Source organism: Hibiscus syriacus, unplaced genomic scaffold (assembly GCF_006381635.1).
Source record: "Hibiscus syriacus cultivar Baekdansim isolate YM2019G1 unplaced genomic scaffold, ASM638163v2 tig00110556_pilon, whole genome shotgun sequence".
NCBI classification, from domain to species: Eukaryota; Viridiplantae; Streptophyta; class Magnoliopsida; order Malvales; family Malvaceae; genus Hibiscus; species Hibiscus syriacus.
Genome location: NW_024062779.1, coordinates 5,195,721 through 5,481,736, shown reverse-complemented (window position 1 = coordinate 5,481,736; position 286,016 = coordinate 5,195,721). Strand labels below are relative to the sequence as shown.

The 286,016-nt window shown below is 34.0% G+C and overlaps 28 protein-coding genes, 3 long non-coding RNA genes and 10 pseudogenes across 45 annotated transcripts; 19 read left to right on the top strand and 22 right to left on the bottom strand.

Annotated features, from left to right (window-relative positions):
• Positions 1-6,629: 6,629 nt before the first annotated feature.
• On the bottom strand, positions 6,630-7,163 carry LOC120131623. The gene is made up of 3 exons (XR_005516934.1): positions 7,042-7,163; positions 6,798-6,930; positions 6,630-6,698 (listed from the first exon to the last, which is right to left on the bottom strand). It is a non-coding gene; the product is annotated as an uncharacterized LOC120131623 (long non-coding RNA).
• Positions 7,164-8,093: 930 nt separating this feature from the next.
• LOC120131574 (histone H4) lies at positions 8,094-8,570 on the bottom strand. Its single transcript, XM_039148531.1, has 2 exons — positions 8,168-8,570; positions 8,094-8,130 (listed from the first exon to the last, which is right to left on the bottom strand). Exon 1 carries the CDS (start codon positions 8,509-8,511, stop codon positions 8,200-8,202), a length of 312 nt encoding a protein of 103 aa, XP_039004462.1. The 5' UTR covers positions 8,512-8,570; the 3' UTR covers positions 8,094-8,130; positions 8,168-8,199.
• A 186-nt stretch (positions 8,571-8,756) lies between these two features.
• On the top strand, positions 8,757-10,988 carry LOC120131546 (protein GAMETOPHYTE DEFECTIVE 1-like). Its single transcript, XM_039148517.1, has 6 exons — positions 8,757-8,858; positions 9,363-9,722; positions 9,820-9,897; positions 9,990-10,070; positions 10,289-10,442; positions 10,528-10,988. Exons 1-6 carry the CDS (start codon positions 8,757-8,759, stop codon positions 10,986-10,988), a joined length of 1,236 nt encoding a protein of 411 aa, XP_039004448.1.
• A 4,834-nt stretch (positions 10,989-15,822) lies between these two features.
• On the bottom strand, positions 15,823-17,108 carry LOC120131766 (annotated as a pseudogene).
• Positions 17,109-19,094: 1,986 nt separating this feature from the next.
• LOC120131765 (mitogen-activated protein kinase homolog NTF6-like) lies at positions 19,095-21,190 on the bottom strand. The gene is made up of 6 exons (XM_039148689.1): positions 20,934-21,190; positions 20,457-20,586; positions 20,236-20,373; positions 19,792-20,124; positions 19,447-19,630; positions 19,095-19,345 (listed from the first exon to the last, which is right to left on the bottom strand). The coding sequence occupies exons 1-6, from the start codon at positions 21,086-21,088 to the stop codon at positions 19,170-19,172; spliced, it is 1,116 nt and encodes a 371-aa protein (XP_039004620.1). The 5' UTR covers positions 21,089-21,190; the 3' UTR covers positions 19,095-19,169.
• Positions 21,191-30,995: 9,805 nt separating this feature from the next.
• Positions 30,996-33,888, top strand: LOC120131639 (annotated as a pseudogene).
• Positions 33,889-37,009: 3,121 nt separating this feature from the next.
• LOC120131431 (L-ascorbate peroxidase, cytosolic-like) lies at positions 37,010-39,232 on the top strand. The gene is made up of 10 exons (XM_039148421.1): positions 37,010-37,134; positions 37,239-37,362; positions 37,455-37,629; positions 37,731-37,796; positions 38,127-38,175; positions 38,287-38,372; positions 38,472-38,551; positions 38,645-38,747; positions 38,850-38,908; positions 39,005-39,232. Exons 1-10 carry the CDS (start codon positions 37,035-37,037, stop codon positions 39,018-39,020), a joined length of 858 nt encoding a protein of 285 aa, XP_039004352.1. The 5' UTR covers positions 37,010-37,034; the 3' UTR covers positions 39,021-39,232.
• On the bottom strand, positions 38,666-63,788 carry LOC120131434. The gene is made up of 3 exons (XR_005516919.1): positions 63,778-63,788; positions 61,275-61,281; positions 38,666-38,798 (listed from the first exon to the last, which is right to left on the bottom strand). It is a non-coding gene; the product is annotated as an uncharacterized LOC120131434 (long non-coding RNA).
• On the top strand, positions 41,776-54,399 carry LOC120131430 (mitogen-activated protein kinase 3-like). Of its 2 annotated transcripts, XR_005516918.1 has the most exons (8): positions 41,776-41,985; positions 42,092-42,221; positions 42,412-42,549; positions 42,631-42,963; positions 43,372-43,555; positions 43,716-43,893; positions 43,924-44,048; positions 54,386-54,399. XR_005516918.1 is itself a non-coding variant. In XM_039148420.1 (7 exons), the coding sequence occupies exons 1-6, from the start codon at positions 41,813-41,815 to the stop codon at positions 43,889-43,891; spliced, it is 1,134 nt and encodes a 377-aa protein (XP_039004351.1). In that variant the 5' UTR covers positions 41,776-41,812; the 3' UTR covers positions 43,892-43,893; positions 43,924-44,105. The 2 variants fall into 2 exon arrangements, 1 of the variants encoding a protein (XP_039004351.1); XM_039148420.1 differs by lacking the exon at positions 54,386-54,399 and having other exon boundaries at positions 43,924-44,105.
• LOC120131429 (protein NRT1/ PTR FAMILY 2.7-like) lies at positions 48,738-51,006 on the top strand. The gene is made up of 4 exons (XM_039148419.1): positions 48,738-48,881; positions 49,060-49,277; positions 49,354-49,892; positions 50,182-51,006. The coding sequence occupies exons 1-4, from the start codon at positions 48,776-48,778 to the stop codon at positions 50,990-50,992; spliced, it is 1,674 nt and encodes a 557-aa protein (XP_039004350.1). The 5' UTR covers positions 48,738-48,775; the 3' UTR covers positions 50,993-51,006.
• On the top strand, positions 52,534-54,214 carry LOC120131433 (60S ribosomal protein L30-like). The gene is made up of 5 exons (XM_039148422.1): positions 52,534-52,664; positions 52,752-52,857; positions 53,177-53,278; positions 53,846-53,914; positions 54,008-54,214. Exons 2-5 carry the CDS (start codon positions 52,794-52,796, stop codon positions 54,046-54,048), a joined length of 276 nt encoding a protein of 91 aa, XP_039004353.1. The 5' UTR covers positions 52,534-52,664; positions 52,752-52,793; the 3' UTR covers positions 54,049-54,214.
• LOC120131432 lies at positions 60,078-62,596 on the top strand (annotated as a pseudogene).
• A 785-nt stretch (positions 63,789-64,573) lies between the features above and the next one.
• Positions 64,574-68,874, top strand: LOC120131407 (probable inactive receptor kinase At5g10020). The gene is made up of 3 exons (XM_039148405.1): positions 64,574-65,660; positions 66,221-67,786; positions 68,145-68,874. Exons 1-3 carry the CDS (start codon positions 64,757-64,759, stop codon positions 68,756-68,758), a joined length of 3,084 nt encoding a protein of 1,027 aa, XP_039004336.1. The 5' UTR covers positions 64,574-64,756; the 3' UTR covers positions 68,759-68,874.
• A 1,736-nt stretch (positions 68,875-70,610) lies between these two features.
• LOC120131545 (NDR1/HIN1-like protein 13) lies at positions 70,611-72,318 on the top strand. Its single transcript, XM_039148516.1, has 2 exons — positions 70,611-70,641; positions 71,458-72,318. The coding sequence occupies exons 1-2, from the start codon at positions 70,611-70,613 to the stop codon at positions 72,252-72,254; spliced, it is 828 nt and encodes a 275-aa protein (XP_039004447.1). The 3' UTR covers positions 72,255-72,318.
• Positions 72,319-76,218: 3,900 nt separating this feature from the next.
• Positions 76,219-79,573, bottom strand: LOC120131312 (protein ETHYLENE INSENSITIVE 3-like). The gene is made up of 2 exons (XM_039148324.1): positions 79,302-79,573; positions 76,219-78,377 (listed from the first exon to the last, which is right to left on the bottom strand). The coding sequence occupies exon 2, from the start codon at positions 78,299-78,301 to the stop codon at positions 76,517-76,519; it is 1,785 nt and encodes a 594-aa protein (XP_039004255.1). The 5' UTR covers positions 78,302-78,377; positions 79,302-79,573; the 3' UTR covers positions 76,219-76,516.
• A 5,038-nt stretch (positions 79,574-84,611) lies between these two features.
• On the bottom strand, positions 84,612-87,950 carry LOC120131314 (annotated as a pseudogene).
• A 12,653-nt stretch (positions 87,951-100,603) lies between these two features.
• On the top strand, positions 100,604-107,006 carry LOC120131896 (annotated as a pseudogene).
• A 6,338-nt stretch (positions 107,007-113,344) lies between these two features.
• LOC120131895 (la-related protein 1A-like) lies at positions 113,345-116,340 on the bottom strand. Its single transcript, XM_039148769.1, has 6 exons — positions 116,082-116,340; positions 115,009-115,561; positions 114,631-114,790; positions 113,996-114,086; positions 113,760-113,831; positions 113,345-113,596 (listed from the first exon to the last, which is right to left on the bottom strand). Exons 1-6 carry the CDS (start codon positions 116,283-116,285, stop codon positions 113,408-113,410), a joined length of 1,269 nt encoding a protein of 422 aa, XP_039004700.1. The 5' UTR covers positions 116,286-116,340; the 3' UTR covers positions 113,345-113,407.
• A 1,400-nt stretch (positions 116,341-117,740) lies between these two features.
• LOC120131718 (UBP1-associated protein 2B-like) lies at positions 117,741-121,345 on the bottom strand. Of its 5 annotated transcripts, XM_039148645.1 has the most exons (3): positions 121,177-121,330; positions 119,710-121,146; positions 118,626-118,967 (listed from the first exon to the last, which is right to left on the bottom strand). In XM_039148645.1, the coding sequence occupies exons 1-2, from the start codon at positions 121,246-121,248 to the stop codon at positions 119,725-119,727; spliced, it is 1,494 nt and encodes a 497-aa protein (XP_039004576.1). In that variant the 5' UTR covers positions 121,249-121,330; the 3' UTR covers positions 118,626-118,967; positions 119,710-119,724. The 5 variants fall into 5 exon arrangements, with proteins under 5 accessions (XP_039004574.1, XP_039004575.1, XP_039004576.1 ...); XM_039148643.1 differs by lacking the exon at positions 118,626-118,967 and adding an exon at positions 117,741-118,386 and having other exon boundaries at positions 119,710-121,345; XM_039148644.1 differs by lacking the exon at positions 118,626-118,967 and adding an exon at positions 117,741-118,386 and having other exon boundaries at positions 119,722-121,345.
• Positions 121,346-124,178: 2,833 nt separating this feature from the next.
• LOC120131723 (SNF1-related protein kinase regulatory subunit beta-1-like) lies at positions 124,179-127,178 on the top strand. The gene is made up of 4 exons (XM_039148650.1): positions 124,179-124,607; positions 125,969-126,144; positions 126,260-126,422; positions 126,761-127,178. Exons 1-4 carry the CDS (start codon positions 124,413-124,415, stop codon positions 127,076-127,078), a joined length of 852 nt encoding a protein of 283 aa, XP_039004581.1. The 5' UTR covers positions 124,179-124,412; the 3' UTR covers positions 127,079-127,178.
• Positions 127,179-127,444: 266 nt separating this feature from the next.
• LOC120131544 lies at positions 127,445-129,702 on the top strand. The gene is made up of 2 exons (XM_039148515.1): positions 127,445-127,723; positions 129,646-129,702. Exons 1-2 carry the CDS (start codon positions 127,445-127,447, stop codon positions 129,700-129,702), a joined length of 336 nt encoding a protein of 111 aa, XP_039004446.1.
• Positions 129,703-129,771: 69 nt separating this feature from the next.
• Positions 129,772-132,223, top strand: LOC120131543 (annotated as a pseudogene).
• Positions 131,268-158,535, bottom strand: LOC120131721 (annotated as a pseudogene).
• Positions 142,036-157,009, top strand: LOC120131724. Its single transcript, XR_005516948.1, has 3 exons — positions 142,036-142,049; positions 156,704-156,760; positions 156,852-157,009. It is a non-coding gene; the product is annotated as an uncharacterized LOC120131724 (long non-coding RNA).
• LOC120131722 lies at positions 147,929-151,301 on the bottom strand (annotated as a pseudogene).
• Positions 152,670-154,996, top strand: LOC120131720 (signal peptidase complex subunit 3B-like). 4 transcript variants are annotated; one of them, XR_005516947.1, is made up of 8 exons: positions 152,670-152,763; positions 153,309-153,499; positions 153,619-153,666; positions 153,862-153,924; positions 154,185-154,238; positions 154,364-154,450; positions 154,566-154,782; positions 154,831-154,996. XR_005516947.1 is itself a non-coding variant. In XM_039148647.1 (8 exons), exons 2-7 carry the CDS (start codon positions 153,374-153,376, stop codon positions 154,689-154,691), a joined length of 504 nt encoding a protein of 167 aa, XP_039004578.1. In that variant the 5' UTR covers positions 152,670-152,763; positions 153,309-153,373; the 3' UTR covers positions 154,692-154,708; positions 154,758-154,996. The 4 variants fall into 4 exon arrangements, 3 of the variants coding, with proteins under 3 accessions (XP_039004578.1, XP_039004579.1, XP_039004577.1); XM_039148647.1 differs by having other exon boundaries at positions 154,566-154,708; positions 154,758-154,996; XM_039148648.1 differs by having other exon boundaries at positions 152,670-152,762; positions 154,566-154,996.
• A 19,202-nt stretch (positions 158,536-177,737) lies between the features above and the next one.
• On the top strand, positions 177,738-183,349 carry LOC120131903 (vacuolar fusion protein MON1 homolog). Its single transcript, XM_039148774.1, has 14 exons — positions 177,738-178,306; positions 178,548-178,627; positions 178,745-178,816; positions 178,950-178,989; positions 179,506-179,607; positions 179,783-179,904; positions 180,268-180,400; positions 180,488-180,579; positions 181,155-181,236; positions 181,363-181,427; positions 181,673-181,972; positions 182,081-182,172; positions 182,937-183,001; positions 183,121-183,349. Exons 1-14 carry the CDS (start codon positions 177,866-177,868, stop codon positions 183,214-183,216), a joined length of 1,782 nt encoding a protein of 593 aa, XP_039004705.1. The 5' UTR covers positions 177,738-177,865; the 3' UTR covers positions 183,217-183,349.
• A 2,384-nt stretch (positions 183,350-185,733) lies between these two features.
• Positions 185,734-186,507, top strand: LOC120131542 (homeobox-leucine zipper protein REVOLUTA-like). Its single transcript, XM_039148514.1, has 3 exons — positions 185,734-185,808; positions 185,939-186,088; positions 186,266-186,507. Exons 1-3 carry the CDS (start codon positions 185,734-185,736, stop codon positions 186,413-186,415), a joined length of 375 nt encoding a protein of 124 aa, XP_039004445.1. The 3' UTR covers positions 186,416-186,507.
• Positions 186,508-186,961: 454 nt separating this feature from the next.
• Positions 186,962-189,576, bottom strand: LOC120131307 (CASP-like protein 5A2). The gene is made up of 4 exons (XM_039148319.1): positions 189,440-189,576; positions 188,809-189,132; positions 187,668-187,800; positions 186,962-187,338 (listed from the first exon to the last, which is right to left on the bottom strand). The coding sequence occupies exons 2-4, from the start codon at positions 189,042-189,044 to the stop codon at positions 187,147-187,149; spliced, it is 561 nt and encodes a 186-aa protein (XP_039004250.1). The 5' UTR covers positions 189,045-189,132; positions 189,440-189,576; the 3' UTR covers positions 186,962-187,146.
• A 6,352-nt stretch (positions 189,577-195,928) lies between these two features.
• Positions 195,929-201,874, top strand: LOC120131305 (serine/threonine-protein phosphatase 6 regulatory subunit 3-like). 3 transcript variants are annotated; one of them, XM_039148314.1, is made up of 19 exons: positions 195,929-196,136; positions 196,657-196,760; positions 196,936-197,022; positions 197,130-197,205; positions 197,296-197,370; positions 197,487-197,540; positions 197,971-198,030; positions 198,145-198,261; positions 198,373-198,467; positions 198,575-198,783; positions 198,890-198,987; positions 199,128-199,231; positions 199,369-199,534; positions 199,662-199,784; positions 200,089-200,171; positions 200,484-200,622; positions 200,687-200,716; positions 200,852-200,922; positions 201,109-201,874. In XM_039148314.1, exons 1-19 carry the CDS (start codon positions 196,098-196,100, stop codon positions 201,869-201,871), a joined length of 2,493 nt encoding a protein of 830 aa, XP_039004245.1. In that variant the 5' UTR covers positions 195,929-196,097; the 3' UTR covers positions 201,872-201,874. The 3 variants fall into 3 exon arrangements, with proteins under 3 accessions (XP_039004245.1, XP_039004244.1, XP_039004246.1); XM_039148313.1 differs by having other exon boundaries at positions 201,067-201,874; XM_039148315.1 differs by lacking the exons at positions 195,929-196,136; positions 196,657-196,760; positions 196,936-197,022 and having other exon boundaries at positions 197,154-197,205; positions 197,296-197,365; positions 201,067-201,874.
• Positions 201,875-202,613: 739 nt separating this feature from the next.
• Positions 202,614-205,664, bottom strand: LOC120131306 (GATA transcription factor 11-like). 2 transcript variants are annotated; one of them, XM_039148318.1, is made up of 4 exons: positions 205,452-205,664; positions 204,660-204,828; positions 204,492-204,629; positions 202,614-203,520 (listed from the first exon to the last, which is right to left on the bottom strand). In XM_039148318.1, exons 2-4 carry the CDS (start codon positions 204,792-204,794, stop codon positions 202,798-202,800), a joined length of 996 nt encoding a protein of 331 aa, XP_039004249.1. In that variant the 5' UTR covers positions 204,795-204,828; positions 205,452-205,664; the 3' UTR covers positions 202,614-202,797. The 2 variants fall into 2 exon arrangements, with proteins under 2 accessions (XP_039004249.1, XP_039004247.1); XM_039148316.1 differs by having other exon boundaries at positions 204,492-204,828; positions 205,452-205,663.
• Positions 205,665-206,803: 1,139 nt separating this feature from the next.
• Positions 206,804-211,767, bottom strand: LOC120131541 (annotated as a pseudogene).
• Positions 211,768-216,767: 5,000 nt separating this feature from the next.
• Positions 216,768-218,931, bottom strand: LOC120131345 (UDP-xylose transporter 1-like). The gene is made up of 8 exons (XM_039148352.1): positions 218,819-218,931; positions 218,398-218,518; positions 218,129-218,313; positions 217,992-218,059; positions 217,766-217,898; positions 217,529-217,690; positions 217,177-217,443; positions 216,768-217,016 (listed from the first exon to the last, which is right to left on the bottom strand). The coding sequence occupies exons 2-8, from the start codon at positions 218,516-218,518 to the stop codon at positions 216,930-216,932; spliced, it is 1,023 nt and encodes a 340-aa protein (XP_039004283.1). The 5' UTR covers positions 218,819-218,931; the 3' UTR covers positions 216,768-216,929.
• A 1,349-nt stretch (positions 218,932-220,280) lies between these two features.
• On the bottom strand, positions 220,281-224,082 carry LOC120131344. The gene is made up of 14 exons (XM_039148350.1): positions 223,949-224,082; positions 223,582-223,693; positions 223,399-223,503; positions 223,012-223,116; positions 222,614-222,697; positions 222,415-222,530; positions 222,132-222,233; positions 221,935-222,048; positions 221,771-221,827; positions 221,502-221,568; positions 221,086-221,139; positions 220,682-220,756; positions 220,539-220,574; positions 220,281-220,406 (listed from the first exon to the last, which is right to left on the bottom strand). The coding sequence occupies exons 1-14, from the start codon at positions 223,966-223,968 to the stop codon at positions 220,311-220,313; spliced, it is 1,143 nt and encodes a 380-aa protein (XP_039004281.1). The 5' UTR covers positions 223,969-224,082; the 3' UTR covers positions 220,281-220,310.
• Positions 224,083-228,687: 4,605 nt separating this feature from the next.
• LOC120131411 lies at positions 228,688-233,538 on the bottom strand. Of its 2 annotated transcripts, none has more exons than XM_039148407.1 (4): positions 233,130-233,538; positions 231,184-232,320; positions 229,883-230,553; positions 228,688-229,782 (listed from the first exon to the last, which is right to left on the bottom strand). In XM_039148407.1, exons 2-4 carry the CDS (start codon positions 232,287-232,289, stop codon positions 228,758-228,760), a joined length of 2,802 nt encoding a protein of 933 aa, XP_039004338.1. In that variant the 5' UTR covers positions 232,290-232,320; positions 233,130-233,538; the 3' UTR covers positions 228,688-228,757. The 2 variants fall into 2 exon arrangements, with proteins under 2 accessions (XP_039004338.1, XP_039004337.1); XM_039148406.1 differs by lacking the exon at positions 233,130-233,538 and adding an exon at positions 232,408-232,699.
• Positions 233,539-237,021: 3,483 nt separating this feature from the next.
• LOC120131562 (cytokinin riboside 5'-monophosphate phosphoribohydrolase LOG1-like) lies at positions 237,022-239,382 on the bottom strand. The gene is made up of 7 exons (XM_039148524.1): positions 239,263-239,382; positions 238,825-238,922; positions 238,682-238,712; positions 237,988-238,087; positions 237,501-237,571; positions 237,276-237,419; positions 237,022-237,194 (listed from the first exon to the last, which is right to left on the bottom strand). Exons 1-7 carry the CDS (start codon positions 239,380-239,382, stop codon positions 237,114-237,116), a joined length of 645 nt encoding a protein of 214 aa, XP_039004455.1. The 3' UTR covers positions 237,022-237,113.
• Positions 239,383-248,274: 8,892 nt separating this feature from the next.
• On the top strand, positions 248,275-249,475 carry LOC120131539. Its single transcript, XM_039148513.1, has 4 exons — positions 248,275-248,348; positions 248,393-248,818; positions 248,917-249,307; positions 249,392-249,475. The coding sequence occupies exons 1-4, from the start codon at positions 248,275-248,277 to the stop codon at positions 249,473-249,475; spliced, it is 975 nt and encodes a 324-aa protein (XP_039004444.1).
• An 8,373-nt stretch (positions 249,476-257,848) lies between these two features.
• LOC120131593 lies at positions 257,849-261,412 on the bottom strand (annotated as a pseudogene).
• A 2,831-nt stretch (positions 261,413-264,243) lies between these two features.
• On the bottom strand, positions 264,244-267,951 carry LOC120131378 (exosome complex component RRP41-like). The gene is made up of 7 exons (XM_039148385.1): positions 267,792-267,951; positions 266,579-266,657; positions 266,318-266,420; positions 266,066-266,186; positions 265,644-265,732; positions 264,739-264,888; positions 264,244-264,439 (listed from the first exon to the last, which is right to left on the bottom strand). The coding sequence occupies exons 1-7, from the start codon at positions 267,928-267,930 to the stop codon at positions 264,329-264,331; spliced, it is 792 nt and encodes a 263-aa protein (XP_039004316.1). The 5' UTR covers positions 267,931-267,951; the 3' UTR covers positions 264,244-264,328.
• Positions 267,952-268,511: 560 nt separating this feature from the next.
• Positions 268,512-272,492, bottom strand: LOC120131419 (receptor-like serine/threonine-protein kinase NCRK). 3 transcript variants are annotated; one of them, XM_039148412.1, is made up of 10 exons: positions 272,475-272,492; positions 272,053-272,127; positions 271,686-271,805; positions 271,162-271,272; positions 270,650-270,931; positions 270,236-270,477; positions 269,829-270,125; positions 269,488-269,721; positions 269,170-269,397; positions 268,512-269,017 (listed from the first exon to the last, which is right to left on the bottom strand). In XM_039148412.1, exons 2-10 carry the CDS (start codon positions 272,120-272,122, stop codon positions 268,688-268,690), a joined length of 1,914 nt encoding a protein of 637 aa, XP_039004343.1. In that variant the 5' UTR covers positions 272,123-272,127; positions 272,475-272,492; the 3' UTR covers positions 268,512-268,687. The 3 variants fall into 3 exon arrangements, with proteins under 3 accessions (XP_039004343.1, XP_039004341.1, XP_039004342.1); XM_039148410.1 differs by lacking the exon at positions 272,475-272,492 and adding an exon at positions 272,299-272,440 and having other exon boundaries at positions 272,053-272,134; XM_039148411.1 differs by lacking the exon at positions 272,475-272,492 and adding an exon at positions 272,299-272,439.
• A 5,323-nt stretch (positions 272,493-277,815) lies between these two features.
• LOC120131894 (E3 ubiquitin-protein ligase WAV3-like) lies at positions 277,816-282,267 on the bottom strand. Its single transcript, XM_039148768.1, has 2 exons — positions 281,870-282,267; positions 277,816-280,137 (listed from the first exon to the last, which is right to left on the bottom strand). The coding sequence occupies exons 1-2, from the start codon at positions 282,131-282,133 to the stop codon at positions 278,200-278,202; spliced, it is 2,202 nt and encodes a 733-aa protein (XP_039004699.1). The 5' UTR covers positions 282,134-282,267; the 3' UTR covers positions 277,816-278,199.
• Positions 282,268-286,016: the final 3,749 nt, after the last annotated feature.

Sequence of the window (286,016 nt, the reverse complement as noted above, 5' to 3'; positions counted from 1 at the left end):
TTAAAAAATATAGTTTATAATTACAGTAACAATGACAAATAAATTCATTCTAATAATTATCATACCAATTAATTATTACTTACAGTTTAATTAAAAATCATTACTATTATTAAAAGTAATCATATAAATAATTAAAATATGCATAGATATCGATAAATTAGGGTGAATACTACAAGGTAGTATCTATTCAAAGTCTTTTAGTTTTTTGTCAATGAACACTCGTATCTTGCAGTATTCGAAACCCAAGACTTTTAAAGATAACAACAAATCCCTTAACCACTTAAGTCGTTTGATTACCCAGGATGATTTGTTAACACAAAAATCTATATCCCTTAAAGTTATTAAAATCAAGTAGTTTAATACACAAATAAATGAATTGATATTTGGATTTAGAACCATAATAACTCTGAACGGTAATACTCTACTGTAGCATGGATAATTTTTGTACCTCAACTGTTATAAAACACAGTCAGGAAATTTGACATACAACTTGAGCTGTTCAAGATCATGGTGATCTAGTTTATCAAAAGAGAAAAATGATCATAGTGATCTAGTAATTAACAAACCCCATGTTCTTGTTGTTTGTTTTGGTCAACAGGGTCTTGATCTGAGTTTTGATGTCCTTGGACGTTTACCATGAAGTCATTAACCATATCATTGTTAGTTGTTTGAGGTTTCCCATAAGGCTTGTTGGCTCCTCCTCCTACTCCTGCAGTACCGGCTGCAATGGCTGCTGTTTATCTCTTATGTTGAAGCACGGCGATGACACCGGCAATAACCCAAAAAAGTACAAAAATTGGATTGTGGTACCAAGGATTACCGGTAACTTGCTCTTTTTCTTGCCGCTGCTCGATGCATGTACGCCACTCGCTGTTTTACATGATTTACCAGACACACACAAACCTGGATTTTCTGTAACACTGAAAGGGAGGGGGAAATGTGAATCATTCGATAAGCAAATTGTTAAAGTCAAAGAAAGAGGCTGAAATTTCAACAAAGGAGGGGTTGCATTTTCAACAATGTTTGGCTTGATTTTCAAAGTTGGAAAGTAAACAACATGGGCGGCTGAAGGAATTAAAAGGGTGGGCTGCCTAACTTTGGTTGAAAATTAGTATAGGGTTAATTATTTTTAGTCACTAGACTTTAGGGTATTTTCAAAGATTAGTCCCTAAGTTTCAACTATAAATACCCTAGCTCATTTAGCTTAAATATCATCCCAAAAATCATTTCTTTCTCCCAATACTAGAGAGCTTTCTTGTGAGTAGTGAGTGTTTTGTAAACACCTGTAAATTTTCTCTCTTAGTAAAAGATCTGCAGCAGTCCGGAGACGTAAGCACAATTGGTTGAACTCTATCAATTTCGGGTATTATTTTTCCGCTTTTATTTTGCATTCTCACTAATCTGATTATAGAAAAATTACTCGTTCTCGGTTATATTTCCCAACAACTGGTATCAGAGCTTTTGGTTGTGAATTTTATCAATTTTTGTGAGGTTACTATTCATTACTATTCACATGAATAGTAAATTTCGTGAATAGTGAAAATTTGTCGGCGATACGAATTTATCGACGGAGGTGTTATAATACACGGTGGTTCGCACAAATTGTCAAAAACGATCTGAAGAAGCCAGATTCGAGTGGGAGCAATGGCTGCAGACGAAGGGAATGTGAAAATTGAAAAGTTCGATGGTGCAGACTTTGGCTTTTGGAAGATGCAGATCGAAGATTTTCTGTACCAGAAAAATCTATATCAACCCCTCTTAGGAAAACAATCAAAAAAAAAATGGCTGTCCCTTTTTTCCCATATGTATGGGGTAAGGGGGAGGTAAGATAGTAGGCTGCCCCCACACCAGGTTGAGAGCAGCTTCCGTAGGAGACCTCCAAATTATGAAATGCCCTCCGTGGGACTTGATCCCACGACCTCAAGGTTTAGAACCTTGTGCTCTACCAACTGAGCTGGATGGTCATTTCTTTAGGAAAACAATCAGAGGGCATGAAAAATGAAGACTGGGCTCTTCTTGACAGACAAGCCCTCGGAGTTATCCAACTGACGTTATCTCGCAATGTTGCTTTCAACATAGCAAAGGAAAAGACCACGGCGGGTCTTATGACGGCTCTCTCCAGTATGTATGAGAAGCCTTCAGCCTCAAACAAAGTTCATTTGATGAGGTGATTATTCAATTTGCGGATGACGGAAGGGGCATCGGTGGCACAACACCTGAATGAACTCAACACAATCACAACCCAGTTGAGTTCAGTGGAAATTGAATTCGATGATGAAGTTCGAGCTTTAATTCTCTTATCATCTCTACCAGACAGTTGGAATGCTACTGTTACAGCAGTCAGCAGCTCGTCGAGAAATAGAAAATTAAAATTCGACGATGTTCGGGATCTGGTATTGAGTGAAGAAATTCGACGAAGAGAATCGGGTGAAGCATCAACCTGCTCAGCCTTGCACACAGAGTCTAGAGGGAGAACTTCAGAAAGAAATTCAAATCGTGGCAGATCAAAATCCAGAAGGGGAAAATCAATAACGGGAAAGAAAGATTTTACCTGTTATAACTGCGGCAAGAAGGGTCACTTTAAAAGAGATTGCCGAGCACTGAAGAAAAATACCGGCGCACAGGATTCTGCCAACGTGAGAGAGGAGACAGGTGATGCCATGATTCTAAGCGTCAACAGTCCGATTGAATCATGGATCTTGGATTCAGGGGCATCTTTTCACTCCACCCCATGCTAAGAAATCATGGAGAATTATGTCAATGGTGATTTTGGGAATGTTCATCTAGTTGATGATGAAACATTGAAGATCGTCGGAAAAGGAGACATCCGACTAAAGCTGCCAAACCAGACCACCTGGACGCTGAAAGGTGAGACATATTTCTGGTCTCAAAAGAAATTTGATTTTTGTTGGACAGCTTGATGGAGAAGGATATAGCACAACTTTTTCAGACTGTGAATGGAAGATTACCAAAGGAGCACTCGTCATTGCTCGTGGTAAGAAAATTGGTACTCTCTATGTAACCTCAAACTTAGAGAATATCATTACTGCAGTAGATGCTGATGGAAAATCAAACCTATGGCACCAAAGGCTTGGCCATATGAGTGAAAAAGGGATGAAGACACTTTTGTCAAAAGGGAAGCTGCCGGATCTAAAGAATGTAGATGCCGGACTATGTGAGGATTGCATCTTTGGCAAACAAAAGAAAGTCAGTTTTGCAAAGATTGGCAAGACACCCAAGGCAGAAAGGTTAAAGTTGATTCATACTGATGTATGGGGACCATCTCCAGTTCCATCTCTTACAGGCTCATTATATTATGTCACCTTCATCGATGATTTTACAAGGAAGGTGTGGGTTTATTTTCTGAAGAAGAAATCAGAAGTATTTGATACCTTCAGAAAATGGAAGGCCATGGTGGAAAATGAGATTGGTTTGAAAGTCAAGCGGTTGAGGTCTGAAAATGGAGGAGAGTACAGAGACAGTAGATTCAGAGATTCTGCGCAAATAATGGGATCAAGATGGAGACAATAGTTCCCATAACACCGCAGCAGAATGGCGTAGCAGAGCGCATGAACAGAACTCTTAATGCACATTCCAGAAGCATGAGGATACATGCCGGATTGCCCAAATTTCTATGGGCTGAAGCTATTAACACTGCAGCTTACCTGATCAACCGTGGGCCCTCAGTTCCTTTAGATGGCAGAATACCAGAGGAAGTTTGGAGCAAGAAAGAAATAAACCTTTCACACTTAAGAGTGTTTGGTTTTATTTCTTATGTACACATAGACTCTGCTGAAAGAAGTAAACTTGATGCTAAGTCCAACAAATGTGCCTTTGTTGGTTACGGGGGTGATGAGTTCGGTTACCGGTTTTGGGACTATGAAAATCGGAAGATCATTAGAAGCAGAGATGTCATTTTCAATGAGAATGTGATGTATAAAGACAGGTCAACTGTAGAATCAAGCAGCTCCAATACCAAAGCTGAAACAAAGGAATTTGCTGAGTTTGAGGAGATTTCTGGAAATGATGTTCAGATCAGTCCTGAAGCAGTTCAAGAAGAACCAGGCACACCGGAACTAAGACGCTCCTCTATAATTCCTAAACCAACCCAACGATATTCTCCTTCTTTGCACTATTTGTTGCTGACTGACAATGGTGAACCAGAGTGCTATGATGAAGCAATGTAAGTGGAGGATTCAGTCAATTGGGAGTCTTCCATGAAAGATGAGATGGACTCGCTTATGTCGAATCAGACGTGGGAATTAGCTGAATTACCACTAGGCAAGAAAGCACTCCATAACAAGTGGATTTATAGGATCAAAGAAGAGCATGATGAGAGCAAACGCTACAAAGCAAGATTGGTTGTCAAAGGCTTTCAGCAAAAAAGAAGGTATTGACTACAATGAAATTTTCTATACAGTCGTAAAACTGTCCACAATCAGATTGGTGTTGAAAATTGTAGTTGCAGAGAATTTACATATTGAGCAGTTAGATGTAAAGACAGCTTTCCTTCATGGTGATTTAGAGGGAAAAATCTATATGAGGCAACCAGAAGGCTTCATAGAAGCAGGCAGGAAAAACCTGGTATGCAGGTTGAAGAAGAGCTTGTATGGTTTAAAACAAGCACCTAGACAGTGGTACAAGAAGTTCGATAGCTTCATGAGTAGTAGTGGTTTTACCAGATGTCAAGCAGATCATTGTTGCTACATCAAGAGGTTCGACAACAGCTTCATTATTTTATTATTGTACGTTGATGACATGCTCGTTGCAGGCTCAGACATGCAAGAGATTATAAACTTGAAGCAAAAATTGTCGAAGCAGTTTGCTATGAAGGATCTGGGCGCTGCAAAGCAGATTCTTGGGATGAGGATCAAGAGAGACACAAAGTCGGGGACTTTGATATTATCACAGGCTGAGTACATCAACAAAGTACTCTCCAGGTTCAACATGCAAGGTGCTAAACCAGTAAGTACACCTTTAGGTGTTTATTTCAGACTCTCCAAAGAACAGTCACCAAAGACAGAGGAAGAACGTGCACACATGGTGAAGGTGCCGTACGCCTCATCAATTGGAAGTCTGATGTATATCATGTTTGTATCAGACCAGATATTGCTCAAGCAGTGGGAGCTGTTAGCAGGTACATGAATAATCCGGGCAAGGTACACTGGGAAGCAGTCAAATGGATCCTCAGATATCTGCAGGGTACTACAAACAAAGCACTTTGTTTCAAAGGTGGAGATACAATACTGACAGGCTTTGTAGATGCTGACTTAGCCGGAAATGTTGACATCAGAAGGAGCACTACAGGGTATGTCTATACTCTAGGAGGAACCGCAGTGAGTTGGGTTTCTCAAATACATAAGATAGTTGCTCTATCCACAACTGAAGCAGAATATGTCGCTGTTACGGAAGCCAACAAGGAGATGGTTTGGCTCCAAAGTTTCTTGGAAGAGTTAGGCAAGAAACAAGAAAACAATGTCTTGTATTGCGACAGTCAAAGTGCTAACCATCTAGCAAAGAATCCGTCTTTTCATTCCAGAACGAAGCACATACAACTGCGATATCATTTTATCCGGTCTCTTCTGGAAGATGGGATTTTGAAACTTGAAAAGATCAGTGGAGCTCAAAATCCGGCAGACATGTTGACAAAGACGGTGACCACAGACAAACTGAAGTTGTGTTCAGCTTCAGTTGGCATGCTAGAATAACAAGACTAGAAATGATGTTGCATTGATCGAGGTGTGAAGACAGATTAAAATCAGTCTTCAAGTGGGAGATTGTTAAAGTCAAAGAAAGAGGCTGAAATTTCAACAAAGGAGGGGCTGCATTTTCAACAATGTTTGGCTTGATTTTCAAAGTTGGAAAGTAAACAACATGGGCGGCTGAAGGAATTCAAAGGGTGGGCTGCCTAACTTTGGCTGAAAATTAGTATAGGGTTAATTATTTTTAGTCACTAGACTTTAGGGTATTTTCAAAGATTAGTCTCTAAGTTTCAACTATAAATACCCTAGCTCATTTAGCTTAAATATCATCCCAAAAATCATTTCTTTCTCCCAATACTAGAGAGCTTTCTTGTGAGTAGTGAGTGTTTTGTAAACACCTGTAAATTTTCTCTCTTAGTAAAAGATCTGCAGCAGTCTGGAGACGTAAGCACAATTGGCTGAACTCCGTTATCAATTTCGGGTATTATTTTTCCGCTTTTATTTTGCATTCTCACTAATCTGGTTATAGGGAAATTACTCGTTCTCGGTTATATTTCCCAACCCAAATCAGTCTCTGGTATGAACATTTTACAAATAAATTTGGTTTACTTGCACTAATTTTAACCTTTTTTTTATTTGATATCGAGGAAGGAATCGGCCCACTAAAACCATTACCAGCCACGTTCCTGAACAAGGACGAACATTTTCAGTTAAGCATCACGATAATTGGAAAAGGGAATATCTGAAATAATTAGATTGTCAAGAAAACTCACAATTGTTTTAGATTAGGTAAGGTGCCAAGAAATTCTGGGATAGACCCGATGAGGCTGTTATTATGAAAATCTCTATAATCAAAACAAAGAACATTTAGATGAAGCAGAATTTAATTAAGTAATAAAGTTGGAGCCAAATATATATACAACTTACATTATCTCGAGGCTTGTCGTGGAGCTAAAATCAGGAAGAAAACCAGATAAATCAAAGCTACCGAGATACCTGAAGAACAATTAAACAAACCAAATGATGAATGATCATCAAGCTTTCAAGGAAAACCCAGAGAGTTATTTTGATCTTGAAAATTACTTATAAACTTACAATGCTGTTACTCGGGCTGTGGAACCAGATGTGCAATTGATCCAATCCCATGAATAGGTTGAAGGAAGACAAGGGTCGCCACCCCAGTCTTCCAGTACATCAAATTCATTCTGCAGTGAGACCAATCCTTCCACTACAATATATTGTAAAAGGAGAAAAAAAAAAGGGTTGACAAAAGTTAAAAAAATTCACGTACGTAGTATAAGAAATAGCAAGTAAATTAATGCCTTGGTCCCTTGGATACCAATGTTTCCATCAGTTAGTTCATAGCTGCCTGTAAAAACTTCCAGGGCATTGATAAGAGGAGGCAGTGTTGAACCAGTTGCGGCTGTCAAAGTGAAATTAGTGCTGGAAGAGGCAGTCACGTTCGTCAGGAACAAGTTGCAGGTTGCTTCCTCGGCAACTTGTAGCTTGTATTGGATCAATGTAAATAAAAAAGTTGATTTGTATGGCAAATTTTGTTTTAGGTCAATGAATTCCTAGGCCATTACGGCACAATTGTTAAGGTGCGAGAAAAATTCACTAAATATTGAAGGTTGACTGGCAGCAAGTTTTGACCTAGAGATGCTGCCATTTTTGACACTCGGTTTGCAATCTGTTTGCTTGTTTTGGGAAGGCGTAGAGATGATGTTTTACCAATCTTTCACCAAATTTTTAACAATAAGGTTAAAAATCATGTATTGTAACCAAATTGATAAAACTATACCAATATCTATAATTTTATCAATTTGGTCGTCCAAATTTTTAAATATTTTCAATTTAGGTTCGAACGACTTTCTATCCTTCAAATATTTTCAACTTAGGTTCGAATGACTTTCTATCCAAATCAGTCGGGTGAATCTCACACACCGATTCGACAAACGAGATAAGCTGCGTATAATCTATGAACTATGGGCACTTGAGGGGGGGGGGCCCTTTTGTTTTCTCTTTTATTGTTTCACAGAACACATTGGTACAGTCCAATTTTTAGTTGTTAATTTTCTTTTGAAGATGATGATCCTCGGTAAATATTATTGCTTTGAGGTTCAGTTCTTAAGGGAATATAGTTTCAGTCGGTATCTTAAACTATTTTGATATTTCTTCAATTGCTTGAAGAATTTATCCTGCATCGTATTGGAATAGGAATGGGGGGATTGCCGGGATAGAGGTATCCAGCATCTTTTTTCACAAACTACGAAGGCAATTAATCCTAAGCTTAAGTCAAATGAACTCTCAATTTTCTTTATAGATCTGCATTTCATAACAAGGATTACAAACGACTACAGGAGACAACATAACCCAAATTATAATCCCAACATAAATCACCTAAATACAAGCCAATAACCCTAATCCTATGCTAAAACATTCTTGATATATATATATATATATATCAATTTACTGAAAACCCTAATTCCTAAATCATCTAACCACCAAATCCATACAAAGTCCTGCCCTGCCTCTTCAATGCATAAACAACATCCATAGCAGTCACGGTCTTCCTCCTCGCATGTTCCGTGTACGTAACCGCGTCACGGATCACGTTCTCCAAGAAGATCTTCAAAACTCCACGGGTTTCCTCGTAAATTAGACCGCTGATACGCTTGACTCCTCCCCTACGAGCCAAACGCCGAATTGCTGGCTTCGTGATACCCTGGATGTTATCGCGGAGGACCTTACGGTGGCGCTTTGCTCCTCCCTTACCCAGTCCCTTCCCTCCCTTGCCTCTGCCTGACATCTTCGAATCTTGAACTTTTGTCTATAGCAAAGGCTGATTTTTGAGATTTGATTTGTCACACACATTCAAACCAAACGATGAGGGTTTTATAGGAGAAGTGGGGTGGGGATGGTGATCCGTGGTGTGTTTTAACTATGAACTATCAGATGAGGAGAAGCATAGTCGCGGATCGGTGACGTGGAATATTTTAGCGGTTATTTTGAAGCGCATTTTAAGGTTTTTGTGTTTCTTTTGTGAGCTAAAAAATGAAAACTCTTTCGAGCGTAAACCAGCGCGCCAAGTGTCGGCCCAATAAGAAAGCCCTTGTAAACAGAGGTGGTCCAATATACCGATTTGACGATCCAAGTGTATTATTTAACGAGCTACATACGACGACGTATAAACCCAAAGCGGCTCCTCCTCATCTTTAAACCCTACACCATAAACCCTTACCCTGAAATCTGTTTCTGTCTGAGAACCTATGGGGTTCTTCGACCTTAATATTTCTTACACCTAGTGATGGGCATGAGACCCGAATCCGACTCGATCGAGTTAGATTTTTTTTAAAAATTGAGTTTAGGTTAAATCGAGACTTTTAATTATATATTTAAAAATAATTATAATAATGTTCTTCTATATATTATTTTTTCAATTAAGTCATTATTTTTATTCAATAAAAACAATATTTTATTATTATTTTGGATCAAATTTTTAAGTTACATATCGAGTTAGATCAGATGAAATCTTATTTTAATTAGTTGGGCCGAATCTCGAGGAGAGGACTTCTTATTCTTGGATCATATCATGTGGATTAAAAATCCGACCCGACTCATGCCCATTCTACTCACACCGATTCCACGCCACTCGGCAAGGCCAACTCCACCGCCAAATCCACCCGCATTAAAATCGTGGTCAAAGCGATGGAGCTGGGCTACACGGGAATCGCTTACAGCCGTACGATCAGGGGCGTCATGTCTGATCGCGACCGTTGCTTGATCCCTCTCCTCCCCATCGCCCCTTTTCTCTCATGTTCCGTAAACTTCCACCGAGACCTCCTCCGAGTTCCTATCTCCTCTCCTTTCCGCCTGTACACGCGCCTCACTGTCTGCATCGACACCGCGTCGCAGTCGCAGGCTTTAAATTCTGGGAACCCGGTATTGAAGACATACGACATTGTTGCCGTTAGGTCATTGAACCAAAATACATTTGATCACGCGTGCGAAAAGGCAGAGGTCCTTTATTAATTCGAATTTAAATCGAGTAACAATTGTGGATATGTTTTTTAATCTTTATATATATATATATATATATATTTTCATTGTAATATAGGTGGACATAATTTCAATTGATCTCTCAGATAAGTTGCCGTTTCGTTTGAAATTACCCATGGTTAAAGCTGCTTTTAAGGTTTGTTATAGACTTGATTTATATATTCCTTCAATATTGAAATATCGGTTTGTTTCAACGGATATCTTATTTTTCATTTTGGGATCTGGCAGCGTGGCGTTCGTTTTGAAATTGCATATTCTGATCTTATTGTGGATGCTCATCGAAGGGGGCAAATGATATCCAATGCTAAGGTGAGGAACTCAAAGCTTGTTGCGTTGATGTTTCCTAATAATTCTTCTGTTTTAGCTCATAACTGTATTCTAAATTTATTAATGATGAAATGTGATGAACTAGGATATGAATTGGGAGATTGGCTTTTGGTTATTTAATTGATTTATAAGATGTAATTGTGGTTGTTTAAGATAGATGTTGTCAATGTGAACTAATTATCTGAAGCATACTGTCCCAGTTGATGCTGGATAGGACTCGAGGAAAAAGTATCATATTTTCTAGTGCTGCACCTTCTGTCTGTGAAGTTGAAGGGCCGAATGATGTTGCAAACTTAGCATCTTTGCTTGGTCTCTCTATGGAACGAGCTAAAGCAGCTATTTCAAAAAATTGTAGGTATGCTAACTCGCAAAACTTTGTAGTTTTTAGGTTGACCGTAGTTAATGTTTCATTCTGTGTGGAACTCCCTTTCTTCTTTCTGGAATCTTTTGACTAACGCTTTAATAAGAAAGCACTTTTTCAAGGAGGCTATCAGAGTTGAACCTGTGTCATATGTTCAGCCATCTGACTCTGAAACACCTTGCCCTTGGCCTGCTGGCTGGCTCAAGTGGGATCCCATCTCTAGTGGAGAAGGTGATTTATTGCTGGATGACATGGCAAAGTCTTTCTCTGCCTCCAATAATGTATCCAAAACTGTGAAACCCATTGATTTTGATTCTATCATTGACAAGATACCATCACATGGCTTCCAAGTTAAGGATTTGATATCTGGAACTGAGGCTTCCTCCCAGCCTCCGACAACAGCCAGAAGCTTTTCGTCTACTCCTGAGCCAATTGAGTTATCTGTTACAAACAATTGGGTGTTTGAAAATTCCATCAAGCTCGATCTTCTTCCTGAAAAGGATGATGCTTTATTAGACAATACATGTTCAGAACATTGAACCCCTGTATTTGGGGATTCTCAAATGGTAGTGATAACTAACACGGTTACAACTGAGGAAGAACTAGAGACTTGTAAAGCCTCAGATGTAGGATTTGCCTCCATTGAAACTGAAAATCAAAACCAGGGTATGCAACTAGAAAATTGCTATGAACAAAATATTGTCGTACTAAATGAGAATGTGAGTGATGGTGTAAATGCTGTAATACCAAATGAAAATGTGATATCTTATCAAACATCCTCCATGGACATTGAACTGGATGCAGCTGCTTTGGATTTTTCTTCTCCATCTGAGAACAATAGTTTACCTCTTACACGGGGTGGCGAGTGTAATAGTTCTAAAGTTTCTCATGTAGATTCAGGTGCATACACTATTAAGGTAGATGATGTTGCAGTTGGTATGGATATGGAAGACCAGGAGAATATGTCATTGCCCTTGAATAATATGTCTTCTCTTGAAAACATCTCAGAAAGGATATCATCGAGGGCTTCTGAAGATGATGTTGCTTATCAAATTTCACTTCAGGAGTCTGCCGATGAGATGAATGTTAAAAATAACTCCTTGGTGGAAAACCAAGTCTTGGTGGAAAAGCAAAAGCTTGCAGAAGGTGATGGCAAAATGAATGATCTTGCATCAGTCTTAAATGATGATACTCTTCCTGAAAATGTCGTCAAAAGCGAATCAACCACAGTAGTACAGAATCCATTTCCCAAGTGCAATTCAAAGATGAAAGCTAAAGGCATCTCTTTTACCATAAATAATGAGGTCCGAGAGGTGGCATTGGAAATGAAAGGGCATGGAGAAGATGATAGCAAAACTAAAGGTCAGCGAATATCAGGTATTAGTGTATCAGTGAGATGGCATTAGGTTTCTCTGCGTTTGTGTGATTTCCCCCCCCCCCAATCAACATGCCTTGCTTCTCCTTATTTGATATGAAGTTGTCTATGAAATTCAAGAAAGTCAAGAAGAAGACACAGGAATACTCCCCAAGTGCTCGTATTTCCTTTACGGCTTAGCTTATATCCTGTATCTTTCAAGAGGAAGGCAGATAAAAAATCAGAGCGCAGGGTGAAGATGGCATATCGTTAATTATGTGATTACACGGTTTAACTCTTAAAATTTTGTTCTTAGAAATTGTTGTAATCCAAAGAGCTGGAAACTTTTCATTTTGATTCGATGAAGTATGAACATGAACTTAACGTGAAGAAAAAGAAATCAGGTATAGTTTATGGCCATTGCCTTTATATTGTTGAATACTTGATAGGATTTTCCAGGGTAATTCGTAAGGTAGACCTTTAATGGAGTGCTGTTGATGGGACGGTGCCCGAGTTAAATCCTGCTAATTGTGAGAATGGGCACCCAGTTTTCATTCAAAAAGAGAGGAGCACTCTGCTACTCGTGTCAATCAATATTAAGCTACTACGAATATTTTAACTTCTTGGTAATGCAACAATTAACATTAGTTGGTGAAAGTAGAAGTTCAATTATGTCCAAAAGACGGCTAATCATCACTGCTTAGACTATAAACCAATTCCTACCATCATCATTGGGACGGCTAGCCTCTTCCCAAGCGCATGGGATTTCACTGCATCAGGCTCATTTTTCTGCCATTATACAACGTACCGTACTGGACCCAGTTTTTACTTATCAAATGCATTGTGAACCGATGGGATTTGAATCGAAAAACAAAAGTAAAGATTGTTATAATGAACGATTGAAGTTACTAAGAATTTAAATTTGCACAAAAAAAGGCTGTATGTCAGGATTTTGTAACTTCAATAAATAAATTAACGGCAACGCACATCACTTTTTCCCCCGCTCTGCAATCCCCATAAACTTCGATGTAGCATTCTTTAGTAAGGTTATTGTCCATTTACGAGTATTCAAAGAAGAAAGTTTGGGGACAATGATGATTCTCTAGTAACTTTGTTTTGAACGCCTTTTCCCTAATGCAAAGGTCTTTATTCATTGGACTTAGTGGGCAACACACAGCCGCTTCCAGGGGCCGACAGAAAATAAACATAGCCGCCCTTCCCCTCTCTGTTGGCTTGAAAAAGAGTAATGGCCTTTAGCTAAAGATAGATATAAGTTGAGATTCTCATACAACATCAAAGCTAATCATTACCAACCAACACGAGCTCTGAAAATAATAAACTTACTTTTTCTTTGCTGTCTGATTACATCAAAATATTGGCAAGGTTTGAAAAGGCTAAAGAAACACTCTAGAAAAATGTCTGACAAAGACCCCCAAAAATTTTGGTAGGTTTCAGGAATGAAATCAGTCACAACTCACTAGTGTTTCCTTTTTATGTTCTACTTTTCACATTGGGTTTTTCCTGGAGATTTTTTTTCCAGTTAAACGATTACCAGGAAGGTTTTTGATTGGCAGAGAGTGAGTCAAGAAAATGGATCCAGTTCTCATCTTCTTCATCCCCACCTATGTGGTGGCTCCATTCAACTTGAGGAACGTTGTTTTCAATTTCTTCATTTTTTGCAAACCGTCCTCGGATTCGTGGCCTGCTGTCTGCCAATGTTTTCCTACATGTATACTGATGAAAGTATGGATATTCATCACCAAATGGTTGATAGAAATTAATCCAGCTCAAGCATCTAACATTCAAAGTATCACTTGATCATTTACCAACAAGAAAAAAAAAGGTAGTATCACTTAACCATGTCTTTTAAAAGATAACGTCTTTCTATTAATGTTACACGTGTAAATGCATGCATGTATGCATATACTTATTACTACAATTAAATGTAATGAAACATAATTACTACTCCATAAATCTAGAATTAAGATTAAGAGTAAAGACCTTGATCTTCTTGTTGAAGTTCCTGAGGTTTCTTTTGGATCGATATCTTTCAATCCGTTGTTTCTTTTCCTCGGGACTGTAGCGGTGAGTTCTGCTCATTCCTTCGATTATGGCACTCGCACTACTCTCATTCCACAATGGACTCTCGGATCGACGACCACCACCCCTCCGCCCCTATTCCCACTCATTCAACAAAGTAAACTTAAATCCAAGTGAAATTGTTTTAAAGGGTTAATTTGTCTGCAGTCTGTACTTTCAACTGGCTATCCTTAAGTAAATTACCTGCTCCGTGTCAGCGGTGCTTAAAGCTCTCCTAACCCGACTGTAATTGGAGTCAACAAATTCGTTAAGGTTTGAGTCAAAGTGAGAATGAAGGGAATGGCTCCTTTGCATTAAACTCTGTTTTTGAGTGCTACAACTCGGTAGCGAACTCGGCGAGTTGTAACTCCCGCTGCTGCTCACCAAGTCGTAGGACTCGTCTACAGTTAGTTGAAATAACGGAGACGTCAGGGAGGAGCGTGGAAATGTTGGGTATCCAAACATAGCGCGTGGGCGCGGGAAGGATATAGAATCGACTTGATTTTCAGGGTTTTTTTCTTCTTCTTCTCAGATATATCAAGGCTAAACTGATGAAGAAAGGCGGAGGCTTCAAAGCAGCTATTTATAAAGGAGCCTCTCAGCCTCAGCCAAGAGGGCTGGATGCTCAGTTGCTATCATGGAGGATGTCGTCAGCTTTATTAGAGTTCGGCGTTGACTCATTTCTACAGAAAAAAAGGGTAAAATATATCAGAGACCACTCAACTATAACCCTTTTTTATTTTGACCACTATTTTTGAATTCTTGTAAATCAGACTATCTGACTATTTACATACATTCAATCAGACCACTAGCCGTTAACAGTTAACGGAAGTGCTGACCATTATTTTTGAATTCTTGTCAATCAAATCACCCAATTATTTAAATGTATTCAATTAGGCCACTAGCCGTTAACAGTTAACGGAAGTGTTGATTAGACAGTTAATAAAATTGACATAATTACACATTTGATCCTTAATATTTATACATTATTTAAATTTATCCGTTAATTTAATTGACCATTTAGAATTAATTAATATTGGCTGACTTGATTTAATATCCAAACATAGTCAAAATTAACTCAACGTAAAAGAAATAGTTTGTTTGTGGCTTTTTCTACATTAGGTAAATTTGATAAGATGTTTCGGAGTAGGATAATTTGGCCTAAAGTGCTTCTGTTTTTATTAAAAACCAGAAACAAAAATCTACTGATATACAGAGAGAGACCTAACCAATATATCAGTCCATAGCTAGTCGCATGGTTTGATTTTCATTTTTCAACAGAGCTTTAATAAAGAGAATTAGTGGGAGAAAAGTGAATTCCAAATCATCTAAACTGAATTTTTGCTGGTTTTTACTTCTTTGACTCTGAAAGTTGTTCGATTCCAACATGGTTAAAAACAACTTTGATCTTACCCCTTCAAATTTTCTTTCTTTCACATTTAATATTTGTTTTTGTGAATAAAAAATTACTATTTTCTTTCTTTCACTTTTCTACCTTGTTTTATGAGGCCCTCCTAATAAAATCTCCCTGTTTGTGTGTTTCCATGGAGGAATGGTTTGGGCATTACGAAGAATGAGAACGTAAAAAATCATCGAATTCTTGGCATATTACAACAAGCCAAATTAGCATGCTTTATCAGCTCAGAGAACAGAAGTTTCGATATCAAGAGTACCAATATCAACCTCCAGTTTTCATTTTCCCTTCTTTAAGAAAAGGGAATCATCAGTTTGCTGCTGAAGTTTGGACTGCAGGTTACCATCTTCACCCCTTCCATCGACACGTGCCACGTACTCCTTCCCCATCCTCTTCTTTCCTTTCTTCCCAGTTCTACCCAAGATTTTTTCAGCTGTTAATGGTCCATTCACAGGTGAAGCATCCTCCTCATCAGCAAGATAATCACGCAGATACTTTGACTGAGAATTAGACTGATCATAGGCAAGTTCACCTTTCTACCTTTAACCCTTGATGAGGACATTTTTAATCTGTCATCTTTGCCCAACTCGTAAACCTGTTTCCTATCAACCTCGTCCAAAACACTAGAGGCAGACTAAAGTAGGGACTGTTCTCATGCATCTTGCCCTTATACTTTCCTTTCAAATAATAGCTTTCTACTGGTACATGCACATTTTCTCGGGAGCTCTTCTTGGAGAAGCGAGTGATTCCATCAACAGTCCATCCATCTTCCATAGAATTTTTCACCAAGGATTTTGTTTTTTTAGAATCTAGCCCAGACTTCAGTGAAGACAACCCAAAATCTTTTATGACGCCACTGGGGTATGCCAATTTCCTTCCCATTAGAGGATTGCTATCCTCGTCTTCATCAAATTGCTCAAATGAGTCAGATTCTGTTTCTTCATTTCGAAAAAAAATACTTTACTACCTTTTGGAAGATCAATAAATGTTCCTCCATCTTGTACGTACTTCCCTCTAATCTTCTCTTGTGATGGTTTTTTTCTACTATCAGACTGCAAGAATCGGTCATTCATCATTGTTGAAGAAACTTTATGAGATCTAAAACCGAGATCAGGAGACTCTCGCCCTGTTTTTTATTTCTTGTTCCTAATGTTCTGATCACCAGACCTGGGTGAAGAGTCCACAGAGAAGTCTTCTCCTCAGTTTTTATTCTGACGAAACATTTCTGCGCCTTCAGATAAGTCAACTCGACTCCCTTTCACTGAAAATGGTAGATTCCCGCCTTTCAAAGACTTTTCTGTTTCCCGACTGCAAATTGCAGATGGTTTTCTGAATACTTGGCCTTCTTGGCAAAATTATTGATTGTTCTCATGCTAGGTGGGTTTGAAGTATACGCTTTTACCTTCAACGATTGATTCATATTTCTATTCCTACCGTAGGCCTGAAACTTCTGCTTTGAAGAAAAAGGGAAAGCCAAGGAACTATCAATAGCTAATTCTTCAGCTCTTAAACGGTCATACTTTTTCCCTGCTCTCAATGAACCAGATTTCCCCATGATGCTGCAACGTACAACATATCGGTCTCGTTGAATACCCGTTCCGAACATTGGGTCTTCAGCTTCATCATCCAACCTCGTCCAACCCTACGCCTGTGTACTGCCCCCGACTTATACTTCTGTCGAGTAAGAGTTCCTGTAAAATCATATGGCTCAGAATTCATATCCAAATCAGGGGGCCCTAACTCTTTTGCAGTGGGAACTTTTGACCCACCTGCTTTAAGCTTATCTTACGGATTCAGCTTCCCATATTTTTGTGGGTTCCGAAGCCATCAGCTATCCTTGGGAAATGAATTCTAAATTCGGTTCAACCTCATAGTCAAAGTACCGAGCCATTTGCTGCGAAGCCTTTCGATCCTTAACCGTTTTGCTCCACAATCCATCACCCAAATCCTCTCTTTTGGAGGATTCAGATTCATCGTCTTCTAATTTCTCATGCATCAAACTCTTTTGACTTATCATAATATTCAAAACACGAAGCCGCTCCTCAATACTATATCCCCTACGCTTACTAACCCAAGAAGTCCCTTATTTGGCAAAGATTGACAACCGTAATAACCCTCCTTTCAACATATCAAACAACTTCTTAAGATGACATCTAAAATGAAAATTATAACCCATAAGAAGGTCATTCAATGTCCACATAAATGTATTCTGATCCATGTCAGGTAAAAACTTAGTAAGGCTAAATCTCTCCTCATCGCTTAAACACTCATTCCACACATCAAGTGGTAAAATATATTGCAATCCAGGAAGGTCGCACTACTCGAAAGGAACCGAACAAGTCAAGTTCCCAACTTGGCAAAATTCAGCCCTTGTGTAAGTGCCATTTTACAAATAAATAAATATATAGTTGGCTTTTGGGTTTTGGGCTTTAGAGGTTATTAATATAATACGTTTTGCCTTAGAATTGTATGAGAAATATGATGAATGAAATTGTTTGGCTTCCCCTCTCTCTACCATTCTGATTCGTCTTCCTCTTCTCTACTGTTCTTATTCTATTTTCCTCCCTAAATCTGCAATTCTTCTCTATTTATTCCCCTTTTCTATTTTAGTCTCTTACACCTTGTTTCACCTAATTCCAATAAACCAAACACTCTAAAATGAGAAAAACATCTTCCGAAAAACTAATTGCGGGGAAACTAACGGGCACTTATGGCTTGGGTGTAATAGACTTTGTTGACAGTGTTCCTCTTTCACTGCCACTAGACTAAAAGGGGATGGGTAATTAATCAAATATAGAGGGAGATGCTGACGTGTAACAGGTGAAGGTGTGGGGCTGTTCAATGTTCACGTGGCAAGTAACATGCTAAATATGATGGAATGATGATTTGGATAAATCAAAAGCTGGGAGCATAGCGTCCAAGAGCCTAAAAAGGCTTCTGTTTCTGTAAGCCCTAGGTTGGATTCGACGTCGTTTCTAAAATTGTTTGATTGCCCTAGTCCTTTGTTTCTATCTTGATTTGAGCACACTCCCAATATTAAAATCTAAAGATTATTTTATAACTAAATTAAAATAAAAAATAAAATATTTTGATTTGTTTTATTTAAATTATAATGTATCTAATTCGCTTAATTTTATTTTATTTTAATTATTAATTTAATCATAACTATTATAATAAATTATTTCTTTTATAAATTATATATGTATATATATATATTATAATAAAATAGAAAAATAGTTTAAATTTTGGAGGGAAAAAATAGAGTCAACAACACAAAATCGTTGAAAGAGTAAAAATTTCAAGATATATGTTATTTAAATGTATACACGTACAACATGTAGTTATGTGAAAAATATTGCAGATCAAATAAACCACCCAGAAACAAATCAATCGAACAAATAACTTCCCTGGACAAAGTAACATATGCTTATTTGGGAGCAACAGAAAAATATACTAACTTATATTTTATTCATATATTTAAAAAAAATTATCTAAATACACACAGAATTATCGTTTAATTCAAATTTGAAATGATTCGAATATGAAATAACTCGAATCAGGCAAATCCAAAATGACCCGATCTAGAATCAATGGGGGATCCCGTAACAATTCAAATCCTCATCTTAATGGTTCATACTTGATAGGGTTTCCAAAACTAGTGTATATAATCACAACATCAAACTCCCATATGAACCCAAAAAACAAAAAACTATTTCCACCATTTTAAATCACAGCACTACCAGGAAGAACCTATCTCCCTTTTCCTTTTCTTGTATTTATGCATAACCAAGCACCTGCATTGAAATCAACCTTTGAACCAGGACTATAATGAAGCAAAACAATATGAAGGGAGTAAAAAACTTGTTACCGACTTCATTCGAGCATCTTGTCTCGGCTGAAGTTCAAAGACTCCCTCCATATCAGCTCTTTAATATCTTCTTCGTTCAAGGTCATCTGCTCGAAATCGAACACAAAAGGCGAAGGACAAGTGGGCTCTTCATTTATCTCATAAAGACTTGACAAATATGGGTGATTCAGTGCTTCGTCGACTTTACATGCACCATATGAAAGAGATGTTTCTTATAAGAAAAATGACAACAGAAAATGTGGAAAAAGCACAACCATTGTAAATCCTATTGCCCGAATTTACCGGTGATGCGCTTGCTTGGATCGAAAACTAGCATTTTTTCAGCAAGGTCGATTGCCACGGGAGACAAATCTGGAAACTTTTCGGCAAAAGGCTGCTTAGGGAAACAAGGAAGCTGCTTGACATACTTCCGAGCATTGTCGCTCCTAAGGAATCCGAGATCTGAATCTTCTGGCGACCCCAGTAGCTGTTTTACGGAGTAATCAAACAAAGAAACATGTTTATCTAAACAAGTTTTGTAATCATGCATCCATCGACTACAAATTTCACAACCAGCTTCATGCTCCAATCGACTACGAAACTGAAGCAATGGGTATTGAGTTTGAACGAAAATGAATTGATGAATACCTGAGTAATAAGCCCCAACTGCTGAACATAATCTTTACCAGAAAAAAGTGGCTCCCTTCTGATTATTTCCATTAAGATACAGCCAACTGACCAGATATCGATAGCAGCAGTATACTCTGAACAATTGAGAAGCAACTCAGGGGCTCTATACCATCTGGTTACGACATACTCGGTCATGAAATCTGTCTCAGAGGTGGTCCTCGCAAGACCAAAGTCGCAAATTTTAAGATCACAATTTGCATTGAGAAGCAGGTTGCTAGGCTTTAGGTCCCGGTGCAAAACATTTGCCGAGTGTATGTACTTCAGGCCCCGTAGCAGTTGATATAGGAAATACTGCAAAGCAACATATAGCTTCAACAAATATGAATTCACAGCCTGACTTCAAGTACACAATTATATTTAAACTAGTATCGGTGTTGTGTGATAACACGATAAGTCTATCACCTGACAGTGATCATCGGTGAGAGCCTGGCTAGACCGTATTATTTGATGCAAATCAGTGTCCATTAGCTCATACGCGATGTAAACATCGTTGAACTTTTCTTTCTCCGGTGGTGTAATTATGTCCTTGATTTTGATAATCTGCAAAAGTATTAAAGCAACCCTTCAAATCTCCTCCATAGTATAACATGAAAAAGCAAATATATTATGAATGTAGAGATCACATTATCATGATCCATGTGACAGAGGAGCTTGATCTCACGGAGTGTTCTTTTAGCATCGATTCTGTTGTCAAATGCATTCCCAATCTTTTTTATTGCAACCTCTTCCTTTGTCCCAGAATTTGTGGCACAGCTGCAATTATCACGAGAATCAAATTCATTAACCCCATAACAAAATCAATATCAAAATCAATGGAGTATTTCAATTCTAACTAAATGAAACATTAAATCGGAACAAACCCAGATCTCTTTTCTGGTTACATCTCTGAAATTTCTCTAAAAGGGCACTAAAGATTTCCGTTTTCTACACTTTTAATTAGATCTTCTGCTTAGCACTGAAATCCCAACAATGAAGAATAAAAATAACCCAAGAAATCAACCAATTCGATGAATCTACAGCTTTAGACTCTAAAGTAACGAAAACCCAAAGTGGGAAGGAAGTAAAAATGCAAAGTTTTGCTCAGGAAAGCAGGATATTACCAAACGATGCCGTAAGCGCCGCGACCAACAGGCTGAATAGGAGGAGCATACTTGGAAGGAACTTCGAAGATGTTACCTAAGATGTTGTAACGGACGTATCTGCCATCGTATGTCGGGGTTCCTCTGAGATCAATCGTCATTTCTTCATTCTCCATCTTCTTCTTGTGTCACTTCCCCTCAAAGAAAAAACAACGGTGGAAAAGAAAGGGGAAAGGGCGTGCTTTTATGGAAGAAGAAAATTGAGCGGGTAGAAAGGGGCCATTTAAGGTTTGCTTTTACTTGTGGGTTTTGAAACTTTGAAATTTGAATGCTGTGAAAGCGCAATGAAACAGTGAATGGAATGTGGACCAATCAAGGAATGAAAATAGTCTTCGTCACTGAAGTGGACTAAGACTTTTGTTCTCATCCACTGGGGAAAGTTCCAAGAAAAACTACTAAACTTAGCTTTCTTGTAGAATAATTTGACGACTGGTAGGATTTCGTTTGGTTCCCAGGAATATAACGGCATAACCATAAAGATTAATTAAATTATAGTTAGAATATTTTCTTATAATTATTTATATAAAAATTATTCACCTAAATCACACAAGACTATAAAAAAATATTAAAAAACTTAATTAATATTCGAACAAAATAAAAATACGAATAAATCTGACTGCATCAACAAATTAATCACAAAATAGATGAAATTTCCGAAAGATCATCAACAAATCACAAATCAGAGTCGAGTAACATGAGAAAACTATTCACAAGCGCAAAATGCGTATCCAAATCAATCCGAGGGTCGAAAGCAGGGAAGATCATCGTGATAACAAATAAGCGCTATATTAATCAATTGTGACGATGTCAAATCCAACCCTGTGAAAAAAGATAAACAAAAACAACATCAAAAAAATCGTATGCTACCAAAAGACGTAACAAAACGTGCCACAAATACAAAGATAAATGTGTTATAAGGGCATATAACATGTTACAAAGACATAATTATTCTTATTAAATAATTAAAAAAACAAAGAAAAAAGATAATCGGGGCGACAATCAACATCAAAATCGACAAAGCTACTGGTTAAATAAAATTAAAGAAATTTTTTTTTAATTGACCAATAAAATTAACACAAATTGTTAAAAGAAAAATAGGAGCAAGAAAGTAGCTTAGGATTTTTTAAGCTATTTATTCATTCATTCACGTACATAACCATTGAAGTATTCCAACGACCAAATTTCTGCATCCTTTAATTATGTGTGCTCATTTAAAATATTTTTTTTAGTTGTTCTTTCGGTTTTAAAGTTTTGTTTTAACTAATTTAGACCGACCTGCATCGCACACCTAATTTTTATAAGAAGAACAAAATCAACTAATTTATGGCTACTTGATCCATATGTAGCAATCCTGCAATTTAAGCTTGTGGTATCGAAAATATCTTCTCTCCAACGGAATCTCATAACTTAGTTACATCAAACAGTCAACCACCCCAATATTATGTGGTCTTATATAACTAATGCATACTTCCCACTTAAGACGTAACACAATTTGAACTACATCCATTCATGTATCCCCCTCAGTATTCTCAAGTCTAATTAGAATAATTGAACCACTTCCAAGTAATTTTTCACCATAACCTTCATGCATACTAAGTTTATACATAATCTATTATAGGAGTATTTTAACATTTTTTTCAAAAAATATAACTTTTTAACCTAAAATAATTTGTTTTAGACTCATTATCTCCAAGTATAAAGTACTAAGAAATATGTTTAAAAAATTAAAGTACCAAGAAATATGACTAGGAGAAGAAAATGAGGTTGTAAAATGTAAACCGTCATAAAAGCTCTTGAATTGCTTTTATAAGACCACGCAACCACTCCGTAAAAGCTCTTGAAATGCGTTTTATAAGACCAAACGAGTGATTGGTTATCTCCAACACCATTTAGGACAAAGCTAACCCAGACTAAGATGAAATTTAAGACATAATAAATTAAAATATGTGTCACTTATATTTTTAATTTTAAATATATATACATATATATGAATTTTTAAAAAAAAAATCATGACTTATACAAAACAAAAAGTTGAAATGATTTTAAATTTTGACAGGTTTAATTTTTTCCTCAAAAGTTTGATACTTCATGTGTCCTTAAGTCTAAATTTATCAGAAGAGTTTTAAGGATGTTAACATTTAAATTTAATTTTAAATATATATACATATATATGAATTTTTTTATAAAAAAATCATGACTTATACAAAACAAAAAGTTGAAATGATTTTAAATTTTGACAGGTTTAATTTTTTCTCAAAAGTTTGATACTTCATGTGTCCTTAAGTCTAAATTTATCAGAAGAGTTTTAAGGATGTTAACATTTAAATTTAATTTTTTAAATATAAAAAACATATGAATAATATGAATACATGTAGCATGTTTTAACTGTGTTCAAAAATACCTAACTCGATGATCCGATAAAAAATTTGGGTACATTTTATAATATAAAAAAATAAAGTTTCGGGTTAGGTACCCGGCCTAACATTTTATGGGTCGGGCTTGAGTCACAAAATTAATTTTTTTTAGGATACCCAGTTACCCAAGTACCCAATTATATTTATTTTTTTTATATAATAGTATTACATATTTAATTATTAATATTTTTATATATTAAATTAAATTTAAAAAAAACCTCCCAAGGAAAGAACTACTTTTAAATTATATGTTAAGATGGGGTGTTTGGATGGTAGAATGTGGGATTCTCATGGGAATGGAATCCACATTCCCCCGTTTAGTTAGCCCGAGAATCTCATTTCCGGTAATGTAAGATTACCAATAGTGAATTTTTTGGGTATATAACCGGAAATATCATTATCTCCCTTTCCTTAGGTATTATTGGATTACCGGTGTTTTGGACTAAAATACCCTTAAGTTTTTATTTTTTTTTCAAAAATATTCTTCTTCTGTCATTGAATAATAAAAATTCTACAAATGTTAAATTACAAATTTATCCTTAAATTATTTTAGATTTAAAAAAAATCTATAATTAAAATTTTAGCCTTTCATTAAACCTTTTTTATATTTTTAATTTTGTAAAAAAATTATATAAATATTATGAATTTAAATTTTTAAAGAAAAAATATAAATATTTTCTAACTTGTAATATTATAAAAATATATAATAAGGACAATTTGGTCAAATATACATTCCAATAATCTTTTATTCCTTTAACCAAACACGGTAATTTTACATTCCTGCTAAGCCAACCAAACACAAAATACAACATTCCCAGTAATCATATTCCCTAATAATCTTACATTTTCACTGGTAATCTTACATTCCGTGAACCAAACGACCCTTAGAGTATGTAATTCGAATATTTAAATTTGTGTATTTTTAAAATTAATAATTTAAAATTGATAAAAAAATCGAGTACTCGATTATCCAAATTACGGATACTCGTAAAATCCGAATATCTAATTACCGGGTACCCACAACATCTGGGCCGGATCATAGGCCGAATAATCAAATACCTGAAGATTCGGGTACCCGCAAACCTCATGTACCCGAATTTGAACGCTCCTAATTTTAACCAAATGTTTCGAGTGTTGGGGTAAATATGGACTTCTGTTGAAGAAAGAGTTGATGCACAGAAGCTGAAATACGCTAAAAAGATTAAACGAAAGTAAAAGTGATGAACCCAAAAACTGAGAGAGCTCAAACTAAACATGGGAATTAACCACAACCCAATATAAGCAATATTTGATCAAAGCCCTAACATGAAACACAAACCTAAGAATTGTTATAAGGGCGGAAGTAGAAATTTATTAAAATGAGTTAAATTATTTTTTTTTTCAAAAATACTACTTTTTTAATTGATGAGTGTCCGGTAATTTGTTTATTTATTTTCTAAAAATTTAGCGTTTTCAATATTAATTAATACTTAAAAATATAATTGGTGGAGACTAAGACTCCTCTTGATCCATACAAAAGTTAACCCATTTCAGACCACAAAAGAAACCCTGCCCCAAGAGAACTATGAAGAGTAGATGAAAGGTTCATCGAAAATGCCCACTTCGTCTTAAGGTGTAATTGAACGGAGTATTAAATTATGGCAATTTTAAGCTCCGATCCAATTCAAAATTTAAGATTTCGTGAGTATAGTATCAAATTATGGTTATAATTACAGTTATGATATTATGATGACTTAGAAAAATGTTACGATATGATCGTTATAATATACTACAATCATAATTTAATGTTACACTCAACTTAAGTTTAATAGAGTATATTTTTTAAACGTAATATCAACTTAAACATATAAATTTGACTGAATTATAAATATGTGCAGCACTGGATACTAAAGGAATTTGCAGGAAAGCTCATTGGTGGATGTAGAAATATAATTGACAGAGACCAAGGCTCCTCCTGATAGATACGAAGGTCCACCCATGAATTGTTCAGATCACAAAAGAAACCCTACCCCAAGAGAACTATGGAGGGTAGGTGAAGTTCATCGAAAATGCCCACCTCGTCTTAAGAGTGTAATTGAACCGAATATTAAATTAAAGTGATTTTAAGCTCTGATCCAATTTAAAATTTAGGACTTCGTGAGTATAGTATCAAATTATAGTTATACTACAATTATGATATTATGATGATTTTAAAAAACATTACGATACGATGGTTATAATATACTATAGCTGCAATTTAATGTTCCAGCCAACTCAAGTTCAATAGAGCATATTTTTTAAACGTAAGATTAGCTTAGACATATAAATTCGACTGAATTATAAATGTGTGGCTGTGAATTCCAAAGGAAAAGCAACGAAACTAGCGGAAGCTGTCGGAATTCGAAAGTGGTAACTTTGCTAAAAAAAAAGTGATAAGCTCATACGGAACAAAAATAATAAGTACTTACTTTTAGGGATGAGCATGGGCTGGGTTTCGATCAATTCGACCCGACTCAAAAATTGTATATTTTTTACTCGATCCGATTCGACCCGATAAATATATATCATCCACTCGACTTGATTTTTTGAGATAAAATCCGAATTCGACCTGATATATTAAAAAATATTATTTTTATTCGATAAAAATGGTGCTTTAATTGAAAAAAAATAATGTATGGAGAGATATTATTATAATTATTCATAAATATATAAGGTAAAATTATTTTCCCTAGTCGTGTCGGTTTAGATATTTTTTATCCTAAACCCGAATCTAATCCGATCTGAACATTATATTTAATAAAAACCTAATCGAACCCTGATTTTTTTTAAACCCGACCTGATTGAGTCTGTCGAAACCCGTCGGGTTTAGTCTATGCCCATCCCTAAGCACTTCGCTGGATCAGGGAATGAGTCAATTCAAAAAGTCCATGCAATAAAAGCCAACGTCCAACAATGACGTATAATATGTGTCTAGTACTATCACGCTGTTGGAGCCAATAATTTTTAGGGTAACTAGTAGAGATCACCCAACTATACGCTTCTTTTCATTTCAATCACTATTTTTGAATTCTTATCAATCAGATAATTCAACTATTTAATTACATTTAATCGGATCACTAACAGTTAACAATTAATGGAAGTATTGACGTGATAGTTAGTAAAATTGATATAATTTACATTTAGTCATTATTACTTACATAACCTATCAAAGTGGTCATAATTTTAAATTAATTCAATATATTTAATCCTTCAATTATAAAATGACACATTTCACGATATCATTGGAGGGATTTTATTAATTTAATTTATATTTAATTTAAATATTTTTCCTCCGATGGCACCATTTGAAGGAAAGAAAACAAATTGAAACAAATTGTGTTGCATTGTGGGTGGGGGTTTTGAAACTCTGTCCCTTGGATGATAAAGAACCAACTCAACAATTACCCTGAATATATTTTATAGTATACTTCTCACATCAACTGATATTTATCTTAAAATATAATTAAGGTTAGAATAATAAAAATTAAAGCAACACTAAAATGACTTAAGTCGGGGCAGATCGAATATAAATAATATATTTTTAGGTGGTTCAAATATAATAAATATATTACTTTGACCATTTAAAATATAATAAAAATAGAAACAACACTAAAACAACTTGATTTAAATAAATTAATATTTTAAAATATATTGTTTATATTCAACCTGGCCCACCCAAATAATATGTTGTCTATGTTCGACCCGCCTCAATTTGATTTGAATAAATTAATATTTTAAAATATATTGTTTATATTAATTTATATTAGACCCACCCCGACTTGATTCGAATAAATAATTGAAATAATATTCGACCCATATCAAGTTGATTCAAATAAATAGTTGAAATGTTAATTATTTATTATATTTTAAATGGTTAAAATAATATATTTTTACTTAAACTGGATATGGTTTGAATATTATTTTTATTAATTATTCGAATCAAGTAAAGTAGGGTTGAATATAAATTAATATAAAAAATATATTTTAAAATATTAATTTATTTGAATCAAGTCAAAGCGGGTTGTGATGTTTCCTATGATACCATGAACGCATTTTCCAACTTCATAGATTTAAAAAAAGATTCAACTAGTTATTGTTTTTCAAAACTTAACGACAAAGTTTGCCCTTTTTACTTGGATCCATAATTTATTAAGCATGTTCATTTCAAGTCCATACCTCTAGGGGTGTTTGGTTCAAGGATTGTGGATGTTTGGTTGGCCGATAATCTCATTCCCGATAATGTTTTATTACCAATAGTAGAATTTTTGGGATATATTACCGGGAATGTCATTACCTCCCTTTCTTTAGGTATTGTAACATTACCGGCGTTTTGGACTAAAATGCCCTTAAATTTTTAATTTTTTTCAAAAATATCATTCTTCTGTCATTGAATAATAAAAATTATACGAAGGTTAAATTATAAATTTATCCTTAAATTATTTTAGATTTATAAAAAAAGTCTATAATTAAAATTTTATATGAAGTTCAGGGGTTAAAATTGTTTTTTACCCTTTCATTAAACCTTTTTTTATATTTTTTATTTTGTAAAAAAATTATATAAATATTATGAATTTAGTTTTTTAAAGAAAATATATAAATATTTTACAATTTGTAATATTATACAAATATATAATAAGGACAATTTGGTCAAATATACATTCCAATAATCTTTTATTCTTTTAACCAAACACGGTAATCTTACATTCCTGCTAAACCAACCAAACACAAAATACAACATTCCCAGTAATCCTATTCCCTGGTAATCTTTTATTCCCACTGGTAATCTTACATTCCGTGAACCAAACGCACCCTTAGGGGGTGTTTGGTTCAAGGATCGTGGGATTCCCATGGGATGAGAATCCCACATTCCCATGTTTGGTTGGCCGGGAATTTCATTCCCGGTAATGTTTTATTACCAATAGTAGATTTTTTTGTGTATATTACCGGAATGTCATTACCTCCCTTCCCTTAGGTATTGTAACATTACCGGCGTTTTGGACTAAAATGCCCTTAAATTTTTATTTTTTTTCCAAAAATATCATTCTTCTGTCATTAAATAATAAAAATTCTATGAAGGTTAAATTATAAATTTATCCTTAAATTGTTTTAGATTTACAAAAAAAATCTATAATTAAAATTTTATATGAAGTTCAGGGGTTAAATTTTTTTTACCCTTTCATTAAATTTTTTTTATATTTTTAATTTTGTAAAAAAAATTATATAAATATTATGAATTTAAATTTTTAAAGAAAATATATAAATATTTTACAATTTGTAATATTATACAAATATATAATAAGGACAATTTGGTCAAATATACATTCCAATAATCTTTTATTCCTTTAACCAAACACGATAATCTTACATTCGTACTAAACCAACCAAACACAAAATACAACATTCCCAGTAATCCTATTCCCTGGTAATCTTTTACTCCCACTGGTAATCTTACATTCTCACTGGTAATCTTACATTCCGTGAACCAAACGCACCCTTAGTGCGACACTGCGATTGATTAATTGGATATATTAAAAAGATTCTTTATTATATATTGAATTATATTTAAGAATGTTGAATTTATTTTTTACTATTAAAAATATTTTTAAATATTTAAATTAAGTATTTGTATATGTAAAAATTTCATATTGAGAGACTTACTAAAATTAAATGGGTGATGCAGATCGATTCGGATTAATCAAAATAAAATCTATAACTAAGAGGACAACCAACAATATATTTAAATTAAATTAGAATGAATCCATATTTTAATGATAAAACTAAAATTATGTGAACTCTTTGGAGTTAGGTAAGTGTTTAATTAATTAATAAAATGCTTTTTTTTTAGTTGAGAGCGAGGATAAAAAAGTCCATTCATATTCACCAGAATCATGAGTTAAAACAGAGAACTGGAGCGCGTAACCATCAATAAAATAGAAAAGAGGGAAACAAAGAGTAAAACGTGTTTTTTATGCTGGGGAAGGGCGGCAGGGGATACAAACGGAAATTGGAAATATTTTCGAGGGTACAACCGAAAAACAAACGAAACGGAATACCCGGAAATAGTTAAAGTGGGGTAGCAAGGGCAGTACGTGCCAGCTGCGAGCAGCCATCGACATGTACGGTTTCTACCCGCTCATTTACAACAAATTGTATTACTATTATAAAGGTGCATCGATTTATTTTCTATTTAATATATTTTTGGTTTTTATATTGGAAAACATTAATAAATAACGATAAAATAAAAATTTCTTCTACACAAAAGGGCATTATTAGTTCCCCAAAAAAATTTATTGGCCAATGCCTGCAAATAATATTACTTAAAAAATACCTCCAAATTATCCACATAGTATGACTTTGAGTTTTTACAAAAAATTGATACGTCTTATGCCCAATAAAACGCAATGATCATTAAACATGTTTTATAAGATATGAGATAATCATATATAGATAATTTAAAAATATTTTTTTAATTAATACTGTTAGAGAGGTATTGGTCTAATAAATTATTTTTTAGGGGTTTTTTGAATAATAATTTCCAAAAGAAGCCCCAAAGTGGTAGTACAGTGACAAAGAGTATTAACGGGTTTGGATGATCCATGAACGTAGGATTAGCTGACCCATAGCAAAGTCTGGCCGTTAGATGAAAAGCGTAACCTGTAGGTCGTAGAGGCAATACTTGACTGGAATATCAGATATGTAATCCTGTGGTCCTGAAACTAGGCAGTAAGTAGCGCAGTACCTAGTTTGGGCACGAGGTAGGAGATTAATGGAAGGTACACTGGCTTATCGTTGGGTAAGGAGTAATTGAATGCACCTCTATTGTCTTCAATTACACGTGGAACGCGAGCGAAGACGAAAGGTAAATATTTTGGCACTGTCGGAACCAGTGAAATGACGTGAGAATTTGATTTTTGGGAGAATATCAAAATAATTGAAATTGTTTTTTTTTGTCATAAGCATTACGATTCCGAGAAAGAGAGATGTTATGGTGAATGAGTCACCTAGTTATTAAGACAAAATTCAAGTTTTGGATTTCTAATTATAGCTGTTCAATTCGCAGTTCCATCGACACTGAAAACACACGCACAATTTAATAGAATTAATTTAAGTAGTAAATAATTTAATATTATTTAAATAAATTTTAAGTTTGAATCTTTTTATATAAAGTAATTTCGTTAAAATTTTTATCTATTAAAATTAAATATATGATTTAGATTGATCTGAAATAATTAAAGCAAAACATTAGGTACAATATCAGATAAACCGGTTAACCGGAGAATCCGGTGTCAAGAGGATAGAAAATGTTTATATATCCCGCAGCAATAGTTAAAAATGTGTATTTCTTACGTTCCATCGCCTTCTCCCTCTCTCGCTCTCCCTCCCTCTCCCTCTCCCTCTCTTTTTTGTTGTTCAATTGAATCTGTTACCGGCGATCTCTTTTTTTGTTAAAAACTGATCGCCGAGTAATACAACGAAAGCCAGCCTCATTTTGATATCGGTCTCGCGGAAGAGAATCGAACTCTTTCTTTATATTTTTAATAGTTGTGATAGAATCAGTTACTGCCGTAGGATTTGATTGTTTTCGGAGCGAAAAGAGAAGAGAAGAGAAAAGAAAAGCTGACTGATTATTTGTTTTTGAAGGTCAGAGTTAATTATTTTTGTTTCATTTTGAAAATTTCTGTGAGTCAAAACTTAATTCTACAAGAAGTTAAGGCGAAATGCTAGATCTTAATCTTAATGTCGCCTAGACTGAGTCGACTCAAGACTCTTACTCTGTGGCTCTCTTTACTGATGAGCTCAATGAATATCTTGCAAACCAAATGGACGAATCCGAAACCTCGAATTCGTCAATCGTAAACGATGACGATAATTCGTGCTTCACACGTGCCAACGGAGACGCGTTCACTCTAAGCTTCGACATACTCAGAGTTGGGAGTGGAGGAAGCGAGAACGAAAACGACGACGCACCTGTGGTGATTACTAAGGAACTATTTCCGGTGAAGGGAGTTGGAGCTGATTTCCGAGGCCCCGAAGAGCAAGGCTCGGGAAACTGTACTAACCACAAGTGGATCGATCTTTCGTGCGTGGTAAAAGAAGTTGGTCACCCGCAGGTGATGCAACAACAGCCATCACATACGGTGAAGAAAAGCCGTCGAGGACCTCGCTCTCGAAGCTCACAGTATCGAGGAGTTACTTTCTATAGAAGAACTGGAAGATGGGAATCTCATATTTGGTATTTTTTTCCGTTCTTTTCGAAATTCTATTTTTAAGAGAATGTTTTGAATGGCTATTATGCGTAACTGAATTTTGATTTGGTTTGTGAAGTAGCTTTAACTTAAGTTTCTTTCGAAAATTTGCTCAGTTTTTATTTATTATTTATTTTCAGGGATTGCGGGAGACAAGTATATTTGGGTATGGATATAATTAGCTAAAAAATATTTTGGTTGACAACTTCATTATTAAGGTTTTTTTCTCTCTTTTCACTTCGGAATGTTTTGATCAAACTTTACCTTTTTTTTGGCTGGATTTTGATTTTTTAGGTGGATTTGACACTGCTCATGCTGCAGCTAGGTAAATTACTGGAAAATAATCTGTTAATTTAGTTTATGAACTTATGTTTATCTTAGTTTTTCTAAAATCTGGGTATGTTTGATTCAGTACCTATGATCGAGCGGCTATTAAATTCCGAGGTGTTGATGCTGATATCAATTTCAGCCTTAGTGATTATGAGGACGATATGAAACAGGTTGGAATTTGATTACCGCTGTATAAAAAATTGATTAATGAAGCTCACTACAAAAACTAAATGGTTGAACTTTGAATGATAGTGTTTAAGTTGTGGCCTGCTTTCTTTTGGTGATGGACAGATGAAGAATTTGAAAAAGGAAGAATTTGTGCACATACTCAGACGGCAGAGTACTGGCTTTTCGAGGGGAAGCTCGAAATATTGAGGAGTGACGCTGCACAAATGTGGCCGGTGGGAAGCTCGGATGGGGCAGTTCCTTGGCAAAAAGTGAAGGCAATTGTTTTTGAAATTTTAAATTTTGTATAAAAAAAATACTATGATTAAGGGTGTGAAATGTTGAGTTCCTCTTGGTGTCAAACAGAGAATTATTTTTTTGTAGAATTAATTCTCGGACTGTTTTTTGGTTCTCTCTGAATGGAAAAACAATTTGGGTAGTGTTTTATAGTGGGGATTGTGATGCTTGCTTGCAGGTATATTTATCTTGGGCTGTTCGACAGTGAAGTAGAAGCTGCAAGGTCCTAATGATCACGAGTTACATTCTACCTGATAATTTATTATCCTCCATTCTCAACCTCAATTGGGTTCCATCCAACATATGTCCACGTTTTTATTTTTTTTCCCTGGAAATCAGGGCTTATGACAAGGCAGCTATCAAATGTAACGGAAGGGAAGCAGTCACCAACTTCGACCCGAGTTCATATGAAGGGGAGATGATCTTTGACACCAGTAAGGAAGGTATCATTTGTTACTGGTTTCTTATTATTCTGTGACTAATATTTATTCTAATAGAAGTTATTTGCCTGATGATAATTTTTTTGATGGTGCTTTGTTAACTTGTGTTTAAATGAGGTTCTACGCAGGCGATACTCACAACCTTGATCTGAACCTGGGGATATCTGCACCTGTTGGCAACGAGTCCGTAGAAAATGAGGGGCATGCCAATTTTTGTTCCAGCTCTTTTGACATAAATGGCTGGAAGAGTTTGAGGGTAAGGGTAACTATTCATTTGAACTATTCTGTATGTTTCACTAGGATAGAATGGTGCTTGCTAGCTTTATGAAACATACACTGCCTGTTTTTGTAGGATAATTGAGTGTCTTGAACTTTCCCTGTTGTCGATGGATGGTGTATCGACCATTCTATGATTCACTTTTGCAGGTGGTGAACACTGCTGCGGCAACATTCGGTCCAGTTCACAAAGGGCTAGCGGGGACTTCAGATCAGCCAATTTTCTGGAATGGTGTATGTCCTGCGCACTTTCCTAGTGAGGTGAAAACCTCGTTGCGCTAACCTTAGAGAACAAAAACAATGACTACCTCTGTATTTCATGGGCATGTTGTCTCATTAACATGGCATTGTTTTCGATTTTTATCGCCACTTCAACGAAACCTCAGATTGATCTTATGTATCGCCAAAATTTCTTGACTTGTTTGGCAGGAAAGCGCGGTGGTGACAAGAGTCGAAACCAGTCCTCCGCAAGGCCTCGCCAATTTGGCGTTGCAAATGCAAAGTGAAGCCAGTGCTAAGTCAATGCCACTGTTCTCTGCTGCAGCATCATCAGGATTCTCATACTTGGCTACCACTCCTGCTGCTACCATTCTTCCGTCACAACCTGTCAATCAAATGACCCTCAACCTCTGTTTTACCTCGTCAACGGCGACCGCAACCAACACCCCTCAAATCGATTTTCAGGTGAAGCCACCACGGGAAACACCTTAACAGGGTTTTAAAAAACGGTTCGTGACGGCCGCAATAGCGTCCACGACGACCGCAATAGCGTCCGCGACGGTCGCAATCACGGTAAATACGAAATAACCGAAAACGCGACCGCGACTGTGATTTGAAATCCTGCACCTTAAGCCTCATATCTCATACATTTGCAGCAAAAACTTGACGATGACAGGATTCAAATTCCGATTCATTATACTTTCAGACTTGATAGTTTCTAACTTTTTTGATGAACTGAAAAAGCGTACCGGGTTTGATATAAAATATCAAGAAGTTTTTGCCTCTTTTTTGTGGAAGTTACTATGGATGGTAAATGGGTGGGTCGGATGGTGATATCCCTTGTCTATCCTCATACTTATTTAATATTTTTATATTTATTATCTGCCCATCATTTATGATGGATAAATTTTTAAATACACTCGTCTATGAGGCTATATTTTCAAATTTACACTTGTCTATGTGAAATTTTGTGATCACTAGCAAAATGAAACGGTACATTTTATTTTATTTTTTTAATTTAAAAGTAAATAAAATTCATTTTCTCTTAGTTTGACAAAAATATATAACATATATTTATACTGGTGTAAGTCAATAAAATAAAAAGCGTGGGTTTTGTTTTTAAAAATAAAAATTTAAAAAAAAAATTATAAAATGTCACGTGTCATTTTGTCAATAGTCATATAATTTTATGTCACTTTTCGTGATGGAAGTGGATGAACTCATTAACGGCAGAAAATACCATGTATGAAATCGAGAATTTTAAAATATTATGTATGAAACGAAGAATTCAATATACTTCGTGTATGAATCGATAATTAACCCAATTCATAATGATCTAAAATTTATACAATAGGTAATTAGTGGATGGGCGGATGCGAGGCGGGTAAGGTCTTAAATTCACTTCGTACCCACAACGTATATGACTTTTTAGATCCACACTTGTCTACTACTTACTAAACTTATAACCATTACTGTCTCAATTAGAACAGGTGCAATGCGGAGTCTACGAAATTATACTCATCTGTCATCCTAAAAGTTACATTAAATGATGCTATTACAATGACAAGCAATACAATCTAAGCATACTATAATTGGATTTTTTTAAAAATTATCATTAGTACCTGATCTATTGACCAAATAATTCATATTAAGTTTTACTAAGGCCCATTATGAGGCGACTTTTTAACCCAATTTATTCTATACGCAAACGTTAAGATTTAAATCTCTCATCTTAGTTAAAGAATATAATATATCATCCCATTAGATAAACTAGTTGTTACTAATAGAATTGGATTTAATTGCTACAAAGCACAATCCATAGCAATTTTAACAGGTTGTGTAAGCGTAGGATGATATGTGTAAATAGAAGATGAGTTTTGGTTTCATGGGCATCCAAATTTTGCTGTCATGCTCATGATGTCTAAATTTTCTGTACGGTTGGACAGAACAGAACATATCTCAGGCTCGGATAAGGTCTGAAAATGTGTTTATGTATAATAATCTAAGGAATAATGTTGTGTGTGCTCATTTTGAGTGTCCTTTGTCCGTATTAATCATGGATGTATAATGACAAAGTCACACTCATAATGACAAGGTTAGTATGAGCTGAAATCAAAAGACAAGGTTCGAGTATATGCAACGCATCCCTTCCCAAATTTGTATTGATTAAAAGAAATTGAATATATTCGATATTGAAACGGACATAAGACTTTATTTGGTTTTTTTGACCGATTAGGGCATTTGGTTTTTTTATTTAGCCCATTAAAACATTCGGATATTTATTTTGGGATTTACGGTATTTTCTATTTTATTCATGAAATTCGTCATGATAAGGTGTTGAATTTTAATAAAATATAATTTTTTATTAGAACTCATTACCTCAACTTGATGAATTCTATCCATAGTAGAAAATGTGTTGATAATGCGTTTTTCCCTTCAATTTCCGGTTTTCCTATTTTTTATTTCTTCCTATAAGAGATGATATTAAATAATTTAATTTTATGATTTTTTTTCTTATGGTATGAAATAAAATTTAGTTTGATGTCAGCTTCTAGTCCTTCCCTATTAACTTTATACAATTTCATCCTCATTTTTTGGGATTGGTGATTACGATAATAGTATTAAATAAGAAAACATTAGGTGCAATTATAGAAAGTGATTTATGCCACAACGGTGTTATAATCTTTATATGGATAGTCAGAGGATAATTATTTAACAAAATAATATTAAAGTACTTTAGATTTATTTATCAGAATAAATATAGTGTTTTTTTTAATAGTCCAACGTGCGAAGTGGCACGAAACGGGCTCCAAGTGCGTTTCGATTGCTTCTGTGAACGTGGGTGGAGAGTCTAAGCTCCGGCGGACACCTCATAAGGAAAATCAAGTTCATGACAAAGCAGAATCTACGTGGCGAATAACGATTGGTTAAAACCTAGAGCAATGCGACTGTTGCAGCTCTGTCGTCTGCTACAAAAACAAATGTGAATTTTGTATGACCAATAGGAAATGAGCGGGTGATAAATGTTTAGTTGTGATGCTCGGTGTTATTATCATTGCCTCGATGGAATCTTTCCTCCCTCGCAGTGTTCACACTGTATTACAAGTATTTTCCATTTTTTTAATTTACTGAAAAGTAATGAAAAGACAAAAACGCCCCTGATTGCCGTTTCTATCCGCTGCAGTGTTAACCATCCATTACTTGAAATAACTTCATTTAATTGGAAAATAAAAATGTTACACAATTAGTAATAATAATAGATATTATGACACGAATGGTGAGATATCAACCTAAATAACTTATAGTTATTTTTTTATCATTCTAACTACAAATAATTGGTAATAATCGTCCACTCCACGTAATCTATTTTGAGACTAAAATCGAAAGCATTCTTTCATCGGGATAAATCTGTCATTTTACTGATATTCCGAAGGTATTTTTTCTCCCAAAACGTCACGACAAGATTTTGACTCATGATTTTATTCAAAAAGCCAAACAATCCCAATTAATTTATTTAATCAGCGGTACATCATGAATTTTCAACCCAAATGAAGGACGTTATTCCTAAAACAAACCTCAACCACATGATCATTACTCAATCCAGCGGCTGATATTAATCTACTAGAACCTTCCCTTCCCTTTATATCTTCCCCTTCTATGAAAGTGTGCTTGTGCTCAGCTCGTGTCCATTACGTTGGTTTTAGGGTTTTTCATTTGTTTACTCATCTCGTTACTCTAGCTGTTACTGCACGAAAAGGTTATTGTCGATTTGGGTTCTGATCTAAATTTTGAATTTTTTTTTTGAGTTTGATGTGATTTTTCTCATTTTGTTAATATGAATCTGCTTTCGTTGAAAAACAGAGGAAATGACGAAGTGTTACCCAACTGTGAGTGAGGAATACCAGAAGGCGGTTGAAAAGGCTAAGAGGAAGCTCAGAGGTCTCATCGCTGAGAAGAACTGTGCTCCACTAATGCTCCGTCTCGCGTAAGATTTTCCTCTTTTATTTTTTCGTCTGATATAAAATTTTGTTTCTGATATTGATTGTTGATGGATCGGACGGTGATTGTTGATGACAGTTGGCACTCAGCCGGAACTTTTGACGTCAAGACCAGGACCGGAGGTCCATTCGGAACCATGAAGCAACCTGCCGAGCTCGCACATGGTGCCAACAACGGCCTTGATATCGCCGTCAGGCTTCTCGAGCCGATCAAGGAGCAGTTCCCTATCCTTTCCTATGCTGACTTCTATCAGGTTCTAATTTTAATCGATCTAGTTTCCTCCTGATTTATTTGATTTATGTATGATTGGACTGATTTTGGTTTTCTTCCTTTTTTTGTTTGGGTAATTTGTAGCTTGCTGGTGTTGTAGCCGTTGAGATTACTGGTGGACCTGAAATTCCGTTCCACCCCGGAAGAGAGGTCAGTTAACAGCTACCATTTCCTAGTTTCAACTGTTACTTTTAAGAAATGCTAAAGCAATTTTACATTCACTACTTGACCATGGGATCTTGCTTGATTCTTGAATTGAAACTTAAGTTTATATCATCTGATTTCATTGAACCCAAATGTATGTTTTTCATTTACAGAGGGTAATTGTTAATTGCCTTTGTAATTGTTGTCCCTTTCCTGTTTGTAAAACTGTTAGATGTATGGAAGCTGTAGTTAGTTTCCATCGTTTAGAACTATTACTTGAAACAACTGTTAATCTTTGGATTTGTTTATACTAATACTCTTGTTGACAAATTCCAGGACAAGCCTCACCCACCTCCTGAGGGACGTCTTCCTGATGCAACTAAGGGTTAGTGTTTACTACCTATTGCGGAATGCCTTTGTTTCTATTTAGAATAAAATTGATTGCTTTGATTTTATTGATGATTTTAATTTAATCCTTGTGATGAATATCTTTCAGGAGCTGATCACTTGAGGCAGGTCTTTGGTGCTCAAATGGGTCTCAGTGACCAGGATATTGTTGCTCTTTCTGGTGGCCACACCCTGGTGAATAAACTTCAAATTTCCGTGTATTTTTTTAGCTTGATGCGTATTTGTGTGTATCCGTTTAACGATTTGCATGTTTCTTGTTTCTCTTTCATATAGGGAAGGTGCCACAAGGAGAGGTCTGGATTTGAGGGACCATGGACTACCAACCCTCTCATCTTTGACAACTCTTATTTCAAGTAAGCTTCACTTTTTATTAGCCGTGCATTTTTCTCTTCTGTTCTTTTGTAAAAGTCTGTTGAGTTGATGCTAATTCGGTTATATTTTTATAGGGAACTCTTGTCTGGGGAGAAGGAAGGCCTTCTTCAGCTACCAACCGACAAAGTTCTCCTGTCTGACCCTGCTTTCCGTCCATTGGTTGATAAATATGCAGCTGTACGTAGCTCTTCCCTTCATTTAAGTGACTCAATTTCATACAATCTGCTGCTCATAAGTTAAACCTCGTTTTATTTATTGATGGTTTTCTTCTATTTGCAGGATGAGGATGCTTTCTTCTTCGACTATGCTGAAGCTCACCTGAAGCTCTCTGAGCTAGGGTAACTTTTGCTTTAATTTGTTGTTACTTAAATTTTGTTATGCATTTCCGCTCCTTTGTTTTTAACAGTTCCGATGGTTTCTATTTCATCTTGCAGATTTGCTGATGCATAAGCTGGTGGCTGTAGAACAGGATGAACCTAGAACATTTTCCTCCACAGATGGTATTGGGTTTTTTTTTAATCTCAAAGAAGTTGGTTAATAGGCAGTTGTTTCTTGAAGAATTTGGGTATTTGCAGTTTTATTTTGTTGAACGGAGTTTGTGGAGATTTCCTATGGAACTTGGGCTTTTTCTTGATAAATAATATACAATTTCTTCGAAATAAGTGGAATCATTTTGCCTTTTTTTCTTGTTGGATAATGCTAATGTATGATCCGTATCACTGATTCGTTTCCTTCTTGAATATGCTGCTCTGTCTGTTATGTTTGATGCTCTGGCTTTAGAGTACAATACGCCAGAAACAGGTTTATTTAACTATTGATTGTGGTTGACCTTTTGTCATTTCTCCATTTGGAGTTTCCAGCCTTCTGGGTTGGCCTTGTTTTGCAAAAACTTAGTCCCGGGTTGCACTGTCAGTTGTGTGTTTGAGCCTTTTGTAAAAATACGGCTAGAATTAGACACCAACTTGGAGCCTAACTCAATCGGGGCTTTTTCCCTCAATGGGAAAGCTACTAGTAAAACTGGTAATGTGTTGGATTGACTTCTATCAGCTGGAGATTTATAAATATTTTTTTTAAAATGTGTATTCACACATTAATTATTAATTGTATGAGCGATGGTTTATAAATATTTTTTAGAGTTGATATGCACACATTAATTATTAATTGTATGAGTTGAATATAAATAAAATTTTATCGTGGAGCCTAATTATAATATAGGCTACCAATATGAAAAAAAGTTCAAATTCTAAGGCGGGTGCCCACCCTGTGCTTTGAATCCGTCACTGCTTGTTATAAGTCGAGCCCACATTCATTCATCGTGCAATTCCTGTATAAATCAATCTGTTGTCATCCTAGAAAAAATATGAGAAAATAAATAGAGAATATGAAATGGGTGTTGATATTCAATTAAATGAATACATATAGTTTTAAGAAATATATTTAATTGAGGAAAAAATGATAAAATTATCTTTGAAATGGATTATTGATAACTTTTATTGATTTATTTTGATAAATATAAAAGATTGAGGCATATAAGAAAAAAATATAAGTATTGTTGTTGATTTTTTTAATGTGACGTTTTGAATATACTAATTTAAAAAAATAAAAGAGACATTTAATGAGACGAAATGAGTAATATTTTTATAATTTTTTATTTGAATAAGTATATAAAAACACACAAAAATAAGATGATGTGATTTATATGAAAATATTAAATTTAAAAAAATATATTTAAAGTTTTTAAATCTTTGAAATTCTTTCCTGTAGTAGCTCTTTAAGTACAATCTAAAAATCTCGAGTGTTTTCATCATGATGTCAACGTTGGTATATAATTTAAGAGATGTCTATTTTCGATAATCTTTTATTCTTTTTTTATTATGAATAAATAATTACTAACTATAATGGAAACATTAATTTTTTAGATATACTTAAAAAGTGAAAGAATTTTTTTATTGGATAAATAGTAAATACTTATCTTTTTATTCTTAAAATCATAGTATGATAATTATTAGTGGTGATTAATGAAGATTAAGATGGATATTATATATATATTATTTTGCAATATATGATGTAACGAATACAATTAGTAGTAATGGTTTAATATTGTTTGGATATGAAATCGTATATGTGAAGTGTCTGTATATATTTATATTTGAAGGTGAAATGTATTAATAATTACACACGCAAACACTGATCATTTGTCTTTCATCGCCTAAGTTTTGAGAAAATGAAAGAAAGAAAGAAAGAAAGAAAGAAAGAAGAGAATTGGGTACTCGCCTAATATTTCCTTTAGTTCCTGTTGCTGTGTGTCGCGAGTGCAGGTTGAGAAGGAAAATGAAAGACGGAAGGAAAAACAACTTTGACCATCAAGTGTTGTTTTCCGTCAAAATTTGGGGCAATAATATGAGCCGCGAATGATAGACTTTTCCACCAAATGTTAGATACCTTACTCTTCCTTTTTCAATGTTGGGCTAATTCCCTCAGACTCCTCTATTTATCACTTAAATTCCAAATTAGTCTTTAAACTTCAGAGCATTCTAATTAAACCCTTAAAATATCAATATTGTTTTAATCCAGTTTTTTTGTCGGCATAGTCATTAATTTAAACGTTAAACATTAATTTGAGTCTAACATAGGACACGCTTATAGTATAATCATTTATAATTTAATCAACGTGATTTAAATATATTATACATTTATATTTAAAATTAATATTTTAATTGTCGGCATAGTCATTAATTTAAACGTTAAACATTAATTTGAGTCTAACATAGGACACGCTTATAGTATAATCATTTATAATTTAATCAACGTGATTTAAATATATTATACATTTATATTTAAAATTAATATTTTAATATTTAACATAGAGACTAAACTGACGAAAAGGTTCTATTGATGATAAATATTTTAAAGTTGAAGAATTAATTTAGAATCTGAATTGTAGTTTAAGGGGGTATAATGTAGTTGATCCTTTAAAGTTTTTAACTCCAGAAAATCGAGTGGTAGAAACAGCTAACAGGCGAATGAAGTCCATTTGACATCATTCTATCGATTTTCAACCGTAGATCTAGAGGCGGCTACACTCAGCGCTCCATCAAACGCGTTCTGCTTTCCTTCCTCTTTATAACTACCATCAAGTCTCAAACTCTCACTGAAACACCTTAAAAGGCGACTAATTTTCCCTATATATAACGGCCTTACGTTTCTTCCAATCCCACAAAAGAAAAGAGAAGCAAGTCAAAATGGCTAACTTTGCTCCGGGAAATGCCGGCGGTCAGTTCCGAGATTTTCCGGCGATTAATACGTACGGTGGTCGATTTATTCAGTATAGTATTTTTGGAAACTTATTTGAGATAACGTCTAAATATCGGCCACCGATCATGCCGATTGGTCGTGGAGCCTACGGCATCGTTTGGTATGTTAACATGAATTGTTTTCTTTTTTCCTACTTTATTTTGTTTTCATTCTTCGGTATGATTTTAAAACTTTCTTTCTTGTGTTTATATCTTTGGATTTTGAAGCTCGGTGTTGAATACGGAGACGAATGAAATGGTAGCGGTAAAGAAAATAGCCAACGCTTTCGATAATCACATGGACGCTAAGCGTACGCTTCGTGAGATTAAGCTCCTCCGACATTTGGATCACGAAAACGTAAGTTATTTTTTCTGCTGTTTTGAATTTTATTCCTTGTTGAGATGTTTTTGAACTTCATTTGAAAAATTGACTTAGAAATAATTTCATCTCCTCATATGAATTCTTTTAAAAATGTTTAGTTGGAACCTTAGACATGAATATTGAGCTTTGGTAGATGCACAAGTAATGATTATGTGCATGATAACAGGTAATTGCAATAAGAGATGTGATTCCTCCTCCTATGCGTAGAGATTTTGCTGATGTCTACATTGCCTTAGAGCTTATGGATACCGATCTTCACCAAATCATTCGCTCCAATCAGAGTTTATCCGAGGAGCATTGTCAGGTATTTCTCAAAGATATATTAATGATCGCGTATAAATATATCTATTTTGATCGGATTTTGATTTTATTTTATGTTATGCAGTATTTCTTATATCAGATTCTTCGAGGACTGAAGTACATTCATTCTGCAAACGTGATTCACAGAGATCTGAAACCCGGCAACCTCTTGCTCAATGCTAACTGTGATCTTAAGATTTGTGATTTTGGTCTGGCTCGACCTACAGCTGAGAATGAGTTCATGACGGAATATGTTGTCACAAGATGGTATAGGGCGCCTGAGCTATTGCTGAACTCTTCGGACTACACAGCCGCCATAGATGTGTGGTCAGTTGGTTGCATTTTCATGGAGCTCATGAATAGAAAGCCTTTGTTTCCTGGAAAGGATCATGTACATCAGATGCGTTTGTTGACCGAGGTAAATTGATATTTGAGCATATGTTGAATAAGCTAGCTGGCTTCATAGAGCGGAAAGTGCTTAGTGTTATTCTCTAATTTTACAAGAATTACAACAAGCCGCAAAGGGAAAACTTGATTAATGGGAATCCATGAAACGATCTCTTGCTCAAGATTCATGTCATAATTAATCCTCTAATTTGGATTCTTTGCTGATTAAACCTTTCATTAGGTTAATTACCATTTTACACTTCTAAAGTTTGGATTTATACAAAGTACCTGTAGTTGAGGATATCGTATATACTTAATGTGTTATTAGACTTAAATATGACGTGATTTCTTTCCTTGTTCGAATGTTCTCCGTCTCTTCCCTTTTTTTTTGGGTGGGGGGGGGGGATTAGTACTTATAATCAACTTTTATGTTTTATAGCTACTTGGCACACCAACTGAAACAGATCTTGGGTTTCTTCGAAATGAGGACGCAAGACGATACATCAGGCAGCTTCCTGCACATCCTCGCCAACCGCTAGTAAATGTTTTCCCACATGTTAATAGATCGGCACTTGATCTTATTGACAGAATGCTGACATTTGATCCCACCAGAAGAATCACCGGTGAGCGACATTTTCTGTCACGCTCTTATAGATCTTGAGTTCTAATTCATTAACTAAATTATAAGATTTTGCTGAAGAATAATTTGAGACTCAAATTTTGTTCAGCCTGAATGAAGCAATTCTTTTTTTTGCTTACATGAAAGTAATTTATCTGTGACAGTTGAAGAGGCATTGGGCCATCCTTATCTTGAAAAACTACACGATATAACCGACGAACCCGTCTGCCCCGTACCTTTTAATTTCGACTTTGAGCACCAATGGTTGGGAGAAGAGCAGGTGAAGGACATGATTTACAAGGAGACATTAGCTCTGAATCCAGATTATGCTCCATCATAAAATATAGTAGTTATCCTGTTTCGCTCACTAGTATCTTCTAAATGCGCCAGTCCGAGTTATCTTTGATGTAAAAGTTTGCGGTGAATGCTTTTATTTTTGCTGTATATGGTTTACTGTAACAAAGGCAAGAGATCAATCCAGTTGTAACAAATATCGAGTTGTAACACGGGCTGTAATTATGTAAATGAGACGAGACAGATCTCGAGTTATTTGAGATCGACTCGGTCAAAGCTTAATAAATGCTCGACTCGAATGGATCCAAATCAAGCTCGAGCAAGATTAAGTGTCTTAATGAGCCGAAACGAGTTACTTGATACTCGTCTCGAAAAACTCGTGAGCAGTTCAAAAATATAATATATTAAGATTTTATTTTTTAAAAAATAAATTATTAATAATATTAACATTTACGTGTTGATTTTTTAAAAAATGCAGTATAAGGTTTTCATTTATTTAAGGTTTGAATTTGAGTTTGAGGCTTCAATCGAGTTAAGTTTAAGAATTTTTTTTAGAATTTTTATGAGCTTCGGTTCATGATTTCGAGTTTGAGTCGAGCTTGAAAATTTTAGGTTCGCGAATTTTCGAGTCGACTCAAACTCCATCTCAGAGTTTTCTCAACAATACTCAAACTTGACTCGGCTCATTTACAACCCTAACTTCGACAAATAAATCGAATTTTGTGTCGAATTCATTCCAAGTTAAAGTTGATGCATAGTTGAATAGCATTTATTTGTATGTGATTTTGATAGAACATCCCAACATTAAACTGCAAAAAATGCACAGCAGCAACAACCTAGTTTGAAATTGGTAGATTTAATGAACCGAGAGCCTGAAACCACGATGGTACAACAGTTTTGCGTGCTTCCCATGTTGTCTCACTTGAATTGTCTCCCAAGAATCAAATCTCAGGCATCACTCTTTGCCAATATCCTTTTTCATACCTATTCGGATGTAATCAATTTTCAGTATCATAACGTGTTTGAATCTTCTACGTACATAATTAATTTTTCAATATAACTTTTATCTCAGTTTAAATATATACTTCTTAAATTGTTATTTAAATATATTGTGAAAATGATTTTATAAATATTCGATTATATTTAATAAAATAATCGATGATGGCTTTATTTTATTTTATTTGATGAAAATCACTTCATTTTATTAAATATTGCTACATATTAAATAAGATAATAAAAAGTTAGATACGTGCATAATAATATTTTTTTATAATTGAAAATAAAGGTATATTTGTCTCCTTCAAATTAAGTTGATATCAAATTAATTTCTGACATTATTTTTATAAAAAATAACATATAAAGATAATATAATTTTTTTTTAAAATATATTTAAAAAAAATTAGATATGAACAATTAATTTGTTAAGCTTTAACATTACACAACCAATAATTTATAATTTTTTTATAAAACTAATAAGTTATAATTTAAACGATATCAATACACTAAATATAAATCTATCTCCTCTAATTTCTTTTATTCGTGGTGTGATGTTAATACTTTTTCTTTTCATTTTTGTTGATGATTAATTTTAATGTTGGTTGTCGACTGTCGATATTTTTTATTATCTTTTTATTTTGGCATAATACAACAAAATAATCCTAACGTTTGACAATATTATCAAATTTACCCGTATTATTTTTTTGACACATTTGACCACTCAACTTTTTATTTTGGGTCAGAAAACACCCGGATGAAAATCATTAGTCAACTGACGGGGCTTGTTCAGCTCATGATACATGATGATGTGGCATGTCCACATGGAATAAATGTTGACATGGCATATCCACGTGTGATGCCACATCAACAAATATTTTTTAAAATTAATTAATAATTATTTTTTACTAATTATTAACAACCAATCAAATATTGTCATGTGACACATGGGATTTTTTTTATTAAATTAGGAAAGGAGTGATTAAACTTCCAGAAGATGCATCCCATGGGATTTGAACTTAATGGATGAAAGGTTTAATGACTAACCATCAAACCAACTCACTTGGATGTTATTATTATGTTAATAATTATATTTAAAGTATATCGTAGCCATCAAAATCACAACACAAACATTTTATAAACTTTTATTTTAAATTTATTTTTTATTAAATTTAAATTACATACTCTCCAATCAAATTCATATTTTAAATTTTAATTAATTTAAATTTATAAACTTTAAATATAAAATAAAACGATTTCATTTTTTATTTTAAATTTATTTTTATTAAATTACATACTCTCTAATATTAATTAACATCCATTGATAATGGCACAGGTAAAGCGATGATATAAATTAAGAAAAAGATTTAAACATTTAATTGACATTTAGTTTTTTATTAATTGAATATAATTAACTAGATTTTCATGTGGTGTAATCCTAATCGTATGATTTAATAACAGTAAAAAAATAAATATATATCATGATTTTAATGACATCAATTAACTGTACCACCAATTTAGATTTACTAATAATACCATAAATGTAAATGATCAAATCGAATTACATTACAGTATAATGGTTAAATATCTAATGTCAACATAGTAGGAGGATAGCAAGTCATGGAGGGCACTTAATGTCAGATTGACTTTGCTGCAATTACTAGGGTATGTAATTTAATAAAAATATAAATCTAAAATAAAAGATTAAATCATTTTATTTTATGTTTAAAGTTTATAAATTTAAAAATTATTAAATTTAAAATATGAATTTAATTAGAGAGTATGTAATTTAAATTTAAAATAAAAGTTTATAAAGTGATTGTGTTGTGGTTTTGATTCCTACAATATATTTTAAATATTGTTATTAGTATAATAATAACATCCAAGTGAGCTGGTCTCGTTGTTAAGCATTGAGTCATTCATCCATTTTGAAGTTTATTCCCTCATTTCCTAATTTAATAAAAAATATTATGGGTCACGTGACAATATCTTATTGGTTGTTTATAATTTAATAAAAATAATTATTAATTAATTTTAAAAAATATTTGTTGGTGTGACATCACATATAGACATGTCATGTCAACATTTATTCCACGTAAACATATCATGTCATCATGTACCATGAGTTGACAAGCTACGTCAGTATTTCTATCCATGTGTACGTGCTTGGTCATCATCAGGTATTGATTGTCAGTTGACTAACGGTTTCTATTCATCGATGGTGTTTTTTGACCCAAAATGAAACGTTGGCGGTCAAATGTGTAAAAAAACAATACATGTAAATTGAACAATACTGAGGGTTATTTTGTTGTATTATGCCTTTTATTTTATTTTTCTCTTGTTTTAAATTTTCAATAAATCTATCGTTATGATACGTTTTTATATATCTTTTGACATGTTTGGGGTCATTTGCTCGTTGTTTTTCATTATCTCTTTTAAGAGTTAATTTAACATCGTCAAGACTGATCAAGATGCCGTTTATTTGTTATCATGTTGATCTTTTATGCTTTGAACATTTGAATTAGATTTGGATATTTGATTTGCATTCGTGTATAGTTTTTTACTTCACTCGACTTTGATTTACGGTTTTGTTGGCGGTTTTCAGTAGCTTGATCCCTTTTGCAGTTCGTTTGTATCTATCATTGTTCGAGTTTTGGTTAAGTTTTTAAATCTTTCCTGGTATGGTCCTTTTGTGATCTTAAGTTGTTAGTTTTATGTCAATGATTTTAGAAAAATGTCTTAAATATGCTTAATTTACTATTAAGAGTATTAATCTTTATTATAATTCGAAATATTTTTTTAATAAAAGTAGTCACTTCTATAAAAAAAATTACCGCATAAATTTTATATCTTTTATTCCACTTGTTTTTTAATGTATAGGATCAAGATGTTTTATTCATTGTTAATTGGTGATAAACTTATATTTATGAAGTTGGTGACATGCTCATTAATTCAAGTGATTGGCCATCAATAAGGTCACGAGATAGATTTTATTTGGATAATTATACATAATTTTCTTTGGATAATAAAATGGATTTCATGAGAACATTTTAGTTATTTATATCTAATAAATTGATTTTTTTTCTTTAAATAAATGAAAATATGACGTGAATTACCAAATAAAGAAAAGAAAGGCAGAAACTTAGGCAAGCATGAGACAAAACAAAGTTATTTATCTAAATAAAATTTCTTAATCTCCTTTTCAATGTCCAAATAAATAAATAAAGATTCTCTCATACAACGCGAGGTTTGGACTGAAGGCAGAGACGGGCTGGTCCTTTTCTTTTTACTTTATGCTAAACTTATGTTTTAATCATCTGATTTTTTTTTAATTTTGATTTTATTCAATATTTTGAAATTTGATGTATACAAGAAAAATAGCAATACATTTAATTCATAAAAGAAAATTCAAATCCAAGAAGTCCGAGCCCGAAAAAATCCGGAACCTCGTTGATCTGGACTGGAGAAAACCTGAGCCTCTAAGATTTGGAATTCAAAAACAGTTTGATCCGATCCGATTCGATTCGATTCTGCCAAACCCTTTTGTTTGTTACATCTATTTGTTAGTGTCTGTCAAATATGAATATGTGTAATCAGACTGTATTTACATTTTTCAAAGAAATTAACGTATTTAGAGAATACTATAAGAACAGAATCCGGTAACTATCTGAAAAATAAGAATTTGAAAACTGTTGTGTCAGTGCGTGGCGGCGCCGGCATTTACTGATTATTGGAGGAAACTGAACCCCTTGAATTGGTTTACAATATGTTTGCTGTAATGTTTTTGTCTGCTACTACCTTAATGTACGGCCTTGATGCTAAGAGGATGACACAAGCACAGGCAACATTTGAGCCACCACATTCAAAGGATATTATAACACACCCTCTCTGCCTATAAATTAAATGCCACATAACAACTCTTCAACAACAGCCATTGATGGCAGAAACCACTAAGTCTATGCCGGTCCCTGCTGATATTGAAGCTAAAATGTCACCTTCCATGAGTAAAAATGGTGGTTTCATAACCTTATTCTTCATTGCAGGTCCTCTCTCTCTCTCTCTCTCTCTCTCTCTCTCTCTCTCTCTCTCTCTCTCTCGACTCGGGTGTATCTGTTGAATATGTTCGATATGGTGTGTGTGTCTTGTTCTCCGACTTCAAACTGTATGTTACAGGTTGGGGCTAGCTAACCTTTGTGTTTTGTTTGGGGATGCGATAAGCAGGGACGGTGTCGGGAGTGATGATGTCTGGTTTCGGATGGTTGGCGAACCTGATTGTCTATCTGGTCGAGGAATTCAACGTGGAGAGCATTGATGCCACTCAAATTTCCAACGTTGTTCATGGTTGCATAAACTTGATTCCCATCCTTGGAGCAATCATTTCTGATTCATTCTTGGGAATTTTCCCTGTTGTTGCAGTTTCTAGCTTTATCTCTACACTGGTATACTATGTTCCATTCTCTTCAATCTTTGCTAGTTTTAAGCAACTTCATTGATCAAATTTTAAGCTTTTCCCAGGGGATGGTTTTGCTGACTTTAACAGCAAAACTAAGCTCTTTGAGACCTCCACCATGTGAGACCGGTTCAAGCTTGTGCAGACCTCCATCAAAACTACAATATGCTGTTCTATATTTAAGTATAACAATGGCGTCTGCAGGGCTGGGAGGGAGTCGATATACACTAGCCACAATGGGAGCAAATCAACTTGATAAACCTAAACATAAAGAAACTTTCTTCAATTGGTTCTTTTTCACTGTTTTTGCATCTTGCATAATAAGTTCCACTGCGCTTGTCTATGTTGAGGACAGCCTTAGTTGGGCCCTTGGTTATGCCATATGTTTTGCAGCTAACTTTGTTGCTTTGGCCATTTTCTTGGCCGGACGTCAATTCTATAGACACGATGAGCCTCAAGGGAGTCCGTTTACGGCTATGCTTCGTGTTTTGGTTGCTGCCGTGAGGAAAAGGAACTTGGTGCTATCATCGAGAAATGAAGATTATTACCATGAACAGTGTGGAACGAACAAGGCCTTGCCTACAACACCAAAACAGAGTTTCAGGTAAAAACTATTTTACTTGCAAATTTACTTTATTCATTTCCATTAAAGACTATGCTTTGCATAATCTAGGAAGGTTCTTCATGATGATTTAGTGCATATTGCCATCAAAATGTCATCTTTTTGAAACTTTCAAGTGTAACATCAATATAGGTAAGGAGGATTCTTCATGATGATCCACTTTATGCTCTTCACATCACACGTTGAGATTTCAACCTTGGGTCTTTCAAGTTGTAATCATTTAACAAGATGGAATCCGAATCGAGTTGAAATGTGTTCTCTTATGATGTAGGTTTTTGAACCGAGCAGCCATAAAAACCGAAGGAGACATTGATTCAGATGGATCAATAGCCAGACCATGGAAGCTATGCAGTTTACAACAAGTAGATGATCTGAAAACTCTAATAAAACTTTTGCCAATATGGACAAGCGGTATATTTCTTACGACCCCAATAGCAATCCAATCCAGCATAACAGTGATCCAAGCTCTATCAATGGATCGACACCTCGGTTCCGGATTCAAGATCCCTGCAGCATCTATTTTAGTCGTGGTCCTAGTATCCTCATCCATCTTCATAGCCCTGTTTGATCGTTTCTTATTTCCCGCATGGCATAAGCTAACCGGCAGGCCTCTGACGCCACTACAACGAATAGGAATAGGCCACGTGATCAATGTCCTAAGCATGGCGATTTCAGCAACGGTGGAGTCAAAGCGACTCAGAACAGCCCATGATAACAACCTCGAGGTACACCCTGGTGCCATAGTGCCTATGCAAGTCTGGTGGCTCTTTCCGCAGCTCATTGTGGTCGGCATCGGTGATGCACTTCATTTTCCAGGACAAGCTGCATTGTATTACCAAGAATTCCCATCCTCGTTGCGAAGCACAGCGACTGCCATGGTTTCTTTAGTCGTCGGCATTGCCTTCTATGTCAGTACAGTTCAGATTGACCTAATCAGGAATGTTACAGGATGGTTGCCCGAAAATATAAACCGTGGGAGGCTAGATAACTTGTATTGGATCTTAGTTACAGAAGGGACGCTGAATTTTATCTACTTTTTAGTGTGTGCCAAGTTATATAAGTGTAATAATATTGAAATGTAAATGTGCTAAATAAACAAAGCTGGAAGGAAGGCTTAATGTCCAATTTCTTTTTCAAGTTTCAATGATATTTAAAGGTCGTGCATAAGAAATATGATTACCCACTTTTATGTTGTTCACATCACACGTGAAACTTGGTTCGTTTAAGATGTAATCATTTAGATGCATGACATTTAATATAGTGGTGAGCCCAATGGCATGTGCTCCGGTCAACCCTCGTTCGAGAAGTTGACATCATTAGCAGCGAAAGAACAAATATATATATATATATATAAACCATTGCTTAGTTAAGATATGACATTTAACAAGTAAGAAATTCTAATCAAGTTGAAATATACTCTTCTAAACCGAGAAGAGATGATAACAGAAGGAGACATTGGCTCAGATGGATCAACAGCAAGAGCGTGGAAGCTATGCAGTTTAATACAAGTAGAAGATGTCAAAACTCGGATAAGACTTCGGCCGCTATGGTAAAATGGTGCATTTATTTTGGAACCCCAATGGCAGTCCAATCCACCATAACAGTTTATCCAAGCTCTATCAATGGATCCGGACTTTGGTCCCAATTTCAAAGTCCCTACAGCTTCAATTATAGTGGTGGACCAACTATCCTCATCCACCCTGTTTGAGCGTTTCTTGTTTTTCCTCATGGCAGAAGCTGACCGGCAGGAGTCTAACACCGCTACAGGAATAGGCCACTTGATCAATAGCGGTTAGCATAATTATCTTAAGAGATTAGAAAGATATATGTGGAGCCAAATACCCTTTATTCTTAGTGATGTTACATCTTTCGAAAGGATTAGGAGAAAGCTGAATGATCTTCTGCTCAAATTGTTCATCAATTTGTTCTTTTGTGTCAAATAAAAAAATCTCAAAGCCACCAACAAACCCTTGGTTGATTGGCTGGAATCACTTGAAGAAAGGGAAAAAAACCATTTTCTTAATGCATTCTGGTGCAGTATACTATTGTTAATGATAAAAAAGGGTTGTCCTAAGTTGGTTTTTGGCAAATGCTTTCTTCTGGTTCAAACTGTTTGGGGTATGTAGCTAAATATCGATTACTTGTTGAAATTATAATGGGATTGCAAGATGGTAGGACCTTGGGCAAATGGTAGGCGAATTTATCGGTGTAAGACGGTCCATGTGATCTTGAATGCCTTTTCCAAACTAGCAAAGTTCAAAATCTTAAATTTTGCATTTTAAACCAATTAAGAATGAATCAAGGGAAATAAATTGGCTTTGAAAATTTCAATTATCATATATTTTAAATATTTTTTATATTTTTATTAATAATTTATTTCTATTCTTAAAATTTTATATGTTAAAATTTTGAAATTTACATCTTAACATTAAATTTTGGCGTGAATCTCTAAAGACAATCTAATCAAAATATAGAGTATCTCAACGACCTTTAAAATTGAAGAGAAAATTCAAAAAGGAGAGTATGTATACATTTTCTCTCTGTAATTTTTAGTTGAAATTGATTTTGGGCCCATAAAAGGTACTATGGGGTTAGCCCAACTCTTAAATCCTTAACTCAGGCATCGATATATTTGTGTTTAGGCTTTAGGGTTTTTCCCTTGCGGTGAACCATTTGTAGCCGACTCAGTTTCTCCCCGCCCCCATTTCACCGAAGCTCTCCCCTTCAACGAAAATAGTTGCCGCCAAGAAGACCGTAAGATCGTATTCCCGTTTTCTTTCTTTTGAATTTCCTACACATATTTGTTAGTAAATTTCTGAAAATGTGTTTGATGAAATGCAGAAGAAGACTCATGAGAGCATTAACAACAGGTTGGCTCTCGTTATGAAGAGTGGAAAATACACTTTGGGTTATAAAACTGTCCTCAAATCTCTCAGAAGCTCCAAAGGTATTGGACAATTCTGCACATGGATTTAAGATTTCTAAAGTTTCTATCTATCTGATCCATGATTGACTATTTCTGGCGTTCTAAGTTTCCTAGTTTACATGAAAATTATGGTATCCTTATATTTTTATTGTTTTCGATGTGAATTTAGGTTGAATGAATTCATCTTGATTAAAATAGTGCTTAACTATAGGATAAGGGCATGAGGATGTTTAGTAGAATTTGTTTTATATATGACTGTTGCATTTCTGATGCCGATCAAGTTTTGTTCAATTCAGCATTGGAAGGCTGATATTCATATATAAATTCTAATGTTTTATAGGTAAGTTGATTATTATTTCCAACAACTGCCCTCCTCTTAGGAAGTCAGAGATCGAGTATTATGCCATGTTGTGCAAGGTTGGAGTTCACCACTACAATGGAAGTATGTTCCTTAACCTACCTTAACCTATCTTGCTCTTGCTAAATGCCTTAGAATGCATTTGTGTGCCATGATTTGAGTACTTGTATGTTGGATTAATTTCTGTATCACATTGAACAAACAGATTATCAATAAGGTTAGCTGTTTAGTTCAGCTATGTTACTCCGGTATTGATACTATTATCAATAAACTTCATCCGTGCTAGACACATCCCGTGTTACACGCACATCCGGATATTGAATAACATAAACTCGTTTCCCTTGCTTCCTTCCATTATTTAGTTTTTACTCATAATCTTGTATTTGAAGACATTTGTGAAAATGGTAGAATCTTTATGTCAAATCCCCTAATGAAGTAATTGATGTAGTCCATTACATGTGTTCTTTATCTCTGTAATATCTTAACTACCTTATCATCGATCTTATGTTTCATAAGTAATGACGGATTGCCGCTTGGTGAACCAATGGACAATGAAGTGATAACTTTTCTGTTTGAAGTTTTCTAGTAATTCAACACTGGTTTTAAAGAGTATTCCCCAATATGAATAAATGATGGGTTCTTTTTTGGCAGACAATGTAGACTTGGGCACTGCCTGCGGAAAATATTTCAGAGTGTGCTGCCTTAGCATTGTTGATCCTGGTATGTATAAGAGCGATGATTACAGTTTCGTATTTAACTATTATACATCTGTGTAAAATTCCGATCACGGTATATACCGTTTGTGTTTTTCAGGTGACTCTGATATCATAAAGAGTATGCCCGGCGATCACTAAGCTATCGTAAACTTATCTTCCTAAGTTTCTACCTGATGGTTTCAATTTTGGGTATCTGGAAACATTGTTGATGTTGAAGTGAACTTATTCTGAAATTCAAAACTTACTTTGTATTGGTTTTTCTGGGACAGTGTTGCTATAGGCCCGTGTCCTATTAATTTTTTTTAGTGGATTTCGTTTAAAATCGTCTCTTATCATATATTTTTTCAGTAGATTCTTAATGCTCTGCTTTGGAGAAATTAAGAAGTTTATTTTTTTTATAAAAATTCATGTAGCATTTAAGAATGATATTATATCTATTAAATATGAAAAATTTTAAGAAAAATAGTAAAATTAGAAAGTTCTTTAAATGTTTTTCTTTGACATTTTTATAATATTTCTTTTTTATCATATATTATGTGTCACGATTAAAAATTCAAATATTAATGTGAACAAAAGAAATTTTGTCAAAGTATGATAAGATACAGTCTCAAAAATTAAAATATTAATTATTTAACATAGTTATATTATTTGACATTACAAAATAAAAATGTATATACGGGTAAAACATTGCCAAAATTTTGTAAGTAAAAGTTCATAAACTACACTAAATAAGAATAATATTTTTGAAGAAAAAAGTTAAAGGATTTGAAGGGGAAAAAAACAGTAAAGGAACTTAAGAAGCAAAGAAGACAATGGCAAAGTACATTGATACATAAAATTAATTTAAAAAATGTACATGAATAGACGAGAATATTTGTTTCGAGTCATGGTTGAAAGTACAACATCCAAGTGGAGACGCTTTGTTGACTCATTTGTTTCTACAGACCATGACTAACGATCTAGCCGAGGGGATACAACGTGGCGATGAGGAGATATGATTTCATTTTCCACAGGCGTATACCTGTTTTGCGCGAGTGGAGTTTTGCTTGGTCACTGGTCTACGGTTCAGACAACACGATGAATTAAGTCCGTACATTAGTCATATCGCCCGTCCATCATGGTTATTTCGAGTTTTTCCTAAGCTAGCAAAAGTGAAGGTCACTTTACACGTCGACGATTTGAGAAGATTATTTCTTAAAGATGGTTTTACTCGAATGGATGACCTTGATGTTGTCCGAGTATACCTTTTGTTACTTTTGTATGCCGACTTTTTAGCCAAAGAGGGAAGACAACCTATTTGTAAGGATTTAATATTATTGGTAGATGACCTATATGCATGAAACGTGTTTCCGTGGGGTTTATATCTATAGAAAGCTACTTGGAAAAAATTATCGTCTGTCTTTGAGGACCGTCGTAGTTTGCGTGGGCATGGTTCCAAATACACTTTGGTAGGCTTTATTTGGGCCTTTAAGGTAAGAATTTCTATATAATATTTCCAAAATTAATTATTTAACAATTACTAAAATTAATGTTTGTGTATTATATTGTAGATTTGGATATTTGAGGTATTTCTCAGCATGCGTACTTATGCCATCAAGAATTCAAATGATATTCCTAGGGCTATTACTTGGAAGAGGATCCGACTGTTGGATTGGGAAGAGTTACTACCATATATGACGATCAATGATGTAAGTTAACACAAATACTACCATATATAAACAAGTTATTACTAGTAGACGTTTGACTTTGTTTGGGCTTTTATATTGTTATGAGGCAAACTATCCATTACAGACATTGAAACCCACAGAGGCTGAGGTTGCCACTGATTGGTGGCAAGCTAGTAGGTTTTTTTTATGGGACGGATGATGAGCACCCCCACTTTTTCATCGAGTTGATTCTTCACTTCAACACCGAGATCCATCACCTCATCGAGTCGATTCTCCACTTCGACACCGAGATCCATCACCTGATCGAGCCGATTCCACACCTCGACACCGAGAGCCATCACCTCTAGCCGACTCTACACATCGACACCGAGATCCATCACATATTCCATCACATCATCGAGCCTCTTCTCCACCATCACCTCATGATAGGCGACTGGCAAAGATGTCACGATATTTATCTCCCCTTTCTCCACCTCCACGGGATGAGTTAGGTGCTTTACGTGATGAGGTCAGTGCTTTACGTGATGAGGTCGGTGCTTTACGTGATAAAAATGGTGCATGACGTGATGAGGTAGGGTCTTTACGTAGTGAGGTAACTGTTTTACGTGATGACAATGGTGCTTTACGTAGTGAGGTAGCTGCTTTACGTGATGAGGTGGGTGTTCTACGTGAGATTGTTTCATCGTTGCAGAATGAGGTTCATACTCTACACAAGGAGGTAAGTTTGTTTAATTTTATAATAAATACTATACTAAAAATGCATATAACTTTTTTCGATATTATTTATTTATTTATTTACTGATTTATGTATTAATTTATTTTTAGCGGCTCGATGAGGTAGGTGCTTTACGTCGGGTTTTTCTTGTACGACGAAGTTCACGCATCAGACGTCATGGACCTGTCATTACGTCGCATTTCACCCCAATAGTTCCAAGACTGCGTAAGAAGAAGCCTGATTCACCTATCGTTGTTCAGGATCCATCTCCTATTGTTCAGGATTCATCTCTCATCGTTCAATAGGCCCCTCCCATCGTTCAAGAGGCCCCTCCCATCGTTCAGGATTCACATTCCATACTATGTTGACATATTGGTAAACCCCCTCTTGTGCCCAGTATGATGGATCAGATATGGCTTTCGTATCAGTTATCGGCCAATATCATTCCTCAACACGAGATATGCACACTACCAGACACAATTAAAGATAATATCGTTTGGGCTAAGACCGCAATTGATTTTTATCTACATGAGTGAAGCCAGGGGTGCTTCATCGATATATGCAAAATCGACAATACACATTTGTTTCTTGAGCGGTCTTGGTGGGGTGTTTTATTAGGGGTTGAAGAGAATGACTATTTCGAATGGGGAGTAAGTATTATATTCTTTTTATATTAATTTTGATTATTTTTTTAAATTTATTAAATTCACTAATATATGTATTTTTTATAAAACAACATATTGATTCATGGGTAACACGACTTCTGATTTTAAGGAAATTGAAGAAACTCAAAAAGACGCGATGGACTATTATGCCTTCGTCTTTTCACGCAGCTCACTTGCAGGATCAGAGAGACGTTTCATATGCGTTAGGTAATGGCAAAGCTATCCTTTATCCTACGTGGTGGGAGGTCGATAAGGTTAGTATTTATTTTTGCATATTTAAAGGTGTTCATAAAATTTATTTGATGTGCGTAGTTGAAGTATTATTTATTATATTGCAGATGCTTATCCATGTTATGGAACGACGTCATTGCTTTCTCGTCGAGCTTCAGCTCCCATCCCTGAAGACGATAGTATATGACAGAATACTGAATTACATACCATTGTTTGATTTGAAAGATATTATTTTTAAGGGATGGAGCGATCTTTTGGCTAAATACTTGGATGCGATTGCTTATTGGACTAATTCAGGAAACGAGAAGCCAAATAAGTTAAAAGTTACAATGATGAGAGACGAGACAGCGCCACAATAAATTTCAATAGCCAGAGGGGATTGTGGTCCTCTTTTATGCATGTGCTTGGAACGTATGACGAGAGGAGGTGTAACAATTTCTACCTCCGACAGATAGAGATAGAGGTGCAGTAGGGTTGTGGTTTCAGCATTTTATGGCTAGAGAGATATATGCGAGACGTTGCCTACCTGCATCCAGTGGTTGATATGTGACAGTATGACCATGTGAGAATTTTCTTTTGCTTGTTTATATGACTCTGAACTGTGATAAAAATGTACATGATTTTCACTTGTGAGTTTTATGCATAGGTTTGAAGCCGAGAAATATTGAGATGCTTACAACCTCACCGGGTGCTGAAAGTGTGCATAAACAACCATTTGTTATTGGTAAGTTTGAACAAGGGTTGTTAACCTGTTACTCTTTGTTTTAGATGAAATATTGATTAAAAGTAGTTTTAAAATGTTTGGTTAAGTACCTAGAATTCAATAATTTCAGCTCATATTTGTTGGTTTTGGATGTGTAGAAAATCTTATGGCCATAATGTTTCTACAGGCTAATCCTTCCAGATTTTATAATTTTGGAAGAGATTCTTATTTTTCATGACCCTCGTGTCAGAGAGTTGATGAACATGAAAATATTTGTTGATACAGGTTAAATAATTAAATTTATCTCAGTTCATTGGCTGATCATATCCATTTGCAAGTTGTATATAATGATTGTCAACCTAAATTATGTTGTACACAGTGAACTGTGGTATATTTATTAGTTTTCTGACCAATGTCTGTAAGCTCCCTATTGTTAGGAGCATTTTAGGTTGGATGTACTGTCTGAGGTAAATACATCAATGTGTTGTAAAGTGTAAATAAAATTTGTTTTTTTGTTTAATTGATTTGTTTAATTTCAATATGCATTATGTTGAAGGAAAAAAATTGAAGGCACACTACCTTTAAGAAAATCAAATTCGCAACTCGATATTCCAATTCGCAACTCGAAAATCGAATTCACAACTCAAAAATCGAATTCGCAACACGAAAATCGATTTCGCAATTCAAAAATCAAATTCGCAATGCGAAAATGAAAATCGAAATCGATTTCGAGTTGCGAATTTCATTTTCGAGTTGCCAATTATATTTTCGAGTTGCGAATTTTAATATCGAGTTGCGATTTTCGTGTTGCAAATTTGAGTTTCGAATTAGGAATTTGATTTTTGAGTTGCAAATTTGAGTTGCGAATATGGAGAAGTTCAAAATAACCATCTTTTTTTATAGTTTCAATTCAAGGCAAATACCTTCAAAAAGATAACAGACAACAATCTGATAAGTGATAACAACTGAACATATCATAGCAATGTTCAAACTTCACTACTTCTAGGTTCAACAACATACAATGTAACATCATCTTGTGAAACACTAATGTAAGCAATGAATCGTTCAACATCTTCATTGTCGGTTAACAAATAAACTTTATATTTTCTCTGATAAGATAACCTAAATCTACTTAGAGGCTCTAAATTCAATTTCTTTGAAAGATGTAACATTAGAGTTTCATAAGTTAACTTTTTTAATGACAGTTTTAGTTGAAGATTCATGGGTAAAGGCATATATTGTAAAACACCATTAACAATCTCCCATGGCCCTCTATAACACAAATATATCTAAACATGATCAACATTAGATAATTTCATTCTACAAATTGTAAATTAATTTACTAAACAAACGAGCTATAAACTAAATAGCATCACTAACTTAGAGAAAAACATACATTTATTAAGTTGATAGTTGATAATTTGAGAGAGAAATAATTGAAAAATTATATAGAAATAAAATTATGTAAAAAAATTAGAGATGGGGAAGGATGTCGTCGGATATAGGAACGGATGTCGCCGGAGAGAGTGAGAGATGGAGATGGACTGAGTTGCGATTTAGGGATTTAGGTTATGAGTTGTTGCTGTTGCGTAGTTTATATACCCAAAATATTTGTGTTGCGAAAATAAAAGTTATTTTCCGAAATTAAAATTCGTGATGCGAATTCGAAAATCGAGTTGCGACAATAAAATTCGCGTTGCGAAATTGAAACGCGCTTTGCGAATTAGAAAATCTTGTTGCGAAAAGGAAACTTGTGTTGCGAATTTAAAAATCGTTTTGCGAAAAAGAAATTCGTGTTGCGAAATTGTTAAATTCTGTGTTGCGAATTTAAAATTTTGTGTTGCGAATTTGGAAACTGTGTTGCGAAATTGGAGTTCGTGTTGCGAATTCGTCGGTTATTTTTGCAAATCCAAAAAAAATTGGTTAAAATCGTATATTATAAGGTATTTTCGATCACTTAAGTTATTTTCTCTAATAAAAAAATTACACATCATACAAATATAATAATAATTTAGAGTGATCAAAATATGAGTATTTCAAAAGTTTATTGAGTAAATTAGATAAATTGAAAGTATAATAGGTAAAATAGGAGAGAGAATAAAATTTAGTGGGAAATGATTTATTTTACTCTTATAATTTAAATGTCAAAATAGAAGAAATTGTGCGAAAAGAATCATCAGCAAAATCCCATCGTGTTTCTGATTTCCTTGTACCTCTGTTTCATTTCATTTTCAGATCTCTTTCTCAAAAGCTTCAGGTGACACCCAAACAACCCATTTGTTCCAATCCTCTACCATTTCTCCACCCAAAAAATGTAAAACAAATATCGATGAAAGTACTCGTTGAATCTAATAGTGCTTTTAGAGAATCCCAAATTCTTCAATCTCCATTCTCTCTGAAACAGGAAAGCTCATGGAGAGTTTCGGCGCCGGAGATCTGTCAACAATATGCGGCATAGCACTGTTTCTCTTCTTCATTCTTTCATTCCCACCCATTGGCTTCCATTCTCCATCGTCGGCCGTGCCCAAAAATGGACTCTTTATCGTACCCTTTTCGTCAGTAAGTTCCCTTCATCTCACTATGTGTGCATTTAGATCTCCAATTTGCATATGCCTACACCCAGATTTAAGAAGAAAAGGGGGGGGGGAACATTTATTTACTGTTGAGAAATTTTCCTTTCTTTAGTTCTTGGGATCATAATTTTACTATGCTTAAATATCATAATTGATTCTAATATGTTGATTTGCAGTGGATTTGCTTTCTGGGTTTCTTTAATTTGAGAAAAAGTAAGAGAATTTATTGCAGGAAGTTAAAAGCAAATACTATTAAACGTTAAAACTCCTTTTAGGCATTGCTTTTATCATTCTTCTTTATCTTTGTGTTATTTGTTTATGCGCAGCCGCGTTTGGAGCAGTTTTGCATGTGATATCCACTTCGGTTCTTGGTATAGCAGCCATAACTATGGCGAACACAATTGCTGGTGAATAAACAGTGCATAAACTTGCTTCGCTTTTGCTCATAGTCCTTGGTGCTAGCTATAATATTGTTGTTTTGTGTGGTAAGGGTGGACACAGTCATTCTCATAACCAACCGATGGAGAGAATGGCCGTGGCCGGCCTTGTCCTTGTTCCGGCGTTGTCTCCTTGTGCAACCACTCTCCCTGTGTTTCTAGCTGTCGGAAATTCTTCTTCCATGATGATACTTGCCATTCTAGTGTTGCAATTCAGGTATACATGACAAGGGATTCTAAATTTTGTGAATTGTTTATTCAATTTGATTTTTGTATATAATAGTTAGTTTGCAGTTGGCATTTGGAAATGATAGTAATATAAAGAGAGCTTATCTTCATGTGTTTGCAATTGGTTAGCATCTTCAATTATCACTAGAGTGCTGTTAGTACCATACAATTAATTTTGATGTATGTCTCCATCATGCATATTAATTTTAATCTCTTTTTTTCTTGGTAAATTAGAAAATGGAAGAGAGTTGTGATGCTATTTACTATAAATACGTAAGGGCAAGGGGATAGAGACTGATCTGTGCTATTATAAAGAACTGGCGGCAGAGATCGGAAACCCAGTTGATTATTGTACTACTTTTAGACATAAATCATCTTTTGTTGTGCTGAGCCAACTACTTTGTTTCTTGAAAACAAATTGCTTGATTTTCATATCTTTTCATTAGCATCTAGTACTTTCTTGGACTAAGGTGTTCGCATTATACTTATCTCTGCCTGCAATAATTTTCTATATGCAACTCCAGCTTCAACCTGTATTCTACACTGAAATTCTTAATGTTAATTGGTAGCAATAGCTTTCTTTGCATAAGATTTTATATTATGAGGAACTGATTTAAGTTGGGGAAAATTAACAAGAAAAGTGTTCTCTGTGCATGTGAGAATTCAGTAGCCCTTGTATGTGTTTTACTCGAGATATGTTGAATGTCAATAATCTACCGGTATACAAAAGTTCGGGTTAATCAGACAAGATATTGTATAGATGGCGTAGTCTGCTATAATCCTATAACTCGGGCTTTACTTGCATGGCTAACTTAAGCTGACCATTGGGTTTGCAGCACTATAGCTGTGATGACCTCGCTGGTGGCTTTATCCTTCTATGGTGCTAGCCAGCTCAAGTTTCGTTGGGTGGAGCGATATGACAAAGTTCTCGTGGGTTCGGTGCTATGCTTGGGATCTTAACACTCATTTTTCACGATCATGATGGAGACGAAGGCTTGCATGTACATAACGTGCACAGGAAAATCGTTGGTCTTTGAGGACTTCAACATCCTGCTAGCATATATTTTGGTTAGAGGATCCCATCATCCACTTTAAACTGTTCGTTGTGCCATAAGTGGATTGCAAGATTGTTCTCTTCTTGCCAGCCGGACATGTCTGTGTTTATGCTATGGTCACTTTGCCAGCAATGGTCGATGATGTTTTCTTCTTAATTGATCACTTATAGATCTCTGTTTCTCAAATTATCTATGTTTTCTCTAAATAACCTCACTTTATATGTGAATTCCTAAAGCCAGATTTTCGGCGAACTTCATTGTCATTTAAAGAAGAAATAATCAACTAAGGGACACGGTTTCTTCTGCTCATCACTTTTGTCTGGAAGTGCAGTAGCTATGGTATCCAATGAAAAACACATCCTCCCTTCAAGGGCATTTAAACAGGCTCCGCTGATGGTGCTCATTTTTCATTAAAGGATGCCATTATCTACTAGAGAGAGTCAAAAAGGCCATTAAACAACTTCGGCAAAGGGAAATAATTGAGAGACCAACTTTCCATTCATGGAAAGAAAGGTTATTATTTGTGAATTAGAATGGGGTTTTGTGTAAATTAATTGCTAAAATCAGAAGAAGAAAGTTAAATGGTTCATTGAATAAATATATGGATCATTAATGGTGGATTAAGTTAAATGGAAGATTCTTAGGGTGCGTTTGGTTCACGGAATATAAGATTACCAGTGGGAATGTAAGATTACCAAGTAATAGCATTACTGAGAATGTTGTATTTTGTGTTTGGTTGGCTTAGCAGGAATGTAAGATTACCGTGTTTGGTTAAAGGAATAAAAGATTATTGGAATGTATATTTGACCAAATTGTCCTAATTATATATTTGTGTAATATTACAAGTTGGAAAATATTTATTTATTTTCTTTAAAAAAATTAAATTCATAATATTTATATATTTTTTACAAAATTAAAAATAAAAAAAAATTTAATGAAAGGGTAAAATTTTATTTTAACCCTTGAACTTCATATAAAATTTTAATTATAGATTTTTTTTGTAAATCTAAAATAATTTAAGGATAAATTTGTAATTTAATATTCGTAAAATTTTTATTATTCGATGACAGAATAAATATATTTTTGAAAAAAAATAAAAAATTTAAAGGCATTTTAGTCCAAAACGCTGGTAATCCAACAATACCTAAAGAAATGGAGGTAATGACATTCCCGGTAATATACCCCAAAAAATCCACTATTGGTAATCTTACATTACCGGGAATAGGATTCCCGGACTAACCAAACGGGGGAATGTGGATTCCATTCCCATGGGAATCCCACATTCCCCCATCCAAACACCCCCTTAGGTGAAAGCTAGCAAAGAGACTAATAAAATATTGGGTAAATTACATGTTTATTCACTAAACTTTACTCTATCTCCTTTTTCACTCACTGTACCTTCAATTTTTTTAATTTGCTCATTAAATTTAGACATTGAACTTTTTTTAGTCACTCGATCGTTTACTCATTAACGGCGTGCTCACGTGGTTTATTTTAATAATAAAACATGACACACATTTACTCATTGAACTTTACTCTTTCTCATATTTCACTCATTGTATTTTTAATTTTTTTCAATTTTAATTTAGCGACGTTAAAAATTTAACAGTCGAGTGACAAAAAAAATTTAATGTCTAAAGTTCAGTGAGAATTAAAAAAATTGAAATTACAATGAATAAATATAAGAGTAAATTTAGTAAGTAAGCGAATAATTTACCCTAAAATATTTCAACCTGCACAAAAAAGCTAAGTAAAACAGTCTTGGGATTAATCAAAAACTCCACCAGCTAGTAGTTCATCGATTCATTGCATGTTACTATGTTTTATTCAATGAAATAATGATCTGATTTTAAGAACTAGTCAACACCCAGAAGCACGAATCATTGCTTTGTTTTCTCGCTTCTTTGTTCTTCATTAAATGTGTCTGCAATTTACAACCACGTTAAAAACCAGACCACCTAACACATTTCGATCCCCCACACACATTCACACACCTCCCTTATCTCACCCTTTAACATGGGTTTTACTCCCTCGTGCTCTGGTCTTTCCCTGCATCTTTGACCTTCTCTTTACTTGATACAACTTCCCATCTCAATACATTTTCTTGTACTTTCTTTGCAACTTCCTAAGCCGCTTCAGGTTCAAGATTCTTACTTTAAGGCTTTTAGCTACCCTTTTTCCACGGTTCCTCTCTTCTTTCCTTGTTGTCAAGCATTATCTTCTCGCCTGGCTCTCACTCTCAGGCTCAGTCCTTTGGTGTGATGTTATACTCCTTTTTTTGGGATATCTGGCGCTTCTGAGCTTGTTTCACTTGATTTGGGTTTCAGTTTATGTCAGTGGACATGGGTTTTGAAGTTCATTCATTGGCCCCTTAGATTAGTCTTTTAGCTTTTGTAAGTATCCCATTTTTGAAATAGTTGAATTCTTTCAGTTTTAAACTGCATTTATATGTAGTCTTTTAGCTCATTTCAGCATTGCAGCTTGTTGTAGAAGTTCGCTATAGCTCCTGTTCCATTCTGATATATTCACTAAGGTTTGTGGGGGTGGAGGTTTGGGGACTTTGTCTGAAGGAATGCAGAGATTCAAAATTTTATGTTTGTTGTTTCTGGTAGTGACTACATTTGCCCAATCTGATTTTGAAGCACTTTTAGACCTGAAGAAAGGCATTGAGAAAGACCCTTCTGGTAAAGTTCTTGATTCATGGGACTCCAAGTCCTTGGCATCTGATGGGTGTCCCAAGAAATGGTTTGGCGTCACCTGTAATGAAGGCCGTGTAATTTCAATCACTCTAAATGACTTGGGTTTGGTTGGGAACTTCAGTTTCCCTGTCATTGCTGGTCTTAAGTTGCTTAGAAATTTATCCATTTCAAGCAACCAGTTGACAGGGACCATCTCGAACATCGGCTCGATTCGGTCTCTCGAGTTTATGGACCTCTCGGTTAATGCCTTTCATGGGGTTATGCCATCAGGCATCGCCAATTTAAAAGATTTGGTTCTGATGAATCTTTCTTCAAATAGTTTCGAAGGCACATTTCCCTCTGGGTTTAGCAACCTTAAGAGGTTGAAATATTTAGATTTACGATCAAATGGCTTTTCTGGGGATATCATGAATCTTTTATCCCAATTGGAAAGTGTGGCTCATGTGGACTTGAGCAGCAATCAGTTATCTGGTTCACTGGACTTGGGGCTTGGAAGCTCCAGTTTTGTTTCTTCCATTCAGTATCTAAATATAAGCCGGAATTTGGTGGTTGGAGAGCTCTTTGCTCATGATGGAATGCCGTATTTCGACAGTTTAGAAGTTCTGGATGCTAGTAATAATAAGTTAGTGGGAACTTTACCTTCTTTCAATTTTATAGTCTCTTTGCGGATCCTTCGGCTTGGGAACAACCAGTTGTCAGGATCACTACCAGAAGCACTTTTGCAAGAAAGCTCCATGGTCTTATCCGAACTCGATCTCAGCCTTAATCAACTTGAAGGTATTTCAACTTTATTTCATAACTTCAGTGAGCAATTGTATCTGTCAATGTATTGTGCTATTTAATCCTAGTTTGCTTTATATCATAAATTTTACCCTGCCTTGCTAATTAAGCAATGCGCATGGCAATGACAATCTTGGAGCGTCGCATTATGCATCTGTACCTATAGCATTTGATTCTTTTCTTCCAGCTTTCGGAAAACATCGTAGTCTCCCTATCTTGAACTAAACTGGGGTAGAAAATGTATGTTATCCTTTTCTGGTTTCGTAAAACTGCAAACAAGTTTGTCTCGGATCATTTTAGAGATGATCAAACTAACATGGTAGCTATGCAACGTGACAATAAGTTAAAATAATTTGTTTCAAAATAGTATAACCCCTTGACATTAAATGTAGTTAAATTCACTTGTATGGTAAGTTCAATTAGTAGGTCCTTTCTATCGATGCCGGATTTGTAGTTCAGAGTCAATTCTTCAAGGTTTCATATGCTGATTACTTTTGGTTCCAGTATATTATATTTGTAGTTCAGAGTCAATTAGTAGGTCCTTTCTATCCATGCAGGGCCAGTAGGAAGTATAACCTCATCAACTCTAAAGAAGCTCAACATATCATCAAACAAACTCTCGGGGTCCTTGCCGTATAGGATAGGGCATTGTGCAGTCATAGACCTCAGTAACAACATACTCTCAGGGGACTTGTCTAGAATCCAAGGTTGGGGGAATTATGTGGAAGTTATTGAATTGAGTTCAAACTCTCTGACCGGTACCTTGCCGAACCAAACTTCTCAGTTTTTAAGGCTGACTACATTCAAGGTATCAAACAACTCATTACAAGGTGTGCTTCCAGCAATTTTAGGATACCCAGAATTAAAGGTCATCGATCTTAGCCTCAACCACCTTAACGGATCTCTCCTTCCCAGCCTCTTCGTGTCAACAAAATTGACTGATCTCAATGTTTCAGGCAATAACTTTACTGGTTCGATACCTCTTCAGGACATAAAGAACATGCCTTCCGTAAGTTCTGCAGAAAATTATAGCCTGGTGACTCTTGATCTGTCTTATAACTCATTAACGGGCAGCTTGCCCCCGGAAATCGCCAAGTTCCATAAGTTGGAGGTTCTTAACCTATCCAATAACAAACTTGAGGGCAGCATCCCTGATAGTCTTACTAACGAACTGAAAGGATTCAATGTGTCTTTTAATAATTTCTCTGGTGTTGTACCTGACAACTTGAGGGGATTTCCCGACTCATCATTCCATCCTGGAAACTCCTTACTGAAGTTGGGTTCTTTTCCATTGTCGCCAAAAGGTTCTTCCAACCTGAATTTGAAGGCTCATGGGTCTCAGCTGAAACCTGTCGCCAGAATTGCCTTGATTGTAGGCTTGGTTGGTGGTGCTGCTATAATAGCACTTGTGTGCGTAATGATTTATTATAGGAACAACTGGCAGGAAACTACGAGCGAGGGCCTGAAAAGAAACGGCAGCAAAGAAACCGTACATCACGGAGAGTATTCCCATTCTCATACATCAGCACCTTACAGAAGCAAGGATTCATCCTCGTCTTCATTTAGTTTCCGTCGAGAGCTTTTGTCATCAACCAAAAAGGGTTCTGCATATGATCAGGGAAACAGTTCATTCATCTTAAATGACCCTAAATATCTTGGTCATCTCGAGTCCACAAGAAGAGATGATGGAGTGGCTTCTCCCATGTCTATCTTGTCGTCTTCAAATGCATCTCCAACAAAAGACCAATTTCCATTTGAGAGTTCGAGTGCACTACAGGTTCGTTCTCCCGATAAACTAGCTGGGGATCTGCATCTCTTTGATGGATCTCTGACACTGACCGCAGACGAACTTTCACATGCTCCGGCTGAAATTATTGGAAGGAGTTGCCACGGGACATTGTATAAAGCTACGCTTGACTCTGGTAATGTGTTGGCTATCAAATGGTTGAAGGAAGGGATAGCAAAAGGTAAAAAGGAATTTGCGAGGGAAGTGAAGAAACTCGGGTTCATCAAACACCCTAATTTAGTTTCTCTTCAGGGTTATTATTGGGGTCCCAAGGAGCATGAAAAGTTGATCATATCAAATTACATCAATGCACAATGTTTGGCGTTCTATCTGCAAGGTAGGATGAGAAACCAATTTGTTGCCTGTGTTAGGTGACAGTTTCAGTGCTGGTCGAATTTCCGGGATCTCGATTTTCGTTCATAATCTGCATTGTTAATACTCTCGTGTACACACAACTGCATGTATTATCATAGTTTAGGTACAGCAGAAACGACTTTGTTACAGAAATATAATCGATGAGTCTAAATCTGGAATAATATGCAAGATTGTAGGAAATATTAAAGAGAAGTACACAAAACTGCATTGTCTTTTTGTTATATTAGGTCATTTGATTCTGTAGATTGAACTGTATGCAGAATGGTATTGCACGCAGAGTCTTGAGTTTCACAACTAATGTTTCTTAAATTCTTCTGCAGATACGGAGCCAAGAAAACCGTTGCCCTTGTCTCTGGACGAACGGCTTAGGGTTGCTATAGATGTGGCTCGATGTCTGAACCACCTACACAATGAGAGCGCAATACCCCACGGCAACCTCAAGTCTACAAACATTTTACTAGAAACTCCAAATTTGACTGCACGCCTCACTGATTACAGTCTCCATCGGATACTGACATCAGCAGGCACAGCTGAACAAGTTCTGAATGCAGGTGCTCTAGGCTATCGCCCCCCTGAATTTGCTAGCTCAAGCAAACCATGCCCGTCCTTAAAAAGTGACGTATATGCCTTTGGGGTCATATTGATGGAGCTTCTAACAGGAAAGAGCTCGGGAGAGATAGTTTCAGGGAGCACTGGTATGGTTGATCTAACCGACTGGGTGAGGTTGTTAGCATCGGAACACCGTGCCGGTGACTGTTTCGGTCCTATGATATTGGGAAGGGATAATGGTGAAGACACGCGTAGAACGCTCGATGCCATGCTACATGTGGCTCTGAGATGCATCCTACCGGCACAAGAGAGGCCCGATATGAAATCGGTTTACGAAGATCTCTCGCTAATCGCATTACAGAAAGGTAACCAAAAGGGGTTGTAACCGTGTAGCTTAACTACTAACCCCACATTTATTGCTTCTTTACTTTCATAAGTCCGGAATTCACGTAGTAAATCTCATTCGGATAGGGCTAGTAGGAAGGAATAAAGGGTTAACCATTCTTTTTTAACCCTTCTCTATGAATGTAACTTAGGTATATTCTTCGTTTGACTCATTCTGTGGAATGTAAGCCCTATTATATAGCCCTATGTTTCTTTACATTTTATCCATATTTCCTAATGTTAAACATTTTAGTGGAACGAATAACATTACCTCCAAAGATAAAGAAAAGGGTTGTAAATATCCTCGAGTGGGTGCAAATTTTACCCTTTTTGATCTCTATAGACAGCACGTAAGAGTTGGTGGAGATGCCTTTTGCAGCCCGTCTTCGAATTTCCAAACCAGATTTATTGGTTCAAAAACGGTAGGCTTTATGTGGCAGGCATGATGAGGAACATCATCCCAGGCTATCAGGTTTTAACATGTCTGGGTGCTTTTGAATTTGTGGGGGCACTGGGCGATAACAAATATCTCTTGCCCTCTTTCCGGTGTTTATCGAGCGAATTATCCGTGAGTTAAGCGGTGTTTGATTCAACTCGAAAATTGTTCTATTCATACTCGATTTGATATTCAATAAAATTTTATCCGATTCATGCTCTTTAAAAAACTTGTTACTTAAATTTGCTCACCGTTCGTTAGAACTCATCAGAATCTATCTTTTTTAATATTTGTATAAGTGAAATCCTTTTTTTTTAAATATAAACATAATTTACCAAAAAAATCAAATTTTTATGTGAAGGAATTTCAAATTTTAAACTCCAAAATAATAATTTATAAACATATGTAGACCAAATAAATATATTTCAACCAAAGGAACAATTTGTAAATACATCAAACTAACATATTGCAAAAATTATTGAAAGAAAAGAAGTATAACAATGTGTATTCGATCTTAAAATTAGGGAAATCAACATCATAAGAAATTATAATAAAAAATTAATGAATTGTCCGTGAACTTACCCAATCGAATTAAACTTTATTTGATTTAATTCATTAAAGTCTCGAATTAAATTTGAATTCTGATTAGGTCAATTTGAATGAAATATTGATCAAATTGTAATCAGGTCGAACTCAAACTAATCAGGAATTATTCAACTCAATTAGTGTATCAAATTATTTTACAATAACATTTGTTTACTAGTCTAATTAGTGTCGTGTTTCCTTCTCATTTTGAGTAAACCAACAGAAGAGGGAACCAAGTCTGAAGAGCATTAATTATGAAATGTCAAATGTGCCACTTGTCATTTTTGTCAACTGGAAAATTTGTGAATAAAAAAACAATATATTTATCCCTCCAAAAAATTTGAAAAGATCAAATGCCAGGTGGCCCACGTTGAATTCTCCCACAGGAGGAAGAATGAAAAGCAGCAGATAATGAAGAAACACGTACGCCCACCACACACCAGATGATTCAGATCATCTTGACATTTTGGCTCGTTTTAAAAGCTTCCTTTATCTGATCCGAACTTCTTTAACCCGCTTAATTCATTTCATGATATATATACACACACATCAGATTTATTGATGAACTCTTCATACCCTTCATTCTTCTATCTCCCTATCCACCACCAACAGCATCGAGCAACGAAAAAAAGAGCTTGATTTCTCTTTATTTTCAGGTGTGTATGTTCTTCCATTGTTACAGCTTTTATTTTCTTTTTCAAAATTCGACTTCTAGCTGGGCGTGTTTGGTTCGATGGAATATTCATTGCATTACGAGTTGATTCAGTGTGCCAAAGCAATGTAACCGTTTAGTTCGCGGGAAAATATCATTATTAATCTGTTTGTTTGTTTCATGGAAAATGCAGTGATTAATGTGGAGGGAAGTGACTGTAAGATTACACTCAATTACACGCTCTTGTTTTAATCAAATCCGGATTTGCCTCCCCCCCCTCCACCTCTCTTCCCTAAACCGCGTAAATCTTTACTGCGTGTTTGGTTGGGGAACGTGAGATTCCTATAGAATAAAATCTATATTTTTTCGTTTTGTTGGTTGAGAATGTCATTCTCGGTAATCTTATATTATCAATAATAGATTTTTTGGGTATATTACCGAGAATATCATTACCTCCTTTCTTTAGGTATTGTTGGATTACCGGCGTTTTGGACTAAAATACCTTTAAAAAAAATTCTTTCAAAAATATCATTATTCTGTCATAATAAAAATTCTACGAAGATTAAATTACAAATTTATCCTTAAACTATTTTAGATTTACAAAAAAATTATAATTAAAATTTTATATGAAGCTTAGGGATTAAAATAAAATTTTACCCTTTCATTAAACTATTTTATATTTTCAATTTTCTAAAAAATTATATAAATTTTATGAATTTAAATTTTTTAAAAAATATATATAAATATTTTCTAACTTATTAAAAAAACAAATATATAATAAGGATAATTTGATTAAATATACATTTCAATAATTTTTTATTCTTTTAATCAAATACGGTAATCTTACATTTTTGCTAAACTAATCAAACATAAAATATAGTATTTTTAATAATTTTATTCTTGATAATTTTTTATTCCCATTTATAATCTTATATTCCGTGAACTAATATTAATATTTAAAGCTCTGCTTTCGGGCTCAGACATTCAAAACACTGAACTGCCGCTTTCTCGATTTTTCTTCTTATAGGATCTACTGAGTTAACATCACGAACGGGTCCACCCGGCCGATTCTCCACCCACCTCCGGCGAATACCCAAGCCAAAAGCAGAAACTTCGTCCTCCGAGAAACATGCTCCACAACCTGGAACTTACGTCATCCAAATTCCCAAGGACCAAATCTACCGCGTCCCTTCGCCGGAGAACGCGCGCCGCTATAAGCATATATCCAAACGGAAGACTCGTCGGAGTAGCTGTCGTGGCTGCTGTTGCTGCTTGTTGATTACCGTCATAGTCCTACTCCTCGCCGCCGCCATTGCTGCCGCGGTGATTTACTTCGTTTTCAAGCCCGAGGCTCCAAATTACTCCGTCGAGAACGTTGTCATCAAGGGATTCAACTTGACGTCATCATCGCCGATATCGCCTGAATTCGACGTCACCGTCCGGGCGCACAACCCCAACGACAAAATTGGCATTTACTACGAGAAAGGCAGCTCCTTTGGAGTTTACTACGAAAACATTAACCTATGTAACGGCGCGTTGCCGGCTTTTTACCACCCGACGAATGACGTAACTGTGTTCAAAACGACTTTAAAGGGCTCCACAATTGAACTAACAAACGGCGCGATTAGGGCTCTTTCCGACCAACAAAACAAGGGAGCGGTGCCGTTTCGTTTAAAACTGAGAACGCCAGTTAAGATCAAAGTGGGGTCCGTTAAGACGTGGAAACTTACTGTTAAAGTGACGTGCAAGATTACGGTGGACAGGTTAACGGCGGCGTCCAGCATTGTGTCAAAGGATTGTGATTATGGAGTTGATCTTTGGTAATGGTTGGTACAGTTGGAGTGTTTGGTTGCAGGGATAGTGCGCCATCAGTTGAATATAATATTCTTATTCTATATACATAGAAGTGGCGTACATGACAGATTTTCAATTAAATAAATTAACAATATACGGTTTATTTAATTCTTTTTATATATAAATATCGTTATTTAAAAAGTGTAAATTTTCAATTTGATTGCATGAATTTAAAAATATATATTTAAAAAATTAATTGTTATGGAAAATCGTAAAAGTGATTTGGACCAGTTCAAAAGATGCACTACGTAACTAATGTGTTCCATAATATGGATGTATTGATATTCGAATAATGGCAGAGATCAAGAAACAGAACAAGAGATTTCAAATAAAATGTCTTCATCTATCTAACACCTAACCTATTGGACTTGGATAATTAAAAGATGGATTACTCTGCCTACTTTTATGTATAAAAACCTCCCAGCCCACCCAAGCCTTTCATTTCCTATCTGTATAGTCTTAAACGCCATTCCCCCGCGGCCCGCCCTCCAACTCCGGCCATCGCTGAACCACCGTCCCCCACCCAACAAGATTTTCAGACTTGCTCTTGAATTATGCGTAAATGTATGTCTGATGTATATTTAAATATAAATGTAAATTTTTTTTTTCAAATATGAAAATAAAATTATGATAACGTAAGAGTTATATTATTTCAAAAATTGATTACACTCAAATCATATGCATGTTCATGTTGGACATCACATCAACATTTGAACAGCATAATTTATATCCATTCACGACAATAGTGAATTTTTTTTATAAATTTAAGTTGATTATAAATTATAATATCTATTTTAAAAGTTATTACTATAAAAATATTCTATAATTATTGATATTCGAACTCATAACTCGAGAGATAATTTTTTATCAATTTTAATGATGATTATTGTAACATTATTGTCGTAAATAATTTAATGATAGTCCGTGAAAACTACAGTGAAATGCTTAATTGGTTAAATGTTCTTTTTCCTGTTATTGGCATTGTGCACTATAACAAAATCATCATTATCTTGTCTCAATCAAAAGACAAACGTTGTCATAATATGAATAAAATAATTTTACGTTTAAACTGTTTATGATTTTCTTTTAATGAAAAAAATCATTAGTTTGTTTTTCTTCTTCTTGTTTTTATAACTATGTCTTTGACTACACAGTGATAAAAGAATCAAGGGTAAATTACACGGGATATCATTAAATTATGATAAAAAATCAATGTAATCACCGAACTTTCAATTGAATTAATCGAATCACCTAACTATTTAACCATTAATTTTTAACAAGGTGGTGATATGTCTGTTAATAAAATTAGAATAATTATATATTTGGTCCTTAATTTTTACATATTCTATCAATTTAGTCACTATTTTAATTCAACTAAATAAATTTAACTATCAAATTAGAACATGACATGTGTCAATACATGATTGGAAGATTTTATTTATTAATTTTTAATTAGATGATCTTTCTATTCAATCAAGTGGTGACACGTGTAACCACCCAATTGAAATGAAAATAAAAGGAAAATCATGCTTTTAAGGAGAATCAAACCAATGTCAAAGGATAAAGCAATCAGGTGCCCAAATCATTGGGCCAAATGTCCCAATGCTTTAAACTTACAAAATATTGTATTTTACTTGTAAATGTTTGTTAATGATAAAAAATTAAACAAAATAATTGTTTAAATAAATTACTTTTTCTTTAAACGTTAATCGAACCAAAGTTTTTTGAAAATTATTAACCAAACTGAATTAACCGAATTTTCTTTCTTTACCATTAATCGAACCAAAATTTATTTGAAATAATCGATCAATTTTCGAATTAACCAAAATATTTTATAATTTTATAATTTTATAATTTATATAACAATTGAATATTTTTAATTCAAAAAATAGTTTATAATTAATTTAAATAATAATTTGTTTAAACAAATAATGGTTAAGTCTCAGCTTTTTAGTGCCCAAAATAGCTTCAAATTCTAATTTCCTCAACCATCGTATTTTTAAGTAAAATTTTAAAATTCATGTTACAAATTTGATAACTTTAATTTCAGAATGCTTTTTTATGTTTGAAAAAATGGTATAAATTAGAAAATTTTAATTTTTTTTGGTTAATTAAAAAATTGACCAAATTAATCAAAATTTGTTCGATTTGGTTTATAATTTTCAAATAAATTTGAGTTTGATTAATGGTTAAAGAAAAAAATTCAGTTAATTCGGTTCGGTTAATAATTTTTGAATTAAAAATATTGAATTGTTATATAAATTAGAAAATTTTAAAAAAAGTTGGTTAATTCAAAAATTGACCGAATTAACCAAAATTTGTTCGGTTAAGTTAATAATTTTCAACTAAATTTCGGTTTGATTAATGTTTAAAGAAAAAAATTCGGTTAATTCGGTTCGGTTAATAATTTTCAACTAAATTTTGGTTCGATTAATGGTTAAAGAAAAAAATTAGGTTAATTTGGTTCGGTTAATAATTTTCAAATAAACTTTGATTCGATTAACGGTAAAACAAAAAATAATTTGTTTAATTTTTTATCATTAACAAACTTTTACAAGTCAAATACAATATATTGTAAGATTAAATTATTGTGGACCTTTGGCCCAATGATTTGGGCACCTGGTTGCTTTACCCCTTTGACATTGGTTCGATTCTCCTTTAAAGCATATTTTCCCTTTATTTCATTTCAATTGGGTGGTGACATGTGTCATCACCTGATTGAATAGAAAATTTATTTAATTAAATAATTTAAAATTTATAAATAAAATTTTTCAATTACATGTTGACATGTGTCAGATTCTAGTTAGATAATTAAATTTATTTAATTGAATTAAAATAGTGATTAAATTGATAGAATATGTAAATATTAAAAACCAAATATATAATTATGTCAATTTTATTAACGGAAACATTGTCACCTCTGTTAAAAATTAACGGCCAATAGTTTGATTGAATCAATTAAATAGTTTGTAGTGTAATCTAATTGAAAATTTGGTGGTCACATTGATTTTTGACCATAATTTGATGGTCTCCCGCGTAGTTTACCGAAGAATCAATCAATCAATCGTATATAATTTTCGTAGACATTCTAGAATTGCAAACTTATCTTGACTGCACTAGAAAATTGGCATTCGCATCTTAAGAAATCAATACTAATTTAAGACATAGAGTACGATACTTAAACTGTAATCCTATATTAAATGCGCAAAAAAAAGACAAACCAATTCTAATTTAGGACATGAAATATGATATTTATACTATAAAATATTATTTTGAATCCACAAGAAAAACCAATTCTAATTTAAGATAAAATGTATTATAGTGCCTTTTTAAGCCGCAAAAAATAAATCATAATACCTTCTTAAGCCACGTACCATGGCCATGTGATTTTGGGTTTGTATGAAATAAAGGACCCAAAACACTAAAAGGGGAGATGAATTTTGCAGATAAAACCTCATCTGCAATATACATATATATTCAACGCAACACCATGGTGCCAACGGAGTTTGGATTCGTTGTCCTTTTTTTCCCTTTTAATTACTCCTTTTTGGGTGGAAATGAACTATTTTATTGCCTGGCTTTTGTTATTTTTTCCAGAAATGGGGACCATTGAAAAGACAAGTTCCAAACTTTTTGAAAGAAGCCAGAGAAAGCTGACTCCACCAAACACAGGCACACTTGGCACAAAATCAGACCGGTTCGATTTCAATCTTCCACCAAAGACAGGATCCTAGTGAGACTCAACCACCTTCTTTGTATTAACTGCTGTGGGATGAACAACAAGGACAGGTCTACACTAAACGACAAACAGTTTCCATTCAACACAACCTGTCAACTATGTACCCATTGCAGGACAAAAACACTCAGATTCCTACAAAACATGATCATGGTAGAACCTGATTAAAAGTTTACTAGTTAAAATGGAAGGGGAGGAAAAACAACAGATACAATACATAAAAGCTTATTTAGGAGACAGTAACATCCTAGGTAAATCCATAGCAGGATTACGGGACTTGTTTGTTTTATTGAAAGCCTAATATCGAAGCCCTGCTAAGCTTGCTAGATTCTACCAGCTACAAGCATGAAGAAAAATACAAAAACCAAGTTAAAAATGTGGTTTGTAGCTAGTTCTGTGTAGAAAGACATTAGGGGAAGTAAAAGGTAGATCTTCCTGCAAGAAAACTGTGGTGAGCTGGAAATTTTTTTTCCAAATGTGACCAGTACTTTATTACTCAATACCAGAATGGACCATCCTGCTTCAGCATGGTATCCACTCCAGCTGCTTGTAGATCTTCCTTGTAATCAAAAGAAGCCAGATCGAACGGAGAACCAAACATCATCTGGAAGCTGTCGTTATTGTGGTTGGTCTCCGACGGAGGATTCAGAGCTTTAAAACGGTCTAATTGGCCATCTCCTTGCGAAAATATATGATGGTTAGGAGGCATGCTGGACTCCGCGAAGAAATTCCCCTCCACCATGACTTGTTTGCCGAAGAATTCATCCTGTTGCTGTTGCATTTTCGGCTGAAGGATATTTTGACCTTCGGTAACCGGATTGATTTCGGGATTCATGTTCTTGTTGCCTTGCATGTTGTTCTCATACGTTGACATGAGCTCGCCGATAGTTTTTTGCCCATCTTCTGGAACTCCAAGTCCTGATAGGTCATAGGTTGTCGTAAAAGATGTAATAGATGGTGCAGGTGGCTTTGATGGTGCGAAAGGTTGAGAGAAAATGACTGGTTTCACTTCATTCACGTTGAAATTTGAACCACCGAGCTGTCGGGAAGAGTTTCTGTACGGGCAAATTAACTGATGATTGTCCCTGGCAGTCCTTTCATGAAATCCCATGCGAAGTTCATTATAAGGACACTGGAGGAATTCACAAGTGTAGATCTTGTTGTCCATCATGTTCAAATCATCAGATGGTTTTCTCTTTCGCATGAAATCCAGATTATTGACAACTCCATTAAGAGGATATGATTGTTGTTGAACGGCCCTCATTGCACTGGTACCCAAATTGAATCCGTTGAGATTCCCGGGTTTAAGCTCTTGCACGTCAAAATTCGGCTCAACTTCAGCTCCTTCAACATCATACTCGCTGCAGTCGTTGAGAACAAAACTCCCACTTCCTCCACCCGATGAGAGTGGTGGGCAGGAATCAGGATAGAGATCTCGTAACAAAACCTCCTCCTGGTTAACGATAGCAAGCCATGCTGCACTCTCCTTTGCTGTCATCTTGTCCTGCAAGCACTTAGACTGCCTTACGAGCTTGCGAATCTTGGCAATATCAGGAGACATATGCTTGATTACCGCCGTGAGAACCCCGACTTTCCAAGCTTTCTTCAAGTCATGAGGTTTCTTATAAGGAGGAGGGAATTGGTCTTTGGGCAATCCAAGCTGTGGCCACCATTCCTCGTTGCCGGTAGGCCACCACGGTGGGGGAACACCTTTCTCTAAAGGAAACCGCCTCTGAGGGGGATCACAATGCTGCATCAGTGCAGACAAAAGAGAACCAAGCGTTGTATCTTGAAGTTCTTGCAAGGTGTACGGGATCGGGCCGGTGGAGTTACAGCCATCGTTCTTGCCAGGAATCGAATTATCTGCCTGGTACTTGGCAATAGCAGCAGGACCATTACGATCAAATCGGACTTTATCCTTCCACCATTCTCGGAGATTGTCAGATGCTCCAGTTACCGGTTTTCCATTCTCCGGAATAATCCCATAAACAAAACCTTGAGCCTTGCAAACCTCCATCATCTTCAACATGTACTTCAGTATCCCATCCTGTGCCCTCGACATCTTTTTTCTCCTAGCTTGTTCTTGGGACTGACGCTGTTTGGCGACATCGATCACCACCTTGCCCTTCTGCTGTTCCTTGAGCCGTTTGAGACGCATTTTGTCCCTCCACAGCCTCTTCTCAAGTTCATCCACATCAAACTCTTCATCAGAAAAATCATCCTCTACCACGGCCTCTACTTCCATATCTCCACAAATACTCATATCATCGAACACCATCATTACAAGTTCGGATCGGACCCCGAGATTAGTCTCAAACTTAAGGAAATTTCTCCAATAACCAAGGCCTAAGTTAAGCCTGCACATAAAAAAGTAAATAAATGGGTTGACAAAACCATGCAAGTGCCGTTAATTCCCCAGATAAAATAGCAGTATAAGAAATGTGAACCCGTCAACAGACAGTCTAAACATAAATTTAATATCAAAGAAATGACTGCAACAATTTAAACCCCCACAACTTCACCGACAAGATGACTGACAATTCAGTTAAGCCAATACCATAAAAGCATAAGCAAAGATGTCGAATTCCTAAAACCTATGTTAAGACGGATTATTAAGTGGTCCAAAACCAAAAAAGATTGTAAAAAAATTGAACAGATCATCAAACTAAGCCTACAGGCAACATCAGCTAGATACGCATTAGTTATCAAGACGTAAGAGAGACCAAAAAACAAAATCTGATTCATAAATCTTAAATTAAGGAACGCTCAGATAAAAGTCAGATCTCCGGACAACTACGTGTATTAAAAATAAAATAACTGAAAAATAGAACCAAGCTAATATTCATTGTATCTGATACAAACAGTGCTTCAAGTTTGATACTCAATAAATTTTTTTGAAAAAACGCAATACGAGAGTAGAAAATCACAAAGAGAATCAATAACAATTTTTTATTAGGAAAAAAGGTGGCAAGAGCCCCCAAACCGGACGATCCAAACCGAGCTTTGGTTTGACCGAGCAGTAACTAAAATCCAAATCAGAAAATGAAGAAAAAAATAGAAAAAAAAAACAACCCGAAAAACCAAACCTCAACTTTATCAACCAATAATGAAAACACGATAAGGATAATTATCAGAGGAAATCAAAACCTCAAACTGATATGAATCCACAATAATGATAAAAAAAAAGAACTCATAGGGTAGTGGTAGAAAACTCCATAGACAGTACTAAGATCAAGTAAGACACATGGAGATCCACTCAAACCAAGTCCAAACAGACTTACCAGGAAAAACAAAAAGAAAGAGAGAAAACCCCATATTTTGGCCTATTCCACAAAGCTCAAACAAGTCGATAGTGCAAGAAAAAGAAGAAAAGGGTGTATAGAGAAGGGAAGAATGGGGGAAGAAAGGAAAGGAAATGAATATTTATCCTTTTTTGAGGTGTGTAAAGGTGGAACTTTTCTGGTACCCCCACAAACGAGAGAATTATTGAAGAGAGGGTAAGAAGTGGAGGTGGCGGCTACATGGCTCCCTGTTTGGTGATTTAAAAGCCGGGAGTGTGTGTACGAGATTGTCTCAGGAAATGCCACTAATATACTGTTGATATACAATATTATCAGATGCATTAAAATATATTTAATAAATTTAATTTAACGTTATTTATTATGTTAATAAATTAATAATATTTTAGGTAGAAAATAAAAAAAAATTATTAAAAAATTTGATAATCGGTAAACTTTGGCTATCAGTAAGTATCAATACATATATATAAGTGTACATACTTATTTCACTGTGGAAAACATTAATTTAAGGTTATCTTTTGAGTGAGTTTTAAGATATTAATTTAGTAACTATACGCGTCTAATGGTTTATTTTTATGTTACGATATATATTATTATTAAATTAAAAATAATAAACATAGATATTACATATTTATCATTATCTTTGGTTAAAATTGTTAAATTAAAATTCTAAATAATATTTTATAAAATATCAAGACAATTAAATAATTTTTTGTGTATATGAAATTATTAAATTAATATTGTAGGTGGAAAACATGTAGCACTATTAAAAATTTTGAAACATAAATTACATAACTTTCAACAAAGTATCGATACATTTTTATAAAAAAATATTTATACTTTCAACATATCAGGTAAATTTTATTGGTTTTGTCATAATAAAACTGTTTTTGTCATATTTTTACATGTTATATTGTAAAGTATCGATCCTTTTTATAAAAAATATCAATACTTTCAACATATCAGGTAAATTTTACCGGTTTTTTCATAATGAAACTGGTTTTGTCATATTTTTACCTGTTAAATTGTAAAGTATCGATCATTTTTTTATAAAAATGACCGATACTTTCAACATATTAGGTAAATTTTACCGGTTTTGTCATAATGAAATTGATTTTGTCATACTTTTACCTGTTATATTGTAAAGTATCGATACATTTTTATAAAAAGATCGATACTTTAAATATATCCGGTAAATTTTACCGGTTTTGTCATAATGAAACTGGTTTTGTCATATTTTTATTGTTATATTGTAAAGTATCGATACATATTTATAAAGTATCGATACATTATAGGTGCTATTACTGCTTTTCTTTTAAATTCCAAAAGTGTCTATACTTATTTAAATGGAATCGATACTTTCAACATATTTGGTAAGTAGTTTAATGTAATAGGTAAAACCTATTTTATTTACCGTTTACATTATTATACTTAATAATATTTCCAGTAAATAACTGGTTATGTTATCATTGGTAATATTGTAGGCATTTACCTAATATATTGTAATAACAAATTAAATAATTAATCTATTTTATTATATAAGCGCTATCTATTACGTTATATAAGCGCTACCTAATATGTTATTGTGCTTGATAATGTTTCTAGTAATTAATCTATTTTATTATATAAGCGCTACCTATTACATTATATAAGCGGTACATAATATGTTATTGTGTTTGATAATGTTTATAGTAATAACCTATTTTATTATATAAGTGCTACCTCTGTAGAAAACATTAATTTAATGTTATATTTTGAGTGAGTTTTAAGATATTAATTTAGTAATTATACGCGTCTAATAGTTTATTTTTATGTTACGGTATATATTATTAGTAAATTAAAAATAATAAACATAGATATTACATATTTATTATTATCTTTGGTTAAAATTGTTAAATTTAAATTCTAAATAATATTTTATAAAATATCAAAACAATCAAATAATTTTTTATGTAAATGAAATTATTAAATTAATATTGTAGGTGGAAAAGATGAAGCACAATTAAAAAATTTTGAAACATAAATTACATAACTTTCAACAAAATATCGATACATTTTTATAAAAAGTATTTATACTTTCAACATATTAGGTAAATTTTATCGATTTTATCATAATGATAACTGGTTTTGTCATATTTTTACCTGTTATATTGTAAAATATCGATCCTTTTTATAAGAAGGATCGATAATTTCAACATATCAGGTAAATTTTACTGGTTTTGTCATAATGAAATTGATTTTGTCATATTTTTATATGTTATATTGTAAAGTATCGATCATTTTTATAAAAATGATCGATACTTTCAACATATCGGGTAAATTTTACTGGTTTTATCATAATGAAACTGGTTTTGTCATATTTTTACCTGTTAAATTGTAAAGTATCGATCCTTTCAACATATCGGGTAAATTTTACCGGTTTTGTCATATTTTTACCTGTTATATTGTAAAGTATTAATACATTTTTATAAAAAGTATCGATACTTTCAACATATCCGGTAAATTTTACCGATTTTGTCATAATGAAAATGGTTTTGTCATATTTACCTGTTATATTGTAAAGTATTAATACATTTTTATAAAGTATCAATACATTATAGGCGCTATTTCTACTTTTCTTTTAAATTCCAAAAGTGTCCATACTTATTTAAATAGAATCGATACTTTCAACATATCCGGTAGTTAGTTTAATGTAATAGGTGGCGCCTATTTTTTTTACCGTTTACATTATTATACTTGATAATGTTTATAGTAAATAACCGGTTATGTTATCATTGATAATATTTTAGGCGTTTATCTAATATATTGTAATAACAAATTAAATAATTAACATATTTTATTATACAAGCGCTACCTATTACATTATATAAGCGCTACCTAATATGTTATTGTGCTTGATAATGTTTCTAGTAATTAAGATATTTTATTATATAAGCGCTACCTATTACATTATATAAGCGATATATAATATGTTATTGTGCTTGATAATATTTCTGGTTAAATGATATAACATAACCGGTCTAAATTTTGACCGATCCCTTATTTAACCGATAACGTTATTTTTAGCCATTTTTTAAGCGTCGCATTGCAGAACTTTTCGTGTGTGTACGCGTGTTTGTGATAACTGTTAGGGATTTGTAAAAGCAAAATATATTTTAAAAAATGTAATGAAATCATTTGAATTGATTTACTAATTATATTTATTTTAATTTCCTATCATCTAAATTTTATGATTTACTATAATTTTTGTTTATAGGGTTTAGATTCTTTCCTCAGATTTTGTTGTTTTTATGTGTTTACATATTTGTTCAGACATCAAAGATTTAATTTTAAAATCCTCGACAATTGTTGGTATAATTTTCTAAAATATGTAAGAAATGTTTAAAATCATCAATAATCGATGTATTTTTTTTAAATTATTGGTAACTGAAGATAACTTTCTAATTTTATTATACAAAAAATACCGACTTTACTGAAAGTCGAGCGGAAGAAGACGACTCTCACTAATTATTATGGATTTTACTATAATAACCCTACAGAATTTAAAATAAATTTTTATTTAAAAAAAAAAAAATCACAAATTTTACCTTATGACTTACTTTTTAAACTCTCATTAAATAATTCATATAATCAAAAAAATAAATGGTTGTTTTTCAATATTAATTACTAAATAGAGAATATTTCTTCTTATAATTTAATTAATAAAACTCGTGAAAAATGAAACTTTGTGAGAGCATGAACCTATTACCTACAAAATGGTTTGAATATATATAAAAATATAAAAATAACTTTGTGAAAGCAATAAACTATTAATTATTAATAACTTCAGGAGGACGAGGGAATATTAAGTAATCTGGATTAAATATATTCGTATTTGTTATATGAATATCACAATATTTAATGATTTGCTTTTTTTTGGTTTGTACTCAAATCTAAAATAATATAGCAAAAATTAAAATAAAATATCAACGAGAGTTTGTATAAATAGTTGAGGTTAAAAATTTTGAACTTATAAGATCAAATTCAAATTTTACCACTATTATTCTTAATGGGTAATCCATAAATTTCTACGTAAATTTCAATTGAATTATATATATATATATTGTAGAGAGCCACCCACCTAAACTTTTTATAACTAAAAAAATTAAAATAAAGTAATAATAAGAGAATAAAATGATTGGACTGCAAACAAATTAACACATGTTATAGTCAACAGTATTAGTTTATTCCGTTGGTTATGTTAAAAGATCAATAGAAAATGGTAACCTTGTGGACCACTATTTGGACACGTAAACCATCTATCCCTCTTTTATTTACTATTTTTTATGCCCAGAACCAAAACCCAAGATGAAGGCTGAGCCGATGAGATGCATTTCCTACGTTAAATAGTAATCACAATTATCATCTACTAATTAGTTTAAGGAAATGAATTGTTAAATTCTCGTCATGTAATAATCAACCAATTAATTGGATAACAAAGTTTATATTAATAATTGTATCAAAAAATTATAATTTTAATTAAATAAGATTTAATTTTTGGTTTAACTAATTGAGGGATAAATTGCACGTTTACTCACTTAACTTTAGTCCTTATCTTATTTCACTCACCGCACTTTTAATTTTTCAATTTACTCACTGAACTTTAAACATTAAACTTTTTTTTGCCACTCGACCATTTACTCAGTAACGAGATGATGACATGACTTATTTTAATAATAAAACATGCCACACGGGCCTATTTGGTTATGATTTTAAGATCCTGTTATGAATATATTTTTTGATAAATCCATATTTGTTTCATTTTACACTTCAATCTTAGTATCATTGCAACTCTATTTGGTTGATGAGAAATCAAAGTAACAAATTTCATATTTTTTTTCTTTTCTTTTTCCCAGCTTTTTATTTATTTGTTCACCCTTTCTATTTTCTTTATTTCTATTGCCTGGGCTGGGATAATTTTGAATTTTATGAATATTCATTTAGTTGTACAGGTTTTTGTTTTCCTTGTAGCCTTGGATTGGACTTTTGAGAATTAAAATTAAATTGATCAATGTATAAAATCAAGGGTTAAATTTTTAAAATTTATGACTAACTTATCAATATGTAAACATTAAGGGCTAATTTTATTATTATACCAACTTTGAAAGCTGCCACTAGGAATCTAGGATAACAAAAAAAAAAAGACATTAAAAAACATTAGTGGTCATTTTGCAACTTTTCATAGTCAAATGACCAAAAGAGAAATTTATAGAGTCCACATATATAGTGTTTAGTGCCCATGAAAACAAAGGATCACACCACAAATTAACTTGACGCTGCCATTACATTCATCAATACTAGTTGTCTTCAACATCTTAGAAAGAGCAGGATAATTGAGTTATATATAGTCAAGCTGGTATATAGATTTACACCTACGAGGGCCAGCGTTCAAGGAACCCCCATTATACCGTGTGATAATATGCTTAAAATCATGTCAGTACATATTCAACTCCAAGCTTTATAACATCAACCTGTACTTCACGAGCAGTTTGTGTCGTAACTTGCGAGCCCCAGAAGCTCGGGACCTTCTAGGCGAGGGTTTTTCTCGAAGCTACATATTTCGGAAAAATATTGAAGATCAGGGACGTTGCACAAGGAAAACAAAAGAATCAAATAGCTCTAAAATATTAACAATGTGCACCATAAGACACAGTCCATTAAACAGTGATTCCAACGAAGCTCGTCAAAGAAGAGACAAAGTAGAAACTTGAAGGCAGATTGTCGATCATGAACACCTAAAAATAAAATAACAGAATCTATACTGGCCAAGAGACTCTCGTTAATGTGCATTCTGGTGTAAAGGAAAAAAGAATACGGTATCTTTTTGCAAAGCTGTCATTAATAACTAAGACTGTTAGCAAAAGCACAGAGAATGGCAGAAGGCCACAAACAAGGGAATACGCCTCAGCTTATATACAGAGTATAATCGCAAATATAAAATCGAGCTTCATCTTCTCCAAAGGCTTTAAATCTGCATTCATTTACTTTTAATTTTAAACATTCCTCGAGAAACTCTTCAAAGTCTTTATTTTTATCCGAACATCAAAATTATCATTATTACCACATGTGGATGAAAAAGAAAAGAGTTAGAAATTATCTCAAACTTTACAGCTTTAAGGTTGCACATATAACTGATATCATAGTAGAAGGACATGAAATATAACCAGATTTAAAAATATATATAAGAAGAGAGAGGGGGTAAGCTTACTTGTTTAGAGGAATGTGCTCAAATGGTCCACTGGTAGGAATTGGTCCACACAAATCATTGTTTGAGACATCACTAGAAGAAAAGAGATAAAATTTCAAAGACCATAAGTCTAAGGCTTCTTAAAAATCCAGATAATAGTAGTTAAAGTCGCAATACTTACACAACTTTGAGGCTTGAAACACCAACAAGTTCCCTAGGGATAGGTCCAGTTAACTTGTTGTCATTAAGCCGCCTGTAAAATGAAACGAAAATAAGCAAAAACAAAAAGAATAAAAAATTACCAGCATTGCAGTCGGTGACATGAGAATAACTAGAAAGGGAGTGATCATGGTGGCAGTATTTGAACACCAGTAGAGAAAAACCATTATCTAATACCTGTAATTTACTTAAGCCCTGGTAATTCATTTTCTTAAGTCTAGAAATGAAAGCTCGACTACAGTCTATTCAAGCATAAAGTGATTAACACTTGGGCATGAACACTCACAAGAATACAAGATGCTTCAGTTTCCCAAGTGACCGAGGAATGGTCCCTGAAATGTTGTTTGTTATATAGGTCCAAACTGTTGAGGCTCTTCAAGTTTCCAAGTTCAGCAGGGATGGTTCCTTGGATGTTGTTTTTGTAAAGCTCCCTGCATGGAAGAGAAGATAACCGCAAGTGAAGTTTTTGATGCATGACAATGTATAATCAAGTGAACATTGATAAACAAGATAATATGCACATGCAAATATGTTGGTAGGTCCAGAATTCAGACACTAAGGGCAGAAGTGGGCAAAGGTTAAGAGGGAAAGAACATACAGATATTGCAAATACTCAAGCTTCCCAAGCTCAGGTACCAAATGTCCAGACAGGTTGGAATTACCTAAATCTCTGCAAAAAGAAAGGGGGAAAACACCATTTCAAATGGAATGGAAAAATGCCATAATCCCGAGGTGCTATTTCTCAAAAAATATGTATTTGGAAACTACTAGGGAAACTGTTTAATCAAAACCAACAAAAAGTACCCCACTTGTTTATTCTTTTTTATGTTATATGTTACAAACTTCCACCAAAGCAAACACTAAAAAATATCTAATGATCCAAATTGAAGAACAGACAAAAACTAAATAACCACGCATACATGTATAGTTCTTGTTCGGGCAGGCAATGGTAAAACTTCCATCAATTCAAACACACATGTTACAGAATTGCGAAGTGATACTGCTTATAACAGCCTAACCCGATGTTTCCTTTGACAGAAAGGAATTCTCAAGGCATAAACCACTTACCATTTGAGATGGCATGTCAAAATCCCATAGTTCCAAAGGTATGTGATTTCCAAAGCATGCAAATGGTACGCCTCTTACCAAATTGAAACCTACTTCTAAAACTGCTTAATCAAAACCAACAACAAAATATCCGCTTGTATCTCTTTCTATGTCATAACTTATAAACCTGTTCTTCTCAAAGGGAGACGTAGATTATAGGCACATCTAGTTCAAAACTTCCACAAAAGCAAACAGTAAAATATCTCATGCTCCAAATTGAAGAATAGACAATTGTACAACTTCCGTTGACACAAACACAAATATGTTGTGATTTGTGAAGTAATTCTGCTTATAAACTAGAATATGATTCAAACGTCGCAATTAACCATTACAAAGGTTATTCTGTGCCAAATCTATCAAATATCCAGAAAAAACTTCAAGCTCCAAATTTGCCTTTTATAATAACTAAATAATTTTCTAAATGATTTACCCACCTTTTTTCCGGTAAAATAAACAAAAAGAATCCAAACCCAGTTTAAATCAAGCAAGTACACCAAAAAACACAAGCTCCAGATGATAAAACAGCTTCTCATAACCATAGTACAAAATAGACATTAAATTCAATTAAATAAACCAATACCCAAGTTAAGCCACCAATTTAGTAACTATCAAACAAAGGAACTAACATGTATTCAAATCATATAACAATATAATTATTTTATTTCTTAAAAAATACATAAAAGAAACCAACGAAAAATTTAAAAGAAAAACGAGAGAGAAATCAGCTTACACTCGGGTGACTCGACTATCTTGGTTACAAGTAACGTGGAACCAAGTACAAGGATTAACAAGGTTCGGATCCCAGCTCTGGAGCACGTTATCCGGATCGACTAAACTTTTTCTCAACCTGTAAAGAGCTTCTCCATCGGAGTTTCCAACAGCAGATGGAATCAGAGCCAGCGACACAGCGAAAGCCCATAGCCAGATCGGTACCGCCATGGATGATGTGATGTTAGTTGCAGCTGCTCCGTTACGGCTGGTATTTAATGATAAGGAAGATAGGACTGTGAGGGTTGGCCTTTTTAAAGATTCTAACCACTACTTCCACCAAATTTCCAAAGAGAATCGGCTTTGGGAATGGCAGAGTTAAACATGGTCTCCCTTTTATGCTTTTTTTTTCTTTTAAATAAAATAAAAGCAACGTAAAAATCAGTAGACGGTGGGAAAAGGGAGAGGAAAACGTTGGTTTTGGGGTGAGTTGTTCTTTATTTGACTAAATTGATTAATTTCTTTTTCCACAGTCAACTTTGCGTACAATATGTGCAACTACTAAAGTCTTCTATCGACTTACACAGGCCCATCTAGCATTAATTAATTTCATTTGTTCTTTTGGGTAAACTACGTTTGGTATTTGAACTATTGATTTTAATATATTTTTGTACCTAAACTTTTAATTATTTTAAAATCATATCAAATATTTAGTTTTTGTTTCGTTTTAGTACCTCACGTTAAAACCTAACGGGTAATTTGGACATGGAACATTTTTTATGGGTAAATTTCATTATTCATCACTCAACTATCTTCTCACTCCTATTTTGGTCATTAAAGTTTAATTTTTTTAATTTTTTACTTAACTTTTAGATTACTCCTAATTTAATCACTCTAAATTTCAAACTTAAACTTTTAATTTTATATTAATCAAATAATAATAAAAATGTAATGTCATAAAAATTATAAATAAAATAAATTATACTGATTAGTTTAGGAGCAATTTAAAAGTTTATTGGTTAAATTGAAATTTTTTAAACTTTAATGTTAAAATAGGAGTAAAAAGATAATTGAGTGATGAATGATGTAATTGTTCCGTAAAAATGTAGTGTCATTGAATTTTTTATGACGAAGTACTAAAATGAAATAAAAATTAAATATTAGGTACAGTTTTAGAAATTTAAATACTAAAACATACTAAAACTAATAATTTATGTACTAAACGTATAATTTATCATTGTTTTTATTTTTTTATTAGAGTAAGTACCATATAATATTAATTTAAAAATAATATATAACCATTTAACATTTAACGTTTATATTAATTACATTCGATTTTATATTATTCTTTTACACAGTTTTTTACTCAGTTCATGCCCTTGTTTTCATTCATATGTATGATTTTAAAATATTATTTAATTCATTTTTAAAATTTATTAATAATATATACACATCTCCATAAATAAAATTAATTCAAATTTAAACGAATTCAACTTCATTTATATTTTGAAATAATATTTTTTGTTAAAGTGAAATCTCGATTAACGCATAATTTATTCTTTAAATAATTTTATTTCTCCTTCTTAAGTTAGTATTTATTTAAAAGTTTTAACCTATTAATAACGTATATAATTCTAAAAATAAAATTATTTGAATTTGAATTTTAATAAGTTTAACTTTATTTTTTATAATATTTTTTGTTAAAATAAAATTTTGATCAACATATAATTTTTTTATAGAAAGTAGCTAGTTTCGCTAAAAATAAAAAATATTAAAAATTACAATGAAAATTTATAAGCATAATCGTAAACTTAAAATATAATTATGACATTTTTTATTACCATTAAGACAAAAACTAGTCACCTAATCCACATAAGAATCAAAGAAGGAAAATGTTAAAAAAACCTAACCAAAAAACTCGAACAAAATAAATATACGAACAAATCTGACAGCATCGACAAACAAACCACAAAATGGCATAAAACTACTAAAAGATCACTGACAAATCGTAAATCTGACAGTATCGACAAACAAACCACAAAAATGTATAATTAATTCTTTTATGTTTTTAAATAATATTTTTTATTAAAATGAAATCTCGATTAACGTATAATTTACTCTTTAAATAATCTTATTTCTCTTTCTTAAGATAGTATTTATTTAAAAATTTTAATCTAATAATAACATATATAATTCTAAAATTAAAATTATTTGAATTGGAATTTTAATAAGTTTAACTTTATTTATTTTTTCAATAACATTTTTTATTAAAATGAAATCTCGATTAACGTATAATTTACTCTTTAAATAATCTTATTTCTCTTTCTTAAGATAGTATTTATTTAAAAATTTTAATCTAATAATAACATATATAATTCTAAAATTAAAATTATTTGAATTTGAATTTTAATAAGTTTAACTTTATTTATTTTTTCAATAACATTTTTTATTAAACTAAAATTTTGATCAACTTATAATTTATACCTTAAATGAATTTTTTCTTTTTATAAGAATGAATAAATAAAATTAAGAATTGTTATTATTTGTAGAGGTCGGGACTTCGAATACCAATTACTGCAGTAAGGTGATTGAATATTTATTGTGATGATTCCGAATATTTAAAACAAATATTATTTTATAATCAACTTACATTAATAAAAAAATATTACGATAATGGTAGATAATAAAAGTCGCTTTAATTATCCATAATTTCTTTTGTTATTTCTAAACTTTAATTTGGTTAATTTAATTACATTCGCTCGAGTTTTCAAATAGTGTAGTAAATACTAAAATAATAAGTGTTTAATTTAAATTTGAAAGGAAATACAGCTTACATTATATTAAATCGCAATTAATTTCCTATTTGCTGTTGGAAAAATATGAGGAATCTGACCAGCTCCACCACTTCGTTTTTATATGTAAAATAATAATATGGTGGGCCATACGTTTTGACTAAGTCCAACTCCTTTTTTTTCATACTCATTTAACGAGGCACTTTAAATATTTTTAGATAAATTATTTATTTAATCATTTAACTATTTTTGTAATTATATTTTTATCATTCAATTATTATTTTTAAAATCATCATTAAATTTATATTTTTATTCTTTTTTTTATCATTCGCTGTTAAAAAGAAATAAAATTATTAATGTAATATTTTTAAAAAATTTCAAAGATAATGTGGTACTATCTAATGATGCTCATGAATATAATCATTAATTTTTAACCGTGATTAATAAAATGAAAAATTGTAAATTTAGTGATGATTTTGAAAAGAATAGTTAACTAACTAAAACAAAATTAAAAGGATAGTTAAATAACTAAATAGGTATTATAACTTATATTTTATTGTATCTGATATTTGTATAAAATTTAATAGATGACTAATAATTCACGTTATATGAAATTTAAACTATAAATAATGTTGCATTGTGTTTAAATTTATACATTATTAAATAATATTTAATTATAAAAGTAAGATGATTGTTAAATATGATTACAATTCTAATTAATAATTAAATTTAATTTTATAATAATTTCTAGTGGTTAAAGATTATTTGACAATTAAGTTCATTTATATAATAACTCTTATAAAATAAAGATTTATGATGATCAAGTAATTGATATAGTATTTACCTTAGTTTCCTCTCTATTCATGCGTTGCTTGGAATTTTTTCAATGCTTAATATACTTTTAAGTGTCTAAACTATATCAAAAATCGATTTTAAGTGACTAAACTATATCAAACGTGCTTGATTATAACATAAGGGATGCTTGTCGAATCTTGGGGGTAAGCAGTATAAATTGTCTGGAGAAATTTTTGGGTCTCCCTGCTATAGAGGGAAGAAACAAGTGGAAGGCTTTTGATAGTCTCATTGATGGATTCGAGGGAAAGATTAACAATTGGTGCACGGTGCGTCTCTCCATGGGAGGAAAAGAGTATTCATCAAGTCTATTCTTCAATCCATTCATCTTCTTGCTATTGTCGTGTTTTCTTCTCCCTATATCCCTTTGTATGAAATTTGAAGCCTTTATAGCCCATTTTTTGTGGTATCATAATAATTCAAAGCGGAGGATTCATTAGTGTACTTGGTCAAGTCTTTGCAATACAAAATAAAAGGAATGGATGGGGATCCAAGACATGAGAAAGTTTAATATAGCTTTACTTGCTAAACAGAGGTAGAGGCTTTCTCATAATCCTGACTCTTTAGTAGCAAGGACCTTTTGCTCTAAATACTATCCATCCACTATGTTTTCCCAAGAAAAGTTGAGGAATAATTATTCGTTGATTTGGAGAAACATTTGGAGTTCAAGGGGTTTGTTAGAGATGGGATCTTACTGGAGAATCAAGACTGGTGATTTGGTGTTCATTTGGAATAATTTATGGCTTCCTGGTAAAAGTCGGAAGAAAATAACTACTAAATCGGTGGATGATTTGTCAGTGGTGGTTGATTTGATAAATTCGGGTGACAAATCGTGGAAGATTGGACTGTTGGAATCTGTTTTTAACACTGAAGATATGATTAATATCTTACGAATCCATCTTTCCTCTATGGCTACTAGTGATTTTCGTGTTGGAGTGGTGAAAATACAGGTTTATATACTGTGAGAAGTGGCTACAAATGATAAGCAACACAACAATGATTTTGGATCAAGATTCGAAACAGATGTTTCATCAACCATGGGGTTTAGACTGCCCTATGTTAGTATGGAAATGTTTTCATAATTATGTGCCTACGTTTAACAATCTTTATACCAAACGAATTACTCATAATAAATTATACCCCAGATGCCCCCAAGTGATTGAAACTATACTTCACACATGTTGTGATTGTCCTTATGCTCGTCGAGTTTGGAATGACTTGGGTTTTACTTTGGAAAGTGTTAGGGAATATGTAAGTTTTGTAGACTGATTTATATGGGTCATGCAACATGTAAACAATATCAAAACAATGACAATTCACAATTGGCATTTGGGCGATATGGAATTCTAGAAATAAATTAATTTATGAAGTAAAATCTCAAGAGCCTAAAGAAGTGATTGGCTTCATCTTTGGCTATATTTCTAAGTTGAATTCTCTGTTCGACCCTCTCCTTCATCAGCCCCGTCGAAGGATGTTGTTTGGACTCCCCCACCAACAGAGCATGTGAAGGTAAATGTTGGTGCAAGTTTCCTGCACCAATTATAAAAAGCTTGCACTAGTAATGTGATTCAGGATGCGGAGGGTCAAATTATGGGAGCAAGTTGTAGAGTTTCTTACATGGTTAGCTCCGTATTCGCTATAGGCATTCCTGTATGGCATCAAGTTTGTCCTTGAAATGGATTTTCACCGGGTATTGGTTGAAGGATATTTCTTATCCATAGTAAAGAGCATTTATTCATCGGGTCCTAATCTCTCTGAGCTTCGACCTTTCATATGTGACATAAAAGAAAAAAATGAAGGCTTTTGAAATCTGCCACGTTTATTGTACCCCAAGGAAAACAAATCAAGTTGCTCATGCACTGCTGAAAAGGAGGTAAGTGAGACTACTGGCCATTTTTGGGTGGAAAAAGTGTAACGCCCCAAATTTGAGACTAGTAATTTTGGGTCTACTCGAGAGATAAGTAGACCCCGTAAAATTTATAATTCAAGTTATTGGGCTTAATTGGATTATACTTGAGCCCAATTAAGCATAAAAAGGAGATTTGTGAATTTCATAAATATGAAGAATGACCTTTAGTGTAATTTTCCCGTTTTGGAAAGATAATAACTTTATATTTTCCATCTACATTTTCTCTTTATTTTCCTATCTTCTCATTTTCTCTTCCTCCCTCCTTCCAAGTTTCCTAGCAAAGGTAAGTTGTTTCAAGTTTATTTTCGTTCTTAACCCCTATAGCAATATGGATTTAACCATTCAAGACAAGGGTGCTTTGTTAGCAAGAGGAAGTTGGGGGTTTTATCATCCAAGTCTTGGTAGGGGATAATTTATAGCTAAAGGAGCTCAAATTTGGAATTCAATTATCAAAGTAATGTATTTATAATTCTTTTGAGTATTTAGATTCCATAAATTACAAGTTTTTGCTAATATTTGATTAGTTGAGCATTTTAGGTTTCATATTTAATTTATTAGATAAATCACTTTTTAAGTGTTGAAAATATGTTTTTAGACACCAAAGGACCCAAAATAACTTACTAGAACTTCATAATCAATTTAAACTCAAACAAAATCATTTTGGGGTGAATTTCAAGTGTTTTTCGAGCCTACAATACACATTTCTGGGCAAGAGTATCGATATTGAGATAAATAATATCGATATTAGATGATTTAGGGTAAAATTTAGGGATTTCAGGCTAAGAGTATCGATACTTTACCTCAGAGTATCGATATTTTACAAGAGTATCGATACTTTATGCAACAAAATCCATTTCAGTATCGATACTTTCCAGGAGTATCAAAATTTACCTTAGAGTATCGATACTACGCACTTAAAATGATCAGATTCAAACCGATTAAGGTTCGTAAGAGTTTTGGTGGTCTTTAAGGATAAAACATAGTCCGTAAGGGATGTAAATAGCCAAAGGGGCCCAGAGACACTCGTGAGAGTAGGTTACAACTAGAGCAATCACATTAAGTATAATGTGTCCAAGCATCTTCAGTGATCACGTATCAGACAAATATTGTTAAAGGACTAGTGTGCATGTTGTACAGGTGAGAGGTACGAATAGATAATCAAATTGTGAGATAATAGTGTCATATACTGTAAGAGTGACTAAGAATATTGGACGTTCAAATATTCCTTTAATTAAAGGGTGAATTAAGGGGAAACATATGATTAACGAATAGAGCATCGCTACCCATAAATGAAATCTAGTCAGATTCTGGGCCAATCAGAACCTTATCCAGTAAGTTGTAATCGTCTTAAAGTCTCGAATCACGTAGAGACTTCCCTAAAGTCAGAGAATAACTAAAATATCCTCTATTAGTGTATAACCAGATCAATATAGATAATCAGTAATAACTCAGTAACAAATACAGAATCAGAAACAGAACCAATAATTGTAACAACTAAAATAATAATAGTTAGGAATGTCATAAAACTATCCTTTATGTGACACTCGAGAAACAATCAGGATACTCGAGTTACTTTAGTAATAGGGCGATTGTTTTGTTTGTCAGTCAGTGGATCCAAGTCAGTGCCATGACACTTCATTGCCGACTAGGCGCCAGATGCCCCAAGACTCGACAGAGTAAGTCAGTGGGTGTACGTTTTTTAAGTATAATTCCAGATCTCACCTAGGAGTACCCGATGATGGCGTGAGCTCCGAGATGCAGAATCTCTCAACCGTACCATAATGTCAACCACATATTATTGTTTGTTGTGCTGTATCATATATTAGTATATGTATAGTAAAACCAGTATTGCATTTAGATAATGCATACCGAAGTTAATCTTGCATTCATATAATGCATACCAGAGTTAATCCTACATTCAAACAAATGTACAGTAGTTTCGGTATCACATTCAAGTAATGTACAGAATAATAAACATAACTTTCAAATAATGTATATCAAATACAGACATTAGGGTTAAAAACCCATACTTCATAAATATAACAACTAAGTCTTAAGTAGTAGCACTTGACTACATCATGAATGTACCTACTGCTTAGTACCAGATCCTCAGTATGCTTAGTTTTATGAATTCTTATGTTGCTATAGATTAGCGATTATACTACTGATCTTTATAAGCTTAGCCTTCGAATGTTTTCCGCTGGTAGGTTAGTAGCATGAGCAGTTCGAGGAGCACCGTCGCAGTATGACTTTCTACATCTCCTTCATAGTATCATACCATAGCTTAATGGGCATATGTATTCATAGTTTCTTACTTATGTATTCATTTTATTAAACTCAGAGTTTTATTATTTGATTTTAAATTATGTGTCACGAAGCTCCAGTTTGTAAAAATGATTTTATACAGTATTTATGTTTTATTTATAATACTATACAATATGTTTTAAGAAAATAATTGAACATATTTTGAGAATCAAGGGTTGCCTCGGTAGCCTAATGTGGCAATTTAAGACCATTTAAGTTTAGGGTGTTACAAGAAGCCCCATTGTTTTTTGGCGATTTAGCAGCAGCTGATCGTCAGTATTTGGATTCACCTTAAGGAAGTTTATTTGTTTGGAAGTTTTTTCTAAGAAGGGTATTTTCGTTATCTTTTGGAGTACTTTCTCTCTCTTATGCTCATTTTTTTGTTGCATGCCCCGATCTGATGGAGCAAGGAGTAATCGTCGTTTCGTTTATGGGTTTTGTTTTCTGCTTGTGGGTAGTTTAAGAGGCCCTTGTGTTTTTCTTCTCTGTTATGTTTCCCTGATTTTTTCCTTTCTAGTTTTTACCATTTGAACTTATTTCTGGTTGTTTTAATGTCTTGATTTCGTAACGCGTGATGTTTAATAATAATAAAACCCAACGACTAATTTAAAAAAAATGACTTTTGGCGCCTAAAGAAAGTTTCGTTAAAAAATAGGTGTCTAAAGTTTCATTCGTTACCATTTTAGGTTCCCGAGCATTAATTGTCATTAAAAAACACTGTTAAGTGACACGTGTCAAATTATATAATGTTAGAAAATATTTAAAATAAAAAATAGAAAATGTTATTTTTATTTTATTTTTTTAAATCCATAGCCATGTGTTCTCCCTCTCTCTTTCCTCTATGACTTTTTCCCTCCCCGACAAATTTCATCCCCTTCTTCTTCCATCCAATTGAGAGGAATGATGAGGGGCTTCACATTGTTAAGAAGGACGACAAAATGACAATGTTGGAAAGGGACAACATGGCGCTATATCTTTTCCCCCATTTGATTCTCCTTCTCTTGTTTCTCCGTTAACAATGACAACTCGTGATGGATGACCAATAACGGGTTGTCGACGATAGGTGAGTACTTGCCAATGGTGGTGACGATCGACGACAGTAATAGACTTTGTGTTGGGGATTTAATAGTTATTTTTATAGATTTATAGGAATTTTGGGGCTATTTTAAAATATTAAAGAAATTATGGGTTTTTAAATAAAAATATTTTTATTTTACCAAAACGTGACATGTGTCACTTAACGAAGTTTTTTACTGGTAGTTAACGCCTGGACACCTAAAATGGTAACGGATAAAACATTAGACAATATTTTTAGCAAAAAATTCTTTAGACACAAAAAATCAATTTGAGGTATAATTTAGGCACTTAACAGTGTATTAAACATTTTTTAATTTTTTATCGTATCTTTTTAATGAAAACATTACACATATTTTTAACAAAATATCGACGATGACATCAATATTAATACTTTTCACCTACATTCTTTAATCATTGTTTTTCTTTTATTTTTATCAAATATTAATTTTTTTCTTATTTTTTTGTTTATAATAAGTTTATCTCTGTGGAACATATTATTGCGCCTTTTTGACACGCTTACCTATGTTATTTTACATATTTTTAGACTTATGTTTCGATTATTTGGTCGCTTTTTTTGTTTATTTTTTTTAATGTTAGATTTGATGTTATATCGACTAATTAATATGATACTTATTTGTTATCCCGATGGTCTTTCATGCTTTGGATCCTAAGATTAGATTTTGATACGCGATATGTGTTTGAATATAGTTTTCTCACGATACTGACTATGATTTACAATTTTCAATGATGTTTCAATTGTTTAATCTCATGCTATGATTTGTTTACTGATATAATCATTTTTGTTCGTATCTATATTTTGTGCGGTTTTTTTATGTATTTTTATTTTTTTCTTACAAGGTCCTTATATGACATCAAATGACTAATTTTTATGACAATAGTTTCGTCTTAGTTACATATTTAGTTTACGCTTTTTATTATTAAACATTCATTATAGTTTTGGATATTTCTTATTTTTTAATAAAATCAAATACTTCTATTTGCATAAAACAATATATCTAAATAAATTTTATGCGGATGTTGAAATAATGTTTTGAGTTTTAATAAATTTGCAATATCATGTATTTACTCCTCATGATCCATACGTGTTTATAATAAATTATTATTCCTTTTATCTATGAAATTTGATAACATCAAATCGCGTTAAATATCTTCTTCTATATTGGTCTCATTTTTTATTCTTTTTATTGTTTACAAGTAATTGGTTATAGTAATTTAAATATAGATAATTAAAACATGATTATATTTTTTTATTAAGCTAAGGTGATTATAAAGTAGTAACTGTTCTAAATACTTTCAACCATTTGAAGATGAATATTCAACCACTCTGTTGTAGTCGTTGACATTCAAATCCGTGACCTCCAAGAATAACAACGATTCTTTTAAAGTATAAAAATTGAATATATATATATATATTTATATATACTCAACACTTAATAATTTTAATATTTATTATTTAATCGGAATATGAGGCAAAAGCTTACTTTGTAAACGAATGAATAAATAAACTAGAGTTGATTAATGTGGAAGAATAATAACGGGTAGGAATGGTAGAGACTTAGGGCCGTAAATGAGGCGAGATAGATCGTAAGTTATTCGAGGTCGACTCGGTAAAGGCTCGATAAATATTCAGATTGAATAGACTCGACTTGAGTTCGAGCTCGACTCGAGTTCTTAACGAGCAGAAACAAACTAATTGATACTCTACTCGAAAAGCTCGTGAGCAACTCGAAAATATAATTTATTAAGCTTTTATTTTAAAAAAAAAATTATTGATAATATTAACATTTATGTGTTGATTCTTTTTTATAAAAAAATACAATAAGGTTTTCATATATTTAAGGTTCAGGTTCGAGTTTGAGGCTTCAATCGAGTTAAATTTAAGTTTTTTTTTTCATTTCGAGCCTTTTCGAGCTGCTCACGAGCTTCAGTTAAGGATTTCGAGTTTAAGTCGAGTTTGAAAATTTTAAACTCGTAAATTTTTGAATCAACTCGAGTTCCATTTCAAAATTTTAGAGTCGAGTCGAGCTCAACAATACTCGATAAAGATTAGGCTCGTTTGCACCCCTAGCATAGACTAGAGAAGATGGGCGAATTCATAATTGTGAGAATCCAGGGGAGCAGAATAAAACAGTAAAAATCAAATTTGATTTAAACGTGAGATAAAATCTGTTAGTAAATAATATTTGTTATAAAATAAAAGTATTAATATTAACTGTTATAAATAATAATAAAACAATAATAGAAGTTTGATATTATTAATTATCTCGTGTTGTGATAAAATTTATGTCTTATATAGGTTATAAATAAACGAGATAAATTATAAGTTACTCTAGTTTAGTTCGATCAACACTCAAATCAAATGATATTAATTTGAGCTTAAATTCGACTCGAGTTCTTAACGAACTGAAAATGAGCTACTTAATATCTTACTCAAAATTTAGTGAGCAACTACAAAAATATTAAAATTTTAATTTCTAATTAAATTATCGATAATGTTTACAACTACATGTTTTTAGATATAATATAAACGTTTAATGTATTTAAGGTTTATGTTCAAATTCGAGTTTGAGTTTGAATTGAGTTCGTGTTTGAGCTTCAATTGACTAATGTCTGAAAATGATTCAATTTTAAGTTTTTTCAAACTTGAGCTTCAATTTTTAATTTTGAGTTGAACTTGAAATTTTAAGCTTACGAACTTTCGAGCAGAGATCTATAATACTCCTCCCATTTACAACTATAATTTCATTAGCAATCTCGCTCAAATTTCACTGTCCAAGAAGTAATTTTACCTAGATTAATATAAAAATAATATTTTGTGTAAATAATATTTTAAATTACTTTATTTGAAAATAATATAATAATATAATAATTTTACCGAATAAGCTAAAAATTACCGAGTTGTATCTATTATAAATATTATCAACTATTTAATAATAAACGCTCAATCATCTATTACAGTCGCTGGTGTTTGAATTCATAATTTTTAAAAATAATAATAATTAATTTAATTATTAAAATAAATTAGTTCGTAACAATAATATAACAAATTTCTAATTGAATTGGTGTATAATTGACACACGTCACAACTAGAGTGTCTGTATAAACAAATTCTTATGTCTGACGTGAAGTTATTCGGGTATTTTATGAGTCAAATTCTCTCATGTTTGGGTTCCAAATAATCTTTTCTTGGTTTTTAAATTCAAAGTTATTGATAAAATATTCGAATATTTAAAATTTAAAATCATTAAAAAATATATCATGATAGTTTAAGATAACGATTACATATTTAACTTCGGAAAATCTCCAAAAATAGTCATTAAATAAAAGCACAATAAATCAAAATTTATCACAACCATATCCACTACCATGAATTCAAACTACATAAAATCCTTACCCATCACTTCGTGATCCCCACACTACTTTTTCGTTTTTACCCCCGTAATGATCATATACGAGCAATCTCATCGATTATCAAGATGAAATCAAAGCCGTCAATCCTTGATCTAGCGTTGTAGCTCCGTCACGCAATTTGAGAGAATATTTTAATTTTCAATTACAATATTTATTCCTAAAAAACTTATATTTTATATTAATTACATTTTAAATTGAAATTTTAATATAAAGATTATTAATTTAAGAAAATCAACTCATTATAAATGCAGTTCTCAAAATAGAATAAATAAAAAAATTACATTATGAGAAATAGAAATATCATATAAAATATTTCATATGATTTGATTCCAATTATAAACACATCTCTATGCAATTATAAATTTATCTTACTCTTCTAGATTTTACTGAAGAGATTAATATGCGGAAAAATAATAGTAAATAAGATACCTAACAAAGGTAAACTTAACATAATAGTGCTCTTTTTTTTAAATTATGTATTTATATTATTGTGAATATGTGATCTAAAATTCAGCGAGTAAACGGCCAAGATGAAATTACCAAAAAAATTGAACGGTAGAGATAGGGTGAAGTAGGGTAATAGTGTAAGTCCGCGAAGCAGAGGAGACGATTACACCACGAAAACGTAGTACATAACAGAGGGGAAAGCGAGGCGTTGCCAATGAGTATTTTAGTCGCTTTCAGTATTTGGTTTGCAGGCTCAGAGCGAGTGAGCTAGAAAACGAGGATCGTTGAATTTTACAGTCTCTTCAAGTTCTTTAGGGTTTCTGTATTTTTATACTCTCCAGATTTCAGGTCTGATCTCCAAACATTTTGGTTTCATATTTTTTTTTGTTTTTTTTTCCTGGGGTTTTGAATTTTTTTTTCCTTGAAAAACGCTGGCCTTTGTTGCTGGGACGGCTGCTACGTTGAATGTGTTTTTCAAGGGTTTGCTTCTATTTTAATTATGATATGGGTTTTCTTTTTCCTGTTTTTGTTCTTAGATTTCCTTTTTTTTTTCTCTTAAAGTTTTCAATTTTTTTTGTCTGATGTCGTCTGTTTTTTCTTAAGCAATATTTTGGAGGCCGTAGGTTTTTGGAAACGTACATTTTGTGACTTCAGTAGGCTCTCAGTTACCTTGTGATTTTATTTTATTTTTTTGCTTGTTTTTAAAGGTCTTAAAAAGTTATTTTTGACATTCTTCCGAATTTATTTTATTTAACTCCGTTTACAAATTTTTTTTTACTTCATTCATTTTTTATTTTGCAATTTCCAGTATTTACCGTCTTGGCGTTGTTGATGTCCTGCTAAAGGTAGTAGTTTTTTCGTATATTTTTGTTGAATCTATCTAATCTGATTTATGATTGGTGAACTTTATGATTTTTATGCCAAACACATTTTTTTATTGATATCATACTAACGTCTGTATTGTGCAAAAAGTTATTGTACTCGTATTGTGTCAAAGGTACCGACTTTTCCGTATTTCTTCTTTGAATACAGCAAACGCTCATGCAATCTGGGTTAAAGTCACCGTCTTTTTGTTATCGACCCTCAATTTTAAGGTGTTATTTTTGGCATTTATTGTGCTTATCTATGTTTGCATGTTTGATTTTTTAAAAAATTTCCTATATTTAAAAATATTATTTGATATTGATTTAATGATTTTGTTTCTTTTTGGGTGCTTGAATAATTTCACAGTCTTTACGCATTTCTATGGTTCGCTGAGCTCCTTTGCATGCTTATTTGTGTTCCTCTTGATACATGTTTGTTAATTTTTCTGTGTTTTAACTATGATTGCTAATATATATTTTACCTTCTTTTTTAGGATATGGACTCGTCTGAGCAAGAAGGAAATGGGGCGGCTCCAGAATCTCTTCCCCCTCCACCACCTGTGCCTCCTGATGTGGTTCCTATCAAAGCAGAACCTGATGCTGCGAAGAAGAAGGCAGCATTACAACCCATGGCCAGGCGTGGTCCTGGATCGAAGGGGCAGAAGATAACTATTATAACTAATCATTTCAAAGTGAATGTGGGCAGTACTGATGGTTACTTCTTCCATTACAGTGTATGTAATTGGATTTCTTGTCTCCATGATATTCTTTTCTTTTATTCTCATTTGTTGTTTGGTAAACATTAATTATTAATGTAAGTTCTTCAACAGGTCTCTCTTTACTATGAAGATGGTCGCCCTGTGGATGCTAAGGGTGTTGGAAGGAAAGTAATTGACAAAGTGCAGGAGACCTACAGCAGTGAGTTGGCTGGGAAGAATTTTGCCTATGATGGTGAGAAAAGCTTATTCACTATAGGATCCCTTCCGAATAACAAGCATGAGTTCACCGTTGTACTTGAGGATGGTATATCGAAGAGGTAGAAATGCACTTTAGATTGATTTCTAGTATGTATACTGTTCCAAGCTATTCCAGTTCTAACTCGTGGTATCTTTTATATTCAGAAACAATGGGAATGCAAGCCCTGGAGGTAATGACAGCCCAAATGAGCGTGAAAGGAAGAGAGCAAGACGCACTTATAACTCGAAGACGTTTAAAGTGGAGATAAGCTTTGCTGCCAAGATTCCCATGCATGCAATTCAAAGTGCACTGCGAGGACAGGAGTCTGAAAACTCACAAGAAGCACTAAGGGTGTTTGATATAATTCTAAGGCAGCATGCTTCTAAACAGTGAGAATAAATACTACTCTTCGCATATATATACTTTTTGCAGTTTTAGGATGATGCATTTGTTCTGATATAACCTTCACTTTCACAGGGGTTGCCTTCTTGTTCGCCAGTCTTTCTTCCATGACAATCAGAATAATTTCACAGACATTGGAGGTGGTGTCCTTGGCTGTAGGGGTTTTCATTCGAGCTTCCGAGCCACACAAGGCGGCCTATCACTTAATATTGGTTAGACTCTACTCTCTCAAGGTGCTCATGCTTTTGCATGCTTTGTATTTATTGATTAATTACATGTTTCAAATCTTTTTTGTTTCAGATGTGTCAACTACTATGATAATTCAACCAGGTCCAGTAGTTGATTTTTTAATTGCCAATCAGAATGCCAGAGATCCTTACTCCCTCGACTGGACCAAGGTAATTAACACTTGTCATTTTGTCAATGTAATTTTGAATTTGTTTGCATCATTTATTTATTATTTGATTGGTATTGTTGTGAAACTTTGAATAGGCCAAAAGAGTGCTTAAGAATCTCAGGATTAAAGTTAGTCCATCCAACCAGGAGTACAAGATCACTGGATTGAGCGAGCAATTATGCAAAGATCAGATGTATGGTTTCCTACTTAATACCAGTGCATTTTCTTTGCTAATTCATTTATTTTTTTTTGAGTTGTGCTGCTTGCATCTTGTGGGTGAGTAATTGTTTTATTTGATGTGTACTGTTTACTTGATTTAGGTTTTCAATGAAGCCCAAAGGTGTGAAGAATGAAAATGGTGAAGCAGAGACGGTGGAGCTTACAATATATGATTATTTGTCAACCATCGTAACATACAGTTGCGTTATTCTGCTGATTTGCCGTGCATTAATGTTGGCAAGCCAAAGCGTCCCACATATATTCCCATTGAGGTGGTTATCTGAACTGTGTTTTGTTTAGTTAAATGAATTAATGAATGTTCAACAACTAATTATGGCATGTATTTTGTGGTTTATCTGTTGTGATATTGTAGCTTTGCTCTTTGGTGTCCTTGCAACGCTATACGAAAGCTTTGAACACCTTGCAAAGAGCTTCCCTGGTTGAAAAATCTAGGCAGAAGCCACAGGAAAGGATGAATGTATTGTCAAATGTAGGTCTCATTTTGAAGCTTCTGAATCATATTTTCATCTGTGCTATTACTTGTCCACCATGAGTTTTGCAAATTCTTGTGCAGGTTTTACGAACAAGTAATTATGGTGCTGAACCAATGTTGCGATCATGTGGGGTTTCTATAAATTCTAATTTCACTCAAGTTGAAGGTCGTCTTCTGCAGCCCCAAAGGTAGACTTATAGTATGTCGTTGCGAATTGTTCCCTTATATTACAAGCATTTATGCTTTTTGTTTGAGGCTTTTATTTATATTAATGTTTGTACTAATTGGGTTATCTTTTGATTTCAGTTAAGAGTGGGCAATGGTGAAGATTTCATTCCAAGGAATGGCCGTTGGAATTTTAACAATAAGGTCATTGTTCTTTGTAATTCTGCAGCTTTCTGTACCATATTTGTTTAATCTGTTATTTCTAAACACATTTATGTTTTCACAGAAATTGGTGGAACCAACTAGGATAGAAAGATGGGCTGTTGCTAACTTTTCTGCTCGTTGTGATCCACATAACATTGTGCAAAGCCTGATCCGGTGCGGAGAAATGAAAGGAATTGTATGTTGGAATCCACTTCTTGTTTTGACAGTTTTGGGTTTGTTTGTTATTGTGGAATTGTAATTTAGGGTATTCATCTGGTAGGCTTAACATCTATTGATTTTCTCTTTTCAGAAAATAGATAATCCATTTGATGTATTTAATGAGTTGAACCCAAATAGACGCCTCCCACCGGTTGCCAGAGTTGAGAAAATGTTTGACCTTATACAATCGAAACTGCCTGGCGCTCCACAGTTCCTTCTGTGTCTGCTTCCTGATCGGAAGAACTCTGATCTCTATGGTGAGCTGAATCTCTTCTGTTCATATATTGACGTGTTTTGCTTGATGTCATTTCCTTGCATTTAACATTTAATATTTTAAGGTCCATGGAAGCGGAAAAATCTTTCTGAGTTTGGTATAGTGACTCAGTGTATGGCACCCACTAAAGTGAACGATCAGTACCTTACAAATTTGCTTCTGAAGATAAATGCCAAGGTTTTATGTTCTTGTCAATTTTTCCCCCTATTTCCTTAAGTACTTCTAACTTCTAACTCCTAACTCCTAACTCCTGTAGCTATGTCAGTAGGTTTATCCTTCTCTTTGCAAGTAAACCTGCTAACTTCTCAATCTTTATTTGCTTACAGCTTGGTGGATTAAATTCAATGTTGACTATTGAGAGATCAATGCCTATGGTTTCGAAGGTTCCAACTATCATCCTTGGCATGGATGTGTCACATGGCTCTCCTGGGCAGTCGGATGTCCCGTCGATTGCTGCGGTAGAGATGACATAATCCCTCACAATTGTATTTAATTAGTTTCCATCTGTTATATGCATTATGTTTTAGGATTTTTTTGTCTGAATTACATTTAATTGTAGGTGGTTAGCTCCAGACAGTGGCCATTGATTTCCCGCTATAGGGCAGCTGTGCGGACACAGTCTCCAAAGCTTGAAATGATGGATTCTCTTTTTAAACCTTCTGGCAAGGATGACGACGGTATTATGAGGTGTGTTTCAATCACAAAGTTTGAAGGCTAATTTTGAAATAAATATTGACAAAAATAATATTGTATCTTGTGGTAGAGATATTTCTTGTAGATTGTAAATTCTGTTGTTTGTTGTGTACTAACATGCTTTTCGCTGATATCAGGGAAGCTCTTTTGGATTTCTACTCAAGTTCAGGGAAGAGGAAGCCTGATCAGATAATCATATTCAGGTTACATTTTGTTTAAGATTATACTGTTTATCATGTTAAAACAAACCATATATAATTTGAAGAGTTCATTGTTAGTGAAATTGAGTTTATGTTGTCCTTTTATTCTTGTGAATTTGTGGATATTTTTTCCTCAAGTTTCTGTTGTGTTTTATTGAGATGCCTTCGCTATATCACTTTCCTGCTTTGATTCAGGGATGGGGTTAGCGAGTCTCAGTTCAATCAGGTTTTGAACAAAGAACTGGATCAAGTTATAGAGGTATGCTGTAGTTCCGTATGTTCTATTCTTGTGCTATATTGGTTTTTTGCTTTCATTCATGCCCTAGTTGTGTAAGGATAATAATTTGTGAAAAACCTTTCTACTATATAGGCTTGCAAGTTCCTCGATGAGAGCTGGGACCCAAAGTTTGTGGTGATTGTTGCACAGAAAAATCACCATACTAAGTTCTTCCAGCAGGGATCTCCGGACAATGTGCAACCTGGTTTGTCTCACTTGTTTGATATGTCATTTTTACCACTGTTATAATCGTTGGAAACTGACCTCATTTTAATCTATGCAGGAACTGTGATCGATAGAAGTGTCTGCCACCCGAAGAACAATGATTTTTATCTCTGTGCTCATGCTGGGATGATCGTAAGTTTTTATAGAAATTTAAGTTGATTCATGGTTGTGGATGATTTTGTAGTCGTCTCAGTAGTGCAAAATCTCTGATAAATTCATGATGAGAGCCAATGTTTATATAATGTATGGTCCTTGTTCAGGGAACCACAAGGCCAACCCATTATCATATTCTCCTGGATCAGGTTGGCTTTTCAGCTGATGATCTGCAGGAACTTGTCCATTCTCTATCCTATGTGTAAGTGTATATTCACGCTATTCCATTACAAATGATTAAAGCTTTGTCCACTATTATACTCATAATTTGGGGGACCATTGCAGGTATCAAAGGAGCACCACTGCCATCTCTGTCGGTGAGTATATTCTCGAGTTTCTACCCCTATTTTCTATCATATGGTAGATCTTGTAATTCCTTATCTTGTGTATGTGATTGTTTCGAACCTTACATTGTACTTCCTATTGGTGCAGTTGCTCCTATTTGCTATGCCCACTTGGCGGCTTCACAGTTGGGACAATTCATGAAGTTTGAGGATGCTTCCGAGACATCGTCCAGTCATGGTGGTGTTACTGCTCCCGGAGCCATTGCTGTCCCTCAGCTTCCCAGATTGAAAGAAAACGTGAGCAGCTCTATGTTCTTCTGTTGAGAAAGAACCACCTCCTTTGAACCAATCATTTTGCATAGGCTTTCGGATTTAGCCTACATAAGACTATTTAAGTTATATTTTCGAAGTAAACCTGTTTTGGAGTTTTGCAATGTTATCTATAAACATGAACGGTTGTTGACTAGCCAAAGCCCTCTTCTCTAGTGGGCATGTTTTTGGCTTGTTCAAGGTTTCATCAGCTGGAATGGGTTATCCTTTACTCTTTTGTTATGTTTGCTGGTGTTTCACATGTTTACTATGGCGATGATTATTTAATAGAGCATGTCTTGATTTAACATGTAAAGAAAATCTCTAACAATATCAAAGCAGTATCATTTTAGAGCTAGAAATGAAATTGAAAGGAAAATCTGGCCGAATTCTATACTGTGAATCCCTTTCCTGCATATGGAAACATTTAACGTCTAATATAGAATCAACAAAAATCCAGTGTTTGGATTACTTGAAAGTCCTAATAGAATCATTTACTTTATTGTTATTATAAATCTTACATTAAATATTGTTTAATATATATATATAATGTAGTTAATTGTAAAAATATTATATTTATTTAATTAGTTTAAGCGTTTTTATATTTTATAATAGAGTTATGTGTTTTTATATTTTATAATAGTCATGTTTAAATTCTAATTATAAAAACATTATATTTTAAGTCGGTGTAAAAGAAATAATTCCATGTGAAAATAAAGATGAAAATCCAGGAAAGCCAAGGGATGCACCAAGGTATTAATTTCAAAAATCGGTAAAAAAAAAGATACCTGGATTACAATTATTGAAAATTTGATACCCCTGCTGCATTTTTCTACGTTGTTGATTTTTTTTAATCGTCTCACGTATGGAGTTATTCTTTTTACATCTAATTTGTTTAGCTTTTAGTTTCTGTGTAACTGTCATGTTTGAAGGGACAAAAATCCACCGGAATTATATTGAAAATATTATATAATTTTAGTTATTCTAAAATTATATTTTAGTTATTCTAGGTTGTGGACATGAAAATATTTTAAGTTGAAATTGAAATTATTATATTTTTTATATCATTTTTAATTCTAACCAGAATTATTACAAATTATATAATTTTTTCGGTTATATACTTTAAACCCACCGTAATATAATTTTTTCAGTTCCAATTGAAAATATTATAAATTTTATAACTTTTTAAGTTATGTAAAATAACATTTTAAATTAAAGTTTGTATTAAATTAATCTTAAATTAAATTATCGCAGAACAAAAAACTGATCTCACCAAATATGAAATTTGAATTTATAGCAGCAGAGAATTGGACCCATCACCATCCCCATTATTTTGCACACCGGGAGTAGATGTTAAAGACCAATGAAACATGATCCCAAACAAAATGCATATTCATGGGCATAAATCAAATTGGATCCAAACGTGGGATAAAATCATACACTTCATTGAAGAATTTCCTCATCTTCTCAACACATGGAAACGATTGCAATAATTAGTTTCTTTTCGAACTAATAAAATGTCTTTAATTTTTTTACTTTCTTTTATGCTTTTATATTATCCGTGACGGATCTAAAAATATTTTTTAGGGTGAGCACATACGTATTAATATCGAAAAAAATTATATGAGGTGGGCATAAATAAAATTTCAAGAGAATACTATTAAAATAAACAACTAACATAAAATAACTTGGATTCCAAGATGAGCAAACGTACATCCGCCACTGTATATTATTTACATTTCGCATAAAAAAATATAAATTTAGTTGGAAAAAATAAGTCGATTGATGTATTAACTATTAAGCTTCAAATGCAATTTCATTAAAAATATTTGTGACTTGAAAAAAATAAGTCGGGATATTAAAATATAGATACGTATATAATTATAAACAAGCCATTAACGTCTAATATAGATTTACTCAATATGAATTAAATAATAATATTTATTTATTAGTGCAACAAAAATATAAAATACACATTTTGGAGGACTTCTAGTAATTTAATTATTTTGTAGAAATGATTTTTTATGTTATTATTATAAATTTATAATTCCGAGAAACGATGTAATTTATAAAGTTTTAGTATTAAGTTTAAAAGCAAATATGAATTATTGAATTAGATGTGTGTAAGACTCGTGAGATAATTAAATGGATCCTATTTTCAGTGGTCTTGGAGTAAATTAATCCATATAAGGTTAATATTGATTCACGACAGTCTAATTTTTCGGTTTTTTTTCCCATTTGGGTTCTATATTTCGGGTTTTAAAGAACCTGGCTTTTTTATTTTGGGAAATACGACAAATGTTACCGTATAGTTAGAACTTATCACCTTGGATATTATTTTTAAATGGAACCCGATGAGTGAACCCCACGTGGAGCATTAATTTATAGTAATAAATAAGACTCGTAACTTCCATTTAAAAATATTTTTTAAAAAAATTAAATTTTAAACATTTTAAAAAAATAGAACTCGTCACCTCGGGGTGTGGAGTTCCTTCGAATTCAAAAAATACAATTGTTTATAACTGTTGGTCAACGGGCAATAACAACAGTTACTTGGGCAACAATCATCGCTAGATTTTTGAAACTACTAGTCGTTTAACCGTTGGGATTGGGGTTATAACTAGGGATTTGAGGTTTAAGTTTTTACCATCCACTTTTGCGAAAAAATTGAGCAAAATTCATACTTTATGAGAAAATCCTGTAAAACGGATTCCCAAGAAGAAATGTTACGCCTCAATAATGTTCATATTTTGACGATCAAACTCTGACTGGAAGAAGAATGGAGCATTCGTCAGCGCGGGATGACATCGAGAGATCCGCATCAGCGAATGTTGATATATCTTCAGTAATCCGGTCTATTTCCAGCCATATTTATACATGACTTTAAGGTGTACCTGGCGTTAATTGTGGCTCTTATAGAATGTTGGCTTCCCGAGACGCACACTTTCTATTTTTCGAGTGGTAGAATGACGATTACTTTGGAAGATGTCGCTTACCAACTCGGTGTTCCTGTGAATGGTGTCGTTGTCGTTAGGCAGAGCGACTACAACCCCATTAGTCTGTTACCCAAAGTTTTGGGAAAGCTTCCACCACCCAAGGTCATAGACGGCTATCGAATACGAATGACATGGTTGGAGTCCGAATTTCAAGTGACTAACGACTCTATAGAGGAGGAGGTTATTTTTGCTTCCTGAGCATATCTTCTCCAACTGATCGGAGGGGTATTATTACCTGATAAATCCGATAATTTGACGCACACCCAATATATGTCAATATTAAATAACTTCACTGAGTGTCATAATACCAGTTGATGCTCGTCGATTTTAGCCTTTTTGTACCGGGAGCTTTGCAAGGCTGCAATTATCGAATGGGGTCGAAAAGCTGATGTAGCAGGTTATCTAATATTGCTACAATCTTGGCCTTGTTATCGATTCCCATTTTTTACGCCAATTACAATAGCTCATGTTGAGTTTCCTCTAGTTGGAAGATAATTTTTTAAATTTAGTTTTTAACTAATTTTTTTATCTGTTTTTAATCTTTTTTTTATATTTTAAATATTTTAGTGGCGCCATAAAATAACTGAAACAAATTTGTCGATTGCCACTTCAAAAGATATACGGATGATGATCGACATTGTTGGTTGATATACAGTATATATTAGTTCTTTTATTATTTTTTTTGTGAAATTGTTTAACTTTATATACTAACTTTTATAATTAATATTTACATTTTCTTGGTTTTCGTATGCTGACGAAGAGATCAACGGTTATTTCTATAAAGATTTTTTGATGGGTCTGATTTATGGTGTGCTGTGACGCCTGTATTTCATTTTACTATTATTGAGTTGCACGCCACTGATAGAATGTTGCGACAGTTTATGTCTCATCAGTTGATTCCTACGAAAATATGGGATATGAACGTGCTCCATAAAATTGGAACGTGTGGGAAACATATCGAAAATTGGCTGACGATGCAAGCTTACTACATTGAGCAACAGAATCAACGTTACCTATTAGCCCCCCCCATGTTACGAGATTACACCAATCGACTTGGATTTTGACCATTCTCTCTATCTCTGAAATTACGAAGCAAATGGAAAACCATGTCTCACGATAGCGGAACAGAGGGGAGAATGAGAACAATTAGAGGCTAGATTCGCTAAGAAGAGTAAATCATCATCATATTCTTCTGCTTCAACATCTGCATCTTAAGATTACTATTATGCATCTCAGGTTAGTTTCAGTTTCTATCATGCATATCACACTTCAACCGAGACTCAGCCGACTTGAGTTGGAGGTTCATGAGATGCAATACAACACACTCAAACATCTTCGACGGAACATGCGGGTTCGGGTGATTCATATCATATACGGTCATTAACGTAGCAGCCAAGTTGATTCAGTAACGACAATAATGGCGTCAAGTACCGTTAGTCTATCACCGTATTTCGAAGGTGGATCTCATAGTGTGTTAAATACACCTCATTTTGAATAATGAAACCAAGATGGCGATGAAGGCGACGACGACGACGTACTCGACGAGTCCCGCGCCATTATCATTCGACCACTCCTCGGCATCGTCAATAACTTTGAAAATATAAATAAATTTTATTATTTACTAATTTGTATTTTTTAATAAAATTATTAATTTACTTTTTAATTTTAATTCGGCGGAACTCGACACCTCTAGATGACGAGTTCCATGATAACCGTTGACCAACAACTATAAACGACTATATTTTTTGAATTCAAAGGAACCCGTCACCTTTTAAATGTTTAAATTTAACCTGAAATATATTTGTCGTATTCCCCCGAAATAAAAAGTCGAGTGCCCTAAACCCGAAATATTTAACCCGACTGCCCTATTGGGGAAAAAACCCCTGATTTCTCAAATCAAAATCAGATTTACGTGATCCGAAAAGTTCGTGTATAAATGCCCAATATTTAACGTAGCAAAAAATTATTTTCGGATATTTGGTAGATTATTTTATTGAGCAAAATCACCATAAGCACTGTTAGCATGAAAGATCTCTGATATTAAATGTAGTAAAATTTTATTTTGAGATTTTCAGTTTTCTTTTACAGAAAACGGTTGAAAATCACAATTAACATGAAAGTACACACACTATTAACATGAAAAAAATACTATTAAAGTGAAAGGAGGGTCCTCGAATTGTGTATTCTCTAAATTCTTTATTGTTCTTTGGACTTCAAATAATTAAAGAATTGAATCTTTGTTGGGAAAGTAGGAAAGTCGGTCTTGAATGAAGATGTTGTAAACTCTCTCTTACGTATTTTCCTACTTGCCCAACAAAATCCACTTCTTGAATTATTAAAATTTTACAAGACTCATTATATTTATTTTTATTTTAAATCTTATATTATGTACTATATATATATATAATGTATTTAATTATAAAATAATGTTATATTTATTTCATGGTTTAGGTGCTTTTATGTTTTATAATTAACATAGGTTTGAATATTTCTAAACTATTAACAATATTATAAGATAAATAGATGTTATTGTGATTAATTAACCAAATGAAACATTTGGTCTAGCGGCAAAGGCATTCGTTCTTCTCTCAAGTAACCTAGGTCTACCATTTATCTTCAATTTATTTTCTAGCAAATTAGATAATGCTAAATGTGTGTTGACATCTGCCATTCTTGACTGAAATATTAATTTATTGAATTAAATTAAAATTAGGATAAAATTAATAAAAACGGATAAATATTGAGAATCAAATGTGTAATTGGTAATTATATTAATTGTCATATTAGCTCTTACGTTGGCTCGATTAACATTAGTTAAATAAAGAAAAAATTCAGTAAATGAAAAATTTATACATTTCGTGCATTTTTCCAAGTTTTTGAATTTTCATATTTATTTTCTCGTGTACAGAGTTATTCTTTCTATATCTAACTCGTTTAGTTATCTTGTAAGTTTTACTAGAGAGAGAGTATTGTCCCTCTTGAATCAAGTTTACAAATGTTTGAGCTTCACAACCTGGAAGGATCACATTGTTCATGTAAATGAACCATAATGAGATAACAGCCATTTAGAAATATGCAAAAAATATATTCAATGGAACATTAATCTAGACATGTTTGTATGTGTTCATACAGGAAATAAAAATTTCTTCACCTCAACAATATACAAAACGTGCCCTATTAAAATAAAAAAAAAATCACCTACTAAGAGCTGATTGAGTCTTTAGATTTTTTTTTTCTGCTCAAGCTCCAGGCTCTTCATCCAGCATAAATGTGTGTAAAATCAGTTCACGCTTTCTAGTGTTACATCTAATAAGTCCACACTTTCAGGTCTGTGAAATTAGTGTGGAAATTTAGTGTAAAATCAGTTTACACTTTCTACAGAAAACATACAACTGCACAAATTTGATTCCACGTCAAGAAACAAGCATTTTCTAGCGGAAATCCCGACTTGAACAGGAAATTAGTTTCTAATTCCCACACTGAATTCTCGGTTGTGGTGTCAATCACAAATGTGTAAAGTTCACATCTAAGTCGGAAATTAATTTCCTGTTCCAGTCGGGATTTCCATTGGAAAATGTTTGTTTCTCGTCATTAAACAGAACTTGTGCAGTTGCATGTTTTCTGTGACTTTTATGTGTTACCCCTACAAGATTTTCCTCTGAACCATGTTTCTTTTCCCACCACACTACGGAAATCTAACATTTTCTTCAGAGGTGTTCCTTGAATTATCTTCTTCCACACCACCAGTTCCACCAGAATCAGTAACGTTCTCTACAAGTTGGTCATTAGTGGGCAGAAAATCAGATGACAGTGTTGTCTTCGAATTAACGGGAACCCACTTGGACCACTCATCATATCTCCGTATCTTATCACCCTACAACAATAATTATTAAGTAAAGATAAGGCCGTTAGTGCCAGGAAACAGTATCACTTGCCAATGTAACTACAACAATTATTCCATAAAATAACTTGCATACATTCTATCCAGAATCAAATTTTAAATAGCGACACCCAAGAGAGAGAGAGAAAAGTCTAACCTGCACTTCTATAGTAGAAGAGACCAGTAGGGCATCAAGAATGAATTGTATGTTGGTACTCATCCTCTTAACCTGCGACACAAATTGTTAAACCACAAATGCTTTAAACTAATACTTCTCAAGATGTAGATAAAGAAAAATTATTAAAAAAATATAATTCAATTAGTTAAAAATGCAACCACCATGGATAAAGCAAAATTTAATGCTATAGTACCATTGGTGTTAAGTAGCAATACCCTTTTAAAATCTGCAATTTTGGATATTGAAACCCAACCAAAATCATCCATCAACGAAATCAAGTAACGATCATTTTTAAGATTTTCATCACTGCAAAAAAAAGAATTGAGATCAATAACATACACACATTATATATAAAATTGTAAAAGCAAATCAATTTATGACATTCAATTAGTATGAACAATCAAAAGTTCGTATTTGACTTCCCAATAGATGTGCTGGTTACAGTACCCATGAAACTCATGCCAAAAAGCTAAAAATGTGATTTTCCATCAAAACTCACAATAGCATGCATTCAATACATTTTGCAGGTTAACAAAATTCTAAAATAGATAGCATACCATCAATTTCTCATAAGGTAGCTAAATTTTAAATCACCCCATAAATAACATGTGTATACACAAACAGACTCAAACATGAAAAGATTTGCATAAAGGATGGATCAATCATTTACACCAACAAAGAGATAAATAAAAAAATACCAACAAATGCAATCAGTAGTGATACATGGACGCAGGAGGTGTGTAGTATAGAATTTAGCAGTGCATCCAGCAGTAAAGCAGGAAAAAGTAAAACACATAAGAAACCATATAAGACACATTATTAAATAAATAAGAATAGAAAGAATCAATACCTGAAATAATACTCAATTTGTTTCACTATATTGGCCCTCAAAATTACAATCTCAGGAGGAAACATGGCAGTCCCTGGATTCATAGGGCATGGAACAAAGGGTGGAGGATGAGGTTCCCTTACAGAGCCTGGGGGAGCAACAGGAACATAATATACAGCCCCTAGAAGGTATGCATAAGTCATATCAAACAGATTTCATTTATCAAAGGCATAGTATAAATCAACAGCTCAAACAAGAAGGCAGTATAAGCTGGGTGACTGAGATGCAGGCCAAACCTTGCCAATGGACATGATTAAGGAAACTTAACAAAGTAAGATGTAATAAAACATACTGAAGTATTTTGAATGAAGGCACATTGTTGCAGGATTGATATATTACCAGGGAAATTTGGACCAACAACGACCCATGGAGCTGGACCAAAGAATGGAGGTCTCACAAAAGGTCTTGGTCCAATACCCTGCTGCACGGTATTATGTTCTCCAGGATTAAATTTTCGTTGATGATTCCATCCAGGATTAAAATGCCCACCAGTTTCTTGCATGTTGGGCTTTCTATTAGAGAAATTGGCAGGATATGCATTAAAATCTCCTTGTGGATGCCGCATATTTCTGCTGGCATTAATACTTTGTTCAGGGGGACCAAAGACATGCTTTGCTGCCTCAGAACCGGATTTTACAAACTGAAGTTCTACACCAGGAAAAGGTCCTGGGTCAGGGTGGTAAGCATACCCAGGGACATTAACATGTGGTTGAGGTGCCACGGCATGAAAAACAGGTGGCATTGGTGGTTCATAATTAGGTGAGGGTACAAGAAATCGAGGTCCAGCATTAGGATTGTGCTTAGAGCCTGACTTCTGATGCTTTGCTGATGGATATCTATGAGAAGCATTGGTGTTTCCAGACCCATTTGGTTTTTGCTGCCCAGCAGCTCCCTGCAAGACCCAAAAATTTGATAAATAGTTCAATTGAAATATACTGAGACAACAACATTATTCATTTTTATCTTCTTTCTTACATATTTGGGTAAAACCATAAAACGCAGAAAAGTAAATTACCAACAATCAAATAAGTCCCAACTCAACAGGATCCAGATTCAGAGATGACAAAATTATGTGGGGATTTTCTCAAAGAAGTTACATTCCATAAAGGTCCATTAAAATTTTTCATCGGAGTTTATATTCCAATTCCTCGTCATTTCAAAATAAGGCCTACAATAATCGTTTTAGCATTCAACAAAATGAAAACAGAACCAACGAATAGAAACCAGAAAAGCAATACATCATTGGCGCTCAACATTCACAAGTCGTCCCTTTGAGATTAATTTTAGTAAAAGCACCTCAGATTACACCTAGATATTTCCAACTTTAATCAAACTTCACACTCAAACGTGATTGACCACCTTTAGAATAAAAATAACCAAACCAGAATTAAAAAAAAATGGCAATGGCTAGCCTGCTCAATTGATGGAACTCCAGCAGACTCGTCAGCAACGACGGAAGGTTTGTCGGGAATTTGTTGGGTCCCACCAAGATCAGGCCAAGATTCGGTCCCCATAACATGAGCATCGGCCACTTTCTGAGCGTCAATAACCGGAGTCTTCCACGGTGACTTGACCCCCTTATGATCACCAGCTGCTTCATTCTCAACCATCACCATGATCTCTCACCAGCCGCCAAACGAAGACAATGACTCCAAAGGAGAATTCTATCAGTGATTATATATTTAGTGGGTTTTATGACTGAATTGGATCTCTAATTGTCAAAAGCCCTAAATGCTGTTTAAAACGACTCCGACTATTTATAATTCTTTAGTTATACATTTAAATAATATTTTAATAGAATTTTATTTCAATTAAGATTAAGATGTATCTAAAATAGGATTTCTTTTAAGGGAAACTTTTATCAATTTAAGTTTTATATTTTTGTTTATATTAATAGATTTAATATTAAAAAATTTTAGTGACGTGACATGTGAAATATACTAAAATTTATTTGTAAAATAAATACATACCACAAGTTTCTGAAGTACAAAAAAATTATATTCTTTTACTAAGCTATGTAATGTAAAGTAAAATTTTTAGTTTAACGTAATTTATATTAATATATAATGATGGATTAATAATATTTTTAGGGTGAGTACATATACAATAATAATAAGAAAATTGTATGGGTGGACAACCGGACATAAATAAAATTTTCGGGTGAATACCATTAATAAAATAAATAACTAAAATAAAAAAAATAAAAAATTTAGAGTAATCACGTGCTCACCTTAAAAAAGTCTTGCATCTGTCACTGAATATATAAATATCGATTTAATTTAAAAATTGAATTATTATTATAAAAAATTTCGCTTTTATGGAATGAACAAACAATAATTATAAAATACTAAAATGACTAAAACATAATGTTAAAAAATAAAATAATTGTGACTCAAATACATAGTTGTATCGAAATTTAAATAAAATAAATCATACAAAATATATTAAAACGTTACGCAATTATAATATTAACAAAATATCTATGCTTTTAATCGTTATAAGTAACAATACAAACTATGACAAATAACATATATATATATATATATATTAATGCGTTATAATTTTAATTTCTTCTATTATTAATAAAATTCAATTGTTATTGTTAAAAAATTATTATTTTAATTGATTTTAATTATCTAATTATTTTTTTTTCAAAATCATAATAAATATTATATTTAATTTTTTTTGAACACTCATAGGCCACAATTAAAAAAATTGAACAATAAAATTAACAATAATAATAATAATAATATATCACCATAAAATAATAGACCACAATTAAAAAAATTAACAATGATAATAATGTCAACATAAAACAATATCAAATAATATCATATTATTATTAAAATAAAAAAATATTTCATTAACAATCTTATTAATTTCTTTTACGAATGACAAATAAAATCAGAATATGACATTAGAGATACTTTTTAAAAGAATAGTGGCTAATTAACCAAAATGACAGTCGAATAACTAAATACTTGGTTTACCATCTAAAAATATAAATTTGTTTATTGAAATTAAAAAAAATCGAAATTAACTTAAAAAATCTAATAACTTAGTAAATTCAATTCAATTAACTCAAAATTTATTTATTCATCCAAATCAAGTTTATCTCTCAAAGAGAGTAACCAATCCATTGTCCACCAAACAACGCTGTTTTTTCACTGGTTATAGATAAATATATCAATCTAGTCTAGTATTCATGTCTTACATGCATCAAGAGCAATAATCAGGAGCTGCAATTTAAGTTAGGCAGCAAGGCAATCCAGATATGAGGGCATTTATGGACAGCATATTATGCCTCCAGATGGAATACATTCTTCGGCTTCACTGGTCCTGCTGTCCCATCGAAATAAACTACTAGCAGATCCTTTATCCAAGTCCCTCAAACAAGACGAGGGACATTCACAAGCACATACATGAACAACTGGTATGATACAAAACATCTATAGCCTTCCAAGTCAAGTTGATTCCATCTCCCCCATCACAAACAACTCAAGGAAACAACAAATGGTGTCATTGAAGACAAAGAAGCCATTTCACCAGCCATCGAACACCAAAAACTCCATTCGTTCCCCTCCCTAATGCAAAGGTTATCCACACAAGGACAGGGGGGAGGGGGCCTGGGGCTGGAAGGTTAGTAGAAGCTGGTGGCACTTCTGTTAAGAATACATTACGTGTAAGCAGGCAGGCGGGACTACATGACCATCGTACCTGCAGTTTGAAATCTCATTTCATCCAGACTCCATCTGTTATGCTAAAGAGCATAGAACAAAAGTAACAACACATTAACCTATTCTATAAGGAGTTAAACGGGGGAACCATACACGAGGAAACAATTCCATGCAATTAATAAGGTAAAGCAAGTTTATAAAACCACTAGTCGTCAAGAAAATATAAACAATACCCAGAAAAACAAGGCTGCCTCACATTAAACTAAATTAATAACAAACAGTCACCATAAAACATCAGTTGATTTAAGAAAAAAAATACGAAAATGTTAATTGTTTGAGCAACACAGTTGAAAACCTTAAAAGGCACTCTGTCCACTGCCAGGAAATTCTACCAGTTCCCCAACAATTTTCAAGAAACAAATCATCAAGCCGAAATAGTACATCTTTTTTAAAATAAGCGAGGGGGAAACTACTAAAATAGAAACGAAAATACAGGTTTGAGATCTCTGATCTTTATAGTAGGCATTTTTTGTTACAAATTTAAAGACCACGTTTGCATGAGTTCCTGAACTTCAGAATCACCAGTCGAAAACAAAATGATTGATGCATCTATGAGAGAATCTGCACAATGAATAAAATCATAAAAAACAACTTTTAAAAACTAAAGATTTACGGAAAAAGATCCATGAGAGAGATGAAATGAATTTCCATACCTTTGGCAAAACCAAATATGATTTTTGTTAACAAAATTTAACCAACTAAAATTTAAGTTTGGCAATGAGAAGAAAAAAAGAGAGAGATGAAAGAAAGTGTTTCATATGTTTAGGAATGAGGTAACTAAAATTACAAATAAAATTTAACAAAAAATAAATAGTTATAAATTTTTGGTAGTAGACCATATGTATCATCAGAAAATAGATAAGTTAAGACCCAAACTCAATAATCTACACCATCCATCTTAAGAGGATTAATCAAACTCACCAAACCAGACAGCTTGTAAAACTAGTATTCAACAATTAACTTCAAAATAAAACATACTAAGTGCTGTAGTCTTTCAATTGTGGTGAAATTAATTACGAGCCAACAGCTGAATACTGTTGACACTTGCAACAAACTTCATGTGCTGAAAAAACTTAAAGCAAACATGTAACATGTACTACTCATTTATTTTTCCGCTTCGCAATAAACAAACCTGACCCACACAAAGCCATCCCCATACTGTGAGATCATATTTAGTTATGCAGTAAAACATATAACTCAATTAGTTTTGTCGTCTATTTATGTGAGGTCTATCGTGCATAAAGACGAGGCAAATGCTAAAAGAAAAAAAAGTTAATAAACCACAAAAAAAATATTTGGTTACCTTGGGGCTTACCCACTATCCCATGTAAGGAGCACCGCCACCAGGCTGATTCCTACCAGCACCGCCCTGCCCCATCTGTGGATTCTGATACCCACCCTGTACTCCCATCTGGTTCCCGTAGCCTCCTGTAACCTGACCCCCATAACCTGCAGCAGGTGCTCCCTGGTTCACAGGGGCACCACCAAACCCTCCAAGCAGATTACCGAGCCCCAAACCAGAACCCTGAGAAGCAAGCAACGCAGTTAAAGCCTGTCCAAGCACTGGGTTTAAAGCTGGAGCAGTAAAAGCCACCCCAGGGTTCAACCCAGCAGCAGCAACTTCAGGGTTAAACCCCACTCCCAATGCAGCAGGCCCAGATGGAGCCATCAAATGACCGGTCTCTGATCCACTAGAAGAGTACTTCCCCTTCTTAGCATGATGGTAACGAGACTGATTCTGATGTTGCCCTTGCTGGTGCTGCTGGTACGGCTGATGATGCCCAGAAGAAGCACCTCCTGCATAACCACCTTTAGTCGGTTTTGGCCCATCAATGGCCTTCTGGCAATGCAAAACATGGCCTTCAAAATTCTTGTGTGGCTCTTCTAAGGCCTTCCTTGCACTCTCAACCGACCTGTATACAAAAAGAGCAAACCCTTTCGGTTTCCCTGTATGCTTATCAAGCCCCAACGGACCTTCCTCAATTTCCCCAAACTGTTTAAAAAACTCAAGCAACTTCTCGGGGTCCATTTCAGCAGAAACGTTACTAACAAAAATCTTTCTCTGAGTATACTCAGACACAGGCGGTGCAGTTGGAGGAGGTGCTGGAACCGGCCCTTGCGAAGCCAACTGACAAGAAGTAGTTCTATTCCCAATCTTCTTCTGGGGCTGTTTCAAAGCTCGGCGAGCTCCACTCCGATGTTTAAAGAGAATAAAAGCATAACCCTTAGATTTCCCAGAAACCCTATCGGTAACCGCTTTGCATTCTTCGATTTCCCCATATTTAGAAAACTCGGCGGTGAGGGTGTCAGCAGTGGTATCCCAACTGAGACCGTGAACGAAGATCTTCCGTTGAGACGGGTCCACATCGGCAAGCTCACGAACCGACGATATGAACTCTGGGTGCTTTTTGACTGCTTTCTTGATAAGGGTAATCAATTGATCTTTCTCAAACGGTTGTAGAAGTGTCTCGAAAGGCTCATCGTCCAATTCCTCTTCTTGACTTGTTCCTTTCGGAGCTCCGTTTCCATCTAGGGTTTGGTTTTCCGCTTCTTCTTCATCTTCATCCTCTTCGTTCTCGTCTTCCTCCTCGTCTTCATCCAGCTCCACTTCCTCTTCTTCTTCAACCTCCTCTTCTGCTTCTTCTTCAACTTCCTCCTCAACTTCCTGGAGTTCTTCCTCTTCTACGTTAAGTTTTGGATCTTCGGGTATGTATTCTTGATGTTGTTGTTCTTCTTCTTCTTCTTCTTCTTCTTCTTCTTCTTCTTCTTCGATTGGTTGAGGATCCGCTGTTGTTTTAGTGGGTTCGACCGCAGAAGATCGTTGCTTTCGCTTCTTAGCCATGGAGAAAACGAAGATTCGAAAGATTGATTTGTCGGAGAGGGGGGGGGGGGGAGAAATAGGGCTTCTGGGAAAACAGCGGATCTCAACTATCACTTATCTGATCTGCCTCGTTATTGAGATTGATTTAAGGGTCGGATCTAAGCCCATATTTTCTACCCGAACCCAATGAAGATGGACTGGGCTTCCATTCGTATTACCCTTTAATATGATCTTTTAATCGTTTTTTTTTGAATATTTTTAAGCTTAATATAAAAATAAAGGGTAAACTATGCCGATAATCCCTTATTTTTTTGCTATGACTGACTTTGGTCACCGAAAAGTTTTTAAGGAAAATGGTATCTAACGTTATAAATTCGTTCGATTTTAGTTCCTAACGTTATAGATCCATCTAATTTAAGTCCCTCCGTTGTTACCTTCCGTTAACCCATTAATGAAATTATTATGTGGCAATTAAAAAATAATAAAAAAATCATGTGGTCCCACCAATTCTTTTTCTTCTTCTCTTATTCTTCCCCCATTAACCAACCAACCACCCACCGTCTCCTTCCAATGTTAAAACCCCCATGTCGCAGCTCTAGTTCTTGGTCATTCTCCGACGAAAATTGCTATACCTTTTCCGGTCAAAACGTCTCTAATGGTGGTGTAGGCCAGTGAAGGATTGTGATGAGTCCGACAATAGGTTCCTCGAAAAGAAAAGAGTATATTTTTTATCTTCATTGCTTAACCACCACCACCCATCGTGATGATTATTACCAGTAGTGCATTTTCGACCATCAAAACCAAGGGCTAAACCTGAACCCGAAAAAAATAAAAGGAAGACATCTAACGTTTGTGTTTTGGACAACTACAACTTTGGTTCCGATAGTACTCGGAGATAAATGTTGTACGTTCCAATGAATATGATAATCTTATCACTTTTTCGATTCAAAACCTTCAATTTTCTGACACGAATAAGCCGGTAGCTTTTATCTTGTCAGAGAGTAAAGAGCAACTTATCTACAACGTGTTGGGTTGTTTGCAAGGGTCGTGGGAGATTAGAGTGTGGTGCGGTGACCATAGCTACAAAGGTACTTCGTGGGGTGGCTAGCGACAAAGCTCCATTTGTTATTATAGCAGCGTGCTTTGGTGGATATGGTGACAAAGACGGCATGGGTAGAAGGCTTTAAGCTCAAGAAGAAGAAGAAAAAAAAGAAAAATAGATTTTTTAAGTGCCACGTAAGAATTCTATTAAGGGGTTAAGTTAATAACAAAGGACTTAAATTGAACGAATTTATAACGTTCGATATCATTCTCCCTTAATTTTTTTGGCGACCAAAGTCGATCATAGAGAAAACATAGGAGACTATCTGCATAGTTTACCCAAAAATAAATGATCATATTATACATTTTTTTAGATGTATAGATTATTTTTTGGTTAATTTAGATATATAATGTTATAAACGATGTCATTTTATGTGTTTTATTCGTAACGGTTATTAAATTTTAGTTAAGTGACTTGTGTCGTTTTTTTAACCATTGTACCAATATATATATATATATATATATATATATATATATATATATATATATATATTTCTTATAAGTTTTAATAATTATCATTGATTCTTTAGTATTTTTAATGGATTTTTTTAAATACTAAAAGTAGAAAAAACTAATTTAGAAACAAACTTTAATCTCTATACTGTTCTAAATTGCAGTTAGCGATGAATAAAGAGTAGATTTCCACCAACGGTGTGGAAAAGATTTGAACTCCAAACGATAACGGTTGTCATTTTTGTCAAGCCAATAACAATCATATATGAGAGAACAAAAATGAAAACTTAATCAATCCGACTAAATGTAGTTACTTACATTAGTTTATGTTTTTAAGTTAAATATATTAACTTTAAAGATTACCAACGCCTTAACTAATGCTTTTTAATAAAGAAATATTTCTTTTCATTTTCCTAATATATATTTTTCTTCTATTTTTATTTGGTTAAATCCACGAGATAATGTGCTGAGAAATTTTATTTCACGAGACAATGCTCTCGCTAGATTAATTGTTGAGATAGGGCGAATGCTACAATCCCCACGTAGGTCGCCATGCACTCCCAACGACCTGTATAGGTCGCCATGCACTCCCACCGTGACAGGTCGCCATGCATGCCATTAGCATTAGCATGGGTGCTGAATAGAATATGCCACATATGAGTTATCTGAAATCTAAAGCCTGCAATTAATATGTATATTTTGGAAATAGTAAGAGTGGGGTAGGTGTAATTGGGAGAGATTTTGGTTTTTTTGATGCAGGTGGACACTTGAGAATGGTTGGAATCCTACGATCCAACTAGTTGAAGTCATGTACCTATCATCGTTATTGCAGACAAATGTTAATGATAACTGACACAAAGTCTTAAACAAACCTAGGACCCATGCCAAATACACCCACCCCCACTCTTACTATTTCCATAATATACATATTAATTACAAGCTTTAGATTTCAGGTAGTTTATATGTGCATATTCTATTCAGCATCCATGCTAATGTTAATGGCATGCATGGCGACCTATACATGTCGTTGGGAGTACATGACGACCTACGTGAGGATTGTAGCATTCGCCTTATCTCAACTCAACAATTAATCTGACGAGAATATTATCTCGTAAAATAAAATTTTCTAACACATTATCCCGTGGACTTAGCCATTTTTATTCTATTTTCGTTCAAGTTTTCATCAGCCTGACAACTTTTGCCGTATAGTCTGGTTTAGTCAATTAGCTTCCTCATCTGATCAATTTGTCTTAACCTTTTACCTTCAACTTTTAGTGATCATAAAAGAAAATTTTTCAGTTGACCTTTTTCAACCCAAAAGAGAATGCACGAGAGGGAAATAGGAACGGTTTTATGCTAACGTTTCCCCTTTTAATTTATACAAATAGCTGTTCTGCCAAACGGAAGACGAATAAAAAAAAGGACATGGTTTTGATCAGAACAACCGTTTCCCGGCACTTGCAGTCGAACACGTTCCCAGTGTCGATCCCCGTCAATAAACCCAAAACCGGTGTTAATTCAAAAACCCGCTTTCATTCAATTGCCAGAACAGGTTTTTCTTCCCTTTTAATCTAATTCTCGTTTTCTCTTCGGGTATATTTGAAAAATCTTATATTAAGAAAGTTGATGATATGGGTAATGCAAACGGAAGAGAAGACGGAGCCAACGGCGGTGTCGACGACCTATCGGGAAGATCCAATGGCGGCGAGCCTGTAGTTCGTGGAGCCGCTGCAGTTGGAGTTCGCGTGCCATCGTCTGATTCAGTGGTGAATACGCCGCCGCAGAGTCCTCGCTGGTCTCGGTCTCCTCTTTTGTTCGTTCCTCAGGTTCGCATCTTCAAATTTTTAATGATCTTTGCAGGACTTTGAACTTATTCTATTTTTAGTAATTGAAATTAGTCAAATGCTTGTAAGTAAAATAAATATATTTGAATTAGCAAGATCTGAGCTTTCGTTGTAAAAGTAGAAATAACCATCTGAAGAACAGATTAGAAGTTGTGAATAGTTTCATGGAATGAAACATGGAAGATAAGAGCTTGAGCGTGTATTTTGGTAATTATTTGGGCAATTCTGCAAAAATTGGTCGATGAGGGTGTTAATATTTTTTAAAAAAGCAGTTAGTCTTGCTTTTTGAGAAATTGTTAAAAGCTTGAAACGAAAAGTGTCTTCTACGTTAAAATGGTTGATTAGAAGCTAATACGTACGAAGGATCCTTTTAGTATGTCATGCTTTGATTTGGTTCGGTTCATTGTTTTTTTTAACTTGTTTTAGAAAGTTAGAGCTGTTTGTTTGCCTCTTAATGGAATCATTCAGATCTGAATGCTGAACCGTTCAACATTCAGCGCGTTTGTTCCGCACCTCTGAATGATTCAGTGCTGACTGATTCAGCAAAACAGTACTGAATGATTCAGCACAGAAGTATATTCTGAATGATTCAGAGCCATTTTCAAACAACATATCACATTCAGAGCTAATTCATACAGAGCCTCTGAATCATTCAGCATTTGAATCATTCAACGCTTAATCATTCTGAAGTAAACAAACAGCCCCTAATCTTTTTGCTTATATTGTAACGCCTTTGAGGGTTACTAAATCTTTAATATCATATTTTGAGCTGATGATTGGTTCGAACTAAACTATACGCATAAATGACACATGATGAGGAGGAATAGTGTTTGATAAGACTAACCAATGCTGATATCCCTGAAGTAATCAACGTTTGGAAACATGGAACAGAATCTTCTTTACTGTTGGAATCTCCAATCTCATTGGCGTTTACATTGGTTTTTGTCCATGAGAATTGTTTCCCTTTTACATGTTTGTTTTTTAATTCCTTTTTAGATTCTTGGGGAGCTTTAGACACTTAAAATTTTTAGGGGTGATATTCGCATTGCTTGCGAGTAACTTGATTGTGTAAATTGTTATTTCAATTACTTTCTTTTGATTTGTTAGTTTCCTTTCCCAGTCAGATAGTCATTTTTATTTCTTAAAAATTATTTGGGGCCAGGGCATATTTTATTTACATGTATTCATCATTTTATGCTGTGGTCTGTTATTTGGATTGCCAAGTTAGGAGAGGGAGAAGTGTGCTGATGGTTTATCTATTTAGTAGAGAGTTTTGTCCATCTGAGTAGTGGCATTTCAACTGATTGGTTGGTTGTTTTTGGTGCATTTTCAGGTTCCTGTAGCTCCCTTACCAACTTCCAAGGACTGATGGTCATTCCTTTTTCAACCAAGCTTGGCGACATGGTTCTCCTGGGATTCCCAATAGTCTGTCCGAGAAAGGAATCCCTGTCATTATTACTTGGAATTATGGTGGTAATGATGTGGCCGTGGAAGGTTCTTGGGACAATTGGAGATCAAGGTAGGTCTATAGTTCCAGATCACATTTTCATGCATAAGAGATCTGCTGTTCCTCACTTAGTCGAAAAGCGAACAATGGGCATCATATAATAGAGTATATTGTTATTCTTTTGCAGGAAGGCACTACAGAGATCAGGTAGTGACCTCTCAATTCTTTTGGTCCTTCCATCTGGCATATACCATTACAAGTATATTGTCGATGGTGAATGGAAATATACACCCAACCTGCCTTTTGTATCTGATGAAATGGGCCACGTTTTTAATCTTCTTGATGTACATGTATGTATCTTCTTATATGTACTCCTGCTCACTTTTGAATCATGTACGTTTGTTTTACCTCATTTAATGGTGCTTTTCGGGTTGCATAGCATGAATGTTTGGCATTCAAAACTGGCATTTACAAATTTAACAGTTGTTATTGCTTAAAAACTAAAAAGAGAGGTTTAAGGTATATACTGTTTTGAGCACACAGGACTAATAACAAAGATGTGTGCTACATAGGTTCTCTCTTGATTTTATCACTTCACTCTCTTTTCTTATCTATAAAGGAGATCTCGGTAATTCTTGTCAAGCCTCTTTGCTTTCGTATTTTTAATGACTTTCACTATTCCTTGCAGGACTATGTACCTGAAAATCTAGATAGTGTAACCGAATTCGAGGCTCCGGCATCTCCAAATTCCAGTTATGGTCAAGCATTTCCAACTGAAGAAGATTTTGCGAAAGAGCCTGCTGTAGTTCCATCCCAGCTGCATTTAACTGTCCTTGATACAGATGATCAAGATGGAGCATCTTCCTCGAAGCCTCAACATGTTGTACTTAACCACCTTTTCATACAGAAAGGATGGGCATCGCAGTCTGTTGTTGCCCTTGGATTGACCCATAGATTGAAGTCCAAATACGTGACTGTTGTACTCTACAAGCCACTCAAAAGGTAAAACCTACATTTCCCCATGCTCGACTCTGTAAAGAAACCAAAGTAACTTCCACATTTGTTGCTGAAGGTACCTTGTTTTATAGATCGTGCTTCGATACTTTCAACGTAAACACCATGAACTCTTTGTAAATTTGTGCTCCAACAGTCGTTTACCTCAAACGTTTGCATATCGAAAAATTTGTTGCCCTTGGATTGACCCATAGATTGAAGTCCAAATACGTGACTGTTGTACTCTACAAGCCACTCAAAAGGTAAAGCCTACATTTCCCCATGCTCGACTCTGTAAAGAAGCCAAAGTAACTTCCACATTTGTTGGTGAAGGGATGAGTAGGAGACAATAGTGACGGGACACTTTCAAACTAAAGGCATGCAATTGGCTTGGGATTTGGGTCTACGTCGGATAACAGTGGAATCGGATTGCAAAGAGGCCATTTTGGTTCTTCAGACTCGGGTAGGATCTGGGGTAGGTTCCTCGATGGTCCATCATATCCAAGAACTTGTGAAGCGTTCGTGGGAGGTTCGTTTTGTTTTTGCTCCAAGAGAATATAACCGAGTGGCGGACTGCATGACAAATTTGGCGTGGAAATGGCCCTTTGGGTTTCATGTTTATCAAAGCCCACCCGTGGACGTAGGAGTTAGCAGCTATGTAAATCCTGTTTTGTTTCCTGCCTTTCCATTCAAAAAAGAAAAAAAGAAAAAAAATCTCTTTTATATTTACATATGACCCTTTTTTACTAGAATTTTTTTATATATAGAAGTTTTAGATTAAGAAAAAAATTTTAGTGAGGGGTGCATGAGTCCAATAAGCTAGCAAATTGCATTAATTATAAACGTTCCAAGTTTCCAATGAATGGACATAATTCATAGGCAACAAGTAGGGGCGTTCGATGGAGTCGAGTAAAAAATTTCGAGTTATTCGAGTTGATGAGTAATATTTTATAACTTGAAGTTAACTTGAAATTTTTTTGAGTCGAGTTGATTTTTCGAGTTTTTGTTTAAATTTAATTGCAAATATTTATAATATTATTCGATTCCAATTTAAATGACTTTCTATAACCATATATACAAAACAAATTTATTTTTTTTTATTTTTTTTCATATGTGATATATATATATATATAAAGTCTAAGGACTCGACTCAAACTTGAAAATAAATCCACTAATTACTAAAAGTTTCGAGTTATTCGAGTTGCATTTTATAACTAGATTTGAACTTGAAATTTTTTCGAGTCAAGTTTTTTTGAGTTGAGTCGAGTCGAAAAATTTGATTTTTCGAGTTGAGTCTAGTTCTGCTGCCCTAGCAACAAATTTCTATTTCTAGATATATGTATGGTATATGAGAATTTCCTTATACATGGCACAAATGAAAATTCTCACGCCAAACAAAGAAGTGATGCTTAAGGAGAGATTCGAGACATAAAAACACCTTTAAAACCCAAGCTCCATACGCAACTTTTACTCGAACACACTGATGAAGTCTTTTATACATAAACAAGTCTTTGACTGAACAAAGAACTGAAAAAAGATGGGGTTTTGTCCATAAGCACATTAGGTTTAAGAAATTAGACAATAGTAGATGAAGTGAAAAGTGTGTTAATTTGTTGATATTATTGTGATGGGAGAGAAAGAGAAAGAATGTCAGTAAGAAATCCATTGTATAGCTAGCCCACCATCTTTTTTTTCCCCTTTTTTTTGTGTGCCTTACATGAGAAACATTGTTCTCAACTCTTAAATTACTGAACTTGTTCATTCCCCACACTTTTAATATAAACAAACAACCCTACAACAACTCCCTTTCTTATCTTCATCCCTTTCCTTTGTTTATGATGAAAAAAATGATGAATCAAGAGAAACATGTGACTGAGGAGCATGATCTTGGAGGTGGTCCAAACAAAGGAACATTTTCAGTTCAACAGGACTTTGTTTTAAGTTTTCATTTCTATCTTCTTTGTTGGGGGTTTTTTTTTTTGGATCGAGTAGGACTGCTATTGTGGAGAATTTCCATGTTTTTTAATGCCTACCAAATGGTTGTTTTTGAACAAAAAGGCCATCTTTTTTGGCGCTATGCATGGCTTCTGACAACTTTGAATGTTTTGCGTGAAGCTTTGGCTGTTTCCCTATTCCTGCTGAGCTCTGGTTAATCTTATTCAGTCGAATTTTATATAAAAAAAAAAAGAAGTAAGCTCAGAACCTGCTGCATTCCTTTACTATGAGAATCCATAGCTGGAAATGTGGTATTGCTATGAATGAACGTGTCTAATTCACCTATGATGCAGATCATGCATGTCTACTTGATGTAAGAATACTATTTAATCAGTTAAATGTTTAAAAAAGAATACTTGTACCGCTGAATTTGAAATCGCACCACTAATCCGAGAAAAGCAGTTAAACGTGAGCTGAATCACCCTGCCCTGTCCTCTCTTGGGACATTCGCCAAGGGCAGTTCATCTCTTGGGACACTTGGAAGAAAAGTGGTCTGCTCGTCTTAGTTGCCAACTGCCGAGGCCAATTCATCTCTGTATATTTTTCCAGCATACTGATAAATTTTTGTTAACGTTTGCATTTCAGGTTGAAGATTCAACAGGAAAAACTGAAGATACAACTCATTCTCGTCATCGGAGATGAAGCAATCTCTCCCTAGAGGTACCCTCGAAAACTTTCCAAGACTCCTCTCAAGAGTCGGTCATAATAACGATGCCGACAGCACCGAGTCCTACTCCCAGGAGAGTGAACTTCCTCTTGACACTAAGTCCATCAGATGCAAGAACTAGTGGACCCCCAGATCCCTCCTCATCTAGAGCCAAATCTTCCTTGGAAAGTCTCTTACCAAAACTAGGATTCAAGCAGAGAAATGTTAATTTAGACGTTGAAAAGGCTGCAGCCATTGCTCTAGCATCATCTTCTACTTTACAAACAGTGAAGCCCTCCATCTCAAGGACATTGTCACTTTCAAAGATATTTACTTTAAGGATAAAAAGGATGTCTTCGTTGCCTGTAACTCATATTGCTAATTCGAACCCGGAACCTACGAGCAGTGGAAGCTTTGGTGGCTCTGCATATTCTAATGTAAGTTTTGTGATATTTCATTGCCTATTTGGGCTCTCAGTTCTCACTTTAATGCATAAGGCACGGTATATAATTGCTAGATGAGGAACATGGTATAAGTGATAGCCTTAATGTTAAATGAAGAGCATTTGAAACTGTGTTATTGTGAAGTAGAAGTTACGGAAGTTAGTCAATTCCGTGCAAGTATTTTGAGTGCATGCTGTTTGATGTTTTTAGTTCCTTTGCAGAAAAAAGGAAACGTGTTGCAGCTATCTCGTTCATTTTCTGTTCCCGTAGACGACAAAGAAGGAAAGTTGAGGAGAATGGATTTATTTTTCCGAGTGATACCCTCGAATCCACGAGTTAAGGAAGGAGAAATAAGTTCAAATGCTTCTATGGTACCTGATGCTGGTATTCCATTGTCTTTATCTATATTTTTATGTGTATGTTCAACTTTGAAAGTTGTTGCAAGGCATACGAGCGTGTTAGCATTTGTAACTTTGTTGCCAATAAATGTGAACCCTTTGTTTCCCGAAAGTCCTTGTGGTTTCGAAGATGCCATTGGGATCGGAAATGGAGTCTTAGACCATTAGACCTTGACACTGGTGGGATCTATTAACTATCATTACAAGCCAGGGTCTCTTATTGAGAGATTATTGTTCAGATAACAATGACCCTGATGGCGAGGACATACCTGAAGAAGATGCTGTGTGTAGGATTTGTCTGGCTGAACTGCACTAAGGAGGTGAAACACTGAAGATGGAATGCAGCTGCAAAGGCGAGCTAGCTTTGGCGCACAAAGACTGCGCCGTGAAATGGTTCAGCGTCAGAGGCAACAAGACACGTGATGTGTGCAAGCAAGAGGTTCAGAACCTACCTGTCACACTTTTACGAATCGGAACAAGTAGAGGCTTTCAGGCTGATGCACCCGGCAATAGGTAACAAACTGTTTGTTAATGGATGGAATTATATACCTATGATTGCTGAAACTTCTAGGATACCAATAAAAATATAATTGCTGAACTTTAGTTTGATGTTTGCAGGATTTGGCAGGAGATCCCTGTTCTTGTTATCGTCAGCATGCTTGCATACTTTTGTTTTCTTGAGCAACTTCTGGTAGGAAGCAGTTTCTTTTTCGGATTTGCCCTGTTTTAAACTTCATATCCTTCACACACCCACACATATATATATTTTACCTGCAGGTTGGAAAAATGGGTACTGGAGCTATTGCCATATCTCTTCCATTTTCATGTTTGCTAGGCCTCCTTTCATCCATGACATCATCAACAATGGGTAGGTTCTGGAACATCCTTCGGTTCGTTTATATATTGTTCTTTTTTCAATACTTCAGTGTCATGTTCCATACGAAATAGGAACATGGTCAGCAGAAACCAGCTTAAATTTTATAGTTACAAGCACCATTTCGGTTTCACCTTTGTCCGTTTTAGTTAGAAGCCGGTCCAACTCTAGTTTCATGCATATGCATGCTTGAATATGTAGCAGGCACTTGCAGTGGATAGAGAGAAACCATAGTTGATTAGCCTGGGAAATGCTGTCACTACTGTGAGATTTTATAGGAAATTCCTGCTAAATTATTCTCTATAACTTGATTTAAACCTCTGCATCTTTTGTATTCAGTGCAGCGGAGATTTGTCTGGGTTTACCCTTTGGTTCAATTTTCGTTGGTGGTTGTCTTTGCTCATATATTTTATTCTTTGCTGAGTAGCACCAAGTTCCTTGGATGTTTGCAAGTACAGAGTTGACTCATATCCATCCACTTTTGATGTTTGTTGCCTGCAGGTGAAAGTACAGGCAATTCTGTCAATTCTCCTGGCAACATTTTCTGGATTCGGTGTTGCGATGAATGAGACTTGTTTCGTTGTTGAGATCCTCCGGTGGAGAATAAGAGGGCTGGCTTGATCACAGCAGCAACATGGTCTGCAAACGATGACTCAACCACAGGTCCAATCCCCTAGAGCTGTTAATTCACCTCAGTCTCAAAGAGGTCCTATTGTAAATCAGCAAAATGATGGAACTTCAACGGGGAGCTGAATCGGTCACCTACTTGAAACCCGGAAATGGAGGCTTTAGCACTATATTATGTTATGTACACAATCGCTGCTTCAGTAACGCAAATCAAATAGTCTGCCTTACATGAAAAAGATCGGTTCAGAGACCGGAAATAAACTTACACCGCGAGTTTATGTCGATCCTCGAGGTTGATCTCCGGATAGACTTTCATGAATTAGGTTATAGTGTGCTTGCAGAAAGGTATGTAATGAATGCATGCGTGCAATTTTACACTGTTTTGTTATGCAGGTTCTTTTTCAAAGGCTATGAAATGCACCGTTAAGAGCTCATCTTAAATCAACAAAATAATGAAGAACCAAGAAATCATAAGTTAATAATATCTGAAAATTTTGCAATGTTTAAGTAATATGCTTCTTCCTTACATTATAAGAAATATACATGATGTATAAACTCATGATTGAAGTATTAAAATTTAAAATTACATATTTAAACTATAAATGTGAATGTTACAATTCATAGACGCGAGTCATAGATTGTCATCTCCTAAGTAATTGATTGTTAAACTAAAACTAATATTCTAAAATGCTAAGATGGAATTTCTATATACTGATGAGTTGATATTGAAGAAAAGATGATCCAACGAAATTAATGCTCATGCATAGGATTTGTTGAATTTCTGCTAGTTAGTCGCTCCTATTTCCATTGGTGTCTATGTTTGGTAATCGAGTCACCCAGTCACGTTATAAGCACGTGGAGCTTGTCAGGCAAGAATAACTCGAAAAATAGCTTACACTCAACTCCATAACTGCGATTTGCACTTCAAAAGATTTGAAGTTACAAGTAGGCGTGTGCAAAAACACCCTGTACGATAAATTTGATCTAAAAATTCAGATATTTGATCTGTTTTTTTTGGATAATTTAGATCGGACGCCTAAAAAAATTTAGATACAAGTTGAATAAATTTTAATTTTAGATTATCTGAAAATCCGAACAAAATCAGGCCCTTAAATTTTAGATACTATTTAGCCTAATAAATAAGTAACTTACTAACCTATCATAGTTTTAACCCAATAAAAAATAGGATATTTATTTAATTATTGTGTTTGAGTAATTAAATTTATAAAATATAGTAGAAGTATCTAATAAGTTATATTGAATCACAAAATTTTAATTTTAATTTTTTTTTCAAATTAAATTTTAAATTCAGATTCGAATATTTGGATATCCGATCCGTGAATTCAGATATTTGAAAATTCAGATATCCGATTTTTTCGGATTAGATATAGATCACTATTTTAGATATTCGAAATTTTCAGATATTCGAAATTTTGAATTAGATTGAATTTGATATTCGAAATTACACATCCCTAATTACGAGCTGCATCTTTTTGGTACTCTTGTTCGGTTATATATTTGTTGGTTTTCCCTTTATTTTAGAATTTTTGTGTGCAACTTTTTAAATAATTTATATTGTTAGATATATTTTTTTCAAATGTTTAAATTTATATATTTATGATATAATTTCTTTTTGTTAATATAATAACACATTTAATCTTTAATATTCATATATTCTATATTTTTATTATATTAATTATGATTCTAAATAAATAAATAAAAATCTCTACATTTATAAAATTTATCAAATTGCCTCCTCCATTATAATCAACGCCCTCGCCAACTGCCATTAACTATCGCCGAGCACTACACAGCCCCAATTGTCACCATATATTTGGGTCTTCACTCCCAGACTCATCATTGCCCCAACACAACCATGAAGGGGAGCCTGGTACCAAATTATTGGTACTATAATAGGAGGTGTCGGAAAAGCAACTGTAATGGATTTCCGAGGCAGACCAAATTGTTGGTGGCACTGGCAGTAGGTTTCGATGAGAAAATTATTTCTAGTTAAAAGTAAAATCATTGTATTTTCAGCTGTTCCTCTAATAAAATTCTATTAGGGTGCGTTTGGTTCACGGAATGTAAAATTATCAGTGGAAATAAAAGATTATCAGAGAATAGGATTACTGAAAATGTTGTATTTTGTGTTTGGTTGGTTTAGCAAGAATGTAAGATTACCGTGTTTGGTTAAAGGAATAAAAGATTATTAGAATGTATATTTGACCAAATTGTACTTATTATATATTTGTATAATATTATAAATTGTAAAATATTTATATATATTCTTTAAAAAATTAAATTCATAATATTTATATAATTTATTTTACAAAATTAAAAATATAAAAAAGGTTTAATGAAAGGGTAAATTTTTTTAACCTCTGAACTTCATATAAAATTTTAATTATAGATTTTTTTTTGTAAATCTAAAATAATTTAAGGATAAATTTGTAATTTAACCTTCGTAGAATTTTTATTATTCAATGACAAAAGAATGATATTTTTGAAAAAAAATAAAAATTTAAGGGCATTTTAATCCAAAACGCCGGTAATGTTACAATACCTAAGGGAAGGGAGGTAATGACATTCCCGGTAATATACCCCAAAAAATCTACTATTGGTAATAAAACATTACCGGGAATGAGATTCCCAACCAACCAAACATGGGAATGTAGAATTCCCATCTCATGAGAATCCCACAATCCTTGAACCAAACACTCTCTTAGTAAATCAACTGTAGAAATGTACAGGGAAACAAATACACATGCTACTCAATATTTGGTTTTTAGGAGTAGGATGTTAGATTTTAGAATGAGAAAATAACCCCAGTGACCAAAAATCTCATATAATATACGATTTTAACCAACTTTTTTCGGATTTGCCAAAATGACCAACAAAATCGCAATACGATCGCTAATTCGCAACGCGATCTCCATTATCGCAAATTCGCGTTGCATTTCGCGTTGCGATGGTCTACAGTATCGTTGTGATTTTCCCAATTCGCAATGCGAATAAGTAAATCGCAACGCGAATTGGGAAAATTGCAATGCGATACTGACTATCGCAATGCGATATTTACTATCGCAATGCGATAATACAAAATCGCAACGAGATACTGACTTTCGCAACGCGATTCTGAATTTCGCAACGCGATTTACATAGCACCATTCGTATTAACGCGTATTTTTTTTTCAAATTCCAAACACGAATTTTTTCTTAATAAATCGGAAACTGAACCGTCCACAGTAATCGCAACTCAAAACCTCAAACCCAAAATCACAACACTCAGTCCCATCTCCATCTCTCACTCTCTACGGCGAAATCCGTCCCCATCTCCGAAGATTTCCGTCCCCATCGCCGGCGAAATCCCTCACAACCATTCACAGTCAAAAATCCCTCACAATCATTCAGAAATGGAAAATCAACCTCCGAGGGTTAGTTTTGTTTTATTTTTATTTTGAAATTTTTGCATTATTTTAGGTTTTTCATAATGAGATTGATGATAAGTTTAATGGTAATTTCAATAATAGATTAATCATTTCACTTAGATTTCTTATTAAATTCATTCGATTGCTGCCAATACTGCTAAACTGTTTAGCCTGTGAAGTTAGTATTTGTCTTTGTTTTGTCTTTTGGTTGAAGTAATTCAGAAGAAGAATAGTTTCGAGAATGAAAATCGCAACGCTGAAATAACTATCGCAACGAGATAATCGCAACGCGAAACCAAAATCGCATTGCGATTTTCATTTCGCGTTGCGATTTTCATTTCGCGTTGCGATTTTCATTTCGCGTTGCGATTCTCTCGTTGCGATAGTCATTTCGCGTTGCGATTCTCTCGTTACGATAGTTATTTCCGCGTTGCGATTCTCATTATCTCGTTGCGATTTTCATTTCAACCAAAAGACAAAACAGTGTTGCAAATTTTAGTTTCAAGAATAAACTACTATTTATGTTTATTGTTTTTGGTATATCTTGACAGTGTAGTTTTTGGTATATCTAACTTGGTATGTTTATTGTTTTTGTAGAAATTTTTTTCGGCTTCATTGACATTAAGGAATAAAGTTAGCCTAGCCACTACAATTGTTTTGAAGCTTTCACCTGCACAAAGAAAATTGTTTGAGGAAACCTGCTTCGGGCCATGGCTGAGAGTACAACATCCGGGTGGAGATGCTAATTTGACCCATTTGTGGCTTCAGACCATGACTAGCGATCTACCCGACAGTATACAACGTGGTGAGGAAGAGATATGGTTTCATTTTCCACCGGCGTATACTTGTTTTGGGCGGAAGGAGTTCTGCTTAATCACTAGTCTACGATTCGGACACGATGATGTAGGCCGGTACACTCGTCATATCACCTGCCCATCATGGTTATCCAGGGTTTTTCCTGATGAGTCAATAGAGAAGTTGAACTTACACGTCGACGACATGAAGAAATTATTTAATAAGAAAGATGATTTTACTCGGATGAATGACGTCGATGTTGTCCGAGTATGCCTTCTACTACTTTTGTATACCGACTTTTTAGGCAGAGAGGCCAGACAACCTATTACTCAGGAGCTAATATTATTGGTAGAGGATCTAAATGCATGAAATTTGTTTCCGTGGGGTTCGTATATATGGAAAGCTACCTGGACTAAATAGTCGTATGCCTTTGATGACCGCAAAAGTTTGCGGGGCGATGGGTCGAAATACACTTTGTCAGGCTTTGTTTGGGCCTTTAAGGTAAGAATTTCTATATAATGTATTCAAAATTATAATTAATTATTTAACAATTACTAATGTTTGTTATTATATTGTTTGTAGATTTGGATATTCGAGGCCTTTCCCGCCATGAAGACATATGCAATAAAAACTTCAAATGATATTCCCAGGGCTATTTCCTGGAAGAGGAAACGTCTGTTGGATTGGGAAGACTTAATACCATATGCGACAATAAATAATGTAAGTTAACACAAATACTATCATATATAAACAAGTTATTAATAGTAGACGTTTAACTTTGTTTGAGTTTTTATATTTTTAGGAGGCCAACATTCCATTAATGAGACTGACACCCACGGAGGCTGAGCTTGCCACTGATTGGTGGCAAGCTAGTCAGCGTTTTCTTGATGGCACGAATGATGAGCAGCCTCCACTTCCTCCACTTCGAGAGCCATCACCTCACCCAGAGCCATCACCTGATCGACCCGACTATACACCTCTACAACGAGAGCCATCACCTATCCCGTCACATCATTGAGCCTCTTCTCCACCATCACCTCATGATAGGCGACCGGCAAAGATGCCACGACTTCTATCTCCCTGTTCTCCACCTCCACGGGATAAGTCAAGGGAGTTACGTGATGAGGTCAATGCCTTGCGTGAGGAGATCGGTACTCTACGCGATAACGATGGTGCATGGCGTGTGGAGGTGTCTACTTTACGTGGTGAGGTTGCCGCTCTACGTGAGATGGTAGTATCGTTGCAGAATGAGGTTCATACTATACGCAACGAGGTAAGTTTAAGATTTTCCATATTTAACTTGATGATAAATTTACTCGTAATTTCACTTAATTTAACCATTTCACTTAGATTGCTTAGTAAATTTATTCGGTTGCTGCCAATACTGCTAAACTGTTTATTAACACTGTGAAGTTAGTATTTGTCTTTTTGTTTTGTCTTTTGGTTGAAGTAAATTTATTCGGTTGCTGCCAATTTTGCTAAACTGTGTATTCTTTAACACTGTGAAGTTAGTATTTGTCTTTGTTTTGTCTTTTGGTTGAAAGTTTGAAATATATTTGTCTTTGTTTTCACTGTTTATATATCATGTCTGTTTATTTACTGATATTTGTATTTAATAATTTAGCGGACCGATAAGGTGGATGCTTTACGTCGGGTTTTTCTTGCACGACAGAGTTCACGCATCAGACGGCGTGCACGTGCTATTAAGTCTTCGTATACCCCAATAGTGCGAGACACCGCAAGAAGAAGCCCGACTCGCCTGTCATCCCTCAAGAGTCCACTCCTATCGTTGAAGAGGCCCCTATCATTCCTCGAGAGTCCCCTCCTACCGTTCAAGAGGCCACTGTCATCGTTGAAGAGGTCCCTCCCACCATTCAAGAGCCCGATTCACATGGCGTCATATGTAGGATTCTTGAGAAACCCTCTGACGTGCCGGACATGATGGATTCAAGTTGGCTCTCGTATGAGTTACCGGCCAGTACCATACCGGTATCTGAAGTGGAGAGGAAATAACTACCGGACACAATTCTAGATAACACCCTTTGGGCTAAGACCGCAGTTGATTTTTATCTACATGAGCGAAGTCATGGGTGTTTCACTGACATATGCAAGCTCAACGATGATATCTATTTGTTGCTTGATCGGTCTTGGTGGGGCGTATTATTAGGGGTCGAAGACAATGGCTATTTCGATGGAGGGGTAAGTCTTATATTTTTCTTATATTTTAATTTGATTATTTTTTTTGTAAATTTATGTAAGTTACTAATATATGTCTTTTTTTGTAAAACAACATATCGATGCGTGGGTGTCACGTCTTCTAATAATTATGAAACTTAAGGAAAATAAAAGAAATACACGATATACAATTATGCCGACGTCTTTTAACGTCGTTCACTTGAAGAATCAACGAGATGAACCATTTGCGTTGGGCAATGGACAAGCTAAACTTTATCTTGCATGGTGGGAGGTCGATAAGGTTAGTGTTTATTTTAGATTGAGTTTAAAGGTATTCATAAATAAGTGCGCAAATGAATGAATTATTACTTATGATTGCAGGTGTTTATCCCTGTTTTGGAACGTAACCATTGGCTTCTCGTCGAGCTTCAGATCCCATCCCTTAAGGCAATAGTATATGAAATCATGATAAATTACATATCATTGGCTGATTTAAGAGATATTATTAAGGGATGGAGCTCTTATTTGGCTAAATTCTTGGATGCGATAAATTATTGGACTCGTTCTGGAAACAAGAAGCCAAAGAAGCTCAATATTACAGTTAGCAGAGACGAGACCGCACCACAACAAACGAAAGGACCCAGAGGGGATTGTGGTCCTCTCGTATGCTTGGCGTTGGACCGTTTGATCACAGGAAGTATAAAGTATCTACCTCCCACTGATATAGATAGAGCTGCAGTAGGCTTGTGGTTTCAACATTATATGGCTAGATCGATATATACGAGACGCTGCCTACCTACATCCGCGTTATAAAAATGTCCATAAACAATTGGTATGTTTATAGGCTTGTGGTTTGAAAATGTTTGGTTAAGTACCTAGAATTCAATAATTTGCTGTTTGTAGGTTTTAGATGTGTAGAAAGTGTTGTTTGAGCAAATGTTTGGTTTATGCAGGTTAATCTCAAAAGTGAGCTGCGTGAAAATGATGTATGGCTGCAAAAGTTGATTCAATAGTAGAAATATTATTTTCTCTAAGAATTATTGCTTATTTTTTTATTGTTTAATTGATTTGTAAAAGGTGATTTGTAAAAGTTGATTTGTTTAATTGATGTTAACATAATTCTTATTTGTGCTTGTTTAATTGATTGAAATGTAATGGTTGATTTTGTTGATTTCAATCTGCATTATGTTGAAGGCAAAAAGTACTATCGCAATGCGAAATGAAAATCGCAACGCGAAATGAAAATCGCAACGAGAGAATCGCAACGCGAAATAAAAATCGCAACGAGAGAATCGCAACGCGAAATTAAATTCGCGTTGCGATTTTAATTTCGCATTGCGATTCCCTCGTTGCGATTTTCATTTCGCATTACAAAATTAGCGTTGCGATTTTCATTTCGCATTGCGATTCTCTCGTTGCGATTTTCATTTCGCATTGCGATAGTAATTTCCGCGTTGCGATAGACATTAAGATGATTGCCTATTAAGTGATAACAACTGAACATATCATAGTAATTTTCAAACTCAAGTTACTAATATATGCCTAACTGAAAATGTTAAAAGTTCGCACATAAAATCTACATAATACAACGTTTGCATTTAAAAATCACCTAAGTTAACAGTCCCAAAAGGTGAAGCAAGTTGTGATTGGGATTTTAAAGATGATTGCGATTTTGATTGCCTTTTTCTTGACACCATATGAGCTTTGGATTTTGATGATGATCCATATTTTGGTAGAGGAAAAGATGATTGTGATGGCACTGGTGATCTACATGTCAACCTTGTATGACCACTTTCCTTACACCGACTACATGTCGATCTCTTCTTCTCTTCACCCTTAGACGGTATACGATCGTGACTTTTTGGTCGGCCAGGTAGCCTTCTGTCCATGGCTGGTGGCAAAACTGTTTGTAAGTCATCTGGTATGTCACACTCAGAAGGATGTGGAATAGGGTAGACAATCTCGGCATAAGTCTGTCGATATACTTCTATAGTGTAGCAATCCATAGCGTATGTGCTTGAATCATCTTGGTTTAGATGAAGAGCAACTTTTATAACATGGCCACACGGATAACCAGATGTTTGCCATTTCATACAACTACACGTCCTTGCATTTAGATCGACAAGCCCATTTAAGTTATTATCCAGTACTTCAAACAAAGTGTTTGAACATGGTTCAACTCTCCATGACGTTGACTTCACAACACGTTTCGTTATCTTTTTTTCAGTCCATGGTGTAACACGATGTTCCAATGTTCCTGTAAATTTAAATAAATAATACTTAGTAAAATATATGATAAGTTACGAATTCAAAGAAATAATACTTGCATGGTTTCTTTTCTTGTAGTACCACTGTTGAATAGAGGCTCGAAAAAACTCCATTAACATAGTAATGGGTAATTTCCGGGAATGACGACTTAGAGCGTTGATTGATTCTGCACTATTAGACGTCATGAAACCATATCTTGCTCCAAGTTGATGTACTCTTGACCATCTTTCAAACCCGACAAAGCTATCTTCAAGTCTTCATTTGTATCAAAACAATCATCTTTCTTGATACGAATAACTTTTGTGTAACAATCAACTACTTTCTTTACCAACTCTTCTTCCGGTATCTGAAGTAATTCTGGCATATTCCAGTTATACTCCCTTGGCATTTTCTTTTCTTCGGGGACTTTTTCTTCTTCTTTTTCTTCTTCAGGATTATATGAATTACAGAATGGATGTTCAACATGTTCATTCACAGCCTCCACTTCCTCCTCATTATCATCAACAACATCTTCATCGGCAACGGTTGTTTCATCATCAAAATTCGGGTATTGACCAATATCAAAATCATTACACACAGGGTCTGTTTCTTCTTTTGAAACATCATCAAAATTCGAGTATTGACCAATATCAAAGTCCGGGTATTGACCAAGATCAAATTTCGAATACTGACTAGTACTCACAATTTTTTCTCTTGGCTCATCATCGTCTAATTGGTCAATACGAAAACCGGAATTTGGTGCTGAAAGTTGATTGGGATTTGGATTAGAGAAAGGTTGTGGGTTTTGAGAAAAACTTAGTTGATTACTACCCGCTACTGACCCAACAATACTACTTCTAGGTTCAACAACATACAATGTAACATCATCACTTGAAACACTAATGTAAGCAATGAATCGTTCAACATCTTCATTGTCGGTTAACAAATAAACTTTATCATTCCTCTGATAAGATAGCCTAAATCCACTTAGGGGCTCTAAATTCAATTTCTTTGAAACACGTAACATTAGAGTTTCATAAGTTAACTTTTTTAATGACAGTTTTAGTTGAAGATTCATGGGTAAAGGCATATATTGTAAAACACCATGAACATTCTCCCATGACCCTCCAAAACACAAATCTATCCAAACATGATCAACATTAGATGATTTCATGGTTGTAAATTAATTTACTAAACAAACGAGCTGCGAAACTAAGACCTGTTGTCGGATGGGGAAGGATGTAGGAACGGATATAGAAACGGATGTCGCCGGAGAGAGTGATAGATGGAGATGGAATGAGTTGCGATTTAGGTTATGAGTTGTTGCTTCTGCGTAGATATATACACAAAAAATTTGTGTTGCGAAACTAAAACCTATTGCGAACTTTGAAAATCGCATTGCGATTCTGTATTATCTCGTTGCGAAAGTAAGTATCGCGTTGCGATTTTCCTAATTCGCAATGCGAATTTGGAAAATCGCAATGCGATACTGACTATCGCAACGAGATTCTGACTTTCGCAACGAGATTCTGAAAATCGCAATTATCTTCAAAATCCCAATCACAACCGGCTTCACCTTTTGGGACTGTTAACTTAGGTGATTTTTAAATGGAAACGTTGTATTATGTGTATTTTATGTGTGCACTTTTAACATTTTCAGTTAGGCATGTATTAGTAACTTGAGTTTGAACATTGCTATGATCTGTTCAGTTGTTATCACTTATTAGACATTCATTTGACTATCGCAACGGGGAAATCGCAATGCGAAAATGGCTATCGCAACGCGAAACTGGCTATCGCAATTCGAAATGAAAAATCGCAATGCGAAACTGACTATCGTTGCGATAGTTAGTTTCGTGTTGCGATAGTCTGTTTTACCTTCAACATAATGCATATTGAAAATCAACAAATCAACTATTACATTCCAATCAATTAAACAAGCACAAATAAGAATTATGTACACATCAATTAAACAAATCAACATTTACAAATCATCTTTTATAAATCAATTAAACAATCAAAAAATAATAATAATTCTTATTTCTTCATAAATAATTGAATCAATGAATCAACAACTTTGTGAGCCCGTACATCCATTTCACGCAGCTCACTTAAGGATTAACCTGCAGAAACCAAACATTTGCTCAAACAAGACTTCCTACACATCTAAAACCTACAAACAGTAAATTATTGAATTCTAGGTACTTAACCAAAGATTTTCAAACCAAAAGGAGTATATATGTTAACAAAACTTGCATTTGACTTACCAATTAACAATGGACACTTTCATAAGGCGGATGCAGGTAGGCAGCGTCTCGAATATATTGTTCTAGCCATATAATGCCGAAACCACAAGCCTACTGTAGCTCTATCTCTATCGGTGGGAGGTAGAAACTCTGTGATTCCCGTCGTCAAACGCGCCAAGCACAAGCATACGAGAGGACCACAATCCCCTCTGGCTCCCGGCGATTGTTGTGGCGCGGTCTCGTCTCTGACAACTGTGACATTGAACTTCTTTGGCTTCTTGTGTCCAGAATGAGTCCAATAATTAATCACATCCAAGAATTTAGCCAAATGAGAGCTCCATCTCTTGATCATATCTCTCAAATCAGACAGTGATATGTAATTTATCATGCTGTCATACACTATTATCTTCAGGGATGGGAGCTGAAATTGGACGAGAAGCCAATGACGACGTTCTAAAATAGGGATAAACACCTGTAATCATAAGTAATAATTCATTTATTTGCGCACTTATTTATGAACACCTTTAAAAAATTTAAAAAATAAACACTAACCGTATCGACCTCCCACCATGCAGGATAAAGTTTAGCTTGTCCGTTGCCCAACGAAAATGATTCATCTCGTTGATTCTTCAAGTGAACTGCGTGAAAAGCCGCCGGCATTATTGTATATCGCAATTTTTTTTTATTTTTCCTAAGCTTCCTTATTATTAGTAGACGTGACACCCACGCATCGATATGCTGTTTTACAAAAAAATACATATATTAGTGAATTACATTAATTTTTAAAAAAATTAATCAAAATCATATATAAGACAAATATAATACTTACCTCCCCATCGAAATAGCCACTGTCTTCAACCCCTAATAGCACACCCCACCAAGACCGATCAAGCAACAAAAACATTTCATCGTTGAGTTTGCTTATGTCAGTGTAACACCCTTGGCTCCGCTCATGTAGATAAAAATCAACTGCGGTCTTAGCCCAAAGGGTATTATCCACAATTGTTTCTGGTAGTTGTCTCCTCTCCACTTCAGATATCGGAAGGGTACTAGCCGGTAACTCATACGAGAGCCAACTCTCATCCATCATGTCCGGAATCGGTGGGGGTTTCTCAATACTTCGATATATTACCCCATGTGAATCGGGCTCTGGAATGGTGGGAGGGACCTCTTCAACGATGACAGTGGCCTCTTGAACGGTCGGGGGGGACTCTTGAGGGAGGATAGGGGCCTCTTGAACGATTAGAAGGGACTCTTGAGGGATGACAGGTGAGTCGGGCTTCTTCTTGCGGAGTCTTCGCACCATTGGGGTGAACGGAGACGTAATAGCACGTCCACGCCGTCTGATGCGTGAACTCCGTCGTGCAAGGAAAACCCGACGTAAAGCATCCACCTTATCGGGTCGCTAAAAAAAATTAATACATAAATCAGTAAATAAACAGACATGATATTAAACAAAGACAAATATGTTTCAAACTAGCATTGTATTCACCCAAGTCATTATTCTATCATAGTTCACAAAATGCTCAGATAACATTCCAGAAGTAAGCACTTATATAAACATTTAAAAGGACAACATATATAAACATTCCAGAAGAAGAATAGTTTACTTTCGCAGCACGAAACTTAAAATCGCAACGCGAAAATGACTATCGCAACGCGGAAATGGCTATCGCAATGCGAAATGAAAATCGCAACGACAAAATCGCAATGCGAAATGAAAATCGCAACGGCAAAATCGCAATGCGAAATGAAATCGCAACGACAAAATCGCAACGCGAAACACAAATCGCATTGCGATTTTCATTTCGCGTTGCGATTTTGTCGTTGCGATTTTGTCGTTGCGATTTTCATTTCCATTGCAATAGCCATTTCCGCGTTGCGATAGTCATTTTCGTGTTGCGAAAGTAAACTATTTTTCTTATGCAAATTGAAACTTGAATGGATTGCATTACTTCAACGAAAAGACAAAAACAAAACCAAAAACAAATACTAACAAAAATAGTTTAGCAGTATTGGCAGCAATCGAATGAATTACGAGTATGAAAAATCTTAAACTTACCTCGTTGCGTAGAGTATGAACCTCATTCTGCAACGATGCTACCATCTCACGTAGAGCGGCTACATCACCGCGTAATGTAGACACCTCAACACGCCATGCACCATCGTCTTTGCGTAAAGTACCGACCTCCTCACGCAAGGCATTGACCTCATCACGTAACTCCCCTAACTCATCCCGTTGAGGTGGAGAACAGGGAGATAAACGTCGTGGCATCTTTGCCGGTCGCCTATCTTGCGGTGATGGTGGAGAAGAGGCTCGATGATGTGACAGAATAGGTGATGGCTGTCGTTGTGGAGGTGTATAGTCGGGTCGATCAGATGATGGCTCTGGGTGAGGTGATAGCTCTGGGCGAGGTGATGGCTCCTGAAATGGAGGCTGCTCATCAACCGTTCCATAAAAAAAACGCTTACTAGCTTACCACCAATCAGTGGCAAGCTCAGCTTCCGTGGGTGTCAGCCTCTGTAGAGGAGTGTTGGCCTCCTAACAATATAAAAGCTCAAACAAAGTTAAACGTGTACTAGTAATAACTTGTTTATAAATATATGGTAGTATTTATGTTAACTTACATTATTTATTGTCGTATACCGTAGTAAATCTTCCCATTGCAAGGTCCGTTTCCTCTTCCAGGAAATAGCCCTGGGAATATCATTTGAAGTTTTTATTGCATATGTCTTCATGGCGGGAAAGGCCTCAAATATCCAAATCTACAAACAATATAATAACAAACATTAGTAATTGTTAAATAATTACTTATAATTTTGGAAACATTATATAAAAATTCTTACCTTAAAGGCCCAAATAAAGCCTGTCAAAGTGTATTTGGAACCATCGCCATGCAAACTTTTTCGATCATCCAAGGCAGACGATAACTTATTCCATGTAGCTTTCCATAAATACGAGCCCCACGGAAACAAGTTCCACGCATTTAGGTCTTCTACCAATTTGATTAGATCATATGGAATAGGTTGTCTGGCCTCTCTGCCTAAAAAGCCGGCATGCAAAAGAATTAAAAGGCATACTCGGACAACGTCGACGTCATCCATCCGAGTAAAACCATCTTTCTTATTCAACAATCTTGTCAGGTCTTCTACGTGTAGATTCGGCCTCTCCAGCTCAAGATAAACCCGGGATAGCCATGATGGGCGGGTAATGTGTCTAGTGTACCGACCTACATCATCGTGTCCGAAGCGTAGACCGGTGATTAAGCAAAACTCCTCCCGCCCAAAACACGTATATGCCGCTGGAAAATCAAACCATATCTCTTCATCACGACGTTGTATAGTTTCTGGTAGATCGCTAGTCATGGTTTGAAGAAACAGGTGTGTCAACATCGCATCTCCACCGGGATGTTGTACTTTCAGCCATGGCCCGAAGCATGTATCCTCAAACATTTTTCTTTGTGCAGGTGAAAGCTTCGACGCAATTGTTTTGGCCAGGCTGACTTTATTTCTTAAGGTCAATTGAGCCGAATAAAAGTTCTACAAAAACAATAAACATACTAAGTTAGATATACCAAAAACTACACTGTGAAGATATACCAAAAACAATAATAAACATAAAGAGTAGTAGTTTATTCTTCAAACTTAAATTTGCAACACTGTGAATTTCGTATTTGTCTTTGTTTTTTGGTTGAAGTAATGCAATTCATTCAAGTTTCAATTTGCAGAAGAAGAATAGTTTCTGAAAATGAAAATCGCAACACGAAAATGACTATCGCAACGCGAATTTGACTATCGCAACGCGAAACTAAAATCGCGTTGCGATTTGCATTTCGCGCTACGATTCTCGGTTGATTTAATAAGCAATCTAAGTGAAATGGTTAATCTATTATTGAAATTACCAGTAAACTTATCATCAATTTCAATATGAAAAACCTAATAATAATGCAAAAATTTCAAAAAGAAAATAATTAAAAAAACTAACCCTCGTTGGTTGATTTGGTTGATTTTCCATTTCTGATTGTGAGGGTGGCTCTGAGAGATGGAGATAGACGGATTTCGCCGGAGATGGAGACGGATTTCGTCGGAGATGGGTGAGAGAGTGAGAGATGGAGATGGGACTGAGTTGTGATTTTAGGTTTTAGGTTATGAGTTGCGATTACGGGATATACTGTGGACGGTTCAGTGTTCCAATATATTAATATTCGTGTTTGGAATTTAAAAATAAAATACTTGGCCAGGATACTAATGGCGCTTTGAAAATCGCATTGCGATTATGTATTATCGCGTTGCGAAAGTCAAAATCGCGTTGCGAAAGTCAGTATCTCGTTGCGATTTTGTATTATCGGATTGCGATAGTAAATATCGCATTGCGATAGTCAGTATCGCATTGCGATTTTCCCAATTCACGTTGCGATTTACTTATTCGCATTGCGAATTGGGAAAATCGCAACGATACTGTAGACCATCGCAATGCGATTTTCAACTATCGCAACGCGAAATGCAACGCGAATTTGCGATAATGGAGATCGCGTTGCGAATTAGCGATCGCATTGCGATTTTGTTGGTCATTTTGGCAAATCCGGAAAAAATTGGTTAAAATCGTATATTATATGTGATTTTTGATCACTGAGGTTATTTTCTCTTTTAGAATTGATTTTTAATCTTAAACAGTAAGAACGAACAAGGGTGTAATAGTAAATAGAAACAACAGATATTGGGGGGGGGGGGGAATTAGGAGCCGTTTATTCTTCAACATACGTTTCAGAGAGATGCATGCATCCATGCCTAAAAGCCGTTACAGCCATTACGCATTACCTCTTGTTATCGATTCAAAAAGATCTGGGGTCGGACATTCGAACCATGATAATTTTCGGGTTCCTTGTTTCCACTCGATCAATCTTTGTAGCTATTCGCTTTCTATCTATTTTGATAAAACATTGAAGGGAAAAAAAGGGCAAAAGCTCACCCCCAATCCTTCTTATCAGGTCACAATTCATCCTTCGTATTCGCACTTCTGCTCTTGTCGCTCTCCTTGGTTTCGTGATCCGAAGCTGGTTCGTCTTTTGGAGTTGAAAATGGTTTTTGGAGCTTAAAAGGGATCGAAGCATGTTTCTTGAGGAACTTGTAATATGCCACCACTGAGCGTTCAGCGTTCACCTTTATCTGCTCAAGTCCACCATTCAAACATTTTCACTTGAAGGATATGTCAAAGGTGGATGAATACAAGCAGAATTGCATATAGTTCTTACAGGATCAGAACTCTTGTTTCCTGCCGGGAAGAACAGAATCGTGGGGAACCCCGCTTTCTGCAAAAATAAACAACTTCTTACTATGATGTCTCATTCCAGGGTTAGCATTTGCGTCTTATCCCTTTTCGTTAAACAGGTTATTGCTTTAATCGTTCACACCACTTCTTACTATGATGTCTCATTCCAGGCTTAGCATTTGCGTCTTATCCCTTTTCATTAAACAGGTTATTGCTTTAATCGTTCAGACTGATTCAAATTTTACCCTTGCTCTGGGATGTTCATTTGTTGTCCCATCCATTTTGGCAATAACCAGAGAGTCGATTCCTTTAAGATGTTTGGCAAGCTTGTTGTATATTGGCTCCAGTGATCGGCAATGGCCACACCAAGGTGCATAGATCTGGTATTTGGAGCATTCATCAACAGAATAAGCTCATGTCAAGAAAGATTTAAATAACCTGGCATTTTCATATCGGACAAGAACAATACTTCCAGAAGGACATCCTTGGACTCGTCTAAAACAATTTCGTTGAAGCTATTGGCAACCACTACTTTCACATCTTCATCATTCTGTGTCAGATAGAATTTTTGGGAAGTTAGATTAAAGTCAACTTTGACCAGGTAAATCACACTAAAAGGAATATGCTTACAGTTTCGGGGATTGTGTCAGACTTATAGAAAGGTTTAAGCCTGTCTTCTAAAAACTCATCTGCAAAAGCCTACAGAAAGGTAGAAACACTGAAGTATACTCAAAACCTTTGCCTCTTACAAGTTTATTGAAAGACATAAGCAGCATCAAACAACCAAAATAAAGCAGTGAGAGAGAGAGAGAGGACCTTAATGTTATCCAAAGTTACATCTCCGTCCATGGCAAACTTCCTAGCATCTGTTCCAGAGTATGCAAGGATCTGCGTGATAAATGAACTGTGATTATCAAATTTGATGCGAATTAAGTATACAAGTACAACAAATCTACTCCCACCCACCCCACATCTTCCACCCGAAGAAAATAAAACAAACTAGCAGATCAAAAAGGATTAGAGCGACTTACTCTGGGACCATCTCCACTGACACCAAAAAAGTTTGCAACAGGTCTTCCGGTATCTTCATTATCCACTTGCACGTAAATAGAAATAAGCTGCAAGAAGTTCACAAGAGAATACTTGGTAACTACTCTTGAAGTCCTCATCAAAGGGAGTACACAAGTCTTGGGAAATATTATCATCAGTTTATTGGATACCAGTTTTTTATAGACAATTTGGAATTACCTTTCCCTTGAAAAGTTTTGCTGCTTCTTGGAATATTGGGATGAACTTTTCAGAAATGTTTAATGTGGCAAACAACAACAGCTTACAACCAAAAAATTACACATAAATTCTAGGAATGTGTCATTCAAAAATTCACAATTATGAGGGAAAGCAAAAATATACAACATGCATACGTGATTCTTAATTGAGCTTTCAAAAATTGAAGGAGCATTATCCCTGTTAAATGTCGTGACCAAAGGAAGCTTGTTGGAAATTACAAACTCAGATATTGCCGTCTTGACAAACTGACCATCTACAACATTAAAAAATAATGTATATGTAAGTTACTCAAAGCAATCGGGATCAAGATTCCAATCAGTATTACATATGTCAAGAAACTAACCAAAGTGGTTTATTTTTTCAGCCTCCCTTTTAACCAAGACCAAAGTTGGGCGTTTAACTTGAGGCTCAATGTGAAAATGCTTTGCGACATCAGGATTCACAGTTTGATAGACGCTGATATCATCCAAGAGTTTTGAAGCGGCAGCAAGCTCGTCACTCTCGGGACCCTGTTGTCATCATAGTATGCCAAATCTGAATTACAATGACACAAAGACTCCATAACCTTATAATTCACAAAAGTATGATTTCAAATCAAAGAATGGTGATTGAACCAGCAGGTATAACACACAACAAACTCAAGTAAACCTAATGGTAAAAAACTACTATATACACTACAAAAAATTTTAATAAACCATACCACCAAAGAGTTCAAGTAGCCCAAGACAACTATAGATCGAGAAGTCAAAATGCGTCCAGCATCGTCCAGGTTAGTAACGTTGAATACACCCGGTTCTATATTCTTCTTAATCCAGGTCAAGATCGCCTCCCTGAATTGTCAATGAACAACACTATTGGCCACTTCCATTTAGAAAAACAATTTAAATCTCCCATTAGACAAAGATAATTATTAATTACATTAAGAAATTAGAAATAAACAGGATTATAAAGTATAAACTAACTAGTAAATTTTCTGAACTATACATGTGATTAACCAAAAGCAAACTGCCTCATAATTCAATTTCCTTATTATAAATAAAAATGAGATAGCTAATCGAAAGCAAGTGATCCTGAATCTGTTTTTGTGTACATACTTGTTCTGAGCAGCAGGATAAGGCTTATGCTCTCCATCGACGAAAAGTTAGACAGTGGGGAATCCCTGCACATCGTACTTTTCTGCCGGGTCATCCTCCTCCGTGGCATCCACTTTGGCCAGCACAACTCCTTCTCCTTTCAAATCCGTCGCCGCCGCGGCATATTCCGGAGCAAACGCTTGGGAATGCCCGCACCAAGGCGCGTAAAAATCAACCATCACGTACTTATTATTCCCTATGAAATTACTAAAGTTTCCTTCCGTCAAAACGACTACGTCCTTTTCGTCGAATACAGGGATTTTGTACGTATCCGGATCGAGGTCGTGCGAATCTTGTCAAAACGACTACGTCCTTTTCGTCGAATACAGGGATTTTGTACGTATCCGGATCGAGGTCGTGTGAATCTTGTTCGTTCTCGGATTCTTCGCTTTCACCATTTTCGTCCACATCGCTGGGGAATCGATCATCGTCTGAATCACTCAAATCAGGGATCGAAGCAGAGTCGACGCTTTTGCCTTCAATTTCTTCAAGGAAACGGAGATCGTTATCGTCTTCTACGTCGTTCGTAGTGATGCAAGGCATGACAATTGACAATAGGATGAAGGAAATGATGGAGAGAACTAAAAAACACCGAAACCACGTCATTTTCCTGAAAGGGAAATTCAGGTGAGATCAGAGAAAGTGCAGAGATCTGAGTAGAATTTATAGCACGAAATGGAAGTGCACATAAACTACATCGATTTTCCGATTTTCAGTTTGCCTTAATTGTCGTGGTGACGTGAGACAATATTAAAAATATCTAAAATAAATATTTAAAAAATAAATTAATAGACACGTAATAATTCTTTTTTGGCATAACATATGCTAATTCTTAGTGTATTAAAAATGATGCTAACTTTGGGATGGATTTATAATTTTAAAAGTTCGAAAATGTTATGATTTATTTATGTTTTTAAATATATTTTTTCATATTATATATTACATGCTATGTTATTCATTATTTTTCTGTTCTAAAGGATGAATTAAGAGCCTATTCGATTACATATTCCTCAATTCGTATTCTCCGAATCTCTCCTTCTGGCCTCTGGGGGTTGAGTAAAGTCTTGCATGTTGTTTGTAATGAACCAGGCGTACTTCGCTAGTGTATCTGCTAATCTATAATATATTGCTGCTCCTTGTTAAAATCTTAAGATATACTTAATTGAAAAAAAGTTAAACATAAAATACTCATAAAAGTAGAACAATAACAATGAAATTTTTTTGAACAGGTGATTGATTATGATTGATTAATCAATCACAATAAATTACTTGATTCACTTTTCCTTATCTTTCTGGATCGAAAGTTCAGTTGCAAACTTAAGAGAACATAATTCATCGCTAGAAAGTTGAATCGTCGCGACTAATCAAGATGACACTTATTATCTATCTTGTTGATCTTTCTTGTTTTGAACAATCAAATTGGTTGGATACACGATTTGCATTCATATATAGTTTTCACACGATGTTTGGTTTTGTAGTCTTTTAATGTTTGATCTCTTGTTATATTTTGTTTGTAGATGAAATCAGATCTGTTCGTGTATATCTTTTGTTCTTTTTTTGTGTGAGGTTTTCACTTTCTTTTTTCTTATATGATCTCAATGGGATAGTTTCATGCGTTATTATAAAAAAAATGTTGTAATTATATGTTTATTTTGCGAATTTGATTATAATTTTTGTTGTAATTTTGATATTTTCTCTTTTTAATTAAATTAACTATTTTTATTATAAAAAAATTAGGAAGTGCTATGTTTGTAATAATTTATTAATTAGCACGAAGTAAATGATCTCAGTTGTAAAGGAATTGTTATTATTCCTTGAGGTACCGAGTTCGAGCATAAGGAATATCAAGAGAGCATTTAATGTCAAATGGTTGAAAGTTATATTTGAATATATATTGCCTCGTACTTACTCTAGATTAATAAAAAAATATTAATTAAATGAGCCATTTGTAAGTTTATAAATTTATTTTCCCTATTTACAAACATACTAATAGTTGAGTGATATATCTTGTATTTTTCACTAAAACTAAAAAGTTGTTTTAAGTATACAACCCGATGCCAAACCCTCTGTTTCGGTTTCACTTCATTTTCTTTCCGTCTTCTCTGCATTTCCCCTGTCTTCTCCCTTCACTTTGGGTAAATTTTGCCTACCTTTTGTTTCTTTATTCTCTTTGAATTGTTTGATTTATTTTGTATTAGTTTTCAGATTTCTAATTCAATGCCCTAATTTAGCTCCCTCAATTTCAGTTTTGTTTTGCTTGCAAAAATACCTTTTTAATTTTCAATGAATACTGTCTGATTTGTATATACCTCGGTGGTGGTGGTGTATCGTATACATTTTCTGTTTTTAGATCTTTTTGTTTTACTTTTCCTTTTATTAAAATTTCTCATTTTTGTTTATGTCTTTGGCGTTTTCGTTGATCTTGACTATAGGTCATTTTACTCGTTTAAGTTTTATCATGTTTCTCTTGATTGACCTTACACAAATTCAAACCCTAGTGTGATTTGATTTCAAGGCTTTGGTTTCCTTTGAGTGATAAATGTTGCTGTTTTGTTCTTAACGTAGATTTATGAAGGATTAATATGGAATAATTAAATGGGGATGTGTATTATTACTAGGGAAAGTTTTGGTAGATTTTATCGTTCTTTTTGGTTCATTATACTTAAATTCTAGTAAACAGAGGAACCGGAATTAACTGAAAGCTGAGAAGCAGTAGATTGAACAAAGTAAAAAAGAGAGGAAAAGATGCATTCTTTCTGGTACAGATTGAATGGCCTTCTTACATTTTCGGTGACAATCCTGGCTATAATGTGTGCCATCGCATCTCTCTCGGACAACCTCAACACTCCTTCTCCCTCTGCAGAAATTCAGGTCTATCTTCACTCACATGTGCATATTTGGCGAGGTGTTTATATCAATCTTTCTCGTATACCCTTTTGGATTCTTTTGTTATTTTATCTCTGATTTCTATTTTTTGGGTGTGACTGTAGGTTATGAACATAAATTGGTTCCAGAAGCAGCCGCAGGGGAATGATGAGGTAGTATTGTTTTCATTACCCTATTTTCATTTGTAATGTCGATTCTTGTCACATACTAAGTGTTTGATATTGTCACTGCTTGCCAAGGGACATCATATTCCTGTCCCACGCCCCCTTTCATTTAATCTATTCATTTGCTTAGTGTTCTCTTATTTTTCAGCTGCAGTTCTAAGTAAATGCTTTTGACTTGTATAGGTGAGCCTGACAATGAATATATCGGCTGATTTGCAATCATTGTTTACATGGAACACAAAACAGGTTTGCTTCTTCTGCGAAATCTATGTTTTACATTTTTAGAACTTCATTTCATTTGCTTTGTCCGTTATATATATTATCAGTGCATGAGATTATCTTTCTCACAATGGACTTCGGGAAGAATTTAATTCTGATGTATTTGAATGCTTTCAATTTTATGTGGCTGTGATATTTGTAGACCTCCCTTTTCTGTCAGTTCTTTTCTCACAATCATTCATCGTCTTGAAGCTGATTTTAAATACCATCTCCTTGCTGATCCACAGCTTTTCATATTTGTAGCAGCCGAGTACGAAACCCCAAAGAATTCTTTGAATCAGGTGAGGTTAAGTCCCTCTGGCTGCCTTACCTCCTTTTTTATTTTTTTGTGGCTGAAATAATTTGTCGTTGTCTTACTTGAAAATCTGTTAGCTCCTTGAATATTTATTCGCATGGTATTTTGTAGGTGTCCCTTTGGGATGCTATAATACCTGCCAAAGAGCATGCAAAGTTTTGGATCCACACCTCAAACAAGTATCGTTTTGTTGATCAGGTATGCGCATAATGACGAAGTAGCTTGCTTGTTATTCATATAGATCTAAACAAGTTTATTAGTGCTTTCATGCAATTGAGAATTTAATTTTTTTCTTTAACCATTGCTTATCTAGGGAAACTATCTCCGTGGCAAAGAATTCAACTTGACATTGCATTGGCATGTCATGCCTAAGACCGGGAAGATGTTTGCAGACAAAATTGTCCTGACCGGCTATAGTTTTCCGGAGGAATATAGATGAGGTTTTCTTGACGTATGTTTTGAGGTTACTCGAAGTTAAGCTGTCTCAGTGTGTGGGATATTATAGCTCAGCTTAATCATAGAAGTTGAGATTTAGTCTCCTTTAGATTGGCACATTAAACGTCATTTGAACAAGAAAGTTTGAAACATTGACACTTCAATACTTTATGTTTGAGAAAATTTAGGAAATGGGTATTTCTCAACCTTTTTTTAACATATTTAGGCTTTTGGTTTGCCAAACTTTTGAATTCAAAGCCCCGAATCAAATTATTCTTTAACTTGAAGTAAGAAAGAAGGTTCCAAAGAGTTCCTAATAGAAAATAAGATAAAATCAAATGTACGACTTTGATTTGTTTAATTTCTTTCCCACAATTCTTTTACAAAATCAATTTGTTTATAATGAGATTGGCGCTACTGTCAGTAAACTCAATAGAAGAATGATAACTACAAATGCATGGGCGGAGCTTATTTATCGCTCACCTGTGTTACAGCCCCAATCTCCTTGCCTGGTTCGAATTGCAAACCACCAATTTGTCTCGAATTTGTCCAAGCTCTCCAACGATACTTCTCATGGATGGTCGTCTGGGTGAAGTGATAGAAATTTAAAGAAAATACGGTGAAAAACAGCTATTCAAGTATGTTTAAAAAGGGAGCTTACAATGAAACAAGTCGATAACAATTTACATATGCCCATTGCCCTAACCACCAGAGACCAGACAATTGAGCACTGATTTCTTCCAAAGAAACGGACAGAAGCTGATGAATGAATTATAAGAGTAGGTGTTGCCATTTTTCTTAATACGTGAAGCCGAGGAAAATCAAAGAGAAGAATGTTTGACGCATTCCCTCCCTTATGATTTGGTCGTTTGTAAAATTTTTTCGGATTTTTTATTTGACGTTTGGTGATGGTTACGTCCTATTAATATTAAATCTCCATTACGGTCTAATTACAATAGTCAATCGAACATATCAAATCCGACATATAGTTTTATTCAAATTCAATTACTTGATACCATTTAAAATATATATTTAAAAAAACAAAATAATGTATGCTATTTACCCGGTCGTGTATATATATATATATATATGTATGTATGTATGTAGCCACATAATCATGTTTTTACCCGAGAAAAAAGCCTAATGGATCTCAGCCAATTTAAATTTGGGCTTTACATTTCATGGTGTTGGACTTTAGAAAAGGAAAAAGGGTAAATTACACGACTTCTCACTCTATTTTAATCCCTCTCCTATGTTTTTCACTGAACTTTCAATGTTTCTAATTTTCTCACTGTATTTTACAGATTGAATAATTTTGCTCACTCAGTCGTTAAATTTTTAACGGCGTTATGATGTAGCACATGAATCAAAATGATGTCATTTTGAAAAACTCAAATATACTCTAAAACGACGTCGTTTTGGTAAGTAAATATAAAATAGAGTAAAGTTTGATGACTCATGGTGTAATTTACCCTTTTTCCTTCTCTTCTCCATTTTCTCTTCGTCGGCCACCGCGTCATTTTCATTTCGGCCATCGTCGACCACTGTAGATGGTGGTCGTTCAATCCCCAAATGGGATAGATCAGTTCATCTCGACCCCCTGATTTCAGATCTAGTGGTTGTTTCACCGAAAAAGATCCCAAAACTCTTGAATTTGGACTGAAACATTTCGGTTTCCTCACTTTCAATCTCAAATTCGTGGACTTTTAAGCAAATTCCGACAAAGTGGAGTCAAATTCGAACTCTCGACGTCGAGGCGAAGCGACCCATCACATTTTGGGACCAAACGACCACCATCTATGGCGGTTGACGGTGGCATCCGACAACCTTCTATTTTTATTTCATTTTTAATTAGTTTATATTAAATAATAATAAAAATAGCCGTTAGAGATAAAACGGGAGGTGAACAAAATAAATAAATTTGTAAAGTTCAATGAGCAAAATATGAGAGAATAAAGTAGAGTGAGGAACGGTGTAATTTACCGAAAGAAAAAAGGTTTAATAAAGAAAGTACAGCTCAGAATTTGAATTCCGCAGCCAAATTTTTTCACAATGATCAGCGTTCTCGCTCAGGTTCCCAATACAAGAAGAAAATGACAAAAGGCTTAATATCTTCCTAATTATTGTTATATTTTCTCAATTGCGATATTTAATGAAAATACAGGAGCGTTTGCTTGGTGCCGCGCTCGGAACCGCGTTGACAGGGATCGTGGTATTTGAGCAACGGAAATGCATCTACGAATCGATTCCAGATCATCAATCTCAACTGGCTGCTCAATCGCAGGTCCTATTTTATTTTATTTCTAGCGTTGAATTTTCTGTTTTACTTTTCCATATGAAACCCTTGAAAAAGCAGCAGACAGATTGAAGTTCTTATAATTACTAAAAAAGAAAATCAAGTTTTGTGCTTATTTTTGTAAATTAGTTTTAAGAAAATCAAGTTTCTAGCGTTGAATTCATAACAATTGAAATTACTGTGCAACTGCTAGTTGCTGTTAATGCCTGTCTCCATCGCAATCCATTACACAATAAGGATGCAACATGAATACATAAAAAAACATGGTTTAGAATATGAAAAATTAAAGAACACACAAAACCTTTAACAATGAAGCAAAGTTTAGGCCAAACCACAAGTGATGATTACTGCACATACTAGAGGAAAATATTGGGCGGCTCAAATGAGAATCAAGGTCGGAATAAGTACGTGATTCTTAAGCTTTACCATCACAAGACACTTCTTGTGTATGTTCTACATTCAAAACTTGGCAACAGAATCTGACAAGTTAAACATTCATTAAGAAACCAACCACTAAACAGACCATGAAACACAGAATTCTTAGCCACAACATCCCAAAATAGACATTCAAAGAATCTCAACATAAAGAAAGGAGCTAAAAGTATGGCAAATTGATAACCAGAAGACCAATATGATTGACTTCCTTCAGCATTCAACAACTGAAACTCAAAAAGTATGGGACATTTTCCATCAAACAAAAAAAAAAAAAAAAACTATAAAACTCGCATTTTCAAATCATTTCTTACTTACCAAGTTAAGGCTTTTCATTCACTTCATATGTACGAAGCACAAGACTGTCATTTAAAAGTAGACAATATAAGCTGAAGGAACATAGATAAACAAAATCAAACAACGAATCCATAATACTTGAAATTATCTAAATTAAACTTCAAAAAAAATCTGAATTAAATATTCGCAAGTTTTTCAAAATCTCAAAATAGAACAGTTTTCATAACGACAAACACGATGATAATCGTAAGAACGAAAAGGACAAACTTTTTCACTCCAAAGGAACATCAACATCTCCGTCATCAATCTCCTGCTGTAAATCCTTAGGATCTTTCCCATCAACCGTACACCCAACGGAAACACACGTGCAAGTATCTCCTTCACCGTCCCTCTCAAATCCTTAGCCATCGACCTCGGTCTCATAATCTTAGCAATTTCAATGACATCATCAAGACTGATGTTCCCGTTATGCTTGATGTTCTTGGTCTTCTTCCTATCCCTCTCCGGTTCCTTCAATGCCTTGATAACAAGAGCCGCCGCCGCCGGGACCACTGTGACTTTAGCCTGACGGTTCTGGACGGTGAGTTTGACAGTTACGCGGAGACCCTTCCAGTCCTTGGCGGTTTCTTTGGCGATGTCTTCACCGATCTTTTTGGGAGAGAGACCCAGGGGACCCATTTTTGGAGCAAGAGAACTGGCTGCTCCTACCTCGCCCCCGGTGACGCGGACGAAGACGTCGACGACTTGGGTTGGGTCGAACTTAGCGGCATTTTTGGGTTTTTTCTTCGATGGAGGAGGAAAAGTTGGCTAGGGTTTCCAGAGATGGAAGAGTGAAAGTTGAGATAGTATAGCTAGGTTTTTCCAGTTTAATGATCAATTTAACCTTGATACAAAGTCTTGAAACATGAGTAACCTGGATGGATGCTTTCGTAATTTTGAGGATATACTAACTCGATTGTCGCTGAGTGTGAGAACAAAGATTATTTTCTCCATTAAAAGTTTTAAAGTAATAAATTAGTCACTAATGATATCAGTTTGTAACAAATCAATTCGATCGCATACACAAGTAATTGTATTCTCTTCAAACAAACATGAACTCCTTGTTTCAGGCAAATAATGATAACCCTGAAAAGAATCAAAATCAAAATATCATTCCGCAAACCACAAAAAGTGTAAAAAATAGCAAGGATTCATAATGTCACATTCTTTTCTCCAATAATAACTTCATTGAATGGTTATTTTTCGACAAGAGGCATCAAAACTTGTTGGTTTAGTTTCATGTTCGTTACTTCATAATAATCCCTAATGGCATGGTAAAGGAATGACAATCACTAGTATCCATTAGATTCCATGTATTCTAAGCATAAACTCTGATCATTTTCGAGCAAATAATATCTTACATTCGAAGACTTCACAAAACGAAAATTTTGAAGAAATTTTTGAACGTCTTCGTTTGGGTTGTAGTAGACTTGTCTACCCCCAAATATTTTGCAAACAAAATGGTGAGGCGTGTGAGATATTGATTGCAGTAAGACGAGTAAAAACAAAAGTACCAGTATCATATATAAGTGAAACCATACAATCGAGTGCTGCATTACCCTCACGATAAACATGCTGCACTCGCACTTTCCAGTTTCCATTTTCGCTATAGCAGCTGCTTGATATAGATCGGAACACTCTCAAGTGGCGATGCTCTGCCATATTACTCCTATGATCCTTCACAAACTGACAGGTTTTTCATTTCCATGATCACCCTTCTTGTAGATGCTAGACCAGAGCGCACATTCCTCTCACCACCCTCATTCACTTTCGCGCACCCTTTATGTGGTTTAAGCCATCATTTTCGGATGCATACAATTTGTGAAGTATGTATAGTTGTGAGTGCGACTTGTAAGGTTTAAGCCTTGAAGAATGAAGAATGATCCGCGATGGTGAAGGCGATGAGATTGGAAAAGATAATGGCCGTCAGTAAGATTAAAAGAATGACTGAAATTAGGAGATTTTAAATATTTTTATTTTGAATACAAATGAAAGAAGCATTAGGTAGAACTCTAATCCATTAGCTTCCTACCCCAGTGCCGGTAATCTCCTTGAGAGCCTCAATGCAAGCTTCAGGCGGGACTTAAAACAGATGCTTGCCAAACGGAAGAGCCCAAGCTAACTTCACCAGAATGTCCGCAACTTTATTGCACTCGCGTGGAATGTGGTAAAAAGATAACTCCCGTTCTCTGTCACAAAAGTCAATAACATGTGATAGCAGGGAATAATCTCCTTTAAGTCTCGAATTCTTAGAGACCAAAGCAATAGCCTCCTTGTTGTCCGTTTTCACTATCATCCTCCTCAACCCAAGGTCCCAAGCAACATACACTCTCTAAAATTCCCCAAACCTCCGCATCTAGAGTTGTGCAGCAACCAATTGGCTTAGCAAAACCCGACACCCATACCCCCCTGTGATCTCTAATGCCGCCGCCGCAAGTAGCTAAACTAGGATCCAACCTTTTAGAACCATCAGTATTAAGCTTGAACCACCAGACTAGTAGAGGTTTGCAACGGGCATCTGGTGATGGATTGCATTTATATTTGCCTTTGTCGTCACTCCTCGACTAGCCATTGTACACAGACGAGCATTTTCATGAAGAATACTCTTATAAGAACAGAATTCAGGCACAAAGATTGTGGCATTCCTACACTTCCAGAGGCACCAAATCACACTCAGGCTCCAAAGCCATGTGACGACACACACGTTCGTTGGAGAGCAAACTATCTTTTCTAATAAGCCATAAAAGGGACTTAACCCTTGGCAGCCCATGGTATTTTATTAAGAGCCTCTAAACGGCCTCATCTGCTTGAGCAGCAGAATGTGTGACAGATGTAAACACTCCTAGTTGAAAAATTCTTGTTCTTGTCCCATTTCCATCCGGCGATATCCGGGCCTCCATTAGGAGAGGGTGGTTCGACAGTCATAACATGGAGGAGGATCGAAAAAGGGAGCGCAGAATGCAAAAGATTCCACTCCCAGTCGCCATTGGAGTAAGCCATATCGCTGACCGTAACATGCTCCACGAATGATAGATCAAGGTTTAAACAAAATTGACTTAGAGGACTTACATCAGCCAATCAGGGATCATGCCAGAAGTTCACCCCGTTCCCATCACTGAGGGTCCAAACAAGGCCATTACGAACGTCTTCCCATACAGTACTTATGCCTTTCCATAAACGAGAGCACCCATTCTGAGCAACAGAGATCTGAAAAGGTCATTCATCTTATATTTGGGCCGGAATACTCTAGTCGAAAGTTGTCCATGCTGTGAAATAAGGCGGAAAGCGATCATCATTAATAAGGCGTCGTTTTGGTTCTGAAGCCTCCTAACGCCAAGACCACCATTAATTTCTGGCTTAACAACCTCCTCCCATTTGACAAGATGAACACCACGCTTATCAGGAGTACCTCCCCAAAGAAAACGACGAATTAGTTTCTCCATGTCGTTGCACGCTCCTTTAAGGAGTAAACATGTCTGCATAGCATAAGAAAGAAGAACTGATAAAACCGATTTCACCATCACAATTCACCCAGCAAAGGACAAGTGTTTAGCCTTTCCATCCAGACAACCTGTCACAAAGCATTTTGACGATATACTTATAAGTAACAGTAGTCATTATATTATTTTTAATAAAATAAACCAAATAGTTTTTTTCTCGAAATTTTTTTAGTCAAATATCTGTTTACGTGAGATTTTGTCCGTTGATATATAAATTATGAAAAATAGCAAATCGAATACATAATTCAAATTTTTTTAAGAAACATACCTGATATTTTTTAATCAAATCAATAAATTAACTGATCAATTATTAAATTTAAATATTTTTAACATAAAAAATCTCAATATATCATATCATAATTAAATTAAAATTTTAAATATAATATTTCATTAAAAATATTAAATAAAAAATATAATATCATCTTAGTAACTAAATTTAAGAGAGTGTCAATTTAGAACTGATTGAGTAAACTCATTGGTAAAAGAAAATATTATACGTATTAGAGATCACAAGTTCGAATAACGATATCTATATATTTATCTTAGAATGATTTCAAATTGATTTGTTCGATTCATAAAATACAATATAACATTAAAATATTATTTTGCAAATATTAAATATAATTATAATATAAATTATTTGAGTGTTATTTCAGGCAATTTTACCAAAAAAATACTCTAAACGTTAAATATTACCTATCAGACACCCTTTATCCAAATATTACCGATATGACACTCTTTCTGACAGAGCGCTAATCATGAGGCATGCCTTCGTAGGGTTTTGTCTAAGCTGGTGCCACTGTAGATGATCCGCGACTTCATGGGGTTCTATCCGAGCTAGCGCCACGGTGACAAAACATAAATAATAAAGCGCGCATTTGTTGGGAATCAGACACATGGCGGAAGATGCAGATCATAATACGCTCCTTGTAGTTAAATCTCAACTATCCCGCCTTAAATACCACCTAACTCCCCGTCCCGTCCCTTATAAATTTGTTTATTTTATTATAATCATTTAATAGTTTATTATTTTATTATATTTTATTGCACTAATTTTTTTATAACTTTTAGCAGTTATAAAATGTCATACAGGTTGCTACGTTTAGTTGAGAATCATATATTGAGCCATTTTGTCGATACGGTAATAATTTTAAATTATGTTATTTTATTTATTGTGAATGTTTTATTCATTTATTTTTTAGTATTAGTTTATATTTTAATTTGTATAATATCCGTTTAATTAGGTGAATGATTGTATATTAGATATATTTTTTCGTACGCTAAATTAGAGATATCGAGTCATGTCTGGCCATATTTAGATTAGGCTGAATTCAGTTACATAGAGAAAAAGGAAGGGCATTGTAACCTTGAATCCAACATTATTTCTACACTGATTAAGAGGTGGAGACCAGATACACACATTGTATTTTCCGTGTGGGGAGTGCACTATTATGCTGGAGGGTGTTTCCTTATATTTAGGGCTTTCGATAGATGGGGATTTTATTTCTGGTGTGGCGAATGGTGATTAACATTCTATATGTGAGAAGTATCTTGGAGGTATCTCGCCTAATTTCAACGGTGGTCAAATATTGTTATCATGGTTGGCTAGATTATTTTTACAGTTGAGCGATGATTGTTCCGATCAACAAACTTAAATATGTTGAAAACATTTTAATATTTCGATATAACAAATTAAGTTAAATGAATTTTAAGATTTTCCAAAAAGGTTTTCTATGTATATTCGATATAATTATTCGAATATCAAAATATTACTCCAAATCTTTCAAATGTCATTTTTAATCCTTACTCAAGTGTAAAATTAAGTTTTAATCTTAAAATAATTTCAAAACGATTTTACAAAATATTTCAAACCATCTCAAAGCCAAAAATTTCAGATTGCTCAGAGGGAACTGATTCTCCCTGAATGGTTTGGCTCCGAGAATTCCAGTATGCTCGGAGGGAACCGATTCCCCCCTAGGGGGTACCGATTCCCCCCTGTGTAACGGTCAAAATATTTGAATTTTACACTTAGGGAACCGATTCCCCTTAAGGGGTACCGATTCCCCCTACGCTCTAAACTGTTTTATTAATTGATTTCACACTAAAACGACTATATTATCTTCATTAATGATCCCCAACGTTCAGAAGTGATTCAAGGTGTATTTAAGCAAGCTTAGAAGCCATTGATCAACAACAAGAAACATAAAGCAACTAGAATCAAGAGAGAATCAAAGAGAAAGCATCAAACCTCGAGTTTGAGCATTTCAAGCCTATTTTTCATTCAATATTCATTTTGCTTTCAAGAACACTTATTGTGCTCAATTGTATTCATTATTGAGTGTTCTTTTCTTTGTTCTAGAATTGTGCAAACAATCTACCTTGTGAGGATTTCCTTGTAAGTTTGCAAATTTGTATTGTTCTCTTTGGGAGAGAGTGTTCTGAGGGTTTGTAAGGTTACTCTTTGTCCTCAAAAGAAAGACAAATTAGTGAATTTGTGGAAAATCCTTAGTGTGGATAGCTAAGGTAGTGGACGTAGACTTTGGTTGAGAAAGTCGAACCACTCTAAATCGATGTGCAATTTCTTTCAATTTTCTGCAAAAGCTTCCACCAAAATTTTTATTGCCAATTCACCCCCTATTGGCCAATTCCGTAAATCGATTAACTCAACAATTGGTATCAGAGCCTAACTCATTTGAAGGTTTAATTGCCTCTTGAGTCGATTCGGGAAGAGTTACATCGATAATCAAAGTCATCAATGGCCTCTACTTTAAACTTCGACTCTGGTCTCGATTCGATGCCCGTCAACAAGCCTCATTTCTTCAATGGGGCTAATTATGCCTATTAGAAAAATAGGATGATGTACTTCATTCAAGCAAGTGACATGGGATCATGAAATATCGTAGAAGAAGGATACTTCAAGCCTCTCACTCATCCAAGATTATGGAGTGAATGAGAGATAAAAATGTTCCAACTCAACTCCAAAGCCATCCATATCATATTTTGTGCTCTTGGATCAGATAAATACGGAAGAGTTTCATCTTGTACAACTGCCAAAGAAATATGGGACAAACTTCAAGTCACTCATGAAGGTACCGATGAGGTAAAGAAATCTAAAATTAGTATTCTAATGCATAGCTATGAAAATTTCAGGATGAAACCAAATGAAGATATCAAAGCTATGACGGATAGATTCTCAACGATTATCAATGGTCTCAAATCATATAGAGAGATCATTTCAAATGAAAAGCTTGTGAGGAAGTTAGTCTACTCCCTCCCAAAATCGTGGCAATCAAAGAAGATGGCAATCATCGAGTCTAAGGATCTAACATCCTTAACTCTTGAAAAGCTAATCGGTTCACTCCTCACTCATGAAATGATGCTTGAAGATGAGGTGGACCTTGATAAGATTGAAGAGACACCAAAGGAGAATGAGAAGAAGAAGAAAATTGGAGTTGCTCTCAAATCCACAAAAAATGAGAGTATTTGGATGAAGATGACGAGGAAATGGCATTGTTTGCCAAACGGTTCAGAAAAATGATGAGACCTTACCGAGGAAGAAAATTCAAACGAAATGAAGGCCTCAAAAATGAACTAAAAGAGAAGGACCCGATCATTTGCTATGAATGTAAAAAGCCTGGGCATGTCAAATATGATTGCCCACAACTGAAGAGAAAGGGTCAATCAAAAATTAAGCACAAGGCTCATATGGCTACATGGAGCGATGAAGAAGATTTCGATGAAGAGGAACAAGAAGTAGCAAACTTGTGCTTGATGGCATTCGGGGAAGATTCTAAGGTAACCTCTAACTCATCTGATTTTGATGATTTATCCTATGATGAGTTATTAGAGGAATATAATGGGTTGGTTACAGATTATGAGAAATTGTTTTTAAAATATAAAAATGATGTTTCAAAATAAAAAAATGAAAATAAACTCATATCCAAAACCAACAACGATCTTGAAAGTAAAATCAAAGATTTGCAAATTAAACTAGAAGAGTTTGAAAAGAAAATTTTGGATTTGCAAAATTTACTTTCAAAGGTCAATGATGATCATCAAAAGAAAATTGATGATCTTAAAACTTCTTTTGATAAAGTTGGAACAAAACGTTTTGAAAATAGAGAAAATTTAAAATCCAACTTTGTTAGAAAAAGTTTTAAAAACTATAATCATAGAGGTCCCCAAAAAACCTCTAATAGAAAAATCGTTAGAAGTATATGGGTTCCTAAAGAGCTCATTACTACTAAATATAAGGATATCCTACATAAATGGATACCTAAGGGGACTAGGATTTTGGAAACTAATGAATATGGACCCAAAAGAATTTGGGTACCAAAAATTAGAAATTAATCTATGTTTGTAGTAAAAGGAGCATTGCTACAAGGCACGGGAAACAAATCCAAATTCATGGTACCTTGATAGTGGATGCTCAAGACACATGACCGGAAACAAAAACCGGTTCATTGAGCTTAACGCCAAAAATGGAGGAGAAGTGAATTTTGGTGATGATTCAAAAGGTCACATTGAAGGTATTGGTACTATTGGTAATACCTCTTCTATACAAATTAAGAATGTTTTATATATGAATGGATTAAAGCATAATCTATTGAGTATTAGTCAATTTTTTGATAAGGGATTCAATGTCATGTTTGATATTAATGGTTGTAAAGTCATTGACATTGCATCTAATCGGATTATGCTTGTTGGTCATAGAATATGAAACATATACATGGTGCATTTAGATTATATTAATATGATTAATTCGTGCCTAGTTGCTAAGGATGAACATGATAGTTGGTTATGGCATAGGAGACTAGGACATGCTAGTATGAGTGTTTTGCAACGGCTAACTCAAGGTAATTTAGTTCGAGGGTTGCCTAAGCTTAAATTTGATAATGATAAAATCTGTGATGCTTGTGCTAAAGGAAAACAAAAGCGAGTTTCTTTTAAATCCATTAATGACGTATCAACTAGTAGAGTATTACAATTGATCCATATAGATCTTTTTGGGCCAACTAGGACTACTAGATTGGGTAGAAAACAATATGCATTTGTCTTGATAGATGATTATTCTAGATATACTTGGGTTCTATTCTTAAGTACTAAAGATGAAGCATTAGAAAAATTCATCACGTTTTTAAAAGTAATCCAAAACGATAAAGGTTACTCTATAACTAGTGTTAAGAGTGATCATGGCACTGAATTTGAAAATCTTGGATTTACTGAGTTTTGTAATTCTAATGGTATTAGTCACAATTTTTCAGCACCTAGAACCCATCAACAAAATGGATTTGTTGAGAGGAAAAATCAAACTTTAGAAGAAATGGCTAGAACCATGCTTTGTGAAAATAATTTGCCAAAATATTTTTGGGCGGAAGCCACAAATACTGCTTGTTATGTTGTAAATAGAGTAATGATTAGGCCAATTTTAAAGAAAACTCCATATGAAATTTTCAAAAATAAAAAGCCTAACATTAGCTATTTTCATCCTTTTGGATGTAAATGTTTTGTTTTGAACAACGGTAAAGAAAACCTTGGCAAATTTGATGCTAAAAGTGATGAAGGAATTTTTCCGGGTTATTCCTTAAATTCTAAAGCTTGTCGAGTATTTAATAAAAGAACTTTAGTTGTAGAAGAGTCTATACATGTTGTTTTTTATGATAATCCCCTTCCGAGGAAGGATTCTTGTGTTAATGATGATGTAGGTATTATAAATACACATTACGTTGGAGAATCATCATCAAAAGAAGAAACGAAAGATGAGGAAACTCATGATCCCCTTGAGAATCCAACCATTGAAGAAAGGGAAATATCTTATCCAAGAGAGTACAACTATATCAATGATGGTGAGATTATAGGTGATCTATCAAAAGGGGTAACAACTCAATCTTCTCTTAGAAATATTTGTAATTATATTACATTTATTTCATGCATAGAGCCTAAAAATATTAAAGAAGCATTAAATGATGAACATTGGATTATGGCTATGCAAGAAGAATTAAATCAATTTGAGAGAAGTAAAGTATGGACATTAGTTGAAAGGCCTAGTAATAAATATACTGTAGGTACTAGATGGGTATTTAGGAATAAGCTTGATGAGAGTGGTAATATAGTGAGAAACAAGGCTAGACTTGTTGCTCAAGGGTATACTCAAGAAGAGGGCATAGACTATGATGAAACATACGCTCCCGTAGCTAGGATGGAAGCAATTAGAATGTTATTAGCATTTGCATGTTTTCATGAATTTAAATTATATCAAATGGATGTTAAAAGTGCATTTTTAAATGGTTTTATAAAGGAATAAGTGTATGTGGAACAACCTCCAGGTTTTGAAGATTCAAAATTTCCAGATCATGTTTTTAAATTGACAAAAGCGCTTTATGGTTTAAAATAAGCTCCTAGAGCTTGGTATGAAAGACTGTCAAATTTTTTAATTGAAAAAGGTTTTTCAAAAGGGAATGTTGACACTACATTGTTTTTAAAGCACAAAGGTAAAGATTTATTAGTAGTTCAAATTTATGTTGATGATATAATATTTGGTTCTACTAATGATGTTATTTGCCAAGAATTTTCTAAGCTAATGCAAAGTGAATTCGAAATGAGCATGATGGGGGAGCTCTCATTTTTCTTGGGACTCCAAATCAAGCAAAAAAAAGATGGCATCTTCATCAATCAAGCTAAATACGTCAAAGACATGCTTAAGAAGTTTGGACTGGAAAATGGCAAACCTCATGACACTCCAATGAGCTCTTCAACAAAGCTTGACTTAGATGAAGGAGGTAAATGTGTAGATGTTAAATTATATAGGTCAATGATTGGATCTCTACTTTATCTAACTGCAAGTAGACCGGACATTATGTTTAGTGTTTGCTTATGTGCTAGATTTCAATCATGCCCTAAGGAATCACATTTACTAGCTATTAAGAGAATCTTTAGATACCTTAAGGACACTCCTAGTTTAGGACTTTGGTATCATAGAGACTCTAGCTTTAGCTTGCATGCTTTTTCTGATGGGATTATGGAGGATGCAAATTAGATAGGAAAAGCACCTCCGGTACTTGCCAATTCCTTGGAAATATGTTGATTTCTTGGTTTTCAAAGAAACAAAATTGTGTTGCATTATCTACCACTGAAACCGAATACATTTCAACTGGTAGTTGTTGTGCACAAGTTTTATGGATGAAATAACAACTTTTTGATTATGGAATTGAAGTTGGTACCATTCCTATCAAGTGTGACAATACTAGTGCTATTTGTCTCACTAAAAATCCCATCCAACACTCTAGAACTAAGCACATTGAAATAAGACATCACTTCATTAGAGATCATGTCACTAAGGAAGATGTAGTTCTAGAATTTGTTGATACTTTGCACCAATTAGCGGATATCTTTACAAAACCTTTAGACAATGAAAGATTTTGGACACTTAGGAGAGAATTAGGTTTAACTGACCTATCTTCACTTAGTGTTTAAAAAAAAAATTTAGCACTTTTAAGACTAAATGAAAAATGCTAATTTTTTATTGCATTCATTGCTATTAGTTAGGGGGAGTTTATGATTCTTGATGAAAAATTACTTTTATGTTCAAATATCGTTTAAAGAATAATTTGATTGTTTGAACATGATTAATTTTCAATATATGAGTTGCCAATACCACTGGAGAAAATTAATTTAGCATTTTGTGTGTTTAAAATTGGATTTTAGCATTTTGGTGCAGAGGGAATTGATACCCCCTTGAGGGAACCGATTCCAACTTTGAAGAGGAACCGATTCCCCCCACAGGGGAATTGATACCCCCTGGGGTTCTGGTCTTATCAGGCAGAACCTCACAGTTTTGCTCAAACCCTCTCTTTTCTCTTCTCATTATCGCGTTCTCCTCCTCTACTCTCTCAAATCTCTATTTTGCCTCAAATCAACGATTTTAATCGGAATTCACTTCAAACATCATCTTCTAAACCTGCTAGCATCATTAAAATCGTGCAAACAACATCAAAATCCACTCAATCTCATCTTTCAAGGTTATCCATTCTATTCTGATTTCCTAAACCATGTCCAATCCTAAACGTGCTAGGCCATCATCTAGTCGCTCACACCGTCAACCAAATCCACCTCCAAATCCTCCTCCTATTCCTGAAATTCCAATTCCTAATCCTAATCCAGTTGATCCCAATATAACGATCCAAAACTCGTGCTTCAATCATTCTGGTCCTAGAAATCATCGTTTTTGGTATTATCAATATTTTGACTCTTACAAAATTAGAGAAGAACGTATCCTTTCTCGTCAAGCTATGTTAGATATTAATTTTAAATATCTTCCTCTTTTAGAAGAGTGGAAATTTGACAAACTCTTTTAACTTGAACCCATTGTCTACCATCAACTTGATCATATCTTCTATTCTAATGCCATTTGTGTTAAAAACCAAACTGAAACCAAAACCATAGGAGTTCATTCGTACCTCCTAGGACAATTATTATATATTGACTCGGCTTACATAGCCAATGCATTCAGATTAGATAATGATGGTATTTCAAATGAAAAGCAAATCTTAGGATCTCATTATAAAAGAAGGGATAGTGCAAGTGTCTTAGACCTTCATGAACGTTTTCTTCATCTAATGATTTCTTGGTGGTTTCGACAATCCGGAGGTCGTTATTCTACTCTTAGAGCCTTGGATCTTTGGTGGTTACATTGTTTCGAAAACATTATTAAAATAAACCTACCTCAGATCATTTTTGCTGAAATTGTTGAAACCGTAAATCTTGTTCATAACAATAAACTCTGTTCATCTCTAGTTTACGGTTGCATTTTGAGTAATCTATTTTTGAAAGCCGGACTTAGAGTGGGTCTAGATGCCTTCTTTCCTCTAAAGAAACAAATTAATCTTCTTTCTTTAACGAGGGCGGGATGGATAAAGGATAAGGAAACCGGTGAATGGGTTTGATCGTCTGAAAATACTCTGGGAGCTAGTTCTTCACGAGCTCAACCAGAAGCTGACGACGATCCCGAGCTTCAACAATTAATGTAAGACATCGATGAAGCCGAAGATGAGCCTGAACAACCTGAGGAGCAAGCACAACAAATGCATCAAATGCCTCCATATTTTCAATCTTTTATGGAGACATTCGATTTCCGATATGCTACCATGGATTCGCGCTTTACTTCTATAGAGTCCCATTTATCCACAATGGGAGCTCAACAATTAGAAATCCTCCGAGAGATGCGCACAAACAACGCTTCGATGAATGAACGTATTGATGCACTTTCACACAAGATGGCCGCTATGCGAGCTCATTTTCCTCCTCCCGATCCGGATGTTTAATTCTGCGTTTATCTTTATAACTTTGAACTAAAAGATTATTGTTTCAACATTTTGAATATTTTGGATTGTTTGATTTTGTGGATTGTTAGACTTTGGATTTGTTTGGATGTTTAAACTTATATATTGTGTGGTTAAATTTATTCATTATTGCATTATTTAAATCATGTTAGGTATATGACCAATTTTGCCATGTCACATTAATTATGAATATTGATTATTGAACTAATGGTTAACATTTCTCTTGATTGTGATCTTAGTAGCTTAAACTATATATATTCAATTGGCTATATGATTTAAAAACCTTGTTTAAAATCTTTTACAAGTCTTTTTTATTTAACAAAAAGGGGGAGAAGTGTTAAGTGTTTTAAAGGGGGAGAAGTGTTAAAGTAAGGGGGAGTAATTTTTTAAAAACGTGTCGTTTTTTATTTCAAAATCTTAAAATTACTAAAATGTTTTGTTATATCAAAAAGGGGGAGATTGTTGAAAACATTTTGATATTTCGATATAACAAATTAAGTTAAATGAATTTTAAGATTTTCCAAAAAGGTTTTCTAAGTATATTCGATATAATTATTCGAATATCAAAATATTACTCCAAATCTTTCAAATGTCATTTTTAATCCTTACTCAAGTGTAAAATTAAGTTTTAATCTTAAAATAATTTCAAAACGATTTTACAAAATATTTCAAACCATCTCAAAGCCAAAAATTCCAGATTGCTCAGAGGGAACCGATTCCCCCTGAATAGTTTGGCTCCGAGAATTCCAGTATGCTCGGAGGGAACTGATTCCCCCCCAGGGGGTACCGATTCCCCCCTGTGTAATGGTCGAAATATTTGAATTTTAAACTTAGGGAACCGATTCTCCTTAAGGGGTATCGATTCCCCCAACGCTCCAAACTGTTTTATTAATTGATTTCACACTAAAACGGCTATATTATCTTCATTAATGATCCCCAACGTTCAGAAGTGATTCAAGGCGTATTTAAGCTAGCTTAGAAGCCATTGATCAACAACAAGAAACATCAAGCAACTAGAATCAAGAGAGAATCAAAGAGAAAGCATCAAACCTCAAGTTTGAGCATTTCAAGCCTATTTTTCATTCAATATTCATTTTTCTTTCAAGAACACTTATTGTGCTCAATTGTATTCATTTTTTAGTATTATTTTCTTTGTTCTAGAATTGTGCAAACAATCTACCTTGTGAGGATTTCCTTGTAAGTTTGCAAATTTGTATTGTTCTCTTTGGGAAAGAGTGCTATCAAGAATTTGGAGTATAATTCTTGAGGGTTTGTAAGGTTACTCTTTGTCCTCAAAAGAAAGACAAATTAGTGAATTTGTGGAAAATCCTTAGTGTGGATAGCTAAGGTAGTGGACGTAGACTTTGGTTGAGAAAGTCGAACCACTCTAAATCGCTGTGCAATTTCTTTCAATTTTCTGCAAAAGCTTCCACCAAAATTTGTATTGTCAATTCACCCCCCTCTTGGCCAATTCCGTCAATAGATTAACTCAACAAAATATTTACTTGGGCTTACATATTGCAACTCATAAGAGGGATCTTGATGACTGATAAATCTCACAATCAAGTTCATTGTATGTGGTTGAGTCATCTCACAGATTTTCGAGTTATCGGCTCATTCAATTGGGCTATGCAGTTTTGGGATCTCTGTATAGAGAAATATGTTGAGCAATTGATTATCGAAAAAATGCTATCAGTGGATGTCTCATTTTTCTGCAATCATGGATGTGGCATCGCATGCCTTTTTTATATTCGATCATGAAAAACCTATTAGTCTTCTCGTTATTGTTGAGGTAATTTCAATACTGAATTTGTATATAAATAATTTTTTGAGTATATAATGAATTTTTTTATTACATTGAATTTATGGTCATCTATAATGAAAAATCACCGTGATATATCAGACGAATTTGAAGAAATTCGGTTGCTCATTGATAAAAAGGCTAGTACAAAGGTATGTATTTAGATTTTATTATTTACCTTTAATTATTGTTATATAATTAGAATATTATTTTGATAAGAATTATATATATTTGTTTTAGTTTCAATGAGCTCCTTATTCTATTGAAGAAATGAAGTGGTGCGTCTCATCTCACTTGAGTGACTCATTAAATGTATGTATGACAGTGGTTCCCCTGATATGCTATTTTATTGTCGAGCGGCATCCTATTGATCACGTGCTCCGCAAATTTGGTTTCATACAATCTATTCCTGAAGCACCTAGAACTCTCTAAAATATGCATAATATCGATAGATGGGGCAAAAAAGAAGTTAACTGGTTGATAAAGCACATCAGGTGGGTAATGATATGGGAGGATCGACGTGGACGCATTCCCTGTAGGGAGCCGATTTATATGGATCATTATTTGATTATGGATAACTATTATCAGTGGTTCAACACGAATGGAAAGTCGTTCCTACTTTCTGAGGAGATATGAGGCGAGAGCATTCATCATCATCGAGAAAAAGTCTATCGTCACAACATCATTGTCCCCCAACTCGTGGACAAAAAGTATGCGCTTTCGGCTCATCCTCAACTGTATCACCGAAACCATCACATCAACCATAAATTTATATTCCACAACCGTTTTAGATGCCACCATAGTCATTTCAGATGGCATTGCAACCGTTTTCGATGTCACCACAACCATTTCAAATGCCACTACTGCACGATTTTACGACACCTCTTGGCGGGTATACTCCCATGCTTATAGATCCAGCGTGGTCTTCATATGCTACTTATTTGGCGGGTGATGCTTCACCAGAGACACAAACACCTCCTACTCAGTTTTCGCATTCATCAATGTCGATGTTTTCGTAATTTTCACAATTTTCTATGAGCGGTGGAATGATTAGTCATACACCTCTAGGGCCCTTATTCTATGGATATGTTACATCTTCATCCGTCCCTCATCAACAAAATATAGTTGATACTGTTGTTGCTGCTGCTGCTGATGATGATGAGAATGAAGAGGAAGAGCAACTTATACGAAGAAATACTCATCGAAATAGACAACCTTCACCCTGTGGAACACATTCAAGATGCAGACATCGATAAACTTATTTTTATTTATTTTATTTCTTAATGTTTTTGTTTAATTATGGATTTTTTATTTATTTTGTTTCTTAATGTTTTTATTATTTAATTGTTTGAATTGTAATGTTTGTATTTAATATTTCTTTTTAATTATTTTTATTATTTTTATTATTTAGTTTGTAATGCTTTTATTTAATTTTCACTTGAGTAACACATTAATTAAAAGTAAACGAAAATTAAATAATACAAACTGAGGCTTCATAAACAACAATTACATCGTCGTAGCATCAACGATTACGTGATGATAAAAGAGATATACATTTTTTCCTATTGTGGCCTAGGTTTATATAATGTCCACATATTTTGTTTTCTTTGGATGTCTCTCGAATATTCATATCACAATGAATTCGAGTGGATTTTAGACGACATGATTCCCTCAATAAGAACGTATCTGTTACAATCAGAAGTTAATTCTGAACCTCATCTGGGTTTTTCTCATTACCCCCATGAGTGGAACTCAAATTCATATACCTTAAATATTTCTGAAAGTCGGTATATGGGATCCAACAAACAGTTATAGCCTTGACGAGTATAAGAGCAAGTTGCTATGACATGGGAGCATGGATACTTTAGAGCTTGAAAAGACTCACAAGCACAACACATGTCTTGTAGATTAACTCTGAATGAGTTAGCTTCAATCCTTTGAAGAGGTCGTGACATTTCGGTGACACGAAATAATTCATGTGTTTGAGAGAAGCTTGTTACAGACATTCCATTTGATGCAACAATTCTTTTTGTAGATTTGCAACTAATCTTGGGTGATAAGTATGGCTATTTTGCATCCAAGTTAGAGCTTGTCCCTCGAGCTTGGAAAAAATTGCTCCCAAATGAAAATAAGTCGTTTTAACCAAAGATGTTACTGGTAAATGAAACCCCCTTTAAGGTCGAATTGATAACCTCAGCCAAGTTAGTCATCATGTGTCCATATCGATATCCACCATCGTATGCATTTGTCCATATTTCTTTGTTGATGTGGATGATGTAATTTTACCCTTTTCTCATTTTTTTCCTCGTAAATCTTGAAGCATTGACTCAAGTGATTGAGGTAATAGTTCGTAACATGAGCGTCAAATGTAGTACTTATTGTTAAGTTCCCATAAAAAATGAAAATGGTTGAGAAATGAAATTAGGCATTGTGATATAACCATGCGTACAAGTAATCGGTGCTCATCATTCTTCTTGAACTTTCCATGATAGTTTGCAGCAAAATGTCAGATACGGTATCGATGTTGGACATAGGGTGGCTGTCACATTGAACCCAAAGACTCCATTGTTTCTTTGATCCCAGCTCTGCGATCTAAAATGACACATATTTTTCCCCTCGTGACAATATTAAGCATAAGTTTTTGAGGAAAAAGACTAAGAATTTGTATCTTTTTCTTCAACAAGGGAAAATCCAACTGGAAGAATGTTGTGATTACCATCTTGGACAATTGCTAATAATAAAACTTGATTGTATTTTCCATACAAGAATGTTCCATCAATTTGAACCACATGCTTGTAGTATTTCACAACATTAATACATTGTAGGTAAGTCCAAAAAAAAGCCGGTAAAATTGGTATCAATCACAAATCACTCAATTATTGTGGTATGCATGACAAGTTTTGAAGTCTACTATTGTCCCAGGATTCAGTCTGTGCACTACCTTAATCCAACTTGGTAGTTCCTTGTAAGATGAATCCTACTCGCCATGAAATTTTTTAATGACATTATGTTTTGCCTTCCATGTTTTTCTGTAGGAGATGGTGTACCCATACTGAGATTGTATAGCTGAAATCAACACCACAATAGCTATATGGGAGCTTGCTTTGACCATGGACATGATGGCTTAGCAGATAATGTCAGAGTCCAAGTTGGGATGATCCTGGTTGATCCCTCTAGGACAATATGTATGAGGACTTTTGTATATTATTAGTTCATTTATGTTGTTTTTCATCATCCTCTTCGATACAAGAACCATCCAGATACATTCGTTATCACATTAGACACAGTAGTAGACATACTTTTTTTATGGTTGATCGATCGACTCTAGAGTAAATAGAATTACGAATGTTGTAATTCTTAATTGCAATCATTGCTTCTTCTTTGGATGGAAACTCTATTCCGATATATAACTCACCATCATTGACTGATGAGTTAAATACGTAGTTACCAACATTAGGCATATACGCAAATTCTAATCCGTACATTATTCCATAGTCAACTTCATACATGTGTGCTGGAGGTTCCATGTGTACCGTATTTATAGGAACTTCATCTACATAATCATTGTCAGAGTCCATATTGAATTATTGTGATTCTAGCTCAACGAATAGTCCAGTCTTAGCACTATCCGCACTTGGATCACGAAGAGGTTATTCTAGTGGAGATGAGGGTTCCTCTGTGATATCGATATTTAGGTCGAACAAGCTGGTAGTTAAATGTCTTCCCCTTGAACTTAAAGGCATCGTGTCATACGGGTTTTAAACTGAGTGTTATATCGTAGACATCTTCATATTGAGGTCGAAGAAGCTCGTAGCTAAATGTCTCCCCTGAAACTTGTAAGTATCGTGTCAAATGTGTATTGAATAGATTGTTGTGTCGAGGGCATATCCATATTCAGGTCAAAGAAATTGGTAGATGAATGTATTCTCCTTTAATTGGAAGCGATGTTGCCATACGGATTGTTCGTGAAGCCACCTCAGTGGAGATCATAACAAGTTATTGATGAATGTCTCCCCATTGAACTTGATAGGATGGTACCAGGATGTAGATTTCCCATTAATGAGTTAAAATCATTACACATTACTTGAGTTGGGATGCCAACTTGATCAGCTTGTTGAGCCAACCCATAATAGGAGCATAATGACATACCACAAACTGCATACACTTCAACAAATATGGCATACATTTGTGTATCAAAGTTTGAATTTTTATTATGAGCATCAACCATCATAGCAACATCATCATCGTTGGAGAGTTCAAACGCTAAGTTAACAGAAATAGTGCAGTTGTAAATATGTACTAAAGTGAGGACAATCTTCTAGTACTTCCAACATGAATCTTCTTTGAAATTTTAGTGATCAACTCCTCAAGAGTGATGTTTCTCTTGAAGGATATTTTGTCTGCATGATTTGATGCGAAGACAACGCCAGTTTTATCTTCCTGAATTTCTCTATCATAGTAAACAATAACTGAAATATGCCTAATTAAATAAATAGTGTACAAATTAAAATATAAACTAACGTTAAAAAATAAAAAAATATAATAATTTAAATAACATAATTTAATATTGTTACTGTATCGACAAAATGTCTCGAGATATGATATCGCCTTCCATTTTACAATCGCAAAAAATAATAATAAAATAATTAGTATAATAAAACTTGGTCAAATATTAAATATAAAATAAATATAATATAATAAAAAATAATTTTATATTCTAAAAACTATAACAAAAATCATTTAGCATGATAAAATGAAGAATGTGAAAGTAATTTTGGTGTGATTTGATGTTTGGATTTAAGGTATTTACAGGGGAAGAGAATAAATGAATAACCGAGAGAGTTAAAGTTTATGTAATAATAAAGTGTGCAATAATTTAAAGTGAATAATGGAAGTCACGTCTCATGATTCTAACCTTCCTTGCATATGTCAGATTTCCTAGCGAACGCGCGCTTTATGATATGCGCCTTTGCTACGCGACACTAGTTCGAACAGAACCCACGAAGGCATGCTTCATGATCTCACTTTTTTACCGTAGTGTTAACCTCAACAAAATCATGTGAGTGCACACCTCATGACTAGTATTTTGTTAGAAAAGGACTAGATTAATAATTTTTAGAGAAAAGATGTCTGACAGTAAATATTTCGTTGTTAGAGTGTTATTTGGATAATATTGTCACTATTTCAAATACTCAAATAATCGATCAACACAAAGTATCTGAGTGCTGTTCTCCGTCTCGTTATTACCGACATTTACATCGATTCACCATCCAGTCAAGACCCCCCGCCAAAAAAAAAAAAGTGAAAAAACAAAGGAAAAGCCAAGAGAAATTAACCTACCAGCCAAAAGAAAACTGCAGCAAAACGACTGGTAGGCAGCAGCAAAACAATTCTTCTTCTCGTAATCTAGTCTTTCCCAAAATTCGAAAACCCTAGACTCCGTTTGTTTCATTTATTTGGGTACGGTAAACCATAATGTCGTCCGATTCCAGCTCATCTTCCTCTGTCTCTGATGGTTTCGCTGACCCTAATTCTGATCCCAAACTGATCGATGAACAGTTCGATTCGTTGACATTGAACGAACCGGTCCAATTAGAACCTAATCGTCGTGAAAACGGGAATGAAATCGCCGATGGATCGTTGAATCCGGAGAGAAGCAACATCGTCGCTGAAGATGACGGTCGATTACGAGTGGAGGATCAGGAGATTTTTGGCGAAGAAGAGCTACCGAGTCCCAGCAGTAGTGGATATGCTGGTGGGAGAGGGAGTAGCAGCGCCACAAGCCCGTCGAGGATGGGTGAAGCGAGTGAAATCAATGATGATGAGATTCAAGAACTGAGGAACGATGGTTCCCTTGGTGTAATCTCCGATTCTCACGCCTCATCCTGGGTTCCCGGTAAACGCCACGTGGATGAGGTTAGCCATCTAATTTATTTCTTCATTTTTAAAATATATTGGTTTCGCTTGTAATCTGTAAATAAACTGAAATTTATAATTGGGAATGTGTGTGAAGTTTGCGATTATTCAGTATTAATTTCACTGTTTGAATGTTAATACCATTTATCTTCCATGGTCATCACTTATTTGAAAAGGAAAAAAGATATTTTAAAGAATACTTTGCAAATGGTGGCATGTTTGATTTATAAGTTAAGTACAGGATGATGCTTCAATTTCTTGGAGAAAGAGGAAGAAGCACTTCTTTATTTTGAGTAATTCCGGCAAACCAATATATTCCAGGTTAGTCACTAGTTCCTAAAAATGCCAGCATTAGAAGGTGCATAATCTGTGGAGTTTAATATGAATTAATTCTAAATAAATCCTAGTTTAATATATTTTGTATATTTTGACTTCCAGATATGGAGACGAGCACAAGCTAGCTGGTTTTTCAGCAACACTACAAGCCATTATTTCCTACGTGGAGAATGGGTACTTGGAGTTGGTTGCAACTACCTTAGTTTTTAGTAGTGATTATGGCTTTATCAAGTGCAGTTATTTGGGATACTTTCTCCTTTTTATTGATCTTTAAAGGAATTTTAACATTCCTTTCATTGCTTTTCAGGGGAGATCGTGTCAAATTAGTCAAGGCTGGGAAACACCAGGTATTGTTATATTTGCTATTTCTCTATATGAAGTTAATCAATTTTTTAATTCTTTAGCTGAGAATCTATTTTTGTTAGATTTTTTGCATTTGAACTAGTGGTTAAGTTTTGGAGCATCCCATTGAATTTTCTTCCACATGCTAATTACTCTAGAAAGAAACATTGATAAGCTGCAATAAAAAGATGTTTGAAACTTAAGCTAATTATTTTATTTTAATTAGATGTGGTGGAATCTCAAATTCTCAATCTTCAAAATGACTATTGTTATCTTCCGACAGGCATGTTACTGGCAAGTAATTATTTTTTTGAAATAAAAGTGAATGATGTGATAGCAGAATGTTTGATACTAGTTTAAAATAGGCATATGCTCACATGGAAGTTTTGCAGGTGACCTCATCAATAAATCTCAACTTCTCATAAACCGTCACCGTTTCTTTTTACTTTCAACTCTTGTAGAACCCATCTTACTTTTTTGACCAATTGAATATAATACGCATTGACATATTGCTTTGTTAGGTGGTTTTTCTTGTGAAGGGGCCAATCTATTTAGTTTGCATCAGCTGCACAGAAGAGCCCTTTGAATCATTAAAAGGACAGTTAGAGCTTATTTATGGTCAGGTATCTCTTGTCTCCCTTGCAAATCCCTACTTCTGGACAGATGAATTCGGTTGCCAGTGCCTTTTCAAGGACAGTTAGAGCGCGTATTTGGTCACTTTTTACATTTTTTGCTTACGAAGTCACCCAAAAGTACTTCTCTTACTGACACTTTTGCTTGGTTATGAAACGTTTACAGCTCATACTTATTTTAACAAAGTCAATAAATAGGTGCTTTGAGAAGAACCCTAAGTTTGATATGACACCTTTGCTTGGAGGAACGGATGCTGTCTTTTCTTCCCTCATTCACTTGTTCAGTTGGTGCGTTTTATTGGGTTTTTCTTGCATGTTCAATAATGTTGATTTTGTCCTCACATCATCCTGCCCTTGTTTTCCCTTCCCTCGTCCACTCTCGGTTGGGGGAGTTTTCTTGCATATCTAATGATGTGAATTACTTGAATTTTTACTTATGTTAAGTCAATTGTAAATTTTTTTTGGTTTTGATTGTTCAACGATTTGTCACAAATATTGGTCCTACATTCAGAACAAGGATAATATGGGCGTGTTTTTTTTTCTTTTACATTTTTGTTACTTCTATTGATGAGATGTGAATTTCAATACAATATTCCGCTCTTTTATATTCTGTTTGAATGTACCTCCTAAACATTTTTTTCCTTCTTTCAGGAACCCATCTACATTTCTTCATGCATACACTTGTCTTCCACTGGCTTATGCAACAAGGCAAGCTGCAGGTGCTATATTGCAAGATGTTGCTGATTCTGGGGTTCTATTTGCAATACTAATGTGTAAGCACAAGGTAAAACTCACTTATCCCCTTTTTACTTAATTTTCTCTGAAAGTACAAAAAAATTGTCAGTGTGACCCCCTGGTTAACTCATGTCAGGTTATCAGTCTTGTTGGTGCACAAAAAGCCTCTCTTCATCCTGATGATATGTTGCTACTTTCAAACTTTGTGTTATCATCGGAGTCATTTAGGTAAGTAGAATCAATGTTAGTAGCTTTTTAATCCCCATATATTTGTTCAAACCTAGAGCATTGGAATCCATATGCCTTGAAGCACATGGGACATCATTGTTCTGTTACAATACCTTCCCTGAGATAGTCTTTCTTGCAAGGGTAGTTGGAACCAGTAATGGCATTGGCTTGGATGGTCAGTTGGTTTATGCAGATTTCTAGTTAAATATTGTTTGGCAAATGAAGTACCTCCTTCCCATTGTATGTTATCTTGGTCTTCCTAGGACCCTAACACATAAATTGAATTTCCAGTTCAGAAACTTGTTACATCCTATAAACAATTAACATGTTTACCAGTTCTTTTGTTGTTTCATAGCCATGTGTTGAAGGTTCTTAACAGCCAATATCACAATTGATAGGCAGAAATTAATATCTTGAGAACTTAATTGAGTGCTAATTCTTTGTGCAGTTCTCTCTGAGTCTCTTCATTTATCTTTCTTCTCCTCTTCTATAATGATGTAGCAGAGTTAGCATTGTATTTATGCTGATGATTTCATGGGCTTTTTGTTCTTATGAGATCTACATGATTTATGCAGGACATCAGAATCATTCTCGCCAATTTGTTTACCAAGATATAATCCTATGGCATTTTTGTATGCTTATGTGCATTTTCTTGATGTGAGTGAAACTTGCTTCAGAATATATCGACTTTATGCATCTTTTACAACATATAATAATGTCATATTTTTCTCGATGCTGGTCATGCCTACAGCACTTGATAACAGATCTTTTTTCTTTTGACAGGTCAATACATACGTGATGCTGCTTACTACCAGTTCAGATGCCTTCTATCACCTTAAAGAATGCAGGTAAGCTATATTTTCCTAATTTGATCATGATATATTGAACTTCTGGTATGAATTATGAAATTCCTAATTTCTACATCGACTGCATATATTTAGGCTGACCCATTTCCATCATACAAGTTGGAAATATAGCCATATTAAGTAATACCTATGCATTACTGAGGAAGTACATGTTATCTTTGTATGCAAAATATTACTTTTCATTCTTCTGTTTTAGATTATTGAGAAGTTTGACTGAATTTTTATAGGATCCGCATAGAAACGGTTCTTTTGAAGTCCAACGTTCTTAGTGAAGTTCAAAGGTCAATGATAGATGGTGGAATGCGTGTTGAGGATTTGCCGGTCGATCCATTGTCTCGATCTGGACCATCTCCTCATCTAGGCAAGCAAAGCCTTGCATCAGATTCTCCTGAGAGGCCTAGGGAACCATGTATAGGATTGGGTGGTCCTGCTGGACTTTGGCATTTCATTTATCGCAGTATATACCTGGATCAATATGTATCCTCCGAGTTCTCACCACCATTTAACAGTCTCCGGCAACAGAAAAGGTAAACGTCTGAAGCTTGTACCAATTCAGTTGAAACTCCTTTCATACTGAGTACATATCATATCTTGCTTCATTGTGGTTAGTATTGGTAATTGGTTCTGTCATGCAGATTATATAGAGCTTACCAAAGACTGTATGCTTCCATGCACGATAAAGGAATTGGGCCACATAAAACTCAGTTTAGAAGAGATGCAAACTATGGTAATTCTCTCTTCCTATAACATTAGAGATGCAAACTATGGTAATTCTCTCTATAACATTAACTATATAACTAACTAACGGTTAAACGACATTGGAGGTCACTGATGTTTGAGTAATTTTTTTTCTCGTTTTCATCACTTGAAGTTTGAAAAGTTATACTATGGTCACTAATATTGATTTATCACAAAATGGTCACTAATATCGATTTATCAAAAAATGATCACTCAAGTCATTAACTCTTGTTAAATTAATGATTTGGTTTATCTAAGAAAAGGGTTAATATCTAATTTGACCCCCTGAACTAATAGTTGAGTTGTGGAGCTTTGATTTTGCCAAGATTTAGGATTTATTGATGGTTTCGTTGTCAATCTTGGAACATTTCATATAAGTAATTGAGGGCTGTTTGGTTCTTGAGAATATGTAAAGAAATGGGTATTAAATATTGGAATATTAATGTTGTTTCATTTCTTTTGTTTTGAATTTGTTTCAAAATTGCTATTTTTTCTTTATCTTGGGTTGTTTGTTAACCACAGTGAAGTGAAATTGATTCAAAACTTTTAGTTATTGAGTGCTTCGAAGTTGTACTATTTACTGAAAAGTCAACATTGTTGCAGTTTTTGTTTTCATTTTGCTGTTTGAATGTCTTTCCTGCGATTGATACTTAGATTTTTTTAATGTTATCCGATATTAAAGAACAGAGTTATGAAAAAAGTTTTTTGTTTTACAACCTTCATGGAGTTGACTTGATTACATTTTTTTGTCAGTTTTACTCTGCTGGGTCACACCGGATTTTGAATTCTATGCAGCATTTGATCCACTTGCAGACAAGGTTTGTTTCAGCATATACATCTTAATCATTTATTTGGGTTGAAAGTTCAAATCATCTTATATATACACTGAATACTTTTCTGTAAAGAAACTTTGAAGTTTCATTTATGTTATGTGCAGGCTCTAGCCATAAAGACTTGCAACCGGGTTTGTGAATGGGTAAAAGATGTGGAAAATGAGATTTTTTTGCAGGGAGCAAGCCCCTTTTCATGGTGATAAGTCAATCGTGTACTACAAATGTATTCTAGTCTTGGTGGTTGGCGCACTCAGCAACTTTTTGCCCTCCTATGTTCATGATACCCGTTGTTAGCTAGCAAATGTATGATTCACCTTTAAAGGTTCTTTTTTTCCCCTCTTTGCTCATCAATACCAGAAATAACTCATAAAGTGCCTAGGAAGATGATTACTCTGTTTTGTTCAAACTGAGGCGTATTTTGTATTAGTATGGTATGGATGGTAAATAAAGGCGACAAAAATAGTTTTTTACACGCCGGTTGTTGTAGGATTACTTTGTTCTGGTATATCTGTCATGTTTGAGCCTTTTTTTCTGTAATATGTTCTATTCCGCTCTGAAATTTCTGCTCTGCATTTCTCACGGAAATCATCTAGTGAGTGCCATCTGAATTCTGAAGTGATGTAAATTTAAGAATGCTTCAACTGATATCCTCCTATCAGTACTTCAGCATCTCAGTCATGGCTTCATTATTGTCGAGGTGAGCTTGCGAGCTGATGAGAGCTGTTACAGGTTCCTTCATCGAAACCATGAAGAAGATAAGACACAGCCGCTTTTAATGGGGCAATGGCCATCCAATGAATTGAATTTATAGGTCGGTAAACTGAATACCCACACTTTCTGCCACAATTCAGTATTGCCGAATCCAATCCATTAAACACAGTCGTTCTGACTAATGTTGAGCTACTTCATCGTTTGAACAGGCAAAGAAATCGTACACTGTATGATCCCAAGGGCACCTTATAAATAATCTCCTTGATCCCCAGAAAATGAAATTGACCAAAGTGACCTCTTGGGAAGACAATGAAGATATAAATGTTTTTTTTTTCTTTTGCTGAAAAATTCCAAACAACACAAACGCTATTCTTAGTGGTACTTATACATCAGCTGGTTCGTCTTGATATTTATTATATACCGTACTTTTAAAGTTTTTCCTTTTTATATAACCTGCAAAGGGTGTGATATATAGATATAGGGATTGGGGGCATCGAGTATGTTTATTGCCCGAGGAATAACCACCAAAGCAGACAGAATGGGGTACGCATGATTGGACTGAATGAGGCCCAAAAGATGTTAAGGAAGCAGTGGCATTATTTATTTGATAAAGCAATGGGTCATGCGGAAAAGACATCGGAATCCTCTATCCATAGCCATAGAAAAATAATTGAAAAAAGAGGAGAGGGACAAAGTGGAAGAATGAATATTATCATCACCTAAAGTTGAAAAAAGAAAAAGAATATACAAAATACCCATTTTGACTTTTCCTTTATGTACCATTGATTTCACTTCGCATCTGCCTGAGATAAAAACTATACTTTCATGCGTATTCTCTCTCTTCTTCTCCTTTTATTTTCAGCTATTTAAAATTTTATAATCTTCAAATTTTGAACACTTTTAATTTAATCTTCTCAAAATTTTTAGTTCTTCTTATTATATTAAACTTCCTAAAGGTTTTGAAAATTTTATTTTTACACTTTCATTTAAAAAAAATACTCCCCGGTTATAAGACATTGTTTTATTGAGTCTTCCGACTATTAAAGTTATAAAATGATCATTTAACTATATGTCATTGATTTATTGAGACCCCGACTATTAAAAGTTGTCAAATTGTTATATGACTATTCATATGTTCCAAATTAATTATATTTTGTTAAAAATGACTAGAGTATGAGCTGGACGTTAACCTGCTAACTATAATATGATAAAATTTGATTTCAAAATCTCAAACAACTATCATATCTTAGCTAATATATTAATGTTCAGCTCATGTTGTCATCAATTTTTTAATAAAAAAATGATGAGTTTGGAACATGTGAATAGTGTATTTTGTAACTTTTAATAGTTAAAAGACTTAACAAAGCAACGTTCTATAATCAAGAGATAATTTTGTAACTTTTAATAGTTAGAAGACTTAACAAGATAATATTTTATAGTTGAAGGATAATTTATGTACTTTGTCCTTTAAATTAATGACGATGTATAAATATAAAATATGAAGTTTTAAAATATTTCGTAGGCTTTTTCAGGTATAACTATAAACTGGGGATTCGTAGGATGAAGTTGATCCAAGTTTTGACTTCCAAAAACATGTGAAGGAAGCCTTTTACATTTAACATTCATACCAGATATGAATCGTGAAGCTTATGTTTCCCAGTTTTTTCCATTAATGTGAAACATGTCTTCATTGTAATTATTAATGTGAAACGTATGTCTCAATTTAAATATGTTTGATATATTAATTAAAATTAAATATTAGATGTAATTAAATTTGTAACGTCTCGCTTTCCGTGTTAGGAGTTTGGGCCAACCCGAGGGAGGATTTAATAAACCCATTTGACTTGTGAGAAAACCCGTGTCCATTTATGGAATAGTTTGGGCTTAGGTTGAGCCCATTTAAGTCTATCAAAGGGTGTCTTTGAAACAAAGATGATTGAAGAAGGACAAAAAAAGCTATTAGCCCCTGAACTTTTTGAAAGCTGAAATCACATTAAAATTTGATGATGTATACGTCCATTCTCTTATCACAATATTGCATTCTCTTATCACAATATGCAATATTGTGTTGTTCATTGAAGGTATGGCCACAACTGAGTTGAAAAATCTAGAATAATAGAAGCTTATCTTCGAACCTTGAATATCAGGTCTTGTAGCTGCAATCGTCTTAATTGTTCAAATCAAGCAATCTAATCTGTATCGGTTTTGCAGTCACAACAGGTTTTCATATTTGCTAATCAAACTGGGCTTGACATGCTGGAGACAACTCTACTGGCTCTACAAGACATCACATTGGATAAATTGTTTGATGAATCTGGACGAAAGGCATTGTGCTCCGATTTTCCCAACTTAATGCAGCAGGTGAGTCCTAACCAACCAACCCCTAGAAAACGGAAAAGAAAAACACTTCCCCTTGCTGTTAAAATGTCATATTTTTCGTTTCGGACATAGATATTAACTGCATGGCTGAGCTAAGAAAAGGGCTGCTTGTAATTTGTCTAGTAAATACATAATTAAATATTTCAACTTTAATAACAGGGATTTTCTTGCTTGCCGGCCGGAATCTGCATGTCAACAATGGGACGTCATGCTTCATATGAACAAGCTTTTGCCTGGAAAGTCCTTGAAGCTGATGAGACCACTGTCCATTGCCTCGCCTTCTCGTTAGTTAACTGGTCCTTTGTGTGAAAAAACAGTTTACTGTAGTTTATTTGTCTGAAAAACCAAGCTTTCCCCCTTGCTGCCCATGGAAAATGGAAATGATGAACAGATCAGAAACAGGGGAAGAAGTTTTGTAATATGGAAGGCACCCAGTTCAGGCTTGCATTTTATTAATTTAATTTAATTTTTTAGTGCACCATTATTTGGCCTAACCCCCTATATATTCGGGCATTGATGGTTCTTATACGTTTTATGTCTGATTGTTTCATCAAATTATATTAATTAATGCTAGTTGACGACAGGGTTGACGCATATATATATATATATATATGCAAGAGTTGTAAGGAAATAACGAACATGCATATTATGTTAGTAATTTGTAGTGTATGAAACTTTGCTAAGTTTGTACATTTGTATTATGATTTGCATTTCAACTAGAGAACAAGGAGTAGCTCAATGGTAATAACTTTGAACCACACACACACCATCTAGCATTGAAAATATACATGTTTTACATTAATGTGATCTGATCGATCAATCTCCAATTGATGCATATTGAATCAACCGTTTTTCATAATGTCCTTGTCCGTATATTAGTCTTGCATACCGATTTATGATACAAACTATACAACCATAAAATCACAACCAAGTTTTCATTTTCAAATCATCCAAGAAGGCTACGAGGAGATATTATTGACATTTAAAAAATGCTTCACAGATCTGATTACTCTCTTTTCAATTTTTTTGTTGTTGCCTGCTTATCTGGATGCCAGTGACCAAAAGTTCAGCAGAAATGATGGTAATGCAGTAAACCAGCTAATGAAGGCCATTGCAGTAGCAGTTTTAAACTGTAAGCAATGGTTATGAGCACAGCTATTAAGATCATTGTCGATAAGAACGGTGATGCCCGCAGAGGCACAAGCTGCAGCAAATGTCAGAGTGGATGTGATCTGCAAGGAGAGAACATATGATCAAGACAAAAAAAAACTACATAACAAAGAGTAGACGAAAATGATTCTGAAATGTCAGAAGCTTTGTATGTAACACGCAAACTGTAAGACGGCGGGGAGATATAAAACAAGCAGTAGGGAAGAAACTGAGCTCTTAACTAAAGCAAGTGCTTCTGAACGCATAGTAATAGCAAGTTGTTAAGGCCTCAGCATATGCATCGAATATAGCAGGAATGAAGGTGGGATATGGGGTATGTTTCTAAGAAAGCCAGGCACGCAGACAAATAGATATTACGTTCATTTGTAACTGAAAAAAATGAACTTCTTACCCCATCGCCAATAGCAAACAAACTAACAACACGGTAGTTTTGCAACGAGCGCCTAACTAGAAGGGCATACACGTCAATTATAGCCTGCGCTAAGCTCCACAAACTCTGCAAACTGGTGGCAGCAACAAGGTAGCTGATGTAGCAAATAACAAAAAGTTACTTGTTACGAAAGAGTCAATATAACATGAAGGCATAATATTTGCTTCATTTGTGAATCACATCTGAATTCCAAAAGACATAATAAGTTTCAAACAGTAAGGCATATAGACACATAGTAAATAATAAACATTCTTGTAAAGAATCTATCAAGAAAAATCAAACTGTAGACATAATTAGGCTGTCCTCCTTGAAGAGTTATGAGCATGAGAACCTATCTCTTACACAACCCTTATTATTATCAAAATGCAGACAATAGAGCACCTACAGTGTGTGACATAAGACATCCTACTATCGTACTTGCCATTTTCTAAGAACTGATGTCTATTTGTTTGACATTTTCATAGACCGTTTAATCTAATACACCACTTAGCATGTGAAACAGGTATAATTAGCAAATTGCCAAGTATTAATAGCCAGTGGATTCAGCTTGAAACCAACCAAATGCAAAAAGCCCAAGTGAAGGGGAAGACGCTGATTTTCATATCTGAAACAGATGAAAACTAGGTTTCTTTACCTTAACAAAAATTTACCTACCTAACAGGCACTAAATTATACTACTTCTATGCAATTTTCAAACCGGACTTTTAACGTTATCCCATTAAAATAATCTTCCCTTCATTAGATATACTAACTAATGACAATGCGAGTTAACAAATAACCAATATATCAATTGTCTTAAATACGTATGAACTGGATGAACATTGACAAATTACTACATGTGCAACAAAAGAAAAACGATGATGTGATACATGAACCAACCAATTGAAACAGATTCCTATATTCACTTCTTAAAATTTAAAAGCTCAAGACTGATAACACAAATAAGGTTTTAACACTAATATTACAGCATTATTTCCAAACAAGTGTTAGAGCTTGCAAATCAAGAATTCATACTACAAGAATCGATATTTGGTCCTCATCATGACTAGCAAATCCAAACTAATACCGAGAAGAAAAAAATTACATTAATCAAAAGAATTACCAAAAGGCAGTAACAGATGGAAAATCACTAGTGGTTGCCATAATACAAATTCCCAAAACTGCAGAAACAAACTGACAAATCCGCAACGCTAGCCCTCCTGCTGTTCCAGGCATTCCCTGAATGTCCTTCATCCTCACTCTTGGCACCTCGTTGATGTTGGGGCCGCCGCCGTCTACTCCTCCGTCTGTGGTTGGTAGATCTTCCACTGGATGGACCGAGGCATGGCTAACATTCATCTCTTCCACTAAATCTCCTTCAATTCATGCTCAGAGCTCTCAATACTTATCAAATAACCGATTTCTTTTTCTTTTCTTCTAGTGTTCACTATAATCAAACGGAACTCAGCCGAGTTAATTATTTTTTAAAGGAGTGAAAAAGCTAAACTATCGCAATTAAATAGTAGAATTAGTTATTACAAAATTCTCAATAATTGAAAAAACAGTTCATCTAACTTATCAACAAAAGAGTGTTAAATTCACTAACAAAAACAAATTCCAATTAAGCAATTATTTGCTAAGAACGGATCGATGAAAAAGAAATAATAGCAAATTTTCCGAGTTTCCTAATAAAAGCAGAGATCCAGCAAGTGAAAATAGAGTAATTTAGATGAGAATATCTTAGATAAAGTTACCTGAAAATCTTGACACTGAATCCCTAAGAATTAGGCCATAAATCTGGGATTATGAACGTGTTTAATTTTTGTGATCTCTTCAGGTTTTTATTCAGTAAAAGAAGAAAGTAAGTGACAATAAGAGGGAATAATAAGAATTGAAAGAACACAGGAAAAAGAATTTAGAGTAAATGGACGAGGCTTTACGCTTCAACTTCTCTTTTTTATTTGTTTTTGTTGCTTTGAGCTATAAGGTCAACTTTTTAATCTTAAACTCTTAATAAGATTGTTTTTTATTATTAATTTTTTTAAAAATTATAAGATATATATTAAAATTTTAATCATTATTATTAATAATGAAATGATGGAAGATATTAAATTAAAGATAAATTATTAAAATAATCACTTTATTTTTATTATCAATTTTAAGAGGATAATGTTTGATTATTTATCTTATTAATTCATAATATTTGATCAATGAGATTTTTTTTTACGAATTTTAAATTTAATATTAATCCTATTTAGAGGGAAACAAAGATGAATAGCTTAATCAACCGATCAAATATGCTTGCTCAATCACCTAAATATTAAATATTATTAGTAACAATTACATGATATGCTAGTATAATTGTTAACTTTTAATTTAATGTGTTAATTTTAGATAAGACATTAATTTAACTTTTAAATTTTAAATAAAATATTAATATAATTCTTAGTTTCAAGTGAAATATCAATTTAACGTTAAAATTTGATCAAAATTCTCACCACTTTAGTCACTGTCGGTCGTCATTATTAATGATATTGAATCTTAAAATTTTTAATTTACACTTTTTCAATATTTCAAACATAAATATAATTATTGTTTCATAAAAAAATACCTCGAATTCTACACATAAATATTTAAACTCTATTTTTGTTCTTTTTGGGTAACCTTGTAATGGTCATAACCAAATAAGCAGGATTGCGGGACACGAGGATTTGTTCCGGATTAAAGTTCAAAATATTCTCAGCATTCTCCTCAATCCTTGAGCCCCTTCTTCCTCACTGCAACCCAGGCCCAGCAGATACATATTTGATTGGCTTATTAAATAAATAAAAAACCTTAATTTATTATTTTATTAGAAAAACAGCTCTCAAACAACATTCGTTGAAAAAATAACTTTCAAACTACTGATATCGAGTCTTGTAAAAATCAAGGTTTGATATCACGTGCTGCAAAACACGAGATCTATTAAATTCTCATATAATTTTATTTAATTTATGGATAAAAGACACAATAAATGTATGGAATTCGTTTTTCATAGAATATTAAAATGCGATGCATGACCTCATTTTTTAGAGAATACGAGATCATCTTACGTGAATAATTTGAGAATATTTTTTCAATTAATGTTGTTTGAGATTTTTTTCTAATAAAATAATAAATGGGGTTTTCATTTCATAATGCCTATTTGATTACTATTAGTGTGTGTTTGTTTGCCGTAATTGGAATTACAGGTGTGAGGTGTCACATTGACTTTTCAAACTTTAACTTTTGACAAAAACCAAAGAAATTTAAAACTTTTATTAAAATAACATTGTTATTATACACGAGTTAATCCAAAACAAGACAAAACTGATCAGAGTATTTATAACTAACACTTTTCTTACTGCCAACACACTATACACCATCAAAATACATACTTTAACAGTTACTTCTGATATGATCTTCTAGCAGTGTTGTTGTTCTTGTCACTTCTATTTTTGTTCTTCCCGATTCTTGGTACCTACGTGTAAATCACTTACACGCTAAGTCATAGACTTAGTAAGGCAATAAACATATAATGTAACTTTAACTAGTAATCATACATAAACAATTACTACCATCATTTCACACAACTCATATACTTTTACATGTAACAAGTACATACATACATATATGTCATTATCATTCATATCTCTTATCTCCTATTCCTATGATCTTTTATATCCATATCATATATCTCATAGATTTGTTATTATCTCTTTATGTCAATCAATTATACTCATTCACATATACCTTAACATGTACTCACGTATACCATATAACATATATATATATATATCATGTCATGTAAAACACATATTCTATCGTAAATCAACTACACACAAGCAACTATATCATCATCTTCATTCTTATCACTATCCTTGATTCCTTTTATCATATAATCTTATAATTACCATTTGTACCATTATATATATCACGCATAACATTTTACAAGGAAACAAACATATCATCATATCCAGTTTATTAACATTATCTCTTTATTAGCCCATGGTAAACATGTGAAAACTATAGATACGTGAGTCTATTGAGGTTGTGCACCACTATGCTGTCACCACAACTCGTATAAATGTCCCGAAGGACCTATCCAGAGGTCATAAAGATCCTCGGTAACTATCCAGATGTCATAAAGATCCTCGGTAATTGTCCATAGGTCCCGAAGAACCTAGGTAAATTGTCCATATGTTCCTTAGAACATAGGTAAACCCTCGACTCTTGACATGCCAACTATACCTCTAGCTCTCAATACACATAACATGGGCATTTTCACTTATACACTTTTATTGCTCTTATGATCAAATATTACTTTTCTTCTGTCACATATCACATGTGCATATAGTCACATAGTTTACTTTCATGTAATTCATATCACTTTTCATATAAACATATGATTCACTTTCACATATCATATATACTTTCTCTTTCATATAACTCATGTCTTGTGATCATGTAAACACGTATCACATAAAATAACATGTCAAACATATCACACAACTGATATAATATTCTCATATATTCCTGTAGTTCAATATCACATATCATATGAATCATATAAATCATGTCACATATACTCATGCATACATAGAATTCACAAATCAAATAACATTTTAAGAGTTACTTATTACCATAGTAACTCCGTCACTGGCTCATTGCAAGCCAATGCTTATTCGATAACATAAGTACAATGAAATTGAACTCACCTTAGCCTTGCTTTCTTTGATTTGATTCTAATTCTTCGATTGTTCCGAAACAAGATTACGCTCTAAATCTACATGGTAATACATTGATACATATTAGTATACTAATTGATATATTCTAAGCTATCACTTCATAGGCTAGAAGAAAGCCATTTTCATCTTTTAATGAAGGCATGCATCGATGCACTACACCATGTATTGATGCATCCCTTGACAGGTGCATCGATGCACTATTCATGCATCGGTGTATAAATCTTATTCGATGTTTGTATTTTAAGCAGGTGCATCAATGCACTCCTTATGCATCGATGCACTAATTGCATTCAATGTTCATTTATTTGAGAGTGCATCGATGCACATTGAAGATGCATGATGCACACAACCCAGAAATGATACTTTGAGCATGAAAATCCCTTCTTTATTCTCTCAACTCTTCATATTTCATCCCTTTTTCTATTATTAACTCTTATACTCTGTCACTGGCTCATTGCAAGCCAATGCTTATTCGATAACATAAGTACAATGAAATTGCACTCACCTTAGCTTTGCTTTCTTTGATTTGATTCTAATTCTTCGATTATTCCGGAACAAGATTACGCTCTAAATCTACATAGTAATACATTGATACATATCAATATACTAATTGATATATTCTAAGCTATCACTTCATAGGCTAGAAGAAAGCCATTTTCATCTTTTAATGAAGGCATGCATCGATGCACTACACCATGTATCGATGCATCCCTTGACAGGTGCATCGATGCACTATCCATGCATCGGTGTATAAATCATATTCGATGTTTGTATTTTAAGCAGGTGCATCGATGCACTAATTGCATTCGATGTTCATTTATTTGAGAGTGCATCGATGCACATTGAAGATGCATCGATGCACACAACCCAGAAATGATACTTTGAGCATGAAAATCCCTTCTTTATTCTCTCAACTCTTCATATTTCATCCCCTTTTCTATTCTTAACTCTTATACACCTATTTAAACTAATCTATACTCATTTATTTCATCTTAAACCCCAAAATCCTATCATTCTTATGAGATTCAAGAATTATACCAACTTTACAACATGATTTAATTCAACTTCTAACACTTCATATGTCTTAACTAGTTTTATGACAAGTCAAATCCAACTTCCAATTCTAATTATCAACTCTATATCAAAATTTCATTCAAGAACTCCAAATCTTTAATCTTCCCTAACTCTTTATCTTTTGATTTTAAAATAACTTAAGCTTTTCTTAAGCTTAGTTATCATCTAACGATCAAAACCCAAACTTTAAATTAACAAATAATCAACAGATAAGAAAGCTTACATTTGCTTGGCTCTCGTTCACGTATGAAGAAGAAAAATAAATAAAAAAGCTCTGGAGAAATATCTCATTTCCCATGTATATATATCCTTACCATATCCAATTTTTAATTCATTTCTTGGTCAATTGACCCTTTTGCACTTTAATACCTTTTATAATTACTAGCATCTTTAAGGTAATATTTCCAAATAAATCATTGAACTTTTCAACTATTCCATTTTAATCACCAAATCTTGAAATATTACAATTTGGTCACTAACCCGGTATTGAGGATGTTACAATTTTCCCGTGTTTGTTTTACGTAATTGGTTTTCCGGAATGTAATTCATTTTCCTAGTAACAGAATTTCCTTTGTATTTTATGTAAAATGACTTACGGATTCATTTTCCGTAAGTAATTTTCCAAACTTTTCACTCAAAGAATAAATACTCAAAATAATTTTATTTTATGAATTTAATATTAATAAAATATTTTAATATCATTTTCATCAAAATATTATTTATTTATTTATTAATATTTATAATAATATAATATAATATTTTTAATATTATATAAAATAATCAATTATATTATAATAATATAAGATATTATATTTTTATTTTAATAAGATATAATAATTTTTTTATATATTTAATAATGAATAATATTATTTATATATTTAAATAATATTTTAATAAAGATATTTAAAATATACTAATTAATATTTTTAAAATATAATATAACACTATTACTTTAATAAATAATTAATATAATTTATAATATTTTATTTCACTAAAATATACAAAAATTATTATTTTTATTAATAAAATTATAAAAATAATATTTAATAATAAATAAATTATTTTAATATTTTAAAATAATAATATTAAATTTTATGATAAATAATATTATTTATTATATTTAATATTTGTAATAAATAATTTTTAAAAAACTCTTCAACTAGTAGGAAAAAGATTTAAATAACATCTTCCAAACATCATAAAACGTTTTCCATATGTTTTTCAAAAAATGTAATTCATTTTATGGAAAACATTTTCCGGAAAACGTTTTCCAGAAATATAATTAATTTTCCAGAATTCAAATTCCAATAATTCAAATTCCAATAATTTATTTTTCGAAAAATCAATTACAGCCAAACAAGCATACCCTTAATTTTATTATTATCTGCAGCTAAAAGGTATAGCTAATTAAGAATGGATATGGAGAGTACCTGATGAGAAACTTCTTGAGTCCTTCAACAACATCATCAGCAGATTGCTTCTTAGCCATTTGTGTATATTCTCAGCTCACCAAAAACTTCACTACAGTCCCGTCTTCGATTGTGCTTGCGCTGTGTTTATTATGATTATAGACATAATAAATACAATTATTATCATTGGGAGTATTGCTACCGTGATTTTTTTTAATTGGTACAACTTATTAAGAAATATAATAATTTTAATTGTCGGATCTTTTAAAAATTTTCCAATAATACTCCATTAAACCGGACTCGGCCACCAATTGACTGGATTAAAGCCAACTCTGATGGAATGTTTCACCCGGTTGATAATAAAGCTGCTGCTGGGGTCTCCTTCGAAATCATGAAGAAAAATGATTATTTTTAAACAATAATCATAGAGAAAGAAAAATATGTGGTTTATTTTTAAAATTATTTGAATTTTTAAGCGCATGGACATGATTTATTATCATCGTGAAAATACAAAATAAAAATAAAAATTTAAAATATAATAATTATAATAATTTAATTGTATAGTTTAAACATGAATTGTTTTTAATGAATTTTATTAATTGAACAGATAAGATTTGAGTGATAGAAGTAAACTATAATGGAAAAAAATAAAAACATAAGTGCAATATTTTAGAGTTGAACGATTGAAGAATTTATTACATATTTACATGGGATTTCTATTCAACAGGAAGTCAAAGTTGTGACCTTAAAAAACTTGAAATCTGGGTTTGGTTTTTTTCCTTCAATTAGAAGTTAGAACCTATGGATCAGTTTCTCGCAAGCAATAAGTCACAAAAATCCATCATGAAGATCTAATATACCCATCCCATGGTTTTGAGAATTTTGGAGTGCCTGTTTTCTTCTTCGCCTCAGCTACTGCTACTGTGTAAATTTTACGGGGGTTTTCACATTTTACGGGGCTTGTTGATCTTCAGGCTTAGTGGACTTTTATCTTCTTCTTTTATAAATAATAGAAAATTTAGGGTTTTTTCTTCTTCATATATAATTTTCATCTCATATTCTCTTGAATCTCGCGGTTCCTTCAACAATTCCTAGATTCACTGGTTGTATCAAGGTTTATGGTTCTACTCAGCTTCTCTCCTTAATCTTCCCTCTTATTCACCATGTTCTGGCAGCTCACACCTATATCCGCCACTTCTTCTGTATGTAATTTTATTTCCATGCTACTTAATTAATTCTATTTTAATTATTGATTTCTGTAACCTTTTCTTGATACTTCGATTTTCTCCCTTTTGTTCGGTATTGATTTATTTCATCTAGTGAACTTGTTAATTTTTCATTAAGTTCGAATTAATCATTTTCTCGCAGATTACTTAATTTGGAATCTACTTTGTTTTCGTCAATGGCGTATCTATAAGTAGTTTCAGTGACTTAGATTTATCCGCGTGGTTGGAAGATTTCATTGTTCAATTCTATGAATTCACTTTTATTTTTAAGTTAGTTTTTGAGTTAGGAAATGGCCGGAGTTCCTTTTATTTGAAGCCGCAGTATCTTATTAAGTGTTAGCTGCTCTTGATTTCATATCACAGAAATCTGTTAAGCTATGTAGTTATTATTAGCTGGATTTTAGTTTCTAGGTTGATGTTCATTCACTGTTTCTGGCATTTCTAAGAATATTGTTGACTTCATGGTACTATCATTAACTGTGATATTATTTTGTAGGTGGACGCTATATTAGACAAGGAAAGCTTTACTTTGGAAGAGCTTCTTGATGAGGAAGAAGTAATCCAAGAGTGCAAAGCCTTAAATATTCGACTCATCAATTTGTAATTCTGCCACTACATTACTTTGTGCTTTTCCTTATTTTTCCTATCATTTTCTATTTGGTGCAATTTTTTGGACTTTAAAGTAGATTTCTGATTATTAAAATGGCTCAAAGTGAACAATCTAATGGAGAATTAGTTTGTTTGATGCTTATGATGTGTTAAATTTTTGTGGCAGTCTACGAGACAGAGCCCAAGTTGAGCAGTTGTTGAGATATATTGTTGAAGAATCTCCAGAGGATGTGGACAGCAGACGGACCTTCAAGTATGTCATTTTCATAAAACCAGGAGTTGGATTTCATTCCATTTCCTTGTAATTTTTCTGATATTAATTTTTTGCTATCCTAATGATTTGCTAACTGTTATGTCTAGGTTTCCATTTGTTGCCTGTGAGATATTTACATGTGAGATTGATGTCATTTTGAGGACTTTAGTTGAGGATGAAGAGGTATTGGTTTCATTTTCAATCATGATTATGAATCTTTAATTATTGAAATTGCTGTGATGTTTGTTTCATACGATTTTCTCCTTGTTGTAGTTGATGAACTTACTTTTCTCCTTCTTGGAACCGAACCGTCCTCATAGTGCCTTGCTAGCTGGTTATTTCAGTAAGGTTTGCTTCTTCATGCTCTGATTAGTTTGTGTGCTGTTTTATGTCATGTTTTCTTTGAATCCTGCTTTGGTTTTATTATTACCAGTTGACAGGCTTCATTTGTTTTGTGATTTTAGGTTGTTGTATGCCTTATGCTACGGAAAACTGTTCCACTTATGAACTACGTTCAAGTAAGCAAAGTTGTTTCAGTTCTTGGACTTCTTGCATATCTGTGATAGATTTCTTTGTGTTGTTGGATGGCACATTAAATAATCTGGATAACTAGTGTAGTTCAAACTGGATATCTGAGTATGCCATAGTCCTACCTTGTTCCTTGGTTGAACTTTGCACTGATTTATTAGACGTGGACTTGCATAATGCACTCAAACAATTGTCACCTGCAAGCTTGTTTTCTGAATTGGTAGTGTGATTAATTCTTGGGATTGTAAGCCATTTTCACCTTGGTCTATTGGTTATCTGGATGGTACATGTAACAACCGCACAAGTCTAGTGACTTGCATGACAACATTTTGGGCTTGTTAGTGGTTTATGGTCCATGAACTACAAAGTATAAATGTTTTTATTTATTTATATGGAATTACTGAGGCAGATTATTAACAGGTACATCAAGACCTGTTCCGCCAACTGGTTGATTTGATAGGAATCACATCCATCATGGAGGTACCTGATATTTTCTTTGCATTGTTTTATTGCAATGGTGGATTTTATGTGGTTTGGACTTTGGAGGTTAATATGTTTGGGTTGAACAAAGATATGAGGTGTACCTTTTTGCAGGTTTTGGTTCGGTTAGTAGGTGCTGATGATCATGTATATCCAAATTTTTTGGATGTAATGCAATGGCTAGCTGATAGCAATTTGCTGGAAATGGTTGTGGATAAATTGAGTCCATCTGTAAGTGAGAATTTTGTTTTATTGTTATTATGACATAATCCTGTATTACTCTTTGCGTGGCATAGATTCTTTGTAATGTTAATCAGACAACCTGTTTTTTGTGATGACCAGTGTGCTCCCAAAGTTCATGCTAATGCCGCAGAAACATTATGTGCAATAACTCGGAATGCCCCATCAACTTTAGCCACCAAACTATCTACTCCAAGGTTTGTGGGATCTAGTTCCTTTGTGTCTCCTCTCTACCTGCATCACCATTTTGATTCTCTATTGTTTATGTGATTTGACATGTAATTTTGAATATGCTCATGTACAGCTTTGTTGCAAGGATACTTGGTCATGCTTTGGAAGATTCACATTCCAAATCTAGCCTTGTAAATTCACTTTCAGTTTGTATCTCATTCTTGGATCCAAAAAAATCAGCAACTACTTCTCCTTTGATACATTCTTTTCGGAATCAGTTTATGTATGAGCCTCCAATCCCTATAAATTCAGAGACTATCAATGCGATGCTGCCTAAACTTGGTGAGAGAATTTCCTTTGCTGCAAGTTTCATGTGATAGTTTTCAAATATCCTAGGTGCATGTAACACGTTTAGCCATGGTGTTCAAGACTGCATGTTTTTGTGAAGGTGACTTGCTCGTGCTTTTGAATGTTTCATCTGATGAGAAAATTTTGCCTACCACATATGGAGAATTGAGGCCGCCTCTCGGGAAGCATCGTCTAAAGGTTCAGTTTTAGTCTTGTTATAAATTTTATGTGCCAAGCAACATGGAATGCTCAATACCTGTTTGATTTCTTTGTTGTTTGTGTGGCCTTGCCTGGAAGTTTCTGGATTCTTTCTGAATTATTTTGCCATTTATTTCAAGATTGTGGAGTTCATTGCTGTGCTGTTGAGAACTGGAAATGAAGCTGCACAGCAAGAATTGATTAACTCAGGAACCATTCGACGAATTCTTGATCTTTTCTTTGAGTAAGCTCTTGCTTAAATCTGTCATCTTGAAGCTTATTGAAAGTTTGAATCTAGAAGGAGGTGCTTGATGTATCACAGGGAATTGGTTCATTTTGTTAGCTAGTCAGTATTCATTCTCTTCATTTCAAATTATGCAGGTACCCATACAACAGTGCATTACATCATCACGTGGAGAGTATAATATTATCTTGCCTTGAAAGAAATAACGATTCTATAGTTCTTCATCTTCTTCAAGAATGTGATTTGGTTGGGAAATTTCTCCAAACTGACAAGCATCCAATTCTTTCTGGAGATGGTAATCAGGTAGATGTTAATCTTGTTGCTATTCTTCTGTCAACTAACTAGCATTATAACCATTACAAGTACTGGCCGCTACAATTGCTACCTGATTAAGCGATTGGCATAACCCCCCCCCCTTTTGGTAAAACAGCCCACTTTAATTGCTGCTGGAAAATGTGCACCACGGGTTGGAAACATTGGACACATTACTCGTATTTCAAATAAACTAGTAGAGTTGGGAAGCAGCAATAGCCACATTCAAGCATGCCTACAGGTATGGACAACTTGTTAATGTTTAATGAGGGCTCAGGATCCCGCAGGCTGTGGGTGCATTTTTTTTTTTGTAGTTTAAGAACTTTTGTTATAATAGAAATTGGGGTAAAACCTTTTTATATTTGGTATGATAAAATCTGATTTGGGCATCATAATTAGTAGTTTTGTTCTTTGGCACATTGGTGGTATCTTTCATTGGCTGGAATAGCTTGGTTGGATCTGTATGTTGGATAAGGCAATTTATTGTCATGTTTATTGCTCAAGTTTTTGTGGTTAACTGACACAAGTTCATACATTCTGTATAGGAAAATAATGAATGGAATGAATGGCAAGCTAATGTTCTGCAAGAGCGTAATGCAGTTGAAAATGTTTATAGATGGGCTTGTGGGTATGATCTTGCTTCACTTCTGATATTTTTTGCTTCCAGATGAGTAGGATACATGATTGAAGAAGTCAGTTATCTATAGATTCTGTGTGTGCTTGATATGGCATTTCTAAGGGTGCTTGCACTCGTGGACTCTGTGGTTTTGTGACAGATTTGTGTCTTATAATGACAGAAAATGAGCCTTGTACTTCTCTCTTTTTAAGTATTTATGGCTTTTAATAGCCTCATGATTTCTGTTTGCAGAAACCACGTTGGTGCAAGAGCAACAGAAAAGTCTTTTAAAGATTCTCATGTATTTTCCCTTCTCTTGTGCAGCCGCCTAACAACCTTGCAGGACAGGACAAGAGATAGCGACGAAGATGATCTTCATGATAGAGATTATGATGTAGCTGCTTTAGCAAATAACCTAAGCCAGGCTTTCAAATACAGAATAAATGGGAATGATGATAATGAAGTATGTAGTTTGGTTTTTCTAATCATGATAGAGATACTAATTGTTTTTATTTATCTGCTTTCAGGAGCGTGATGCTCTTGAGCGAGATGATGAGGTTGGTGACAGTTCTTTTAATTAATTGGAGATTGTTTCTATGTGATTGTTTAAATCAGAACCAAACAAATAGGGAATTTTTTCTCTTCATTTCTTAGCATCAAATCAACTGTATATATATGTTTTCAATTTGCAGGACGCATATTTTGATGATGAATCTGCTGAGGTTGTCATATCATCCTTGAGGCTTGGAGATGAACATGGAAGGTGAGCTTTTTCAGCTTCACGCGTAGTAAAGAAATAATTAGTTGGTGAGGTTCTTAATGGCCCACCTGACGGGTAGTTTTGTTGAAAAACCTCTGATTCCCTTAGCTTTCATAAATGTACGCTTTTATTGTTTTGTTAAAGCAGTCATATTAATGGAGATTACAACCCATGTGTTTTAATGAGCAGTCTGTTCACAAATTCGAACTGGTTTGCATTCGAAGATGACAGAACCGGTAATGCACCTGTGGCATCATTGGCCACGGAGGTGATGAATGGTGCCTCAAATGTTGGTAACAGCAGTAGTGATGATAAAGTGGTAGTTGGAGAGGAAGACGAGTTGAATGACAACAAACAGTCGGTGAATAGCACATCTACTTCCGATGCGATGAATGGATTTAACAATCTTATGAGTGATACGAGATTCTTCAGGTTTGACACAACAGAAAACGAGGATTTGTCTGGAGACAGGTCTTTACCTGAGTGGGTGGGATTGGAAGAATATTTGGGTTTGCAAGCAGCAGGTGGTTCAAGCAAGAATCCATTTCTTGATGATGACAGCACTGATGTCAGCATACCCAACCAAACAGAGGCAATGGTCACCGATGTTGGCAACCACTTAAATGGGGAGTCCACACTTCCAAGTGATTCCTTAGACTCCATGGATTTAAGTGAAGGATCAGCGATAAGTGATACAAATCAGAAATATCCACCTCCGGCGCCCTCTTTATTTGAAGAGGACGTTGAATTTGTAGGTGTGGAATCAGAAGGTACAGAGAAGGCAATGGAACAAGCTTTAAAAGGAATAGTTGGGGAAACAGGGCCGTTGCAGAGGAACAGTATCCCAAAGGTACCTGCAAAGGAGAACGCTGGTGATGATGGAGCTGGGATGGAGGAGTTCAATGATTCAAACTATTGGAGGGTGGATCAAGAGGTTGCTATTTCAGAATAATGCCGGTAAGAAAATGTCTTCTGCCAAACCTCAAACTCGGACTTGAATCTGACAAAATCCAAGCTTTTGGTTGGTGAGGGCAGAAGCAGAAAAGCAAACTTCATATGCACAGTATAATTCCGTTTACTCGTGGGGGTTGGCTGTGCTATGGTAATGGTTTGTTCTGTTCATTAGTAATTGTTGTTATTGTTTAACGTTTTGTTTCTTCTTCCTGTTTGTCTTATTTTAAGGTTAGGTTTTCCCTGTCGTTCAAGTCGTTCAAGTCGTTTTTCTTCTGTTAATGTTGTTGGCATTCTTTTATGGAATTTGCATGCAGATATGCAGAAGCACCGATGGATAAGGTTTGTGTTCGGATCAGATTTTTATATTATAAAACATAATTTATCTGAAATATGGGTTTTAAAAGTATGCGTAATTCTTTTATATACTTTATCTGAAATATGGATTTTGATATTAAAACCCTGAAGAAGGTCCATAGGCCAAAACCAGAGCAAAACTAAAGCATCATGTTTTTATTCGAACACTCGCCCGCAAGTCTAAAGAGATATACCAAGACCAAACCTAAAGATTAGGGCTCGTCTGTCGAGGGCTGTGCTTTTGGGCTTTGGACGGTTTCCCTAAATTATATTTTATTTACCTACCGGAAAACAAAATATCTTAAAAAGAAACAAATAAAAAAGGTGAAAAAGATTACATTCAAGAGTTACAAGAATGAATGAATGAATAGGGTGAGAGACCTGATACTATCAAACTCAAACTTGTTAAACCTACAATTTGTAAAATCAACCCTTCATACTCTAGACTTCACTAAGATATTTCCCGTCTGCCAAACATCCTATTTATTCCATCAATATACACACTGAGAAACAAGGAACGAAAATCAAAACACATGGATGTAAACAACGCAATAATGGAAATGCTCACGCTCAGAAATTTTCTACTGCAACCGGAACGACATTTTGGTGGGGTTTGACAACGGCAGCTTGGCTTTTTTTCCTCATCTCTACCACCTTCTTGTGAGAGTTGGAATGCAATGATGGAATGAATGTAGGACTTGCGGCAGGACGATATTCCGGAAAGAGGCGTCCTGCCCTGTAGCGAACCCCACATGCATTGCAAAGGGTCTTTGGTCCCATTGGCCCTTCTCTCCATTGTGGCGTTTCTGTAATTTCACAGTGCATACATTTCATAACGACAATAGGCTGTTGGGAGCAGGATTTCTTGATCTCGCTGGAACTTGAAAGCAATGTCAGGTTCTTTTTCTTTTTCTGTCTCTTTTTGGCACATTTCTCTGTAAGATGGCTTTCTGATTCTGATTCAGAACCAACCAGATAATCAGATCCCCTGGAGGCAACGGATGCGGATGATATGGAAGGCAATGTGTACTGAAGGATATAGGTAGATGCTAGTCTTCGCTTGATTTTGCTTCGACCTCGCTTCACTGGGAAACTTAGTTCAGGGTTATTAGAAGCAGGATTTGCACCTGAGCAAGAACTGCTGCTTTCAAGCTCGGATACTGGACTGGAAGTCTGGAACCGGGTTGAACCTTTCACATCAGCAGACTCACTGTGCAAGGTAATGCTTCTTCTGGTGCAGGAGGCTGCTTTGGTATCGCTCGACTGTTGGTTTAGCTCAGAAGATCCATCACACTACAAAGAGGAAGAGTCGTATATCAGGTTAAGGAGCATTTAGCCATCTTCTATACAATTAAAAAAAACATGGAAAAGAAAGAAGAAGACTATCGGAGATTAGTTATTCATATTTATTGCAGTTGTGCGAGGATTCAATAGAAAGTGGTAACAAAAAGGCCAGCATCCATTTCAGAATAATTATCAATTACAACAATTGCATAAACCTCTAACAAAATTTAACAGAAAAAATTGTCACTTTGGTATTGAACATCAATCATATCACAACCAACAGCATTATCAGGTGGTCCCATCCATTTATTGGCAAGGCAAAATAGACACTGATTGGGCCAGCCTGCTTGCCCATACAGCTGTATTACAGTGTAATAGGCATGTGGTGCACCAGTGCACATGATATGTGACATGTTCTGATTGCATCTGTAGCACAAAACTTCTGCAAAGTACAAAATCTAATTATTGTTTCAATCACTTGAGCCATTTCCAATTGCCACGCTAAATAACCAAGCTCTGGAAGAGCATACTTCACATAATGTGCAACTACTCTCAGCATGTCTTAAAAACAAAGTTACTCCAACATAACTTTGCTTTCAAATGAAGTGTGAATGAAATATCACCATATTTATAGTGGTTGCTTCAGGAAGTACACAGTGAAAGTGCACATGTAATCTACGAAGTCCTTGGTATCACAACATGCACGGAGTAGGTTGTATGTACGCTAGAAAAACCAACAAGACAATTTACTCCATGCCATGAATGATATTTTGTATGTCTCCTAGTAAACACGCTCCAACCACCACTAGAAAGGTCATTAATTCAATATTGTTCCATAGACAGAGACACGCAATGAGAAAGTACACAGGATGCGTCAAAAAAGAAAAAAACCAATGCGCTATTATTTGCATTCCGGCCAATGCTAAATTAAAAACCGCACACATAAAAAAGTATGGAATGGAAAACAAAGTGGTACTCACTGAAATTGTAAGGCTTTTCTCCAAACTGTCACTGAAAAAATCACCATAAAATCCAGAAGACAAGCCGGCCAAAACATTGGTGGGTGGAGGCTCTAAGTTCTCAAAATTACAATCCCACTCTTCATCACCGTCATTGTTCTCTTCCGCGGGCAAATGGTTCTTTTTTACATCTTCTTTACTACCATGACAATCATCTCCTTCAACTTCTTCAAATGGTAAATCCAAATACTCTACTATGTCATCAAAGAAATCATCATTGACCCCAACCCCATTGAAGCCTTTGTCAGACCAAGAATTATTCATTTTCAGAACTTTTTTCCGCTTTTTCTCTAATTTTCTGTTCAAAATAAAAGGGAAAAAGCTTATTACTGTCAGAAAATAGTTATTATCTCGTGGAAATTAGCTTATACAATCACGGCTTTTTACCAATATTTTATGCACATAGCAGCAGTATCTTCAGCGGTAACATCTTTATTGTGTAAAATTTTAAAAAAATTCGAAGCGATTAAGGACATTAAAGTAATTTAGGCAATAATAAAATAATTAATATTATTATTAAAGTTATCTATTTAGGTGAAGTTCTTTTCTAGGTTTGGAGAATCAGTTAAGTCGTCATTTTAGCATGACAATTAACAAAAAAGAAAAAAAATAACACCAGTAATAACAGCTCAATTTTCATTTTAAAAAAATAACAACTCAATAATATAAAGGAGTTCCAATTATTTTTTTTTACAAAAGCTTGATTGGATACAGAGAAAATGAAATGCAGCAAAAAGAAAGTTGAAAGTTAGTAAATGATAACCAAAGAGAAAATATCATATTCTTCATTTTTCTGAGTATCCAAACAGAAAGTAATCAGAAATGAAGAAGAGAAAGCAAGAAATGCAAATAAATTCAAACATTTAAAAAAACCCAAAAAAAAGAGCAGAAGAAAGGCAAGGAGATAGAGGGGGGACAAACCTGGTTTGAATGAGAAGATTGAAAGAGAGGTCGCTGTTTTTGTGTTTGGGTCAGAGGAAAATGAGAGAGAAGTAAGAAGGGAGGGATAGGATTCCTTTGAATCTGATGTACTTTTAGGGATTTAGTGAAAGAGAGTAAAAGTTCATGTGAGAAGCCGCACATGGGAAGATGACTGTGCGCCTGCGGTTTTCCCCTAACCTTTTTTGAATTTAATCACACACAGCTCATTCATCCCTTCAATCTCATCAGATGTTTAAATCTCTCGGAGGGAAAAAACCCTTTTCCCTTTTGTTATTAAATAAATACCACACACTTTCCAAGACCAAAAAACCAGCTGTAGGGTCCAGCAAAGTTGTAATTGTAAATTTGAAGCGGGGAGGGGGATAATGGGTTCAAATTAATTAAAAACAAGAGTAAAATACATTAAAATTTATTTAGTTATGCTAATATATTTTTATAATCATTGAGTTTTTTAAATATTATAAGCTAATTATTATTTTTGCAATAGATTTAATAATTATTTTATATTATTTAAAAATGTATCAATCAAAATAATTTAATTTAATAATATCTTATATAATTTATTTTTAAAAATAAGATTTATTTTGTGGTGACAAGTGCATCTAATCGAGTTTAAAATATGTGAGATCACCTGGAGGATTGATTTGATTTGGCAATGCAATTTGGGTGGGCCGTTCCCAATTATTTAGTTCCATCTTCTGCCCACATGCTGCTGTGGTCCCCACAGAGTTGGAACTTGGACTTTTCTCTCTTGTATTATATTATATTATATTATGAATTATTAGATCTGCAATGTATTTTCGTATTAATGATGAATGTAAAAATGTAAAATCAATTAAATATATTAATATTTTGTCTGCTTATTAAATTATGATTTGATTTCCATGTTATGTGTTAAACTCGTATGCTCTGTACTTTGTTTCTAGTAGAGACACATCATAGATGCAGAAAAAGTATGTACTACTCTATACTTTTGGATGGGTCAAACCCGTAAATCTGACCCAAATCCAGCCGAGTTTTAATTTTGGACAGTATTTCCTAATTTGTAGAAAAGAAAATAAGGCAACAAATCAATAAAAAAAAATCTTGAACTGGATTTCTGAAACACACTAATTCAGGGTAGCATACTTATATACAACAGCTAATTTTCCATTCCAATTATAAAATGAAACCTACAAACCACAAAGTTAGAAATGGCCAGTTGATTAAATGATTAAAAAAAATAAATAGAGAATGCAACTCTGTGAAGCAGCAGCAGCAGCAACACCATAAAGCGATAATATGATTCTGCTATTGTTCATTCATCACCCAAGCTTCTTAATCAACCTACCCTAATACTTCAACATCAAATTAAGAATAAATCTCAAACTTTTACCGTGACCGATTTTGTTGCATCCAAATGATTCAACCGACAAGTCCCCAGGATGCCCTCCTAAATCATCTTCTCGTTTGTCAGATCTTAGCCAATCTGCAGCGACCATTTGCATTAATGTTCCCTTCGCTTTAAACTGGAAGAAAACGAAAGCGAGGATATAATTGTAAGTTGGATTTTCAATTTAAGGAAAGCTAAAAGTTGAGCTACGCAAAAGGAAAGCCAGAGTGGATTCAATAGAGATATCCAGGACACCTAGAAATTGATCAGCATATGATATCTGCAATTAATTGCGTCATAAAGATGCTTGGAAAACATGGAAGGACATGCATATCATTTAGAGATCATCAAAGACAAAGTGCCAGTTCATGCAAGATGGCATAAAGAAAACCATCATAGAACACAGCAGCTGAACTTTTGTAGTACACTTCAGCACTGTCATTGTAACATTTTTCTTCATACCTTCTGACGATATTCTAGGTATCTGCTTCTGTCCAACTGCAAGATAATGTACAAGTTGGATCCTTGGGAAGAGTGTTACCATAGGAGCAACCTATGCCATCTACTTTTGTCATGTCTTGCAAGTCCATGTAACCCCTCTTTTGGACTGCAACATACGATGAATCCATCAACACTTTATCTATCAAAGGGTTCTTTGTTTCTAAAATATAATATTACATAATGATCATCCAAACAGTAAGCACCTGCAATATCATGCAACTTTTTCACAAAAACAGCAGCAGTTGACAACTTCGGTTGGCGCGTATCCTGCATATTTCAGGCACAAGAAGTCATGTGAGAAAATTGAAGCAAAACATAAACAAACAAAACCTTTAGTGGAGAGAAACTCTAGTAATATGGCCACAAGAAAAGGAATAAGAAAAATGAAAAAACTCAATAGTTGGTCATATCCTCTATGAGATATGAAGCACCAATAACTGTAAATTCATTTTTTTGTAGGAATCAATGGTAACTACTTTGACTCTACCTGAGCGTATACTTCAGGACCAAAGTCGGAATCCCACCTATCTATTGATTGATCATAATCTGTTTGCTCTGGAGCATCAAAGAATTCATCGGCAGAATCACTAAAGCCTACCAGGCTCGAGTTTTCTGAAGATTCCTTTTCTATTCCTTCACTCATATTTTCCTTTGATTTTTCAGCCTCTATCTGTGTGCACTGTGCACATATCAACTACACTCTCCTCTTCGATCTGTTGCAACCTAACATTTCGTACCCACTCTCCAGATGAAATATCAGTGGAAGGATATTTTCCTTGTTTTGCTTTGAATAACTCTCTTAATGCTGCAAGTAGACGACATAAATTCCTAGCAAATTAATGCCTCAAATGATCACAAAAGTCATAAAATACTCAACACACACAAACACATATACCATGCGAAATTATGACAGAATATGTGACTACCAGCAACTCTCTCAAGCATACAGATGGTAATAGATCGGGCTGCAGAAGTTTGAAGATAAGATTTCCAGAATTTCCAATCAGCTGCAAGCATGTGTTTTACAACCGAGTGCTTTCTTTCATTCAGAGGAGATATGACATATCCACCACCTGCAAGTAAGTTCAAAACATACCCTCATAGATTAACTTTTGATTTTTCTGTTTTCAATATAAACATTTTTCTCTTTCCTCTAATATATATTCAAAAGCACATCATATGCCACAGCCTCTAAATTCTGTGGTATACAAGGGGCGAATCATCAAAATAAAGTGATGGAATAGGCACTTCTTGACAGTATTCAAACTGAAGCCAAAGAATGCTTCAACATAAAAATACACAAAAAAAAATCCCTGAATAAATGCATTTCTTTCATGCGCGTGAGATGCTTATGAAACGAGGGTAGGAGTATGCTAAATTTTAACCTATAAGGCTAAAACAGTCCATGGCACCTATAATGTATTTATAAATGTATAATAGTAGGACACAGAGAACTCAGAAAGATGCAGGAAGTTCTCTTTTAGTTATATATTTCAGGCATACATTACTTTTAAGGCAAACACGGACATAGCTTTTCTCTGGGGGGCACTTCTTGTGAAACACCGAGTGGTACAGAATAACTGTGATAAAAATCAAATCAAGGAATTCAGTTTGCAATGCCGTGACTTCTGAATAGAAGTTTCGAGAATATCCTCAAAGCAATTACTACCATATGCTCCGTCATCTTCCCTTCTCCAATATCGTCGCAGCAAGAGATCTCTTCTTTTCATTCTCCTGAAAATATAATTAGTTAGTGAATATATATAAACAGAATCCTCTAACTAAAAACTGGTGAATCATCAACTGGTGAATCAAAAGCTGCCAACCTTTCCATAAGAATCCCTATCTTTAGCTTCTTTGAACAATCTAAGACCTGCATCGCATCATGGTTTTAGTCAAGCGGTTACCGCTATCTCAAAATTCACAAATATTTGTTTTTTAATTACCATTCTGACAGCCAAAGATTGTCCAATGCGACGGTGCTACAACATCAGATGCCACTCTGTCCATCTTTGTGGACGAACCAAGTGTCCAGTCAATAGAATTGTTATGATTTGCATTACCGGAACAACTCGATCTGCATGCAAGGAGTCATTCTAAGAAACTGATATTTATAGAGAGAATACCAGATGATAAAACAAGCATTAAGCCCTCTCACACTCGTCACTAGTAAATATTCTTAGCAAATCCAAATAAATTTACTCGAGCAATTAGCACAGAACTCAAATCATGACAAAGCATAGCTGAGCTGACACCAGAAAGCCAGAAATTTAATATATATTAAATAGTAATGCTGGATGGTTGCTCATTGTTTACCTGAAGGACTGCCATCTGCTTGTTAAACAAGCAACATCTGTTCCAGGGTATGTATCACACTGCATCAATAGAATAAAATCTCATGTCATGCCAAAAATATATGATGTGCATTAACAAGAGGAAGCAGATCGTTTCAGACCTTTGAAGCTGCTTCCTGGAAGGATTGAATCCATCTTGCTGTTTTTTCAGGACTACTAGCTCCTAGCTGTAAAATTGATTCCACGTCTCATACATGAAGGTAAAAGTATCACACATGTCAACTAACAATCGTTTTGTGAAATATGTGCCTCACCTTAAGTTGGTCATTGGGATTAGAACTATTATAAAGGGTGAAAATGAAGAATACCTACAAGTCAAACAAAGAAATTTTTTAGAAAATCTCCAATGGAATGAACCAAGCGGAAAACATAAACCAATAAATTTTTTTACCAGTCTCAAGATAAAGAACACATAATTCACATAGTACTAGATTGCGGCCGCAACGCGATTTAACGGCCGCATCGTAACGGTTTTAGAGGTCACTGTGACGCAATATTAGCGCAACGTGATAAGGGAACCGCATTACAACTTTTGCGGTCTAAAACCGTTACATAATACCGCAATAGGCAAAATATTGCGCCGCAATACCGCAACAATACGTCAATGAACATCCAAATTGCCCGAAATATAAAATTACATAGATAAAATACTCGAATATTTTGACTTAACAAAAAAATGATATTAAATATTAACAAACATTTAACTTATGATGCATCTCTATATAATAATTAAAGATTGACAATAAGAATATGGCATTAAACAATAGTTAATATTAGAATATTAAAGTATGAATGTAAGATGTATAAATATAATGTTTTAGAAATAATGTGAATTTTTAGATACAAATCACACCCGCAACAGCCATTACGCGTTATGTAACGTCCGCAGCGTCCGCAACTGCAATTTAATACTATGATTCACATACGTTTCTGCGAATGCTCTCCCTCCCGTTGTCTGTTACTCGAATGCAGGAACCAATAATAGCTTTTCTACCAGGCTTCTGAAAGGTAAATCAAGGTCCAGTTCTTGGGCTTATTAAAATCGTCAAGCATCAAAAGAACAGTCTACAACTCAGAAATATATATATATATAAAGAAAATTAACTAAAAACTGAATGTGCGCCTAAAAATCGTCTTATCATCCTATTTGTTCATTCATCAAAATATATGAATCACTTTCACAAAGCTAACAATTGACTGCAACAGCAAGAAACAGGGGCACTAAGTTGTGGATATTCTTCGGTTCTTGCAAGACACTTCCCTCGTAAGTGATAATTATGCATCACACTGTATAATTATGCTTAAAGTGTAGCTAACAACTTGACTGGCTTATGATTATAATCGGATCAACTTGACTTTCATGAAAATCTAAAAAATAAACAGTAAAATGACTGTGCCATATGACTTCTAAGGTAAAATATTCCTACATAAAGTTGACAGTACAATTTCCCCCAAATGTCCCTATAAAGAGTTATAAACTCCCCCACCCAAAAAAAAAAAACGAAAGGCTGCTCGAAGGAAAGAACCGATTCAATAAAAGAGTAAAAGAAGTTAGCTATATAAAAAAGAGTAAACTATCATAGTACTCGATGAAAACGCGTTTGATATGATATACTAAAGGCATATTCAACTAATCCATTAGTAAGCAGCTAAAATCATTATTAGATATACAGATAAAATAGTATAAGAAAATCAATAATAAACTAACATATTTTTAGAAGTTATACTACTAAAAACTAATTATTCACTTAGCAGAGCAGTTATCGATTAATAAGAACTTAATTTGAAAAAAACAATTATATTACAATTTAATGCCATTAATTCTTTACAACATTTGTTAAATGAGTAACGGAATTTGCAATATAAGCTTCTTAACAAACAAAAAAGAAAAGAAAAGAAAAAGGAAGAGACCTGGAAACGGGCATGGATTTGAAGCTCTTATGAAGATTATCTTCTAGAACAAAGTAACGTTTCCTTGAGTACTGTAATACAATCCTATTCGAACGAATTATATGTAACCATCCTTCTATTTTTACTTCTCCGATCTGTGAACCAGCCATTTTTTCTTTCTTTTATAGTACTTTTTTTAGAGAGAGAGAGAGAGAAGAGAGAATTATTCTTCGGAAAACAGAAAGCAAACAACAGAATCGATGTGATTTTGGCGGTGAAATTAGTGAAACTCTTTTCTTCTGTGGAGTTTAAATGCCAAAAGTAAACAAGCAATATTCCCCCCATTAAAGTTGTCCATTAATTTTGATTATAATTATTTTAAATAATAAAACTTATATTATTTTTAAAAATAAAATATATTTTATAGTTTTATTAATAATATTTTTAAATAATAATTTTAGTGAATAATAATCAAGGTAAACTTTTGTTCGAACTGTCCAAGTACAATGACAACCTTCTCCTTAAAATTGGGTCTGCCATAATTCTGATGTGTCACGGGCTATGAACTTGGGTCTGAGACATCGATGCAAGTGTCTGACAGGGAGGTTCAAGATAGAGTATCAAGATTGCCAAGACATTGGTGCAAGTGTTCGACAAGGAGTCAAGATAGAGTATCAGGCTTGCCAAGACATTGGTGCAAGTGTTCGAAAGGGAAACCCAAGATATATATCGGGCTTGCCAAGGCCACCATACCCATCACTTAGAGAATGATGTGGAGCCAGTTCACATTGGTCGTGCAGAAAAGAAAAGTGGCATCAAATCTGAATTTGATCACAGAAACTCGGTAAATATGGCAAGAGACAACAAAATCAGGAATATATTGTGGGAAAATCTTACCATATCCGGTGTGAACACCTATACAAGGAAAGAATCCTACTAATGGATTTAATTAGGTAGGATATGATTGTAATTCCTTGATTTAGGGGATTTGTTATTAATTGGATAGATCTTAATCATTGATGTAAAACGATATCGTTTCACACTAATCTGGTTTGGCTTCCATTGGCGGGCTTTTTCGTGACCACGATGGATCTTTCCTTCTAGCATTCAACAAAATTATAGGTCAGTCCTCCGTTCTTCAAGTTGAGCTATGGGATGTCTTCAAATGTGTTCTCGTTCAAATGGATAATATTGATGCTCATAGCCTTATTAAGAATGACACGCGCAACCGTCCATATGCTCTGGTTTGTGTCATTGATAAACTTTGCCATCGAGCATGATTTGTCGAATTCGCTATGATTAACCGAGAAGCAAATTATACTGCTACTTTCATTGTCAAGCATGACATTCCTTCTCCTTATGGTGCTCTTGCATTCCTCCTCTCCATCGGATCAGCTTGCTGGTATTATGACTAGAAATTTTCTCGACCCTCCTTATAATCATGTAAAGAGGTAATTTTTTGACTTAGTGCTCATTATCATTTAAAAAAAAACTCTCGTGGTTTAAGTCTCTCTCTCTCTCTCTCTCCTTGTTGTTTTTTTTTTACTTTTTACGTTATTTTTTTTACTTTTAACGTTGTCTCTTTGTTTAAGAAAACTGAAAAATCGAAGCGTATATCAATCACGATAACTGATAAATGAGACGAGGATTGTCCGGCGAATATTCAAAGCATCAAATTACATTATTACCCTTTTCCTTGCATTTAAAGTTGAAAAGTACGCTTCTTCAAAAAAAAATGACAAAAAGTTGAGAAGTACGCTAACTTATGCAGCCAATCATTACTTACCGTTTCTGTTTGGAACGGTTGATCACTTATATTTCAGTTTCATTTTTTATCACTGATTTCAAAATACATAAGATATAGTCACTTATGTTTTTATTTAATTAAGATATAACCACTTTCGTTTTTATTTAATTAAGATGTGATCACCCTGAGTTAACTGCCGTTAACAACATTTAAATATTTTTGATATATTCATACATTTGGTCTATGTTATTACATATTCTCTCAATTTAGTCATATTTTTAATAAATTAAAATAAATTTAATCATCAAATCGAATGATGCCACATGTCATGCCAATAAGGTTGTTCAAAAATACCAGACCCGATTGAGCTGACCCGTCGACCCAACTAAAAAATATTGGATATTTATAATAAAAATACTCGATTTGGGTCGGGTACACGACCAGGTTTTTGGGTCGGGTATGGGTCACAAAATGTTGGTTGATCGGGTACCCTATGACCTGGTACCTGATTTATTATATATTTTCATTTTATATTAAATTTTATTCATAATTCTCAAATTATTTCACTATAACATTCTAAAATCCTAATTTCTTAAATTTTGACATCATAACATTCTAAACTCTTAATTTCTTAAATTATTTCACATTAATGTTCTAAATTATTTTTTAAAATATTTATTTTAAATTCAAAATATTTGAAATTTAATTATATTTCTTTATTTTAAATTTTAATAAATTTTATTTTAGTTATGTAATTTGAATTTTTGAACTTTGTTTTAAATTTTAATAAATTTTATTTTAGTTATGTAATTTGAATTTTTGAACTTTGTTTGTGGATTATATATATTATATACTTTTAAATTTTAGAAATTTTTTATATAAATTTTTAAAAAATAATATAATTTAAAGAAAAATAAAAAATTATGAACCAGGTACTCGTGATCCAAATTATATATAATATAATTATATATATATTAACTTAAAATATTTTTATATTAAATTATTAAATATATTTTACTATTAACTTAATTTAAAATATTTCACTTTTATTTTCATTTAAAAATATATAATTTATTTTAATTTATTAAAAGTATGACTAAATTGAGAGAATATGTAAATAACAAGGACCAAATATATGAATATATCAAAATATTTAACTGTTGTTAATGATTGTTAGCACCGAGTGACCAAATCTTGTTTAAATAAAAACGTAAGTGATCATATCCTATGAATTTTGAAATCATTGACTAAAAGTAGACAAAACTAAAAGAAAAGTGACTAACCATGTAGTTAACCCTTTTTGTTTTTACAAAATTTAACTTGAATTTTTAATTTTCTAAAAAAATAGCTTATTTTAATGTCAACAGCCAAGTGGCAAGAACTAAACTGATGCAATTTAACATATTATGGGCAGAGCTACATGGAGATAACAAAGTAATTTAATTTGTACTAATACAAATAATTTTTTTTCTTACATATATAATATTCAACGAAAGTGACATAATTTTAGGAAAATATCCTTTTAAACACAACTAACAAGTTATATTTTTTAGTCATTTTCGAAATCTGATACGTGTGTCATAAAAATATAATCCCATAAGGTATAAAAAATCAAGAAAAAAAAGTAGGTAATTCTTCACTAATTGAACCCTAGAAGTTTATTCATAATTATAATACTTAATTAAGTACATTATTTTCTATATTAAATTAATTACATTTTTTCTTACGTACTTTACACGACTAAATGCCCACTTGTAGGTATCACAAGTCATAAATTTTGATACCTTCTTAAATTTATGATATAAATATATTTTGGCATAGTATACATGGTCTTCCAGGTTGATAAAAATTATATGAAATAAAATAATAAAAAAATTGTCAATAGGACAAAATAACCATGAGCAGCTATGATATTATAAGTTTTTTCCCTCTTGACTGAATCTGTAACCTTCATTAATAAATTCATTTTTTGTGGTTTTCCTGATCAAACTAGAGGTTACCAAAGAATCATGCATAACATTGAATAGGGAGTTGTCGAATACACTAGCTATGCTTAACATGTGAAATGGGTGCATAAAGATGTGTTCAGCCTGGAATACAACCATGAAATTGAAAGTAACAGAGATTCTTAGGAGCATACCATCAGAAAAAACTTCCTTGATCGATTGGATAGATTAAGAAAACAGTGGTAGCAGCTGCAACAGGAGTTGAATATGCAACAGCGATCCAATAGCGCATACCTAGACCACGACCCATATAACAAGCTACACCAAGTAAGAAGTGTAAAACAATTAACTCATAAAGACCGCCATTGCATAACCATTCGTCAACGGATGTCGATTCTAAGATCGGGTAAAAATGCAAACCAATAGCTGCAGAAGTCAGAATAATGGCACCAAAAATAATGTGTTTCCGTAAAGTAGAGATCTAAAAACAGGTTCACGAATACCATCAATAAGATTAAATTGTCTTAAAATATTTTTTAAAACATTAAGCTTTTAAAAAATCATAAAATAAATATTTTTATCACATTGTTATTGAATGATGCGACATATTAAAATTAATAAATAATAATTCATTTGATCTTCAATTATAATTAAAATTTTACTTTGATAATTTTTTAGTAGTTCTAAATAATAATTTAAAAAAAATAAGAAACTGAAAATTCATAAAAAAATATATAAAAATTCATGAGTAATATTGTATCAATAGTCGTCGGGGCATTAAAACATGTAGAACGACGGATTGGCAACACTAAGGCCCTCGTCTATGAACAACGGATTACCAATTTTATCATGTTTTAACATTTAAATTATTATTTTTATCTTATTTTATTTAAATAATCGGATTTCAAATAAATTATCAAGCCTTGAATAAAATAAAATAAAAACAGAGGTGAAGTGAAACCGGGGGATGGAAATTTCCTAAATTTAGTCGGACATCATTCAGGGAGGGCTTTTAAGATACTTATCACCGGTTACTGGTACAGGAAGCCGACTGGTTTGGGTTTCTTTCTCTTTCATTTCAATTTTAGAGCGTTGAAATTCATATTGTCGGTACCGCATTTCTTTCGCGAAAGATTATACTAATCTGTTCTTGCTTTATCGTCATTCTTTCCTTCACGTTTTATACTTGATAAATCTCGATACCTTACATTTTTAATTAGTTTTTATATATCTTTTTCACTATATTTCTTCATTTAATTGTGGATTTAGGTATAAATAAAACTCTGCTTGAATTAAATAAAAATATAAAAACCTATATATGTACACACACAAGATTACACTTGCCTAAGACCCGGTATTTTGCAGTGCCAGTGCATTTATATGATGCTGTCATTATAAGCAGATTAGTGTAATTTTCTTTTTGGAAAGTGAAGAAATGAATTTCATTGAAGTAAATAAATTTTGACAGGCAAAGATGGTAGCAATATGAAGTTGATGAATTACAACTTGCTAATGGTTTCTTGACTAGTACACAAAGCTGAGAAGAGGAAGTTGAGGTGAAGTGGGAATGAGTGGTTTATTTAAAGAATCAAAAAGTGATTTACTCTGTTTGAAACAACTCCTTAATACACAAAGTCCTGTTTTGTTTTAGACATGGGAATCCTTGTTTGAATTCTTGACCTCATGGCCTTCTTTCTCCAGAGCCAGGAATTGTGTTGCATCCTTTTCTTTCATCTGAAAACACAACCATCAACACGTTCAGAATGTTATTTTTCCTTTTTTGGAGGGTACATGGAGCGGTATATCCCATACACATGTCCGGCGATTCATCGGAAAGGGACGTCCGAGATGAGTACTTAAGGAAAAAGGAAAAGTCCGAGCAATATAGATATACCTGTGATCCCAACGAATCAGCATGTTTCCATTTGTTCTCCTGGGTGCAAAAATAAGAGTACAAGCCCATCCCAAAGATGGCAATCAAGATTCCAATGATGTTCCTATCTGTGAAAGGGTCATGCAGCAATGTATAGCCAAAGGCAAGAACCAGGCAAGTCTTGAGGTGGCCAAGAACTTGATAGGTGACGGGGGATGTTTTGCCGATAACAAAAAATGTACTGAAATTGACAGATACTGAAATAATACACGAGAGGATGATAAATGCCTGTAAAATGTACAGAATAGCCAATTCTCATGTGAGTGACAAGCTGATGAGAGAAGAAAGAAAAAAATGAGGTTTGGTTCAATACCAAGACTATAGGAGAATATTTATAAGCAAACACATTTTGCTTGGTGAGTAATTGGTCCACCAACGGGCCGGAGACAAAAAGAATTGCTGCTTGGAATGGGGCTGACTGGTACAGCAGCTGTGTTGAAGAGACATTTAGCCTCTTCTGTATTGTATTTGTCAGCTATATTCATCAAGTTAAGAACAAACTTTGGAATATGGCTCTGAAATGTAATGTTTGATAGAAATCAAAGGATACAATTTGGCTGACGCAGGTTGTCGCAATGGCGAGGAGGGAAAGGATTGTCCCGACAAGATTGAGTTGCAGATCAGTTATGGAAGCAATGCCAACTCCGACAAGTAAAAGGAAGAGGGACAGCTTTATGTTTTGGCTGCACATAATAGAGCACCAATTCACTGATAAGCTTTGAATATAAAAAATGCTCAACAATCATAAGTGTAAAAAAGAGAATGGAGAAAAAAACCTGAATTGCTTTTTAAGGAAGATGGTTTCCAATAATACAGTGAATGGTATGATTGCAAGTTTTGTCATCTGCCAAGAGAAGCACCACAAAGAATGAGCACACAATCTTCAATAATGGGCAAAATACATGGAGTTAACCTGATAGAATCCTATGGAGTTAAACCCAAGGCTCAAGTTGAGAAGTCCAATGGAAACACCATTGAGGATGCCAAAGAGCATCACGGTCTTCATGTCGATGGGTTTATTTTCAAAAAGATTGAAGCGTTGGGCCATGTGAAGGGTGCAAAATGTCACCATGAGATGCCAGCTAGTGAGTGTTGTGGCTGGAGGAGGAATGGGGTTAAAGAATAATTCAACTCGGTAATTGTGGTAAATAACTGAATGATGTTTAAGAATAGACAAATTACCAAAGGGGAATCCAAGATTGCTCATCAAGGCTTTGTTGCATATGACAATGGAGACCGATGATGCAACTGAAAGGAACAGTGCACCAATAACACCCAGTTGGAAGCTTGACATCTCTCCCATCTCTGGTAAAACAAACAAACTAAAAACAATAACCAATAGATACAATTTAATGGGTACTAATCATTATGAAATGTAAAGCCAATTTGAAAACTGAATAATGAATGGTGGTCAAACTGCAGATTGTTGTATTCGAAAAGAAAGGGTTTGGAATTTACTTATTAGAAAAATGTTTAAACTTTTCATTGATGAAAGCTTTCCCTGCTTGCATGCTTAAGAGAAGGAAAATGCAGTAACTAAAGAAAAGATTGCTTTGAATAGAAAAACCAATTATGTATGAAGCAAAGAGAAAGCAAATGTTACCTTGCAAAGAAGTGGAAAACTATAGAGTTTTAGGAGCCTCTGAAAAGGATTCAAAGAAAGAAAGCAAAACTTTCTTTCATCAAACACATTCCCACATTTACAAAAGAAGAAAAAGTTGATGAGAATGAACAAAGAGAGAGACTTTTGAATGAGTACAAGTTTGCAAGATTATTCGCAGACGGAACCAACTACAACTCAATAAAAGAATCACCAGAAAAGCACTCCGAATTAGAACAATCAACGGTGAGAGGGGCTTGCAAATAAGCTGAGAGATGGGGGGTTGGTTTCGGCTTGTATGAGAATGTAGGTTTTTAAGCAGGCTATTTATTTTATGTAGATTGCGAAGCTTGGTTGGTGCCTAACGCTGTTTTTGAAAGTACTGCCTGTTTTGTTTATTTGTTCTTCCAGAAGGGAAGCAAACGGTCAGTTTAAGAAAGGGTGGATATTTGGTGATTTTGGTCAAAGTGAATGATGTTTTAAGCTTTTCAGATTTTGTGTGGCAGTCCAATGGGGTCTTCCAAGCCATGTAATATTGTTGTGCCTTAGCACACAAGGCAGGAAGGTAATATGTAAGTGAGGTAACTTCCTGCTAATGCAAGCAAACCGGCTTGCCATCCTCAAACTCAATTGGAGTTTGGTGAGAGAGACACAAAAACAAAAACCCTTCATTTTCACTTCTCAGTGAGGCCCTGGCCTTGGCTTCCTTCACCAATCTACATCACCCTTACCAACCAAGCTAATCAGGAAAAACCATTTTCATATTTTTCAATTCCCCGTTTTCCAAATAAAGAAATTATGTAAATAAGAGATGATATACGTTATTTTATCATTTACAATGAGACGATTTAATTGTTATTTTACCGTTTCATCTCTTTCAAAAATTTATATTCATTGTTGGGATACTATGATATGACTAAACTTCATTCGAAGATACTCATTTGTTAGCGGATTTTATATTACTTTTTTTTAATAGTTTGATCAACTTGATACTACGTTTTTCTAGCTGTATTTGTGTGAAATAATTAAAAGAGAGAATATGATGGATAGTAGAGTTGAGGGGGCAATGCTTTTGCTATGCAAATTACGAGTAGTTTGTTCAGTTTCAACCTCAGATCCAGGGGAAACTGGTTTACAGGCGTCACATGAAATGAAAGGGAGTTGCTAAATGAGTTAGGTTCAAACATCCATGCAGCGGTGGATTTCTATATAGTAAACGTTATTACATGGCAAAGCATTGTCCTTTAATGGTTGGCATCTATATCAGATATCATCATATCTATATATAAGAATATATCGTCATGACAGATGGAAGTAGAAAAAGGAGCAACTCACGAGGAAGATAGATATAAAAGAATAGAGTCCCCTTTTATATCTGTAGGCAGAAAAAAAATATCACTCAAACTGAATCCTAACAAACATCAGATGACGTAATATACAGGTACAAATTGGGGTGAAAGGACCTGGAGAAAAAGAAATCAATAAAAATAAATAATTAGTCGTCCTTTCCAAACTGAGCAAGGTATTTCTTGTCTGCAGTTGCGAGTCGTTTCTGAAACATCGCCCATTCGTTTTTGCACCTTGCTCTAACCTGTGAATAGAAAAGGAGGAAACGAGTTGGTTTTGAGATTTCATCCTTCTTTTACAAAAGAGAAGTTTAATATCTTAAGAATAACTTTCAAAATGTACATAAAATGATGTCAAAATTCATATTATGCATTACCCCTTCCGAAGGAGCTTTCCCATCCTCCAATTTTCCCTGAAATTCGACACACATAGATTAAATGCAATATTCATATAATTAATAATTCATATAATCATTTGGTATTGAAACCAAAATTATCAGGTAAGCTGATGAAAACTCACCTGGTTCCCAAGAGAAGGGATTACTTGATGAATAATCCACTGTGAATCTACCACACCGATTTTTTCATGTGCAGGCTGTGAAGAAGAAAATGGCAATTTAGTGCAAGAGAAAATAAGAGGCAGGCTGAGATAAACATGAAGCTCTCTAAGAGAAGCCAGCTAGGCATGTTATTAGATAGTTGAAACAATTACAATCTCATTAGAAAATTTAACAACTTATAACGATTTTTACAAACTAGCCAATTTGAACATTCTACATTAGTTGTCATAAGAATGCCTTCATAAACTCAAGTGCTGCTGATTTTCAAAGGAAGAGTTTCCAAAAAGAGCTGGGTTCTTATATTGTTCACTTAGAGCAGTGAATAACAAAATAATGGTAAAAAAAAGACGGAGAAACCACTAACCTCGACACATCTTCTGAGAGCAAAATCCAGTCCCCATCCATGCACCAAATCATTCTACAAGAACAAGATTCATTAAGCATTTTGTTAGCATCAACAGGAAAGAGCTCAAGAAATTGCACCAAGTTATTAAGCATCCATGCACCAAACCGTTCTACAAGAACCTAGTTTTTGGTAGTATCATAAGGAAGGAGCTCAGGTAATTGTACCAAGTTAATAAGTAAATTGTTAGTAAACAGAATTCTAAGATCCTAATCTGTGTCTCATTCTTAATCCTGTCATTGGAGAAGTTGAGGACTTAGGGAACTCATCCCAAAAGTGGTGGTAACTGAGCCAGTTCAAATCTGATTTAAGTTCATTTATTTACTTGGACGTGGACACAATCTGGCTAAAGTCCATGGAATTCTTATCTACTTTACCTGAATCATATGCCACACACATCTCCATGCCTCCCGAGAAAATACAGGTGCCATAATTTCCACAAAACTGAAAGAAAGTAAAAAATGCTGAATGCACAAATAGAAAAAGAGGACACCCAGTTGAAGGAAAATCAACAGTGGCATGCATTAGAAATACTGCTCATTCACAAGTGTGACCAGTTTTGCTGATTATTTGCAAGATACATTGTGTGCGTGTGTGTGTGTGTGTGTCTGTGAGAAATAGAGAGAGTGAGAGAGAGAGAGCATACGCAGCACATGGGGGCAAATGTGGATCACTACACCAGCCTGGTTTCTCCTCTGTAACCCTGTGAACCAAGTTCAAATGCAGAATCTCAGATGACACCCAAAAGAAAATTCCTTGTGACTGCTAAAGTAACTGCAACTATATGGCTGAGTGATAGAGAGAGCCTACATGTGAACTTCCTGGTCACCTCTCCTCTTTGTCATCTGCCATGTCAATCCATTATTGGGCTCCAAACCAGGTTGTGAGATCTCCAGACCATGCTTCTTGACCAGTTGTACGTATCTGGTAATTTGTGTAGAGAAAGTAAGAAAGAAACAAGTACATGTTGAAACAAAGTGAAAAATCTAACTGGCTTTAGGACAAACCTCTCCGAATTGAAGTGTTCCGCTCCCAGGTCTTCATCCCAGATGAAAATATATTCATAAGCTGAAACAACATCTGGATGCAAAAACCTTTTCGCATACCACCTAATAAAATATATACATTAGCAAGAATATTAGAACTAGCAGCAAATTACCATCCACCTAACAAGGAAGCAACTAGAATTCAAGGAAGCAAGGAATAGGCAAAGGGTTACACACACTTGAAATTTCCCTCCAACTAATACGACCCAGAAACATAAACCATTCTGCCCGCTAAAAAGCTTACCATTTTGTTTGCTTCTTTACACTAACATGGATTGCATTCTTTGACCACTCAAATTGGTCCCATTCAGTCGTCCGCCCATCATAATGAAAAAGCAAGATCTGGAAATCCTCAGAAAACTACCACATGGAAGAATGCATAAACATCAAAAACCCTGGAAAGAAAAAATTAGAAAGAAAAATGGAATGTCCCATTGTCTGACCTTTTTAACACATTTATCTATATTATTCCTCTGATCAATACCAACTGTAAATGTCACTAAATACTTTGGTTTCTTCTTCAGATCCTGCAGAGTCGAGGAAAACCACGATAAGAGACACCTATTAATCAAGAATATTAACACACATGGATGTATCATTTAGCACCCAGAAAGATGCATGTACCAAAACTGGAATGACAGTGATTTATGGGCAAAATAGTCCTCTTGCATCAGAACTTACTGGAATTTGGAAAGAACACGATAAACTGGCATGTAATGTTCCTAGTCGGTAAAGATATCAAAAGAAAAAGAAAATTCCAGCCAGTTCCATTTACTTAGATGGTATCACTTAAGCACCAGGATTATGATCTTTCTACATAAATATCACTTGTGGATCATACCTCACTAGGTTCACCCCATAGTCTGCGCAGGTAAAGGTCAGTTTCTGGAACAACAATTCCAGGAGGTAACATTTCTGCACCATGAGGATTTGTAGGAACATATATCTGCAAAACGCAGAAGCAGAAAACAATTAACAAAATGCATCAAAAACAAGCATTGTGCGGTATTTGTGAACAAAGAGCTCAGCTTCACACAAGAACCCAAACAACAAGTATATTAGACTCAAGCTGATCTGAGACAAAATATATTGATTCAAAAACAATGGTGGACAAAAGTTTCTCTGATAATTTGAAAAAATATATCATTTGTGTCAATAAAGTGTCTTCTCCTTCCAAATAACAAAAGATTAAAAGAGCAAAGGGAACAGAGGGTAATCAAACAGGCACCTTAGGTAGATTATCTGTGGTTCTCTCAGGAGGCCTGACTATAAAGTCTTGGTCATTAGATATGGATCCATCAAAAGCTGATCTAAGGCTTGAAGGTGAGCGAATCTGCAGGGAGTGAAAACAAATCATATGGATGATAGATTGACTGCAGAATAGCTTAATCACTAATGAAGGCAAACATACCTTGTAAAGGGAAATTGATGGAAATGAAACACCAATAAAAAATCCTAACACAATTCCAAGAATTGTTGCGATAACAAGCCTGGCTCTACCATTTGTTTTCTTAAAAACTCCACTGGCAAGACAATTAGTTTAGTAAAAGGAGCCCCAAAAATTGTTCATCATAAGCAATAAGCCAGAAAAATGTAGCAATTCAGGAATCAAGACACACAAGAATGACGGAAGGTTCAAAACAAATTATTTACACAAAAAAAAAAATCAAATCCAAGAATGGTTGGAAAAGATTATGCTTTTCACTCTAGTTGATCTATTTGTTTTATCTTTGAAGTGTCTAATAGTGAAAGGTAGATAACAATTAATAAATCCTAACCTGCGGTGCATGATGCCCATGTCTGTATGCTCTCTCGTGCTTGATTTAATTATTTAAAAGCTTAGATGCCCACAAGGACAATTATCTCCCATAAGAACCTTCAGGAGAAAAACAGGGAATCTTCAAAAACACCAACACAGAGCTTCACTAGGTTTCAACTGAGCTTGATCTTTGATCAGTGCGATGTTCCGTGCTTCAGTATATATTACAAAAAACAGTTAAGCTACAAAACAAAAGATATTTAACACTTTATTTTTCAAAAGGCTGTCGCAGATTAAACTAATATAACAAATTTGCAATATTTTAGAAGGGTAGAAAATAAATCTAGAACACAAATTAAAAGTTTCATATATTTTGTAAAACAATGCCAATTAATATCAAATCCAAAAAATTAACACACTAGTCAATCAAGTGGCCATATTAGTTGTTGCTTTACCTGAAGCAACGATTAACATTTCAAAGGTTTAAAACCCAAGAAATAGTTCAACATGTTTGAGTATACTGTTACACTACAATGCTGTAAAATCTTGAACTAAAAACGTATGCAAAACTTTCTTAAATACAAGCTATCATAAATTCCTCTATTTATGCTGTTTTAACTCTCCAGAGTAACTCCATTATGCTTTACCACTTTAGGGTTCAAGCCATTTTCCCTAAAACCCAAACCGCAAATGACTTTAATTTAAAGTAATAAAACAAACGCCAAATTACAAGGTAAACATGAATACTCAATTAATCAAAAATTAAAATCTGCAACTAAAAAGATGACATCATAACTATCATCTGAGAAAAAAAGTTTAGCCTTTTCATTCAATTTCTGATCTGCATATTGAAAAAGAAACTTTCCCGGTCACATTCAACAAAACTCAGATGCTTGAACAAAGAGAAGGGATTCAATTGAAAGGTAAAAACACATTTTTATAAATAAATGGCAATATTAGATTCCAAGATCAAAGCAGGGAAGAAGGGAAAAAAGTGCATGTATAACATTTTTCACTTCAAGTAATTATTTTAATGAAATGACAAACAGCCCACAAAGAAAATTCAAAATTCGAGAAGAAAAGCCTAGGGTTAGAATCATACCTTGTTCCTTTTTCTATTGAGGATCAGTTGATCCTGATCTTATACCACAACCGATAACAGAGAGAGCAGAAGCGTGGTTTTTCTAATAAAATCCTACGTTTGAATACCAAGAGAGATGGCAGAAAGAAAAACAGTAGACAGATTTTACCATTTGACCGGGTATTTGTTGTCTTTGTGGTGGACTTACCTTGATCCCAATTAATTAATTAATTAATTGTAGTAAAAGAGCTAAGTAGCTCTAATATTATTACTAGTTATTTTTTATTAAAAATTACGGCTATAAGTTGTACTTTAAAACGGAGGCGGTACAAGATATTTTTTTAGCTATATTAAAATTATATTCATGTTTAGTTTTTGTTTTATTTTAGTATATTGTTAAATAATTAACATCAAGTTTTGAAATAAATTAAAAGTTTATGCATTAAAACGAATCAAAACTAATATTTTAGGTATTAAACGAGTTAAATTGTTAACAGAGGGTACTAAATGAAACAAAAACTAAATATTATGTATGTTTATGAAAAAATTGAAAGTTTAAGTACTAAAACGGACCAAAATTGATAATTTAAGTACTAAATGTTTAATTTACCCTAACATATGTTAAAGATTATTAAATTATATTTTAATATATATTTTAATTATTAAATTCTTAAAATTGATAGAATAATTTTTAAATTTATTAAATCAATACAAATATATTATTAAATTTATTGAATTTTATAATTTAATGTAATATTATAATAATTTAATAAATTTAACAATTATTGTATAGTTTTTAAAAAGTTAATAAATAAAATTTACAACTTGACCGAGGTATTTGTTACTTTACGGTGGGCTTATCCTTGATACTAAATTAATTAACTACAGTAAAAGAGCTAAGGAGTCTATTATTGTTACTAACTTACTATTTACTTTTCCACGGCCATAATTTGTACTTAAAAGGGAGATGAGGTAAAGAGGTATTTTTTTTATTTAAGATAAAATATATTTATTTAATTAGAATTTGTTATGCAGTTGGCTGGAAATATGTGATTTTAGTAGTTAAAAAGAAATAATTTTTATCTTTATAGATTTTTGATTCGAGTATATTATATGTCAAATATGTTTGAACATTCATGATTAAATGGATTGATAATCTTTCAAGCATATATTGCTTTATAATCACTTTTAGATTAATAAAAAAAATCATTAAGCAATCTAAATAGTAAGAGAGAATGTTATTCTTCCTAAAACTTTCGAGTTTGAGTAGTTGTATCTGCATTGTGTGTGCGATTCATTATTATTAATTGGCTTAAAAAATTTTGGGCTTCCTCGCCCATGTAGGGCGTTGGAAAAAAAATCCCCGTATAGGGCTTTAACCAAATTATTTCTTGAACTGGGGTATTTGCTAAAGTGACCTCATTGGTCGCCAAGTGCTCCTTGTGACAAAGTCTCCTCTGTTGCAATAATTCTTCTCTCTTCCCTCGGTATTACAGCTCTTCTCTCGCATGTATGGCTAGGTAGGTCTTCGTGTGCTCCTGGAGACCTATGGAGGTCACTGTAACAATCACCATACTTAAGTAAATAATTGTTCGACTGCACTATGTGAATAATTTTTTTCCCATTGCATTATTCAACCACTTTTGCCAAAATTTTGAATAAACAATGTATTGTAATTAATAAATAGTTAAGTGACTAAAATAGACCTAAAATGATAAATGGATGATTAAATACATAGTTTATATTAAAAATAAGGGTAAACTACTTAGTTGACTACTTAACTATTTAGCCCTTTTACTTTTGCCATCGATCTTTCAATTTTGTCAATCACACCACACAACTATTTAATTGTTTCAATCAAGCCACTAACCGTTAACGTTGACGGAAATGATGATGTGGCAGTTAAAAGACACTACTCAGTTGACCAATTAACTATTTAATTGTATTAATCAAGCCACGTAACTATAATTATGCCAATTACTGTTAATTACTGTGTCATAATTTCAGTCAACTGTTAACGACTAGTGACTTGATTAAAAAAAATTAAATAGTTATGTGGTGTGTGTAACAAAATTGAAAGATCAATGGCAAAAGTAAAAGGGCTAAATAGTTAATTGGTCAACTGAGTAGTTTACCCTAAAAATAATGTTATTAGTTATAATTAAATAATTACTTTTATTACTAAAAATTTAAAATTTAAAAAAATATTAAATAACCAAAAGAATTACTTCATTACTTAACATCTAATAAAATTTAGGGTAAAATACAAAAAAGATCCTCCAACTATAAGATATTGTTTTGTTGAGTCTCTCAATTATCAAAAGTTACAAAATGATCATTCAACTATTGGATGTTACTTTGTTGAGTCCCTCGACTATTAAAAGTTATAAAATGGTCACTTGACTATTCATTATATTCCAAACTCGTCTTTTTCATTAAAAATTGACGGTAGTTTGAGTTGGATGTTTATTTGTTGTCTTAGATATTATAATCGATTGAGATTCTGGGATTGGATTTGACCTAATCTCAAACAACAAATTAATATCCAACTCAGACTGTCATCGAATTTTTAACGGAAAAAGACAAATTTGGAATATAATGAATAGTCGGGTGACCATTTTGTAACTTTTAATAGTCGAGAGACTCAACAAAGCAACATCCTATAGTCGAAAGACTCAACAAAACAACATCTTATAATCAAAGAATCATTTTGGAGTCGAGTGACTCAACAAAGCAAAACCCTACAATCGGGAATCATTTGTGTACTTTACCCTAAATTTTATCTAATTGAAAATTTTAAAAAACCTGGCCTTTTGGTTGTTCCAATTTATTTGTTTTTTACGTAGTTATATTTAATTATAATTTAATCAGTTTACACTTACAGTTGTCAGACTTTGAGGTATGATTTTTGGAACATTTGACGTTTCTTCAATGTCGGGTCTTTTGTTTTCTTTTTCCTAAAATTTTTCCATATTTATCAGGCAAGCAATACTTATATAACGGATTAGGTTAATAGTAACAAAGCCAAATTTACTGCTTGATTAAATTTTGATACTTTATTCCTAAATTAGTATTTTAAGAAAGTCGAACTTTTTAAAACACAAACTTTAGGGGCTATCCAGTACTATGTACTTCAAGCCATGAAATAAAATTTCATAAAATAAAGGGGAAAATATTGAATTATATTCAAATGACTTTTTTAATCATTTATTTTTTAAAAGTAATAAATAAATAAATTATAAAATAATTAAATTGGTGTTATAAAATGGCCAACAGAAATATTAAATTGTTACAAAACAATAATTAAATTTATCAAACTTTATTATTGTTATGGTAATAATTTAATAATAATTTAATAATTTTTAGAAGTTGAATGATTAAAAGTCAATTTAATTTTGTTCTCTAACTTTTGATGCACTTTACAAAAATAAATAACTGTGAATACCGTTTACTTTGACGGACAAAATCTACCCCCAAAATCTTGATTTCAAGCAATCCTCAAATGAGTGCAATAGTTCTAGTAATGCATTTTATAGAGAGAAAAGGCGGGTTTGATTTCATTTTTTTGAAGACAATTAAAGCCGGTTGTGGGTTCATAGAAAGAAGGCATGGTAAAACCTTTGTTTCCCATTGTTTCCCTCCCTTTTATGGTTTCCATTGATTTTCATATCAACAAAAATATCACATTTGGGTAAGTTTTCTTTTTAGATAAAGGAATAAAGAATAACAAATAACAAACGGGTCCAATCATATGAATTTCGAGCAATGCTGTGGCAGGCCTGTTATATGGTCAACTGTCACAATCTCTGTAGCATTGTTGCACCGCAATACATCTTGACCCAACTTGGCACCAGCTGCCTTGAGCCCTTTGAGTGACACGGGTTGGTTGAAAAGGTTAAGTGATGGCAGCTTGGAGGCCGGAGGTAACTTCCTATTAGGCAACAGGGTCCTGAAATCTTCCACCAGCAACGGGACTTCGAAATCGGCTTTATCATGCCGAACAATGTTGTCCTTTGCACTGATATGAGCTCCTGGTTCCATATGGTTGGTCGAAAAGCTCGCTTGGTTCGGAAAGTTGGGATAGAGGCTGACGTATCCTCTAAGGTACATCATGTCAATGAGGAACTTCTTCCATGAAGCTTGCCATCCATTTGTCCTCGACTTTGGGATTTGAACCGGATTCGCTTTGGCGTCTTCAGTGAATCTCATGTTCATATACACATAGAATTCTCTCCAATGCTTGGGGAAGAATACTGCACCCCAACTACAAGGTAGCTGGTGAAGGTAAGGTGTATTAGGGTGAATCTGCTTGAAGAACTCGGTTGCGTTCCATCTCGGCCTCTCTTTCACAACTTCGACTAATCGAGGAGTATAGAGAGAGATAGATGAGAGCTCAGGAAAGGATACTTGAGGATCATAGTGGTAGGCTAAGAGAGCATATTTAATCCATAGATAGTAGTAAGGAGAGACTTCGATATCGTCCTCAAGTAGTAGACCGTAATCGTCATCCGATGTTGGATACCAACTCTCGCTAACTGCTCGAATAAGCCCTCCTTGAATGATCCTCCTTCTGAGGGTTTTAGGGCCATGAGGCCATTGAAATGAATCTACAAGTTTAATAGTTGCCTCATCCACTTTACTGTCTATATTGAAGCTGATAGGTATCTCATCTCCAATGTAATATGCATCACTCAGAGATTTAAGAAGCCTCATTAAGGAAGGTGCGCGGTTTTGAGTAATTATATTAATCGAGATCCGCATCCGGTTCCAATCTGCAACACAAAATGATATTTAAACGATCGCTCTTCATAAAAAAAGATGAAATAGTTCTTATTATCAAGAATCTTCTAAGAACATATTGGGCATTCTTACTTTGCAAAGCTGTTGATCTTAGATCAGCCATCCATAGAACCTTTGAGACAGAAGGCCTTGGTAAAAGTACGAGTGCAGTACCATTTGTATTCGTATCGGATGCCATCTTCAAAGCCTTTTGCACATTGGGATCAATGTCTGTCACTGCGATAATCACACTGGGGTTATGAATTTTGATCAATCCTTTCAAACTAGAGTATACTGCTTGCAGGACTGGGACCTCTGAGTTTGATGTTCCCGAAAGTGCTCCTATTCGCAAATCGAAAATCTTAAATCTTCTCTCTTTGCAGACCGACTTTGGCCAGTTTAGAGCTACTGCAGCATCTTCACAAGGGCAGAAATTGCCTCCGGAAACTACAATATAAGCCTTCTTTCCGACAGAAGATCTGAACTTCTCGAGCAGCGGTGCAAGTGCCTTGACCTCTTCAACACTGTGAGCATAAAAGAGAGCATCGATCTTCTGAGGGTACATTGCAGCCCACTGAGTCACATAACCATTAGTTAGTGCCCTCCACCATTGTTCATCTCTAACTTGAACTATGTCATTGAAGATCACGGTGGTTTCCGAGACATAAGCAAGCCTGTGTTCACTATCACCCCATGTTTCTTTGTCGGTCGGGTCAATCGGAAGAACAAATGAGCCTGCATTTCTATATTTCTGAAGCTGATAGCTGCACAAGTTTAGAACATAAAAGGTCATCCAATGCTTATAACAGTATTTTACATATGATCAAAAAGCATATACTTCAAAGTATAAATCCACAGAAATCAATAATGCAGGAATTATCAGCAGTGGAAACAGGATATAGAGTATCCACCCTTAATCGAAACTAAAGTATAAAATATCCATCATTTTCCTCAAAAGAGATTAAAATATTCTGAAAAGGTTGACCATTTTAGTAGTAATAAATTGTAGCATGAGTTGAGAAGATTATTTCCTAGAATTAAGTAGAAAATTAGTTCTTTAAATGCTTGGTGAGTCAACTTTCAACAATCAACATTGAGCCCTGTTATTCTAACACAATTCATCAAATAATTGGAGATCCCTTGGGTATAATCAGTTTCCTAAAGATATAATTAAATCATGCTTAGCAATGAAAAATTAGTCTTTATCACCACTAAATGAAATATATTGTTTATTTATTATTCAACAGGTGACCAAACCATGAAAATATATTCTATTTTTGTTACCAAACCGAAGCAAATCAGTGATAGAAAACAATATCTTTTGGACTATCGCTACAACTTTTTTTTTCATTTTTCATTTTCTTTTTGATAATTATCAGTCATGGTAAACGTACCTAAGATGAAGATCTTCACCGGTCATGAATGTGAAGGGTGTCTCAATGAAAAGTGTCTTGACAAGCTCAGCAGGTACAAACCATGAACTAGAAAGGAAATCCACCTGCACGATTTTTTGGACTGTAATATCATAGGCAGGATCAGGCAAGTAAAGCCCCGCCTCCTTCGATCGGAACTTCCTATAGCTCGGGAATGTAAAGTCCTTCTGTCTGAAAGGCAAGATCCTTCCGATGCTGCCCAAAACAGAGTTCTTATACTTTTCAGTTCCTGCTACATGAGATAAAATCTGTAACATCTTCTTTCCCGGAATCATGTCGTCGTCAACAATATACACAAGATCAGCTTCTGTTTGTAAAGTCATTTGAAACCTGCCATAGTACTTGAAATCATAGCTTGAGCTAATGAAGATGATCCTCGAATCGTTGTAGCTTTCTACGATTCTCTTTAGAGAGTGCTCATTTGGACTCCCGAATGAAAGCACCCAAACTTGATGGAACGGAAGCGACTGTTGAAGCAAAGAATCAAGCTGGGAACAAAGTGTTTTCCTCTTGAAGTGGTTCAAGAGAACTGTTACTTTCGGCCGGTTTGGACCGCGCATATCCCACCGGGATTTCATTGCCATTAGCTCAGCTACAGTTTCTGTACCAATGGTTTTGCTTTGGAAATCCAGTATCTCATCATACAACTCTCTCTTCAACTTGATCATTTGAACATCATTCGAATTCTTCTGCACGAAATCGATTTTCTCATGCTCGCAAACTTGTGATGGTGTGATCGGAGGGAAGGTTTCAGCTGTGATGAAAGAAGCAGCCTCTTGGAAGCGACCATGAACATGCGGCGGGATGATCAACTGTTTCATGTTTCTCGCGATTCTTGTCGCCCAAGTAAACTCAGGTTTGGTTGCTAAATCTATCGATGGACTCATGTAATACAAAAGAATCGTTGCATAAACTGCAAAGGCGAGTTGAAGGCAAGTGAGAGTTGTCACAAGCCAAGTACATCCATTTTTAATAGCCTTAACCTTAGGCTTTCCTCCAACATAATCACCAAGCATTCCTTCCAAGAAATCCCCACTTCTGCTATTTGGATTCCGGGAAAATCTCATTTCACAAATTCAAATATCAAGAAAATTGTACCTACAAAAACCAGAAAAAAAGAAAAGGAAATATATATTAGTCAAACCAAAGTTCAAACATTAACTTAGCATTAAGCTTGACACTCACCAAAACAAAGTCGATATCGACGTATATCAATAATCTGTCGATGCCAGTGTCGTAAACACAAATGCTGTGAAGAATTTAAGTTTGCAGATATGAAAAATGGAAGAGAGAAAGCGAGGGTGTTAAAGAAGGTGGTCGAGGTAGAGTAATGGATCATGTGCCTATTGTATATATATATATAACTATATACATGAACGGAAAGTTATATAAACTGAAAAAGGTAAAGGTGAAGTACCCCGTGAGAAATGCAGCAAAGGTCACATGGGGCTAAACGTTTAGATTAATAAAGTTGATTAGTAATATATTGTTGAATGTAAAGCGTCACTTTCACTGCATCTCTTTGTCACATAGTCGTACTTAAGCCAAGCCAGTTTTAATGGCGTAGAAAGGGGCTACCCCTGCGTTTTTGGCACACCCCACACGCTCTCATATGCTTTTCATTAATTTTAACTCTAAAACTTAAGATAGCCCAAAGAGATTAAAGTGAAAGTACAAAAAGAGGGGGGAATTAAACTTGTCAAAAAACTCAATTCCTTAATTAGATAAAGATTTACTAGTCGGACTAAACCTCATACAAGAATCATATAATATTAATATTAATAAAAATAAATTATATTGTATGGTTATAATATCAATCAAATTTAATTTAAATAACGTATGATATTCATATTTGATATATGAAAAATAAAAGATAGAGCATAAAAGTCTCTAGTCTTTATTTTTACCTTGCTCATAAGGAAACCGAACCCGACTATGTATCCTTTTCTTCCTCAGCAAATAAAGCAAGAGAATCTTTAAAAAGAAAACTTGGATTGAACAAAAAACTGTTGTCAATGGCTAGAAAGATGCCGACGCCGACAAGGGAGGTATATTAGTCTCGGGGAAATGGAAGATTGAGTATATAACAGAAATGTGTAATAAATGAAATAAAACTTAGTGTATATATATAGAGAGAGAGACAGAGAGACGGAGGGGTTGACTTTACATGTAAATACGTCCTAAATGATGATTGCAGCAAGCTCGCTACCTCATTGATAATGGCGTTTTGCCAAACTTCTGATCAATATGCAAGAAAAGCCTTGACTGGTTTTGCTTTAAGAATGGAGAAGATATATTCAAAAATGTTTGGTCGATCGCTTAACAAAACCAAGAGAAATCTAAATGCTTGATTTTCTCATCTCGTTATCATTTTCAACTTAACAGAATATGGTGCTTTAGGGTTACTTTTAACAGTTTAAATACTGCAAATAAAACAAATGATTACCAGTATCAAACTTAAAGGTATGGGTAGAATTTACTTTCTATTCTTAAAGGTATAGGTAGAGTTAAAGAAATCTCTTTTCTATAATGATTAATATTATCGAATTTTTCGAACTTAGTACAGAATCTTAATTAAAATTCCAAAGAACTTGAATTTTTATAAGAAGATGGAACTTGGATCTCACACACACGTGCAAATGCGAAGAACAATCATTATAATTACTGGGGGAAACCCCATTAAACTGGTAGCAAACTGTTAATCATTCTATCTTAATTCCCCCCTCCCCAAAACTGTATATCCTCCAGCACTTGGTCGAATCGCTAATAAAAAGCCCAAAGAAACTTAAGCCAGCCTTTCTCAGCAACCCTTTTTTGCAAGATCAATTCCACTAAGACGATTTTGACTGATCCGTCATCAAATGGTCGTCTTTGATGGGCAGGGAAAACAACAACAGCACGTAAACCAAGTGGAAACCGCATAAGCAGAGATTTAAGCAAATGTATGGGTGATATAGTTTTATATCACCTAACAAAAGTAGAATAATCTCTTTGAAATCAAATTCGATCTCCATCATCTGCAGCTCATCTTCATTATTTTATTCCAGAAAAATAAGTATGGAAATTGTGGGTAGTCAAGTCAAAGTTGAATATTGTGTCCTGTGTGTGAATTTATTATTCAAATATATATACCATTTTTCAAGTTATGAATGTAGAAATTTTAATTTATGGTTATAGTAATTTTTAAAAATTATTAATGAAAATAGTATTCTTTTAGTGTAATGTAGGATGAAGACACGTCTTGTAAAAAATTGAAATATTTATGGAGACTCCTAATAATGATTTTGTATTCGAATCTACTTTATTAAATATTAGGGTTAATTACGCGGATGATCACTTATGTTTGTTATCACTTTTGGTCGCAATTGAAAAATACATAAGATATGATCACTTTCGTTCTCATTTAATTTAGATGTGGTCACCATGAGCTAACTGTAGTTAAATATTTTGGTATAATTACACATTTGGTCCCTTTTATTTACATATTATCTCAACATAGTCATACTTTTAATAAATTTAATCCTTCAATCGAATGATGCCACCGTCATTGGTACCATGTGTCGTGTCGTGTCGTGTCATGTGTCAGCATTCAGTTGGAAGGCTAACATTATTTTAATTTAACAAGGCAAAACAAATTGTTGGAAAATAAATATATTAAAATAAAATAAAGTTAGTCCTCCAACTGAATGGTGACATGTGGCACGACACATGACACCAGTGACATATGCCATCATTCGATTGGAGGATTAAGTTTATTTTAATTTATTAAAAGTATGATTAAATTGAAAGAATATGTAAATAATAGGGACCAAATGTGTGACTATACCAAAATATTGCATCACTTAATATGTTAGTTGTTAACGACAGTTAACTCGTGGTGACCACAACTTAAATAAATAAAAACAAAAGCGAACATATGTTAATTAAATAAAAATGAAGATGACCACAACTTAATGTTTATTGTACTTCGTTGATTTTTTGTGTCTGTTACGATTATAATTTTTTTAGCGTATGATAAATTTTTCGTAAATATTATGTATTTATGTGTTCATTCTTTTTATCTTTTAATTTTAACTGTTAACTATTTTAGTTCTACATTTTCATCAAATACTTACTTTAGTTTATTATAACAGACAACAAATTAAATGGATATATAATTATCTTATATATGTTGTGTTTGACTTTGCTATAAATATTATGTATCTATGTGTAATTTTTTTTACCAATTTTACTATTCTTCATTGTTAAACACTAAATTATTATTACTCGGCTTTATGTTTCAATGTCATAAAATGCTTCTTTAAAAAAATGAAAATTTATTTATTTTAATAATGACAACTGAATTTTATTAATAATAGAATAAATCAAAATCATATTGCATCAAAATATATAAAGAAATTTGTAGACAATAGTCACCGAAATACTCATACAAAAGTAAAAATTAAAACTAAAGATACGAAAAAAATTAAAACTTTATAATGAGAATGACGACCAACGTCAATACCCAATAACATTCATAAAAATTCATTGTCTCTGTCGATGAGACGCTTGAAGAAGTGATAAAGAAGTGGTGAGCGAACCAAATAATCTGATAGGCCTATTTGTTACACAATCTGATTATATCGGCCAACAACCTTTTATCAAAAGAGGGGATTTAACTATACGTGACCACCTACTAACCAATTATAAAATAAATGTCGTGATGGTTTTTATGCAAGAACCAAAATGACCGCAAAGGTATGCAAAAAACATACAAACAATCATGAGAATCGTGCCACAAAAACAGAGAAAACGCGTGCCACAAAAGTAGAGAAAAAATCATGTCATAAGGACAGAAGATCTTATTCAAAATTAAAAAGACTCAAGCAAAAAGATAAACAACATAATATAAAAAAAAACTAATACTCACTAGCGGTCGGCAACCAACAATAAGATTGGTACCGCCGCCAACTAAACAAAAATCAAAGACAAAAAAAAAAGACAAATATTGGGGGAAAACTAGATTGAAAAAAAAGACGACTAGAAAATGTGAAAATTCTTTAACAATCATTCAAAATCATAATACTACTTAACCATAAAACTATAAGCTAATGACCTATATTAAAAATTGAAAATGATAAAATATAAGGAAAAACGTATTTTGTAAAAACGTGTCTCACCCTTCATGATCAATCATATCATATAAATGCATCACGAAAAACATATTTTCTAAACCGTATGATTTTATCCTACACAACATAGAAAAATATTATTTTTATAAATAACCATGAGGGGTACTATAATTATAAATATAAATATTAATATATTTTAATATCAAAGAGGCTATGTGCTTACCTAAATTTTTAGTGGAATAGTGCCTAAATACTGACCGGTCACGTAGGAAGAGGATTCATATCAGTTATGGGTTACATATGCATGCTGATCATGAATAGGATAAGGTGATTGGTGATCATGTTTGATTTTTGTATTAACAATAATTAATCATGTTTTAATATTTTTAAAATATAGTAGTAATAGTAATTATAATAAGTAAATATTTTGTTTGACTACTTGTTAAGAAATATTTTTGCCTTTTTGGAAATTGACCTATAAAAAATCCCATGCCTTCAATCATGAAGAAGCAATTTATACAACACAGCCATGGGACAAATTTCTTTCCATTTCGACAACTATGCCAAAAAGAGAAGTTTGAGCATTGCATACATCAATATTCAACTTGAAAACGATAAACATGTTAATCGAGTATACATGGTTTTATCAGAAAATAATTAAATACATTAACAATCCCTATCTCTCTCTCTCTATATATATATATATATTTCAGGAAAAATTTTGGTTTCCTAAAATTAGTTGTCCTGAAATATGTCATTTGTAAGAAGAAACGTCTCGCCTTATCTTGAGATTTCACATTTTGTTGGATAATTTAACTGTTCCATCTCCCAATTTAGTCTCTCGTGCTTGGGTTCATACTCCTGGATATTAAAACAAACAGCATGTTAGTTTCTGCAAAAGGAACGGAAAATCTTACAGGGGAAAAACGAAAAGTGAGGAACCTCCATGTTTTGGACCAGCTCTTTTGCAGTGGGAGCGGAGACTATGATATGGCGAGCATTAGGACTGATGAAACCTTCTTCCACTGCTTTGTCGATAAATGACAACAATGAATTGTAGTACCCATCCACGTTCAACAATCCCACCTTCAATCCCAGCAAATAGTTTTGGTTTAGTTAATATGTTTCTAAATAGTCAAACGAATCTTTTTCCAAAAAGGAAATTACCGGTTTGTCGTGGATCCCAAGTTGAGCCCAAGTTATGACTTCAAGAAGTTCTTCAAGAGTTCCATAGCCACCTTCACAAGATACAACTCATTGGTGTAAAATTAATGGGCTCTAGAATTTTTGACCCATAGCGAAAAGAGCTAAAGTTGTAATTTGAATTAGCAAAAAGGGCTTTTTTGATCGAGGGGCACAAGCACGGCCTTTAAAAGTATGGGAGTGACCCATATGTGGTCCAGGAAAAGGACCGCCGAGGGCAACGCAAAGCTATCAAACAAAGATTGATTAACGGTATGGTACACAAATTCTGCAAAAAGCCTATCATTATGTAATCTGTCAAAGGATAGAGCCAGGAAGGACCATTTTTTGATAAAGATAGAACAAGAGTTTTCACAATTATTCTTCGAATACTTTTTAGTTGATAATTTGGAATTCCACGTCACATGACATGTCATGAATATACGATACGAAAAATAATTAAAACGCGAACCGGGTAAGGCGATGAAGGCATCGGATTGTCTAGCCATCTCTGCTTTTCTTTGGTGCATGTCTGCTACTGCCTTTACTTCCCCCACTGTTTCTCCAGTGATCTACAAATGTTTAATAGCCACCAAAACCAAAGTGTTAGTGATGAGAGAGTAGCACAAGTGGTGGGCTCAAAATCCCAAATTAGCATACTATTTACTCTGCAAGTCAACACCCAATTTCACAGCAAAAGAAAAAAGAAATGTGAAGAAAATACGTGCACCACATAAACTTGATTCTATACTAAGAATGAGAATCTTGGTGTTGGCCAAATAAACACCATTGGAGAGGGGACAAGCAAAATGATGAAGACCCATTTACACACTCAGGTGGAATGGAATTCATTGACCAAAAAAAATGGCGGGGAACAGATAATTTCAGGACCAACCAAAAAGTCTAAAATGGAACCTGCATAATCTGCATGTGTGTGACAAAAGGGACAAAGTGTGAAAACCCATGTTTAAAAGATAACAAAAGTGGGGTAGAAATTGATGTAAAGGGAGCTACCACTAGAAAAAAGAAGAAGAAATAATACCTATTTTTTTATGTATAAAGAGATTAGCAGACAATCTTCTTCTTCTTCTTTAGAGTAATGTTTACCGAACATGAATTTAGTAAAATACTTCAAAATTATACAATGCAAAATGGAAGAGACGTACCTCTCTTGGCATAAGTGTTTTAGGAATCACTCTGCAGACATTAAACATGAAGAACAACCCAAGACAATATTAGAACTAAGCTTTCCATTTTTGAGTTTTATGTTTTCGATTCTTTTGAATAGCAGAAAGGAGGAAATGCCTACCCAATGACATGGCGGCCGCCATCGAAAACTGCTTGAGAAATCAAACCCATTAATCCGATACTTCCACCTCCATAAACTAGATCAATGTTTCTCGATACCTTCATTTGGAGGAAAAAAAAGGGGAAAAAACAACATTTCAATATGTTTCTTTGGAATTAACTAAAAGAAAAAACCCTGCAACATCTGGTATTTTCAGCAAAAAATACATTTTAGTTCACTTGATGAGATGAGTTTCATGTTAATCATATGTTTTCTGTGATTACGGTAAACCCCCCATCAAACTAAACGAAAATTAGTAAAACCAGAAAGTAATAAATGGAAAAGACATGCAAAGGGAGTAAGGCGGAATTAAAGAAATTAACACAGAGAAACAGGACAGAGCAAAGCAGAGTTGAAGCAGATAGAAGCAGAAGTAAAGGAAGGCAGAGAGTAACGTACCAATTCCCTGCCGAGCTCAATAGCAGCTTCTTTATAACTGCTCTTCTTTCCAGGGCTACTCCCACAGAAGACACAGATTCTCTTGAACTTTGATTCTTTCATTTCCATAGCTCCCTCCATTTACTTCCTTTTTCTTTTCTGTTTTGATTTTTCCTATCGAAAGAGACAACAAAATCCTCTGCCTCAATGAAGGAAGAGAGATGGAAAATATTGACAATTTGGGGGTGTGGTTTGGTGTGCATATATAACGGTAGGAGAGGCCACAAAGGTTGTAGTTGTAGACTGGCATGCGTAAATCCATGCTCTAATAGCCCATCGCCGCCCCCTTTACGAACAAAAGTGAAATGATTCACTCACCCTTTGTTTGATCCTTTTAACTCACCTCCAATCAAATCGCACTAGATAATATTTAGGGTAAATTACACGCTTACTCACTGAATTTTACTCTCTCCTATTTTACTCACCGTACTTTCAATCTTTTTCAATTTTCTCATTGAACTTTTTTGGCCACTCAACCGTTAAATTTCTAACGCCGATAAATTAAAATTGAAAAAATTAAAAGTACAATGAGTGAAATAGGAGAGAGAGAGAGAGAGAGAGTAAAGTTCATTGAGTAAACGCGTGACATGTTTTATTTTTAAAATAATTCACGTGAGCACCCTGTTACTGAATAAACGGTCGAGTGACCAAAAAAGTTAAATGCCTAAAGTTCAGTGAGCAAATTGAAAAAAAAAATTTAAAAGTACAGTGACTGAAATAGGAGAGAGTGAGAGTAAAGTTCTGTGAGTAAGCATGTTATTTACCCTAATATTTATCTTATCTTAATTCTACATAAACTTAAATATATTTTATAAACAATTATGTTCAAACCTAAATCACCAAAGGAAATACATCACCCTTTGTTACTAGAACTACACTTTAGATTCAAGACTTAATTATGTTGGTCAGACAAGAGTAAAATTAAAAACACTTTGTTATGAGATATAAATTTTAATCTTTTTCATAATCAAGTTTATGATTAATTCGTATGGTCAGTTTAATCAAACACTATATATCCATTAATATTAATGGCAAAAATTTTCAAGAAAAAGAAGCTTAATAATCATGTTTTTCTCTGTAATAGGAAGATTATTTCAAGTTTGAATATCCTCTTTTCTAACTCCGAAAGGTGGGAATAAGGATTAGTTTAAGAAGTTGAAAAGATGTTTACACGACCTTTATTATTTCAATATATTCTTAGTTTGGAGAATTTTAATAGGTATGAACATGTATGGTCTGTGAAAAAGTAGATATTATGTAGTTAATAGTCTACTTGATACCTCACAAAATCATTCCCTTTCAGATGCTTATTCCGACATTTCTAACATTCAGGTTCTCTGCCAAATTCAATTCATTGGAGTAAAGAAGTTCACATATTCTGTGCTTGCCAAAAATGTCACTTTCTTTCAAACAAAGTTTTCACATTTTGCTCCTATTCAATTCATCCCTTTATGCCCCTCTTCTTTTCCTTAGCTTCATTCAGATTAAATTCCACAACTAGAATAAAAAAGAACACTTTATTTTATTTTATTTTATTTTGCATCGATAATATTATGTGTTATTAGAATTTTGTGACCTGAATTTCATCTTGATCCCATTTGAATAGTTCACGGTGTGACGTAATTGATGAAAAATAATAATATTGAGAGGAAAAAAATGATCTACAATGAAGGTCCGCTACTATAGCCTAACATAGATCACGTGGGAGATTTAGACGCAAAACTCTCGTGGTATAATTGTTTTCACACATCGAACTCGTACATACTTTTTAGATCAGATATTGATTAAAAATAAAAATAAAAACTTAGTTTGAGTATATTTCTTGCAACGTAAGTTTTTTTTTATAATCAAATATTTATTCATATAAATAGATACTAAAAATTAAGATTAGATGTTAGTCGGACAAGATTTGACAGTTGCATATGCCACAATCCTCTTGTGGTGTTGTTCTTTTTCTTCCTTTGTTTATAGTTTGAGTACATTGTGCATGCATAATATACACGTATTGAATATATTCTCTTAAAAATTATAAAAAAGAAAAGAAAATCATCCCATATTAAGAAATTTTTTTTATTAAGCTAAGGTGATTATAAATTAATATTTGTTCTAAATACTCTCAATCATTTGAAAATGAATGCTCAATTACCCTACTACAGTCGCTGGTGCTCGAACCTGTGACCTATAAGAATAACAATGATTCATTTAACCACTGAGGTAAGTTGGTTCGTGCATATCAATGGTAATACCCCAAAATTTGACTAGTGACTAAAATATAAGTTTTAAAAGTTTGAGGGCTAAAGTATAAACTTTATAAAAGTTTAGGGACTAAAAATATAATTTTGAAAAGTTATATATTTTAGCCGGTAAATGAACAGTTTTGCATAAAACAATGATTTTTGTGGGAATCATATTTTTTGTACGTGATTTGTGTTAAAAGCTATAATTAAAGCAATAAGGTTCGGTATTGAAATCAAATAATTAGATCAAACCGGAATTTTATAAAAATTTGAAAGATGTTAGAAAATGGTTGGAAATATTATTTTCATATTTTAGATCAAATAAATTTGGCTCAGAACAGTGTAATTTTTCAAATTTGGTCGAACAATGGAATATTAGTGACTAAAGTGCAATTTTCAAAAATTGCATGGCCAAAGTGAAAAGTTAAAGTCAAGTTGATTCATCTTTGACTAAGGAATATTTTAATGAAATATAATGCAATGAAATTTGGTAATTATCAAGTTTCATTAATGTGATTTCTCTTTAATTTAATTTTAAATTCAATTATATTATTAAAGTTTCACGTGTCAAGGTTAATAAATACTAGATTAATCAAGAAAATTAGCACAAAATTAGCTCCTTCTTCAAGCTTGGCCAAAACCACTATTTCTCCAAGGTAAACATTTTATTTTTGATTTTTAAGCTTACATGATTAATTTTTGGACTAAGTTTTGAATTAGAGAATTAGTCTACATGAAATTATCTATCATTTGGTACCAATATTTCATAGTGAAGATGATCATATGATGAGATTGAACGTTAGGGTTTATGTAGGGTTTTTGGAGTTTGAATAATTAATGAAAGATTATTATGTTTTTGATGTTAGAGATTAATTTTCTAGCATGTTTGATGTTTAAAATCAATTGTAGAATGATTTAAAGCATTTGGCCTAATTAGGGTTTTGGTGATTAATTGGATTTTCGTTCAAATAGATGTTGTGTTGATTACAGTAGCATGAATTTGAAGTAAGGAAGTTGAATCCATGCTTGAAATTGAATGAAAAGCTAGTCTTATGATCATAGTGACATTCGGCCATTAGGAAAAAATAGGGAAAATATTGAAAAAAGTTCATATGGTCTAAAATTGATATTAGGAGTGTTATATGTGACTTGGAGATCAATTTGGATCAATTTGGAGCCTTGAGTTAGTAAAAGAGTTAATATACAAGTTTTGAGAATTGTAGGATGTTATTGCAAGGATGTAATATTTGAAGGGTTAATGCTGATTTTTTATAGTTGAAAATGCTGGAAATTTAAGTTGGAAAGTTGTTTGGAATCAAATTTCAAATTCGGTAAAATTTGAGGGTGGAATCCAAAAAGTCTCAATATTATGGGGACTTGATTTTAAGTTTATTAAATGTGGAAGTATCATTTGAGTAAATTATTGTAATGTTGGAAGTTTATTTAATATGCTGATTTTTGGGTTTAATTCTTAAGTTGAGATTTAATTCTAAGTTTATCAAGTTGTGTGGTTGAATTTGAAAAGTCTAAGAAAGTTTAGGATAAAATTTTAAGCTTTTAAATGTTTAAGTGTTGATTTGAATATTTTATTGATGTGCTGGAAATTTTATGTGATTAATGTGAATGATCATAATGGTGAATGGTCATTATAGATTAAATAGGAAAGTTGATACAAATTCTAAAAAGAATTCATAATTAATGGTTGGATTATGAAATTAGTAAAAGTTGAAGAGTTGATAGCGAAACGAAATATTCATGGAATTTAAGGAATATTTCGAGAAGTTTGAAATTACGATGAAAGTACGATTTAGTTTTATATCAATTTAAGTATTGGATTTATTTTTATCGAATTTTATATTTAAATTTAGATTATATTAGTTTGATACAAACGAATATTTTGAATATTCTATATTATTATATGATATCGTCAGTCCACGGTAAATTTAGTGATTCAAGTGGCTTGAAAGGGAAGAAAAAGTGCCAAATTGAGAAGATTATCGTGGAGAAGATTTGATGGCGAGGCAAAAGTGAGTGCATTTCATTTGTATATATGTTTCGACCAAACATTGGCTTGCGATGAACCAGTGTCGGAGTTACGTTAAGAAGTGACTCCTAGTATTATGTGAAGTGTGATTTAAGTTTATATGTTTATTTAGTAAGCTAATAGAACTAGTGAATAAGTCAATGACACTAGTTGGTAAAATTTGCCTAGAAATTATGTTTTGAACAGTAAGTTTAGAAAATCATCAGAAATTCTACAAAAATTATTAGAGGATGAATCTTATACCATTGGATTATTATATCAGTCTTGTTTCTTTTAGAACAAACGGAAACTGATTTTGAAAAGTATACAAAAATATATAAATTTTTAATAAGTGATAGGTAAGAAAATAGGGCAGTAGATTTTGTTTAAAACAACTTCTGTCAGTAAACTTTGAAAATTCGTTATAAATTGTACAAGTGGAACTAGACGGATTGACTTATATGGTTAGATCCATATTCGAGTCTAGTTTTCAGTGGTATAAACAAAATAATTTTTAAATATATAAATTAATACATAATAATATTTCTTTGAAGATAAGGCAAACTGCCAAAATATTAAATTTTAATAAATTGTATACTGGAAGCAATTTTTAAAGCTTAGTGAGGCTTATATTTGATTTATAAGTAAACTATTCAAATTAGTTTCGTTTATTTATTTAATTACTCTGATCGAGGACGACTTGCGATAAGTCAATCTCATTTTATTTTCCAGTATGATTTATAAATTTTTAGTATGAAATATTTCTATAATATTTTTTCATCAAGTTTTATGAATGATTTTGGGTATGAACTGCCCAAGTATGATAATTACAGTTATCAGATGATTTTTAGTTATCATATATTTACAGTTATCAGATGATTTTCAGTTATCAGATGTTTACAGTTATCAGACGTAGATTAATAAATGATTCTAATACGATAAATATAAGCCCATTGTATGTTGCATTGAGAGTCGTAAGTATATTTGACATGCCATTAAGTGGGTGTTTATCAGTTATCAGTTAAGCTTTGGTACATTCGTGTACCAATGTTCAGCACCGTTGGTGCTCATGTTATGATTGCACTGAAGTGCATCATATCGCAGTTATAATTCGACACCGTGTTGTGCCTAGTGTGCACCTTATACTCAAGTACCTTGTATTCTCTTACATATACATTGGGCTATAACAATAAGTGTGAAAATTATGACAATATATAAAAGAAAAGAACATATTGAAAAGAAAGTTATGAAATATGTTCGAATGAAAAGAAAAAAAGTTATTTATGATATTTAATGATGACTTACATGATTTTTGATAAAATCATGGGATGATGATTTCCAGGTTTTTAGAAGGTAAACGGTCTGACTAGCCCGGTTTGAAGTTTTAATTGTTTTTTATTTAAATTTTCAGTTTATTGTTTATATTTTATGGATTTTATGTTTTAGTTATATTTATGTCTCACTAAGTTTTACTTAGCACGTGATGATTTTCATGCGTAGGTTCCAATAAAGTAGTGGACGTGAAGTGAGGAGTTTGCCAGCATCTTATGAAAAATCAAATCTACCGACAGTATCAGTATGACATCCTAATTTTGACTTATTAGTGGCATGAATATTATATATGTTGAGTTGCTTTATCAGTATTTTAAAAGGGTTTGTAATGGTAATTAGGGATTATTTTCTTTAGTTTTGTCTAATTTTAGTATTAATCATATTTATGAGTGAATAGTATAAATGTTATATTTTAAATTATTTAAAATCAAGCGGTATTATACAATTGTATATAGATATGAAACAACATTGAACTACCTAATTACCGATTGAAATCGGATTAGTTTCAATGACCAAACAATAAATTTATATGATTAAGTAAAAACTCTTTAAAGTTAAAAAATAAATTATTAAATGAAACAAAATTTTTAAGCATTTAAGTTCAGCAAATGTCAGTTGAATTTATGTAACATCTTTAGTTAGTATTACAAGACATATACAGATTAAGGGTGTTACATCAATACTTTTTTTTTCAATATGAGATTACCAATTAAATTTAGACACATCCTGGGCTCTAGTCAGCCACCTATATGAAATTCAGTGTACCGACTACCATTATACTTTGAAAGAAAACAACAAAATTCTATGGTGCATGGTAATAGATATAGGGAAAGAAGATGATGATTCATAATAAATGAAAATAAAATAAAAAACCAAAAAAGAAGTAAAGTGCTGGATACTAAAATTTTGAGTGTATAGAGTCTACAAAAATAAAGACAATAGGTGGAGAAGTTAGTGGGTGCAGGACGCATTTTATGTGTAACCTCGACCACCCCCATTCAACGTCAATGTTCTTCACAAAGGAAACATTTATACGTAGGAATAAAATTTACTTACATCTGTAAAATTCATTGTTTTATATTAAAAATATAATTATTAAGTAAATAATTAAGATTAAAATTCATATTATATTTTATCGTTAAAATTAAAAAATAATACTGATACACAAAATTTTAGTTTTACTAAATTTATTCAATATATATAAGTACGAGTATAAATGAAATACACATACCTACAAATCATACAAGTTTGGCTTTCGAACAAAACAAACTCGAACTTATTATTTATGAACGTATTGTTAATATTTTGATAATAAATTATTATATTACCCAAAAAAAAATTATAACAAATTAGATAGAACTCAAACTCGAGTTATGGGTATTTAAATCATATATAATAAAATTATTCAAATCTGGATAACTTAAATTTGTTTTGTTTTAATCTATATTTAAATTTTAAAAATAATATTCGATTAAATTCAAATTAAACTTTAAACAATTAATGTTAAACTTAATTTCTCAATTAAAGGCCAATTTATTACTTAACAAGTAAAAGTCTCTTTGTTCCCTGCCTTCTCACATTACATGTTAAAAGATAACGATAAATACATTAATTATATAATAAAATAGAGATCAAATTTTTAAGTTTAAAATTCTTTAAAAATCAAAGACATAATATGAGATTTTAGTTAAAAGAATTTATTTAGCATTCTCATTAAAAAGTAATTAATTTTTTTGGACAATTAGTGGGCATTATTATGTAAAAAAAATCCCATAAATTATTTTTTTGAACAGTCCCTTAACAGATTTGTTAGAAAAATATTCCCAAATTGTCAAAGTAAGATTATCTCACGTCATATAAAATACGTTTAATGGACATCGTGTTTTATAGGGTGACATTAACTTTTTCAGATAAATTCATTTAATATTGAATAAAGACAATAATAAATGCATAAAACTCATTTTTTTTACAAAAAATGAGGTCTAGCCCGAGGTCATCTTACATATAAGTTTGAATGTATTTTCTAATAAATATGTTAAGAGGGTTATTTTTCAACAAAAAAAAAATCATCGGGGGTTTTTAATATAAACGCCCAATTGGTGATCAGAATTAACTAAAACAGAAACAAATAAATATCAAAATAAAAATTATAAATAATAAAAATTAAATTATAATCTCTCATAATTTGTACATCACTCGCAAAAGAATCTTTTTGCCATTGGCGACACGTGTACTAGTTAGCCCCCCACCAAAAGGATCAGATGATAGACCCTTAGACATGTACCTTGAATGTTCCATTTCATGTCAATAATTTGGTAAGGAAAATGATCAAGTAATAAACCATGTAAGACATTTATTATTATTATTTGTCACGAAAAGGTCAGAACTTACCATTCCAAGGTTGACACCTATTCAAAACTATCCTAAATATGGATAAATTGACTTTGCCCAAATTTAGTAAAAAATCGAAAACAATTTGTCTATGCCTATCACATCCTCTCTTTCTCTCCCCACACCCAATAAAATTTGAGCTCAAAGTTGAAGCTGTTGTGCCCATAATATGGAAAATTTAAAATTTGATTTTATCTGAAAATTGATTTTAATCGATTAATTTTTTTTAAATCGTGTGATAAATTTACTTTATTAATTCGTTTAATTTAAAATGTTTGATTTGATTCGATTGAATTCGATCAAATATTCATCTCTACCTCTCTTATCATACGGAACATACCCTTTCCTTTCCTTTTGCTTGCCTGCCTCGAAAATAACCCGACATTTTGTTTTGCCTTTTGAGTTTATTACGGTGTCTAAGATGAGAAGAATAAGGATTGTTGTCCAATTTTAATTAGTTGAGATGAGATGTTGAGGTTTAGATTGTGGCAAGTGGAATACTATGAAAAGGGCGAAGAAAGTGAAATAAACAAATGCTATTTTTAGCTAGGGTTGTGATAAATCTCCTAGGCCTGATTGTTATACAACTCTGTTTTTCAAGGCTACGAGATGTGGTTGGGGAAGATTTCATCAAGGGCGTGCAATACTTTTTCTCCTCATCCTACGTGTTGTCTTCTTTTAATGCCATTGCATTGGTCCTTATTCCTAAGGTGTCTAATCCTTGTATGGCGAAAAACTTTCGCCCCATTTCTCGTTGTTCGTTGGTGTATAAGGTTGTTGCTCGTATTTTTGGTGGATATATTGACTCCTTTATTCCCTAGTATAGTTGCCCCAAATCAGTCTGCTTTTGTTAAGGGGAGGAGCATCATTGATAATACTCTTCTGGCTCAAGAGTTAGTTAAGGGGTACGCTAGGAAGTCCTTTTCTCCTTATTGTGCCCTGAAAATTGATCTTCAGAAAGCATTTGATACTCTGAGTTGAGATTTCATTATGGCGTTGTTAAAATATCTTGGACTTTCTGAGAAGTTTAGGGGTAAGATTGAGGCTTGTCTGACCACTTCCAGGTTTTCTATTTTTATTAATGGCACTTTGGTTGCCTTTTTCAAAGGTGGCAGGGGATAAGGCAAGGGGATCCCTTGTTCCCTTACCTTTTTGTCTTGGTCATGAACGTTCTTTCTAAGCTTCTGGATTTGGCTGCTGCAAGAAACTTTTTTCAGTTTTATCCCAAATGTAAGAAAGTTAGCTTAACTAATCTCAGTTTTGTTGATGATCTCCTTATCTTCTGTAAGGGTTTATTGGATTCGATTATTGGGGTTAAGTGCATTTTGAAGAATTTTTATGTGTGGTATGGTTTGAAGATTAATGTTGCTAAGAGTGAGTTCTTTGCTTCTGGGGTAAGTGTTAATTCTCTTGCTGTAATTCAGAGTCTTTTGGGGTTCAAGTTAGGTCATCTGCCTGCTCGTTACGTTGGGGCCCCTTTGGTAACTAGGAAACTCTCTAAAAAGGATTGTTACCCTCTTATTGAAAAGTTAAGGTCAGGCTAGGGCATTTGAGTAATCGTAATTTTAGTTTTACTAGTAGTTTACAACTCATTAGGGTTGTTTTTTTTAATGTTGTGAACTTTTGATGTAGGCAGCTCATTCTACCTCAGTCCATCATTAAGCACATTGAGCAACTTTGTGTTGGGTACCTTCTGACTCTTCTGCAACATGTGTTAAGGTTTAGTTGGGAGAGAACTTGCTCCCCTAAATTTGAGGGGAGACTTGGTTTGAGGGATCTTAAAACCTGGAGCAAGGGCTATCTTTTCTCTCTTGCAAAGGACATTCTGGCTGGCCAAGGTTCTCTCTGGGTCGCTTGGTTTCATGCTTTTGTGTTTAAAGGGGTTGGGTTCTGGCAGATTATCCCCAATCCCCATTTTAGTTGGTGCAAAAGGACGATGTCGAAAACTAGGGAGGAGTCTTTCGTGGTGCTTGGTGCGATTGTTGGTTGGAGTGAGGTTACCACCTCCTGGATATGGTCTGAGGTTAGTATTAAGAATGTTGTTGTGTCTTGGAATAGACTAGTGTTGTGTCATCTCCAAGTCCCAAAGCATGCTTTTATTTTGTAGCTTGCAATCCTGGGGAGGTTCTCTACAAATGATTGTCTTCTTCGTTGGGGTGTTGTTGTGTTGCGGAATACGACTATCGAATAGAGCAAAATCGCAACTGATAATTTGAGAAAATAAAAAAATGAAGATAAAGAAGACACAAATTTTACGTGGAAAACCCCTAAATAATATAGGGGGAAAAACACGGGCAACGGTAGAAGAATTTCAATATGAGAAAATAGGAATTACAACTTCTCTTGATCTAACAAGGAGAAAACAATAACAAATCTCTCTTAATAAAAATGAGAAAACAACTCTCAAGAAAACTCTCTAAATTCTCTAGTATTGGGAGAAAGTTAGAATGATTTGGGATGTTTTTGAAGCTAAATGGGTTAGGGTATTTATAGTTGAAGCTTAAGGACTAATATTGTAAATATCTTAAAGTACATGGACTAAATTGGATAATTTACCTTGCACATTTTCAACAAAAATATGCTGCCTTTTGACCATTGTACCGAATGGATTCGGTGCATTAATGCACCGATTTATCCTTTGACTTTCAACAATCTCCCACTTTCACACCATTCTTTCTACATTGTACCATCAAGCTGCTTACGTCTCTTACATGCCATAAGAGAATCGATACCAAGTAAATTTATCAAAATTGATCGCCTGACCCGAGTTGATTTGGATTAGCCAAGATGAAGCCTTGGGAATCGGAAGGTAAAAAAATGGGGTTGCTTGATCATTTTATATCTAGAATTTCATAATGATCCCATTTGTTTTGTTGGATAATGTCTCATGAAAAATGCATTCGAGTATTATTAATTGATAAAACTCACGAGTTCCACTTAAAATATAATGGTGGAATTCATAGTAGGAGATAAGTGATTGATATCCACAGCTTTTCCCACTTTCCATCATCCATTGATATGGGCATGCCTTTTGGTTATACGGCCATTGTCTTTTCCACTAACACAACATGTTTCGACTCTCACCAACATTAACGACCCCATGCTCAAAACTATATCTTCCTATTCTTCTTTCCCCCTTTCATTTCTTTGGATATACACTTGTTTATTTTCTCAAAATATATACAAGTCAATCAACATGGAACAAGCAGGCTGCTAACAGGAATCTTGATTCCGCAAAATGAAAATTTGTGTGTAATTTTTTTTTATAAAAATTGTAAAATTACGGTATAATTGTACTTTGGGTCCTCTGCAAATTTTTTTAAAAAAAGGGATTTAAGTCTTCCAAAAAATTCTTAGCTTCGCTCCTATCAATCAATTGCATTAATTGTTTTGATGCTTTATTTATTTTGTTCGACGCTGTTCGAATACAAAGATCTTAAGACATTTTATGGGGTAGACACATGATTTAACATTATATTGGGCCGTGTAGGAGACTATAGGATATATAAAACGAAATCGAAGGCGTTTTGATTTTTAAAATTAACCAATCACATTTTAGCTTTATTTTATTATGTTTTTTTTTTTCATCAAAATTGATAATAAAAAAAAGAAATCTGGAAATTCCATTAATATTTGGCTCTAAAATCCAACCTTACAGGTAGAAAGCAAAGAATATATAAGAAGAATCCAAAACCGCCCCAGAGCTAAGTTTCAAGCTTGTTAGTTCCCTTCTTGTTGGGGAATTTCATATGAGCACCGAAGTTTGGGGAACAAAGACAAAGTTTTGCTTTTATTGATTCATTGTGTACACAACATTGGGTAGCCATTTGACCTTTTGGGACAAGGCAAGCATCTCTTTCCCAATATTATTATATTTTTTTATAATGTAAATTTTGCCCACTTTTATACCCATTGGATGTACTTTGGGCATATTTTGGGGAAGATGGATCACCTAACAAAAGGATGATAATTTAAACTTATTTATGTCTATTTTCCAAAAAGAACTTTCAAAAGGACTGAACTAAAATACCCTTTTGAAAAATTGAACATTTAATTTACTTTATGTCTTTATATATTGATCATCAATGCGAGTCTAAAGTTTCACATTCATTTTAATTTCCTTTTCATATAAAAAGAAACAATTCCTTTTGCCACACCGCCACTTAGAAAAATACTATTGGAATCTTTGTCGGTTTCTTGACTTTCGGAGCATGTAATTAATGCAACACATGATGTGTACAAATTCCATGTTCCCGATAAGTCTTAATGATGGGATGCAAGCCACACCATTAGTTGATTCATACGTGTGAGAGTTGCTTGGACTTAGAGAGATTCAAACATCTGATTAATAATTTATTTTTCTTAATTAATCAAGCATCGTTTGGTTCATTTAAGCTATCCACCAATGATGCATTATTTGTTTTCATAGGCCTCAAAGTCGTCCACAAGTTTTTGATGGTGCCATGCCACCGTCAAATCAATGAACGACAATAACCAATGCAATTATTTTGTTGATTAGTTATTATTAGAAATCCATAATTGAAAACATAATTAGGAATTGAAATAAAAGGTGTTTTGAAAGAGAGGAATATTCTTTAAAAAGTGCTGGTGGAAGTCGCGGAAGAGTCTACAGGACGGGTGGTTTTCAACAACAAACAATTTACTTTGAACGAAAATCACCGACTCCTCGTTTGTCCATTCGTAACAGAGCTAATGTCACGTTGCTTTCTAAACATCGTGGAAAATGAAAAAGCTAGCGTCTTCGTCGCCGTGTCAAAATCAATTCACAATTAATGGGGAATTCGAGTTGCGAATTCAGTTACGGAATGTGTATCTATAGTACCATGGTTCATTTAATTTGCTAATTGCATGTGGCTCTTGCTTTCCACTTCACATGGCTTTCTTGGCGGCATATTTGGACATTAACAGGCTATATTCCCTACCATAGAGGGAAATTATGTATATTATTAGATTTTTTATTACTTAACCTTAGTTGTCAAACATCAAATTTTCTTTTAATTATCATGATTAATCATAAAATTATAGTTCAGATTACTAAAATATATTCTCACTGCTTCAGAAGGTAAGTGACATCAATTAATCTGATTATCAACAACTGCTATTATGTTCATTTGTGTTCGTTTAAGTTCGTTCATTTGTGTTCATTTATCATTTTAACGAACGAACATGAACGAACACGAACACACTATATTTCTTAATGAACGAACATGAACAAGAAATTCCGTTTATTTAGTTATCCATGTTCGTTCGTTTATTCGATTAAAATTAAACGAACTAACATAAACATATCTTTGTTTATGTTCGTTTAGTTCATTTACCTGCCAAAATTGTACCCAATTTAATCTTGTAATTTTATTTCCCGGTCCTAAAGAAGGTGTTGACCGTGTCTCTAATAAACACCCTAAACGATAAAATCTCGATACTAAAATTTAAATCAAACATCCGGAAAGAAAATATCAGTTATTGGGAGCTTAATTGACTGATGGTATATAATACTTCAAAATAAACTTACTTAACAATAAAATCATCCGTACGTCCTTATTCATGTGATATATGGAGCTGTGAATCCCATGAATATACAGCTATTAGTGTTAAAATATAATATACTATGAATCCTATAACTATGAATGTATTATATTGGTAAGTCGTGGAAACTAGAGTGGCTATTAGAGTTGAAAACATTCAATTCTAATGTTACATTTACAGAGCAACAAATTAGGAGGACTTTTGACTTTGAGTCCCAGTTCCTCTGTCTCGTATATACTTCAGTTACAAGTTATCGAGATACTTCATTGAAACAAGCATGGAAACATGGATGGACCTGGATGGGACAGGTAGGGACGGCCGTTTCCCTTAAAAATTTAAAATGATCATATATTTTAGATTTTATTTGTATATTTTCTGTTAAAAATTTATTTTCGTGCCTAAAATTTTATATGTTCAAGTTTATCCTCCTAACATAAAATATTGCATATGTCCATGCATGGAAGTGAAAGTCAAAACTTCCCACTTATTCAAATATATATAAGGAGGCAATGCCTTTAGAACAAGTAGAAAGGGATAGGGTGGATTTCGGTGGATTAATTAAATAAAAGGCTTAACTCTTTCGACTTCAAAACTAAAGTAAAACATATATATATATATGCATGCATGGATTGCTTTTCCGTCATATCATTCAAAATTCAAATTCCACAAAAAAAATAACACGTCGCAGCAAAACAAGCGTCTCGTTTTCATTAGCTTTGTCATCGACGTCAAGGGGATCGAGTTCGTTTATTATTTTATTTATATACGAGTGTATGAATACGAGGCGGTGTTTAATCCCAATATATACCTTTATAATCATTACGTGTAACATTATTTCGGTGGTTTTTCACAATAATATTGAGAATATTTTAGATTAATGTTTCAAATATTCTTAACATTAAGCATGTAATAAACTGCATTAGGAAGGGTTTTCTTATAATAAATTGTTACAATATCGAAATCCTTAAAAGAAAAACTACTGGGGGGCGAGCATGGATAATGCCAAAGTTGGCCTGTAAAAACAAATGCAGTGTTTGATGGCACTTCATGACATGGTAGCTGGGACAACTCGAGTGTGTGTTTGAACGTATTGCTCCATAGGAAAAGTGAAATTAGGATGGTGGTGGAATTGGCCAATGGCAAAGCAGTCCTACGGGGAACTGCCTGGTACCATTTTGTTTCTTGAGTGGGTTCCAAAAAAACATATGCCAAAGTTCAAATGGCAGGATTCGAGTTGAGTCAGAATCCCATGACGATGACGCCCCAGTTATATTCATTTTATGTTCTGTTTTTTCAGCTGCCAAAGAGGTGCTTATGGGATTACCACTTGAGTTTGTCTGTCATTGGGACAAGAAACCCAACATTATCATTCTTTGTTTGGTGGATACCTCGCTAGCTTGCTCCATTGTTGTTCATTTGTAATAATTTCTTCTTTTGTTGCATATATATCCGAGTCCCCAGGAAAACCCCAAAAGGTAAAATCCCTTCGAACCTGTTTCATTTTTAGTTCTAGTAGTAGAGCTTTAATCCTTGATATAATTAAAGTTGATCGGAATTAATATTCTTGTTAAAACCGAGGGAAGATGCAGGGTTGAGGTTTTTATAAAGTTGGAGGGGGGAAAAGGTTAATTTGAAAAAGAAGTTTCCCCGCTTCCAAGGGAAATAACAGTAAAAATTGTGGGGTTTTTTTTTTCTTTTGACCAAAATTTCTAATTAACTCATTTGTGTAATGATTACTACAAGTTGAAATCAAGCATCCCGTGGTTGGAAATTTAAAAACATTTTTGAGTTTAGATTATTTGAGATTTTTTTCTTCTAATTTCTTATTGAATTAGAGGAGGATTTGGAAATGGATTATGTCATCAACCCTCTTTTTAATCCAATATTTAGAACTCCCTCTTTGTCAATGGTCAAAGGCATGATTAAGGGTGCCTCGAGAGATTTGTTCCAATGAATTTGGCTTTAATAACTCCTAGACCCATCTCGTTCTTTCTTGAATCTCGAGGAGCTTCAAAGTGACCCAAAAGCTAAAATCTCTAGTATTCTTTATAAAAGAATTATAATTTGATTAAACTTTTCAAACAAGATTAAACAGTTACATTAAATAATTATTCTCTCTTGCATTGGGAATGCTTTAATTTCTAAATCACTTTTGATGTGGGGGAGAAGCTGAAGCCAGGCTAGCCTAGGCCGATAGTCAAAGTGGGTCCATCTCTAATAACTAAGCCCATATCAAAAGGGTATGGCTTCGGGCATGATAAAGTGAGACGGGCCCATAATTTTGCACCCTTGTGGCTTTAAGCCTTTAACGGTTGGTGTTGCCAGAGGATTCAATGTGTCGAGTCGAGTTTTTAGTCCACCCAAATTAATTAAAAACTTGTACCCTATCCGATCTAATTTATTTATATATATTCATTTTTATTAAATAAGACAAGGATTTAATAAAAAATAATAATATAGAAACAAATATATCACAGTTATATAAAAAGTAATTATAAAATTACATTACATTGAAATTCATCTCCAAGGATGAAGGACTGACAACCAACATCTCGGGGCCCAACTCTGTTTTATTTGTGCTTACAGAATGCTACTACTTATTATAACTGTCCCTCTTTTTACAGGTGAACTTGAAAGATTTTTAACTCCACATCAAATGTGTCCACTTTAGTGTTTTATCATTAAAAAGTTGGCCTTTCTCCAACATAAAAGTTATTTTTTTTCTTCATGTTGTGAAAATGTGTGCTTTTTGTGTATGATATCTACATTGTCCAGCATTAATGATGACCTAAAATCTTTTAACCATGTGAAATGGAATCACAAAGACCAAAAAAATGACAATAATTTGTAGTGTCAAGATATAGTTACAACCATATTTCTTAGTTTGATGCTTTAAAAGGGGGGATTGGCCTAAGAAAGCATAAAAGAAATGTTTTTGGTGATGTCCCGTTTGGTAGGGAAAGGAATCGGTGGGATTGAAAGGGTAAGAGAGCCAGTCAAAGAAAATGGGCACCTAGAGTTACATCATAATCATTGAGATTAGGGATGGGTATGGTCGGCTTGGGTCGGGTCAGATTTTCATCCAATTTTTTTTATATAAAATCTGAATTTGACCGGATCCGACCTAAAATAATATATTCATTAAAAATATTATTTTTATTCAATAAAAATAATGATTTAATTGAAAGAAAATAATATATAGACGGATATTATTGTATAAATATATAAAGTAAAATTATAATTTGTTTGAGATAGGCTTTTATGGCCACTCTATATACATATAAACATGCCTCATTTTTCTCTACGATTTTGTCGATTTGGATTTTCTCAAAATCTCTTTAAAATGCACGAAACTAAATAAAAAAAATACCATTTTGCGAGATTTTCGGGCTTTCTCAAATTTAGAAGGTTGGCGGTGTTTTTTTGTTGTTGAAAATTCAAATGTTACTAAACTTTATTTTGAGAAGATAAATAGTATACCTCAAAATTATCTCATTGAATGATCGTCTGAGGAGATTGAATTATTAACCTATTGAGTCTTCAAATAGAATTTTATCAAATTTAAGTGAGTTTCGTGAAAAATCAATTCACGATAAAAAAAATGGAATGTAAATATTTTAGTATCAATATTCTCACAAATGACAATCCGTGACGAGCAATCACCATCAATGATTGAAAATTTTAGTGACAAAAACAATATACATATTAAAAGATTAACATAATCCTAAAAACGACATCATTTTAACCATTGATATATTCTTACCAAAGCGATTATTTTTACATCATCAATCCATGTTAAACACATCTTTTGACACTCAATGATCAGGTAGTATAATTACATGTAAAATTAAAATTTAATATTATAATCGTATCTATTTATAATTTAATATCATTTTTGATATTAAAAATAAAAGCATAGTGATATAATGTTATTTATCTTGTTAACAATTACAACATTTTCGATAAATGTGTATGGTTTTGTGTATGGGCCTCCCACTTTCCTTCTAAATTACAATGAAGTTGAAATGCGGGTTTGCTTTTTCATTTCCATTTCAAATTCAAATCCATGGAACCGATCATGAACTTCTGTCCAAATCCAATGGACGTGGCTCTTGGTTTTCTGGCCCAATACGGCTACTGACCAAAACAATTAAAGACACATAAAAATTTATTTTAAGATCTACGATATTTGTTACAGTTTTCATTGAACTCATTATGTCGATGTGATGAATTTTAATAAAAAAAATATTTTATTAGACCGATACTTCTGATTTAATAATTTATTATTTTTCTTAAAATTTGAAATATAAACGTGACGAGATTCGTTATAATATATATATTTTTAGTTTAGACTGTTTTTTTTTTCAAAATAGTTTTAGAAACCCAATGCAAGTGGGCATAGCTTCTTTTGTCCTACAAGTCGGTGGTCATAGAGTAGCCCATATATTTCATATAATATCATGGGAACTCATCCACAGGAATATTCCCCACATTTGATTGTACATCGAGTTTTAATTAAATCAATAAACCCTTGAATGATATAAAATTAGAGCTCAACCTTAGACGTTAGTCTTTACTGTATCCTTGAAATGGTCTTAAAGATCATTTGCAAGCAGGGATAGATTAAAGAAGTGCTGGGATGGTATTTTATTTTTTGTATTTTATGTTATCTAATTTCGTATTATTAAAATTTTATAATTTCACACCTCTTAAAATTTTTATTATAATTTCTTAAATTTATACCATATACATAAAATTTTGGTCACGTCTTGTTTGTATGGGCCGCTCAATGAAAGGCACTGAGGTGGGGACCCCTTAGACTAGAGTTCAACCAGGAACTAGGTTTGTGGGATAAAGATGTAAACATGGAAAGATGTTGATCGCCTAAATTGCAGAATATTGAAATAAGTTTGCAGAACCAAAAATAAAAATGATTGTAAGCCCAGTTTTCCAGAGCACGTCACTAAAATCTCCTGTTTCTCGGCTTTAATATGACTGGAAAAAGGAAGTTTTAAACTGTAAGGAATTTCCACCTTGTAATGTATATATAGATCTAAATATTGAAACAATAATTCACTCCACTTTTGTTTACATGCAATTGAAGAAACAAAGAAAATTTACAGGCACTGCTAGGTGATTACCTACACACTAGATCCCCGTTTGGGAGTGAAACCAAATTCATTCCTCATCTACAGAAAAAAACTGGCTCTGCCGGTTTCTGCAGGGAGCTTACAGCCCCAGTATCAGACCCTGAATGGTTATGATTGACACCCCTCCTAGTGCTTACTGCTAGCCTGGTTGCAACCAACCCTGAACCAGGTGCCGGTGCTTCAGCTTCAGTAGCCATCATTTGGCTCTCTTTAGCTCGTAGTTCAGCCGCTTCTTTTCGTCTTTTAAACCGACGTCATGCTGCTTGTATGAAGCAGGCAGCCCATGTTCTCCACTGGTGCGAGTAAAAACGGAATTTGTGTCTTAGCCGTTTACTATGTAGTCTTCGGAACTGTGATGCCACAAACTTGAGGTCTTCGGCTCTCAGAGCAAAGACCTCTACTTCTGATATTGCTTTAACCGTGCGGGTTGAACATGGGAGAATACACTAGGACGAGGATCCAACGCCCATGTCAGCAGCTCCCCACCGCAGAAGTCTCCCGGACCAATCTTGCATGAATTGAAGAATCCGGTACGGCCACCATTCGTAGTGTAAGAATCTAGGTGGCCTCAGATTATGAAGAGCATCTCGTTGACTGGATCACCTTCACGAACTAGGATCATGTCTTCGGTGCACAATGCAGGTTTAAGTCTCACATATTGCATCTAACATTCTTTCATCCATTTGATCAAACAACGGTACCTGTTGGTTCGATAAATATAGTTACATATCAAGCTATAATTGTTGCATGATGTCTAATGTTGTTGGGGTCTCATAACTTACCCGTCGAACAAGGTCGAGAGAGAGGTGGCGTTTGATGTCTCTACGTAGATCCAAGGGAAGACCTTTGAGTAAAGCTTCTTCATTAACTCCTCTTGTAGCTAGCCATTTGTACTGATCATATTTTCTCACGGATTGCCTTAACTCAGGAGGAAGTTGCCTGTGGCGCATCCATTGCTCGGTATCGGTTCTCTTGATTCTCCATTCTTCCAACCGAACAGTTGTCGATTGAAGGTATGTCTGCCAGTGGAACATTACGACAGTGCAAATTACGGAAGAAATCAAGTTCATGACATCAAACATTTTGGGGGAATTCAAGATCATGTGAAGACATAACTAAGGAGGAAGTTGTGGAAATCACTTGATGAAAATGTTGTGGAAATCACTTGGAGGACTTACTTGCATATTCCCAATGAGCAGTGCAAAGAGAACCAAACCAAGAGCTGCAATAATAGTGGCAAAAATTATTTCACCCACATAAGTGCATGTGTCAAGATTCTGACCCAAAGAACTGCATGTAATAAAAGAGAGAGCATTAGAGTTTAAGCAATAAATATATCATTCTTATGTTTCATTAGCAGTTAGGTTAGTTCTAAGATCCTAGAGCTATACTGCAGCTGGAAATACACTTAAAAAGAAAATCTTGAGAAAACAACTGACCTCAAGTTCCTTAAACCCCACCAAAGGCAATAAAAGTACTTGTTGAAGAATGGTGCGGTTGTAACATCAAATATCAATGCATCACCATATATACCAAACCGATAGAAGCCGGAACTCGGACTGCATAGGCCAGTAATATTGCTGGACCTGAACCAGGTCTCCCTGCCAGAATCATTAATCCTGTGGCAATCAAAGAATTTATACTGACAAATTGACTCCTCGCGATTACAGGCACTCCTCCAGCATGCTTCTTGTCGCTCTATCGCGAGAAGGTACCAGCTAGCTCCTAAAACCTTTTTAAGAAAGATTGGAATAAGTTAATTTTTTTTACTCAAGCAGGCATTTTTGTTTGTAGAATCATAGTTTACAGGTTTCAGAATCACTTACATGGCTAGCCAGCATGTAGAGAATCAGGTTATAAGCAGCGCCAGCCCATGCTGTTTCTGTAACAACACCAGTGGCCTTGACAATTTGTGATGAGAGTGGAAATATTAGAAAAAGTCTTGGAAGGTACTGAAAAATGATTATGAACCGGAGAACGTTTTTCGTGTTTGTCATTGTTGAATCTCTGAGATTTGGAATGATTATCCAAATCAAAACCTGGGATGCAAGCAAATTGAGCCTATGCAGCAAAAAGAAAAAGAAAAATATGTATGCCTTAGTTTTACACATACCTGAGGAAGGGGTAAGGCAGCAATTAAATCAATCCAGAAACTCTTCTGAAGGTACCTGGAAGCAATCTTCCTGGAATCTATAACAAGCTCTCCTCTCCCAAATACACGAGAAGGAGGCGCGACATAAGCTGTCCGAAATCGAATGAAAATCTGAATTATATAGAAGGCATCAGCCAATGATCTAACTATGGAGAGGATAACTTCATGTGGGATTCCAATATCAATGCAGACTTCTTCCCAAACTACTGACAAATAAAAGAAGAGAGGATCCACAAACAAAGAGACTATGCATGATACTAGAAAAATCTTGTTCCACCGGTGAATAACAGGTCCCCGGGGATCCAAAATCTTCTTCTTCACTCTCTCGAAATCCTCAGAGAACCCTGGACAGCACTTTAGCTTTTAAGGATTTGCCTGTCCTACTAGTAGGAAACTCCTTGTCGGCCTTCTTGGTGCCAAGCTCTGGTATTTTGGTCCCGTCAATGTTGTATTTCAGCTTTATCATATTCATACCATCCCCATTAATGCTGTTGTGGAGCTTTGGCAATTCAAGATCATCTTGAAATCTGAAAACATACATTAAGATTGCTCCATATAGTTATTTTCGAATTGTTGACACTCATGTAAAAACTAATTGAAATCATCGAAGAACAAAGATGGAACAAACCTTACAGATCTTGAATTACCATACCCCATGGCTTTTTCGTCCGATGTCGTTTTAGTTATTACCAGATTTGATCTGCAGAAGGACGAGAGAGAGAGAAAGAGGGAAAAGAACTTTACACAGTTGCAGGCCAATTAACAAACAGTTTATGGATATGAGACCACGAATCAAGTGATGTTAACGTAGGCAAGTGGGAAGAACACAAAGCTACAAGAGCAGGAAAACCCCCGTTGTACGGCTACTTGAACCAGGAATCATGTGACCACTGGCACAAAAGATTTAACTCAACTTGAACATGAAGCAGTTCTAAAGGCGAAAGAGCTGGTCAAAAAACGTGATCCATTTCTTCATTCAAAGCTTCATAAAGGGTTCCCTCCCAGACCAACACAGAAAATATGTCTGGTTTTCTATGTTTGTCAGCACGAGTTGAAGCAGGAAAAGAATATATCAAATTGCCATGAAACTATCTATATTTTATTGCATACATGGAATCAAAATCAAACACCCAAAATTTAAAAAAATTGATACCCTCATAAAAAGGAAAGAAAGAAACAGCAAATAAATAATGGCTTAGAAGTCATGCATTCACTGTTGACACCATCTTAGAAATTTAGTCGGCTAAGAGAAATATGGAAGGTAGAACATTGACCTTGACTTCATGAATAAGTTAGTAAAACAAAGCTAAAAAGGAATACGATTCTGAAAATAGTTCAATATATACTGATTCCAACAAACAGGGACATGAGAAACAGCTAGAGAAAGCTTACAACACAAGACCAAAACCATGAAAAAATCCCGAGGAAGACTGAGTTTCTTTTGTAATCATGATTTTTTTTTTAAATAACTGGAAATGGAAAGTTTAAACAAAACTTTCCATTGTGAGAACAAGGAACCTTTCTCGATGTACACGCCTTAAATTGATGGGGTTTTGTTGTATTATCAAAAACTTTAGTAACTTAGAAACCAAAGAATTCCGATAAAGTGACGGCAAGAGTTGATACTAAGTAATTAAAACCGGTACGAATTCATAAAGTAACGTTTTACCGGAACTTTTCAAATGATAAAATTAAGGGTAAATTACACACTTACTCACTAAACTTTACTATCTCTACTATTTCACTCACTATACTTTTAATTTTTTTCAATTTACTCATTAAACTTTAGATATTAAACTTTTTTGTCACTCAAATGTTTAATCAGTAACAGGGTGCTTATGTGGCTTATTTTAATAATAAATCATGTCATACATTTACTTACTGAACTTTATCCTCTCTACTATTTCACTAAATGTACTTTTAATTTTTTTTAATTTTAATTTAGCAACTTTATAACACCGTTAGAAATTTAACGACCGAGTTACTAAAAAGTTCAATGTCTAAAGTTTAGTGAGCAAATTAAAAAAATTAAAAATACGTGAGTGAAACAGGAGAGAAAGTAAAGTTTAGTGAGCAAGCGTGTAATTTATCCTAAAATTAATTATCGGAGCTGGGAAGATAAAGACAGAGAGACAGATTCATATGAGTTTGTCTTCTAAAACAAAAGAAAAAAGAAGAAGAAAATCGAAAGGTGAAGAGGATTCTGTTTGTGTACATTTTTTTTAATTTTATTTTTAGTTCGTAAATCTACATTTGTGATTTGTTTTATATATCTGTTGTGTATGATCCGAGGAGTTGACTACATTAGAATCGAATGCCAAAGGAATCTTGACACGTTTCGTCCATTGATGTATGGTAAGTTTAAAATTGCAAGATGATGGTTATATAAATTGGGAACAATGATCTATATTGTAAAGGAACAGATATCGTTTCATGAGATTCGAGTTTGAGCAATAATGTGAAGGGTGTAAACGTTCAATATTAAGAGGTTGAGAGTTATCTTAGAATAAATAATGTCTTGTACTTACCCTAGATTAATAATAAAAAGAGGGATGGGCACGAGGTGGGGCAAGCCGGGTTTTTGGCCGCCCCGACCTGAAATTATATTATTTAAACCAGATCCCACCCGCCCCGCTAAATTTTAATATTTCTCTGCCCTAATCCCGTACCGATTTTTAGATTAAAAAAGGATCATGACTGACCCGACCCGAATATATTAACATTTTAAAACAATATATTTTATAATAATATATTTATAATTATTTATTATATTTTAAATCATTAAAATAATATATTATATAATAATTTTTATATTTTAATAATCAAATAATATATTTTAATAATATAAAAATAAAAATCCTTAAAATCTTAAATATATTATATAAATATAAAAGAAAGTTAATAATTTAAACCGGGTCGGGTCGGGTTGATTTTTTCACCTTAAATCCGCCCCGACCCATCCCAAAATTATTTATCATATAATTAATCCTGCCGTCTCAAACCCTGAAATTTCAAAAAAAAATCCTATAAGATCGGGTTTGGTCGTAACCCATCGGGTTCATACTTTTTGACCATCCCTATATATAAATAGTATAAATTTCCTTTTCCTCCGTTTTCTTGTTGACATGTACGGTTTAAAAAAAATCATAGTTTTTTAAGTATAAAGTACGTTTTAAATACAAATGAAAAAATAAATTAATATCAACAAGGTCGGTTCAAGTGGTAAGCAGTTTGATATTGTTTAAACAAGTCTCGAGTTCGAGTCCTTATGTATGCAGAAAATCCTCGCTGGAAGACTCAACTACCAAAGACACTTGTGTGACTCAAGTCGGTCCGGATTAATGAAGACAAAACCTTGAGAGTCGGAAGTACAACCTAAATAAATAAATAAATTGAGAACTTATATATATGATAGGGGATTTATATACTTATATATGATTTGATTTATATACAACAAACTTATGAATAGTTTTTTTAATATTTACGGATATATTTATAAACTCTTTCGTGAAAATATCTATTTAATATTTTTAAACATTTTAAATTAGTATACATTAAATGAATGAATTTATAAATATCAAAGTTACAAATATAAATATACATAATTTTAAAATTCTTAGATAAACATAAATATAAATTTATTTATTTAAACTCGATAGTAAAAGAATTATTATTATTCCTTGAGGTCTCGAGTTTGAGCACCAGGAATGTCGAAGGTACGGGCAATTAATGTGAAATGGTTAAGAATTATTTTTGAACAAATATCGTCTTGTACTTACCCAAATTACTAAAAAAAAACTTGATTTATCAGGCCTTATTAACATTTTTATGGGCAATTTTACATATTTTGTCTTTAAAATTCAATATAAGGTATATTTTTAAAGATGTCAAAGGAACCGGGAAGATAACTTAGAAGGGAAGAGAAGAGAAGGCTAACGAAATTGACTTGGGCATGGCTTTTACTTTTGCAGCAGTTTGAACCTTAGTTATGCAATATCTATCTAATTATCTGTACAATTTTGCGTAAAAACCGGCAAAAGATTAACTGCCACTTATGATAAATTTCTTTGATGGGACTTGAATAAAGATATATAACATTTGAAACGAGGGAAAGTGAACTCAGCTACAAAATTCTCAGTGAAAAGAAGAGGTCGAAACGAAAAAGAAAGCAAGACTGTATGGTGAAAACAAAATATTAAAAACATACATCTAATTTCTCCTCTTGTGAAGCAGATGCCGCTTCTTTCAAACATGTCCTCATCACTTTACCAAGCTTATTGCAAGCATCAAGGCAAAGCTGCATTGCCTGTATATATATAGAAGCAAATATTATAACCACAGCTTATGTTATTTAAGGTGAGTGTCGGATATCGGTATTTGATGGATACAAGTATACTCTCTTTTTTTTTTAGGTTTTTACATATATTTGGAAATTACCCATGTTTGAATATATATGTCAGTATTGGACATGATTAGACTGAAAGAGTTAATGGCACTTAAGGTGAAATAAAGGGTCGGGTTCCAAATACTATAGCATTTGATTTGCAGGAATCAGATGCCCCAAATTTAAGCAAATCTTAATGAGTAGTAGATGGTAAGACATACCTCATTAATGTCTGGGGTTGGCCATTCTCCCGTAAATGTTAGTTGAGTAACCTCATAACGAGAAGGCATACATGTAAGCATTAAGCTTCCATCTTGGTAGCTTTCCTCTTCAAGAATAGGATCAATCACAAGGTTTTTCCCTAGACAGGCCTAAAAAACCAAAATCATGCATTAAACACGTGAAAAAGTTCTTCAAAGAGGAACTCGAACAGTATTCACCGTTGAAGGTTAGAATAGAAAGGACAAAACCATTCCATCATGGGTCAGAGATTGGAATTTGAAGAATTGTAAAATGCCATGCAGCGAAGAACAAGCTTCTGAATATCAATGTGCCTTTTTGTTTTCCAGGTTTTAGCAATGTATTATCAATCCCAGTTCTACTGTTCTCAATCACCAACTAAATTAAGTACATCTTCAAATCTTTTGGCATGTAACTGATATAAATGCACTAGCATCATCAATAATAGTGGAGCGCCAAATCTATTGGCATGTAACTGATATAAATGCACTAGCATCATCAATAATAGCGGAGTCATAATATTTTACTAGTACAGATAGTAAGTTGCTTACGTAAATTGGATTTGGGAGTGAGTATTAGATATGAGTATGCGTCTGACAGACTCTGGCACGCTCTTCTTCTTTTTTTCTTTTTACCACCCCCCTCAAAAAAAAAACAAAATCTTCCATGATTAAAGGACAGTTTCTCATTCTCATGTTTGAATACGCATCAGACATATATTTCAAGGGAAATGAAGAGTTGGAGTAACATAGGTAAGGGCAGTGCATAATAAGGCAGCCAACCTGAACTAAAGCAAAGTGAAATGAGAACAAACGAGCAGGAAAGCGTGCTCAAACTTATGTCTGCATAATGATCATAATGCTTAAGGCAAAACAAAGACACTTACCACAGAAACTGCAGCAACAAGGTCATACATCATGATCCCAGCATCTGCAAGGGCAAGACTAGCACACGATATCACCACAGGAATATCACCTGTAACCAATGTTATGAAGCTTATTAACAAATGGAAATAAAAGAATTTTGGGCCATATCCATAGCACATAAGAATTTTCATTTTATAGCTAATTTTTTTGACACCCAACAATCATCTACAGCATTGTTAAATACTTATTTAATGAAACAAGCATTATGTGAAACAGTAATTGTAAGAAAAAGAACCAACTTTATGAAAGATGCCATAAGAAGGATCAAAAGAATAGACAGGTTATGAAATAAAACAAAAAAGATATGAAAAAGGCATCTGTATCAGAAAAAACAACAGGCCAGTTTCAAGCCTAATTACTAAGGATTGATGAGAATACTTACTGCCCCCAGATTCCAACACCAATGCAAAGACATCCACGGTGGTCTTGGGAAATGTTTCCAACATTATTGCACCTTCCAAAGCTTTATGAAGCATTGAGGAAAACTCTTTGTGATCTGATCCCTAAGGAAAGGGAGATCAAGAAATAGATCAACTTAATTGAAGAAAAGAATTAAAAGAGACTAAATCAAAGATACTACATATATAATCCAATGGCACCAGAAAAGATTGGCACTTCCAATCATCTCACATACCTGTCCTCGAACTGGAGTGCCAAATGTTGTATAGCTGACATTGCAATTTAACCTCCCAGTATCACTGTACATCATTGCTTTCTTACTTTCTCTTGGCCCAAAACTAAATAATTCAGTACGAATAACACATGCATGTAGAGTAATCACAGAAAATATCAGTATTTGAAAGAAATTTTTGCAAAATAAAGCAAAGGGTTATAAAATCTTTAAAATAGTATAAAAAAGAATATGGAAATTTCACACAGATGATGTTATACTCACACAGATACAATGACCTTGGTATTCCCAAGCTCTGCATAAGCAGATCCAGAAGCAGAGTTTACTGCACCTGTCCTGAAAACTACAAAACACCAACATTTGAGGATTCATTTCAAGTCAGCAGGGCAGAATACATGAAAAATCCATTTACAAGTGGATATAAAGAATTATCCATAATTTTTCTATAAGAGTCCATCTTCCTTAGCTTCTAGATGCCAAAAAACTACGAGAAAATCCATTGTCCGCAGCATGACAATTATACCACTACGGATTTCTCATGCTCTATTTAAGAACAAACATGTGAATTTTATATAAAATAAGGAGTCAAAAGAACCAAAGATTGATAACATTCTGGCACCGGTAATAACAAATCACAAAGCAGCAAAATCACGTAACTACTCATTGAAATGGCCTTATTATAGAAAGCAATGGAGATTGGAGAGCACTAGACTATTGAAAAATAGAAAGATAGAATAAATTCTTTTTGTTGGTGAGCTTGGTAGGAAAGATGAAAATTTTGAGAGAAAAATTAACTTTCTTTCCGTTCATTGCTAGGTAGAGTTGAAAACCGAGAAGAAAGAAAATGAAACTTTTAGGAAATGCATAATTTTTAAACTAACTTTTATCCCTCCCTCATTTTCTCTCCTCTTATCATCCCAATTCGGAATAGTTTGTTCTTGAGCATTAGAATGGAAAATGGTTATCTCTTTTATTTTATTTACTCTGAATCTTTACTGCCAAGCATTCTCAAATTTTAATTTATTTCCACTTTCCCACTACCTCTTTCCATCTCTCCACTCAACCAAGCACAGCCTTAAGCATGAACATTCAAATGTTAATATAAAAATAAGAAAGGAGTTCTAAGAACCAACGATATAACATTCCGGCACGAGTAATAAAAAACCGCAATGAAGCAAAACCACTTAAGTACTCAATGAAATGACCATATTCTAGAAAGCAATGGAGAACACAAGACTATTCCCATACCCAGGTAATGAACAACACCGACATAAAGAGACGCACAAAAGAAAAAGGAAATATTTTTTTTTCTCAAGGATGATTAACAAAGAATCAACAGACTAGTATCTCGAAGATATCATAGTTTTCAACTTTATTTGCAATATAAAATATAAATTAAAACCAAGTTAACAATAACCATGATAATGGTAAAAACAAAAAGAACAACAACAATAATAAGAAGAAGAAGAAGATTTACATGCTGGTCGACACTGGTGGAAACCGCGGCCATCAGGTCGGACCCAATCGAGATCATTGTCTTTGAAAATGGGTGGGCGGGTTTTCTGGACAAGATTCGGCGAATACGTTGTCGGAGCTATACCGGGCTTTGCGGCCATGGTTTTTCTTCTTGATTTTCTCCTCTATTGACTCCGTTCCGGTCGCAGCTCTGCTGTAAACTTTCAAGTAGTTTAAGGTTTTATTGTTTCGTCTGCTAGGTCAAGACGATGCGTTTTGACGAGTAGAAAAATATATGGCTTAATAAGTTGATTTCAAGTGAAAATAATTTAGAAACAATGTGATTTATTTTAGTTATTTGATAGATTAAAATAATTTTAATTATGTTAAATTTTGTTATATCTGTGTTATGATCGAATATTTTAAATAAAAATATGTTTATGAAAAAATAATTAAAAAATATTAGTTATAATAAAATTGTGTCTCTCAAAGGCAAATTACTCTTACAATGACTTAGTTGGGTTCAATTTGGATTTAATAATAGCAATAGGCTGAGTGAGACAATTCAAGACTTGGAAATTTGAATGTTTGATGTCAACTCATCCTCAAATGAGGAGATATATGAAAAATTAAAGTGAATCTTGCTTAGCTTCAAGCAAGTGAAGTCATCAAAAAAGCTGAAAAAAGATCAATGCACCTGCAGTTTCAAACCTCAGTTGATTTCTCAATTTCGTATAACTTTCTGTACAAACGAGTGAAATGTGATACAACTCGTCTTTGTCCCATTCTTCTAAATAAACTCAACAAACAATACAATATGAAATAAATAATTTCTTGAAAACCCTCCTCTCTTCCTCTGCGGTGCCCTTTTAAGAGTACAAGGCAGAAAGGAAAGGAGGAGCTTGTGGGCAATGTATGTTAATCCTGTCTGTGGGATAGTTCTTCTCTGGGGGACCTAACATTTGCCATGTGGAATGACTCGAGTCGAGGTTCAGTTAAGTCCACTGCTTCATCATCAGGGACACACAAACTCCTAGCGTTGGAACTCAAAAGAACCAGTCTCTCCATGCACTCAGAAACGGCATCTCTTCGTCTTTCGACAAGTCCAATACCGTCTATATGTGATGGCAGTGTGCTCTTGGTTGACTTAGTAGGTGTAGTTGGCATGTGCTCCTCTGTATCATATAAAGCCTCAATTACCCTTTGATGTCTTTCTGCAGGAGCTTCATTCTTAAGGGAGGATGACATCTGCATAGTGAACAGAAAATGGTGATGTTATTGGATTCATTTAAAAAGGTAAGCAGACATAGCAGCCCTCCAATTGTTCAGTGTAAATAATCATCGAGCAAAGGCAAACAAATCGCATAGTAGCAGCTTCTAAGCGGATTTCAAAACATTACCTGGAGAAAGTTTACACGAATATTTCTTCTTTTAGATTTATCTGGAGCAATAGTCGAGAGTGTTTGAACAACCTCACCCATTGTCGGCCGAGCATCAGGGTCCAACAGCAAGCACTCCTTTGCTAGGTAAGCCATTACCTGCATCTCTCCTTCTGGAAATTTGCCTTTCAAACGAGGGTCGGGTAACTCTGAGGTCACTGACTTACAATCCTGTAACAGAGGGGTAGCCTGAATGGGAGACAAAGTGTAAACAAATGTTTTAAGCATCATATCCACCAACATCCAGATACTTTAGCACATGCAAACAAGCTACTTTACCAATATAACAAGACTTTCTTCTTTGTTGTTTGATTTATGGATCGGTTGTCGACCAGTGATCAGTTCCAAAAGAACTACACCGAAACTGAAAACATCTGACATAAGTGAGGCTCTTCCAACAATTGCATACTCTGGTGCAAAATAACCAAAGGTTCCTTGCATTCTTGCTGGAGAACTGGAAGTGCTGGGAGCTCCATCAGCTCTTAAACGTTTGGCCATGCCAAGATCGGTTATCTGAACATGTTCAGTACTTATGTTAGAAATTCATATGTACATGGTTTATTTTAGCATTCCTTTGTCAAGTGTACTCGATACGTATTTTTTTGTTGTTTTATCCTTACTTTTGCACTCCAGTTCTTATCAAGAAGAATATTTGTGGATTTTACATCTCTATGCAAAATTCTAGGAGCAGCCGCTTCATGAAGATATTCCAAGCCCTTTGCAGCTCCCATGGCAATCGAAACACGAGCTTCCCAGGAAATATTCTGCCCCCAAACCCCATTCAAACAATCCCTCAAATTACCATTAGGCATGTACTCAAATACTAGCAGTCTCTTATCACGTTTCCCACTGGATTTCGAACAATAGCCAAGCAAAGGCACTACATGACAATGATGTAGCCTCGACAACAACTCAACCTAAGCAGAACAACGCTGTAAATACATTATTGTGTTTTTGGGAACAACATAACGTTCATTAAAATAAATTAGACTTTTCATTAACAAAGAAAGGCAACTTGAGATTGTACCTCTTTCGAAAAGATGGAATCTGCATCGGGTCCTCCTTGAACTTTAAGTCGTTTTACTGCAACAATTCTTCCATCCTTGAGCTGGCCCTGATACACATAACTACTTCCTCCGAGTCCTATGAGGTTAGAATCAGAGAACTTGTTGGTTGCATTTTCCAGTTCGGAGTAGGCAAACTGAAAAACTGTTCCAAGTACAGTCCCCATTTTGCTCCGGTGAAGGAATGAAGCCTTTTGAAAGCAACCTGAAATAGACCAGACATCATGCTTTACATATCCAAACCAAGTTCAGAATGATGAATACTAGAGTGCTAGTATTGCCAAAAAAAAATGGTTGAGAGTTCTGAATAGAAGCATAACTAAAAAAAAATCATGTCATCAAAGAATGGAAGTTATAACATATTACAGCTTACATACCTGGAATAGGCCTAGTGGGGTAGCCGGCGTTAATCTTAGTTTCTGACACCAAAGAACTCTTATGACTAATTAAGTTGGTAGCACTACTGCAACTAAATTCTATATCCGACAAGAACATTGACGGTTGGATGGGGCATTTGGGGCACTTGTCCTTTCTATAGAAATAGCATGTTACTGAAGCTAGGAGTGCAAGAGTTGTGAAGATTACAGAAAGTAATAGGACAATTACGATAACATTGTTAGTGAAATGCTTTCTTGAAGATGGCACCCGAGGAAGTGACCCTGAAAAAAAACGTATAGTAGAAGTAAATAAGCTCCTAATCCTTGATCCCAACACTGGCCACTTCAAATTAAAAAAACTTGGTACCAAAGATTAGATAGGCATTAGTTACTTGCTACGCATAATTAATGTTCACCGGTCATCTGAAATGGCACATAACTGCAGCTGAACTATACTTTATTCTTCAGAAATACACATTTATATTTGGACATTTTATGTTGGAAGAAAATACCAGCAGTGCAGTTGCAGGCTGAGAAACACGTAGTGTCATGATTGTCGACTGCTACATTTGGGAATCCATCAGTGGCACATAAACATGTCCACCTATCTCCACTTGATTCAACTGCCAGGATGCCACACAATTTGGTTTTTTAAATACGACAAGACGGTGAAAAGACATTGCATAAAGCATGAATCATCCTTAGCACAAGTATACTTGAAATATCATGCAATAATTAGGCAGATTTGGTGCAAAAGGAGAAAAGGTGGGAAAGTTCCAAACTAAATCCTACTTAGATTCAGGGTAATTTCACCCATTTTCCTGCTATCATCTGTCAAAATGCTACTACTATGGAATTTTCATGATACCCTCACTTTGACAAAGCAATGGGATATGCACGTGGGTTAAATTCGAGGCTTTATTGCAGTCGAACAGCAATAGTAGCATCTTCTGTCAATTCCTAACACCAGCAGAACTATATGAAAGTAGTTTGAAGATTTCAGAATTAATCTATCAGAATAATATAAACATGTTACCTGGACTGCAATCACAGGATCTAGAACAGTTAGATTTAAGGATAGAGTTGGGGTCTCCTGGATATAAGGAAGAGCACGTGCATTTCCAGTTGTTACCGCCCGATGTATTAGAAAATACATCTGCCATTTAAGCGGTCACAAGGAGATTCAGCTAAGTAGCATTTAATGTAAATAGCAAACAAACAACGAGAGGCATCTATAAGTCTTCAGGCTGCAAATGCTTTAAAAAGTGCTAAACTTTGGTTGCCAACACATAACCAAGCAAAGGTGCATCCAAAACCCACTATTTCCAATGGTAATATGGTATTAGAAAGAAAATTAAAGAAAAAAAAATGAGAGATTTAAAGATGGTTATATTCATACTAACCACAAAGGCTTTGCTGAATCGAAATCAAGCAAATGATACAAGCAAGAGCAACTTCTACTTCGAGCTTCATTTGACCTGAACGCTAAGACAGAAAACAAAAATCTAGTCATCTCTATGTTATACAAGTCCAGAATGAAAGTCATGTAATGCTTCAACAGAATCTGAATCATGAATTACCTAATTTGATTCGTCCTAAGTATTTTAGATGAGCAACTGCATTAATATAGAGTAAAATCAGAAACCTACCTAGCTGGAAAACTTAATTCGATTTGTTGTTTCCAGAACTTCCAAACCATAAAGTCAACAAGATATCTCAATCCTCATTGAGGAAGTCAACTTGGAGTTCATTTTAGATAAAAGGGATCAGCAAAATGAAAGAGGGAAGAAATATAGAATAAAAGCTTGGGTGTTTGAGTTCAAACCTCCAGGGAGAAGCTCGAAAAACAGCACATCAATATGAATGGACAAAGACGGATGATATTCGAAACCATTGGAAGAATAGAATAGCAACAAAACAAAACCATCAACCAACTCTCTGAAAATTATCCATTTGCCAGCATGAAAATGACTTCTCAACCATTTCAGTCTTCAGGTTCAGGATAAAAAATACTGGGTTTCTTTTTTTCTCGTAATTTTGGAGCTTTGCCAAGTCTTTTTCAACGGTTAAAAATCAGAAAGAAGATGGTTTAACTTCAAACTTCAACATGTACCGACATACTCTGCTACTGTATATGCTGGGGACTGGAAACGCACGTTTGTAGAGTTAAAATTTATGTATTTGGTAATAATTAAATCACTCATATTAAAATAATATCTTAATTTAAATCATTCAATAAATTTAATCTTTTATATTTTAAAATTTCATCAATTTAGTTTTTTTCTTAAATATTGACATAAAGCAATAACAAATTATTATAAAATGTTCTATCTAATATTCAATGTCAATAATATATTTGTAATAATATTTTAATTGAGTGATATGTTTATAAATTTTAGAAAAAAAGGTGACTTGTCTATTATAAACACATAATTGAATGATTTGGCAGGGTATTTTACACTTAAAACTTCAATGTTGTTGGAGGTCCCACTTTTTGTCGTTGTCCGGATTTTGCCGTTGGATCAAAGAATGTCAATCATTGTGATCACGTTGTTAAGATTAGATCCCTTCTAAAAAGATAGGATAATTTGGGTAATCTAGATGTCATTAAAACTGTAATTACTAAAAAGCATCAAAAGTCAAAGAAAATCGTGAAAGTTTAAGGCTTAAATGCTCCATTATACCTTAAATATATTATTTGTATAGAATTATCCTCTAAAATATTTTACCGAACGTTTTAATCTCTAAAGTTTAAAACATTATCTCTAAAGCTTTTATTTAGGTCCCCTAACTTTTAAAACTTACAATACAGTCCTCCAACATGTATTCCGTTTGCAATTTGGTCCCCGATATTACACTGCCGTTAGTACATTTGCAATATGGTCACTGAACTTTTTAGGTGCTTGCATTTAGGCCCCCCAACTTTTAAAACTTGCAACACAATCTTCAATTTCATTCTAAACCCCAAATTCCTTTTCGATCTCGAATTTCTTTTATAAAAGTTCTTTAATCAAAGGAGATAGATCTATTCAAGGTGCATTTACTTATTTTATCGTGTTTGTTTATATAAAATACTTCTAGTTTACAAGTCAATTAAAAAATGCTTAAAATATATAAATGACCTTTAATTACATGATGTTATTTTATAAAGTCTCACCAACTATTAAAAGTTACAAAATGATGTCTTAAGAGTTTTGTTTTATCAAGTTTCTGACTATTAAAAGTTACATAATGATCACATTATTATTCGTATGTTCAAACTTATCTCTTTATATTAAAAAAAGTAATGGTTGTTTGAACCAGACACTAACCCGTTGAATGAAATATGATGAAATATGTTAAACATCCGTAAAATTTTCAAGTTAAAAAATTGTTTATACAAAAAATGAAGCTCCTTTATTTTTGAAAGAAAATAAATATTCAAATAAATTTATAAACTTAACTAAAATATTTCAATATTTATGTGCCCACTTAAGTAATCATTTATCGTACTCGAATGATTCATCGAGACTCTTCCATTAATGTTGATATCCTATCACGAATAAAGAAACTTGTAACATGCACACAAAAGCAATATGGACGTTTAGCTTATAAAATTCAATAGTATACATTATTCTATACTATTTTATGAGGTTCACATACATAAATGTGCAAGTCAAATATGAACATGTACGCATTAAGTATAAAGATCTATAATCCTTAATTAATTATTAGGGATTATCATACTTACACAAGTACAAAGAATAGCATATTTCAAATCAAATAGGTACATACTAAAGTTTTATAATCCTTAATTAATTATGAACATGTACACATTAAGTATAAAGATCTATAATCCTTAATTAATTATTAGGGATTATCATAATGAAATTGTTATTTTATTCATTAACTTATTGACTTTATTTGGATGGAATTTCATGGTTTTTTATTTAGTATCTGAATTTCTAAAGTTTATTCTCTCTTTTATTTCTCTTATAATAAGTTTTGTAGGTTATATCTATAAGCTTCGATTTTATAAGACTACGATATAACAATATTTAAGATAAAATTTTCATATTTATTTTCTAAAGAAAATTCGATATCGAAAAGGAATTTGGGGTTTATAATGAAATTGAAGATTGTGTTGCAAGTTTTAAAAGTTAAAGGACCTAAATGCAAGCACCTGAAAAGTTTAGTGATCATACTGCAAACATACTAATAGCAGTGTAACGTCGTAGACCATAATGCAAACGGAATAAATGTTAGAGGATTGTATTGAAAGTTTTAAAAGTTGAGGAACCTAAATGAAAGCTTTAAAAAAATTCAGTGATAGTTACTATTTACCCATAATAATATTTGGAAACAATTAATAATCTTCTCTTAACCTTGTGGTCGTGGGGATCGAATCTCACGGTGGACAATTATTCATAATTGTCGGAGTCTTCCACGGAAGTTGCTCTCATCCTAGCGTTGGGGGCAGCCTACTACCCTTCTTCCCCTTACCTCATTACATATATGAATAGGATAAACTAAATTTTTTAATAACCTTTAATCTGCCCTTAATCTACGCTCCATCGAAAACAAAATCCAGACGCAGATCACAACAAGCTTTAATTTATTGTCAAATTCCAAATTAAGATTTGCAATATACAAGAGGATGTGAAACTGTTGCTAAGGGTAATTGGCTCGAAAAGGTTCTCTTTTTATGTTTTTCTTTTCTTTGGCTTTTCTTTGTTTTCAAGTTTTTTTGAATAAGGATTTCTTTTTGGTTTCATCTTTCTTTCCACTTTCCCCATAAAATTTTCTCTTTCTAACGTTCGTCCACAATATGGAATTTTAAACAACTCGATGAATTGGGTACTTTTTTTTTTCTTATAAAAACTATTCCTCGATGATGATATTTGGAGTTCATCATAATATCATTTGAGTTCACAAAATTTTTATCATTGTAGTTGAAGAAGCATGGTCAATCAAGTTACAGACTGAGATCAAACTATGAAAATAATCCATTTCAAATTAAACCTAGAATTGTTTAGCTATGAAATTCAAGTCAAACCCAGAATTTTTATTCCACAAACAAACGAAATCCCTAATTTAAATTCCTATAAATTTTCCTCCAACTAAAATGCAAAATCCAAATTAAACCCAGAATTTTAATATCACGAAGAAACGAAATCCCTAATTCGAATTCCTATCAATTTCCCTCCAACTAAAATGTCAAATCCAAATCCAGATCAAAATTAAACCCACCACATAAAAACTCAAAGGAACAACTTTATTACTCCCACAGTTCAAATGAACGCAGCCGAGCTAACCAAGACGATAACAAGTTAAGTTGAAGATTATATTATTTTCTCATCACTTTGATTTTTATTTCACTCTGTGTATTCTTTAAAGTTGAAATTTATGAATCTTGTTTAGTGGTGGAGGGATGGTGGTTGAGTTAGTAGGAGAAGTGGCGGAGCAGGTGATTCCAATTCGGGTGGGAGGAGAGAAAAGAAGCATTTTTCATTTTATTTTTTAAAAGATTAAAAGATTATTTATTTTATTTTTAATTGGTCATTAAATTTTATTTTTAACGAAGTTAATGTTCTTGTATAAACGAAGTAATGTTTTAAATTTTAAGAAGTAAAACGTTTCAAAAAATAATTTAAAAGATTCATAAATAAAGGGTTCATTTGTTCATTTACGTTCGTGAACGTTCGATTATATGTTCGTTTATGTTCGTTCATTTATGTTCGAACATAGGGCAAGTTGAATATGTTACGAAGATTATTGAAGTTGTTTGAATTTCGAGAAGATTGTTTTGTTGAACAAATTAACTTTAAGACTTTATTATGTTCATATAGTTTATTTATGATTTATGTATGTTTTTGTCATATTCGAACAAATTAACTCTAAAGTTGCAGGTTATATTAATGAATTTTAAGTTGTTATTCTTGTTGTTTACTTTTTTTTTACATTCGTTTGTTGTGTTCGAATAAGTTTTTTTTGTTTGTGTTGTTCGTTTATGTTCGTTTATTGTGTTCGTTCGTTCGTTCGTGTTCGTTTATGTTCGTTTATTATTTAAATGAACAAACATGAACAAACTATATTCCTTAATGAACGAACATGAACAAAAAAAAATTCCTTAATGAACGAACATGAACAAAAAAAATTTGTTCGTTTATGTTCCTTTATTTATTAAATGAACGAACATGAACATACCTCCGTTCGTGTGCGATCGGTTCGTTTACAGACCTACTTATATCTCAATTTTTTAAAAGATGACTTTATTAACTAAAAAAATGAGGTAATCTTTACAGCTGTACCACAGTATTAATTATTGGTATTTCCCATATGACTTCAACAAGATTCAACCGTAGGTTCTGTGGTTTTGGGCCCAAAAAATTTACCACTGATTCATAATACTTTGTTTGCTTTTTTATTGTAACAATAGTAATAAATCTAATTTTTTTGGGTCCTTGCTATTCCATGGCCTTGTTCCGTCACGCACATTGAGTTGTATAAGCCCCGCCTCTGAGTATTTGAGTTACCAATTTAACTCATATGTCATGTTATTCGTCACACTATCAATCATCGTGAACTGCCACGCCAATATTATAAACTATCACGTCAGTATTGTAACGATCAACGATAAAAAATATTTGTCAAATGACCACATTAAATTTATTTTTTGGGTTAAAAAACAACACGAGTATCACATTATTATTTTTTAAATATCGAAACCTCTTATGCGTTTTTACCAACAAACAATGATCTTGATTTAAGATCTTAGTTAAAGTAATTTTAATGAAAACTTAACTTTGTTTTGAAACGTTGCGTGTAGCTGGAGAAAATGGAAGGTCAAATTAATTGTCCTGAATACGAGGTGGAGGTAGATCATGTATTTGATCGTGCCGCGCAGAAATCACATGCAAAGGCACTTGACCGTAGGATGTAAATTAGAGTGCTCGTAAGAGATTGGTCAAGTAATGGAAGGGTTTGGATTAGATTCTGATTAAAGTTGACCATAATTAGTTTAATTGTCTTACCCTTTGAATCTTATCATGAATTTTGGCTTCAACAAGAAATTGAGAGAACCATGACTGATGAGGGTCTAAACTGACAGATGATGAAACACCAATGCCAAGTTCATGGCTTGCTTTTGTTTCCCAGCAATTTCTCAGAGTAATAATAGACAAAAGTTGTGAAAAAGAATCAAAAACAGATATACCGTACCATATATTCAAGTGAAGAATTCACCCCAAGTATCTCACAATTACATGGCTATGCCTTGTTTTGAGATAAAACGAAAGCAATCCTCGCTCGCTCGCTCCCTATGTACGATGTTCCATCATGTATACCGTACCATATATTCAAGTGAAGAATTCACCCCATCTCTTTATTACTTCAAATGTCAGAACAAGAAAATATACCCACCATTCAAAACGACACCGAGTCTCGTTTCTATTACTCCAGTTTATACCGCTTGCTCTCCCCAAGCCACAAAATTTTCACCACACAAAAGGGTTTCTGATATAGGAAATGAATGTAGGTTTGGGAGAATTTTTTAACATTTCACCAATGATTTACCTTGGCCGTGGGCGTGCTGGGAATGACTGAGCCTGTCGAAGCTTTCGTTGCGAAGGGTTCCCAAAGAACATGGTTTGAGAACGAGTCACCATGTCTGTCATTGTAGGGGTCTGGTAAGCTTGGACAAGGCTTGTACTATCAGTGAAATCGCCTCGCGCTGTTGCTCTCTGCCAGGAATGTGAGCTCAAACCTGACAAAACGTAAGCCCTTCCAGATGATTCATACACGTGACGGTTTGCCATTCTCTCTTGCATCTCCTTAAGCTCAGCACACAGTGCAACACATAACCGGTCGCCAGCCCGTGCAGAAATTGTTTCTGATAAAGCCCTGCAACAACTCTCAAGCAAAGAGACTGCACCAGTTAGATCACCACCTTCGGCAGCGGCTCTCGCCTCAGCCATAGCCTCTGCGGCGCGGAGCCTGTTTCGCTGCCTGTCTACCTCCATTGACACTATCGTTTGTCCTACTACTGTTGCCCTCCGGATCTTTACTTCATTGTTTTCTTCCAATGACACCAGTTCTTTTGATATGGGGTCTCTGTAACTACATTTAACCTTGAGCAATGACATCTCATCACAGGATACATCAACTGGAACATTGACAGTCACCAAAAAATCTCTTTCTTCATCAGCATACAAGTCTCCTACATCAATAGAACCTGCTTTTGCATCAGCCGTCATGCTGGTTCGGTAACTCCCGGCCTTTATCGAATTAATTAGCACATTTGGGTGAGTACGCTCAAGTTTAACACATGTCTCCTGTACTACCACACTCAAAAGCCCTCCAATGCATTGAGCAAAAGCATCTTGGATCACACCCTCAGCTTCTATGAAAGAAAATGTACCCCCTGACATCTCGGAAATTGAATGCATTGAAGCAGGATCATGATCTGCACCAAACCCGAAGGTGTGCACAGGGATACGGAGACCTGTCCCACCATTTCGTTGAATTGAGAGCGGAAGTAGTGATTTATAATCGGTCCGGGAATGTGCTCCGCTAGTACTTGGGACAGTATAAGTATCCTGCCCATCCGATAATAGTATGATGCTTCCAACTGGGTTCTTCCACTTCCGATCTACGATCAACTTTGCACCTTTCCTAAGCCCTTCAGCAATATTTGTTCCACCATTTGCAGTAAGAGAGTTAACAGCCTGCAGCGCTTCATGCCGTCCAGCTTCCATCATCCGGCGGAGAGGGAAGAGGCGGCAGGCTGTGGAAGAGAATGCAATTACGGAAAGTCGATCAAAGGGACCAAGATGCTGTATTACAAACCCCATAGCTCGTTTTAGCAATGCAAGCTTGGTACCAGCCATGCTGCCACTAACATCAAGAACAGTGACAAGGTCAACCGGGGCACGAGAATTTTGAGCTGTTGGGGGAAATATAGTTTGGTTTCTGCTGTTTAGCCCTCCACTTGTATGGGGAGCCCGGAGATGGATTAATATGTCAAAATTATTACGACTGTTAGCTCTTGGAACAGCTGAAACTTCAGGATATGTCTTAACTTCTAGTGCTCCACTAGAACTATTCTTGGAAGCATCCTTGTCAATGACATTTTGTTGAGGATTCTCTTGCTTCTGATCGAGGGCTTCATCGTCATCAAAGGTTCCTGGTTCAGATGCATGGAATAGTGAAGAAGTGTGCCTAGTTGAATCTAACCGAGGGGAAGGTAGGCGTCGTCGTACGGAAGTAGTCCAGGCATCATCTCGGGGCCTATCTGATGGATTAATTCTAGATCTCTCATTTGGAAATTCAGAAACATGGCTCTGGAAGGGGATTTCCTTCCATTTTGCTCTGCAAACTGGACAAGCCTGATTTCCATGTTTTACACTAGAAGCTATACACTGAAAGTGGAAAGAATGGGAGCATTCTGCTGTGAAAATGGCATGACCTTGACCCAGTTTCATTGATGTCAGGCATATTGAACAGGCTCTCTGCAGTTTTAAAACGCAAGCAGGTAAGAAAATAATAGTGGGTCTAAATGATAGAATTAAAGCAGTTGTCATGTCAAAATGACTGTCAAACATACACACAACAAAAATACCATTACAGCAGAGCAACTAATGCTTCCTCTTTCGATAAACCAGAGGAGCATCAAGTTATATATCAGACGATTATATATCTCATGAATCCATCCAAACGAGGATTTAGATGAACATTTCCCAAAATAGAATCTTAAATGATACATAGTCCTCATTAACAAAGTTCTCATCTCCATAAGGGCCATAAATAAAAAAAAAAGTAGTACAAAAGAGCGCAAGTTGAATTCAATGGCATCAAATCCATATCTAACTCAATCCAAATCTAGCATCTAAAGATTACTTTTGCATAGAATAATAATATAGCTTGGAAGAATGTGAAATTTTCAAAGGTAAGTATACAAAGCCCATCAGTGACTCTTCTTTCTATCACCATACACCCGTATTATTGAGACTGTGCATGAAAAGAAGCAATAAAAATGCAACCTATCTGCATGATAAAGCTACCGATAGGGGAGTAACTTTAACTACAGTGAAATTTCAAAGAGACTAAATCTAAATAAGCCATAAATGTTAGGTCAATGGTATATAGTCAGAGAATTGCAAAGGATAATTCAACAAAAAAACTAAAGGGATGACTTCAAAAGCCAGAATGATCAAACCAGCCCTCTCAAGCTAATGATGAACCTTTCAAACAAAATAATCCCAAAAAATAAATGAAAAATAATGTAAAGTTCATCAAAAGAAGTGGAAATGATGTGGTTTTGCCCCAAAAATTTTGATTTCTGTTTCCCATTATACTTTTTTTTACTTTGAAGCTTATTAGAGCAAAAGCTTACCAATCAACGGTTCACAGGCTATCACAAAAATGATCATCAAAGGGAGATATAGAAATATGTGTACGTGCAAAAGTGCAGTTATCCTGACCAGATAAAGCACTTTTCCATCAGGGTGAAGGGAGAGAGTACATTGTACAGTAGGGTATATGTAATGTATTCATTTTTTTACCAAGGCAAAGGACAACGGTCCTTAAAGGGACTATTCCACTTTAACCCCACATTGGCTCCATAGATGGCCCTATTAGAGAACTGAAAACAACACACACACAAAAAACCATTCTTCAAAAATTTCAGAATCAGCACATTATCACACACTCCACCACCATCCATCCCTGCCCCACATTATAAGAAAGCCTTCAATGTTCAAATTAAACAACATTAATTATAGTAATAGTTCTTAACATTAGTGCAATATTTTATCCCTCCACAAACCTTCTCAATTCAGGTGTAAAATCACTCTATTCAATATGAAAATTAGATCAAAAGGCAAGATATATAATCGAGACTAGCAGTAATTTGTATCAAAATATTGTAGAGAAAAAGATCATTTCAATTAAATTGTAAATACCATTATCCTTCTTCAAGAATCAAGATTAAAAAAACGAAGTGTTGGACTACGTTAATTTAGAAAAACAAATAAGCTAATCACTGACAATCAGAATTTACTCTAAAGATATGGTTAGAGAAAAGAAACAATAAGATCACATAGCCATAACTGCTTCTGCAAATGAAATTATTAAAAAAAGTCGACAGAAATTAGCAACAAAACCCACTTTAGAATATAAAAAAACATAGAAAAATATCCACTTTATCATACATATATACTTTTAATGAAGGTAAATGCAGACCTTGGAAGACTTAGGGGCGGATTTGGAGACCCGGGGACCGGAAGAGGAAGGTGTGGGAGTTGTGGGGCGGCAGCAGTCGTTGCCTGAAGGAGAAACAGGAGAGAGGGGGACAGCATCCGAAGAAAACCTTGAAGGAGCATTAGCAGTATCACGATGATGTGTAATGGATGCTGATGGGGATGAATCTTCAAGCTTTTGATGGGGTACATACAAACACATGTTCGAGCCAAAAGCCAACTTTGCTTTCCTCCATTTACTCCCCATGATAACAATTTACGGGAAAAAAGATGAAGATAGATTTTCTCTTTTCAGTTTCAAGATTTTGTGTTTAGGGTGGGAAACCGGAGATGGAGAGGCTGTTATGCAGAAGTAGCATTCTGGTTGAAAATAAACACTTGGGATTGAAGCCTTTGTATGATGCAAAAGAAGGCAAGCATTTGTTTTGAGGATTTTACTCGTAATATAATAAATATATAAGATTTTGAGTGAATTACAAGTGAGGTTATTTCAAGCTTTTGACCTTTTTGGCCTTTTGGCTATGGGAGATTGGTCAGAAATTTAGCAGCTTTTTTTTAAATATATATATTATTAACCAAATTGATTTTGAATAGAATAATTACACTGCCACTTGTTACTCGGTAATTGGATCTTCAATTTCCCTTTAAATTGTTAGAATACGATTATAATATTATTCATATATACAGTATACTATCCAAATTTCTATCCATTTTTTTAAATGTTGAATATTAATTACCAACAGATTTTAGTTAAAGGATTGGGACATTTGGTATCTCTCCAATCAACTGAATTTAAAACAAAGGATAATTAAAAAAATAATATTCAACTTTTAATAAATTAAAATGTTTATCGAGAATTTAAAATAACAATAAATCTATCCTCAATTAATATCATGATATATATAGGCCCGAATGCTTATAATTATTCGTTTAGGGATATTTTATCTAATAATTATTTTAAATATATATATATATATATATTAATATTATTTTTATTGAATAAATAATTTTTTATTCAATATAATTAACTTAAATAAAATTATTTTAATATTATTAATTAAATAAAATTATCTTTAAAAATAAGATTTTAAGATTGAACATTATCCAACTTATTAACAAGAATGATACATTATATTATTTGATTATTTGATAAGTTTTGTTTAATTTATATAATATAAAATGTGAAATTATAATGTTTAATTGAGAGTGATAAGATTATTTGAATTTTTTATCATACTATTCATGTGAGATATTTTATTTTTAATAAATTTAAAGTTTTTATTAAAAATATTTACATTAAAATCTAACAAATTATTTGTATTATGTTATCTAATCAAAATATAAAAGTAATATTCTAAACAAATTATCAATGATCTCTTAAAAAAATTAAAAATGATAATTCTGATAGAATAACCTAAACGCTCAAATTATTGGGATAGGCAGTTAGTGAGAAATTATTTAGGAATTTAAGATATTCTGCTACAATGAATTCATCTAACTCACAAGATGAGTTTCAACAAAACATTATATTTTATGAAACTCCTTCGCCTCATAAAATGAGTTTTAATAAAAAAAAATTATATTTTATAAAGTTCGTTATGTCTACATCACAAGTTCCTAATTCACTATAATTAGAGATGGATTTAGGAGGAGGGTAGGAGGTGGGAGGGTGGGGGCGGTCTCTCCATAAAAAAATTTAAATTTTTTATGTATTTTAAATATTTTCTTTGTAGTTACTACTAAAAATTTATTTTCGCTTCCTAAAATCTATTATAAGTACTTTCAATCATTTAACAATGAACGTTCAATCACCCTGTTGCAACCTCTGATGCTCAAACACTAAGATAAATGATCTTTAAATTTAATGAGTTAAAAATACATTTCCGTTGCGTTTGATAAATGATATTTGTTACTCATATTTTATTTTATGGATTAACTTTATTCACTAATTATTAGTTAGTTATTAGTTTTATTTAAAGGATTAATTGAAAAATATTTGTGTAAATTATATCTTTTTAATTTTAAGTATATATTTTTTGTCAAATCCTTAACGTTTTATTTCGTTATCACAATCAGGTCATCCGTTAAAAAATGTTCTCAATAATACATGACACTTGACATACGTTTATGATATTATTTTTTTCTCCTTATTTTTTAGAAAATCATTTGAAAAATTTTACAATCCCATTCACCTATGAGAAACCGAACAATCCTAAGCATCGACCACTTTAATTTCGATAACTCATCTATTCTCAGTGCATTAATTTCGATATATGCATCTTCGTTTTCATTTATGTATGAAATTGAAAATCTTAAGCTCCAGCAACTTATCCAAAGTGCTCTGATTGCAAAAATATCTATGCAACAGTGAAACAACATCTCAAAATACATCGATTTTGCTTGGACTGATGAGTCGGATAAAAAATTGCAAGACTTGAAAGAATTTATCATGAAAAAAGATAATATTTTTTAACAGACGAGCTAAAAATAATTACGAAATGAAACATCATACGTACATTTAAAAAAAGTTACACCTGAAATAAAATATATATAATTTAAATATTTTTTTTAAATAAATATAATTTAAATAAAAAGAGAAAATGCGTATGGTTTATTTTGAATACATATTATTTTTAAATTTATTTATTCATTTTAAAATTTTAAATTTATATTTACCCTAATTTATTATTTATGTTATAACGAATCGTATTAAACGATTATATAATAATAATAAAAAAATTAGAGAAAATCGCCTCAGTGACCAAAAAAAAGTTATAATATACGATTTTAACCAACTTTTTTTGGATTTGCCAAAATGACCAACAAAATCGCAACGCGAAATAAATATCGCAACGCGATCCCCAGAATCGCAAATCAGTTTCCAGAATCGCAAATCAGTTTCCAAAATCGCAACGCGATTCTTGAAAATCGCGATGCGATAGTACAAATTCGCATTGCGATTTTCCAAAATCGCAACGCGAATATGAAAATCGCAACGCGAACACATAAATCGCAACGCGTATCCGTAAATCGCAACGTGTATCCGTAAATCGCAACGCGTATGGGTAAATCGCAATGCGTATCCGTATATCGCAACGCGTATCCGTAAATCGCAACGATAATACATAAAATCGCAACGCGTATCCGTAAATCGCAACGCGATATTTAAAGCGCCATTATAATCGCTACGCGTATTTTATTTTCAAATTACAAAAAGAATATTAAGACAAAATCCCGTAATCGCAACTCATAACCTAAAACCTAAAATCACAACTCAGTCCCATCTCCATCTCTCACTCTCTACGGCGAAGAAATCCGTCCCCATCTCCGAAGATTTCCGTCCCCATCTCCGGCGAAATCCCTCACAACCATTCACGGTCAGAAATCCCTCACAATATTCAGAAATGGAAAATCAACCTCCGAGGGTTAGTTTTTTTAATTATTTTTATTTTGAAATGTTTGCATTATTGTAGGTTTTTCATATTGAAACTGATGATAAGTTTACTGGTCATTTCAATAATAGATTAACCATTTCACTTAGATTTCATTTCGCGTTACGATTCTGTCGTTGCGATTTTCATTTCGCGTTGCTATTCTCTCGTTGCGATTTTCAAGTTAGTATTTGTCTTTGTCTTTGTTCTGTCTTTTGGTTGAAGTAATGCAATCCATTCAAGTTTCAATTTGCAGAAGAGTCGCAACGAGATAAATGAAAATCGCAACGAGAGAATGACTGTCGCAACGAGAGAATCGCAACGCGAAATGGAAATCGCAACGAGAGAATCGCAACGCGAAACCAAAATCGCATTGCGATTTTCATTTCGCGTTGCGATTCTCTCGTTGCGATTTTCATTTCGCGTTGCGATTCTCTCGTTGCGATTGTCATCTCGCGTTGCGATTCTCTCGTTGCGATTTTCATTTCAACCAAAAGACAAAACAGTGTTGCAAATTTTAGTTTAAAGAATAAACTACTACTTTTTATGTTTATTGTTTTTGGTATATCTTCACAGTGTAGTTTTTGGTATATCTAACTTGGTATGTTTATTGTTTTTGTAGAAATTTTTTTCGGCTCAATTGACCTTGAGAAATAAAGTCAGCCTGGCCACTACAATTGCAAAGAAGCTTTCACCTGC

Bases quoted from the DNA above. Each gene is read 5' to 3' on its own strand.
- LOC120131574 (XM_039148531.1), bottom strand. From the start codon at position 8,511: ATGTCAGGCAGAGGCAAGGGAGGGAAGGGACTGGGTAAGGGAGGAGCA.
- LOC120131546 (XM_039148517.1), top strand. From the start codon at position 8,757: ATGAAAACTCTTTCGAGCGTAAACCAGCGCGCCAAGTGTCGGCCCAAT. The intron at 8,859-9,362 runs GTATTATTTAAC...CCACTCGGCAAG, and splicing joins ACCGATTTGACGATCCAAGT to GCCAACTCCACCGCCAAATC. The intron at 9,898-9,989 runs GTTTGTTATAGA...GGGATCTGGCAG, and splicing joins TGGTTAAAGCTGCTTTTAAG to CGTGGCGTTCGTTTTGAAAT.
- LOC120131765 (XM_039148689.1), bottom strand. From the start codon at position 21,088: ATGGAGAATGAAGAAATGACGATTGATCTCAGAGGAACCCCGACATAC. The intron at 20,374-20,456 runs GTGATCTCTACA...ATACTTTTGCAG, and splicing joins GTCACATGGATCATGATAAT to ATTATCAAAATCAAGGACAT. The intron at 19,631-19,791 runs GTATTCATCAAT...TCCGTAAAACAG, and splicing joins AGTTGGGGCTTATTACTCAG to CTACTGGGGTCGCCAGAAGA.
- LOC120131431 (XM_039148421.1), top strand. From the start codon at position 37,035: ATGAAAGTGTGCTTGTGCTCAGCTCGTGTCCATTACGTTGGTTTTAGG. The intron at 37,363-37,454 runs GTAAGATTTTCC...TGTTGATGACAG, and splicing joins CCACTAATGCTCCGTCTCGC to TTGGCACTCAGCCGGAACTT. The intron at 37,797-38,126 runs GTCAGTTAACAG...GACAAATTCCAG, and splicing joins CGTTCCACCCCGGAAGAGAG to GACAAGCCTCACCCACCTCC.
- LOC120131430 (XM_039148420.1), top strand. From the start codon at position 41,813: ATGGCTAACTTTGCTCCGGGAAATGCCGGCGGTCAGTTCCGAGATTTT. The intron at 41,986-42,091 runs GTATGTTAACAT...TGGATTTTGAAG, and splicing joins GGAGCCTACGGCATCGTTTG to CTCGGTGTTGAATACGGAGA. The intron at 42,222-42,411 runs GTAAGTTATTTT...GCATGATAACAG, and splicing joins GACATTTGGATCACGAAAAC to GTAATTGCAATAAGAGATGT.
- LOC120131429 (XM_039148419.1), top strand. From the start codon at position 48,776: ATGGCAGAAACCACTAAGTCTATGCCGGTCCCTGCTGATATTGAAGCT. The intron at 49,278-49,353 runs GTATACTATGTT...AGCTTTTCCCAG, and splicing joins CTAGCTTTATCTCTACACTG to GGGATGGTTTTGCTGACTTT. The intron at 49,893-50,181 runs GTAAAAACTATT...CTTATGATGTAG, and splicing joins ACACCAAAACAGAGTTTCAG to GTTTTTGAACCGAGCAGCCA.
- LOC120131433 (XM_039148422.1), top strand. From the start codon at position 52,794: ATGAAGAGTGGAAAATACACTTTGGGTTATAAAACTGTCCTCAAATCT. The intron at 52,858-53,176 runs GTATTGGACAAT...AATGTTTTATAG, and splicing joins ATCTCTCAGAAGCTCCAAAG to GTAAGTTGATTATTATTTCC. The intron at 53,915-54,007 runs GTATGTATAAGA...TGTGTTTTTCAG, and splicing joins CCTTAGCATTGTTGATCCTG to GTGACTCTGATATCATAAAG.
- LOC120131407 (XM_039148405.1), top strand. From the start codon at position 64,757: ATGCAGAGATTCAAAATTTTATGTTTGTTGTTTCTGGTAGTGACTACA. The intron at 65,661-66,220 runs GTATTTCAACTT...CTATCCATGCAG, and splicing joins CAGCCTTAATCAACTTGAAG to GGCCAGTAGGAAGTATAACC. The intron at 67,787-68,144 runs GTAGGATGAGAA...ATTCTTCTGCAG, and splicing joins TTTGGCGTTCTATCTGCAAG to ATACGGAGCCAAGAAAACCG.
- LOC120131545 (XM_039148516.1), top strand. From the start codon at position 70,611: ATGGAAAATGCAGTGATTAATGTGGAGGGAA. The intron at 70,642-71,457 runs GTGACTGTAAGA...TTCTTCTTATAG, and splicing joins AGTGATTAATGTGGAGGGAA to GATCTACTGAGTTAACATCA.
- LOC120131312 (XM_039148324.1), bottom strand. From the start codon at position 78,301: ATGATGGTGTTCGATGATATGAGTATTTGTGGAGATATGGAAGTAGAG.
- LOC120131895 (XM_039148769.1), bottom strand. From the start codon at position 116,285: ATGGTGATGGTTGAGAATGAAGCAGCTGGTGATCATAAGGGGGTCAAG. The intron at 114,087-114,630 runs GTATTGATTCTT...TTTTTTTTGCAG, and splicing joins CAAATTGAGTATTATTTCAG to TGATGAAAATCTTAAAAATG. The intron at 113,832-113,995 runs GTATTGCTACTT...TTTGTGTCGCAG, and splicing joins AAATTGCAGATTTTAAAAGG to GTTAAGAGGATGAGTACCAA.
- LOC120131718 (XM_039148643.1), bottom strand. From the start codon at position 121,248: ATGGCTAAGAAGCGAAAGCAACGATCTTCTGCGGTCGAACCCACTAAA.
- LOC120131723 (XM_039148650.1), top strand. From the start codon at position 124,413: ATGGGTAATGCAAACGGAAGAGAAGACGGAGCCAACGGCGGTGTCGAC. The intron at 126,145-126,259 runs GTAGGTCTATAG...ATTCTTTTGCAG, and splicing joins TGGGACAATTGGAGATCAAG to GAAGGCACTACAGAGATCAG. The intron at 126,423-126,760 runs GTATGTATCTTC...TATTCCTTGCAG, and splicing joins TTAATCTTCTTGATGTACAT to GACTATGTACCTGAAAATCT.
- LOC120131544 (XM_039148515.1), top strand. From the start codon at position 127,445: ATGCAATTGGCTTGGGATTTGGGTCTACGTCGGATAACAGTGGAATCG. The intron at 127,724-129,645 runs GTAAATCCTGTT...TTTGCATTTCAG, and splicing joins ACGTAGGAGTTAGCAGCTAT to GTTGAAGATTCAACAGGAAA.
- LOC120131720 (XM_039148648.1), top strand. From the start codon at position 153,374: ATGCATTCTTTCTGGTACAGATTGAATGGCCTTCTTACATTTTCGGTG. The intron at 153,500-153,618 runs GTCTATCTTCAC...GTGTGACTGTAG, and splicing joins CTCCCTCTGCAGAAATTCAG to GTTATGAACATAAATTGGTT. The intron at 153,667-153,861 runs GTAGTATTGTTT...TGACTTGTATAG, and splicing joins AGCCGCAGGGGAATGATGAG to GTGAGCCTGACAATGAATAT.
- LOC120131903 (XM_039148774.1), top strand. From the start codon at position 177,866: ATGTCGTCCGATTCCAGCTCATCTTCCTCTGTCTCTGATGGTTTCGCT. The intron at 181,237-181,362 runs GTGAGTGAAACT...TTCTTTTGACAG, and splicing joins CTTATGTGCATTTTCTTGAT to GTCAATACATACGTGATGCT. The intron at 181,973-182,080 runs GTAAACGTCTGA...TCTGTCATGCAG, and splicing joins AGTCTCCGGCAACAGAAAAG to ATTATATAGAGCTTACCAAA.
- LOC120131542 (XM_039148514.1), top strand. From the start codon at position 185,734: ATGTATACGTCCATTCTCTTATCACAATATTGCATTCTCTTATCACAA. The intron at 185,809-185,938 runs GTATGGCCACAA...TCGGTTTTGCAG, and splicing joins TATTGTGTTGTTCATTGAAG to TCACAACAGGTTTTCATATT. The intron at 186,089-186,265 runs GTGAGTCCTAAC...CTTTAATAACAG, and splicing joins TTCCCAACTTAATGCAGCAG to GGATTTTCTTGCTTGCCGGC.
- LOC120131307 (XM_039148319.1), bottom strand. From the start codon at position 189,044: ATGAATGTTAGCCATGCCTCGGTCCATCCAGTGGAAGATCTACCAACC. The intron at 187,801-188,808 runs GTAATTCTTTTG...TTGCTACATCAG, and splicing joins CCATCTGTTACTGCCTTTTG to CTACCTTGTTGCTGCCACCA. The intron at 187,339-187,667 runs GTAAGAAGTTCA...CTCTCCTTGCAG, and splicing joins TGTTTGCTATTGGCGATGGG to ATCACATCCACTCTGACATT.
- LOC120131305 (XM_039148313.1), top strand. From the start codon at position 196,098: ATGTTCTGGCAGCTCACACCTATATCCGCCACTTCTTCT. The intron at 198,262-198,372 runs GTAAGTGAGAAT...TGTGATGACCAG, and splicing joins TGGATAAATTGAGTCCATCT to TGTGCTCCCAAAGTTCATGC. The intron at 199,535-199,661 runs GTAGATGTTAAT...TTGGTAAAACAG, and splicing joins TTTCTGGAGATGGTAATCAG to CCCACTTTAATTGCTGCTGG.
- LOC120131306 (XM_039148316.1), bottom strand. From the start codon at position 204,794: ATGAATAATTCTTGGTCTGACAAAGGCTTCAATGGGGTTGGGGTCAAT. The intron at 203,521-204,491 runs GTGAGTACCACT...TCCTCTTTGTAG, and splicing joins AGAAAAGCCTTACAATTTCA to TGTGATGGATCTTCTGAGCT.
- LOC120131345 (XM_039148352.1), bottom strand. From the start codon at position 218,518: ATGGGAGAGATGTCAAGCTTCCAACTGGGTGTTATTGGTGCACTGTTC. The intron at 218,314-218,397 runs GTAATTTGTCTA...TTCCTCCTCCAG, and splicing joins CAATCTTGGATTCCCCTTTG to CCACAACACTCACTAGCTGG. The intron at 218,060-218,128 runs GTTAACTCCATG...TTCTCTTGGCAG, and splicing joins ACTCCATAGGATTCTATCAG to ATGACAAAACTTGCAATCAT.
- LOC120131344 (XM_039148350.1), bottom strand. From the start codon at position 223,968: ATGGGCATCATGCACCGCAG. The intron at 223,117-223,398 runs GTGCCTGTTTGA...TGCGTTTTGCAG, and splicing joins CCACAGATAATCTACCTAAG to ATATATGTTCCTACAAATCC. The intron at 220,575-220,681 runs GTGAGTTTTCAT...GTCGAATTTCAG, and splicing joins TCCCTTCTCTTGGGAACCAG to GGAAAATTGGAGGATGGGAA.
- LOC120131411 (XM_039148407.1), bottom strand. From the start codon at position 232,289: ATGAGATTTTCCCGGAATCCAAATAGCAGAAGTGGGGATTTCTTGGAA. The intron at 230,554-231,183 runs GTACGTTTACCA...AAACTTGTGCAG, and splicing joins GGTGAAGATCTTCATCTTAG to CTATCAGCTTCAGAAATATA. The intron at 229,783-229,882 runs GTAAGAATGCCC...TTTGTGTTGCAG, and splicing joins AAGATCAACAGCTTTGCAAA to ATTGGAACCGGATGCGGATC.
- LOC120131562 (XM_039148524.1), bottom strand. From the start codon at position 239,382: ATGGAGGGAGCTATGGAAATGAAAGAATCAAAGTTCAAGAGAATCTGT. The intron at 238,713-238,824 runs GTAGGCATTTCC...TAATGTCTGCAG, and splicing joins GGCGGCCGCCATGTCATTGG to AGTGATTCCTAAAACACTTA. The intron at 238,088-238,681 runs GTACGTCTCTTC...AAACATTTGTAG, and splicing joins AAACACTTATGCCAAGAGAG to ATCACTGGAGAAACAGTGGG.
- LOC120131539 (XM_039148513.1), top strand. From the start codon at position 248,275: ATGGCGTTGTTAAAATATCTTGGACTTTCTGAGAAGTTTAGGGGTAAG. The intron at 248,349-248,392 runs GTTTTCTATTTT...CCTTTTTCAAAG, and splicing joins GCTTGTCTGACCACTTCCAG to GTGGCAGGGGATAAGGCAAG. The intron at 249,308-249,391 runs GTTAGTATTAAG...TTTATTTTGTAG, and splicing joins CCTCCTGGATATGGTCTGAG to CTTGCAATCCTGGGGAGGTT.
- LOC120131378 (XM_039148385.1), bottom strand. From the start codon at position 267,930: ATGGCCGCAAAGCCCGGTATAGCTCCGACAACGTATTCGCCGAATCTT. The intron at 266,187-266,317 runs GTATGTGAGATG...CCCTTTCCTTAG, and splicing joins GCACTCCAGTTCGAGGACAG to GGATCAGATCACAAAGAGTT. The intron at 264,440-264,738 runs GTATGTCTTACC...ATATATATACAG, and splicing joins CAACCCCAGACATTAATGAG to GCAATGCAGCTTTGCCTTGA.
- LOC120131419 (XM_039148412.1), bottom strand. From the start codon at position 272,122: ATGAAGCTCGAAGTAGAAGTTGCTCTTGCTTGTATCATTTGCTTGATT. The intron at 270,478-270,649 runs GTATGTAAGCTG...GGTCTATTTCAG, and splicing joins CCCCACTAGGCCTATTCCAG to GTTGCTTTCAAAAGGCTTCA. The intron at 269,398-269,487 runs GTAAAGTAGCTT...TCTCCCATTCAG, and splicing joins AAGAAAGTCTTGTTATATTG to GCTACCCCTCTGTTACAGGA.
- LOC120131894 (XM_039148768.1), bottom strand. From the start codon at position 282,133: ATGGGGAGTAAATGGAGGAAAGCAAAGTTGGCTTTTGGCTCGAACATG. The intron at 280,138-281,869 runs GTCTGCATTTAC...TTAAAACTGCAG, and splicing joins CCGCCCCTAAGTCTTCCAAG to AGAGCCTGTTCAATATGCCT.